Here is a 288,358-nt window from a genome sequence, read left to right as displayed (position 1 = left end):
AGACGCTCAGAGGTCAGTGAAAACCCTCATTAACAGTTTCTTTATTCGTGGCCGTAAATGTTTGACTTTTTTACATTACTTTTTTTAACGTCGCTGCGAAGAGATGAAGACGACCCCTCTAATCTAATTGTTGCCGGGGGTCACATACTCAGTGAAATGTTGCCTCATGCGGAGTGGGTGCAATATAAATCACACGTACACAAACAAAGGCAAAGTAAAGCAAATAAATGGCCCTTTTTATAAATATATGTCTGATCAAGCACTCATTGGCCACTTTATTAGGCGCATTTTTACAATCTCATGCTGCCCTGCCAAGATATTTACCCTTTCAAAGTTTATAATGAGTTTCTGTCGTCAAATGTGCAAATTGAATTGTATGTTTATAGCTGAGGTCATATTTAGAGGTGTTTCTACTTTTGTGTCCTTCCAATGTTCATATGTACATGTGGGGGGAGCAGAATATTAGGACATATTAGGAATCTGAATGTAATGCAGTTCACTACAAACAGAGGCGATTCTTGAGTCTATTGGGGCCCGGGGCAAAAATTCCCAGGGGCCCCTCAAACCAAAGTTCATCACCAATATGTGCTAAAATAATCTGACACACACAAAAAAATGTATGAAAACCAAAGTTTTTTCTCATTAATGGACATCGGGGGCGTCTCCTGACTACAACACCACAATTAACCATGACCTCGATACAGGTGTACCTAATAAATCGTCCTCTGAGTGCACGTTAAAGATGTCATTCGTAACATTTCTACAATAAAATGAGTCGACCTTTATTATATAGATTGTTGAGTTGCGTACATGCATTAATCCAAATGTTGACAATAATGTTCAGACCCAGAGAAACCAGTTATTTTACTCGGGTCGTAAACATGACATGAATAAAACATTTGTGTCACGTAGCTAGAGTTTCGTCAGCAGTGGCGGTTGTTTAACGATACAGACAACAACTCCCATGATCCCTTGCTTCTTGCATCTTATGTTTTGTTTTGATTGAGAGACCCCTAGTGGCAGAAATTATATTTAAATTTATATGACGTAAAGAAACAGACAAGAAAACAAAGACATGACTGTGAGATTCTCTCTCTCATCCCTGTAATGAACTGTACAGTTGTGATTGTATCACTCTATTAGAGTTTGCTGACGCCTTAAACTTGTAGCTCATTGAGTTTTTTACAGATTATTTCACGGCGGCAGTAAATTTACACGGCAAATTAAGTGAAACCGATGGCAATAATGTGGACATTTGTTCAGTGTCATGGCTGACCAAGCGTGGCCGGTGTGTCGGTCAGGTCAGTGGGACACGCTGACAGAGTGGCTGGCAGCTGATTTAGATTCTGATGCGTAAAAATGTTGTGTTTCTCGTGTATAGCGTAGCGTTAAAGGTCCACTGTGTAGGATTTAGGGGATCCACTGGCAGACATCGAATATAATAAACATAATTACGCCATGTTTATACGGTAGCCCAGAACGGACAAACCAAACGCTGGCTCTAAAGGGGGCGTCCACTGAAGGGGAGGATGAGACAGGGAGTATTTCATTGGTTGCAGTCTGCATCCTCACCGCTAGGTGCCACTAAATCCTGCACACTGGACCTTTAAGTCTGTGTGCATGATTTTTGAACGCCCCCCTAAAAAACATTTAATAATTATTACATAATATTTATTACTCATCAGCAGCTTCATCAGGACTGTGTGGATGTGATTTGATTAGAGTCAGTTGACTGTACGAGCGATGTAATCCAACGATCCCACAACGGTCGTCAAGTTTTGATTAAAATATTAAAAAATCCTGATTGGTGCAGAGAAGCCTGTGACATCACCCTTTTTCAAAACAAAGCCTCGTCATCCTCAAAACAATTGAAAGGCGAGGACATAAGTACGGAAATGACTCCTGTTAAAGGGCTTTAACTGTTAAAAATAATGTGCTCATGCAGCTAATTGAGAAAATACAAAACACATTGTGTACATACGAACAAACATGTTCACTTCATCGCCTGCGTCAAGTGTGTAACTGCCCTGAAATGTTTCCCACGTCACCCCCGTGCTCCTGGTGTGTCTCTGTGTGCGTGTGTGATGAGATATTAACAATATGGGGACCAGCTCGTCACAACATTGCTCCACAGCGCCGCTAGTGTTCACATCCTCCTCAGGGTACCTTTAACATGTTAATTGAGATTTGGCTCAAAGGTTAAAGCAGTATCAAATACAAATATTATCCCCTGAAGGATTGAAGGATTCAAATGTATGATCACATATTGTTTCCCCCCACATAAAAGTCCTTTGTTTACATTTGATAAATTTCCCTTTACAGGAGCAGCCAGAAGGGGGTTTATATGAAATGTTCAAATGTGTGTGATCAGTCCATTTACTGTGCATGATTGTTACAGTATGTTCTGCCTTGTTAAAGTGCTCCACGGTGCCAAACGGGCTGAAAATTGCTGGTCTAAAGGACACCAAAGGCTCTGCTATTGAAGTCTCTCTGTGGCTGGCATGACCTCCACTCCAAGTCTATTCAGGGCCTTTTGTTTGGTTCTTTGTTTGGCTCCAGGCTCTAATGGCAATCAAAAGGGACATGGTGGTCGTTCTCAGTCCTCAGCACTAATGACATTGGCACCGAGGCAGACAGACAGTGTTCATCCAATCCGCCGGCCTCCCAACGCGGTCTCATCGCCGTACACCGAGCCTCTGCCGAGTCTCTTCGGAGAGCTCCCATTTAGCCGTTCTCTGTGATTTCCCTCTCAGGAAACAACCAAATCATTTTCTCATAGACACGCTCATTAGCTGACAGCCCGTTTCCTGCCAGTTTCAACATTTGAATATTCCCGTGTGTACCTCTGCAAACATCGGAGGTCTCATCGTTTCCAACCAAAGCCAGAGCCGACATGCCAGCAACGCACTCCAAGGAAAAAGATCTAGATGCCAAAGCAATAAGCGGAGGTAGAAAAAAAAAAATAATGGCTCAAATGTTATGATACTAAATGACATGATGAGAATATGTCAGAATGTAATTAGACATTTGGTTAGAAGGAGCTGAATATTAGGTTAACTAATGAAAACGGATGTGAGGCTACCATGGAGATAGACCCAAACCTGAGCTTATTGTTAACAGAATTAAGGAAAAAAGCCTTTAGCGCAATCATGCGCCGACACACACACACACACACACGCGCAAACACACATATGCATACCATCAGTTTCAGCGAGTTTAGTGCCTGAGACTGATTTTTATTTCCCTAATATGTTCTGCAGTAAATCTGCATTGTCTGTGGCTATTGAAATACAGAGAAAGAGAGATCAATATAATAGGTTTGGCACTTGGCCAAAATCATCCCTGACAATGTGCGAGGCAGGCATTTGAAATCATCGGTGCATATCCGCGTGTTTGGGGGATAAAAATAATTCCTCGCCTCTTTGCCAGGGAGCGAGAGGCACAATGCCCAGGTCTGAAGGGAAGGGTGCCACATGGGTCTGCAAATTGGCTCAGGCGATCAGACACGGGCATCTCATTTTGTAGAGGAGAAGAAGAAGGGAGGGGGTGTGGAAAGGAGGAAGATGGGAGGTGTGTGTGTGTGTGTGTGTGGGTGTGTGCGGTAGTGGCGGTATTGGGGGGGTGGGTGTTTTGGGGGCTAAACAATTCCAATGATTTCCCCAACCTGGCACAGTCCAGGATGTGGATGGCTGCACTGGAGAGGAATTGCAACGGGTTTATTTGGCTCTCTGTTTGTTTCTTTATTGGGAGGAGAGAGAGAGAGAGAGAGAGAGAGTAGAAAGACATGGAGGGGTAGAGGAGGAGGGAGGAGGAGGGAGGAGGAGGAGGAGGGTGGGTGTCTGTTTCTTGTCAGAGCAGTCAGATGATGGAGGATGTTCAGAACAAATTATTTCATTCAGATGAACTGAGAATCATTCCTGTACATTTGCAAACATTTGCTGCCGAAGTTGCCAATCCGGAGAATAAGCCACGTTTATGAATACACAAACCTGAATGCTGGGGGAGGTAATTTCCTTTTTGCGGAGGCTGACTGATAACATTAACCTCTGATGCGATGTCAATTTTAATGTCAACCATTTTAACTTGTGGGCAATTACATAGTTATGAGGAGAATGCCATATTTGAACACCCAGTAGTATCACACGCGTACACATAAACAGCTATACAAACACGCAGGTATAAAGGTGGCATTCTTTTTCTTTTCTTTTTTTTTTTTTTACTACACATGTCTGCTTTCATGTGTGTGCACTGACACATGCTTGGCTAACCGGATACACTTGCACACGAGCACACGCACACACACACGTACGCCCGCATGCTTTCCCATGCAGGTACCCTGGGCGCCCGACAGACTAGGCTGCTGCCGAAGAAGTCTCAGCGGGAGTGCTAGATTAAAAATGACAATCACTCGGGGTGCACGGCAAACACCACAGGAAACGCAGGTGCCTTTGTTAAGAGACACCCAGCGCTCTAAAGGGCCTAATTATCTGCTGTTATTTTGGCAGTTATCAGGCAGAGAATAACTCCCCTGCTCAGACTCAGACTCACACAGCGAAAAATTACTCACTCGCTCACTGTGAGGTATTATATTGCACCACTGACAAGGTATGCATATTATATGCCGTGTTGGAATTTCAGTAGAATTTTCACAATAGAGTGTTGTGGTTTCCTGTTTTGTACGGAAAGGAAATTATCAGGCTCGATCATTAAAAAACCCAAAATGTAATGACTCTGAATTGCATACGAGATTTTTTTTTTCTTTCCGAAAAGCAACCGCCAAGCGTAAGATACCAAAATTAAACCAACGCAAAACAATGCTGACTTCACAGCAAATCTGCTCACGGGTCATGGAAATGAAATGCAGAAGACAGAGGAGGATATTAAAAAATGGTTTCCCCTCTGCTCTAAAGGGCTAGGTGGCACTGTTGGGCATGCTTTCAGTCACACGCATGCAGATCCCTGCTCTCAGCTCATGAACAGATAATTGGACAGTTTTATGGAGGATATGAACTCTGAAGGGGAACTTAAGCCATCTAATCATTGGCATTCAGCGTATGCCATTCATATGCATAAATACAAATAAAACACATTCTCTGCCTGCACAAAGAGAGCCCTCACTGAAAAGGAAGTCGTACTACAAAACACCCATATTCCTCTGAAATTGAACTAAAGATTATAGGAAGTAAAAAGACTTCAGGTAGAAGGATCTCTCCTGCGAAGCACGTCTGAGTTGGAGATTAATCAATATAATATATGAGTCAGAAAAGACATCGATTCTCTAGTTATTCTTTTTTTTTACACCTGAACAATAGAAGTGCAACAATGCACAGCGCTGATGGTGTGTGTGTGTGTGTGTGTGTGTGTGTGCAAGCTCATGCATGTGCATGTTTTCAAGCAGCAGTACAGAATTCAAAACATCTCAAGTGTTTGCGAGCGTGATATGAGTAAATCAAAATGTTTTGGGATCTCGTATGTATTTTAATGTGGCTTCAAATATTTCAAGTACCTGCACTGGGCACTACTTGAATCCAGAACAAGGTGCATCAATTGCAGCGCAGCAGAAATGAAGCATTGCTTTTTCAAGATGTATTAAACAAGCTCATTTAAAAAAAATTTTTTTTTTTAAATCTGCTGTTTATGTGTTTACATCATCGCTCCAACTTCTTTCAGTCACCTTTCAGCAGAGACTTCCTGCCCGTTTCCCCAACACGCTGCAGCCACTAATGTAACCAGCTCCATATAATATGCAGATAATGGTGCATCAGCGTGTCTTCTCCATGTCGCCCTCGCTGCATTACAGTGGATCACACGACAGGGCCTTGCCCTGCAGGAATACAAGCCCCTTGTAATTGAAATGAATAAGAGAGGGAGGAACATGCCTACTGAGAGCCCAAACTTCTTGCTCTCTCGTCAGTATATTCAGGGGGGATCCAGCCTTTAGCTGGCACCGCCAGTCTCAGCAGCTCTGTCATGGGGGCTGAGGCTCGTCTGCGTGGCTGATCGGAAGTGGCACGGTCGAGGAGAGGAGCTCTCAGCCTGGGGTGCAGGAATGGGGACAGTCCCCTACGGTCTCCTGCTCCCTCTCCCCCGCTTTCTCTCTCCTTCTCCCTCTCTCTCTCTCTCTCGTGTGCAAATGCATATCCATCTCTTATGATCTTTCGGTCTCCTTCTTTTCCCTCGCTATGATCTCCCTCTTCCTGATTCCCTCCCACTCTCTCGCTCGCTCCCTCTATCTGTTTCCCTCTATCTTTGTTTCGCTCACCCTCTCCTTCCCCACGGCCCGTCCTGCCTTCATCTTAATCCCTCTTCCTCCTTGAGTTTTCTAGTCTCTGTGTCTTTTTATTTTCTTTTCTTTTTTTTTTTTTTTCTCTCTGAGAGGTGAGTTTCGGATTCATGAGGAAAGAAAAAGTAGTCCTGCTGTGGGTATTGCAGCACCTGTTAAACTTACTGCACTTTGTAGAAAGAGTAATTCACACCTTTTATGCCTCGTGCTTGTTTTGGACACATATGCACAATCTTCTTATCCTCGCTTCAACTTTTTTCCTCCTGTGCTCGCTGAAGTTTGAATATTTCACGAACAATTTTTTTCCTTCACGCTGGATAACTCATTTACTTGAGGTTTTTCTGCAGAGCAAAATAGATGCACATACAGTAGTTCACGCACCCATGGCACACACCGGCTCCCCGCCTCTTTCCCCCCCGCACCCGCCTCTTGCCTCTTTACACTTCACCCATCTGTGGGGGCAATTATGTGCCCCCCTCTCATCCCAGCGCAGCCACACGCACTCAGCAAAACCACATTCATCCCTCAGTGCACCTGCATCCCTCATGTTTCTAACAGTCCCACAATGCCCCTCCGTCTACCGGCCTACAACGCCCTGGGTTCCTGTGAGAGCAGATCATTGTCATCTTTCTCTTCTCTCTTTCTATCTGCTCCCCACTTTGGTGACACACACATTATTTATTTTATGACTGAGGACTCAATTTAAATCCCCTTTCTCCATCAGTCACACGCCACACAATGGCTTTCTCCTTATCTACTGGAGTGTCCTTTTTACAACACATCAGGGCACCATAACACACCAATAAATTCTACTGTTTCCGTATTCTTACCTACTGAAATCTGAGGTTTTAAATTTACCCGGACGTGGGGGGAAAGTGGCCATGAAAAAAATTATTACAGTTTGCTCCTGCGTATGTCGGCTTGATAGTTGTAAACAAGTAGCTCCTCCCTAACTTTCAATCCCTTTTTTTTTTTCTCTTTCTGGTTTTGTGAAGATTCCTGCTGGAGACAGAATAAACAAGCTGATTATTTTTTTTTTCTTGTTATTCAGGAGCTTAGTCGCTAACTTTGCCTGCGCAGAGGACAAACGTGTACACGAGTCGCGGTGACATTGCTGACCATGTCCAGCGGCCCAATTACCTCTCTCCAAATATGGCGCACAAAAGCGGGGCCGGCGTTTCTGTACACATGGTGTCTGTTACTCCCCAATTATTCCTGCATAAGCAGATTGTGTGGAACATCAAACTGGGGATGTGATGGCTCGTGTGCGGGCTGCCTCCAGCAGAGTGCTCTTTCTTTCCTATCATTTGATCTCGTATTGTAATCCCAGGTGCTTTGAATAATTTATAGGATACAGCTTCTCGTTAAACAATAATTTATATGTGTCTATGAGAATTGATTCCAGAGGAATGCACATCTAAATAATGAGAGAAACTGCTGCATTTCATCTATAAGGGGGAGCAGAGAGATAATAATAGCAAAACAAAGGCATTTTCGAGAACAACAACAACACTGGCAGCAGCGGCAGTAATAATAATAATAGTAATGATAATCATAATAATAATAAGTTAAATAAGAAGATTTTATTTGCTCCTGCTACATGTTCAGTTAAACTCACTTCCTGTAATAGGACCTTCACATTATTGTTATGAATTATGAGCAGATGGATACGAAAATGCACGTTTCCCACTGTCAAAAAGTCGAAACATCTCATGTGAATTCGGACATAAAATTGGTGCGCACATTTGGACTTTGAGGCTCCCCGTGTCATTTCACCCTCCCTTCACTCGCAGGCCAATATACTGCATTTTCCTATTCACATCCACTTATCAATTCGCAGGAGAGGACCACACTCATGCATGATAAATTTATTGTTAATGCAAAAGGCTTGTACCGCCCAGTGCTGATGCCCTCGGAGAAATGATGCAACTGATTCCTTCTGAGGCGGAACAATCAAAATGTTCATCAGAGGAGAAGATGTGAAAGGGTGGAGATGTGTGTGTGTGTGTGTGTGTGTGTGTGAGGATGAACTCGACCCAGGTCAGTTCACATTATATGTTTTTTAGATGGAAGACCTCATGAAGAGCGTCGAGGCATTACGCAACATGCTTGGATTTTAAAATTTCCAGCGCTGTACGATCATTTTACCTACTTTTAAGGATCACACAGAATTGTCTTTTAAAGGCGCTCTCACCTGGCAACCCCTGTTCGCTCTCAGGGTTAGAAGTTGACTGAAATATAACACACACAAAAAACACACTTCCTGTGCAGTTTACGTTATGGTTTGTAGGGTGGATGCATGCATAACAATGAAACCCCCCCCCCCCCCCCCCCTCAAAAAAACCCAGTGTCGGTTAAGGTGCAACACTGTGAAGAAAGTTTTATTGGGACCTCTCTGTAAAAAGGAGGAAGTTTGCCCGCTTCTTACAGGAAGTGCTGGGGACCAATTATCTAGAAGTGTGACGCTGTCAGAAGTCTCCAGGTTTTGTCAAGTCTTCTGACACCCTGCCAGTGTTGTTCTCTGGGAAATGGAACTGTTGAGATTTTTTTTTTTTCTTTCCCCGTTCCCCAAACGGCATGAAAAAAAAAAGAGACTGCATTTTCGTGAGTAGCCTAAGGGTCTGGATTTAACATCTCCTGGTCGATACATTTTTAATTATCGTTTTTTTTTTTTTTTTTTTCTCAGGATATGTGATAAGTGTTCTGTGTTTGTTTAGAAATCCTCCCCCTTGTTTCAGAAAATTTTTACAGGGTCTGGAATTTAAAAAAACAAAAAAACAAACTACCATTAAAATGTGTAAACGTCCCTCATTAGCGACAAGATTCGAGATGTCGTCGCTATCACATGGAAATCAGAAAAATAAGATGATAAAACGTAGATTAGCATTTTAGAACTGCCTGCATCTAGTGCATCATTCTGCTTCAAAGAAGAAAAAGATAAATGATGATGCCATTAAAAGTGAACTAATTAAGGAATGCTTCTTTTAAAAACTCATTAACTGCACCCTCATTTACATAATGATGCATATTAATTAAGTTTTAATGAATCTGAGCTTCCATCAAGTCTCCTCTCCTTGGCAGTGGAGCCATCTCTACAAATGAATAAACACTTCTCTTAAGTATATTTCTCCCTGCAAATGGGAAATGGGTTTTAAACAATAGCAACAAACAAACAAAAGCCTTCAATCTCTGCTCAATAGAAATGCACATAATTCAAGGTCAAACTTCAACAGAAAAATCGACGTTAAACCTCCTATTGGTTAAAACAAATACATATTTTTTTTTTTTATTTAAAAAGAAACCTATTAAGGGTGATTCTTTCCTATGCAGCATATTCACTGAGAGAAACATTTCAACATTTATTCTTTTGGGGAGTTTTTTGGGGGGCAAAATCATTAATTCCTCAGTGAGTCTTTACACAGAGAAAGAGTATAGTGACAGGCTATGGGTTGTTTCTAATGAGATGCATTTTAAATTAGAGCGCACCTCTCACATTGCCAGCTGGTGCCTGCTCAGGTGCTTCTGTGTTGTGAATGACGGAATGCACACACACACACACACACGCCATCATCATCCTCATCATCCTCATCCTCCTCGGTCCCTACCATAACACATAAAGCCTACAACAAAAAGATTTCCTCACAGCGGTGGCTGTAGGGTCTGAGTGACTGGTGTTAATCCAGGCTTTTACCAGACTTTAATTATGTCATCCCTCTTAGTGAAATAAAAAAAATAATCATTACAGAACTGTGAGGCAAGTTTTCCTCCCTTAAAAAAAAAAAAAAAAAGAAAAAAGAAACAGATGAGATTTTCTTTCAGAGCAGGAAGGAGCCCAAAAATTGGATTTTAAGATGACTTATGTTCTGGGGTTTGTTTGCACCGTTTCAAAAAAAAAAAAAAAAACCCCACTACAGCCAAAAGAAAGTTGTCACACTGTAAGTTTCAGATGCTTTGTGAATTAATTGTTTGAATCCTACTAGAAGAAGAAGAAGAAGAAGAAGCTTGGCAGGAATAATAATGACAACTGTAAAAAAAAACATGATGTCTGTCCTCCATACGAACGCCGCCTCGGTGGTGTGTTTGTTTTGCGTGCCCTTGCGTCTCCCCCAGCTGGTACGTGGCAGCCCAGGTAGGCAGGAAAGAGGGCGGCCGGCGCCAGCAGCCAGGCGGGCGCGCTCTGAGGCGGACAAGCTCGGATGGGGTTAAAGGTCATAACGATCAGATGATTGGAACTACAGAGGGAAAGTGTGTAGCCATGTAGGGAAAATGGGGGAAGCAGATGCCCGTTAATTAGGGGAAATGTGACGGACAAGATTTGATCAGCGAGGGGTACGGCTGCCTCCTGCAGCACGGCAGCTGTTGCGAGGGGGGATGCTGGTGGGGCTGATCTGTGTGTGTGTGTATGTGTGTATGTGTGTGTGTGTGTGTGTGTGTGTTCCCGTCCCCACAGGGCACCGCCACACTTCACAGACATGCCAGGAACCGTCCGCAGGCCAATGCAGTGCCCTACGGAGAGAGAGACTATTTACAGCACAATGCAATTCAACTCATTAAACTCTCAGATGAAGTTGTATTTGTCAGTGTTGACTCTTAGCGGGGAAACTTGACTTGTTTCTGTGGAATCTCGACATCCGTAGTTTTGTTTTTTTAAAGTTCAGGGTGGAAATATTTTCAGTGTACATGCACTTAGCTAGCAGGCAGAAACAAAAAAAAAAAAAAAAAAGGATCAATTTAAGCTGTGAGAAGCATAGTTTGAGTCTGTATTTAATTCTGTTTGGAGCGCAGTGGGATTCAAATGTTCACCCAACAACATTTTTACAACTGTGTAGTCTGAAAATTGGCTTTTTATTTTGTTGTCAAAACCTTCCCGAGCCCAATTTTAACATATCTTTTTTTTCTCGCTGCAGTGTCAAACATTTATCATGTTAGACAACCAGAGTGAAGCGTGTATTATTCAGGTATGGTGGAAGTTCATCATAGTCATACCTTGACACACAAAAATCTAAAAATAATTCACCTACCCATATCATTCTTTCACATCTCTACCGAGGAGTTCTGAGTCACTCTCTGATAACTACTGACCGAGACATTTACCGGCAGCCCTCCACCGACGGACTCTTTGACATTCTGTTTCTGAAAAACGCAAATATCCCACGCTATCTGTCATTTTGTCCTCTTAGTCGAGAGTAACAGCGGAGTTTCAGTAAGCCGCGTAACTTCTCCACCAATGACTCTCTGAGAGTCTGTCTTTCCGTCTGCCTGCCTTTTCTGCCTCCCTTGTCAGCACACGTGTCTGCCTTGTTTGTCGAAAGAGTGTTTCTATCTACGGTCGTGTCAGTGAGTTTGTTGCTTATTTTGCCACTGTTCTAGGGGCTTTTTTTTCCATCTTGCACATGTAATTAGCATGCCGGGAGACAGACTGACATCATGTTTGACAAATGCTGACAGACATTACCAATACAACACACTCAAGTAGATTAGGATTTCTTTTTTTTTCAATAAAAAGGTGTAAAAATAGTCGACTGAGGCAGATGCGCTCGGCAGTTCAGCTGCAAGATACCGCTCAAGCAAAAGATCCGTTAAAATACAAACTTGACTGTTTGAAACTGTGGTCAGTGTGGTCCAATAAGTAGGCCAGGTACAGTACAGCGTTGATACAGGAAGCAAGGTGTCAAAAACAAAAGTTACCGTCGGTGTACGAGGGGTTAACGTGAGGACGGATGTGGCTTCTCGTGATATGACAGATGATATCATATTCACACCTTTCAGAAAAAAAGAAACATCTGAAAGTATCGCTCACACGAAAAAAACATCTAAAAGTATTCAGGCACAATTCAAAAAAACCAAAAGCACATTTTCCTAATTAAACTTATTTGATACGTTCTCGTGACAAAATGTATATTTGTGTGTGCAACCGTGTGAGGAAAAAGTACCACTGTGTTTGTACAAGTTTTCAAAAACCCTCATTTGCTTCAATACCTACACTCCTTTTGATACGCTTTAGATGTTTTATGTTAAATTTATCATTTCATCGGTACAAGCAGCAGAATATGGCATGCGTTAAAAAAAAATATTGCTGCCGAGAAGAACCCCTCCTCTCCTCGCCTCCTTCCCCCCCCAACACCCACATCACCAGCACCTATTAAAACTTATCTTTCTTTAATCAATTGTTAAATGTCATAGACAATCATCATTTAACACTGTCTTCCTGTGTGATTCTTTTTAATCTGGCTGTAAATAGGGCAGCCCTGTCTATCACTTCGGTTTCTGCCGTACACCAGAGACTTAAGGTGTTTCAACAATAGCTCGCGAAAAAAAAAAACAAAGAAGCACTTTTTTTTTTTTTCCTCCCTCCTCATCTCAAATCCCCGCAGAGAACACCAAAGGTATGAAAAGTGAAGAAAGGAGGAAATAAATCCAGGCGATGATGAATAATTTGAATGTAGAAATGAAGCTGTTTCAGGAGTGAGTGAGATACCGCACAAGGAGCAGCCATGGGGAGCGTACAATTAGGTCACCCAAAATAAAACGCTATCCTCCAGAAAGTCTTTCTTGGAGTTGTCAAATTCAATATATTTCACTGCCAACAGAATTCTTGATTTGGCTGTGAAGTGAGGGCGAAAGAAAAGAAGAGTGAAGGCCTGTTTGAGGGAGACAGCTCAGGACCGCGTACTTTTCATAATTCATGCAAAAATGGGACTGTACATTTTTAAAGTCAGCGACTACCCCTCCGAGGAAGGGACAACAGCCGCACAGCCATATTGTCTGGCGTGCGTTTAAAGGAGCATGACGCGTTTTTCCGCGACAATATACCTGAGTTCAGGAAGGCGTGCGGAGACAGCGTCGTCTGTGTATTAGCTTTTAATGACACTCAAAAAACACAGAGACCGAGCCGCGGAGCCGTGTCTGTGTGGCCGCCGCGCCACCTCATGTACCGGAGCGTGGTAACAAAACTTTGGGGCGGTGGAAAGTTTACAAAGCGTCAAATGCGGTGACAAAAGTCAACAAACAGCCCCAGCCAGCCTCTCTCTCTCTCTCTCCCTCTCTCTCACTCTCACTCTCACTCTCTCGCTCTCGCTCTCCCCACGACACCCAACAGGAAGGCGAGGCTCCTCCGGAGAGCACGATACGGCACGTCTCCAGGTGACAGATATGTCACACCACCTAAAACCCCGTGGCACAATTATACCTCTGTCGCTCTGAAGGGAGATGGGAGGGGAAGGGGTGGAGGGTGGAGGGTGGAGGGGAGTCGGGGGGGAGGAGGAGGAGATGGTTGGTACAGAGCGAGAGTGAGTGAGTGAGAGGAGAAGTGGAGGGTGTGCGGGGTTGGTGGTGCTGGTGGATGCTTTACTCCTGGCTTATTCAAAGAGACAGCCCAAGGGATGCCTCTCGCTCTTCTAACAAAGCACTTCTTTTTTTTTTTTTTGCCTTTTTGTTTTTTTTTTTCCTTTTTTTTTTTTTTTTTTTTTCTTGAGTATTGCTGGGTGCGCTCCAGTCAAATCCTCTGGGCCCCAGTCTTCCCCCACAGCCATTTGAGGATGCCTCAGAAACTTTTTCTCGCAGACATTGGGGCCTGTTTCGGTGCTGATGTTTCAAATGAATAATCCAACGCTGCTGCGGCCATGCAGAGGGGTTACTTGGGGAGTGGGGATAGATGGCGGCGGTTTAATGTCAGACTCGCAGCTGAGGGAGTGTCACTTAATTCGTCGTAGCTGAGCTGCACGCCGCTGACAGTCGGTTTCAGCTTGCTTTTAGGTAATTTTTGTAAAAAAAAAATAAAAAAAATCTTGATGAGCTTTTCTTTGGCTCAAACTTAGCAGAAAGCTAATAAAATATAAATAGAAAAAATAGAAAAAAAATACATTTCTATTCACAAACACACAGTTTATATTAGCTCCCTCTGACATGTGATGACTTGAGAGTGCCTAATACGGGCCCACGGCTTTAACAATGCATGAGTGAGGGAAAGAGAGAGGGGACGTGCTCGCACTCCAACTAGGTCAAACTGTCTAAGGAACAAAACAGAACAGACCTCAAGTTTGCGGAAATCATTACAGGAAAACAAACTTGTCACTCGCTTGACACCCTTGACTGTTTTGCTTTCCGAAGCAGAGAACGATAATAATAATAATAAAAAAAAAAAATCTCCATTGCAAATTAGCCTCTATGGTTGTGAAGTTTTTTTTCCACCCCCGTTTGAAATGCATATCAAAAAGCCAGCCAAAGCCACAACTTACCTTGTCGTTGACATCGGGGGACAGGAGAAGAAAAAGCACTTTTCTCTTCGAGAGCTGGTTTTCGATTGTATACACAAGCCCCACAAAGGAAGATAAACCAGAGGCACACATTCATAAAATATACATTTGCTTCTTTGTCTTTCGTTAAGATCTTCAACAAATAGTGCTGATGCAAGAAGGACAAAAAGAGAGAAGGTTACGGGGTGTTTGAGAAATGGAATTGCAGCAGCATGACTTAACCCCCGTCTCACTGCTTTCTTTATGAATTACCGTTAATCATTAAAAAGAGATTCATTTATTCTTAAAGTGGCTTTAAGGGCATTCTCAGCCCTACTTGCCACACTTCTTTCTCGGGTTAGAAAGCGAGACGACTTCAGTCTGTGAGAAAACTCACCTCGAGTGCTGCCTTTCCCATCACGGCGACAGACGTGCAACACTTAGTTTGTCATTATGTTGTAATACATGTTGATTGCGAGATATCACCCACTTCCTGGTAGTTTATTAACACCTGTCACCTGAATTTCTTTGTCACTTGGCGCACATAGTCACTACCCAGCGAACCATGTAGGGCACCTGCTCCTCACCTTCCATGCCTGCCTCCGTGGCCACGCTTTGCAACTGTGCGTGAGTTTGTGTACGTGTATGTGTGTGTGTGTATGATTGCCGGTACAGCAGAGAGAGCGGCGGGAGTGACAGCGCCCCTTCCCAAGGTCACGTCCAAGGAGAGTCGAGCCAATTACTATGCAGATCAGAGCTGATGGCGTTTAAGGGGATTGCTCCGATGCAATCACATTAGCTGGCCAGAGAGGAATCTCCAGGCTGACCCCAATCACAGGGGCTACAGCGGCGGGGTCAGCCAGGATGGAGGACTGCCGCCCATGTTTTCTTTTCACAAAACACTTTTTCCTTATCTCGAGCAGGCACGTGATTATCAAGCCAAACAACCGTCCTCCTCCTCGTCCTCCTCCTCCTCCACCTTAGGCTTCCTACAGACGTGCACTTGCATATATGTGTTTTTAAGAATGCATATGGATACAGTACACAGCACGAGCATGTCGACGGACGGACACGCCAGCCGACAATGCTCACAGTTGACCACAGTTATCCGCAAACATATATTCGCACTTTTCTCGCCATCTCCCTCTCCCTGCTCCTCTCTTTCTCTCCCACTCGTCTTTCAGGTGAACGCCTGTCTGTGATCCGCCGCGGTCTTGGAGGGCAGATTGCAATTTACTCTCTCCCCGTGGGTGAGGTGTGTGTGTCCAGGTTGTAAATATGCCTCCTCTATCTCCCTTTTTTTTTTCTCCTTCTCCTCCTCTCTTTTCTCCCTCTGCTGCACCCTTTCTCTCCTCCGTCAGTAGTTTCTCCCCCGCTGCCCGTATGGCCAGTAATGAGACTGAGTTTGATCAGGTCGCCTCGGTGTTCCTGGAAAGATCTCACTTGAGCCACTGGCCCGTAATGGAATCTGCATCTAATGCATACATAAATCACACCTCTTTCAGGACATTTTCATATGCATAATGTCTTTCAACCTCCCCCCCCCCCTCACCATTCCTCTTTCTCTCTCTTTCCACCCAATGAGCTTTGTATGGAGGGATGGAGGGGGAGAGGAGGTGAGGTGGTGATGGAGGAGAATGGCGAGATGGAGAAAAAGAGAGAGGTGATGAGCCCCTCTCTTTTTTGTGCCTCTTCTTCTTCTTCTTTTTTTTTCTTTAAAGAAAGAGAGAGAGACCTGTCTGTAATTCTGTCCTGTCTATTGTGCTGACAAGACTGGCTGAGTGGTGAGATGATGCTAAGATTGGGGAGGATCTTCTTGAGGTGGCTGCTCGACATCTGTTCTCACTGTTAGTATCCTGTGTGAATGTGTGTGTGTGTGAAAGACACAAGAGTGAAAGGGGGGGTGGAGATAAAGGAGCTGAAAGAGAAAGAATAAATAATAATAGCCAAAAAAAGAGGAGAAAATTTGTCAAAATCTGCACATTGGTTGGACTTTTGGGGTAGACTTGGGAAGGACGGTCGCCTCGGCCCCTCTCTCTCCCTCTCCCTCCTTCTACCTCTCTCTTCCTCTCTCCTCAGAGGCTTTGTTATGTTAATGCAGACGGATGTGGCAGATTCACAGTGATTTTTCATCTGCCGGTGACGAGAGATAAAAGGCGAGTGACGAGGTGTCGCGATCGTCCTCACTGTTCGCCTCTCAGTCACTAACAAGCTTCTGCATTGTACCTCCGCCATTTTCCACGTGCTCCATTTGCATCTGCAAGCCTCCACTTCATCCTCCCTCCTAAAAGTTTATGCCGTCTCGTTAGGGCCACGTAGGTGTGAGATTAAAATGTTGGGCACACTTTCATTTTCATAAGCGTACTGACTGCGCTCAGTGTGTGTATTCGTACATGTGCGTCTGCGCGTGTGTGTGTGTGTGTGTCTACATGTGCAGGGGCACATGTGCATCTGTGCGTGCTGTAAAGGAGATATTACCATACAGCATCCATGCTGCTGAATGTTATTTATTTATTTGAGTGCCTCCTAAGTACATGGCACTTTTTTCCCCTGTAGGTGCTCTGCATCTCTTTAGATGATACAAGCTGCCATATCAGCACAGGCTAACCCATTCTTAATCACATTTGCATTTTTATTTTGAGATATTCCTCAAACGTTTGCATTATTGAGGATTTATGATGAGCTCTTCGCCTGATCCTCCATCAACTTCACTCATAAAGAAGGTTCTCCATAACTCACAGGCGAGTGGAATATGCTGTCCCCCTGAAGTAATTAGATAGCAGAATTCTGATATGGAAAGTTTGAATAAATCACTTTGTTTATGAGTGCTGAGGCCTTGAGAACAGGGGCGTCAAAAGGGAGCCCTATTCACACCATGCAAAGAGGGAGAAAAATCCACTGAGTGTGTTTTTTTTGCTACAGCGCTGTTGAAGTGCACGCTTTGATTTGAATCTTTAGACACTAAATATTAAGATAATTCTGCTTTTGCACTCTTTGGTCTCATTTTTCGCAGCTCAGGCAATTCATTTCTACACAATATGGACACATTCAGTGGTGGAATATAAGGAAGTATATCTGTACTGAGGTACAATTTTGAGGTACTTGAGTATTTCCATTTTATGCCATGTTATACTTCTACTCTACTGTATTTTGGAGTGCCAGCTGCGACATTAAAGTGCTGAACACACTAATGCATCAATGATTATAATCCAGTAATGTAATATAAATGAAAGTAGCAACATTATGTAACGTTATACCTTAAAATAACAGCAACAGGATGAATGGTGTCTCAGTCTCAGCCCGTCGGATCACAGCGTTACACACTAATTAATTCAACACACAAGTATTTCCGCACATCACATTGTTATGATGTAATGAGTTTGTTTGTAGTCAGCAGCTACCTTACATCTGACAGATCGTTGCAGACATGGGAGAGTGGCGTTGCAGTCAGAAACTGAAGGGGAAGCCATATCACACAAAATGCCCATTTCTACATAATGTTGCTTTAAGTAAAAGATCTGAGTACTTCTTACACAACTACTCACTAAAAGCAATTGCGGATATCTGGCAGGGTTAGGAGGGTCGTTTTAAAAATGTATTCTGATACAGTTACTAATTACCTTTTCGTATCACAATGTTAAAGTAATGTAGCTTGATTATTTTTCGTTACTTTTGGATCGGCTCAAAACTAAACACGTGCAAATAAAGATGTTAAAAAAAGGAATATCAATAATAATAATGTTAATATTTTGGTTTCACTCAAGACCAGAGTGATGAATATTGTATTCCTGTTAGTAATCCCCTGATCCTACTCAATGTATCTGTAATCTAGCTATTTGTTTTTCTGTAACTTTACCAGAATGCAGTTTCCTTTTCTTGTATGCTAGTTACTAAATCCCATGACGTGTATTCTGTTATTCCCCAAAGCCTAATACCTGGTAACAGAGTGGCATCAATAACAGGGTCCAAAAGGTCAAAACAAGCAGTCAGACTGGTTGGAAACAAGTCACAGTCTGGTTATCTGAACCATCTATTTATTTGGAAGTAAAACCAAAAGTTAACAGGACAAGTGTGTGTGTGTGTGTGTGTGTGTGCACCAAGTACGGTAGGTTAAGTAGAACCAGGAAGTTGGCCTGGACATACGGAGCATTTCAGGTCGCAATACTCAACAAAAACATGTTTTCTCAAAAAACAAATGTCTGTAAAACAATTTTTATTGTTGCAAGAAAAACTACAACTTGACTGTCTGTAACCGGAATCTGAGCCATTCAGTCCAATAAAAAGTCTGAATGATCCTTATCAGTAAACTATTTTAAGCTTTTTCATTTGAGTCAGCAGAAAGTGGAATGAATAAGTCACCTGATGATGCCATCAGTGTGGCTTAGAGATAACCAGGTCATAACTGGAAGCCAAAAAAAAAAAAAAACTGTGAAAAAGACACCCACTACACGGGGAGGGCCTGATGAAATGTTCTGTCAGGCTGCATTATGGGAAATGTAGCAGCTAGTAGTTGAAACTAAGATAACTGCTGCTTCGATTCTGCTGCCCCACAAATCTATGAAAGTGACATAATAGATCACCAAAGTACCTTTAATATAATCTGATATGATTCCTGACAGGACAGTTTGTGTTACATTTGTTTTCTTTCTGAATATGTTGGATCATCTGGGGGTTTATTTAAAAAACCGTCTGACTGTGAGGGCTTCTTGCCCGGTCCGATGTCACCACAATAGGATAATAAATTATTTACATTCTGTCATCAAAATGGGTTTAAACAGCATCAAACAGTGTAAAAGTAAAAAAATATATATATATTTACTGTATATATTTATTTTTTTTAAAAATGATGCTTTTATATAATATATATAATTCATCAAGCACTTAGTTTCATGTTTGTGTGTTGGAGAAAAGTATTAAACATCGACTAATGCTCATACTTTGGGACAATGACCTCGAGCAGGTGAATCCCACTGTCTCATTCTCTGTCTCACAAATTCAAATGATGTTCTCTCCAATGCAAAATGAGTGTTTTTGGCAAATCTATGGGAAATGAATCAAGCCGAGTTTTATTAAAAAGGATTTGAATATTCAAATGAACGCTTGACTGATCTTTTGTTTAAGCCCTCTTCCTGTCACCAGTTATTAGCTGAAGAGGGTGAAAAGTTTCCCATATTTTGGTGAATTTCACATTGGATTTACACTGGAGGGGATTTTATTAAACCATTATTTACATTGACTCATTTCCATTTTGGTTTCCCTACAGAAAGTTCAAGCTTGACATTTTTGAACAAACTTCTGTGTTTTTTTTCCCTTATTAGCTTTTATTATAGATTTGCGATGATGCTTCAGTAAAAATAGGATTTCCCATTCACTGTTTACCGAGATATAATTGGCTATCTGGAACAGAGAGGTATTTGGTGTGGGGCTGAACTTTGGGGATGAAACAGAAATTACTGCCTCACTGCCTCTGCCTAACTGTAGGTAGTTATTCTACAAATAGAAATCTCTGCCTCGTGATAATTACTGCCACACACTCGCTGGGAGTGATGCAATGTGAATGTGTGAAGCCATTGTACGTGGGGATCAAAATAATGACATGTCGGCCCATGAGAGGAAAGGATTAAAAAACGAGATGGATTGTTTTTTTGCATGAAAAGCAGTTCAGTGATGTTGAACAAGAGGAATTCGGTGCAGTGATTCAAAAAAGGACAACTTGCCCTCTGTGTGAGGCGCGTTAAACAAACCAAGTAATAGTGGCAGACTTCCCATTAATTAAGCTTGAAGGATTCAGTTTCAATCCTCCATTTGTTGATGGGGAATTGCATACTTCACAGCCTCTGCCCCTTTGATGGTAGTTTTGGGACCAACAAATTGATTGATGGATAGCTATTTGCATGTATCTTAAAATGCATCTTTTTTTTTTCCCCTCCCCATTTCAGTGAAAATAATGGAATGGAAGTAAGTGTGTGTGGATGAGGCTGGTCGTGTGTGTTGGGGTGTGTGTGTGTGTGTGTGAGGGGGGGGTCGGCTTGTTAAGCAGAATTCATTTTCCACCAGATCATAATGCAATCATAGTTGGCCTGCTTTATTGTGCCAGTCAGCACACGCACACACACACACACACACACACACACACACACACAAATACATCTTACTCTGTTTAGGATTTGATTTTATTATTCCATCTCACTGTGTCCTATTCAAGCATGCACAACAGCCAGACATTCCTATTTATTTATTCCCAGACTTTTATAATCAGCCATATCAAGCATGTGCAATGCTCTTACACACTTCCGTCGCGCGTCTCGCATCGGGGTTAAAGCAAAGTATCACTTTTGTTGGCGGCAACAAAAGCAACGGCTCGATTACATGTTGGCCTGGTGTAAGAAAATTGAAACCCTGCATAATCCCGCCTTAAGGAAATTACTTTGATTTCCATGTTCATGGCAATTTCATTATTGATGAGGCAAAGTGAATTGGCAGAGGTGGTGTCCAAAGACCTACATTAAGTGCAATATTCAAATTGTCCCCCCCCTCTCTCAGTATGAGCTGTGACCTTCGGGTGCCATGAAAGCCCAGCCTTATAACCGAGGCAGTTAGTTTGCCTAAGGCATATGAGATATAAGCATATGTATATTGATATATTGAGGTAGTTCGTCCCTCGGCAATGCGATGAAGCGGCATATATATTTATATCGAGGTGTCCGGTGGACGCAGCGCCTGTGTCCGCTGATGAGAATGGGTATCTGGCTCCACAGCATGTGGGTGAATTTACTTGAGGTAGTGTATGCAGGGGTTTCAATCTCCCTGCAAACCATTTGAATATAGGCCGCTGATTTATTACCTTATTTGGTCTGTCTTCTGTATGCAAATGCATTAGTGGGGGGCGGCTGGAAGTAGGGGTTGAGGGTGGCGGTAGCGGTGGTTCTGGTGGCGGTGGCGGTGGGGGGGCACACTTTGGTTGTATGCATAATGAGATTCCCAGGGTCATCCCTCCGGTGTGTCAGGGACCCGCAGTGAAGAAAGCCTCCAGGGGATGGAGAAAAAGTTGAGGGAGGGGTGAGGGGGGTGATGTGTGAGCTTAGGGGGAGGTTGCAGGGGATCGGTCCCCACTAGGCAAAGTCCCCAGGTGCCCTCCTATACCCCACCACCACCCTTCACCCCTCCTTCCTAAACTCCTGGCACTTCCTCAGCCTATCCGCTGCCAGCTCCGTCTGCCCCCACCACGCAACCTAGCTTGCGCTAAGTGTCTGCTGTGGCTCTTGGCTCAGTGGAAGTGCATTAGCCCTCATGACAATGTACCCCCCCCACCACTGCCAATTATGGATCTGATCTGTGTGTTTAATAATTGCCCTCTTCAGACGCATTCAATTGTGTCCAAATGGGAGTGGAATTGATTTTTTGTAGGATATTAGCCGATTACTTTGAGTGCCCCCCTAATTTGAATCGATTTGAATAATGGTTATTCATGTGATCTTTGCCTTTGCTACTGTGCTGCGCAACGACACGCCCTCAAGGTGCAGCACTGCCACTGTGATAAGTACACTGTATACACAAGTGTCGGCATGCGCGCGGGGTTTGATATTACACGTTCTTTCATAACCTGAGAAAATGTAAAATGATTAATACATTAGAGGAAAGGAAGGAGATTGCAAGGGCATAGATTAATACCAAATCTTAAGACTCATCCTTTTAGCTGGAGATCAAAATGTTTCATTTTCATCCTGAGTGAAGCCAGATTTTGAGAGCGCTCCTTTTTTTGTTCCCTTAAATGAAACTCTATCAGGATGGGGCCCTTTGATTGTCGCTGCTCAAACTGTAAACAGATATATGTTGTTTGTTTTTTTTCCATTTGCTTGCTTACATGTGTGGTTTTCACATGAATAGGCACACAGGAATCAGAATGAAAATTTATGAAAAGACGTCCCGTTGCAAAACTCGCTTCTGTTGAGCATATATGCAAAGCGCAGACCTGGGTGCTCTCATCCGTAGCTGAGTGAACGCTGGCCCCGGCCATCATATGTGTCTCGAGGAGGACCGGGCGACACAGACAGTGATTTACCCCCCCAATAGATAGACAATAGGCCTGTCTGACACTTAAAATATTAAAGAGTGGAATATGCACCGCTACGTTGATCTTCACTATCAATATTTAACATCCTCTTATGCATGTATGCTGAGTTGTCCAATTTCATTAAGGCCATTTGTCATCCTGGAGGGCACTGGTCTTGGGGCCCGAAGGAGCCCAGGGACAAAGCAAGGGGGGCTTATGTCACCAGCACCCATGTGTAGGGGGGAAGGCGATCTGACTTCCTTACTGTAAATGCACTGAAAAACAGGCAGCGCGCAAACAATTAAAGCCTGTTGTTTTGTTCTCTGACTCTGGCTTTAGGTGTTAATTGTGCGAAAAGGGGTGGTTGAGTGGTTGAGACACGATCAGCGTCGTCTGATGTGGATTTAACATGAAAAATAGGTATTTTTGGATCATTTCTGTGCCTCCCCTCAATGCAAGTACATGTGTTTCTCAGATCTGTCAAGGCGGCGAGTGAATCAACATCTGGCTTTCATTTACTCAGAATTACGCTTTGAATGTCATTGTGTGGGTACACGTTCCCTTTTTTTGTCATTATAGCGAAAAAGTATGAGCTCCAAAGAGAAAGGTGCGAGGAAGTATATAACCACAAATTGTGCATTCATCAGTTTGTGTCTATTCTGTGGGCGTCGCTCTGAGCACGTCGACTAAGACAACGTGGTATACACGGAGCTCTATTTGCTCCCCGTACATTCGGCTCGTGTTTATCACATTTCCTCTAACAATACATCTCGATTCCTAAAGGCACAGAATCTCAAATGTGACATTTTAACAACCCTTATTCCTTTCACGCCGCACCATTTCCGTTTTGCACTTTAGTGTCATTTTCATTCCAAACCTGAATTACCAATTTGTCTTTGTGGCACGGGCAATTTACATGCATCCGTTTCAGGTTTTTTTTTTATATGCAAAATGCACTAAAGTGTAGCATTTTTCCCATCACAAGGATATTTTCCTGGGTCTAATTTCATGGTTTTGATGGTGAGTGAGTCTGTCTCGGAGGAACTGTACCTCTTGTTCTCATAGCTCCTGGGTGACGTCTTGATGACAAGTGTCTTTAATATGCATGGAGAATGGCAGGTCCCACATTTTGTCCTCACAGTTTTGCATGTTGAGGGGAAATTGCCCAGCGTTGAGGCTGCGGTTACTGTAGGAGACGAATGTCAGTTACCATTCAGAGAGAGACCCGGGCTTTTTATGATTATTGCCTCTGTGTACCACCATTAAAAACAGAGTGGGGGGAATTGTCCGTGCGGCGTTTTTGGCTGGCTTGTGTGATGGCTGTGTTCCAGCAGGAAGGGTTGCACAGACATTTCCCTTCTCATGAAGGAGGTACAGTGATCCCACGCCAAAGCCTAGAGGCCTGTGTCCTTCCATGCCACGGCCAGGCTTAAATGGAATCTGAGGGCTCATTTGCTTTAACACAAAACCATGTTTATCAGGTTTATAGAGACAACAAAGGGCTTTAAGTGCTGCAGAACTGACAGATTTTTCTACTGAATTTCAGCACCGTACAGTCGTAAAGACACATCTACAGGTATTACTCAGAGCTTGCTATGACTTGAGATTTGTCGGTGTGGAAGTTGAGCCGTTAATGTCAGCGTAGGAGCAGGTGTCTCCTCCACCTGCAATCTCAAACCACTGAGGGTTTGAATCCAGTGCACATCCTCCTCTCCCTCTGTGCTGAATCGTTTGTGCCACATGATGATCTAACAAGAAAATGAAGAAGTTGTATCTACCACGTGAATTTTTATGTTGAATCTGACTGAACGGGAACTGACTTCGGCATTGCATTATCAAATATTTGTCTGCACCTGCTGTTCAGTTGCGATATACTCTGCGTTACCGGTGCAACTCGCTGGATTTGTATTTTGCTTTACTGCAACTTCTGTCTCTTCTGCTTGCATGCAATGTCGTCCCTCGCAGTTAGCTTACTGTAAGTGAACCCTCTTCAGGGGTTTGTGCAGGTTTCTTGTGCCATTTCTCACTGTAGACAGTTCACTCGGTTTCTCAGTACATACGTAGATTGCACTTGACAACGTTTTTGTCCTTTTCTCTGACAAACTCAAAGTAATGAGAGTATAACTTGATTCATCTTCGTGGGGATGTTTTCGTCAGGGGCACGGTGTGGATAAATTCTGAAAAAAACATCAATAAACACACACAGTAACTGTAGTAATATTACCAAAATCCTATTAGAAACTTGTCATATTACTCCATTACTGCACAAAGTAATATATTACTAAATGTCTTACTTTTGTAGCACATTACTACCCAACACTGGTAATTATACAGCGCTTTCAAATTTGAAATGAAGATTACATTCTCACAATAAACAACTGAAAATTCAAAAGCAATTAGTCTTTCATCATTTGATTGCTGCTGCTTCAATTTTTGCACTTGACTCATATGTTGAAATGAGTTTACTGTAAAACACTTACATACCATAAAATGTTCTGCAGAGCACGAGCCGAGCCATCAACCTGAAAAGTTATTTTATTTAACCAGGAGGGTCTCTTTGGATTGTGTTTTTACAAGCAAGACCTGGGCATAATGACAACACAGAGTGACTAACAGAGTCACATAAAAATCATTTACAGCAGGCCCATAACATAGGCCCTGAGAGACAAAACAAGGAGGAACACACAAGGAGGGAGTTTGTCTTTGAGACTGGATAACTGTCTAAATGCAATGAATTTTGACACAACAGACAAACACATGAGGTGATTTAATTCAATAAGCTGCTTTATTAAAGGTCCACTGTGTAGGATTTGTTCGCAGAAGTGGGGACAAAAAACATTATATAATCAGTTGAAGAAGTGGAGAACAGCTTTAACCACCTTTGAATGAGCCTTTTATATCTACAGAGTGGATCCTCCATGTTGCCCTGCATGTTTCTACAGTAGCCCAGAAGGGACAAACCAGGCACTGACTCTAAAGTCTGGGCCTTTTTGATGTGGGGTTGTATGAGGTAGTCAGTGTATTACCTGCAGTAGCTGACTGTCAGCTCTCCCCCTGTTTGGAGAAGCAGCGCATAGCACCAACAGGGAACAGAGCATTGTACTGCTGAACGGGACCAACAGCAAGACGTATTTTAGCCACCTAGAAGACGGCACACCTGAAAAGAAATTGGGACTACATTGCCTCAACCATACAACATACAACCGGACGTCAAAAGACCCGAGCGGCCGGGGAGATGAGGGGTGTTCAGTTGTTTGCTATCTGCAACCTCACCACTAGATGCCACTTAATCCTCAACACTAGATCTTTAACATAAAGTAACTTTAGGATGTTGTTCGCAACTTGTGTGACAGTCAAAGACAATCATCGAGGTATGAATGTATCTGAAATACTGCGTCATTTAATGTTGTTGTTGCTGTTATTGGTGCTAATACACTGCAAAAGTACTCATCTTATAAGTCATTTAGTTTTATACTCAATGCCGAATTTGTACTTTTTCTTTTCAAGAAGCTGATCGGTTCTGACAAAGTGAACATGTTCCCGCAGCCAGTCCTCTCTTTTTCCTACACAGGGCTTGTTTAGAAACAAAGATCTGTGTCTTGAAGCAGAGCTGAATCAGACGCGTCACTCCGGCAGAATATAGACGATGACAAGTGATGGCCAATTATTGAGAGTTGGCAAATTGTTGAAGTATCTCAAGCCACGGAGATATGTTTTACTTAAAGAGTGAATACTCAATGAAGTCGCTTGTTAGGATTGTTTTGTGGTGGGTGTTAAAAAACAATTGAGATCTTGTTTTTTTTCCCTTCTCCGCGTCTTTTGTCACCTCTCCACGTGTCCTTTCCCACCTCAATGACACTCTCTGCAGTCCATCCAAACACACTTACGCACATATCACATCAAGCACACACACACATACATACATACAGTAGGCACACATGACACTCTGTCACACAAACACACACACACATTCCCTGTCACCACCAACCTCTTGTCTTTCTCTCACACTTACACACACACACACAAACACACGTACACACTCACACACACCTCTGGTGGCCATATCCGCCACACTTCTTACTGGCGCTAATCAATCTTACAATACATTCATCATCAGCTCCCCACCGCAGGCTCCAACCCCGCTGAGTGAAATCTCATTTAGGCCTCTTTGGATGTTTCACTGCACTGGAAATACGCAATTACATCACGGACATGGGGGGACCGGGCCTGGCAGGAAGCAGCCACCGACAATTAGACACCAAACAGACCAGGTGTGAACTGTGCCGCACACCACAGAAGAAGAGTCTGTATTTAGAAACTTAGTTTATCTATCTATCTATCTATCTATCTATCTATCTATCTATCTCTGTGTTTTCCCAGGTGGAGGTGTAGTTCATTTGAACCACCTTATACTGTATATTGTTCGGATAGTTTACAGTGTAACAACGCACCGTATTTTATATATTAATAATATATTTTGTGCTAATTTCTTAAAAATCTTAATCTACAAAGCAAGAACAAATTGGAAAGTGGAAACACTCAAGTAAAGTTGAAGTATCTCAAAATGACAGTGCACTACTTGAGTAAATGTACTTAGTTACACTCCACCACAGGTTATTCATCAGATGAAGCCTTAGTTGAGATCAAATACTGCATTTACCGCACATTTAGCCACTGTTGATACAAAACACTTCAGATTTTTACACATTAAATTATGTTTTTTGTTTTGTTTTACACCTTTTACGATCTTGCACGAAGATTGAATTTCATTTTAAATTAAATTACAATCTAGGATGGCACTCAGTGGAGCACAAAGGCCCAAAAGACCCCTTTAATTTAATCAAGCCTAATCCAGTATCAAACTCTTAACTGCTTAAATTTAACAAATCTAGCATCCGATAGTACTCACTCACAGAGACGAGCCACCAAACTCTGCTTTTTTTCTTTCCTTTTTTTTTTCCCAAGATCCATGCATTATTCCCTGAGTAATGTTTCATGGAAATCTGTTCAGTAGTTTTTGTGTAAATCCTGCTGACAAACCAACCAACCAACCAACCAGCAGACACGGGCGCAAACATAACCCACTTGGCGGGCGTAACGACATAACTAATGAAATGGGTTGCACGAAGACAACATAATTATCTTTGCTAAATTAGTAAACTACTGGTCTCAGATCTTGAGAGAACTCTGTGCGAGGCTTGATTACAACCAAACCCCACATTACTGTAACAGTTTTTTATGTATGTCATTGAACTGACAGCTCCTCCGACAGCCAAAACAACACTCTCATGCAGTGGAAGAAGGAGGTTCCTGCAGGTAAACATGTACATAACTTCAGAGTCAGGTCTTTGCTGAAGGATGGACTTGTACCACCTCAGTGGCTGGCTTCCGGTAATGCAAGAGCACGTGTGTTGTGTGTTGTGTGTTGTGTGTGTGTTGCATCAGGAGGATGGAGGAGGGATTACAGGGCTTCTTCTTCTCCTGTTGTAAACAAACTATTACAGTTTCATGATGCTGCACAGAATATGCTTTTTTTTCCCGTAAAGAAGGAATAACCTTTGAATAATTACAAACATTAGAGGTGCTGCACAGTGCGACAGTGAGCACAGCCGGTGGACAGTGAAATAAAAAACACTTTCATTAATTAGCACTTTTTCACCCCCTCGGCTCAAGAAAATCTGATCGATACATTTTCGCCGCGGTGGTGATAAAGCTCGACTCTAACGTGACGACAAGATCCCTTTTGCTTTCCGACAACGAGAGGACCAGTGTCCTTCAGACATGTTTGTGTGTGCATGTGTGTGTGTGTGTGTAAATGAGTGTGCATGGTATACACATGGAGCACCCTGACATATGATTGTGAATAAGCATGCAAAGCAGACATCTTTACAGTTGCAGGTGTGTGTGTGTGTGTGTGTGTGTGTGTGTGTGTGCAGGGTTCACAGGCCCGGGCTTTGACATTCACGCTACACCACCTACGCACTGGGGTCCCATCTCGGGGTCATTTACATATCTTTGAAAGACAGATTGAAAAGAAAGAGAAAGGAGGGAATGCGGAGGGGTGGAGGGGTGGAGGGGTGGAGGAGAGAAAAAAGAGATAGATGGAGAGAAAAGAGAGGGATGGAGGGAGTGAGAAAGAGGGGAAAAAAGAGAGAAAGACCAAGCCGGAAGATTACATTCCCCCCATCTAGAAAATGAGGGGGAAAAGGCAGGGTGTGTAGGGGCCTACTGGGAGGATCCTTATTCATATTTGTGTGTGAATTGTTTATCACGGTGACAGAAGCGTGCCAGGGCTGAGATAAAGGCAGCGCTCCATCACGGGGCTGTGACAGCGGGAGGACACGCCGCGCACTCACCGCAGCAGCCCCAGAAATATTATTAATAGATGCTGACTTGATTTGCCACGATTGCAGCGTCTTGGCACCGCTTGATTGTGGCCTGTGAAGTTCCGTCCAAAGGGGAAGCTATTTTTCATGAAGTGACAGAAGTCTTCGCGATTTCTATCCCCCCCCCCCCCACCACCCCTCCACTTCCTCCCGCCACCCACCTCCCAACTCCCCCCCTCCCCTTCTTCCTTCCCTCCTCCCTTCTTCCCTTCAGTTGAGCGGTTGCATCTCTTTCCAAGGAGCTGATATGCAAGGCTGCTTATTATGAGAGCGGTGTCAGATTTAGAGAGAAAAAGCTAAGGCAGAAATAGTCTCTCCTTTGATGGGATGGCCTGTGAGATGGCCTGTAGATGATATCCGGTGTGTGTGTTTGTGTGTGTGTGTGTGTGTGTGTGTGTGTGTGTGTGTGTGTGTGTGTGTGTGTGCGAGGCGGTGTGCATGTGAGCGTAGCCGTAAACTTCAGTAGTTTCGAGCAATATCACAGCTTTAAGAATATTGGAAAATTTGTTATCACACGTGCACATACATAAATTCATAAGTTCACACAAAGCTGGTAAACACAGGTTTTTCTTTTTTACTCACACACACACACACACACACAGACGCAGCGTCGACAGCAGTGACGATGCACACATTAGAAAGCCCCGTCCTCACAGCGAGGCTCGGATGAAGGCTGAGCAATTTAAAGCACAAGAGCGGGAAGCTCAAAAATCCTCTCCTTATTGACGACATGCGATTTTTTCCTCCTCATTCCACACGATATCGTTGCCGGCGCTGTGGGAGGCTCGCTTTCACTTTGTCCTCCACGTTTAGAAACCACACACCGGGTGTATACTTGTGCAGCCATGAGAGGGCATTGCAGTCCCAGATGTGTGAGGAAAGTGTGAATAAACTTGGGTTGTTGTTTTTTTTTTCCCCTGTCAAAGTTCAGCTTATACACACATTGTCTTTGACAAATGGCGTTTGTTTCGAATTCAGTCCCGGGCCAGCAACTGCCCCCCCCGACTATGTGCCAAACAGCACCGAGGAGATCAGTGAGGGTATCTGACAATGAAATAGAGACAGAAACCTTTTGTATTGAACAGTGTAATCTCAAACCGCAGACAAGCCTCGCTGAGGGGAGTTGAAAGCTGGCGAGTACAGTGACTTCACAACATCTGTAGACCGCCGTCATAACGGCAGGGCCGCCTCAACCTTGCTGACCTCGTTTGCTTACACACTTATCAAAACGACCATGAGATCAGAACGTGGCGGAGTTTCTCAGGTCTCTCTCTGTCGCCACACACACACACACACACACACACACACACACACACACACACACACCTGCACCTGACAACCGCAGGCTCTGTCCTCATTGGCGTGGAGACGGGAAGGAGCTGCGGTCACACACACACACACACACAGACATACACTGCAGCGGAGTGCTGTGCTGGTGGGGCACTAACCTCATACAGGATGTGCGCTTGTCTCTGTACAGGCCTTATCTCGGTGCGCTGCACTGCTACTGCAGCCCAGAGGCCACAGTGTGGGCGTGACACCTGCCAGGGAGGGGGTGAGGAGGGCAGGGGGGTGAGGAGGGCAGGGGGGGAGTAGGAGAGTTGACAGAACAAACTGAGAGATGAGGAGAGTGAGATAGCTCTTCACCTTTTTACTTTTTAAGAAGCTGCATTTACTCTCTAACTCAGATGAAATTTGCTTTTAGGGTGACAAACTGAACACCCCGAGTCCACAGCCATGCAGCTGCTGCCACCCATGTTGCCCTGAACCATGATTTATCCAAGCTGCAGCCTCACACACACATACAGAAACATTTCCCTTTACTTTATTCCACGCATGCATTGCTTTGAAAACTGCAGGAGATCTATTCAGTCTCCTGACAAATAGTCAATGTTCAGTATCGGCTGACAAATTAATTCCAATAATATTCAAATACGGCGGCGGCGGCGGCGGCGGCAGCAGCAGCAGGTCATCTTTATTCAGCATTATGCTTTCTGCTCTGAACATTGTTTATTCAATCTGCACCCGTGCCGGCCGCCGTCTACTTTGGAGTGCTCTGTTTTTTCGAGCAATCTATTTCTGATATTGCTCTATTTTCCTGAGACAGAGTGATATTTTCACACTGGCCTGGTAATATTACACAGCCCCTTAATGGAATCATGGTGCCGCCACCCCTGCACCACCACCTCCCCCCACCACCACCACCACCGACGATTTGAATAAACGCATTCAATTAAATCAAACCTGGAATACTGTAGCTTTTAATTGAAAGGGAATTATCCTCTATATGATTTCAGAAACGATCTCTGGGGAGGTAGTGGTGCTTTTCAACAACTCACCAATTAGACACTTGTCTCTTAAATGGAAACTACCTCCAAAGGAAATGCCCCGCATTAGGGCTTAATGATTTGGGCACTTACCAATTACGGTAGCAATGAATTTCTTTTCTCGTTAAAACAAGACATCATTTTATGGATTCATAAAAGCTGCAGTTCTGTGTACGGTTGAAGCGATGGAGGAACACTGGTGGAAAAAGCAGTGCAGTTATATATATATATATATATATATATATATATTGTGTCATATGTTACTTATTTAATATGACATTATTAAAAAGAGAGTATATATTAAAAGAGAGAGTTAAAGTTTGAGTTATGCCCAAAACCACATTTTAAACAGTATAAATGATAATATAAAACTCACAAGAGTAAAATTGATTAAAAACTTAATGAGATCTGGCGCTTAAATCAACATTTCAAGAAAAGTATTCCTCTAATATAATTCTATGATTTCATTTATTCAAGCGGGGGATCACAAATCTGCAGGTGATGAGTTTTTATTCCACATTCAGTGCAGCCATAATATTGACAAAAGAGGGCAGCAGGCTGCTTCTGACCGGCCAGAACCCTCCCTGTTCAGAGAGAGAAGGGAGAGACGAGACTTGGCCAGAGACACTCCGGGCCTGGTTTTGCTCACTGAAGAGGGCCTGCCTGTCTGCTCGCCTCTGCCTCCCTTGGCTGCCTGTCTGTGTGAGTGACTGCGAGATTGGTTTATTTTAGTTCATCATCTCCCTCATCAATCTTTTACATGGGACCGGGTCGGCAAAGATGACAAAAGTGAATCGCTTATGTGGTCTAAAGTTTCTGGCAGTGACTCGGTGTGAGTAAACACAAAAGACTTGCTCGTCCCTTTCTTCTTCAGCGCCACCCGCTCCTCCTCCTCCTCCCACACACCCCCTCTCTCCCCCCCTGTCACACGCTCCCACTTTCCCTCTCTCCTCCCCCCCACCTCCTCCTCACACCCCCGCCACTCACCCCTTTCCAAAGATATATGAAGGCAATGTGTGGATCTGGTTGGCTTTGTGAACTAGGTGCCAGACCACATCTGAGAGGCTGTGCTGAGGGAGCAGATTGCATGGTGACGTCTTTCTCTCCTCTCCCTGTTCTTCCTCCTCCTCATGCGCTCTTCTTCTTCTTCTTCTTCTTCTTCTTCTTCTTCTTCTTCTTCTCGTCTCTTCACACGAGGTGTTGGAAGTGACCGTTGACTGACACATGTCTTCTATCTGCCACGCATCCAACTCTTTTTCTCCGATCCTGCAGCCCACATGTCCACTCCAGATTGATTCCCATTCATGTATTCTGCTGACTGGCTACTGTTAGCGCAGGCCGCGTGGGTGGGGCAGATTACGGGCCTGCAGAAGTGACGATGGCCCTCCGACACTTCTAATCAGGAATGAGATGCAGAAAGGCTGCAAAAAAAAAAAATGCAAATGGATAGACGAGCATGGAAAAAGGAGTCTCCACTTGGCCTTTTGAATTCAAACACATGTCAGATGTTGTAAAGACTTGTCAAAGTGGAGAGAAAAAAACAGGGACATAAAGGAATGAAACGCTGGGAGACACTGGTTACTGAGTGTTATTAGTGTAGCCTGATATGAAAATGGAAACCATGTTGAGAACCTCTTCAGCACAACATTTAACAGACCAAATTCCTCACTGCTCCCAAACATTCAACAGGGAAAGCCTTAATAGGACGAGAAAGGTGAAGCGAACTCTTCTGGACCTCTTCTCACCACTAACTTTGAATTTTGGTCCCCAAATTCACTTCGTATGGTTTTTAGAGGTGATCCTTATTATCTGCATTTAGCCTTCATGCAACTGTCAGAGACAGACAAGAACATAGGGAGTGTTTAAGGGTCCACTGCTCCAAGTTATGAGCACTTTGGCACGACAATCTTTCTATTCATTTCTGAAATGTGTAGACTTTTGGATTATATTTGCAGGAGGCCTCTAAGCAGCCACCTTTCCAGCTTCAGACAGCGTCCTGTGGACCTGATTCCCCTCTGAGGACGGCTTGTTTATTCACTTATTGAAAGATATTCACCAAAGCAATATTGTAAGAGTTTGAATTTCTCTTCCAAAACTACACAGTGCACCTTTAATGCTTTATTTAATGTACTTGTAAAGAGCGAATAGGTAATACTGCCTTAAATAATTACCAACATTGACAAGACTTTATAATATAACAGTTTAAAGACTGATTAAGAATGAAAAGTTAGTTTATTTTAATTGTTTATATTAAAAGCATTTCAAACACATTTATTGAGTTGCTGCTGAATGTTTCTTATAACAGAGTTTCTTATAGTGTCTAACAATACATATGTTAATAGGGCACTGTGTAGTTTTGGAGAAGATAGTGAAACTCTTTTTCTTTGTAAATTGTAATATTTACAACATAAATGAGGTAATAATATAAACTTAGAAATATTTATTTTCTTCCATAATTGAATAAACAAGCTGTTCTTAGAGGAAAATAAGCTCCAGAACACTGTTTGAAGCTAGAAAGGCGGCAGGGTCCGCCAAATATTAAGTAATTATTAAGTAAAACAGTATGAATTTATGTTGTCGTTTAAGGTTAGTTTGTTTATTCAGTCATGAAAATGAAGAGAGTTTATTTAGGTTGTTTAGGCATATATCTTTCTCTTCTGATTAAAATGTCTTCCCCAAAACTACGTAGTGCACCTTTAATGGTCTGTATATAGTCTTATTAATGTAAATAAGGTCCTTATTACCTTCTGACCAAACAAAGGGCTTCGATTTAAAGCGCAACTTTAACATTTATCATGTATCAGCGTGATTAAACACATCTATCTTGAGTCCAAAAGACAAAACAAAGCTGTTACTGTTCTGTCTCCTAACGGACTTCTCGTTAAAATATCGTCATCCAGAAGTGGCAACAATTATTTTCTTGATTTGGTCCATTAAATAAAAATATGAAAAGCCCAGGTTGATTAAAATGTCTTGTTTTGTCCAATAAACAATATACAGCCAAAAGGTGTTTGGCTCAATATCAGAGAAGACTCAGGAGAGCAGCAATTATTCACATTTGACCAGTTGTTTCTATGAAGATACTTGAATTTTCTTCAAATGAATCACAAGGAATGGAACAGACTCTGAATACAGCATGAAGCGACCTCATGTCATCCACTGGTCATGACTGAAAGTTTGGGTGTTAAGCCACAATGAAATGAAAAACTACTCTTTAAATACCATTTTCTCTTTATCAAATATACACCTACACCATTTGATATTACTGCATCATAACAATTTATCCAAATCCCACGTTTTTTTTTCCTCCCCAGCGCTCGAGGGCAGATCGAATGTGTCAGGACACTCTGTGTACTTATGCAAATCATCAGCGCCTGTATACATAATACTGAACATAAAGAATCCTTGCATAAGCATACATATATAATACCATTGTCTGTTCATGCACACAGTAGTCATTAACTGCCTGCTCCTCCAGTTCTTAAAGTCTCCCTTCCTTTGTTGTTTTGTCCCTTTCTATCTCCCTCCCTTCCCCCAGCTTGTATGAATATGCATTCCTGCAGAGCTAAAATATACACTCACCGAAAGAAAGATAAAGAAAAAGCATCGGTCACGAGCACCATTAACTAGCAAAAATAAATACAGAGCATGTCCTAATGATGTGGTGTACTGTACATTTGTATACAATCACAGACGTGGATTAGCTTCTTCGATGTCTGCATGAAAAACTGTGCAGATCATGTGGTTACTCCTCAGAGTGTCAACATGTTGTGTCTGCTTCCTCATCGCTGTATTGGTTTTCAAAAGGGGTCACTACATCATGTTACACTTCTCAGCAATTACCCTCCATTTTTTCCCCAGAGTCCAAAATGGTTGCCGTCCTTGTGGCTGTAATAATTTCCATATAATCCAGGGTTTGACACATGAACTTTTCTGAATACTTTCAAACTGTCCCAATGCATTATGTCTCATCCCGTTTCAGCCGGACTTTCCCTGCACGGCCTCACAGGAAAAGACACTTGAGAAAAGTTGTGTCCCGATGATTTAAAGGTTAAGACACAAACACCAAACAAAACTTGGGGGAAACAACTGGAAAGAAAATCTCTGAGTTAGCCAAACTGTGAAAACACAACTATCCAGGAACATGTGACTCACCAAACAAACTGTTTAGCCACAGACGTGATCTGCTCCTTTCCAATACGGCCTCCGCCGCCCTCTCGCTCACTAACTCGCACACATATAGCACACACAGAAACACGGGTGCAGGGTCGGCTGGCGCACATGAGAGAGACGCTTTGAAAAATAAGCCCTCATTTGGGCAGAGTGGATTCAGATGGCTTGGCTACAGCTCAAAGGCGAGCAGCTCTCTGGGTCAGCTTATTATTTCAATGGATGCAAGGCGCTGATGTTCTCAAGTGTGGTGCACTTCAATCAAGGGACCCGGCAGCTCGGCACATGGGTCAAGGCCGCAGTCTCATCTTTCGGGGGTCTAAAGATGAGACTGAGGCTCGTCCTGTAGCGGTTTGGACCGGGCCTTCAGTCCCCAGCGCTCAGTCCCAAAGTCTCCCGTATGAGACGGACTGGGCTCCCACAGAAACGAAAAAAAAAAAGTGCAGTAAATTGAATTCGGCTGCGGCAAGGGAATCCCAGACCTGACCAGGAAAAAAAAAACAGAAGAAGAAGAAAGAAAAATTACTCAAAGATGCCAAGTTTTGCAGGAGCGAGGGAGAGAAAAGACAGATGTTTAATTTCCTTCAGTGTGCGAGCGGCGGGGCTGAGAGGTGTGGATTTGCGGTGGTGGTGGTGGTGGGGGGGGACTTCTTATGTTTGCATTCTGTCAAAGTGTTTGTGTTTGTGCTGAAAAATATTTTTGACTCTTATTTCTCTCCAACAGAGGAGAGCGTAATTAACATAAGCAGACTCTCCAAACAAAAACAAACAATTAAACTCATGAGTCACAAAAAAGTATGGAAGTAATCTTTGTTGTTTCGTCTTTATCGTACTTTTCTGGACGGTCTCGAGTGATTCCCTGTTACGCGTTTGTTTGTTCGGCTGAGGACGGATTATTGCTATAAAGGATTTGCTTTTCGCCACTTTTAATGTTGCGGCGGAGGCTTTCATAAACATTGGCCGTAATTAAATCCCACCAAATGACCACAGAGAACGAGGAACACCTCTCGCATACATGGAAATATGCATGTGCAGCCACACGCACACACAGTGTGAGAGGTAAAAAAGAAAAAAAAAAAAAAAAGCAGCTAAAACCAATAAACACTTAACACAACAGAGTGAAACACAATCACAGCTGAATGAGAGCCATCATGTGCGCTTGACCGAGCCTGTGCCTCTCTGACTGGTCAAAGGCAGCCTTGCGAGAAGGTTAACTGGACTATATTTGTTGTTATTCCACCACGGGCATCTGTTCCATTGCTTACATTAGCAGTTATCGACTGCGCCAATATTAGTCATGGCCCCGGTGTTGTGTAATTCAGACTTACCAAAGCGTACCTTCCACCACTATGGTCTGTTTCCCCCCTCTAGCCATGCCCTGATAGGGTAATGTGGGGTGTAATGATGGCCAATTAGAGGGGATCACAAAGCAGGACATGCAAACAGAACCCAACAGACCAGACCCGGCGGAGCTGCGCCCTGCTGTGGCTGCCGGCAACTTTGTCTTTCCTGGCGCTGATCTCTTATCAGTTTTACTTTCCCCCCCCACTCCAGAATGAGTGTGGATTTCATGTGAGGCAAACTGATCTAAAATCAGTGTCCTTGAGCAACGTAACTGGACTTACAGTTACAACGGGGTCCTTGATTGCGCTGGGCAGTGTCAAATAGTCGGACCACCCAGTTTCTCACTGCACTGAGAGGCCATTGTGCAGCCATGCAGGCAGCACCCTGATTCATAATAACAGAGCCGATGGTCTATGTCTGAATGAGTGCAGTATGTGGCGAGTGGAGATAACCTCCAGCATTTTGTATCAGTAATTGGCCTTGATGAATTGAACAGCCTTAGAGATTTGCTTGGTGCAAATTGAATAAGGGTTGTTTTCCTGCTGTAGATGTGTTAGATATTGCACAATGACCTGAGCACACGCAGGACATCGGCGGTGCGTTTGGGTACCTGTGCCCTTCACACATTTTTATTGCATGAAGATAACTTTGCTCTTTTGATTTTGCAGCCAATTCTCTTCAATCTGTGTACAAATAAAAGGATTTTAGACCGTGTGCAGTACATGCGCTACAGTCCAAATTCTGCATGCAGGTGATGCACAAAACCACAAAACCACGCACAAAGAGTGTTAGGTGACATAGTAGAGAGAGAAAGTGTGAGAAAGTCCATGTAGGGTGGTTGTTGGGTAGCTCATATACAGGACTTTCACCTAGAGGTCCGTTGTATGTGTCCAGAGTGAAAGAAATGTCAAAGCTGACTTGTTTAAACTTATGGGACGTAATGTATTTAATCTGCTCTACACTGAATCTGTAGTATGTGTAAAAATAATACTAATAACTGCAAAAAAAAACCCTTTTCTTCCTATAAATCATTTATTTTTTTCCAACCCAATGTATAGAAAGGCTCTTCAGTGGTAACCCTTCCCTTTGCCAAAATCTGGGCCTACACATTTGCTAAAAAGAGACAAGATAAAGAAATGACCATTAAAGGCAATTTGGCTCCTCCTCCCCGGCGAAACAGTCAAGACAGAGAGCGAAAGACCAGCGGTCGAATGAGCTAAAGAGTAAATGAAGAGAGAGAGCAGCGTTTGCGAGAACAGAGCAGTAATCAAAGAAATAAAATGCTATTTTCTGATTGTTGGGTTAAAATAACTACGTTCAGTCACGTATGAAGCTTATGTTACGTAAGTGATTGTTAACTCACTTATGTAACCTTAAAAACAAATCAATCTTGACTCAACACAGGACTTGAGCCTCAGTCACCCCAGGGAAAGTCCTCCATTCGACCTGTCTGACCACCCCAACTGCCCCGACTTTGACATTTCTGTCTCTGTACTACTGCACTAGTAGGGCGCTTCAAGAAGTAGAGGGATACCTAGAGCATCAAATTTAGAGGCGTATGGCCACTGACCGGGCAACTGAATTTGACCGGCTGAATAAACAAGCCCCATGTGTCTGCACGACTCTCTGGATTTTGTGTGAAAGCAGCCAAAGTTCTTGCTTCACCCTGTCCTGTGTTTGCCTGCCCTGCCCCTGCCATTGTGTGCGTCCGTAACCCGGCCTCGCCCTCAGTCAAATGGACACACAGACCTGCTGCTCTCTACAAAAGACCAAGAGAAGAGGAAAAAGACGGCGACAGTGATCGACTGACCGTGCAGAAACATCCAAAACACAACAAAATAATGAGAAAATAGAGGCAGAGGGCAAAAAGTTCAACACGCAGACAAAGAAATGCAGACAAACTACAATCCAACTATTCTTATTTGGGTTTCTGAAGGGACAGAGGAGGGGTTAAAATAACTGTCAACACCAATCAAAGATATAGACCATATGAAAACTCTTTGTGTGTTTACATGTTTTACAGCTGGGGTCTCCCACACAAGGGGAAAATTGCTTTAGCGGACGTCTGGAACACGTCAGCAGTTTAACATCGTATGTATAAGTCACTCTCATTAAAATTAGCAGAAGTCGTGAAGTATCGACATGATAAAATAATATTTAGTCTGCGTTCGAGCCGTCAAAGTGGGCCCAGAGAGTGAGGTTGAGAGTAAAACTGTGCCTTAAAAAACCCAAAAGTCTTACACATCATAATGATCTCCTGATGACACTTCAGTCTGTGTATGCAACATGACCAAGTCTCTCCCAAAAAACTGTAAACCACACATACCAGAATGTTAATTTGTGATGTTTATGACAGAAACGCTCTGGAGCAACTACAATGAGCAATGAATATGTGACTGCCGAAAAAAAAAAAAAAAAATCCGATCACTCATAAATACGTTTTTAAATCTGCGTTGTGTTAACAGCGCTTCGGCAGAAATACCCACAACACAAGAGAAAACACCCTGAGAACTGTCGACACTTCATCTACACAGAATATTCAAGTGGCGTCGAAAGTGCCTCTTGCCTTATTTGTAGCTGTGGGATTAACTCATTCGTGTGCTCGGTTCATACTGCTGAGCGATCGCTGCCGATGAAAAACATATGATTTTTCAGTTTCAGGCAGGATTCTCGCTGTTAATGCTTAAAGTCTGAATCGCATTTGTTGCAACAGAAGATGGAGGAGATAGAGAAACGCTTCAGATGTTTAACAGCCAGTTTTACCAGCAGTAAAAATTGCCTCACTTCATATACAGTAGTAACCATTCAGTGTCTGCTGGGCAACATGTGGGCATCTTGATACAGTATGGAAAAAATATAAAAGTACGACCACAGACAGCATGTGGGGTGTTACTCATTTACGCTAGATAACATTTGGATAGCATGTGAGTTCACCTCTAAATGGATGAGTCACGCTGTACTGTAAGGAGAGGAAAATGCATATTTAAGCTTTTCACAGACGGATCATTTGCAATTTTTGTTCGGATCTCTGAGTTCCTGGGTGGATTAATAATCCTGTTATTACTTGTTATATTAATTACTGTCAATGCTCTGAAATGGCTCCGACGTTACCAGAAGAAAATACTTAAGTGTCTCTGGTGTGTTTAAGATTTTGTGCCTCCCCTCGCAGCAGTGGTTGCAGTAGCAGCAGTCTGATCCGAAATTGGTCGTGTCCCTACGTGACCGGCTCAACTTGCAAGAGGGGACTGGGACATAAAAATGAGCTGCCAGAGCTTCAATTTATCTCACACGTGCACAACTCAGATTATAGAAGTTATAGACCTTCACAACCAGGCCTCAAGTTCAGGTAAGAAAGCAGGAGCCATCTTAAAAACCCCTTAATATGTCCATTAATACTGGACCTAGTAATGCTAAAATTTTAATGAGGGGCCCCCAAGAGGTCTTGTGCCCAGGGGACATTTTGCCCACTTTGCCCAGCTGGTAATCCAGCTTTGCTTCCTCTAAAACCTCTTCCTCAAACCAATTGTCCCATCATAGCTTGGCATCCATAACTACGCAGGGTGTAGCCTACATAGGGCTCTAATGAGAGTGACATTTTGCATCTAAACAGTTAGGGGGATGGTTATAGTATAAATTATGTGAGGTTACAGATGATGTAGTATTTTACTCAGTGTGTGGTAGCCTGTACTGAATCAACATTAACATTCTCCCCTTTTTATTGACTCTCGGGTCCTCCAGCAACCTCAGACAAACTTGTTTTCCGAGGTAGTGTTACGTTTTCCCCAAACACTGATAAGTCGTAACCCCAAAAGCCTCACATTACGTACATTTTCAAGTTAAACATACGTTTTGCTCATACCAAAAATAAAGCATTTCAGCTAAACATGAAGCTTAATCCTGCACATCAACTGCTATCAAGTGCTTATTACCATGTTTTCACCCCGTGCCCCATACGACTGCTAACTGCACGGTAAACCGATCCTACTAGCTAACGTCGGCTAGTTAGCTGTAACTCCAGTGATTTGCTGCCCCTATTAGTTTGAATTCAAACTGGTGGCCAATTCTAACATACTGCACCTTTTAATATGTTATATCTGATTTATATATATAGATTTAGACTTGACTGAATTAAAAAGGACTCCTGGGCTCCACTGAGGGCCGTTCTAGTTCACCGTTCTGCAGGATTCTCATTTTAAAAAGAGTCAGACTGAAACATGAGTCAGCTGGAGCCAGCAGTTTCAATCAACTTATGGAGCTGAGGGACGCTTAATTAGCTGGTTTAAAATATGATTGTAATAGCCTGCGTAGACAGATGACGGCTGCTGTAAAACCTGCGTCCGTCATCACTGTGAGCTGCGTTGCTTTACAAGTGAACTACAATTACTATGACAACACCTTGAAAGACTAGAAAACATTATTGAGAAAGCGGTTTCGTTGCCAAGGTGGAGCATGTTGAACACTTTCTAAAGGAAGACACACACTTCCCCTTTCGCTGCAACATACTGCGCTGCAGGCTTTTGCAGTTTCCCTCCTGTTCACACCGAATGTGCACAACAGCTGACGAATCTGACTTTCCCTTCTTCATAGTTTATTTTATCCGGGCTTCGTCAGTAAACGCACATGCACACATAAATTATGCTCAGCTGCGCACGTGCACATGCGAGCGAGCACACACACACACATGCCGATACACATGCGCACTCCCCTTCGCCTCGTCGGGATGTGTCTCCCTTGGGTCACGAAGCGAAACAGGCGATTGACACCCTCCGGTTTCAACTTCTGTGACCCTTCCAGCAGCCTGTGAAGTAGGCACAGAACGGCAGAGCGAGGCCCTTTGGAAATATCTTGCGGTCAGCTGCATGGGGAGGAGGGAGCGAAGGAAAGAAACTTGCTTTTAATAAACAAGATAATGGGTGCCATACGCCACTTCTCACACCACCACTGCCTGCAATCTCTCCCTCGCTCTCTCCCCTTTTCTTTCTCTCTCTCCGTGCCTCACACACTCTATCTCACTTTTTCTATAAAAATTGCATTCATTGTTTGAGAATGGGGTGAAGGACTGAGAGAGTGTGAGAGAAAGAAAGCAAGGTTGAGGGGGGGGGCGAGGAAGGAGAGGAGAGGGGAGGGGGCCGATCTTCAAACCAACAATTAACTGGCGTCAGGATGTTTATGGGCAGAGTTAGTTTAAGCGACCGGTCCTCTGTCAGTTCAGCTGTGGCCTTAAACACTCATTCTCTTTAATACTGAAAATTACGCTGAGAGGGAGACAGAAAGAGAGTTCATAATTCATTTACAGCCTTTCACGTTTGAAGAAAGTCTTTTCTCACCAAAATCAAAGGACAGCCTTTTGACTCTGTAATTGAATTGCCGAAGTTTCTACAGTGAAGAAGTCATTCAGTGCGAGGAGTCAACAGGTCCTTGAAAACATATTTTTTGATTTTAGAGCACTCTAGTTCTACAATGCACGCGGCAGAATAGGAACAAAATGCCTGACAATACCCTCGTATCGCCTCAATCTGGTTCCAAGAAGTTTGACACCAGTCTGAGTGCGTTCCAAGAATCACAGAGAGGTGAGGATGGGCTGACATGTTGCACGAGAGAGAGAGAGAGAGAGAGAGAAAAAAACTCCCAACAGTGAGATTTTTAAGAGGAAAAAAGACATGCACAGACACACGATGCAGGGAAAAGTTACAACACTGTGTGTGTTTGTCTGTCTCTCGGTCGGGACCCACCTCTGTGCTCATTGGCCAGAAAGAGAGATGGCAGAGCTCTCTGGGAAGATTCAGACAGCCAGTTTAATATGCAAGAGACCCAGCAGCTGTTTTAAAAAAAGGGCTGTGTGTGTGTGTTGGTGTGTGTGTTGGTGTGATATGCCAAAGATAATGTGGATCGAATGAGCCGCAGCCAATCCTTCTCCAGCATTGCCCTGATACAAATTAGAAAAGGATTTCACAATGTTCGTAGCAAAGGGTGTGGGAAACCAATTGCGAGTGTGTCTTTGCTTCTTCTCTGTTACACCGCTGGATACTGATCATTTATCTCAGATATGTTTAGACCAGCACAATTTTTTTTTTGTGGATGTCTTGGAATATCTAAGGGGCAGAAATAAAGATAAGGTAAAAATCATTTTTCCAGCAGAGGCACTTAGATTTCGTTCACCTCGTGTCTCCTTTCATTCGTTTTATTCCTGTTTTCCTTTTCCTAATTAACAAATTAGACTACAGGTTTTAAGAATATCATTCAAACAGCTTCACGCCGTCGTGACCTGACCTCTCGGTCTTCGTTGTCAAACTTACAAACTGCCTCATATCTGTCTGACAAGTCAGCTGAAGAAAGCGGCTGTTCAGAACTTCACTAACAACTATTTTTATGTGAGCTGCAGGAGATCAGATTTTTCGTCTTTTAAACGGTTGCAGTCCTGCGGAAATTAAAAAGAACTACAGAGTTGACAGTGAGTAACCTCGTGTTTCTAGTAAAAGGAGCGTGGCTGCATTTTCTTCATGTTCACTGTCTCTTATCCCAGCTCCACCCTACCCAGGCAGCGCAAAAACCCTAATAATGCCCAGACTTTTCTAGTTAGGGAGACGTCCGTCTACCTTTTTTTTTTTTTTTTTCTAAAGCTTTGTTATACAAATTTGAAGTGCTGTCTGGTGAGTAGAAAACACAGAGGATCAGTGTTTTGGATCGTCTCAGTGTCAGAGCCCATGATTCTGTATGAACACGTAATTTACATCCAAGGCAACAAAGTGGTTTTCACCACAGAGTCATAGCTGTAAAACCGCTGCTAACTGGTTGATGTGGATCCCAGGGTCTTGTGAAATGTAATGTCCCACGAGAGCCCGTCCTGGCCATCGCCCTGCTGCACTGGAACCCTTCTTTTTATTAGCATGTCCTTTTCTTTTTCTCCCCCCCGCCCTCCTTTCTTTTTTTTTTTTTTTTTGCTCCCACCTCTTCATTTTCATTGTCTATCTGCCTTCCCTTTTTCCCCTCTCGTCTGCTGGTGCCGTTAAGCCCTCTGAGACCGCCGCTTGTGGTGTTGCGGCAAGTATTTTTGGCTCGACACTGCTTACATGCAAAATGCAAATTATGGTGAAATCCGTTGCTCCACGATCTAATTTGCTGCTAAAACCGCATTTTATAGTGATATCTTTTCTGTCACCCTTGCTCGTTTCAGATAGATTTTCACTGACACATTAGTTATAGTGCCTCGTATTTCTGGCAAGAGAGCATCTGTTTTATTCAATTATATCACTTGACTTGAAATTGACATTTGGTAATGGATACAGTGCGGATATTAAAATGTACTCACCCTACCATATCTGCTTTGCAGCTCTCTTTCTGTGACTTTTCGACTCAATTACATCTAATGATAGGATGAGCACATGTCTGTTCAGGTATATCGCCTCCCATTTCAACATAGATGTATTGTTTTCAGCCAGCATGGGGGCAGGGGATTCCCCCCGTATTTATGCAGTATTAGTGCAGCCCCTTGGCCAGACACTTGGCCAGCCCTCTCCCGTCTGGCACGGCATAAAGCGGGGCTTGCCAGGACACGCTGGAGAGCCAGGCTGTAGCTGCTCCGCTCGCAGGAATGTGTCAGTCATCCCTGCCAGTCCATCGCTGCTGATAATTCAAAATGACAATATAATGAAAGTGGTGAGGTAGAGAGCAGCGTGGTACTGTGATGTGCTGCTCTCACCCACTCCGTCTATCAGTCGAGTGGGCTCAGGGTTGGAGGGAGGGTGGCTGGAGGACGGTGCCAAGTAAAACGTACATAAAAGAAAAGGTTTGTGAATGGGGGATAAGTGTGAGCAGCCATGCCAAATTGTTTGTGGATCTCAATGCTTTTGGACTTTCAGCATATTTTGGCCTCGGTTCGTTCAGACTATCACGAGCTCCAGACAGAAAAAGAGAAGCTGGTTTCTTTTTTGGCCCATTATTACAAGATGTTTTGTCTCCCTTTTTCCAAGATGGTCGCCCAGAAAAATGACATCACGCACACAAGCATCAAGAAAAAAGAAACAAGGGTTTCCACTGGGGAGGAGGCAGAAAAAGTTTCAACTGTTTCCTGATTAATAGATGTTTTATTACATGAAATATTAATCACGATGGGTTGTTTAAGACAGGGCCTGGGTGCAGACGGGGATTTGCATACCCAAGCCTCTTTCAGCTCGCCCATTATTTCATCTCTGATATTCCACCTAGTGGCTTCTGTCAACCAGAGAATACCTCTGATGAAGGTGTCCTCGACTCTCTCATTCTGGCGCCGTTGCCAGACAGATGTTGGCATTTGAGTCGGAAACCTTAAGGGACTGGCATGTTCCTCTGGGGTGAAGGGGAGAGCAAATTATATTGACAAACATGCATGAGATTCATCCTCCGTCAGACAACCTTTTCAGCAGAGGAAACTTTGAGCGAGTCAGACAGGACATGAATATTCCTTTTTTTTTATTACCGCCTCACTCCAGCGACACGTTCTCGTTTGACTGACAGATAAGTCGTAAAATATAAAAAACGGATCATTTTCAGGGGTTTTTTTTCCTTCCAAACGCGAGATTTATTTAAGAACATTACCAGAGCATCGTTCTTTCACTTAGCAAGGTGAAACGAGAACAATTGCAACCCTTTGGCCCAGCATCCCATTTCAGCATCCCAGTGAGGGTGTTGAGTCTAATCTGTGGATAAGTGTGCTGATACTCCTTTGCTTTCCCTGATGCCTCCCAGGGGATGTCCTGGCTTGGCCGTCAGCTCAGGATTAATTAGAACCTCCCGCGTCCCTGCAGACATATTAGAGAGCTCAGAGTCGGTCAAATACCAACCGCATTAGCAACCCGTTAGCGCAACAGAGGCTAATACCTTGCACTTGAACACATCACCAGGTACTATAATTAATAACTACCTCTCTTCCCCCGCTCAAGGAACACCAGTTATTATTTACCACATGTGACCTAAAGGCATTTTATTCCTGCTGGCATACGAGATGCTCACTTTGTTTTGTTTTTTTCTCTTTTAATAATGCTCAGGAAGTAATTATTTTTTAGTTCCTCTTGGAGTAACTTTCTGCTGCATTCACAGGGACTCTTAAAGTCAGACTGACAAAAAGTGAGAACTGTACCGATGGATTTTTGGATTAAAGGTTGAATTTTTTTGCTCGAACAGGACTGAATATGTTCGACACCAAATAGTGTGGATTATTTCAATTAACAGACGATTGTAGGTGTAAAGATATCTTGTTAAAAGGTGTTATATGTTTGAATTTTGGTTTATAACATTCCAAAATTAACTAAAATTTACAGATGTGACGAAAAACAGTTCTGATCATATGTCAGAGACGTCTTTTTGTTGTGTTGCTGCGATATCTATTGAAGCCTGCATGCTAACCAGCTAGCCCTGAGCCACTTTGTACCACAAGAGGTGATAGTGTCATAGCAAACAACAGCAACACTCCCCTTGGACTCCCACTAGCTGCATGGCTATCTGAGCTAACGCTACAGCTACAGTTAGCAGCAGCAGTTAGCGGTTACTCTGGTCATGTGCCCCCTTTTCGTTTGGAGCATGAATTCCACACGTGGCCAGTTCTTAAGACATTGCACCTTTTTTAAAGTGCTTTATGGGAATGAGACTCAAAACTCAAAAATCAACTTTTACAAATAGCACCTTTAAGTAAATTTAAAGTCTTAAATGTACTAAACTATCAGTATATAATAACTATAAGTTCATTTTCTGGCAATAAATGTACTTAAAAATATCAAAAATACAAGTAAATTCTACATTTATTTACATGTATGTACGTATATAGATTGTATCCAATGGGTTTACCGATTTTCAGCCCGGCTGATTATCAGATCTGATACTTGAGCTCTTGGGATCTGATACTCTGTTTTTCGGGCAGTGTTTTTTATCTGATTGTCGATAAAAGACATGAGTGAAAAGTAAAACATTTGCTTCCAAAATGTTGTGGAGTGGAAGTATAAAGTGGCAGAAAATGGAAACTCTCAGAACCTCAAAAATTGTACTGAAGTACAGAACAGTTCTGCTCCAAAAAGCAGCACGTCGTCACATTTTCGGACCTGAAACGAGAGAAAGTTTGACACATTTGTAGATCGATGATGTAAAAGATCGATCTCAGAGGATACATGTAAGAACTAATGCTTGAGGCATGATATAGTGAGAGGATGCTTACCATATTTACTATGGAGAGTGATTGAATAAAAGAAGCCTTTTGTGAAATGATAATGAACTATTAGCTCCTTTGAGGAACACGAAAATAGAAAGACAAAAGCAAAAAAATCAGAAGTGCAGATCTGCAGTTTTGTTATGTATTATAATAAACCATCAGAGATTATACTCTTATATTTAGCTTCTGCCTGTTTTGCTATGCACACAGATTTCCTCCCCATCTCTACATTTACTATTAACAACATTACCCATGTCCCCCTTTTCTCTGCAGTCCTAAGACTCAAAGTGTCTCCAGCAGGCTCGGGGGTCGGTCGGCCCACCTCTCTCGTGAATAAACATGGAGCTGAGGAGGATCAGGGCGGCCTGGATTGTCTCTGGTTTGTCGAAATGTCACCACGGAGAGGGGCTGAGGTAGATGCGGGCTTGATCTGCTTGATCACTCAGTCATACCGCGTCCACTGAAGGTTAGGAGCGAGGCAGATTTAGGCACGCACACACAGAGGACACACATACAGAGTCTCAGTGGATCACAAGCATATCCCTGCTGTCCAACTAGGAGGCAAGGGAAGGAGACATCTCCCGGGTTAGAGGACCTGACCAGCGCCTTTTGAAGGAGTCTATGAAAATACATTAGGGTATGGAGAGGGGATATAAGGAATCCCTGCAATATTAATGTCCAAAATGTCATAGAAAAGCCACTGTATCATTCAAAAGGCAACTGGGCCTGGTTAAGGTTGTGGGGAGACACTTGCCTTGTATAATGAATGAACTCGGGGGTTCCTGCCTTCAATTTCAATCCCTCCGGACTTTGGGTTTGTCTTCGTGCGAGCATGGTCCGGACTGTCAAGAGACTTTCTGTCTAGACGTACGGGGAAAACAAACCGGCACTCCGCGGGGTCCAGTTCAAACAACAAGGCTATCATCTCCAAAAACTTACTCGAGTCGATTTGTTGTCGAGGCTTGAAGTGATTATTTCCCTGATTACTCCCAGCAGAGGAGTACATGTTTATCCACCTCAAATAAAACACCAATTTGCCTCCCATTTTCTGATCACCTCCCCTATAAATTAAGCTCTGCTCAAATTCAAACAAGGGGGGAGCGTTTGTACAATAATGAGCGCGAGCGCTTGCGACATCTCTATTGAGAGCGTGTAAGCTTCTTATATCAAAATGGTTTGTTTGTCCCCCAGTCACAAATCATTAAGTATTTTGCTCCACTTTTTTAGCTCAGTGGGTTATATGAAAATGAGCGACAAGCCTCCATCCCTCCTGTGTGCGGATTATGAGCCTGTGTTTGTGAGGGTCTGACTCTAATGGGCTAGTAATTACGGTTTGTTTATGAGTTTATCGATGCATACCACCACCATGCCTGCATGGGTTATGGGCAATGGCAGATAAGAATCACACATTTATTTTCATCCCCCCCCCTCTCCACCTCCTCCTCTGAAGACCGAGTTAGCTCACATTGTGAACTCCCACTGTGATCATATTACAAGGCCCAATACTTTTGATCTAGGCTGGTATGAGTCCGGGGCATGAATCTAACTTGACTTTGCAACCTTGAGATACCCAAGCTATACCATTTCTCACTTTGATGTGGAAGCCAAGAGCTGTGAAAAAAAACTATACACAGAAATAGCTCATTATAGTTTAAGCTCAGATTGTCCAATTTACACCTCCGTCGTGTCTCCGCCGCTCTGCTATTGTTCACTTAACAAGGTCAGGACCTACACGCACGGCGAATTACCAACATTTACCCAAGCACTTCCTCCCCTGTTTACATCTTTCAGCGCTCAGCCTCCTGGCAGGGCCGGATGGTGGGTCGTGGCCCGTGCCGTCTCAGGGCTCTCAGGGTATTTTCCACGGTGTGTTGTCAGCAAGGCAACAACAGCAGGCGGTCTCAGATCCTTCCCTCTTTCCCGGGCTCCTGACGACCCGCACGGCATATGCTCTGGGAACCCTTGACGCAGACCCGCTCGCCTCCATTTGTGTTTGTACGGTCAAATTTAATCAAGATGGCATCTGTTGGTGTTTAATGTGAGTAATTGTCCTGTACAGTACGCGTGTGTGTGTGTGCACGAAGAGAAAGACGACGTTAGTATACACGGAGGGAAAGCATTTAGGGAAATGTCATTTCTTTTCTACAGTACACGCTCACATACTGGATAAGTTGCACATTCACTATCGATGCATAATTTGGCCCCATATGCTGTCGCCACCTTTAATAGCACCCCGGACTGTTTCTTTTTTCTATGCAACTATGTGAAATGTCTCCTTGTTATGAGTGCATTCCCTCTGTGATGGTGTGTTGGTCTGTGTCAAATCATGTGCCAGAGTAATAACTGTCTTGTATGAATGTACCTGCAACTGGCTGGCTGTGGAAATGAATTTCCTCCTCGACAACAAATAGAGCTCTAATCTAATCTACCCTGCATCTTTCCACAGTGTGTGAAGATACATGGACATACAGTATATGTGTGTGGTCGCATGTGTCTATCTGCAGAGCAAAGACGGAGCGCAAGTGGGTGCATGACTTAAGAGTGTGTGTGCGTGTGTGTGTGTACAGTATGTGCGCTCGCATTAAGGTTAGCCTAAGAGCCCATTGTTGACTTCAAAAGGATTCCTCTGAGGTTTTAATTATGCTACTGCTTAACTTGGCACCAGAGAAAGAGAGTGATCCTGGCTGAAGCCTATAAATCTCTCAGTGCAGACACATCCACGCCCTCCAAAGCCCTCGACTCCCCTGGACCTCCCAGACACATTAAGGAAGAGCGCTCAGGTTGGCCCCGACCACAGTCACTCCGCTCGCAAACACAAACACATACACACATGGACACAAGCAAAAGCGCTGAGCACACATGGGCAAACAGATGCCTGAGCTGACACAGTCAAACTTGTCCTCAAACATGTGTGCAAACATGCATTCACTTTTCTGTGCATGCACATGTGTGTTTGCACGCATGCGCGCTGTGCACGGTGCACATGCCACACACGCTTTGTTTCCCCCCTCGAAGGAACACTTGGACACTTTCTAAAATACAATTATGTTCTTTGTTGCTAAGAGATGAAGGTCCAGTGTGTAGGATTTAGTGGAAACTAGCAGTGAGGTTGCAGATTGCAAACAACTGAATACCCCTCGTCTCACCCTCCTCCACTGGCCACCAAAATGCCCCAAAAATGCAAAATGGCCCGACCCAGAGACAGTGTTAGGTTTATCTGTTCTGGGCGACATGGTGGACCCCGTGAGAGAGGACTTGCTCGCTCTGTAGATAAATGAGAACATCATTTCTTATATTAAATCCTATTTCTGCCCCTAAATCCTGCACAACGAACCTTAAAATGAGAGAATTGACAACATCACGGGGATTCTGGGAAGTTTCTACAAGAAGTTTTATGCAGTTTTAGACACATTATGCTCATTTTCAGGTTTATATATAATTAATGACACTACTAGAACATGTTTGCATGCTTTAAAGCTTCACAAACCCCATCAGTTTGCTCATACTGTCCAGTGCTGCGGCACTGTGAGCCCCCTCTGTCTGATCCTTAAGCCCCCCCAGTACCCAGTCCTGCTCTGGTTGGTCAGCTCACACATGCCTGAGCCAGCATGGCTTACAACAACAGAGCAGCTTTGCTGAATTAATCCTTACATGCCAAAGTAGCCGCTAGGCATAAATTATGCAAATGTGTGACATGATGACATAGTGTGTTGTCACAGAATTACAGGTGAGACTACTGACGAGGTGTTTCAGGTGCAGTGTTTTCTGTGGGAGAGAGACATTGACCTGACAGGTCTCCTTTAATAATTAGTTTTTTGTAGGAATCAGACATATAACATGTTAAATCAGCTTTAGAGGTGCTGGAAGGCAGAATTTGTGACCTTTGAACGAAGCCAGGACAGCTGTTTCCCTTTGTTTACACTTATGATGCTATGCTAAGCTACACTAGCTAAAGTGCAAGTGGATGCTAACGGATCTGCTCATCATAAGCAGAGGGAATTTTGGCAAAAAACTCATCCGCGCTCGTTGAAAATGTTTGAATTTGAGGGGAAATTCCCACACAGAGCCGAGAGGAAAAGGCAGAGTGGTTTGTAGGAAAATGACTGGAGCTGGAGTTCTTGGTGAGTTTTTAAGATCAGTTAGAAGTCGGAGTTGTCAGATGAACATAACCACAGGCTTTTTCCTCACACACGCTGGTGCGCATGTTGCCTGCTAGTTACATCTGAAACTGGTATGTGACCCTGTAGACCACAAATCAACGGCATCACATTTAACCCATTTACACTCACCTCATGCATCTTCCGCAGATCAGCTAGTTTATCTGATAAGAAAAAAAACCAAGTGTAAATGCATCAGATAAGCGTTTGACGCAGATAGAAATCTGCAGAGGTTGACAAAGTACTGAGATCTTGTACTTTAGCAACAGTAGCAGCACCACAGTGTATAAATACACAGTTAGTAAGTAAAAAAACATGCTTTTTTTTCTACAAAAAAAAAGTAGAGGCATCAAAATATATATAAAGTGAATATATATACTTATATTTAACAACCTATGCTTAATTAAACACAACATTAGCAGAACTGTGCAGAATATATTATACAGGCATATTTGAGAATAATGTATATAACATTTTTGTATCATAATTATTAGTGCATTAATCATTTTAATGTTAAAGCTGGCAAAGATAGTTTAACAACTTTATAAAGTCAATGATCAATAACAATTACATAATTTATTAGTTGATTAGATTTTGTATTTAAAACTAAATCCTCAAAGTAACGAGTAACTAAAGTTGTTAAATAAATAGTGGAGTACAGTATATGCAGCAGGAACTGGAGTACTCAAGTAAAGTACAAGTACCTCAAACTCGAGTCAAAGTACTTAGTTACTTTCCACCATTGGAATTCTAATTAGTTCCTCCCCGAGTGTAACACGGTGCAAAGTAATCCTTATTTCTGGCGTCGTCAGCAGCTCCTAAACAGCTTCAGGTGCATCACCGCCGCTCTCTGGACTGAAGCGGGCTTTCTCCCTGATGTGCAGCCAAGACAGACTGCAATCAGATTTATGATCTGGCTAATGGAGACGCATGCATGTGGCTAAATGTAAACAAAAGTGTATTGAATTGGATTTTGGACTTTATCTGGATACGGGACACTTAAAAAATGACAAGCATGAATGGGGCCTATTGTCCCCCCTAACCTGGCGCCCTGACCGAGGCCCTGAGGACAGGCATGTGCTCCACCTCTGCTCGGCTCCTCGTAGAAAAGATTGTTGCCGTGATACAAAAACTCAACCGCTATTATAGCAATGTGAGGAGAAATTGTTTATTCATGTCAGCCTTATTTTTTTTTTCTCTCTCTCTCTCTCTTCGCTCTGAAATGAATTTCTTGATGTCTTCCAGAGTGGCTGACATATAGTTAATGTAGTGTATCCCTCCCTCCTCTGCATTACCCATATGCCTCTAAATCTGAAGTGGAAAAACCCAGAATTATCTCAAAGGCAAATGATGGTTGTTGGTAGCAGACAATCTTCAAATGACAGTAACTTTTATCTGTGTACCCTCTTCCAGAGTAAAACATAAGGAGTGAGGGACTTGAAAAGTGATACCTCCGCGTACCTGCTTGAAAGAGTTTTTCCTCTCAGCGAGGGATTAAGAGCGGAATGTTTTTCCCTTTCTTTTTTTTTTTTTTTTTGTATTATTCTTCGCCATCGCGCTCCACCCTCCTCATTAAAGACCATGCATATTCTCCCAGGAGAGTCCTCCAACATTACAACTCTTCTCCACAGGTACAGCTCTCTGGGGCCCCTCACTTTTTCTCATCCCTTTCCCTCTCCTCCCCTTTCCTTGTTGTCTGCTCTCCCTCCATCTCCTCTCCTCATCTGTCTCCCGATCCGTCGCCCTTCTTTTCATGTACTTCCCACTCCCTACCCCCTTTAGATCCTCTACTACCTTCCTCCCTCCACCTTTACCTCACTACCTTTACTTTGCACAATGCACTCCTTCCCTCTTTTTCCCCTCCTTCCCACCCTCCTTATCTCTCACCTTCCATCTGCATATGCGAGTGCTTATTTTGAAGTCGTGGCCCACAACAGATATTCAATATTAATGGGGACCCTCATGAATTTTTGAGCTCTAATTAGACGGCTCTTGGTTCGTTAACTGAGAGGGTTTCGGTGCTCAGTAGTGGTGATGGAGGGCTTGTGGGGGGGGGGGATGTGTGAGCTGTTAGAGAGAGGGACAGTCCCACCCTCATCTTCCGCCTCTGCACTCCCACTCCCCTTCCGCCTCTTCCTCCCCCCGCCGCCTCACCCCACAGTGCCCGTAATGTCCCACAGTGGAGACGGAGATGGGGCGAGGGGGGTAATCAGCGGGCCTGGATCGCCGGAGCTCATTATAAGACAGCTGGCCATTAGTTTGCAGGCCCTGCGCATTGTATGTCTCTGCGAGCGGCCTCCTGCTGGGACATTATTTAGCTATTCTATTTCATCGTCACTTCAAATGATGCAATGGTCTTTTCAGGCGCAGGCAGACAGACACGGGAGCGAACCGAGAAGGTGACACCTCCACCCTTACGTGACAAGAGACGCATTCCTCTTCACAAGTCCGGACGACCGACGTATGTGCGCACACAAACACACACGATCCCATCTCTCTGTGACTCGTCTTCCCTTCCCTCTACTGACCAATCCTGGATTAGGATTACACCTTTAAACAGCTGATCCTTCCTGTATCTTTTCCTCTTTTTCCTTTGGTTAACATCCACAATGTCACAAACATGTGCCTTGTCCTTGCAAACAGCCCCCCGCTGCCACCACCAACAACCAAATCCCTCTACTCCGATATCATGCTCCCACTATTTCTCGAGAAGCGTTCCCCTCTGTCCTTTGGTTTCTTATTCCCAAAGGTGTGTCAGGATCAGCAGATACCACAGGCATCCGTGCCGTGCCTTGCCTTGCCTTGCCTTGCCTTGCCAGCCCCCCCTCCATCCAACACCCGCTCCTCACCCTCCCACCCCACCCCTTGCCTACTTGTGCATATGCAGAGGAAGGAAGCATCTCCACTGTGGCAGCAGCAAAACACCACACTACAAAAGAGATGCGCACCTCTGACAGTAACCATCAAGAAGGGCGTTGACAGAATAAGGGCGGGAGATGATGATCTGAGAGGCAGGGATGTGCAAAAGGATGCAAGAAGGGAAGAGAAAGGGCTTTCTTTCCTCTGTCTCCTTTTTTTTTTCATACCTTTTTTTCATTTTCCCAGGATTCATCAAGCCCCACTTGACACATGTCTGACTGGGGTGGCGTTAATCTCCCCAGAGGGTGGGGTCCCCTTTTCTCCTCTGCATGCCACTCCTTCACGGAGCCCTTTCCTTTTTCCGTCAATTTACATTTCAAAACAGGCGATGAGCCGATCAAAGACGGTCACTAACGATGAGGCCTTTCATCAGTGGCTGGCGTGGTATACCGAGATAGTATACGGTGAGGTTTCATTGATCATAAGCAGGTGGGTGTGCTGTTTGGCACCGGTTTGTGTGCCGCTGGGCTCCTGTCATTGTTTTATCCTAAGTTTGTCTCTAGGGGCAAGACGTCGCTGGCGGGGGATGTGCCAGCGGGTCTCGCAGGAGAATGTCTTTGTCATCCGAAAAGCCTTACATGCCAGTGAATTAATCACACGGATTCCAAGACCTGCGATCGCACTGAATCCAAATGAATCTTAAAAAACTCTCTTTCTCAGAGAAGTTTTGATGGGTTTGATGACGCCTCTCTGAAAACTCAATTACTGACAAACGAGGTCCAACGCCGGTTCAGCTCGGGTCAGATCCCGAGCCGCAACCGCAGGACAAAATAAAAGGAAGAGGACGCTCGACTCCTGATGACTTACTCGCTCGTTAAAAATCAAACGCAGCACACGTGGAAGTCCTCAGTAACTCAAGTCATTAATCCTGAAAATAATTTCCGGTAAAAGATTTGGACAAAAACAGGACCACCGCCAAAACCACATCATGGAAAATTCCTCAGTTACAAACACAAGCTGATATGTATTTGACCACTGTGATGTAACTTATTAAAAAAAACTCAGATTTGCAAGAGGGAAGAAAAAAACATACTTTATAAAGTGGCTGTTTATATTTTTTGCCAAGTGAGGATGGGCAAGTTGCAGAACTTTTCGTGGTAAGCACGGGGCTTAAACAAAATTACAACTTTCAAGCAATTCAAAGGGCTGAATACTGCAATGAATACTGAGTCAGACCCTTAATCTTAGGATCATCCCCCCAGGGTGGGAGATTATATTAGCAGAGCCATTCATCTCCAATAATTTAGTAATGTAGATAGTAGATTAGCTCTATTCCCTCTTGTCTGCCAACACCTGGGGCATAGCTTCGTATTCAATACCTCCTTGTTCTCCTACTGTATAGTCGAACTGTTGTAGGTGGCCTTGACTCCCCACTACACTCATTTGACTCCAAATTACCGAACTCTCCGGGGAGACAATTGAGCAGCAGCTGACCAGAAGACCCCCTTCCCTTCCTCCTCCCCGCCACAGTAACACACAGACGCTATCAAAGATCACACATAAAGGTGTGAAAAAAGGAGCCGGATTATGCACGTTAATGCCTAATCACATGTCATTTTTATTATACTCGCTTGGTATGTAACCCATGCCCCCTTTTTCCTGTAATTATAGCCGCCAAGTGGCAGGAGGAAGGCACGCTGTAATTGTTTTTGAGGCAGGAATGGCAGTGGCAAAGATAGATTTCAGATGCCATATTTGCACTGAGGAATTTAAGCGTTTTTTTTTTTTTCCTCCCCTTCGCTCTCTTTTTCCAAAAAGGACCCTGTCGTTTTCAGAGCTTGCTGCTCCCGGGGTAGTATGCTTTTTATTATTTTTCCAATTAGAGTCAATTGACCTGACAGAATGGAGGGCAATTAGTGATATTTCCCCCTCCTCGCGGGCCTGCGGGGTAATTTGCTCGAGGTTCTCAGCAGTGCTTTATGTGGATATACGCCCCGCCCCGCAAACCCTTTCTGGAGCATAATGGCTTATGATTTTTCAGAATATATCTCCTCTTACTTTATTCTTTCTCCCAGCAAAGTACAATTACAGACTGTTGAAGGGTGTCATCTTTTAAACTGCCTATAATCTCTCTCTCTCTCCCCTCGCTCTGTCATATAAAGAGGGGCTATAGTATCAATGCATTGCTTTTAGTATTTATACACGGAAATGAGATCTTTACTGATGTGTGTGGGGGGGGGGGATTGTTGCCGGAGAAGTGGCAGTAGCGCTGTTGGTTTTTCATAAAATATCCACCCAAGGAGGCATAATTGTGAGCAGCAGATCAGTTCTCTCTGGGTGTATGCAGAATTAACTTGTGCATTGAAAGCCAGACTTATGGAGAACGGGGAGGAGGTGTTGGTAGGGTGAGCTCGTTGGCTTAAATCCCGACTTGCTATTGATAAACTTGATGAATGTAATTTGTGCCTGCAACCCCCGGGTTATTGTCCCCCCCCCCTCTATACCTGCAATGCCAGAACGCTCTGTTCCTGCGTGCAGCAAAGCACAATGGCCCCGGTCCGCGTTGGCTCCCATCTGAATACCTGTATCTGCCTGTGCCTCTGCTGAGGAGTCTGACACACAAAGAGAAAAATAATCTTCTGAACTAAGCTTGTCTGGCATATCCACTGCTGAGTCTATAAGAGCAAGAGAAAATCTCCTCAAACTGATGCACTGAAATAAATACGCTTAATTTACCTATGCAAGAAGCCGCGTCGGAGAGCGTAAAGGCCGGCAAATAAAAGGAGGCATGGATGGAGTTGTTTGGGAGATTGAGATACAAGACAGTGTGGGCTAGTGGAGCATGCGATGCATATAGCGAGATGCAAATTCACCGAGAGGGGGAGAGGATGCAACAAAAACACGTTTGATACATTGAGTAAAATTTATTCCATGCATGCGAATGTGCCACCCCAACCCGAGCACATCATTTGCTCGACATTCAGTACATCTGTTGTGTTAAGTGACTGTAATTTAGGTGACATTGGCACAAAGCCTCTTAATGTAGCCCCGGTGGACCCCCTGTAAGAGGGGCACGCGGGACCAAACAGAGGCATCTCGCAGCTGGAGCCGCGTCAAGGATCATTTCCCTCTTCACATGATTAATTACAGTTTGATCACTTGAATCTAAATCTGATTAATTTTGGTCACATGTCAGGGAGGCATCAGTGGTCTATAATGTATACTGTGTTAATCTGTAGCAGCCTCTCCTTGAGACGCATTTCATGAGGTTACAACATGTGAAACTAATGTTGTGCATGTGTGAAGTGCTCAAACGATCACTTTATGTCATTCACATGTGAATCTTTTCGCTATTAAAACGCGTGTAAATCTCCAGAAACGGCGTCGTGAACGCGAGACCTGCTGTCTTTAATGGGCCACTCACACAACGAGGTGATTCAACCTATACATTCACCGTCTCTTTGCGTACAAGCTGCGTGTAACAACATTAACCTTCCTCCTGACGCGCTGTGTTTAAGGAGCTGCACTCCGAACAAACTCCTCCAAGAATCCATGTCACTTGTATCTGTTTTCTTTAACTCTGACACTCATGAGAAACACCTCAGGCAAAAAGCACACACACACACACACACACATGCACATGCACCCTCAGGACCTTTGGCCAGATTCCTGTCCTAAGTGGTTGTTGTGGAACTCCTGAGCTGTCAAAGCCTCGCCATAATCCCTCTCATGGGTCAGGGTGCAGTGTCAGATCTCAGTTTACAGTACGGCTTTCCACAGTTTACTGGCATTAGCTTTACCGTGGCTTAAAAAAAATCCCGTAGAGGGGATATTTATTTGTAGTTTTAGCCCAGGTAGCTCATTGTTAGGTGAGGAAATCCTCAGATCTCCCTAAAATGACAACCTTTTGGGGATAAAAGAAAAGGGAAGTTGTTTTTTTTTTAAGTTTGACCAACATGCATGTTTCAGTTTATCCAGTGGGTTTGCGGAAGAATTTCATAAATGAGTTCTCACCAGACAAAACAATGTAATCGCTCCAAAAATAAATGTGGGAACTTCAAATTGGTATATTGTGTCGAAAACGGAGGCTGTCACGATACCAGAATTTTAAATTTCCAAACAATACTAGTTTTAAAAAAGAACGATAGTCGTTACCACAGCAAAGAGAAAGGGAAGAAAGTCCTGCACACGAACTAGGATTATTTTTTATTTTCCTTTTTATGTTGACCCGCTCACACTGCTGGTACATAAAAAGCTACCGAACACAAACCAACACATTCTGGATGTTTTTATCTGTGCAGCCTTGTGGTGGAAGGTTCATAAACATCAGTTGCAACTCTACAACAAACAATTTTAAAGTGTTTCAATGTTAAAGGTACAATGTGTAAGATTTGGCCAACTGTCTAATTCACATTCAAAACAAATACGAGGCAGTAACCGCTAACTGCTGCTAACTGTAGCTGCTGTTTGCCAGTAGCTCGGTTAGCCGTGCAATCTGACAGGGCTAGCTGGTTAGCATGCTAACTTTAGTAGATATTTCTGCAAACACAATATACAGATGTCAATTTTGTCACATTTTGTACATAATTTTAGTTAATTTTCAAATGTATTCAACTAGAAAAGCTTACATATCACATCTTTAACAGTTACTTAACTATTATTCAAGTTTAATTAACTATAAATTTAACATTTGTTAATAATGGTTATTGTAATGTTTGAGATTGTATCATGTTAAACACGTGGTATCAAGTTGAAGTATCGATGCTTTTGACAACACTCTGTGGATGCAGTTTATAATTATTCTCATTATTCTTTCTTTTTTATTTCCCAATTAATCATTTAGTCCGTAGAACGTCAAAAAAAAGGTAAAAACAGAATCGCTCATCACATTTTCTCTCTTAATTTTCTGTCATAAATGACAAAGAAAAAGCAGCAAAGTGTCACATCTGAGTCGCTGGAACCAACAACTTAATTAAAAATTCTTGCTTGGAATGATAACTTGATCCGTATCAGAATAGTAATAATAATATTTCGACCGTTTAATTGTTGCAGCTCAAGGACAAAATGTTTTCTCTAATTTTAAAAATTGTTTGGTGGAAGTTGCAGAAGGGCAGCCGAGGCGGCTCCACGGGGGCACTTACGCCTGACCGGACAAATATGGCAGGAATGTGTTGTGAGTGACAATAGTACAGTGCAGAGTCAACACAGGGAGGTCAGAGGTCACTCTTACAGTACCTGCTACACCCATCGCCCGAAGCTTGTTTGTGTGTCTCTCTCTCGCTGTGTGTGTGTGTGGATTTTTGCGGTTATAACTCATCAGTCAGCTACAGGATCAGCGCTCCTGCCAAACCAGTAATTAGATAAGAATGATAAACACATTTGAAGCTAACAGGGAAATGAACGGGGGGAACTGGGTGTCCAGTCCTTCTTTGTTTTGTTTGTTTTGCTTCGAGAATATCTGGATTGCTGTATTTACATTTCCCACACGAGGCCCGCTTCGAACTGTCACTTTGATAGCTCACTCCAGCTCAAATCTTCTTTCTTTTCCAATTCTGAGATGACAAAAGACAGCATGTCCTGAATATCTCGTCAATGTCACACATTGTTTAGTATAATCAGAATCACCTTGGCTGCGCTTTGTGGGCAAACAGAGGTGGAACTGTAATTGTACGATCGGCTGTACGTTTTTTTTTGTAACACAGGAATATGAAAAGGGGGGCACAACAACTTGCAGGGAAAAAGCTTTTGTGAAGTGTGTGAGCTGTGGAACTGTGATCCTCAAGGGCGAATCAGCGGAAAACAAAAGCACACAACAGTCGTGGCCTACATTCATGTTGGAGTGCTTTCAACGCCAACAGAGCTTATTTTCATACGCCATTAATTGCTTGAATAGATTGCCTGTTGAATTCTTAATGTGCTATAAATTCCATGTTTGTTTTCCCTGAGTTGACAGCACACAGGCATACTGTGTCAGACCGTGTCCTGTAATCAGCGCTGGCCTTGGAAGAACTTCGACTACAGAAAGCCCGTCCACGTTCTCCCCCTCTTCAACTTAACGTTTCTCGCGGGGCTTATTGTGCACAAGTTGGTCTCTCATCTCGCGTCACAATGGGATCTATCCGTTACATCTGCGCTGCTACATCAATGGCCTTCTGCAATGTATAGCGAGAGATTTCTTTGTGCTCATCTTCCCTATTCAGGAGGTAGGTGTGAAAGCTGGAGAGGGTCACCGAGCAGTGAAGCAGCGCTGCCAAACAGATTATCCTGCAGCGCAGTGAGGAGTTGGACAGCGGTGAAGGGACATTTGCCGCTTTTTTTGTCTCCTCAAAGTGCAGAATCAGTCGTCACTCCAGGGCTTTTACCTGTAGGAGTCAAACCCTGCTTCCAATCCATTTTAATGCATAACCAGCAGGGCTTTCCTTTCCAGCTTAATTCGTACGCAGGGACTTTGCATGTTTTAAGCTCTATGCAAATATTATTGGATTTTCCAAGGATTTGGGCGGATTTCCTGCCATGGATTTTCCTTTACAAATGTCTTTAGAAAATAAAGTGAACCTATTTTATTTAAATTCGGTTTAAGAAGGCAAACAAATATTTAGATGCTAAAAATATTGAAGAGGGATCTTCTGAAGTGGGGACTGAACTTTATTTCAAATATTTTTTGCCCATACGAGCGTTTACTTTTCCACAAATCTTTGTTGTTTTTTTTTTTATGTAGGAAATGAACTTTAAAAGCCCACATCAGCTGCGTCGTCCTCACCATATTCACATGTGTTTCTATGGTAAAAAAGTGGATTATGTCCCTGCATATCCGTAGTAATGATCCTCTGCATTGTTTTTCAGTGGCCTTGACAGATTGTACATGGACCGGGCCTTGAAAGGCAGCACTGACAACACGACATCCTTGAGCAAACCAAAAGGCTGTCCAGAATAATGGGCTGCTGTTGCAGTCATGTCATCCGAGAGGGCGTCGTGTCGAGGAGTAAGATGGGGGGGTTTGTGTTTGGACATGACCGCGGCGGGTACACCACCCCCTCCGGCCATGGAAGATGACACTGGAGTGCTCACAAAAAGCAGGTGCCTCTGAGACCGGCTCTTAAAGGTGGAAACCCTGAGGGGGGGGGGGAGAAAAGCCTAATTCCTCTAAAAGATGTTGACTGTGTACACAATATTAATAATCGAGACTCTCACCACCGCCAAACGTCCTGACAAAGGCCTTAATCAGACAATGCTACGAGTGGAATTCGAGGTGCAGATGTTTCTGATTAGCGCTCGCTCGCGTACTCTTCCTCGCACTGCCATCTTTTAAGGGTGCCAGAAACCTTCGACGATGATGTTTTTCCCAAACAAACTGCAGCGATCCCTGTATTTAAAACATTACGCTTGTGTTCTCTCAGCATACAGGGCACAATTTTAATGACTATCTCTCACACCCCTGCTCGCCTCCTTCTGTCTCTTGCCCTTCATTTCTCTCATAGTTTAGTCTGTTGGTGGCTTTTTAGGCTGGGAGGGTGGGGGGTGGGGGGGGGGGAGTTAGGCCTTGGCCACAAGCTGAAGGCTTGATTACAGTCCTGGCAAGAGAACAGAAAGCTGAGGGGCAGGAGGGATGGAAGGGAATGGGGAAAAGGGGAGGGAGAGGATGGAGGGACCTCAGGCCCTGACTAAAAGCAGCTGTGGAGCGGGCGGGGGTGAAGGCCCTGTGTGCTTTTAAAGGGCTCAGGAAGACTGACCTCAGCAGAGCCACACGTGGAAGTGCTAAGACGTCCACGTTAGCTAACTTGGCAGACAGATCCACTGTTAATCACTTTTTGTACTTCCCGTGTTTCTTAGATGGATTCAAAGACCAGTTTCCCGTTTATTACAACCCTTGTGTTTGTAGCTGTGGCTGTTGTTTCTACTATAACTTATAGCTGGTGAGATGAAGAGCATGACGACACGGAAAGACTCACACGGACAGGTTGAAAACAAACAAGACACTTTATTTATAGGTAAAACTCAAAGTAGGTGTCACTGTTCGTTCATAATAACACTTTCTAATAGGACATGGTTTATAAAGGGTTGATCGGTTAATTGAAAGACGATTAATCTGCAGCTATTTTGTCATTTTGCAAGCAAAAACGTCAAACATTTGCTGGTTCCAGCTTCTTAATTGTGAGGATTTGCTGCTTTTCTTTGTCATTTATGAAAAGAAATGATGAGTCTTTAGGGTTTTGGACTGTTGGTTGGACAGAAGAAGCAGTTTGAAGACGTCACTTTGGGCTCTGGCATGTTGTCACAATTGTGTGACATTTAATTGATGAAAAGATTTCCAATTAATCGTGAAAATAAGCAGCAGATGGTTAATTAATAATGATACGTACAGAAAGTAAACTAAAAGAGTGAAGGAGTAACATACAGCACGTCCTTGTGTTTTGGGGTAAATGGCAGTATTGTGATGAGAGAGGCCTTACATTCAAAACCGAGTCAGATGTGGACCGGCATTCGACAACATATGCAAAACCTTAGGAGCCGACGAATCTGGCTATTGAGGCGTCAGTGTTTCAAGTGACTTGATTCTCTCTTCTCGTGAAGCTTTTATCTATTCAAAACAAAGGAAAAAAGAGAAAAATGGTGATGAGCTGGATGTGATAGTGCTGCCAGAATAATGATATATTCAAAATAATGGCTGTGAGAGAGCTCCCTAATGGCAATGTTCGGGAGCCGAGTATTGTAAAGCACCGCGACAAGGCTAAACTTGTGCAGTGGAAGAGGGGGTGGGGGGGCTGGTTGGTTGGCGTTCCTACACATAAAAGATGTGCAATAGTCAACATGGTGTCCTAGTATAGTTTTCTCACACTCCCACAAGCCTTCTGTCAAATGCAACAATGTCATAGAGGGAAGAAGCACCGAAGAGGAGCTAAATTTGTAAAAAGCCAACCGGACCTGAACAGAATTATACGTTCACAAATCAGAATAGCACCTTCGCTTAACTGCGCCGTCACGTTGGCAGGAGCGTGTTGTCGAAGGGGTCTCATCTCACCCCACCTGGGTGACGAGGACAGTCGGCTTTATTAAAGGGGTATTTCATCCTTAACACGGGGGCCACGCTGCTCCTGATTTTTTGATTGACAGCTCGACTATGGCAAAGAAAATCAAAGCAAATCCGGCAACGCGTTCGGATTAAAGTGCGACGATGAGGGTCATCCTCAAAGGCGAAGGGTTAGGCACACTTGTGTGGATTTCCCCCCTCGATCGGAGGGGACGCACTTTTTTTTGAGCGCCCGGATCAAACCGCCTTTGTTTCCGGAAAAGGGGCTTTAATGTGAAGATAACATGTTGTTGTTTGGAGATGTTGAAATGCAATCTTAAGTATCCCTCTTGAATGTGAATCATCTCATTACCAGGCATTCTCACACTGAGATAATGTGAAGCATAATGTGTTTTATATCATCATGGTATGAAACAGGGCCAGCAGTGCACTGTGTAAAATCCCCTTCAGTGGCATTATTTTGGTCGTCAGTAGCATAAATTTGGATGTGAGAAACATCAAAGCCCCCATATAAATGCCTTTCTCTTCATGTTGTCATCCTATCTTTGAATCACTCCCCCTCCCCCCTAGGGCCATGGTTATTTACATTTTCAAATCTGCATTTTTCATATAGATCTGTCTGCCTCTGATTTTAATATCAGTGATGTTTCCCACGACACCTTTTGTTTTATTATGCATTATGAATTTCTTCCCCTCTCACTCCTCCCTCTCTCTCCTTCTCTCTCCCTCTCTCTCTCTTCCTCTCTCTCTCTCTCTCTCGCCTCCATCTTTTTTCTAATCCCTATCCCCCACACTTGGCTTATGAGTCCCAGTGTTTTATCATGGGGAGAGAGATTTATCATTTCAATCTCATTTCAATAAATAAAATAATCTCTCTTCTCCTGTACGTGACAGCAGCTAATAGTATTTTGTTATCGTGGAGTGAAACTTTGCAGACTTGGTGCACTTGGCATTCTGCAGCCGCATACAGTAGCATCGGCTGCATAGCGAGGCGTACTTATCGCACTGTAAAGTACGCTTGAAGTAAGAGAAGAAAAAAAAAAGTGACTCCAGCCTATTTCTTTTAACGTCGAAAACAACATCGCATTTGTTGATTTTAATGGATGTTATAATGTAACATGCCTCTGTTAACATGCATGTTAAAGTGTCTCTCGGAGGTTAAACGCAGCATCATGTTCGGGTGCGTCGTAATTAAATGAATAATGCACTTAAAGAGGTTTTGGTTTGTACCTTTTTTTCAGCGGCAGTATAGGAACCCTCTTGTACCAATTCCATCCTCTTAAAAGCTACTGGGCTGCACTCATGTATGCTTTTATCTTTCAGCCAGGATATGTTCTTAAAGCACGGTCTGTCAGATCCGCCTGCACTGTGGTGTGTAGAAGAACAAGAGCAGCCATCAAGACGACAGTTTTATTTTAATTGCTATCTCCCTTTCCTCCCGGTCCTTCATTTTCCCTTACCCCTGGAGCAAATCAACAGAAAAAATGTAAAAGGACTGACAGGAAAACAATTGCGTTTCAAATTGAACTCCCTGCAGAGTGTGTTCACTTCCTTAACCTGACATCCCTCCCTTCCCCACACATGGCAGAGGAGAAGGCGAGGCGAGCAGCAGCCACACTAAAGCTTGGAGAGAAGGGGGGAGACCGTCCTTTTGAATATGTGTTTTCTGTTTATCATTAGCTGACTGGGTGCTTCATCATTCGGCGAAAATCCCTATCTGCTGAACATAAGGCCGAGAGACAGCGGGGAATCAATCTTTTGTGCTTGGGCAGATAAACACAGGACGCAATCAGGGGGAGACGGAGCGACGGAGCAGGCCGCGGGACTCACGCCGCCGGTGATGGATGGCGGAAGTGAAAGTGTCAGGATGGCATTATGCAAATGGGGGAGGCATCCGAGCATCGCCCCGGTGATTATGGGAGATGGGAGAGCAGCCTGTGGTCCCCCTGGCACCAAGGCAGCCATTTTGGGGGCTCGTTGTCTCCTACTGGAGCTGGGGGAACGAGGGGGGGGAGGAGGGAGGAGGAGGAGGGGGATGGATAGAGTGGTGGACGTGAGAGAGAAAGAAGGAGGAGATGAAGGAGGAGGAAAAGGGAGGGAAGAGCGTGTCATGGTATCATTCCCTCACATGCGCCACCGCCTCACCCCCACCCCTTACCCAAAAAAAAAAAAGGGGAGGAATAAGTCTATAAGCAGAGTGAGAGGCATCTGTGTCATTTACTGAAACAAATGACCAGCCTTCTCTTTCTGTGGGGTTTGAATGAGGAGGGTGAGGCTGCACAATGATAGAGATAGAACACTGATGGAACAATCATGAATAATGAACTTGAACTGGACAGAAATAAAAGCTGGTCGGGTTGATTGCGGCGGCGGCGGCGGTGCTGTATTTTTTTTTTTTTTCCGACAAGTCGAAACATCCGCATGCCGAGCGGCTCGCTAGGGGGGCCAAACGTGACCCCTGGGTACAATGGTATCCATCCCCGGCTGTGTCACTTTCACAACCATCATGACTCTCGCACACACACCAATCTCAATGACAAGCGAGCAGGACACACACTCCCACTATAATGACCAAGGATGCTACTTGTATTCAAATGAGGGTTGAAGTGAGAGCCAGGCAGATACTTCAGGGAGCAGCCGGGCCCAGAGGGGAGATCCAGCCGCAGTCCCCGCTGTACCATTACAGTAAGATTGGATGAAGATGGAGACGCGGAAAATATGATAGTGTGCGCGAGGCTGATGGGGACGGCGCAAGGAGAATGCCGCCCCGGATGATCTATGCAAACGTGAGGCGTGCGCGTGCGTTTCGCGAGCGAGACGGCGTGTGCCGTGAAATTAGCAGCTGTAGTCAGATGAACCCGTTTTTATCTGCTGTTTACACAAGAGGAGAGGGAGTGTGTTTGAGAGATCAGACAACAGGAGAGAGTCAGTGATCGTCTGCCATGATCACAGCGTCATTGTCTCTCCACTGGAATACAATCAACAGCAATCACCCCGGTCTCCATCTCTACAATCTCAAATTGTCGTTTTTCCTTTTCCAGCCGGCGTCCATTTTTTTTTTATTTTTTTTTTTAGTCCCCCCGTCCTAGAGGGAGACAAGCCGGGCGAGCTGAAGTGCCCGTCCTCCACCTCTAACTTTACCACTCGCCACAACACACAGACAATACCACTCCGTTCCGCCTGATTGGATCCATTTGCATTGGACACCTCCTCTGCATATTGATTGATGGGTTTAATCAGCGAATCAGGGGGAGCGCTCAGACATCAATCTCTGTCAGGCACCTACCTTTTTTCCGAGCCTGTGATTCCCTGCTAGGACTCATCAAGGAAAGCAAGTTTAGACAGAGAAAGAGGAGAAAAAAAAAAGGTACGGAGAAGGGAAGAGGAAGAGAAAAGGGAGGGGGAAAAAAAAGAAGAAAGGCATGCAAGGGAGTGGAAGGACGAAGTATTTGAAGTGGATTTCTCTGACTGGCTGCTGTTAGAGTAGATCAGGTGTAGCAGAGAGGCAGTGCTGGCCGACTGTGAAGGCTTGTGTGAGAAATTTAGAAAATGAAATAGCAGCCAGAGCGAGCAGATTTATACAGTAATACAGAAAGTGTACAATCCAAGCATCAAAAAAAAAAGCTGAGATCTGATTTAACATATTGTGTTTTCCATTCATTGTTAATTATTCATAATTTTTTTTACACTTTTAAATCAGCCCTCATCATTTATCAGGTAATAGTGACAGATCAAGATTTCCCACCTCCTCCTCCTCCTCTCTCCCCCCTCCTCAAATTCAAAACTTTGTGGTCCTTTTTTCTCTCTTCCTACCTAAACTTTGGCGTCTGGAAGTTACAGCAGACGACAAAACACTTAACTAATTGGCATCAAACAACTCAAGTCTTAAGTCTCCTCGTCTAATTTCACAGGTCCGACAACAGGTGTAGCTGTCAGAGTCGCAGGATCAATAGAAAAAGAGAAAAAAAAACAGCCTTTTTCACTCCTCTCCCCGCTGTTTGTGTGTGTACGCATGTGTGCGTGTCTGCATGCATGCACGGGGGTTGTATATATAGAAAGTGTTAATTGAGTTGTGGTTGCCATTGTGTGCCTCATCAGGGGAAGTGCAAGACCCCCCTCCACCCTTCCCATGTCAATGTGAGAGTGTACCTGTGACACGTCGAGCTGACAGATACTTCATTTCCTTTTCACTTGATAATTACTGTAATACAAACTCAATTAAAAGTAAGCGGCTCAGAGAAGAAAGAGACAAGTTTGATTAAAATATGAATAAAAATACAGAAACTGAAAATACATATTTTTTTAACAGATCTGTCCTCAGGATCGTGTGAATTTTGCAGGTACGGTGGGGGATTATTTGAAGACGAGGGGGTGGAGGGCTGCCGTGTGCACGGGCCTCTAGCATCCATGCTTGTATTCGTTTTTTTTTTTTATGTCGTACATTTTCTATAGCTAATCAGGAAGTCTGGTATTTTTTTCACCTGGACTCTTTTCTCTCAGAATAATCCCTGTTTCCCCCCGCTGCTCCTCTGATGCCTCCGTCTTCCCTCTCGCTCCTCTCCTGATATTTTCAGATCTGATATGAATTAGAGGGTTTATTTAGATCCAAACCAGAGATGGTGATTGTTAGAAAGTTTGAATTAAAGGGGCATTATGTAAGAATTTTATTTAAAAAACATTCAAAAAACTATCAACGGCATGTAAATAAATAGCAGTTATGACATTATGATGTTTATGTATTGTGTTGCAGAGATATATAATGAAGTTAGCGTGCTAACGAGTCCATCCTGGTCCAAAGCTCCTGTTCTTAGCGTCGTAAACATTAACTCTCCCTGTCGGGTCCCCATGCTCCCAGTCCAAACCGCTGGCTGCACTGCTAACTGAGCTAACTAACGTAAAGTAGCTACAGTTAGCAGGTTCTCTGGTGACATACTGCTCCCTAATTGTTGAGTATGAATTTGACAGGTTGCCAGTTCTTCCTAAATGCTTATTGCACCTTTAGGTGTGTGTCTGTCAGAGATGGGTTACTAAGTCTAGTCACTAGGGATCCTCTCCATAATGTTGTCGAACACATAGAATAACAATCTGAGCAAAAGTCAGTCACAAAAACAAGAGGACGTACACAATTGTGGGCGATTACATAGGTAGAAATCATGGGGGGGACGGGGGGGTTAATTAAAGATGCAAAACAATGTGTTTTCAAGTTTTTTAAAGACTGGTTCCCCGTCAACATGCCTGAAAGTGGTTTGGTCCACTGCCAGTCAACCTGCACCTCCTCACACATGAGCGCTGAGTGTCTGTGGATCAGTCTCTGGGAGTGTGGCGGTGCCAGCTGACCACAGTAAGTACCTACTTTGCAAAAGGCTAAACAAAAGGATGCTATTTTTCTCTCGTCACAACGCTGTGCTTATGCTCTGGTTAAGGATATATATACAGTGTTTTGGCTTAACATAGCTACCTGTTTTGGTGGCCACAAACAAGGCTGTGGATGGCCCGACCTGGAGAAGTCTACTTAAAACTACCCGGTGGTGTCTTTTTTACATATGTTATTGTCGCCACCAACTGTGAAGTGACCTATCTGCCCAACAGAGCCTTTTCACGGCAGACATTTTGACTTGTCAGAGCAGGAGAAGCCCAGGTGGCACTCATAACATTAACGATGGCTGCATTATTGTGCACGCTCTCTCATTATTGGTCACACTTGTCCTTTTCCTGCTTCGACTAGTCAAAATGTCTGCCAAGAAAAGCTCATATTTCAAAAATGTATGTCTCCATTTGTCAATTAGATACAAAAGGAGGGAAACATACGGTTCTTGTTGGCCAGATTAGTTGCAGAAACACAACACCAGGCTGGCCGCGATAAGCCGGGAACAACAAACACACTCAATTATAAGACACCTCCATGGTGAACATTTAAGCCCTGCTACAAACTGTGGTAACTGTAAAAATACCTTGGGCACCGCCCGCGGTGTTCTGCAGTCCTTGGAGTTCACCATGGCTGAATCTGAGATAAAGAAAGATCCTACGCAACCTCTTAAAGCTACTACAACTACAGGTACTTTGAGAACTATGTGCTATGCAACCTAAAACCTGCATCAAGTAGACTTTTAACAACTTCTGATAAATTATCTCCAGACAAAACATCTTTCACTCGACTGAAGCTACGAGGACAATAGATTTTACAGCCTGACGCGCGTTATTCAAGGTGAGCGCACCCACTCATATAAAGTGACTGAAGTACAAACACTTGAGTACGGCACAACCAACGCACCCTTGTGCTCAGATGTGTATCTTAGTTCACAACAACGGTGGTATTTCCCAACATGTTGTTTACAGATACATCAGCCTCGTCTGGCTCGTAGAAGGCTACCTCCTGCAGAACAAGGTCCAACGCTTGTTCATGAGATGGACATGTGGGAAGCCTGGATGATATTCTTTTAGTTTCGCTTGGACAAACATAAAGACACATTTCATGCAACGTCAAAACAATATCCACGGAGCCATAGAGAAGAAAAATGTCCTTCATATATGAAAACAGCTTCTGCTGATGAGTCAAGAGCTTAGGAGTGCAGTCGTGAGCGTTATCTTTGGCTTGAAGTCATATTGCATAACTCCGATGTGCCCTCCAGAGGCGACATCCCCCAGACGACCAATTCATGCAAGCGGATGATTGGTTGATGAGGAGGAGGTTTGAATGCTCAACTGAGATCTCGACTGCCAGACACAGCGGAGACCAAAGATGGCAACTGTAAGTTATCAGGGCGGTCAGTCCTTACTCAAGCATGGGAGAGATCATTCAGACAATCATGTGTGGGGTATGGGGTTGTTGAGTCCCTCCTATTGAGACCAAACCCTGGTCCTTACTCTGTAAAACCCAAGAAACACTTTCAGTGCTGTCAAAGTTGAATCCACAATCTAATGTCTGTCGCTCCATCCGCTGGGAGTTCAAAGAAAAGAGCAGCGTTGAGTTTCAGAGCCGATCATTTCCACGTATGTCACTTTGGATAGTATCCGACATCCAATCGTCTCTGTGTAAAAAAGCCATTTTCTAGCTTTGGGTGGTGAGTTTGTTTTTCTCCAACATGAGCTGCCAGAGGACGTCTTCACGATGGCTGTGTCCTCTGAGTGGCATCACTTAGTCTGCCCAGGAATTTAACAAATCTGAATAAAAGCTGTCCTGGCAATTTATTGATCCTGAGCTAACGTGGCATTGATTGGAGATGCTTTCAGCTGATAACTCGAGTTGAGCTTGAACTTTTCTCTTGCTTTTCTCCTCCTTTAGCAAATGAACTGTCACTGCCTGTCTTGTACTAACTATAGCTAACTAAAAAGAACAGTCGGATGCAAACACGTCCATTTTCAAACAAGCCTTGTTGAAACCATCTCTCAAAACTCTCTGTACTGCAAAAAGAAATGTAATGTCTGGTTGAAAGGGCTCCTCATGCCCACTCTGGTGGAACTGGTAGCTTATTAGTTTATTTGGATCGGCATTAGCTGACATCATGACATTGGCTAGTCTTTGTGACATTAGCTCGACTTCCTGATGTGAGCTTGTCTGCCTGACATTAGCTAGTCTTCCTGATATTAGCTCGTCTTCCTGATGTAAGCTAGTCAGCCTGATATTAGCTCGTCTGCCTGACATTAGCTCGTCTTCCTGATATTAGCTCGTCCTCCTGATGTAAGCTAGTCAGCCTGATATTAGCTCGTCATCCTGATGTTAACTAGTCTTCTTGACGTTAGCTAGTCCTTCTGGGGTCCCAACACAGGCAGAAGTTGTGGCTTGTTGAGCCTGTCTACAGCTCTCTCTAAGAGTTACTAGCTGTGTGGTGGTGCTGATGCTAATGTTAGATTAGCATTAGCTGCTGCAGCGGCTGGCTATGTCGTTGTTTTCATCCGTGTCATTAGTATCACATTAGTATCGGTAGCGGTTGCGGTAGCATTAATTTTAGTTTTCTGAAAAATCAAAGCCGCTGTAAGTGTTGTCGTCGTTGTAGCTAACTTCTTCCTAACTTCCCTGGACCGCCTCTTTATGGAGCTCTCTGTCCTGATTGGATAGCGTGGGCAGGGATACCAGAAGACGTCCTATCTCTTTTACTGCATGAGAAGGTTATTTAACTCATATTTAATAAAAAATATATCACTTACAGCAGCTTTAATATTACAGTTTATGCTTCTTAACTTTTATTTGTAATACATAAAGTTTCTAATGTCTCAGTGTCACTGGAGAGAGTTAACATGTGAGAGGCAGCGCTGAGTTTTTGGAGCTTGTTTCTGTTTTCTGTTGGAGACCGACGTCTTGTTTAAAGGTGAGGAAATCCTGCTTTTTAAATAACAATTTAACACAATCAGCCTGTTAACACTTAATGAATGAATGACAGGATGTAAGACTCCTCCTTTGTCACGAGCAAACACTCATCCTCCTATTAAGAGCACGGTGCTGAGGTTTCGCTTTAATAGCGACCGGATAATTGTCATGAAACATCACACACAACTAGTAAAAAGAAACAGTAAATGAACTCTATCCTTGTGTATTTCGACATTTGCTCGGGCTGAGAGTATATTTTATTTCTTCTATTAAACTCAATTACTTCCTGTGTGAACCTGGCCTTGACGGAAAGGGCCTCATAATTCAGTTCTGGAGAAAGAGAGAGAGAGAGAGAGAAAAAACACAACATTGCAACATGCTCGTTTTTTGGAGGAAGAAACTTTTAATACCCACAGCTCTTAATGACGGCACTGCAATTAGAGTGGCTGCATTTTTTGCTCTAGCCGCGAGTCAAAGGAAAACAAATAAAGCAGCTCGATTTAGAAACCTTATTAGACTTTGAGTCCCTGAGCAATTAAAGTATTACAGCTGAAGTGCTTCTGTGAACCCACCGATGGAAAGCATTTATAGGTGGTCTCTACTTTACTGGTGGTCTGTTACTGGGCTTTTTATTTTTTCTTATTCGTGCCAGTCGGAGCGGCAGTCGTCTGGTTGTTTATGTGTAAGCGCGTCGTGAAAAAAAGGTATTGAACGAGATAAAAAAGCTCTCGATATTTCAAGGACGACCTGCACACGTTCAAACTTTTTTTTCCTGTCCCCGTCCTCTACAGATTACGACAAAGATATGAAATCACATAACACAGATTGAAACATCTGTCTGAAACGTAATGATTTAAAATAAACAGGATCTTTTTAAGCATTCGCTCTTTGATCTTTTCTATCTATCGGCGGCGGTTGCCCCCACGCCGTGTCTAAATTGGGTTGGCTGTGATGATGCCCTTTGCAATGCAATCTCTCCAATTTGATGCCTTATCAAATTACTAACCCAGAGGAAATGAATGGTATCATCTGTGTCAAGGCATTGATGTAGTTTCACTTAGCCTGAAACACTGGGGTCCTAATTGAATGATTAGATTCGTCTAGATTTTTCGATCCATCCTCGCACTAATTACAATTGAAGAGGGAAAAAAAACTTTGAGTGCCTTACGTATCAATTTAACAAATAAAAGCAGGTAAAGATAAAAAAAAAAGAGGATATTTTAATCACACAGAATTTAATAATACATAATTGTAATTGGCTGTAATTGGAGTGGAAGTGTTCTGAAGACAAGCTGAATTTCATTTCCTGAGATATATTTTATTTTAATGAGTTGTAATACATTTTTTTTTTGGAGAGAGAGAGAGAGAGAGAGAGAGAGAGCACACAGTGATACAAGACTTACAAAACCTGATGTGCCACTAGGGGGGGTGGTGATGCTTTTTGGGCCGAGCCAGCACATTGCATTGAGAACACACACACATTTAAATGTTCTGTCTCCTTCACACACACACACGAGAGAGAGAGAGAGAGAGAGAGAGGAGGTGACTGGGTTTTAAGGGGAAGAAGTAGGAGAATGTGGTCACATGACTACTTGCATTACAGCTCTATCTCCTCTCCCAACTCTGGCGTGTAGTTTCACCCTTCACGCCCGCTAATACCATAATCCCCGCCGCGGTGACCTCCTCCTCTTCTCGGACCACTTCTGACACCTCCCGCTCGGCCACCTCTGGCCCCGGCACCTCCCCTCTGATCACTCTGCGAGAGTCCCCCCCCCACACACACACACACACCGCCATAATTGACTAATGACCCCATATCAATATTTGGCTGTGGTCACAGGCTTTCAGTACCGTTGTAATTTAAAGTGGATTAGTGTTCGCCTCAGCACGTTTCTTTTGGCAGCCAGCCAGTGGGACGAGCTTTTGATAACAGGTTCCTTCTTGTGTGAGTGTGTGTGTGTGTGTGTTTCCAGTCTAACTGTGTGTGTGTGTGGGTGTGTGTGTCTGCTTTTGTATGTGTGTGTGTGTGTGTTTGTGTGAACTACATAAGCTGCCCATTGCCCTACGGGACTTAAGACACCAAAGCAGCAAAAAAAAAAAAAAAGGCTGCAGTTTTTCCTGATGAGGAGATGGGAAGACACACACACACACGCACACACACAAGCAGACTCTTACTGACTGACTTACCGCCTGAGCCTGTTTCCTGTGCAATGCTGAGGTCCCGGTCCAAGTATCTACGGTGCTCTCTCACCGTCAACCACCAACAACAATTTTGTTCAGAGAGAAAGACAGGTGCTTGATTTGTGAGAGTGTCTGGAAAGTTAATTTACGTGTCTTATCAGGCAGGATGACACTCGCATGTAACTGACTGTTCCAGTTCTGGATCGGTGGCGTGTGGCCATCTCGTCGCAGGGTTACGACCTCACTGCTCTCACCGAACAGAGTTTGTACCTGTCGGGTTGTTTTGTAGGAGTTAAATTGTAGAAGTATCCTGGATTGAGCGAGAGAAAAAGATAATGATAGATACTATGTCTCCCTTTTTACTTAAAGGCTAAGTTCACCCAAAAATGAGACTTCAGTGATGACTCACCCTCATGCAGATGGAAATTCAGGTGAAGTTTTGTCATCCAGAAAAAAAGTTATCGAGCTTCACGGTAAAATAGTGTCGCAGCATTCACCCAAACAACTGACACAGATGGGAAAAAACGTAAAATCACCATCTCAGACGAGGAGCCCTTTAAAAAATGTGTAAATAAAGTCATCACAGGGCGTCCAGAGACTTTTCAAAACGAATCCCCCTTCAGTTGTTTAGGAGATTGCAGCCGGTGGTGGAAAGAGTACTGAACAATCTGTATTCAAGTACAAGTACAGTAACTCTACTACTAAAACTACTGGTATTAAAATAAAACTGAAGTTAAAGTACAAAGTATTCTTCTTATAAGTAACTTTTAAACCATTAACTCAAATTGTACTCAGTACTCACTTTTAATTTTAAAAGTAACTGAGTAGATTACACGGTGTAAAATTACAGACCTGATAAAATACTCATAAAAGTACAAGCACCCGAAACAAATGACTTAATTACAGTAATTTGAGTAGATTTAATTTGTCGCTTCCACCCCTGAACGCAGCAACAAGCTAAATGTTTTGCAGAAACTCCATCAGCGTGAGGGAGAGTCGATAATGACTGAATTTCAGTATTTGTTAAGTATAAGTACTTAAACCACACATGAAAATACTCCACTACAAGTAAAATCCCTGCATTCACTACTACTTGAAAGTAAAAGTACTCATTGTGCAGTGAAATGTTCCCTGTCAGTGTCGCTGTGATGTTTCTGGATTAATATTCCTGCTGTAGACGTTAAAGGTTGAACTCCTTCATACGCTGCTGTGTAGTTTAATCTATGCAGCTGTGGCATTATATAAGATCATCATGTTTCGGCCTGAGAGAAGCATGTATCTGTGAGGAAAGTCAATTTAAAGGAGCTCAGAAAAAACAGCCTGTTTTCAGCGTTGTGACAAAGCATCGTTCAGCTAATCCCAGAGAGAGTTTATTTAGCTTAAGAAGATAGGAGGAGAATTTTCTCAACCCATAAAGGCAAAAACTCGCCCGTCTGTTCGTCATAAACATTAAAAATTACCAAAGATGTGAGTTTCTGTGTGTTTCTGTGTGTGTGTTTGCTCAACTGAAGCTGACCGATGAGGTGAAAGTAAGAGGCCGGAGTGAAAAGTACATTATTTGCCTAAATCGAAGTATAAATGTGTCTTAAAAGTACCTCTAATTCTTTCTTAAGTGCAGTATTTGAGTAAATGTACTTAGTTACATTCCACAACTGGATGTCTTATCTTTTTAATCATCGTCTCATTTATCCAGGTCCCCCTCTGATGGATCCCCACCCGCCATGTTGGAAACTAACTCGACTCCCCTCTTATATTCCTTTAAATATCTGAACCGACGTTACGACGTACAGATTCTTCCCCCTCTTGTGTCTTTTTGATGTCTGCACCGCTGCTTGCCGCTGCCGATCAGACACGACCAGGTCCGGACTTGTCGGGATGCACCGTCTGTCTTTCTGCTCCGCTAAACAAACCATACGGCTCTTACCTCGGCATTACCCAGACAGACAGAAAGACAAACAAGAGCGGGAAAGAGAGAAGCCTGACCGTGTCTTACCTCGCTCGTCTGTATGCAGAGCGCGGCGGCGGAGTGTTTATCTCGCTCGCTGGTGGAATGTTTGTGTAACTGAACGCTACGCTGATCGAGTTCAAATCACGGCAGGATAATTAAAACATGTTGATCCCTTCAGTCATGGGAAAGGGGCAGATTTATTAATGATACACTTACCACAGCCTGTGGACGGCGTGTGCGCAGCTGAGAGATGGTAATATTGCATGAAATCGTTGGTTAGATTGTCATTTACCTGCGGGCCCCCCGTACCCAGTGTGAGTGGTCTTTCATGTAAATGAATTTGTCTAGAGAATGAGAGGAATGAGAGACAGAGGGAGGAGTGAGAGATGGAATTAATAGCTCGGGGTCATGGGGATAATGATTTCTTCATGGACCCAGTCAGAGTCAAATGGCCCCGGCGTCTCGTTTCTTTTTTTTCGTTGGGGTTTTTTTCTAAAAGGAGGAATGAATGTAAGGGTGAACATTACACGAAACAGAGGGCATTTACTGAATATGTAAACGCATTTGTGTTTTTTTTTTTTACGACGGGGTCTACGCGCCGACGACGCTTCCAAATGACCCACTTTGTATTCACGCAATGCAAATTTGCCACCGCGTCGTTAGATCCCGTTGATTGAGTGGTGCTCCCATATGTTGAACAAGGGAACATATAATTTGCTCATGATATCAAAATATTGTGACACGTAGAGGGGTGGAAAAAAAAAAAAAATGCTTTCCACGAGTCTGACGCGGCTAAGCTAACCCGGTCGGGGGGTTCAAGGGCCCGGTCAGACGACACGTATTCGAGGCAGATTGTCCCGTTTCAGCCCCGATTCACAAACTTCCAAGTCGCCGAGAACAGACCGGCCCTCCAGCGTTAACTGTGAACCCCACACGCATAAAGGTGCAGGTGTGTTTTTCCACCGAGGCTCATTCATATCTGAATGGGGGTGGGTGGCGGCGTCAAAAGCTGCTGGTCAATCTCTTTGCACGTCTTTTGTGATGGGGGCAAGTCTGACAGAGTAAACCAGCACGGACACATGTGAACATAAAGGGCGTAGCTCACACCCCCGCTGCCCCACGCTGAAAGGACCCAGTGGGGCTGCGAGCAGGAGGGAGAGAGGAGGGGACGGAGGAGAAAAAAAAAAAGGGCCCAGGCCAGGGCCTAATGGTGGGAACAGTGCGGAGGTGAAGCCGTCTTTTTGTTCGTGGCGGATAAAGGAGGCTTTTGAGAGGCAGCGTGTGTTTTTGTTCCACGGAGGGCCATCGAAGCTGCAGGCCATGCTCGTCCCGGGTTGTGTTGTTGGGGGGTGGAGGGTGGAGGCGACAGGAGTGTGGACACAGGCGGGAGACAGAGTTACTCGCTCCAGGGAGGAGAGAAATATGCTACTGCGAGGGTGTTGGAAGGAGGACAGCGTATCATCTGTCTGTGGAGGGAAGAGAAAAAAAAGGAGAATGGGGTGAGAGAGTAAGACAGGGCTATAGAAAGAGACAGATGGAGAGGAGGGGGGTAGAAAGTGAGACAGAGAGAGGAGGAAGGAGAGCGAAGGAGAGGCGTGAAGGTGCTTTATGGGGTACTTAGTGGCTCATGTATCCACGCTGCTGTCATTTCAGGTCATCCATTGTTCTGTGTGCAGCTGTACACACCTGATTCACTCAAAATAAGACATATTCTGCGATATATTTAACGTCTGACGCATCCAAATATCTGGCTTTGATTTTCTGGACCAATTAAATTTGGAGCCAGCGCCTCTTCTACCTCCCCGTGACAATGACCTATCGTCGAACATGACGGAGAGACGGCTTCAGGCAGCCGGCGGTGAACTCTGGCTGCTCCCTGACCCGTCTGACCTTTCCAACAGTTCAACTTCCACAGACCGGCGATGATTGAGCTGCCTTTAGGGCCCTTAAACTGCTCCTTGTCTCCTCCGCTGTCAGGGGAACAAAAATATGTGATTCCTACACTGAAACCTGATCTTTATATAAAATCTTGACACTAGAAACGAGACCGGCACATTCTCACCAGCCGAGCCGCCGGATCAGCTTCACACGGCGTTACACCTCGAGCCCCAAAAGAGGGTTTCAAGACTCCTCGTCAGTTTGGTGACACATTCAACTTAAATATGTGTGTTTATTAACTTTTGTTTTGCATTTTATGAAACTGATTTTATGGTTTTCCACCTGCAGTTTACATCAAAAGATCAATATTTTAATATCAGTTTTGAGAGAATTACTTTTCTCTGTTCTCAACCAGGTTTTCACTTCATGCACCAACTATAACAATTGTTTTTAAATCCTTGTTGACATGATTTAAAGTAAAACTACTGAGATATTCCTCTGTTCAGAGGAAAGGTGTCACTTTAATAGAAAGAAAGAATAAATTGCCTGTGTGTTTCTACATGGGTTGGAAAGAAGCTCCTATTTTCTTAAAGTTATGTAAGAGTCCTGTCGAACTCTCAAAATAGGGAGCAGCATATCACCAAATCACTGCTAACTGCTGCTACTGTAACTGCAGTTACTGTTAGCCACTTAGCTCAGATAGCTGCACGGGTAACAGGCTGGGAGCTCAGAGCACCAGGAAAGCTAGCTGGTTAGCATGCTACCTTTAGCAAATATCTGATCATCATAACATCAGAGCAGTTGTTTCTTCACGTTCAAGTTTACAACTTAAACTCTTACATGTTGCAATTTCAAACTAAAAAAAACATTCACTGGATTATTTCTGAGAAAGCAGAATCAAAAGTTGACGTTCTGGAGATGCATGGTTCTCACGTCACTGCAGCATCACACCCAATAAAGTTTAACAAATGAATGATTGATTAGATAAAACTTGTTCACTGTATAATTACCTGTGCTACATGCACTTTACAAGGCGTCAGGAACAAGCAGAAAACACTCACAGGTGTCGAGTGTCACTTTTTTTTTTCTGGTTTAGTCAGCGTTCTCTCTTTCTTAAAATGACCCCAGGTGACTTCCCTCTCTCGTCTTTTAACCTTTCAGTCGACTGTCAGACATCTAATCTCCTCAAATGTCCATTAAGGTGTGAGGGAGAGTTTGGTCTGTAGAGCAGATTGTAATTGATGGGATCAGGTGACATTTCAAACTTGGCAAAGAAGAGGACAGATTCCCTTTATGAGCGGCGCAGAAATGGAATTAAATTACAAGAGGAGTTTAAATTCTGCTGCTCGTTCGGTGAAACTAAAGACAATACAATGTTTGATATGCTTTGATTGTTTATTTAAAGATATAATATGCAACGTTTCTGCATTAAAATGTGTGAAAACGACTGGTTTACAGTCCACAAGGTAACAATGTATTTGATTTGGTCGCCTGTCGCTAAAACTTCCAGGACGGAGTCAGAGAGAGAGGAACGAAGTGGACGAACATGATAAACATAACGTCAATGAAACTTTAAAACATTATCCTGTCTGTGACTTTTGTGGATGCGTAACAAAGAAGACAACAACTCCCATGATCCCACACTACTTATATCTTTTCTTTTGATTGAGAGAGTGGCAGAAATGACATACTGCGCATTTAAATATACCTTTAAACAACTTTTCTTCACGAAGAAAAGTCACATTTAACTGCAATCTCCTCCAAAGTACGACTTCACAACACAAATGTGACCGGAAAATACTAACAAAGGACTCGAATGAGCTTTGGTTTGAGTACAGGCATAAAAAATGACCTGCCAAATCTTAGTTGCGATCACCAGACTAAGAATTGTTCACGCTAATTAGTCGAGAATGTGTTTTTCCCCCATTTTACATGGCAGTATATCACAGTTTGATATATTGTTACATGGCCAATTAGCATCTCATAATGCTCAGTCAGCCACAGAGCCCGGGGTCAAAGGTCACGCTCGCTCTGAGTCCGAGAGAGAGAGGAAGGAGACAGAGGCGGAGGCAGCGCATCAAAACGGGAATGGACTGATTTTACTGCGCCGGATCAAAGATAACGGGAACTTCTGCTATTATTATTATTATAAATAGCACTCAATGCGGGCAAAACGTAGCAAATGGCAGATGAAATCTCGCAGCGTGGATGTGTGAGAAACATCACGGTGCCTAGATAGCCCGCAGATTAAACACCGACTTCCTCGAGCCATTCTTTATCTGGAATAAGATTCTATCTTCAGCACAGGTACTGTGTAAATGTTCCTCGACAAAAAAAAAAAAAGACATTACAATGCACGCAGTCATCTCCAAAAGGCAAATGAACTCTAATAATAGCCTTTATCTGAGCGCTAATTGCCATAATCCATAAATCATCCTCAAAGATTACATCACCTAAGGGCTGTCAAGTATCATAGATGCATGATAAAACATTAGAATCAGTTAATCACCTCTGACAAAGTATTAAAACAAATGATTGAATGACTCCTCTTTAAAAGGAGCTTTGTTTGGATAAGCTAGGACACGCAGCGAGGGAGGGAAAAAAGGACCAATTATGTCGGTGGAGAGGCGGTGTGTGTGTTTTGGTGTGTAGTCCACTGCGCTGCTCATTTGGCATTAGTTACAGCAGATACACAGTAAAAACATTACAATCACGCCATCGCACGTCAGTCCTGATTTCACACCGTCAGCGCTCAGGACCCTCCATTAGCCCGCCATCGTGTTTACATTCCAGGGGTCTGTTCTCAAATGATTCAAATGTATTTATTTTTTTTATTTTTTTTGTGGCCGCTGTTATTTATCACATGCAAAACGGTGTGGGGACACGGTGATGTATGCTATCAGCGGTGACAATGATAACCAGGACAATAATTACACAAAGCCCGGCTCATCCATCACCGTCACTTATCACTTAAACAATCAGGCGTTAAAGAGAAAAGAGGGGCTGGGAAGGAAAAAAGGAAGGATCCTGGACTGGGAGTCTCTGCTCCGCGTGTCAGTCAAAGACGAGCCAGTTTCGGCGTAAAACATGGTATCATGTGTTGTGGTCACATGAGGCATGTTAACGCAACAGCTTTCCACGTTTGATATTGTGTCTTCCTGGATTAAAAGTGACGTCGTTGTGGAGTCGACAAAAGGTTTTAGCTGTTTTTAAGGTCTAACGTGACCTTAGCGTAAAAATAAAGGCATTTTAATTGTTTAAAAAGAGTTTACTAGTGATTTGTATGTGATATGTTGTTAGTTTGCCAAGTAGTTGAACTGTTGATGTTACATTTTTAATATTTCTCAGGACTTTAATGGCTTTAATAATTAGAAGTTTAGGTTCAAAGTTCATTCTTGACCTTGGACACCGCCCTAGAGATCATGAAAAATACTTGAAGAACAAACTTTGAATCTCAGCTTTTAAACCAACATGGACAAAAAGTCCTTGAACCGGTTCTGAAACGTTTGAACCTGATATAATCCAATGGATAGGCGGTGCACCAGATCAGGTTTAAGGTTTGGGGATGACAGTGACGCCAGAAACTAAAGCACATTTTCACAAACTGGAGTCTGATGCCTTTCGTATAAGTCCTCATGCATGCATTTTTGCTTTACAGATCTTCTGTGACAAGTGTTTTTATTTGTGTATGCCAATGATACGATGTTAAAGAGGTTAAAGGGGCTCTATGTAACAATTTACATGTATTAATCTAATTTTTTTTGGCCATATGTGGGCAGATTGTAACATGACGTGAAGTATGAGACCTTCCCATCTCTCTATGTTGCCAAACAAGCCTGTGGACGAAAGTAGTTTAAAGCTGCTGGACTGTGGATTCCTTTGTGAAGGACTCGGGTTGGATCTGCTCGTCTCAGTGCCTCTCTCCGCCCCGCTAACAGTTAGCAACAGTAGCTAACGTTAGTTTAGAAATGGCGTCCATAAGATAGCGACTGGCTGCCGGCACAAGAAGCTCCACAGAGCTCCTTCAAACTTGTGCTGTTGTTTATCTCTTTGGCTGTATCACAGTATCCATCCAGGTCTGTTAAACGTTTCATACTTAAAATGCTTGAAAATCTTAAATTTGAATGACACAACACTTCCACTTGAAGATCACATCATCACTGAAAGCTCCAGGAACAGCTGCTCAATAGACCTTGAGATGACTTGCTATCGTTTGTATTTATTGTTCTGTTTATCTTTCGTGATAAAGTTTTATTTCCTCTTAGACCAAATTGGCAGAACGTACAAAACTCAAGGATAAAAATAAATAAATACAAAATGATGTACCTGATTGCGCCCACATGATCGAATATACTGAGATATCACATGAGGGAAAAATGTTTAGCAAAATAAATACAGGTCTCAACCAAGTCACACATGATTGCATAACATACACAGATAAAACCGGCAGAGCCACACAGTGTTTTCGCCTCAGCCCGAGTGTGAGGGATGGCCTCGACATGTCTGGGCCGGGCTGACAGTGAACTTGAACCCTGAAACCCCCTGAAAGAAGGGAGTGAAAACTGGAGACTGGAGGACGGTTTGAACGACAGAAAGAGGGAGCCTCCCCTGTTAGCGAGAGGTCAGGGGTTGCGTAAATACTGAGAAAGCCCCTCTGGGTTTGGGTTGACGCTCTCTCGGGTAATGCGGTTGACACCTCCTGGGACTCGAAAACCTCTGAACTCTGAACCTGCAAATGTGCCGGCCTGCACCGGGGGAAAAGACGAGTTCAGTGGCAAGAGGCACACCCACATTCCTATGGTGGAGAGGACATACAGGGTGAATCCGGCCTGTAAACCACTGTTGTGTACTGTGAATCCTCAACATCGTCACTTTAACATATCTTTAACAGCGTAATGTGCAGTAGCTATATGACCTGTTTGAGAAAATGTGGTGAGGAAAGGGGGGAGCGAAGAGCAAACATCTGCTGCATGCGAGCGCCAAATGAAAAGCACTTTACTCCAGTGTTTCATTCCCTTGTTTATTGCAGCAGGATTGTGAATAAGTTTCCTTTGAACATGATGGATCATTAAAGTAATGGTGTACCGTGGTTTTGTTCTTTTTTTGCTTAGATGTTTCTTCTTTTTAATACAAATTTCTATCTGTGTCTGTGTCTCTCCTGAGGACTGCCATTGCTCTACTTACCAGGAAATACTTTCTAGATATGCAAATGTATAGTCATGAGAGAGAGAGAGTACAAGTGTGTGTGTGTGTGTGCGAGTGTGTGTGTGTGTGTGAGGAAGAGAGACGTGCATGGTTGGATATCTTGTAGAACAAGCAAAGTAGGAGCATTTAAGTAACTCAGAGCAGCACACGTCGTGTGTCGCTGACTTCATGTGCATGTACTGTACGTGTGTGTGTCTGTGTGGGTGTGTCTACGCATGTACACACTCACATACTGTACCTATGAGGCTCAATGAGACAACGTGTCATTGTGTGCTTGGTACTCTTTGTGCTGCTACTCTTTTCACTTGAAGGAAGAATGATCCAAGAGTTGGGAAATATGATTATTCCTTTTTTTACTCTTTTCTTTTTGTTGGGGAGAATCAGATGAAAAGATCAATATCACTCTCGTGTCGGTCTGTTCAATATTAAGCTGCAGCGAGGAGACGTTAGCCTGGATCAGCCTGGGTCCAAAAGTAGTAACATCAGTGTGAAAGGGTCAGTTCAGCCGTTATCTACTCGTCCTCGTTACGATGGAAAAGTGACGTCTTGTAGTCCGCTAAACATTTCTGGAGCTTCACAGCAAAACAATGTCGCAGCATAAGAAGTTCAAGAAACACGATCCCAAATTGATTTTTATAAAAGATTTGATTTACAGACGAAAATATTTAAAGACAAAATCTTCATTGTAGCTGCGAAAGCTAAAACAAAGCACGCACCTCGTCTGAAGCACCCTGTCTGAAGTAGTCAAGAGCTTGACTGTGCATCAAGGGTGTAAATAAAGTCTTTTGGGGATCTGGGGTGTCTGGAGACTTGGATTACACCAAATGAGCCGAGTGAAGCCATTTAAAAGGAAAAAAAAGTTTAGTCCCCATCTACTTCAAGAAGCTGCAACACTGTTCTGCTGTGAAGCTCCAGAAATGTTTTATGGACTACGAAAATAAGAAGATAATGACTGACATGTCATTTTTGTGTGGGCTTTAAAAACAACACTGCAGTTGTACAGGGTTGGCCGGACTAGACGCAGCTGCTTCCTCAAGCGTCCTGCTAAGAAATGGTGCTTTTTGTGCGTCCGTTGTTTTACAATGACAGCAGATATAAACATGCTAACAAATAAGAGCGCTTTAGAGGTGCAGATACAAAGATTGTGCTACCGTTGGACGGAGCCAGGATAGCTTTCTACCCCATTTCCAGTCTTTGTGCTACGCTAAGCAGTTGCAGCAAAAACACCTGATCGGTCATGTGAGTTAAATGTTTGCCCCGTCAGTAAGTATAAGACGTGTTTGTGACATGTTGTGTCTTGGAAACAGAGAATAATTAGTTCAGTTCGGTGTCACTGAGGCAAAACGTGTGCTGGAACTGATCATCAAAATTCACGACCACTAATTTCTTCCTTTTAACCCCGGCAGTTACGTCTCACTTCACGATCCCTTGACCCGGATGACACAACGTAGCTCCAGGTATGAAATCCCCCCTAGTTCATCTTCTCTGTCGACAGATCACAGACCACCACCCCTCCCCTCTCATGGTTGTGTGTGGTCTCCTTCCAGATCTCCTCCGCCTCTCTTTTGAAGCTCAGGGGAGAGTTCATCAGCGATAAGTGACACAGACAAAAGTGCTGCTGGCCAGTCAGTCAGTCCTTCTCCCTATAGATCAAACTCAGCCCACTCTTTTTATCTTTGACGTACAGTTTCTCTCCTGTGATACACAGACGGAGCATGTCATACCCGATGGGCGCAATACACCCACCCGGTGCGGCTGCTGTCAGCGGTAGGGGGGGTAACATAACATTTAAATGACATATAATGGGACATATGAAAAAAAAAATTGAGGAGAAGAACTTGTAAAGGTTATTCTGTCTCCAGTTTCGACACAATCAGTGAAGTTCATCTGGTGAGCAGCCTCATGGCCACTGGTGCAGGTCTCGTTTCGTAACCACAACATCCTGCAAGCAACTGTAAACCCCCCCCCCCCCCCCCCCGACCAAAACCCTCCACCATGAGGCTCAGCGCTCATATCCATTGCTGAACAACTCATATCTTCACTGCTGTCAAGCTAACCAACAATTTTCTGTAGCGATGGATTTAAATGCACAGAATCATCATCGTCGTCGTGAAGCAACAGCAAAGGCCGCTTGCGAAAGAATCGAATCTGACAGCTACATCGTCGGGAAAAAAACGGCAGACAGATGGACACCATATGTTTGAAAAGTGCTAAGTCCCCCGAGAGCACAGATCAAGACTTTTACTTGAAATTGACTTCATATTGTCAAAGTTGGCATCTAATAAATCTTACAGTGGAATCTGAAGTGAATTAATTAAAGATTTGGCATTTTGGGGTTAAAATGTTTTTCACACACAAACTGTTTCACCAGATGAGCAAATCTCCTCTCATGCAGTCGAACATGTTTCTCAGAGCGGCTAAAGGTCAAGTCCAACAGATCGATCTGAGCACATGCAAGAAAATATGAAGCACAATCTGTAGCAGTTGCAGTAAAAATGTTATTCATGCAGTATCGACGTCCTTCCCTGATTGATCGACCCGGGTTTGCCGTTGCTGGCAAGTTACTTGCTGTAACATTTGGCTTGTGTGATGATGCAACTGAGAGATACATTTAATAGTTAAATAATATGCAACATTTCGCAATTAAATGTCTAGAAACGACTAGATCTTGTTGTGTATTTACATGATCCCTAGACTTCAGTTATTTTCTTCGAGGTCACATTGTGTTTCATTCGGCCGCACGTCGCTATAACTTCCTGAAGAGAGAAAGATGCAGCCAGCGTAGACTCTAGTTTCTGGATGCCATTTTTGAGATTTGAAGGGAGCAAGGCTGTTTCCACAATGGTTAGCTCAGCTAAACTTTTTGCTCCCCGGATCTAGCTCCACATTTAGCGTGCACATTAGCACATTAGAGTTATCTACTTACTCTCTTATTCTCTGCAAGAAAGCAACTATTTTCTCCTTCAATTTTTCCTTTTTGGCTCAAGATGGCCAACTTTGTCAACCAAATATCCAGGTGCTCTAAGAAGCGTTCATCATGTCGGCCTCATGGCGGTGGCTTCTTGTTGGCTCTCACCTCAACAGTGACACAAAATCAAAAGTTGTAAAGGACAACAATAAAATAAAAAACAGACAGAAAACAAAGAAGCTGATTAAAGAACAAAACAACAGAGATCGAATGAGCTTGTGGGTCACGTGACCTCCCCTCCGCCGGCTCTCGGAGTGGCCTCAGTGACAAAAGAGTCTGTGGCACCTTCGTCAGAAAGTCAATACTGTGATAAACGCCGCCCTTCACTTGAGCCCCGGTTCACCACTTTAGCAGCCAATTGCTCTGACAGTCATTACCTAACTAGTAAATCACCACGACACAGATACAAGTAAATAACACAGTCAGTCAACGAACAACTGAAAGAAAAAGAGGGCGAGCGGCGAGAGGAAACATGCTGCCCTGCATTTTTTTTTTTTTTTTTTTTACACGGACTCCTTCTTAGCGGAAAGTGAGCATATGTTATAGAAAATGAGCCTGTAAAACGTTTCTGTATTTTTTTTTTTCCCCCTATGGCTCTGGCAGCGAGTGTCATTCAAGATGTGGCCTTTCCACACTCATAAAGAACACATAAAACACACATTGTGCTCTCGTAAAGTACTTACAGAGGTGAGATTTATGTGCGAGGGTCTGGATTCCCAAATAGAGACCGATGCTGTCACTAAAATGTTTGTGATTTACACTGCAAATGTATTGGTGTGATTAACCAAGAGGGTGGAAGTATTTAGATTCCTTTACTTAAGTAAAAACTACCAATCCCACCCTGTGAAAACAGGGTGCTCCAGAACATGTACAGTAAATGTTGCATTCAAACCCAAAATATACGTGATGGATAAAAGGAAAAGCTCTCATTCTGCAGAAGAATAGTGCCGGTCATGGTCTGATTATAGACGACTGCAGCATTAATATGTGTGTTGCATTTTTATTGATGCAGATGTTAAGGATGCACTAATTGCTGGCTGTAGCTTAAGAGGAGAAGGGGACGTTAGAAGTATAAAGAAGCATCGAATGGAAATACTAATGTAAAGTACACTTACCTCAATTTGTCCCACAAGTAGTGAAGGATTATGGGAGTTGTTGTCTTCATTATAAAAGAACCACGATTGTTGATTTACATCCAGCATAATGAAATGTAATAGAGGTCATCTATTAAAGCACAATATGGATTTATTGCAGCTGATACCACTTACCTGCTTCGTCACCTGTTCCCTTTTTTAATATTTTTCATATAAAAAGGGCAATTTAAATGTATTAATCACTTTTTTGTTGTCCACATGTTTGTGGATTGTAATGTGATGTGAACAATGAGACCTTCCCCGTCTCTTCCGGTTGCCTGTTCGACCCTGTTGACGCTGAAGCAGCTGGACTGTGGATTACTTCGTGAAGGACTCGGGTCAGATTTTCCGCGACAAAACCAAAGGATTTGACTTTATGCACGCTCTCGAGTGGCTCTCTCCGCTAACGCTAGTTTAAAAATGGAGTCCGCTGACAAAAACTAACAACCGACATCCACTTGAGAATCTGCCAACTGAGTTGGAAAACATGAACGGGGATAAAACAATTTAATCAAGTGGCTCTTCTGGACAGAATGGCTCAAATTGTGACAGTTAAACAAGTGACGCTCAAAGGAAACTGTCCACCATTTTACAGCCACTTCTTTTATAATGTAAGCTTATGGGAAAAAGTCTAAAGCTAGGTGCTCTTCCTGGGGGCTTGGTGAGTTGCACTTCTTCTTCTTCTTCTTCTTCTTCTTCTTCTTCTTTCTTGTTTCTTGGCGGATTGCAGCCCAACTTTGAAGGTGCACACTGCCACCTTCTGTATTGGAGTCTGTAGAGGCTGCGCTTGTTATTGACCTCATTTAAGCAGCAATAATGTGTTTATTGTCCAATAGCCAATGAATGTAATGTATAATATTTACATCAAAACACATTTCCCATCCCTAAAAGTTTTATTCAGTTGATGTTCAGCCACTTTCACCCACTTCCTTCATCCCTCTCTGACTCTCTCTCCTGGTAATTATAGAGACAGGCGACCAAACGAAATGCACACAACAATATACAACAAGTGTTTAGTTTTTAAGACATTTTTATTGCAAAAATGTTACATCATATATCTCTAAGTACTTAATTACATTCCACCAGTAGTGGTTACCAATGTGATCGCTTAAAACTGTGCAGATTTTGAATCTCCTACCGTCAGTAGTTCTTTAAACACATGCAGTGTTCATCACCCAGGAGCCCTTTTTTCTAGCCCCATTGTCATTTTGAGAGACAACCCTGCTCCTCCCATAGGCCAGGCTAAATGTGTGTGCTATCAAGCATATAGTCATTAAACACTCCTCTGCTCACGCAAAAAACCAAATCCTCCACAACTACAAAGACGAGGAGTCGGTGCATCTCGAAAATGAGCACAGGTGCTCTTCTGTGCCGCAGCTGAGAGAAGAATGTATTCCTTCTTGAGCGGGAGGTGTCACTAACTTAGCTAATGTGTCTTTAATGTAGCCCCGTTACACCCTCGGATGTGGATATCAAAACGTTTAAATCGACCTGCTCACTGGAGGCAGAAGTGAGTCTTGTAAAATGAATTATTAATGCGGCGCGAGGCTCCTCTCTCCGACTCTGAACAATGTAACTTGCACTGGTGAATTCATTCGGAGCTCTTTAAAATCAAGGTCTCCGCGCTCTGCTTTCATGTTCTGACAAGGGTTCAGTCTGCGAGCCGCGAGACATTCCTTGATTACCGGCGATGTCCAAGTGTTTCTCAGAGACACCCCGGTCCTGTCGGGACAGAGCACGTTATTGTTGGGATACCTGCATAGTTGCATGATTGGTGTCAAATAAACACGGTGCTGAGCTACAGTGCTAGAGGTCTTTTTACCTGTAATTATGGCATGGCTAGCTTTCCACTGTGGGACGGCTGCCAGCTTGCTTTGGCTTTTATGGGGCTTCTGGTCCTTTCTTGTGGTTGTCATGCTGCAATTAAAACTGTCTCCAATCGCTGGGTGGCAAAAGGCGCTGAGACAGACTCTTGTCTCTCTCACACACAGACACACATAAGCATGTGTACTTGTATACACACACACACACAAACACACTGTGGAGCCTCTGGCTGGAGGCGATGGGAAAGCGTATGATATAGGAAAAACATAGTTAATTACATTTGACAGGTATCTATTAAAGTGCATTCTTAGACCTTAGAGGCCTTCACACATCTAATGGAAATACACACTCTACTGCTGCCCATGAATAATAGGGCTTCCCAGCCAAAAGCTTTGGCTTTTTTTCCCCTTATCTCGCCAAACATCAAGCGTCTGTCAGCGAATAGACAAATCACCACTAATCAAATCCGCAGAAGTATAAACCAAGGTCTTACACTGGTATTCAGATGCTTTTTAATTAGTTATTCAGGGATTCTTTTCACTTTTAAGTGAACAAGCACTTGAATCCCTCCTCCACAGAAGCACCAGCTTGCCTGTTTATTACAGACAATAGTTGTATGATTGTAATCACGGCACTTTCCTCCTGATTTTTGCAGTTATAGGGAGGATGTATGCATCGAAGATATGCCTGAATCGTGACCTGCGGGGGAAATGTCCAGATGCAACTGCAACAGTGTAGGACAGAGCTTGACAGCGACAGTGGTCTGCGTGGTTGGTCTGCGAATTTGTCTTTCTCTCTGTCATTCCCTCCTGATCCGTCTGCCAGTCTACCTCTCTGTCTGGTTTGTGGGTTCATCCCGTCTGTCTCCCCATTCTTTACCGGTCTTTCATCTAATCTGCCTGAAGACTCTGTCAGATCAGCTGTCTTCAAAATCCAATTTAGGCGCTTGATGCAAAATATTCCAGGCAGCAAAGGAGGAGACAGACTCATCATGTAAAATATGTGTATTGCAGGATTTCTTTCTTCATCGCCTTTGAAAAATATTTGAAGGAGCATGAATATAAGCAGTGTAACATTATGTTTTAAAATGCTCTATCGTGCGCCAACTAGAGGAACGCCTAATGAAACAATCTTAAATGAAACAATCCTGCAAAACTGAGATTATGTTCAGTGTCACAGTTTTGAAAATTCTTCTACAGAGCAACATAATATAGATAAGGTTATGGAAAGATGATAATTATGGTCATTCAATCAATCAGTCAATCAATCAATCAATCAACCCCCCATGAATGTGTCTGGTACATACAGTAACCCCATGTAAAATTAATTCTACACATTTGGTTGTTTGTTTTTTTGTGGGTTTTTTCAGATTAAATGAACACAATAAGCTAAGCTAACAGCTGCTGACTGTATATTCACATGTATTATCATTTCTTATTTTGTCACAGGAAACACAGAAGAACAATAGCAGTGAAAGAGCAGGCAGTGTAACCAGGATGAGAATCTGTATCCAGAGGGCAAAAGGTGAAAAGGGCATTTCAAAAACCAGACATCCTGTCAGCTGTGCAGGTCCGTGTCATTTACACCTTTTATTTTTGCCCGTCCAAGAACAAACAAGATCAAATCTGGCTCATTGAAACATCTGGCAGGTGTTGTTCTGTGTGTGTTTTGGGCAAAATATTTTTTGGTATGAAAAAGTAATCATGTGATATGTGAAATATGAAATAGTTGTGTCATACTGCCGTGTTTATACATCTGACTCTGTGTAGATTCATGACTGAAACATATTTCTGAGGGACAATAACAGAAATATGCACGCGCAGTCTTTTTGATTCTGTTTAACACATTTAAATCATTTCCACTCCTGCAAATATCCATAAACGTGTGTAGGAATGCCCTTAAAGGAGCAATATGTAAGAACTGGCGACCAAACAACTCCAAACAAATCGTGGGCAGCCTATCACCACAGTAACTGCTAACTCTAGCTGCCGTTACCTAGTTAGCTGTGTAGCTAGTGGTCTTATTAGCTGACTAGGAGCTTTGGACTGCTGGGGCTAGCTGGTTAGCATGCTAGCTTCAGTAGATGTCTCTTAAACACAGTACGTACAGTGTCGACATCTTTGACACATATTCAAAACTAATATTTCTTCACATTCTGTTGATATTTAGTCAATTAGATAAGTTAAGTTTGTTGTCAGTTGTTATCCTATAGAGCTCATATTGAAACAAACTTCCCTTCCCTAACAGCTTTGCGATGCAGAACCGAATGAAAAGATCGTTAACAGGGAAGAAAATGGCTCCGATGGAAATAAAAAGAATTATAAAATTCATCACTCATTACTGGATTTTATATTTACGTGCTCCTCTGGATGCTGTGACTGCAAAATAAAGATACAACCAGTGAAATTGACAGTGTCTCCCCTTATATTTCACGTCCACCTCATCATTTCACCCGCATCTGTCTCCAGATAAATGAGTGTACGGTGGTCTGAAGTATGCGTGAGGTACGCACGTTCTCACCGCACATTCTTCCTGAATGCCATTCTTTATTAATACCAGTTTTTTGTGGCGTACGCATGTTTTTTTGTGCGTACACATCATTTATACATCTGGCCTGTAGTCTGTAATTGGCCTAAAGGGAAATATTTGGTGTAACATGTAGTTCTGTCAGACAAATGTGTGCATGCTTTTGGCTGTAGGCTTTTACTGTGAGGCCTGGAAAGCATGTGTAAGCGACTGTTTGCTGGCTCAGGCCATTTTCTTTCACACAGGATTTGTTTGTGACACTGACTTACTGACTGATTTACTGATTTGTGTGTCAGAGATATTACTGATGGTAAACCACAAAGGTAGCATCAGTGTGGTAGATTTTTGCCCTCCGTCCTGATTTGCATGTTAGCCTTTTTCCTTTGGCACCTCCTCTGTCCTCTTTTATTTTTTTTTAATGCTGAACACTTTTGTGAAAACTCCCCTTCTTTCACTCCTCCCACACCCCCATGTTCCTCCCTGTCCTATCTCCTCTCATTAGAAGGACTTGAGGATCACACACAAAGCCAGCGAGAGATTATGATGATAGTTTTGTAGCCTGCCCCCCTTTGTCTCCGTCCACATTCCTCTAAAATGAAAGACGGCAACAATTACCTTAGTGTCTGATGCCTCAAGTCTGTTGACATCCACTTTGAAGAACAGGTCTGGTTCCCAGCCTATGGCTATAGATGCAGGTTTGTCTTTTTTGCTGCAATTACTGTCCACGTCAAGATGGCTGACGAACTGGGAGCGCCCATCTCTTCTGCAAAGTTGCATTGGTCGAGCGCCAGCGTTTGTTGGCGTGGAAAGCTGCTCTTCATGTGTAGGCCAATCTTTTTTTCGCGGGGGAACAATTGACAGTACAAGTTCTTTATATGTCACGGACAGCTAGTCGGGATTCACTCTGAATATTACCACAGGTCAGGGGAAAGGCAGCGTGCGGTATTTAAATAAACCGTACATCAAAGCGTGGCAATCTGAGAGTGACATGTGAGTCTGGAAAGTGCTAATAGCCTTCCAGAGCTGATTCCATCCAACCCCCCCTTCCTCCTCCTGCCAATGTCAGAATCCAGCTGAATTTGCTCTCCAAGATGTTCTTCTGAGGTGAAAGCCAGCAGTCAGTTGTAGCTCCACTGGTAGCCGTTTCCGCTGCTTTGGTAGCGTAGCATCAAAGTCACGGGGCACACATATATTCCGCAGGATTAGAGTAGCGTAAAAGGACAGCCCCAGCCCATTCACTGTTGGCACGGCCGCCACAGCCTCGGCACAAGTGAGTTTTTAATGCATTCCATTTAACTTTAATTACTCCAATCTCTGCGAGGGCACACAGGAAGAAAAGGCCCGGGCGTTTGTGCCGAGCAGATTACCCCACTGCCCTGCCAAGTCCGCGGCGCGCTGCATCCTAAGATAGAATTCAAATTCAAATGTGGGCTAAAGAAAGTGCAGCTGTCACCCCTCTGGCCTGCGAAGCCCCAACCGGATCAAAGATGAGCTGTCCTCCTCCCCTGCCCGTGTAAAAATGAGCTGTCCTGGCCGTGCCAGTGTCTCGTCCCCCTGGGGCACCTAATCCTCCTCTCCTGACTCCACACTGACAGTCTGAATAAAGGCATTAAACCCCGCAAAATAATTACCAATTAAAACGGATGGAGAAGTCATCAGGTAGTGACTGGGGGGAGAGCAGGCAGAGGCGGCAGAGAGGGATGAAGCTTCGGTGGGTTTCTCTCCTCCCTGCCAAGAACAACCTGTATTTTCTCCTTTATGGGTTATGGTTTTGCAGTTCTGGATGACTGAGTGACCTTACAGAGTGGTATCAGACCGGGAACAGACTTCTGAAAGCTTCGAGGATGTCGAAGAAAGTTTGTGTGAGGCATCCCAACTGCGCGGAAGCCAGAAATCAGTGCAGAAGTTTTTTTTATAAGCCACAGGAATTAAGAGTACTTGTTTTATCTGGTGCTGCGGCTGCCGAGACCTGAGATGTTGTGAAACTGCAGAGATCACCGGGGCATTTGTTTGTGTGTAACATATAGCTGCGCGATGGCATCACAATGCATTAAGGGCCAAACCGCATGTGCTAATGCGTAATGAACCTCGAATTAATGTGCTTGTGTGTTTACTGGCCACTGCGCTGTAAACGAGCGTGTGCGTGCATGTGTGTGTTTGTACCTGTGGAACAGTGTTATGGGGGTGTTTGCAGTCTAGCGTGCCATGAGGCCCGGGGCACTAATCCACCAGCGCCACACTGCCGAATCCAGGTAAAGTGATCCTAAAGCCTCCTTACCCCTCTCCCTCCTCTGTTCTCCCTGCTCCCCTTTGAGCTCTGTCTATTAGCAGTGGCGGAGATCAGACTAGTGAATATCCACTCAAAAGACCAGTCTGGACCGAGACCCACATTTTGACAACTTAATCTCCTCTTTGACGGCAGACAGAAAAGGAGTGAATTGCCATGTGACAAAAGGCTTCTGACTTGACCATGTTCTTTTGAAATTCCTTCCTCTGGTATGGGAGACGACCTTTTATTCCTCGTCCTCCACACTCTGCTCCTACAGGACCGCTGCTCTTGTTGTTTACGATTGTCATTTTTACGCAATTAGCGACTGAAACTTGGATATATAATCTTCCTCTCGACTGTGTGAGTCTCTTTACAAGAGGACAGATAGGTACAAAACATAAATCTTTGGCTCGACTCACTCAGCAAGTAAAAAGGCGCCCGCCATAAATCAAACTTATATTCAAATACGTGTTTGTGCCCTCAGTTTCGTAACGCTAACGCTCACCTAACTGCTCCTCAGTCTGAGACTCGCTGTGGTATTCCACTGATGTTGATCACTTTTGACCCGAGGGACAGTTTGCGTTGCTGATATGACTTGTCTTTTGGTTTCTGTGTCTGTGCCAGAATCACCCTGGGCTAAGTACACTGGGCGTGTACACCGCTGTGGACGTTGCGATGTGTATGATGCATATGTGTGTGTGTGTGTGTGTGTGAGAACAAGAGAGGATTCACTTTATTGTCTATGCCGCCGAGCCCATAATTAGGCCTAGACTCCAGGCCAAACACATATTTGCTGTATGTGTACATACTGTACACTAAACTAACCTGCAGCCAAATTAAAAAAAAAAAAAGATCCCATGTGGGTGTTTTCATCTGTCTTGTACTGTGTCTGTCTTTGTGATTAAGTCCCAGGATCAATTTAAATCTTCTCGTCTTTCATTTCACTATCCCTCAATTATCATACTACGGTCAAATCGTCATCATAAAGTGCAGCCCGGGCATTTTATGGCTAAAACCTTGATCTCCTTGAGATGAAAACTTAATTTGTTGCATCCAAATCTCAATATCTCGCCCTTTTTCCTAACATGAATTCAGTATTGTGGGGCTGAAATCTCAAGGAAAATAATTCTCAGTCATCCCATAATTAAGACAACTCTTCAGGGTCATGCTACTTTTCATTACAGATAAGCTCATCAAGTCCACAATTTATAAAACATTTTCTTTGATCTATACTTGAACTTGAGATATTTTCTGACGGTGTGCTTAAGCTCAGTTAATAATAATAAAAAAACCTTGCTGAAGCAGGTTGGAAGATTCAACAGTGGGTTGATAAACAAAGCCAAACACCTGATTGGGTCGCAGCTGCACGTTGTTCATAAAGCTCATGCAAAGTTCATAACAAGTAAGTGATAACAAGATTTCAATGACAAAATACTTCTTTATAAATAATTTGCCTATTTGTACGTGGTTTTCTGCACGTTCGTTTGGTCAAGTGGATAAGCAGTTACACTTCCACTTCTATTTTTTTGCATTTAAAAATTCATTTCTATAGCAGGTGTTGAAATAATGTCATAGCGAGAGACACCTTTTGTCGGTGCTGACAGTTTGAATAACAGGCCTGTGTGACACCGTCAGACAAACTGGTGGAGCAGATTTTGTACCACAGGCCAAGCTGACGTGTGAACAGGTGAAACAATCTGTAAGACAGCGCGAGCCAGCTATACTTATTCAGACGATCATGTAATGATCTGTACAGACAGCTTTCTTTATACAGAGGAAGATGTTTATTTAATCTATAATTGACGATTGATAATAAATGCAATTATACTGGATAAATGATTCAATAAATCTTAAAGTGTGCCCAAGACAACATGAAAATATGTCTTACAGTCAGCGTTACGACAGCTGTGAAGGAGATCTTTGGATGCGAGTGTGCTTAAAGGTGCAGTATGTAAGATTTGGCCAGCTTTTGAATTCATACTCAAAATAAATAGGGGCCAGAATATCGCCAGAGTAACCGCTAACTGCAGCTTCCATTAACTAGTTAGCTCAGTTAGCCATGTAGCTAGTGGTTCAAATAGGTGACTTAAATATAACCGGACTGGATCCAGTAGCGTAGGAGCCTTTGACTGCCAAAGCTAGCTGGTTAACATGCTAACATCAGTTAGCTCTCCAAAACGACACACAGATGTTTTTGACATCAACACTAATATTTCTTCACATTCTGTTGATAATCAGTATTATTTTTTTAATGTTTTGAGGTAAACTTCTTACATATTGCACCTTAAATGGTACAACATCTGTTTATGAAACATGTACAACTTTATTATCATGTTTAAATGTCATTATAGGGGCTCTCGGTCTGTCTTTTCAGAGGGCGTCGACAGGAACTGAGTCATTCATCAACATGTTATCGCTGTGGACACTTTCCAACACAAGTCATCCATTAAGGTTTAAAAGAAAGGACTCAAAAATCAAATATGCCACTTAAGTAAACATAACGTTCAATGTGCTCGAAAGTGTCTTTTATAGAAAGATGAGAAACTTTATGGCATGCTAAGGTCGAAGGACAATTTGATGATTTAGGGAGGGCAAGGATTTCTCTTTTCATAACAAGAAAGACTTCCATATAAAAGAAAGAGGAGGCCTTCAGGCCTTGTCAGCCATCTTCATTAGAAGCCCCACTTTAGTCTTAATGCATTTCTAGTCATTAGCCGGGGCACAATATGTCACAAACCTCTTGAAAAGCGTATGTACACATTGTTCAAATAATTGCCCCGTGAAGGACAAACAACCAGCATGTAAAAAGGCATCATTATTCAGGTGCAATCACTGGCGGGGACTTTCAGGCCTTCCCTCTTCTTTGTCATTGTTGTAGAAGGCCATCTGATGTCAGAGTGCCTCTCTGAAAAAAAAAAAGTGAGAATTAAAGATGGAGTGATTTGCCAAACCGCAGCATGAGAGCGTCTGTGTGGACTTAAACACTCTTTAATCAGAGCTGCCGCTGCTGCTGCTGCCAGGATCAACACTTGAGGATACGTTACTATAAGCATCACATTCCCTGATCTAATGATATTGTTTCATCTCCAGAGTGTTAATGTAAACTTACCCAAAACACTGTATCCGTCAGTATTGGGACAATCTGACACCCTTTTAATAACAGCCGCCTTCTGGTTGTCAATCAAACTGTTGTAGATATGAAATTTGTCACGTTTGCTCAGGTTTTTTAATTGATATGCATAGTTAATGAGCTGCTTTCTGTCAGACAGCAGCAAAATGGCAGCTTGCTGAACTAAAAAAAAAAAAAAAAAATCACCATGCATGGATGACTGCCATATTGCCTTGTGTGTCATCATTACTCTGACTTGAAGTCAAGGTTAGAACCACCCATTGAGGTTAAATACTGGTGACCTCCCCCCACCAGTCAGTAGAACGGTTCAAGCTCGAAGGATTGGCTTGTGAAATGTCTCCAGGACTGCACAGCAAGTCCAGCTGCCTTGACATGACATGACCAATTACCCCCACAGATATACTGCGCACTGTTTTCTCTTCATGTACGATGCTCAGGAATTTCCACGGCCTTACGGGCAAACTGTTCCTCCCTAAAGCAGTGTGCAAAAAGGCAACACACGGAAACAAAAAAGCGAAGCCAACATGTCCTTAAACCTGCATTCTTTCTAATGGCCAGCAGGGGGCGACACCACTGGTTGCAAAAAGAAGTCAGATTGTATGCAAGCTTATGAGAAAAACAACTCTCACTTGATTCATAACCTGAGTTAACAGTTTGCTAATGACCTAGTTTTAAGTCTTCTTCAATACAGCATCATGTTCATTTTGTAAATTATGGTCCAATTTAGAGTAAAATAGGCGATAAAGCAGAGTATGCTTTAGGGGCGTGGCTACCTAATGATTGACATGTCACTACAATGTGCACACTGTAGTGTCCTCAGGTTCTGAGTCTGATCCAATAAGGATATTCTGCCCGACTCCGCCCTCTCATCCAAATATGGTCATTCCTCGCTCCAAAAAAAAAAAAAAAAGATGGCCATGACAAAGCCAGGCTAGCACTTTCTCTCTGTTTACAGGCTTTATGCTAAGCTAAGCTAACTGGACGCTGGCGGTAGTTTAATATTTATCGTGCAGACATTAAAGCGGCATCCGTCCCGTTGTCTAAAAATTGGCAAGAACGAGGAATAAGCTTATTTTCCAAAAATCTGTTTCTGTCATTAGTCACCTGAGTATTGATAACATCTGTACTTTCCTATTTAGACAATCCCGTCTGACTGATTCACGCATGTGACTTCAAGAGGAGGAAGATTAAAAGCTAAAAAATGTTTTTATTTGGAGCTGACATTTTGAAATATCACATTTTATGCTTTCTTTTGTCCAGATAGAATCACTTTAGCATCGATTGCACAATGAAGTTTAATTGATCGAATGTGTCCACTTTTGTTGCCTAACATAAGACCGCAATGAGTCCCAGAGGTGTCTTAATTTATATTGAACAATCAAAATGTTTTGGACGCTGGGTGTTAAAGCGATACCCTTTTAAATAACCAAATAACAGCAAGAGAGCCGGGGTGACTCTGCAGATGTAAAGTTTCATACCCACACTGTGTCTGCCAAAACAGGAAAAAGCAAGGGTAGAAAAAGGACACGATTTTGGCAGCCCTTCATCAAAAGCATAAAGCAGTGGCCACAAGGGGAGAAGTAAACAGATTAGAAAAGCTATTGACATTTCCTCGTAGCAAGGAAGGGGTGTCAAATGGCAGCGAGGATGATAAGGTGTACAGGCATGCGGTCCCCCCTCTCATGTTTTATGTATCTGTGATCACAACTGATCGTGAGAGAAATTAATCAATAACGATGCCGCCAGGATGTGTGGATGACACATGCCACTGCCCACCCCCACCGCCACCACCTTGTGCCGCCCCCCCCCCCCCCTGCCCGCCCTCCTCCTTCAACACCCCTTGCCACACTCCTCCATTCTCCACCCTCCTCCATTCTCCTCACCCCATCCATTTTGATTGGGGGGCCTGTTGTTCGCCCACGTCTAGGTGAGGGATTTTTACATCCCCAGCGTGCTTGGAGGAACTCCATATGGCCGGGATCAAAGGTGTTGCTGGGTGCATGGTTCTGCTTGGTTGCCAGCCACCGCCGTTAATTAGAAAACAAGATCAGAGGCGGTATTAAAATCCAATTAAGCCCGTATGAACAGATTGCCAAGTGATGTTCACTAATGCATTACTGAGCACCATGCAAATTTTAGTGGCAGCATTTGGCTTTATGTTATGTGTTTGTGTCATTAAGAGCGTGTGTGTGTACTCGGGAGTGTATCTGAGTGTGTCTGTGCACGTGTCACTTGCTGGCTATCCAAGGCTCTGTGACATTGCCTGGATTTTTTTTTTTTCCTTGATACACGGCTCTAATCTCATATAAACAATCAGCTAAAGCTCTGCAGAGCAACAACACCTATCCAACACAATAAGATTGGATGATATTGCTTCTTACAATTAAAGCATAATTGAGAATGCTGAATTATTGATCCATCATAATTGAGTTCTCTTCATTTGATTTGTATGAGAAACTAATATGATGCACAGAAAATCCAGCAGATTTGGATAAATTGCCTTGCGAGTATTCGGGGGGTTTGATACAAAGATCTATAGCCGTTCCATTCGGTCTCCACTGGCCACTCAAAGACATAAATGACAAGAGGGACAGGAGTTTTCCATTTAAATCATTTTAAAAATTTGAGATAGCTGTCAGCAGATATAATTAAAGCATGTTAAGGAATTGGATGAGGCACATTAAAATGCGTACATAAAATCATCCTGCACAATAAGTGCCAATTTAGTCCGCGAGTTTCATTCGCCACAGCAGACAGACAGGGCATCTGTACCAAAGACTGACAAGTGGATGCAGCTGGTGGCCTATGGCCCGAAGCATCCACATTATCACAGACGAGGGCTGTTAATGTTGGGCTGAATGGAGCCCCTTTTGAGATACAAAATAGCATTCTGATTAGAAAGCCAGGAAATACACATCTGAAGTGCCGGAAATTGTCACAATGCAGAGCCACGGCACATTTGGCACAGTCTCAAGCTGAGTATAGAGGAGTAAGATCTTAATGAAGGGATGTGCCACTATCAAACGCATTTAGATTTCTCATATAGTCGTGCAGTTTATTAGTTTTCTTCAGGTCATGGGTTGGGTCAAAGTGTTCTTCTTAATATGAAGAAGTGACAAAAAAATGGCTCTATTGAAGTTTTAGGTTTGCGAAGAGGATTTCATTCTTCATTAGGACACTGAAAATGGACCTTTTAGAAAAATGATGATGCAGACACCCATGTTTTTTCTTCCTGACGTCTTATCAGTGTATGTAGCATTATTTGCAAATTTGAGCTTGAAGTATGTGTTATGATGATATGTGAGTGTTTGAGTTTGCCCAATATCTGTATTACAGTATGGGATCAAAGGATCATAGGATCAAAAATCACCAGAATAACATATACACGAATATACAGGGGAGAAATTCTTAGTTCTGTCCTCTAGGTACAAAACTATGTAATGTACTGGACCTACTGTAGCGGTGTGCATTATTAACATTTGTAGACAATGAGACAATTGCAGTAACACTGGCAGACTCACTGTTAAGGTTTCAGCATGGGGGATCCACCTGCATCAAGATTAATTTGCTAGCACCTGTGCATCCTCAGCTCATTAGGTTCTGATTGGACAGGGCAGGTCACTTGCAACATTTATAAACCTCTCACAGGGTCATAGTAGGTACTAGAGCTGCTCATTTCAACATGATGGCTGTTTGGGTAAACTCAGGGTAAGCAACAATTTGTTTGTTTGTGATAGTTTGTCTGATTTCTGCCAAGTAGTTAAACTTTTTCTGTTTTCAACAGGGCTTTGCTCCTTGTTATGCTGACTGGTGTGACTTACAGCTACCCTGCGAAGCAAGGTAAAGTATCACTGCTGTGAACATTTAAGTTGTTTAAATATGTTCATTAACTTTAATGTCTATCCTTTTTGAAGGTGTTGCTCCCAGCTCCTCCTATAGCAGTGGTTATGGGGCATACCCTGCTTCTGCTGGCTCTTCCTCAGATGTGCTGTATGCTGGTGGATATGCTCCTGCAGTTTCTGGCTCTGGGGCTGCATCTAAAGCCGTCTCATATCCAGCTAGCTATCCACCAATTGTTCCATATGGAGAACCTCGTTACCCTCAGCCCAGTGTTCAGAGACAACCCGCTGCATCCTCTTACAGCTCTAACTCTTTTGCTGCTGCACCTGTAGCTTCAGGATATGCTAGCAGCTTGTCTGCAGGCTCAACAGGCCCAATCCCTGCTAGCTATCCAACTGCTCCACAAGAACCAAGTTACCCTCAGCCCAGTGTTCAGAGACAACCAGGCCCAAGCCCTGCTCAACCCACCTTTTCCCAAGGTAACTAATGTAACCTACTAAAACCAACTTGCTTGAGCTATTTGGCATCTCAATGTCTGCACTTTTATGGGAAGTGTAATGGCTAATCTGTATTGTAACTTTTGGCGTAGGAACCTTGCTATTGTGATCTAATCTCTAACTTCTGCTTCAAGATGTCGACTGGGCAGTGGCACCACCCAGTCCTCTTTCCGGTGACGGCGCTTCCGCAGGGCCGAGTGCTAGCCAGTTTTCTGGCCCTAGCAACGTGAGTCCACCTCGCCCTCCACTTCCTCCACAGTTCCAGGCAGGTGAATTGAACAAATATGCACAGATCTCCGAGTTTGGCAACTCTGAATCTGAGACCGAAGAGCAAGGCTTCCTACCACCACCTCCTGGTGCTCAAGCTTTGAGCCGACAAGATGCACCCAGCAACGTTCAGCCGTCGGGCCTGGACAGCAGTTTGGTTCAGTCTCTTTATCCCCATCCTACTGACTACCGGTTCCTGACTGGCCAGTATCCTCCAGGCACTGTCACTCACGCCAGCAGCAGCTTTGAACAGGGGGCAGACAACTATCAAGACACTCACTACGTAAGATACTACTATCCTGCCAGCCCCAGTATTCAGCAGTTTGAGCCTTATCCAGCTGCTGTTAAGGTCCCTCAGAGCGTCCAGCAGCCACGCCAACCTGTGAGGCAACGCATTGGAAGCACTAGCTATGATCAGAGTGGAGCAGAGGGTGGCTACAACCAGCCCTATGGAGCAGCGGGTGGCTACAACCAGCCCTATGGAGCAGCGGGTGGCTACAACCAGCCCTATGGAGCAGCGGGTGGCTACAACCAGCCCTATGGCGCAGCAGGTGGCTACGGTGGCTATAAGGTGCGTCTTTCAGCAATCAGACTGTTAAAGCTTGAGACTGACGTGATTTTTAACTTGTTTCTTTCCTGTCTTTCAGGGTGACCACTAAGTGAAGCCATGCAGACTTGATCTCTAGGAAACAATAAAATCTTAACCTCATGTTTGCCCTGGCTTTGAGTGTTTGTGCACAAGGCAGTTGAGCACAGATGATGCCAACACCCACATTTTTTTTTTCTTATGTCTTATCAGTGTGTCGCATTATTTGAACTTTAACTAGGAGTTTGTACATTGACAGAATGAGATTCTGTTAGAAGCAAGCATACATTTAAATACAACAATGGCAAAGGGACAAAATGGCATTTTTAAAGTCGGATTGTCATTTTTGTACAGTTGCCTTTTTAAAAATTGCTTGTATCAGCCCAGGTACCTGGAACCATATAATAAACGGTACTGAACTAAGGTTACATAGTCAGTAAAAAATCATTAGTATTTTTCTGTGACTAACTCTACATTCATGTGCTGCCAGTCATTGGAAAAACATTTTTCCCACTAGGAAGGTTCATGTGAATGCCCTTGGGTCAACACTAACAGATTTGGGGGGGAAAAAATTTGGTATGCTGAGTTGACGTTAGCTCCTGAAACATGGCGACAAGGAAACACTGGGTTCATAAAGTTTTACCAAAGTCATTGTATTTCTTTTCTGCTTGTCACGAAATACCGGAAACGGCTGACATGTTTAAATGATAAAATGTGAACTTATTTACAGCGTCCATGTTGCTTCTTGACATGAACACACTGAAGTTGGAAGAACAACTTCCCAACTTTGGAAAGGAACCAAACACTGTATACACTGACAAGAGTGATCCTCGAACATGTTTTCAGGTGTTAACATGGACAGATTATTTTGAAATGGTGCTAAAATGCTCATCTGGATGGAGATTATTGTTCAAAAAATACTGTTTCCAAAACTACCCATGTATGTGTAGACTTGGCCTGTAATCTAGAACTGGTAAACAATTACATGAAAAGATGCATTAAAACAATCTGGAACAATATCTGTATTACAGTATGAGCAGGGCACACTATTTGACAAAAGGTCAATTGTTTCTAATTGTTCAGAACTGAAAAACTTTGTGTTTGGTCCTACTTCATGAAAATGAGAAACAAAAATCACCAGAATAACAGGATATATAGACAAATAAACGGGAGAAACTCTTCTGCTGAAGTAAAGTTCTGTCTTAAAGCTACAAAACCAATGTAATGGACCTACTATAGCAATGTTAACATTTGCAGACAATGAGACAATTGCAGCAACGCTGACAGAGTCACTAATAAGGTTTCAGCGGGAACAGCCTGACATTCCGAAACACCTCCATTGCGAAACCCCTCCATCCCGACACACCACTGTTCCGAATCCGACTTTCAACATCCAATTACTTCCCAATATGGTTAGGGTCAGGGGTACCACAATAGCCTTTTCGGAATAGCGGGGTCGTTAGAAAAAATGAGAAACCACGCCATTACGATGAATGGAAGTCTATTTTCGGAACAGCGGGGTTTCGGAAAAGCGGGGTGTAACCGGTTTCAGCATGGGGGATCCACCTGCATCAGGATTCATTTGCTAGCACCTGTGCATCCTCAGCTCATTAGGTTCTGATTGGTCAGGGCAGGTCACTTGCAACATTTATAAACCTCTCACAGGGTCATAGTAGGTACTAGAGCTGCTCGTTCAACATGATGGCTGTTTGGGCAAACTCAGGGTAAGCAACAATTTGTTTGTTTGTGATAGTTTGACTAATTTCTGCCAAGTAGTTAAACTTTTTCTGTTTTTCAACAGGGCTTTGCTCCTTGTTATGCTGACTGGTGTGACTTACAGCTACCCTGCAAAGCAAGGTAAAGTATCACTGCTGTGAACGCTTAAAAGTTGTTTAAATATGTTCATTAATGTACCTTAATGTCTATCCTTTGAAGGTGTTGCTCCCAGCTCCTCCTATAGCAGTGGTTATGGGGCATACCCTGCTTCTGCTGGCTCTTCCTCAGATGTGCTGTATGCTGGTGGATATGCTCCTGCAGTTTCTGGCTCTGGGGCTGCGTCTAAAGCCGTCTCATATCCAGCTAGCTATCCACCAATTGTTCCATATGGAGAACCTCGTTACCCTCAGCCCAGTGTTCAGAGACAACCCGCTGCATCCTCTTACAGCTCTAACTCTTTTGCTGCTGCACCTGTAGCTTCAGGATATGCTAGCAGCTTGTCTGCAGGCTCAACAGGCCCAATCCCTGCTAGCTATCCAACTGCTCCACAAGAACCAAGTTACCCTCAGCCCAGTGTTCAGAGACAACCAGGCCCAAGCCCTGCTCAACCCACCTTTTCCCAAGGTAACTAATGTAACCTACTAAAACCAACTTGCTTGAGCTATTTGGCATCTCAATGTCTGCACTTTTGGGAAGTGCAATGGCTACTCTGTATTGTAACTTTTGGTGTAGGAACCTTGCTATTGTGATCTAATCTCTAACTTCTGCTTCAAGATGTCAACTGGGCAGTGGCACCACCCAGCCCTCTTTCTGGTGACGGCGCTTCCGCAGGGCCGAGTGCTAGCCAGTTTTCTGGCCCTAGCAACGTGAGTCCACCTCGCCCTCCACCTCCTCCACAGTTCCAGGCAGGTGAATTGAACAAATATGCACAGATCTCCGAGTTTGGCAACTCTGAATCTGAGACCGAAGAGCAAGGCTTCCTACCACCACCTCCTGGTGCTCAAGCTTTGAGCCGACAAGATGCACCCAGCAACGTTCAGCCGTCGGGCCTGGACAGCAGTTTGGTTCAGTCTCTTTATCCCCATCCTACTGACTACCGGTTCCTGACTGGCCAGTATCCTCCAGGCACTGTCACTCACGCCAGCAGCAGCTTTGAACAGGGGGCAGACGGCTATCAAGACACTCACTATGTAAGATACTACTATCCTGCCAGCCCCAGTATTCAGCAGTTTGAGACTTATCCAGCTGCTGTTAAGGTCCCTCAGAGCGTCCAGCAGCCACGCCAACCTGTGAGGCAACGCATTGGAAGCACTAGCTACGATCAGAGTGGCACGTCGGGTGGCTATAACCAGCCCTATGGCGCAGCAGGTGGCTACGGTGGTTATAAGGTACGTCTTTTAGCAATCAGAATGTTAAAGCTTGAGACTGACTTGATTTTTAACTTGTTTCTTTCCTGTCTTTCAGGGATGACCACTAAATGAAGCCATGCAGACTTGATCTCTAGAAAACAATAAAATCTTAACCTCACGTTTGCCCTGGCTTTGAGTGTTTGTGTACAAGGCAGTCAAGCAAAGATGATGCAGACCCCATGGTTTTCTTAATGTCTTATCAGTGTATGTTGCATTATTTGCACATTTTAAGTGTGTTATGGAGTTTGCACACAGACTAAATGATATTGTCAATGTTAGACACACAAGCAGACATTGAAATACAATGGCAACAAACATTTCTGACAGCATTTTCCAGTAGCCATGTTAACGGCCTTAAGAGTTTTGTATGGTCATTAAAAATCTCCTTGGTATCAGCCCAGGTAACTGGAACATGTGTAAAGTACTGAACTGAGTAGGTCTCGTCAGCTTTTTTTTTTTTGCGCCATCAGAATAATTGGAAACATTTTTCTGACAAGGAAGGTTCTTGTGAATTGCTTCAGGTCAGAACAGTAACACAGATCCAGACACTTTTCATACACGAGTTGACATTAGATGCTCAAACATGGCAGACAAGTAAACCCTGGGCTTAGTTTTACCAAACTCCTATATTGTTTCCTTTCTGCCTACTTGTCACCAAATAACAGACGGCTGACATTTTTAAATAAGATGTAAAAACTTATTTTCGGCTTCCGTGTTGCTTCTTGACATGAACACACTGAAGTCAGAACGACTTCCCAACTTTGGAAATGGGAACAACCAAAATATACAATCTGCTTCCTGTTTACACTGACAAGAGTACAAGAATGATCCTGGAACATGTGTTTTCTGATAACATGGACAGATTGTTTTGTGCTAAAATGCTCATCTGGATGGAGATTGTTTTATCCATGTACATGTAGACTTGACCTGTCATCTAGAATTGGTAAACAATTACATGAAAAGATGCATTAAAACAATCTGGAACAATATCTGTATTACAGTATGAGCAGGGCACACTATTTGACAAAAGGTCAATTGTTTCTAATTGTTCAGAGGAACTGAAAACTCTGTTTGGATCCTTCTTCATGGAAATGAGAACCAGAAATCACCAGAATAACAGGATATATAGACGAATAAACGGGAGAAACTCTTACGCTGAAAATAAAGTTCTGTCCTATAGGTAGACTTGTAGCTCTCGAGACCGGTCTCAAGACCACTTTTTTGTGGTCTTGGTCTTGTCACGGCCTCGACAGTCTTTGGTCTCGGTCTCGTCTCGGTCTTGGGTCTCTCGGCCTCGCAATGTCTTGGACTGGCTGAGCAGTCTCAAAGGGATTTGTAACCTATAATTTCCAGGCAGGCACAGTTTTTGTATATATATATATATATATATATATATATAATTATTATTATTATTATTATTATACACCTCCTTCAAGTGGTACCAATCACATGCATTTTGTGACACAGACGGTGTTGGCACTCGTCCTCTCACGCCCCCGTCCCCCCTCCAAAGCACGGTCACGGATCCATGGAGGAGGAGGCAATAATAATAATAATAATAATAATCATAATAATAATAATAATAATCCTCAAATATTGTAGAAATAGCGGTCATGCAATTGCTACACATATTTGATTTCAGCCAATTGATGAAAACATTTATAGTGAGTTCACACCCTGTAGTTGAAATAATACAATCTCATATTTATACTAAGCAGCTGAACCCAGTATGGTGCTTATGTTCTACAACTCATGCAAAATGGCAAAAAAAAAAGTTTTTTTTTTGGTCTCGGTCTCGGTCTTGAGCTGAACTAGTCTTGGTCTTGTCGTGGTCTTGATACTCTCTGGTCTTGGTAGTGTCTTGGTCTCGGTTTAGGCGGTCTCGACTACAAGTCTACCTATAGGTACACAACTATGTAATGTAATGGACCTACTGCAATGTTAACATTTGCAGACAATGAGACAATTGCAGCAACAGTGACAGAATCACTGTTAAGGTTTCAGCATGGGGGATCCACCTGCTTCATTTGCTAGCACCTGTGCATCCTCAGCTCATTAGGTTCTGATTGGTCAGGGCAGGTCACTTGCAACATTTATAAACCTCTCACAGGGTCATAGTAGGTACTAGAGCTGCTCATTTCAACATGATGGCTGTTTGGGTAAACTCAGGGTAAGCAACACTTTGTTTGTGATAGTTTGTCTGATTTCTGCCAAGTTGTTAAACTTTTTCTGTTTTTCAACAGGGCTTTGCTCCTTGTTATGCTGACTGGTGTGACTTACAGCTACCCTGCGAAGCAAGGTAAAGTATCACTGCTGTGAACATTTAAAAGTTGTTTAAATATGTTCATTAACTTTAATGTCTATCCTTTTTGAAGGTGTCGCTCCCAGCTCCTCCTATAGCAGTGGTTATGGGGCATATCCTGCTTCTGCTGGCTCTTCCTCAGATGTGCTGTATGCTGGTGGATATGCTCCTGCAGTTTCTGGCTCTGGGGCTGCATCTAAAGCCGTCTCATATCCAGCTAGCTATCCACCAATTGTTCCATATGGAGAACCTCGTTACCCTCAGCCCAGTGTTCAGAGACAACCAGCTGCATCCTCTTACAGCTCTAACTCTTTTGCTGCTGCACCTGTAGCTTCAGGATATGCTAGCAGCTCGTCTGCAGGCTCAACAGGCCCAAGCCCTGCTAGCTATCCAACTGCTCCACAAGAACCTAGTTACCCTCAGCCCAGTGTTCAGAGACAACCAGGCCCAAGCCCTGCTCAACCCACCTTTTCCCAAGGTAACTAATGCAATCCAAACAGACTTGCTTAAGCTATTTGGCATCTCAATGTCTGCACTTTTATGGGAAGTGTAATGGCTAATCTGTATTGTAACTTTTGGTGTAGGAACCTTGCTATTGTGATCTAATCTCTAACTTCTGCTTCAAGATGTCGACTGGGCAGTGGCACCACCCAGTCCTCTTTCTGGTGACGGCGCTTCCGCAGGGCCGAGTGCTAGCCAGTTTTCTGGCCCTAGCAACGTGAGTCCACCTCGCCCTCCACTTCCTCCACAGTTCCAGGCAGGTGAATTGAACAAATATGCACAGATCTCCGAGTTTGGCAACTCTGAATCTGAGACCGAAGAGCAAGGCTTCCTACCACCACCTCCTGGTGCTCAAGCTTCGAGCCGACAAGATGCACCCAGCAACGTTCAGCCGTCAGGCCTGGACAGCAGTCTGGTTCAGTCTCTTTATCCCCATCCTACTGACTACCGGTTCCTGACTGGCCAGTATCCTCCAGGCACTGTCACTCACGCCAGCAGCAGCTTTGAACAGGGGGCCGACGACTATCAAGACACACACTACGTAAGATACTACTATCCTGCCAGCCCCAGTATTCAGCAGTTTGAAACTTATCCAGCTGCTGTTAAGGTCCCTCAGAGCGTCCAGCAGCCAAGCCAACCTGTGAGGCAACGCATTGGAAGCACTAGCTACGATCAGAGTGGAGCAGCGGGTGGCTACAACCGGCCCTATGGAGCAGCGGGTGGCTACAACCGGCCCTATGGAGCAGCGGGTGGCTACAACCGGCCCTATGGAGCAGCGGGTGGCTACAACCAGCCCTATAGAGCAGCAGGTGGCTACGGTGGTTATAAGGTGCGTCTTTCAGCAATCAGACTGTTAAAGCTTGAGACTGATGTGATTTAACTTGTTTCTTTCCTGTCTTTCAGGGTGACCACTAAGTGAAGCCACGCAGACTTGATCTCTAGAAAACAATAAAATCTTAACCTCATGTTTGCCCTGGCTTTGAGTGTTTGTGTACAAGGCAGTCGACCACAGATGATGCCAACACCCACTTTTCTTAATGTCTTATCAGTGTGTTGCATTATATGCTAATTTGAACTTTAAATATGAGTTTGTACATTGACAGAATGGGATTCTGTTAGAAGCAAGCATACGTTTAAATACAATGATGGCAAAGGGACAAAATGGCTGACAGTGTCATTTTAAAATGTCATTTTTGAGTAGGATTGTCACTTTTGTACAGTTTCATTATAAATTGCTTGGTATCAGCCCATGTACCTGGGCCATTTATAAAATAAACAGTACTGAACTAAGGTTACATAAAGGCACTCAAAACATTGTTATAGTATTTTTCTGTGCTGTGAGTTATTGGAAAACATTTTTCACATGAATGCCCTCAAGGTGGCACTGACAGATTCGGACAACATTTTGGTACACTGGTTGCTGAGTTGACATTAGTTCCTGAAACATGGCGGACAAACACTGGGTTAAGTTTTACCAAAGTCATTGCATTGTTTCCGTTCTGCCTACTGGTCAGCTATTTCCAGTATTTGACATGTTTAAATGCTGACATAAGATGTAAAATGTCTTTTTGGCGTCCATGATGCTTCTTGACATGAACACAGTGAAGTTGGAAGAACAGCTTCCCAACTTTGGAAAGGAACCAAGCATAGTATACAATCGGCTTCCTGTTTACACGGACGAGAGTGATCCTGGAATAGGTGTTTTCAGGTGTTAACATGGACAGATTATTTTGAAATGGTGCTAAAATGCTCATCTGGATGGAGATTATTTAAAAATACTGTTTCCAAAACTACCCATGTATGTGTAGACTTGACCTGTCATCTAGAACTGGTAAACAATTACATGAAAAGATGCATTAAAACAATCTGGAACAATATCTGTATTACAGTATGAGCAGGGCACACTATTTGACAAAAGGTCAATTGTTTCTAATTGTTCAGAGGAACTGAAAACTGTGTTTGGATCCTTCTTCATGGAAATGAGAAACAAAAATCACCAGAATAACAGGATATATAGACGAATAAACTGGAGAAATTCTTACGCTGAAAATAAAGTTCTGTCCTATAGGTACAAAACTATGTAATGTAATGGACCTACTGTAGCAATGTTAACATTTGCAAACAATGAGACAATTGCAGCAACACTGACAGACTCACTGTTAAGGTTTCAGCATGGGGGATCCACCTGCATCAAGATTAATTTGCTAGCACCTGTGCATCCTCAGCTCATTAGGTTCTGATTGGTCAGGGCAGGTCACTTGCAACATTTATAAACCTCTCACAGGGTCATAGTAGGTACTAGAGCTGCTCGTTCAACATGATGGCTGTTTGGGTAAACTCAGGGTAAGCAACAATTTGTTTGTGATAGTTTGACTGATTTCTACCAAGTTGTTAAACTTTTTCTGTTTTTCAACAGGGCGTTGCTCCTTGTTATGTTGACTGGTGTGACTTACAGCTACCCTGCAAAGCAAGGTAAAGTATCACTGCTGTGAACACTTAACAGTTGTTTAAATATGTTCATTAACGTACCTTAATGTCTATCCTTTTGAAGGTGTTGCTCCCAGCTCCTCCTATAGCAGTGGTTATGGGGCATATCCTGCTTCTGCTGGCTCTTCCTCAGATGTGCTGTATGCTGGTGGATATGCTCCTGCAGTTTCTGGCTCTGGGGCTGCATCTAAAGCCGTCTCATATCCAGCTAGCTATCCACCAATTGTTCCATATGGAGAACCTAGTTACCCTCAGCCCAGTGTTCAGAGACAACCCGCTGCATCCTCTTACAGCTCTAACTCTTTTGCTGCTGCACCTGTAGCTTCAGGATATGCTAGCAGCTCGTCTGCAGGCTCAACAGGCCCAAGCCCTGCTCAACCCACCTTTTCCCAAGGTAACTAATGCGACCTCCAAAACAAACTTGCTTGAGCTATTTGGCATCTCAATGTCTGCACTTTTATGGGAAGTGTAATGGCTAATCTGTATTGTAACTTTTGGTGTAGGAACCTTGCTATTGTGATCTAATCTCTAACTTCTGCTTCAAGATGTCGACTGGGCAGTGGCACCACCCAGCCCTCTTTCCGGTGACGGCGCTTCCGCAGGGCCGAGTGCTAGCCAGTTTTCCGGCCCTAGCAACGTGAGTCCACCTCGCCCTCCACCTCCTCCACAGTTCCAGGCAGGTGAATTGAACAAATATGCACAGATCTCCGAGTTTGGCAACTCTGAATCTGAGACCGAAGAGCAAGGCTTCCTACCACCACCTCCTGGTGCTCAAGCTTCGAGCCGACAAGATGCACCCAGCAACGTTCAGCCGTCAGGCCTGGACAGCAGTTTGGCTAGGTCTCTTCATCCCCATCCTAATGCCTACCTGTTCCTGACTGGCCAGTATCCTCCAGGCACTGTCACTCACGCCAGCAGCAGCTTTGAACAGGGGGCAGACAACTATCAAGACACTCACTATGTAAGATACTACTATCCTGCCAGCCCCAGTATTCAGCAGTTTGAGCCTTATCCAGCTGCTGTTAAGGTCCCTCAGAGCGTCCAGCAGCCACGCCAACCTGTGAGGCAACGCATTGGAAGCACTAGCTATGATCAAAGTGGCGCAGCGGGTGGCTACAACCAGCCCTATGGAGCAGCGGGTGGCTACGGTGGTTATAAGGTACGTCTTTTAGCAATCAGAATGTTAAAGCTTGAGACTGACCTGATTTTTTTTTTTTTTTTTTTTTTAACTTGTTTCTTTCCTATCTTTCAGGGTGGCCATTAAGTGAAGCCATGCAGACTTGCTCTCTAGAAAACAATAAAAATCTTAATCTCACGTTTTCCCTGGCTTTGAGTGTACTGGCTAGATTGAAGGTTTTTAAACTTCAATACTCATTGAGTCCTCAAACCTAACTCGGTTAACATTTTAAGCACTTGTGGTTCCCTTGTCTGAAAGAACATGGAATTGTGCTCTGAGGTCTGGTTGCAACAGGCTCGAGATTTACACCTTTTTGTTCTGACAAAAGGCATCAGATGACCCACAGTGACTTTTAAAGCACTTTTCTTAAACGGCAGTTGCTAACAAGTGGCTAAATGAGACTTCAGAAGTTCAGTCCAAGCTGAACACGGAGGCTCATCTAACTTTAAGGCAGACTTTGCAAAGTTCAATTTTTAGAAAATGTAATGACTTAAAGTGTCACGTCAGTTTATAGCCTCACATTAGCTTTTTACTTGTGAATGACGCGTCAAAAATCACAAGTGGTCATCTCTGAAGATCATCTTGCTGCACAAAACATGTTGGTTTAATAAGCCCATTTGCCACAGAAATTATACTTAGCAATCCAGAACCCCATAGGCTTTTCAACAAAGGAACGAGAACTATGTAGCTTCCCTGTTAGCCTACAAAAATACAGCTGCTGCTGCTGCTGCTACAGCACTCTAGCAACAAAAGCAATTTCTTGACACTAAATGTGCAGTTGCGTATTATGTCTAATGTACTGAAATCAAAAGGGCGACGCCTGTATCCATACTTCATGGCGCATACATCGTAAATGCCTGCTTCGACAGCTGACCTTGGGTTCACAAATATTATGCCCCTGCCAAGCATGACGCACGTAAATGGTATCTTACGATTCAACATGTTTGCCTAATATGCATCTCAAAGTAGTGGATATGCTGACTTATCAACATGTCTATTCTAATAATGGCTACACTCCATTAGGGGAGCTAGCTTGCATGGCTTTCATAACCTGTGCTTTTCCTGTCGAGACAAATCAGAAAAGCTTCGGGAGCTGCTCGCAGAACACACCTAAAGTTACTACTTGCAGTAGATCTTTAGAATAATAGTCATATGAAATCTACAGCTTTCCTTTCACAGCTCTTAGCCCCCTGTGATGTCTGATTACTGAATCAGGATGTGGGAGCATTGCACTTCCAGTTTTCAATGCATCTACCTCACTCCACTTATCCATCTTCTGATGCAATTTACACATTAAATAAAAGCCATACATTTTCAAACACATCTGGGGGGGGGTCGCAGGGGACGGTGCTGTTAAAGGTTTTTCTTTTTCACGACACGGTGAGTTAAGGCGCATTCATAAACAAATCCCAACGTCATGATCTATAGTTTGGTTTGAGCCGTGTCTCAAACAAGAGTGAATCAATAGCCAATCTGTTACAGTGACATTGCCTGATGTCATTAATGGACAGTGGGCATCCTAATTCACATAACAAATCACCTCAGAAAGACTCTCCATTGATCTTTAATTAGAAGCAGCTGTTAATCACCTTTATGACTCTCCTCAGTGGCACCATAATGGTTTCTGCAGTGAAGCCACAGCAGTCGGTTCCAGCTAAAGAACAGCAGCATCAGCAGGGTGTGTTTACCGTCGGTGTTTATGCACAGCACACCACACACTGTTAATGGATCCACTCAGGTCTCTTAGAATATTTTGAATATTCTATAATTTGATGATTTTTATTCAATTTATGCCTGAATGAACAAGAGAATTACAGAGTCCTCATCTCTAACCCTGCCACTGTAACGACCTAAAAATCCTCTTTTTTTCTAATGGTCTTTTCAGGCGTCGGGACAAACAATGACCCACAGGAGAGAAATGGCAATTACCTCTAGTAAGGTGCCCACTTCACACACCTGTCACAACACAGATGAACCCATCATAAAAGGCCGGTGGAGAGGGGACAAAAACGAGGGAGTTCTCCCTCGGTGACCCTTCAGCTTTCATAGTCTCCCCTCTTTTTCAGCTCAACTATTAAGACATAAAGGGGTCAGTCCCCAGACAGCTCCATCCTTTCTCCCTCCCTCACACACTCATCTCTGACATTAACCCTTGCCGTGGTCTCTCATTGGTTGCAACTGAGCATCAAGGTTTTTATTCTGATGAAATGGCTGCTTCTAGATTTTGTATTTTTTTCTCAATTGTTTGTTTTGTGAGTTTTCCTGCAACCCTAACCCTGCAAGCACACGCAATTTTGCTCAAATCATAAGAAAAACTGAACTTCAGTTTGAGATATACAAATCATTTAATGGTTTGAGTGATCTGAAGCAGTGCTCCGAAACATATTGCAGGAGGCACAGAAAAAAAAAAAATTAATATACATATTGCCATATGTTGCGATTTGGCATCTGGCGTCCTCCTGTGCGAGTTGATGTGAAGGTGGAATCTGGTTTGACTTAGCCATGTGGCAAATATAGGCCTAAACAAACATGCATTTTAGACGTCCGGCTGTAAAAGCCAGATAAAAAAAAAAAGAAAAGAATAAAAGCTGGGGCTATATGAGGAAATAATTTGCTGGTAAAATTCATAGATCTTCATACTTGAGTGTTATTCCTTCAAGTGTTTTATGGCTCCTTCTTAAGATAATGAAACAGAAATCAAATCCCACGGGGGGCAAAGATCTGAGTTTTATTTACAGTCGCTCACATCAGCGTGATTTCTTTTCATGAGATTTGGTCATTTATTGTCAAATTTACTTATTTATCTGTCTAACCCTCACACACTCAAATTGAAGTGCACAAAGAACAGCGGATCCTTTATTCTCTGCAAAGATTCCTCACATTTGAATACCTTTGTGGTATGAAAACCATATCATTAAGTGCACCGCAAGAGATAGAGGAGGCATCAGATTCCATTACCATGTACAACTGCTTAACTCTGACTCTTTTTTCCCCAGAATACGCAGGATGTGTACAGACCAGTGTAAAAAATCTACCCCCAGCCGTTGCAAACGGCCCAATTGCCTTGTGATTAACGCACAATAAAAGAATGTGATGGCTTAAAGAAGCAGCAGGAAAAGCTGCCCAGTGAAAGATGGGTGTATAGCGCACTCTATAATTAAGCCAGTCTGCACTTGATGAAAGTAGATCACACTGGCGGGCCACGGCTTCACAGCCAGTTTGTTTTTACGACATAATTACAGTCCAAATCAAATGAGAAGATTTAATATTGCACCACGACAAGCATGTGCCCAATGCCAACAATGACACTGACCCCCCTGAGGCAAGGTGTGCATGTGTGTGAGCATGTGTGTGAGTGTGTGTGGTGGTGGGGGGGTGCAGGTCGGGCGTCAGGAAGCCGACAGGAGAGAATCTTCCCCACCGCGGTAGCTATCTACCTGCGTCTGGGTCCACCTGGGAGGTCTGACACCAATGGAATTACGCTGACAGTGGGACGGAGGGTAAGAAGAGGAGTTTATGGGAAAAAAAGGGAGGAGGGGGAGGGAGGGAGGGAGGGAGAAGGATCTATGAGGAGAGAAAGTTTATCTGGAAGGAATCAATCCAGCAGAAGGGAGAGAGAAAACCGAGAACAAAGAGCTGAGAAATGAAAATAGATACAAGCGAAGAGGTTGTGACAGTCGTAGCGAGTGATGAAGAGAGTGAGAGAGAAAAAGAGAAGGAAGCAGCAGACTTAAATATGCAGACAGGGTGGAGGGTGTGGCTGGAGCGCAGTGATAAATAAATGTTTTCCTTGACTGCTTCCTCCATGGCAAGGTGACGGCCCCGTGTTTAGGAGGGCTTGTGCAGTCACGACCCGCTGAGTTGTTGTGGTGATAAAAACAGGACCAGCTGAAGCCAAATCGGTGTTAAAGTAGATCACATCAGGTGTCGCGTCCGCTTACTCCTCCCTACCGTGCTCGAGAAATACAGGAAATTCTAATGTCTAATTGTCAAACAATGGATTCCAGTTTTCCTATAGTGAAGGAATTGTCTGACTATAGGGGGGAAGGAAATTATAGCAACCATAAGTTGTCATCTCTGTTTTGAGATGAGTGCCGTTTTGATGCTTGACGACATGGTTGTGCCGTAAACGACCAAAACCTCCCACCGAGTGGCTTCAGTGTTTTTCCTCCCTCTGAAAAAGTCTGCATTTCCTGTCCTTTAGTTACACGCTCAACACGACCACAAAGCCTTTGTTCCTCTGGGTCAGATTCTCCCAGAAGAGACAATTTTCCCCAGCCACAGCTGTTGAGTGACCACGCTCGACCACACTGCTCTATGTCTCCTGACCACCCTTTTAAATTGCTCTCCCTGCTCTCCCTCCATCGAGTCCTCCCTCCCTTTTTTCCCCCCTTTTTTTTCCCAAGAGCAGCCAGCTGGGCCAGATTTACTCTGGTCTCTGTGTCGCAGGGCGAAGCCCGGTCTGCTCGCTGGGCGGGCAGCGTCATTTGACTGGGTACTGGTCAGGACCGGTAGATTAGTAACTGGATATCTACAGAGAGGCCAGTGGGGCCTGAGCCCTGTGATCCAGTGGAAAGAAGGGTCTCTGCGGTGGCCTTGTGGCTCTGTGTGGCCCAGGACGTGAACCGCAATCCCTGCTGACACCCTGTTCCCCGAGGACGTGGTTTTACTCCAAACCATGATTTCCCATCTCTCGCTTTGCGACTCACTGTCTGTGACTATAGGGCCTCTGCCCAGTGCTTTCTGGTGAAGAGGATACGGCACCTCCTCACCGCTGGCGCTTGAGGCCACTTTTCTCCCACAGAGCCGGGCACACAGGAGAGCGCCTTCTCCTCGACAAGCTTAAAAGGGAGTGCTGTAACCTCATGTCACATGTGAACTGCACACGATGTGCTGGTGGCAGAGAAGTGGCCAGAACGGGTCTGTGAGCACACATTTGTGTGGCTGCTGATTATACAGAGTTGCCCTTTAAAAAAATAGACACTTCAGTATGGCCATAAGGTTTTGCCAAAATAGGTCGTATAATAAGATGCTTGAGGTTGTAATATGATTTGCAATTGTGCAGGACAAATAAACAACTTTGTTCTCTGGCATGACAGCTTGATAAGAAAAATATGTGTAATGTCATGAAAATTACATCCTTTAAGTGCTTTAAATAGATCAATGAAGAGTGAGCGATAAACTGAGCAGAGATCATTTGACATTATGAGCTTTAATAAGTTTCTTACCTTTCTTTGAATCATTAAAAACATGTGCCGCCACTAATCATTCGCAGAACGTTGTGCTATTCCAATTGTTATGTCAATAGTTCTGCCATTGCTAGGATAAGAGCTGTGGGAATGTGACATCTTCTCAACATGCACATTTCTGCTGACCAGAAGACCAAAATCATCAACATGGCACCCAGATGTCAGCCTCCAGGCGCAAACACACACACACACACAGTCTGGAAAGTCACAATAAGATCCCTCCTGCAGACACCAAAGTCCTCCAAACATTGTCTGTGCGAAGCAATTTGTAGCTGCATGTTTGATTACGCTCAGAAGATTTTGACACGATGGTTTTATTTTTACACCGAATCTTGCATAATGTTAAAACAGCGAGATGCTTCACGGGTCGCTGTGTGTGACGAGAGCTGGCAAGTGCGAGAATTTTCTCCCGATTTGACTTTTTCTCTCACAAACCAAGCCTTTCTTTCGTTTCTTCTCCTCTATCTCCTCTCCATTGTTGTGTCTCTCCTCTGTCCTCGCACTCTTTTCTCTCCGAGCGATCACACACACACACACACATGCACACACTGTACATGCATTATTTCTGTTGCGGCATCCAATGGCCTGCAGGCTCAAGCGAGGACAGGCTTGACTACTGTTGGCCTGATATCAAGAAATACCTGATGAGTCCCCACACTCATGCCAGGACTCATTTATCAAGCATGAGACTGTCAACAGCTACCTTCAGATATAAAAACCTGTGAGTCACATTCTCGTTTGTATTGTTTTCTAAGAACAAGGGAGTTGCGCTGGCAGTCATCTCTGAAGTTCGGTGTGCTGGTATGGTAGCGCAGGAGCGAGGAGTGAAATATTATTTATCAGATTCACATTCAGTTCCTTCCATCTTTATTCGTCTTGTCTTGCCCCAAGAACGTTTGGCCAAATAGCTGCGAGCGAGCAAAGATTCCTGACTGACATCATGATGGGTATTTCATACCATAAAAAACAACTCAGACACCTTTAGACATCACACCGGCACCGTCACACATCCACTGCGGTTTTGCATTCCTTCTAATGACTGCAAAGTACTGAGTGTTAGAAAGTGTGACTTTGTAGCGCTGATTAAAAACATCATTAAGGTGTGAATGTAATTTAGAGGGGAAATTTATCTCCAACATCATTTAATAACTATTAAATAAAACATGAATTTTAATTTTGTTGAGCCTTGAAGACTACTGCAGCTCAGAAAACCGCCACTAGTTCACACAAGACAGCGTCAGGGTGCAAGATGCAGGACGAACTTGTTTTTTTTATTGTTGTTGATTTCATGACGCTTCTTTTTCATGCTCTGACATGATTATAGTTGTTTTTGTTGACTTCTTCTTCATTATCTCGCTGTTTCTATAAGATAAAGATAAGTATATCTTTTCATGATCTCTGCTGTCTTAAATAAAGCTCTTTCACTCTTCATAGAGAATGAATAAAACTGGAAATATGTTAGCCTTTGTTTAGTCTGTAAATACTTTGTATAGTTGGCATATCTTGTTAGGTTTACACCCTGCTTGGGTCAGCCGCTGTTGGCTGACGGCTGGCGGTAAACAAGGTCCCACGCCCAAGATCCAACGTGAGATAAGGAATCATGTTACATTATTAGGCAGCTATTTCTGATGGTTTGTATGTAGCATTGTCGATAGCGTGCAGTGTTGTAAGAAGTATCTACATGTAATAAAAGTAAAGATACTGAGGTAAAATATTGTTTTGGTAAAAATGAAAGTCACTCATACAAACAGTACTCGAGTAAAAGTCTTAAAGTATCTGATAAATGTACTTAAAGCAACATTATGTAACTTATTACCTTAAAATAACTCTTGTAACAGGGTGAACGTTGTCTCTGTCACTTGTTTCTGATTATGTAACTTCAAGTTTTCAACACATCACGTTGTTATGACGTGATGAGTTTTGTTTATAGTTAGCACCTACATAACGTCTGACAGGTTGTTGCACTCAGGAACTGTGGGGGGCATTTCCACATAATGTTGCTTTAAAGATGTCGTAGTGAAATACTATGTTGTTAAAGGTGAAAATCACCTATAGGAATAGTGAATAAATTCTTAACGTATCTTATATTAAGTGTACTTATGTGCTTGCTAATGGAGTACGTTACTTTAAAAATGTTCTACCTTTGGCTCTGATGCAGGATGTAATCCACAAAGTAACTAGTAACTAATCAAGTTGACAAGTAAATGAAGTGGCGTAAAAAGTGTAATATAAGTACGAGTACTTGAGTAAATGTACTTGCATGACCGGCTTTGTCTGGGAAGTAAAGATGTAGCCTTTTCCTCTCAGTTTTCAGTGCAAGCCGGCTAAAGTAACACTGTTTTTGTTCAACCCCGAACAGAAAAAAGGTTCATTGTTTTAACAGATGGGGTAATTAACAAGGAAGGGGCTTTAAAGGCAGTAGAGCATCAGCAGAGTTAGCTTTTATGTACCTATAGCTGTTCCAGTGTGTGTTATTAAGAAGAAAAAAGAAGATGAAATAATCAGAATGAAAAGTTGCTTCAATCATAGAGCAATTGCAACATTTATTGAAGTGTTGGCTTTCTTGTATTGATTTTTCAACACATTACAAAAATACATATATGTTCAAAACAGCAGATGTGTACTGTTCTGAAATCACTTTTTTCACAATGATGCACTCCCCCCCCCCTCCCAAAACAAAAAAAAAAAAGACCAAGGAAACTATTTTGTACAAAGAGTGTAAGTGAAAGTTGTGAAAAGTGAAATATGAAAATGTTTTTTTAAAATTACAGTTGTAAGTGCCATCACAAGACCTTCAACCAACCATGAGGAAAAAAAAACCAAAAACATAATGTTCATGAAAGTCTCATAAAGTTGATTTGGAAAAGTGTTTCCTGCTCTAAGCATCGCGACGGTTCTTCCTTTAGGATCATCTCCTAACTCTCCATTTATTTATTATCATCCTTTTGTTTTACATCCACGTAGGATAAGCTTCACCAAACCAACAACAGGAAACTCATTCAACAAAATAACAAATTAAATTAAAAAAAAAAAAAGATTGAAGAGACCAAAAAAGTCGATAATGGCACCACTCTTGTTAGAAAAAAATAATAATCTGGCATGATTCTGCAATATTACAATTCAAAAAAACAAAAAAAAATTGTCTTCCCATACAGTGAACAAGTAATCATACAGAAACATATTCATGAAGATAAAATCCCTCCACCAGGATAATCATACAAAAACTGCTATGGCATTCAAAAAACATTTGAAAGAACATTGGAGAAAAAACAATACTTTATTATCATTTTTAAACACTTACACAGAGTATTTCATTAATGGCATACTTCAACACTGTAAACATATTGTAAGACTGAATGTCCATGTGTGATTTTTAGATCTCTGTCAGGGTTTCCATCGTTTGAATGTGATAGATTTCATAGCTGTGTATGGCTCGGGGTTTTTTTTTTTCTCGGCCTAACTCTGAGCTTCCTTGGAATGAAACACTGTGCAGTTTACAACAGGGAATCTGGATTTTTTTTTTTTTTTTTTTTTGCACTCATGCATCAACATGTGTAAGCAAGCCGACAGCAGCTCCTTCAGCCTCATCTACCCTTTATCGTGTTGAATCGCTACAAATATATCGAACTACGCGGTAACTGAATAGCTTATGGAGAGCTGCTGTGACCTCAACATCATTTCCTTTCTAAGAAACAAAAACAACAAAAAAAAAAAACTAATCACAAATTGCATTCGAGATACAGTGTAATCCCTTTTCTATCAAAACAAAATGGCGCAGATAAAAACCTGACAATAGGGGCGAAAAAAAAAAAAAGAAAAGCAGGTCGAAACTTTCAAAGTGAAGAGGATTTTGATGATTGAGAATTGCAAGTACTAAAATGAAAGATGTAGTCTCAGGCTGCTTTCATGTGGCTTTTTTTGCTGTCTCCCTCCCTCTCACGCTCGCTCTGTCTCACTCTGATGGTCCGTCATAAGATGTGGCCAGTAGATGTGCATTTGGGTGCCAGAAAAACACACTTTTCATATGCTTCCAATTTCATTTGAATGACTCTTCTCCCTGGTCAAGGTCTTGCTCTCTCTCTCCCTCCATTTCTTTTCTCACATTTCTTCATTTCTCCGTTCCAATCTTTCATTTTTTACTATAAGAATAGCCCCTACTCAAGGTCGCCCCGGCCGTCCCCCCGTCGCAGCTGTGCTTCAAAATTATCATAACTCATATAACCATTTCTTTTTTTCTCTCTCTCTCTACCAGATTCATTTCAGGATGAACGATGCAGAAAATAAAAAAACGTAATCCCCAAAAGTCACGAACACGCACACTGTCTAAAAATCTGTTACTGCGAGTTAAACCCATATCACTTTGTGCGGCGAATGAACAGGCTTCCTTTTAAAAGCCGCTCTAATGCATGAATCTGAGCTAGTGAACTGTGAAAAGACGCCGTCGGAGAGAGGCTTAGAGCACGCTGCGAGAGAGAGAGAGAACACACACGCTAACACACACATTGATATGGATTTCATTTGAAACCGTTTTGTGGATCCTAAGGGGACACGGAGGAGTCAACCCGGGTCAGAGAGAGAGAGATGCCACGCCAGACACCAGAGGGAGATGGAGAAATGATTGAGAAAAAGTGTTGAAGTAGCTTCAGTTAAACAAATAGCCTTTGAGTAAGCACACATGATGTAGGGGGGGGGGGGGAGATAATCAAGTTGGGGGTCTGATAAAGCAACAATGGATGGTTGTAACACTTAGCATATACTGTGGACGATGCAAGCAGCTGGTCTTCTGATTGTTTAGTTTTTAGGCCATCTTTCACGTACAGTCGGGGCTACTTTAACATATATCAAAAAAAAAAAGAATATATTTACAAACAATAAACAGGACTGTTCTCCTTCTCACATTAATCACAAGTAGTCTTAACTTATTCAACATATTAAATATGGTGGTATAATCCTACATTGGGAATGTACTGAGCATCAGTTAAGGGTATCTCCATTAAGTGCAACCTTTATTTATGTCCTGACTGAAGTGAGGACAGCAATACAGTAACTGCATTTGGAAATAATTCACATGCCAATATTTTTTTAAAGGACAAATTCCCTGAATAAATTAAAAAGCAACTGATCAGGTCTCTAAGATGATGTCAGATTTTTAAAATCCAGCATGATGGGTTGTTTTTTTTTTTGTTTTTTTTGTCAGGCTGACATTCAGTGCTTTAGGCCTGTGTGAGGGAATGGATTGTAGTCCGCTGCTGCAGTTCATATAGAAAACAATTTTTTTTTTTTTACTTTTAAAAGCTAGCTGCTTCACACAATTTTTTTTTACTCTCACATGATAATAAGCTTCCTTAAAGGAAAAAAGAAAAACAAAAAAAAGAAGAAGAAAATTTGTATTAAGGGTGACTTCTTTCCAGTTAATCGCATTTTTAGAAAAAAAAAAAAAAAATGTTTTAGCACATTTCAAAACTAACTCCATATGAAATCCCACAAAGATGTACCTGCACATGCCAAATATCATTACAAAAATCCAATAAATACAGAAATTATTGCACAGTAGAAAGGCTCCATGGATTCCTAACTGATAAAATCCTCAGACAGTTTGCCAAGAAAACCCAAGTTGGGCATTCCAGACAAGTTCTCATTAAAGTTTCCCTTTGTTTATATTCTCAGGTGGCAGTTTCTGTGACAAGAAAAAAAGATGAACATCAATCAGTCTCAAATTTTTTTTTTAAAGAGAGAGATTATCCAGCCAAGCCCCCATAGCTGAAGAAGTGGTTATAGGGATTTTGTGTGCGCATGTGTGTCTGTGTGTGTGTGTTTTTATAATGTGTGCGTGTATGTGTGTGTTTGCTTGTGTACACTGTGTAGGCTGCTGGCATTAACCTCTGTCCGCCTGCTCCAGTTTGACCTCACTGGCCATCAAATGTTCGCCATGCCACTTCTTCATGTGTTTCTCCAGCGTGCTGTAGACGCTGAAGGGCATGTGGCAGATGTCGCAGCGGTACACCTCCTTGCCGAATTGCCCGTGGGTCTTCATGTGGCGCGTCAGCTTGGAGCTCTGAGCGCAGGCGTAGCTGCACAGGTCGCACTTGTAGGGCCGTTCCCCTGTGTGGCTGCGTCGGTGCACCGTCAGGTTGCTGCAGTTCTTGAACACCTTGCCACAATACTCGCAGGTGTCGTTCCTCCTCTCCTTTGAGCTCGGAGGTCTGCCGGGTCCTGGTCCCCGCAGGAGGTGAGGAGTGCTGCTTCCGCTTCTGCCCGAGGCGCTGCCTCCTTCCATCAGCTCCCCGGGCGGGGTGGAAAAACGAAGACTTCCTGTTTCTGAGGAGGAGTGCTCAGAGGATGTGGCGAACGGCGATTGACGGGAATCTGTGAATCCCAGGAAGGGTTCTCTTATGAAGTGGCGTGAAGCAGCGTAGCCAGCCAGGAGTTGAGAATAGACATTCTCCGGGGAGATGAGGGGTATGGCTGGAGGAAGCTCCAGCTGTTCCTTCTCTATCTTGATCCTCTTGTTGTTGGAGGGGTTTGGGCTGGTGATGGGTGTGGGCCGACGCTGGAACAGCCCCGGGAAGGACATGGCTTCAGATACACTGATCCTGCCGTTCATGATGGGCCTGTGTTCGTCCTGCTCGTCTCGCTCTCTTTCCTGCTCCCTCTCATTCTCTCTTTCTCTTTCTCTTTCTCTTTCCCTTTCCCTTTCTCTTTCTCTTTCGGCTTCAACCCTCTCTCCACCATCTCCATTAGGTTGTCTCTCCATGCCTCTCTTGTTAGGGTTCATTTTAAGGTGATTGTCCAGATGGTTAAACGGGTGCATGATGCCCACCCCGCCACTGTCATTGACTCTATCCCCACCTAGGGGTTTCTCCTCAGAGGACTGTCGAGGACCATTGTCCCTGTTCTGGCCGAACTCCTGGGAGTCCTCGCTTAAGTTGGAATCTGGCCGGCTTCCATTCCTCATTTCTTCCTCCTCTTCCTCTTCCTCCTCCTCTTCTTCCTCCTCTTCCTCCTCGTCCTCCTCATTGTCCATCCCAATCCCTCTTGAGTTGCCCTCTCTGCTCTTGTCCTCACCCTCTCCTCCCTCTACTCTATTTCCCTGCTCTGGGGAGCCACTCATGGACCCAGACTTGTTGTGCATATGTGTCTTCATGTGCCTCTTAAGCTTGCTGGCCTGGGAACAGGCATGATCACATAGATGACACTTGTACGGCCTCTCTCCTGTGTGACTGCGTCTATGGACAATCAGGTTGCTCTGGAACTTGAAGATCTTGCCACAGAACTCACAGGATTTGGATTTCCCTGGGGTTTGGCTCTGTCCCTGGGAGTCAGGAGGGCTGGAAGAACCATGTCCCCCTTGAGAGCTGGGTGGCTGTGGGGCATAGGTGAGAAACGCTGGAGGCTTGGCACCAGGCTGGAAAAGCGTGGGACTCAGCAGGCGGTGCATGGGTGGCACACGGTTGGGTGAGAGCGGAGGTGTGGGTCCCCCATTATTGGTCGTGTTGCCCGCCAGTTCCCTCAGACGTCTGGAGAAGTCCATGGAAGCTGGCTCCATGGGGGTCATCCGCATCACCCTCTCAAAGGCACTGGGGTGCTGGGACAGCAGCCCCATCTCCTCGGGGCCCAGCCGCTCTAGAGGGGGTCTAGGGGGCGGTGGAGGGCTGACAAAGGGCGGCGTTGCAGGCAGCCGGGTCTCCAAATACCCCGGGGGAGGGGGGTGTTCCCTGAGCAGGGGCGCAGCCATGCGGAGGAGGTGGAATGGGTTGTTGGCGTCACCGAGGAACGTGGGGAGAGGGGATCGGGGCAGGGCTTCAGTGCACGGGGGCGGAGGCAGAGCCATGCGGGGAGTGAGGGAGCAGTTGGCGAGGTGGTTGTCCAGGTAGATGCGGATGCCATGAGTGTTCTGGGCATGCTGAAGCAGGAACCAGGCGCTGTTGAAGGTCTGCTTACAGGTAGTGCAGATGTAGCTGGATGGCTCATCTTTATCTGTGGAAAAGGAAAGAGAAAGAAAATCACCATTAGTATTGTAAAAATCCAAAACCAACTTATAAACCAACATATGCCTTCACTAAGCCAGCATGTTAATTAAAAGCCTGTGAACATGTGTGGACTTCAGGAGAATTAACTGTACAACGTAGAGTTACTGCAACTTTCTGTTTGTGTCTACGTATGAGGGTCTTCAGTGGGCTTTGTCTGTGTGTGTATGAATTTTTGAGTGAGTGCGTGTCTACGGGCTAATGCAGATGGCAGGTACTGCCCTAAGGCCACGACACATTATGCTAATTCTAATGTCAGCTAGGCTTTAATATACAGATCCATCTCGTCTACTCTGTCATTTCCATATGGAGACAGGGGAGGCAGCGATGGAAAAAAACACACCAATGGGGGAAAAAGGAAATATGGCAGAGGGGGGGAGGAAGGGAGGGAGGGGGAGGACGAGATGTGGCATTAGAGAGAAAGAGCGACACACAAAAGGAGAGACAGGAGAGGTGATGGAGGCGATGTGTAAACAGTAAAGACCCCTGCGGTCTTAACGCAGCATCCACATTAAATAAAGCTCTACGTCACTGGTGTAATAACAAGTACAGTAAAGCGATTTGTTGTGGCTACGCACACACACAGGCACACACACACACAAAACACCGTACGTCACTCATTGACAAATTGCCCCTTTAAATGGCATGACTTAATAATGCCAAATGAATCTATCAGTCACTGTAGCACAGCCCTGTCAGCCAGCTTGTGAGTCATAAAAAGAGCCACGGTTGGGATTCATCTAATTCAACACAGGCTAGCATTGAAGAGGCACACTGCTACAGTCTTGTGTTTGCGAAGCATCTGCATCTACTTTATCACCAGCGGCTACCGCAAGCCGAGTCAAGTTGGTACGGTGGTCCCATAGCTCGGAGCCCGGAGGGGGAAAACAAAGACGGAGAAGTTACTTCTTTTGCCCAAAGTCTTATGTGATCAAGACGGGAGCCCTTAAGATGGCTGACTGCCTCAAAGCCACCCGTTGTCATGGAATGTAAAACACACATGCAGACGCAGATACACGCGGAGCAGCCTTTTTCTTTTTCACTCTCCTTCCCCTCTCTCGCTGCACACCTCAGCACGGTCACACATTCACACACACACACTTGTACCGTGCAGAACAGATGAGCGAAAGCTGATGTTGGATCAGTGTCTAGTACAGGAAGCTGATTTGGCGGTGTGATTGGTTTGGCTTTCCCCAGGGGAGACAGGGTCAGAAAAAGTTAATGAGGGGCTCATTTACTGATTCTGTCTGTTTTTCTCTGCTATTAGCGGGGCTCTGGTGTAGCCGTCACTCGCACTGTTTGTGTGGGGTGGGACACGACCTGACTCCTGCTACTAAAGTGTGTGTGTGTGTGTGTGTGTGTACGTGCATGCGTGTGGACATGTATGTGGATGTATTTTTGGGGCTTGTATGTCTGTGCATGTGTGGATGTGTGAATGTGTGTGGGGCGAGTGGCGGGCTGCCTGCCCGTGTTTAGTTTGGCGAGGCTTCACACGGCCGCTTGGCAGCAGAGAGCTGGACAGCTTAACAGCTTGGACGGGGAGAAGAGAGCGGGAGAGGGAAGGGAAGAGGAGGAGGAGGAGAGGGGGTAAGAAGAGAGGTGGAGGGACTTTAAGGGCCAGACGTGCTCGGGCACATACACATGACACACACATAGAGGGTATTTACATGCCCCGAGGGACCGCGAGGGTACTATGGACTCGGGAGCTGTATAATCTCATCAACACATGAGGATCAATACGAAATGAAGATGTGAGATTGGGAGAGAGATTGATGATCCCTCTCGATTAATCAGATTTTTTCCTCTCTTTTATCCGTATTTTGGTTGGCTCCGGCACCAGCCACCCAATCATATACCACCACCGCCACCACCACCCCCCACACACAACCTTCCACCCCACCGCCGCCACCACCGCTACAGCAACACATTTGCATCTTGTCATATCTTACACAGCTGTGCCATATGCTGTTAAAGGAAGCGTGGCAGCTAATAGAGTGGCAGCTGATGGCTGCTGCCTAATGACGGCCAAAGACAAATTTCATCAGCTTCCCAAACAAGCAAAGCAAGCGGAGGGGGAGGGGAGGGGAGGCAAACAGAGAGAGGTAAAGACAGGAGAATCAAAGATAGATTGATACATAGATAGATGGGTAGGTTGATAGATTAGACTTCTTATGTGGCAGTTTTTCCGTTTTAATTAGGATTTGAATGCAATTAAGCAGCACTGAAATATTAAAGGGGCACTATGTAGTTTTAGAGAAGGAACTCAAACTCAGAATGTTCATATTTCCATTATTAATGAGGTAATAATACAATATTATGAATATTTATTTTTTCCATAAGTGAATAAACAAGCTGTTCTCAGAGGAAAATAAGGTCCCAGGAACACTGTTTGTAGCTAGAAAGGTGGCAGGGTCCGCCACATATAGTATGAAATTGTGTTGTCCTGTAAGGTCAGTTTGTTTATTCATTTAGTCAATGAAGATCTTTGTCTTCTGATTAAACTCTGCAAAACTACATCGTGCACCTTTAAAGCCCTCAGAAGGGTTCCTCTGGGAACATTCGCTTGATTGACAGTTCTCTCAGGCTATCACGCTACAACTGCGGTTTGATCACGCCACCTCACCTCCGCCCAGAATTTATCCGGCTGCCCAAATTTGGTTTTTCCTGGCTCTAGCTGACAGAAAGGTAAGCGGTAAACCCCGAACATACAGGATGCAAAAACCTCCCCCTCAGAAGCCTGCGTGTAACATCACAGACGTTCATATGTCTCTATCTCACTCCGCTCTCACGCACACACACCCTTGCACACATGCTGGGAGAGTGTGAATGTTGTCGCCGCTTAGTGCTCCAGCCAATAAAAGCCTTCATTAGAGAATCACGGTGGGCCGTGTCATGCTTCAGTTTGTAGTAATTACAGTCGTCTGCCTGACACGCAAGCAGGGACCCTTCCACTGCTGACCGCCAAGGTCAACTACCAGTTAGAAGAGTTACATTCTCCTCTCCACGCAGTCACTGATGCTGGACCTAATCGCCCAATTTACTCCGGCACACCATATGCACACAGAGACACGCGTTTCTGACACACACACACGCACACGCACACACTCATTGTTCAGTGAATGTGACTGAGATGAAAGGTTAAATGAAATGGAGTCGCAGCAGGAATCTGTTGCCTTATGAGCAGAATTTCACTGTTTGTTTTTGTCATTTTTGCTAGCAGTGGAAATACTTGTAAATGTTACAGTGTGCTGGCATTCCTCTGTAATAGTGTGGATCTTTAATTTCTCTTGTTACATTTCTGCCCAGGTGTCCACCCAGGCAGATTTTCTCATGAAACAGGCGAACACAATGCAGATCTGAGACCGGCTTAGGAGGGCAGCTCTTCGTCCTGTGTGCAACAAAACAAGGGCTAAGGGCCAGGAGGCCTGGAGGAAGTTATTAAAACATTGGCACATGCGTGGAGCTGAGGTGGGCCAGTAATAATGCTCTCCTTCTCTCCTGGGTTGTTTTTTTTTTTTTTTTTTACTAAACCACCGGGCCAATTAAGCCAGTCTTCAGGGACCAAGATCTGAGCTTTACATCAGATTTTATTCTTTCCAGATTGCCTTTTATAGCCATTATTTTGCCTTAAAAAGTACAAACAAAATGCCAGTGAATGAAGGGGAGCCATGGTATTGACTGTTTGCATATGGCCAGTGAAGGAAAGTTGGTGTGAGCTTGGCGGGGCTGAAGTAGACACCAGGCGTATGGTGCAGACATGTGGATTTGTGTTTAATTTAGGAATTCGCATACGCCATCTCTCCAGCCTGAGTTTGATTTATATTTTCAAGGCACGAGCCCCCCCCCACCCGCCCTCCCTCCATTTACATTACACTTTTATTTTGGGGCTTTTATCAGATGCTCTAATCCAGAGGGACTTATAATAAGACCACAGAAGAATAACAAAAATCCACAGGCTCAGCCTTCGACAAGATGGGCAAACTGGAGCTTCTCAGCTGACAGTGAGCAGTGAGTGGATGGTAATGAATGCTCACTGATGCCAAATTAACTCTCACAAAGCTCAGGGAGAAAAAAAAAATCATAATTGAATATAAGTAGCATTTGAACGCGAGCCCGCCAACTTCTCCGCTGTGCTGCGTTCGCTTGGCATGGACAGTCCTACGGGGTGAAAAAAAACAAAAAAAAAACACATCCAGGCAGCAAAAAGTTTGGAGCGTGTAGGAATAACGTTGCTCGACTGCAGGAACACAAGACGGTGCAGGTTGTTAACAAGGAGGTGAGTGGGGGAAAGCAGAGGATGTGTAAGTATGTGTATACGTGTGTGTGTGTGTGTGTGTGTGTGTGTGTGTGTGTGTGTGTGTGTGTGTGTGTGTGTGTGTGTGTGTGTGCGTGTGTGTGTGTGCACTGCAGCATTCCTGGGGTTCAGGTTCGCTGTACTGCTCACGCATTCCATCAAGGGCGACAGAACGCCACGGCGACAGATTTGCATATACTGAACAAAGCCGCCCGCAGGCTAGGCCACTGGGACACAAACCTGCCCCTGCAGCCCCTCCCTCAAACACACACACTCTCACACACACGCACACACACACACACGTGCACGCGCGAGGCACAAGCCCTGGGAGTACGCGGGTGTGCACCTGTCAGGGGTTAGCTGACACCTCTGCTGCTGGCAAAGCAGCTCCTCATTAGCATGGCTGTGATCTAGGGGTCCCCAGGGGTCCCAGCCTCCTCACCTCGCCCGCTTGCCCCCCCCCCCCCCCCCCCCCTTACACCTCTGCTCCTCTCCTCCTCCTCACATCTCCCATCCGTCCCTCCTGCTCCTCCTCCTCTTCCTCCTCCTCTGCTCTGATGGCTTGTTTGTCATGCAGGGGGGCTAATCAGGAGGCCACGCAGATCAAGCTTGTGTGGCTGCGACTGTGTGTGTGTGTGTGTGTGTGTGTGTGTGGCGGGGGTGCTGGGAGATGGGACGGCGAACCACGGCCCTGGCGAGCAGTGGCTGACTGTCACACATGTTTAGCGAAAGAAAGAGATGGAGAGATGGAGAAGAGGAACGAGACTGTGGAGGGTGGCAGTAGCAGGCAGGGGGTAAGGCTCTCACACAGTGTGACTGGCTCCATGCTAACTCAAACCAGCCTCGGCCTGCTAACCATATACATCTGTGTGTGTGTGTGTGTGTGTGTCTGTGTGTGTGTGTGTCTGCAGCCAATATGACCAGCTGAAATGCCTGACAGCCCGAAAGAGGATTTAAAGAAACAGTGCTCCTTAATGTGTTGCTGTAAAAGAGCAAAAACAAAAAAACTGTTTTCTCCTCCGCTCTATCTCTTCAGCTCGTCCCTCCCTGGCTTCCTCTTACATTCACACAGCACACTAAGCACCTGTACAAGATATCTGGGCACTCCACCCTGACCCTCATGCCTCCTGGGATGCGGGTCAAATGAACAATAAAAGGGATCAGGTATCTCCAACAACTTGATCACAAGGTACACGCACAACACACACACACCGAGAGCGCGTCCAGCTGTACAACAATGCATGAGCGGAGGAGGCCCTCGTGTAGCACGACCGAGGGAGCACGTTACCGCCGTGAGGCGAGCTATCCCGGCGAGGGCACAGGGGACGCGCTGTGAAAAATAACTGGAAAGACCTCTCTGTCAGTGAAGAGCTATGACTTTTGGCTCGGCTTCTAGGACAAAAGAGAGAGAGAGAGAGAAAGAGGGAGGGGGAGCGATATAGACCCAACAAAAAAAAAAAAAAAGAAAAGGGGGGAGAGAGAGAGAATGAAAAGAAAAAGGGAGCTCCATAAAGTGCATTAGCTAAGCTCTCTGTGGCATTTCTCTGAGCCTGACTCATCGCCACCAGCTCCCTAACTGGTCCCAGCGCCTGTGTGTTTGTGTGCGTTTTTTTGGAAGGTATGCGCACACACTTGTGGGGTCTGCTGTCTATCATGTGACGCTGACAAATGGATGACACTCGATCGTGCTTGCGGTCGCGAGAGAGATGTGAGAGAGAGGAGCAAGATGGAGGAGAGGATGAAGGAGGGAGGAGGGCGGTGGGAGAAGGAGAAGACACTAAAAGTGAAAAAAAAAAAAAAAATTGCAGACAGAATGAGGGGAAAGAGACGAAGAATTGCATTTTGTTTTTGCTTTATCACCTGCATTTCCATTTAGAGCATTTCCATCACCTACTCATTTTTACCGCCACACAGCAGCAGGGGCAGACAGACGACGCCATACAATCAAGGAAGGTTAGGCAGAACTGCAGGGTTGCCGAATTAAAGGATGAATCCACCATTAATTAGTAGGATAAAAACAAAGTCAGATATTTCAGCGGAAAAAAACGTCCCTGCGATGTGACAGATGAGAAAGAAAGCATCAAAATGTTTGGATAGGTGATGGCATCAAAAGCTGAAAAACTCAAGCTGCTCTGACAATGAAATGCAGGCTGACTTTGTGGACTCACACAATGTTTGTTCGAGGTTTTACATCCAAATGAGCTCCAGTCATAGCCCCTCGGGGACTCTCACTTTGTCCAGAAAGTTAATTTCCTATTCACTGGCAGTGAATAGGAAATTGACTTTGACATGTGAGTGACACGCGAATTCTGTTTTGTGGGTTTATTAAATTTTTCATCGGATCAATCATTTTATACAAACAGTGCACGGAAAGGTATTGTGTTGCTCTTTTTGGATGCTTTTTTTCTTGAATGGTCATCTAAACAAAAACAAAGTTAAATTAAACGAGAAGCGTGGCGTCAGACGTGGGGGGGGACGCAGCGCTCGTCTCAACCGGTGATGAGCAGGTGCAAATTCGTCCTTCTGCGGTGGCGTCTGCAGTGTGTGTGTGTGTGTGTGTGTGTGTGTGTGTGTGTGTGTGTGTCAAAGAGGCAGCGAATATGAATAAAGAAGCAAGAAAAAAACAGGGTAAATGTTACGTTTGTGCCTCTATATGAAGCACTGTATGCATGTGTTTGCATGTATGCTCAGTGTGTGTATGTCGGGCTACCATCCTGTGACAGGGTGCTATATTCTTTCAGCAGTAGTAATGGTCCCCAGCTGGCTTTTGCCCACTGGAGCCAAGCAGCCAGTCCCACTTAACTAGCAGCCCACAGGAAAATACCACCGCGGCCCTGAATGAAGCACACAGGCCTTTCCAACCCAATCAGCCCGCTATAAAACTTGCCCCCTCACATGCTTCAGACATGGCGTAGAGTCCATTCCAGTGATTGGGAAACAGAGCCTGAACATTCATGATCTAATTCACTATTATGACTTTAAGTATAATGTTTAATCCTGGCCTGTGAGAGGATACAGTGCCTTTTTTTTTTTTTTTTACTGCTTGTGCTCGAAACACAAAGCAGAGGCTGCCAGCGTCACAGGAGAGAGCACAGAAGTGTTGCATCATTTGACGCCAATTTGCAAGCTATCTAATTAGTGTTAGCACACTAAAAGGAAGTAACAAAAGGGGAGCGTGTTAAAAAAAAGGAGAATGGACCGTAGATATTAAGCTCTCTTTATTTAACTGCTCGGCCCGATCTTGGGAAAGAGAGGTTTTGGAGCCCATTTTGAACAGCAGGATGTGGGCATGTGATGGGCTTGGACGTCTTTCAGCAATTGGTTTGACATTTTTGGGGGGGAAATATGTGCTCTCTTGTGAGTAAATCTAATGAGAAGATCGATACAGCTGTCTTGTGCATCCGGGAGCTTGTTGGATTAGCTTAGCCCTAATACAGGAAATGAGGAAAAAGCTAGCTTGGCTCTGTCCAAATGTAGCTAAATCTGCCTGGCAGCACCTCTACAGCACACTAATTAACACCTCTATGTCTCCTTCATCTGCACAAAAACTGTAAAAATGACACATTGTGGTTTTACAAGGGGGTTATTTTCCTATTTCTTGCCACAGAGTTGTGACTTCCTGCAGTTTTGTCCGATTGTTTTTACAAATCAGTTGTTGGATTAAACAAACGAGACGTGAAGTGTTGATTAGTGAGCTTTAGAGGTGCCATGCTAGTCGTTACCATCCTGCTTCCGGTCTCTGTGCTAAGCTAAGCTAGCCAACCACTGGCTGTAGCTACATATTTACATTGCAAACACGAGAGTGGTATCGATCTTCTCATCTCACTCTCAACAAGAAAGTGAAACATCGTCTGTAGGGAACAGTAATCTTTACAGATGATGTATGCTCCGGTTCCACATTAAAGGAGACCTAGGTCAAAGACTGCACCAACAAAAGCTCTTCTATCCCCCCCAAAAAACTGCCCCTGAAAGCATCGTCAGTAGCCCCGCCTTTAATTCTGTGACTTTGTGACATCACACTGTGTCACACATTAGCGTAATTTATGCCTAGCAGCTAATTTTGCACGAAAGAATTAATTTAGTGAAGCTGCTCGTTTTTTGTACGCGCTGCTGGCTCAGGCGTGTGCGAGCTGACCAATCAGAGAAGACTGGCTACTCAGGAGTGGGGGGGGCCTTAAAGAGACAGGAGCTCAAACAGAGACAGAGGGGGAATACATTGCTGCAGCACTGCACAGTATGAGAGAGAGAAATACAAATTATAAGCCTGATAATAAGTGTAATATGTCTCTTTTAATGGAATGTAAAGCAGTTCACAATGTGAGACCTTCTAACAGACGATTAAACAGAAAAAGATGCAGATGAATATTAATTAAATCACTTCCCACCATTAAATGAACGATGATCTAAAAATTAATCAAATGAATGTACAAAACGAAGGCCGGCGGCACAACATTATGCAACGGTCATGTCTCCAGGTGAGTTCTGTTCTCTCTCTCTATATATATATATAGAGAGAGAGAGAGATATATATGTGACCTATACGTACTCAGGTGTGTCAAACCGTCAATAACTTCTCACCTCAAAAACTCTCTCTCACACACGCACACACACATGAATGCAGACGTGAGCACAGGTTCGTCTCTTTCACGTACACACCCAACACATATTTATGAGGTGACATTTGTGTGTGTGATGGGCTGACTCTGGCCTCAGGCCTCCCCCTGTGGGTTCTGTGTGGCCTCTCCCTCTGTCTCTCTCTCTCCCTCTGTTTCTGTCTCTCTGTCATTTCTTTCTTTCTTTCTCTTTCTCGCTCTCTGTCTGTCTTTCTGGCTGTTATCACGCTGATACATTTCCTGCTCCTGGCACGGCTCCTGCATAGCTTATGGTTAAAGAAAGCTTTCATCTATCCACTGCCTTTAGGACACACACACACACACACACACATACACTCACACCCACACTCACTCACACACACACACATACAAAAACGCTGGTACGGGCCAGCGCTGCCCCGCCAGACCACAGGCCCAGACAAGCTCCGCTGGCACCAATCAGCCTGATAACATCTTAGGCTTTATTTCATTTTGGCTTGCTCTGTTCTGCTCTGGGGAAGACAGACACAGGGAAGAGGGCTTTCTGGAAAAGTATGAATTGCGCCAGTATACAGGGAGAGTGTAGCCCCTTAACCTTGAGCAGTTAACTCCTCCTGTCTGCAATGCCATCTATGGACATGACAGTGCAAGCCCTCTTTCATCCAAGAAGCAGACCGGAGCAGATGTTTCTTTTCTGTTCTCGTAGATGGCAGCGCAGGTTTTTATGAGTTAAAGCAGAAGCAGAGGAAAAAAAAAACCCAATACAAGCTAATAAAAAAAAACATATTTAAATTTATAGTGAATAAAGTCTCTGTTCAGCCGAAGTCTAAAAAAGACTTTATTTACCCAGGTTTTGAGATATTGGTTGGTTATTCCTGCCTCCACTCATCGATACATCGCTGTGGTGCTGGAGAAATATGTTTGAAATATTTAACATCGGTATGTATTTTCCAAATAAAAACCAACTTCACCGTTAACAGTTCTCAATGAAAATGGAAAGACTTCCTCCCCAAAAAATAGTCCCTATGAAAATAATTCACAGTTTGTTCTTGTGTTGATCAAAATGTCGCTATTAAAATGTTTAAATGTCCTTTTTCTTTCCAGGTTTGAGCTCAATTAATTAACTTACATCGACCTCCCTTGTTTTGGGGCGGAGGTAGTAAATCTCAGAGACGTGTATAAAACCTCATAACTTGGGCAGATAAAATCAAAAACTATCTGCCTGGTCATGTAAAACTAGTTTAATAAGGAAACGAAGGATGTCATTTTATTTCTAGCTTAAAGGAGCATTATGTTGTTTTAGGCGAGGACATTGTAATCAGAAGAGAAAGATCTTCACTGACTGATCTTCAACAAACTCTCTTTGTTTTCACGACTGAGTAAACAAACTGAGTGACTCATACTGTTTTACTTTGTTTATGTGTGGCGGACCCTGCCACCTTTCTAGCTTCAAACAGTTTTCTGGGACCTTGTTTCCCTCTGAGAGCAGCTTGTTTATTCCAGTATAGAAAAAATTTATATTTCTGAGTTTGTATTATCACCTCATATAAAACTCTGAGTTTGAATTCCTTCTCTAAAACTACATAGTGCCCCTTTAACATCACCTTAGAATGAAGTTTTTTGTTTTTGTATTATTTTTTTTGCTTTTTCCTCCCTTTCACTCTACGTTTACTGCTCACAGGAAATAGCTGTATGAACAGAATACTACATTGTGTATTAATGTCTGCACTAGATATTGGCCTTGGCGCACAACTGATTTATATTTAAGTGACAAACCGACATAAAGGCAGCTTACGCTCATCATGTGTTTGCCTGTGTCCAGTGCTCCCTCTCCGAGTAATTGCCTGAGCCAAATAAGTGGGTGAAATAAGGGGAATCATAAGTGTAGCATGAAAGGCTTTCAATATCTCTTGCGGTGAAGTAGCCTGTAAAAAGGAAAATACGGCCATAAACGCTGTCTCCTCATTTTCCTCTCCCACAGTCCCGCCCAATCAGAGCGGCACGCTAATAAGATAAGAGGAAAAGGAACAACAACAGTGTAGCAAGTAGGATTACCCCTGTCTGACTGGCTAACAAGCGCCATCTCTTTTCCTTTTCACAAATGCTAATGGTAGCCCTTTTCCCTTTCCAAAGGCAGAAACTACGATACTTTTGAAATAGAAGAGCGTGAGCGAACGTCCCGGCCAGAAAATCTCACCATTTACCCCTGAAAGGCGGCGTATTATGTTATGCACTAAGACCGCACAATAGCTGAACACACAGAGACACATTTCATCTGCATGTCCATCGAGAAAAGACTTGGAGGATCTCTGCGGAGAGCGGGAGAAACGTGAACATGTGTGCACGTTACTGAGCAGGTCCTCGTTGAGGATTCCTGCATGTGTGCATATTTGACACATTGCGCACTTATACTGTAATTACGGTAAGTTCTTTATAAAATTTGCAACATTACTCAGCCCTGATGAAAGCACACCTGTTATCAACAGTCAGCTTGAATAACTACAATGCAGCTGTCAAATTACCTTGATTATAGCTATTTATGCAAAGAACATAAACACATTCACAGATTCCCACTGACACAAGGCGACTTATGGTCCATAGCAGCGAGCCCATGAAGTTCACATCAGCACTTCGCTCAAAGCTGCACACAAAGCAGCGTGTTTGTGTTGAATACCAGAGCGCCATCATCACTCTCCATGCGTAGCAGGGACGGGGTGTGAGGTTTCTAATGCCTCTTAAGTAAGGCTGTTAAGGAGCAAAGAGTCCGCACATCTGGAAGACACAGTCAGCCGGCACATGCTGAAAGTTAGCGGTGGCGCTCGCAGTCCAAATTAGTGGCGAGTTTTATTCCCCCGCTGTGGTAGGAAAATATCAAATCTGCTGCCATATGAGTGCCATAAAGCTGGCTGTGGAGCGTTTGATGCCTTCATGTGGGAGCCTTTAAGCTGCGCGTGTGTGTGTGCATGTGTCTGTGTGTGCATTTGGTGGGAGATGCAGGCCTTAATGTGAGATGGGGAGTCATTGTATGCATTCCTGCATGCACACATGTTTGGTGTGTGTGGCTCTTATCTGCGTGCGTATTCCTGCATGCATGTTTTGTTTTTTTCTGCATAGGTGAACGTACATTTTCCGTGTGCGGGTCAGTGCGTGCGTGTGTCGCCGGTGTGTGTCAGGTGGCGGTGGCGGTGTTGCATGTGCAGCTGTGGCATTTTAGCAGCTCTCTAACAGACCTAGTTGACCCTGCTGGATATAAGCAGACAGACACACACAAGCAGAGTCAGACGGCCCCTGGGGTGGTCCTGTCTGAGGCGCGGTGTTATGAGCCAACAACTCTAGGGGCCCATATACAGGTAGGAGCACGTATACTGTAATTGTACACACAAGCACAGATGTGTATGCAAACCCAAGACATTTGAGCGGAGAATTAATGTCAGCAAATAGAAATTATTTCATTATTTACCATAATTCTTAAGCTAAGGGCAAAAGCTTTTCTTTTGCTGTGTGTTTCTGCAAGATCACTGCTCATGTGCTAATCCTAAGAAATCTCAGCAAAACATGCAGCTTGTTCTTTCATTCATATGTGAGCATTTAAGTTCAGTAATGCAACACAGATAAAGTTATTTTTTAATGCAGGGAATTACAAGGGCCAGAAAAGCGACTGTGCAGGGAGGACATGCAGCATTCTGCAAAAAGCACATGCAAATTACATGCAAAACAAATACACAAAAACAAAACGCATTTAATGTGAATAATTGTTTATGGATAATTGGATGAATGTTGGAGATTGCATTTAATTTTTTTTTTTTTTTTAAAAACTGCATAAAAAACGTTTCTAAAACAAAATTCAGCCTCGAAAAGGAAAATCCTCCATCATATTTCTAAGCAACAACGCCGTCTGTGAAGTCAAATAATCTGTGTGCTTACAAAACAAAATCACTTTATCTTATCTCTCACTTTCTCTTTTTCTTTTCCCTCAATGCAGTGTAAAGGTAGGGCTCAGCGATGTGGCCTTAAAATAACACTGCAATATTTTATGCTATATCATGATTCACAACATAATATCTCCAAATGTTAAACTCTCTTCAAAAGCTTCATAAATGCCAGAACTGGGCAACAAAATCTGAAAACTTTAAAATAATTTCTGACCAAACAGATGCAGCAATATTGTAAGGATGACTACTGTTACTACCACAATATAAACACAATGAGATTTTTTGATAAATAATCATCAGTAATGTGAGCTCAATGACAAAGAGGGTAGAGGGAAGTCGAACAGTCTGGTAAGTTCAGGTCAAATGACATCACTTTACTCTAATGCAGCCTTTAAAACCAAGAGAAGACAACACTTGTGCCATATCACAATATCATCTAAAAAATCTAAGACGATATCTAGTCTCATATCACCGCGATGAGACAATTTCGATATCGGGCCCAGCCCAAAGTGGAAGTGCAGAAAGAAGAGAACGCATGAGAGGTAGATACTGTATCATGTTAGAGTCAGTGTTCATGCTACTCCAAAAAAAAAAAAATGTTACGTATTTAAATGAAGGATGGAGTGTACTCCTCTTTTCCCCCCACAGTGGAATAAGGAAATATTTGCCACTCAGAGAAACAAGGAAACACACACACACACACACACACACACACACACACACACGAATGAGAAAATGAAAAGAGACACACACGCCTCACAGCAGAAACAAGATAAATTCCCTGGCAAGCATTCAAAACACTCATGTAAGAGCACATAAACACACACAGCCTGCACCAGAAATGCAAAAAAAAAAAAAACCATGAACACACACACACACACACACACACACACACACGAGTGCACACACACCCACCTACACAACTGCCACCATGTAACCCCTAATCACAACCCCAGAGCTTGGACATCAAATGAAGCAAGTTTTAAAAAAAAAATCATCAGGAGTAATTAACGCATTTTCATATGCAAATGTGATTAATGCAAAACTACAAAGTCATTATGCAAATCGACTTTTCCTTGAGCCTCTGTACAAATATTCGCAGCTCAAATCAGGGATCAGTCTCGCCATCTTTCTTTTTTTATCTCTTACCCTTCTCCCTCTCCCTCTATCTCTCCCTCTGCCTCTCTCTCCGAGTAGAGATAATGCGTAAGTAGCATGTGAAGTTATTTCTAACTCACACAGTGTGTGTGTTTTCATGCGATGGGCCGGGGCTATGGCATTACGCCGCCTGCCTACTGATTACTGGCTGCTTGGCACTGGAGCGAGACAGGGAAGCCGGCGTACAGGGGAAGGTATGAATATGCAAAAGGCTGATTGCTTTTCATGATTAAAGCCTATTTAATATGGAAATGAGAGCAAGCCAGGTGATTAAAGGAGCATTGGGTGGTGGGGCAAAAAGAAAAAAAAAAAAAGAGATTGGGGGGAGAAACAGAGAGACGGGAAGAAGAGAGACACCTTCAAATCCACACCGCTGGTGAGGTGTGGAAACTGGAATGTCACAGTTGTTTAGTAACAGCAGTGAAACAAGTGTCGAACATTGCAGATTCGACCTGCCCGGGTGCAAAGGTCAGTGTCGCTTTAGAGGCGTTTTGTAGGTTACACCGCAGTTTTTCATCCTGAAACCACCGTGAGTCATTTTAGGCCCTTGTCGCAGATTGGCTCGAGAACAAAAAAACGGATTTTTATCACATTAAAAAGGGCTTCTGTGCACTTTAACACACTTTCACACCCGCAGAAGATGTTGAAGATGTAGGTGTGACGGTTCTAAAGTGGCGAGTGGCTCATTTAGATTTCTTTGATCATAAATCCAGTGCCACTTTGGTTCAGTTTGAGACGGCGGTATCGGTATCGCATCGAGCTCCACTGAAAACGAAAGAAAAACCAATTCTCTTATAAAAATCTTCTCCTAATGTAGCGATGTGGCCGCAAAGAAAGTGACAGCAGGGAGATCAGAGCTGGACGCAGAGAGAAAAGAGAGAGATGTTTGAGGACGTCGCTGTCGCTCACACAATCTCATGAAATATTTACCGTGTGATCTCGATACACAGTGTTTGTGAGCGAGTGAGGAAGAAACAGACAGACAGACGGGGAGAGAGAGAGCTTGTCATGATGTGACTTTGCCCTTATGTACTAGATGTCTTTAAGTGCTCCGAGGGGGCCCGGCAGCCGTCCTGGGAGGGGTTCAAAGCAGGGCCAGGGCCGTCTTAGCATGGTAACGCTCCCCTAGCGACAACCTCTCGCTTGCCTGGTGACACGCATCATTCTTCACAGACGCTGCACGCACATGTACACATGCACAAATTCACACACACGTATTAACATACCCTGACAGAGCCCACACGTACACACGCAGAGTGCATGCATCAGCAAGAGAAACTCAAGGAAAATAAAATAGGGCACGGAAGGGCCATTTTTCATCTACACCGCGTGTGTGAGAGGTGTGTGTGCGGGTGTGTGTGGTGTGGTGTGTGTGTGTGTGTGTTTGCACCTTTTGGGGTTGAATCTGCTAGCCTTGCAGCATGTTTGCAGGTTAAGCAAGCAGGCTGACAGACAAAGAGGCCAGACAGGATGTTGTAAAACACAACCGGGTGAAAAAGAAAAGAAAAAAAAGAAACAATCCAGGAGAGGAGAGGGTTAAGAGTTATGCATGCAGCACAGGTATGTCATGCACGCCTGAGAGCAGCACAGTTACATGTACATATCTGTGCATACGTGTGCGCAGACTCCATACGTATCCTCATTTTTTTCCGTCACCTGTGCTGCAAATATTTGAACTGCAAAGTTCTCGGCGCAAAGCGAAAATGCGATGATACTTCCTCCTGTGTGTGTGCGTGTGAGTGTGCCTTGTGAGCGTGTGTGTGTGTGCTGCTAACACATTGGACTTAATTAGACCTAATAATGTAATCTAATTTGGTTGAAACTTGAGACTGCCTTGAGTGGCAATCTAATGTGTTGAACAAAGCTCTCCTCCTCTCTTTCATTTGGGAGCTTCGAGTGCTTTCATGTCCTGTTCTCTTAGTGATAAGACCGCCTGTCTGTCTGCGGAGCGACTAACTGACTGCCGCTCGCTCTAACAGGCTGACTCACTCACTCACTGACTGCATAAATGTTTTCCCTCTGACCACCTAACAGACAAACTGCCATGTATAAAAAAAAATCCAGTCTTTTTTTAAAGCAGCTTCAAATTGAGTTCATGTTTTGTTTTGTTTTTTTACAGGGGCTTCTAGGTGGCTTCAATGCTCATTAAAATTTCCAGCGTACAAGTGAAATAAAAAGACAATTAGCAAAAAAGTCACATTATCTGAAAGAAATGTAACAACACTGACGGGCTGTCACAACTCCTTTTAATTAAACGAGGTGGTGAATTATCACCTTCGTTCCTTTTTTTTTTTTTTTTAATTTAAAGAAAAGTATTTCTGACGTTTTTTTTTTTTATTTCATTTTTTATTAGCCGTGACATCTAAAACGGTGCTGTCACATGTTTTTGTTTGCGATTCAATAAAATTTTCCCACTGTCTGCGAAAGATGGCGACCACACACAGCTGCTGGCCACACACAGAAACCGTGTGTGCGCTGCTGAACTCTGTAGTGATGACAAAAGATGTCAACCGCCAGATTTGGTTCTGAAATGAATAAAACGTGCAGATCAGAACCAAATAGAGGACTTTTCATAAAACGTTGTGCAATAGTCCGCAGACTGGCCTGATCTTAAAGAACCCCACAGTAAAAAAAAACTGGATTTAAACTGAATGTCTTTACTTAAACACCAGTTCGGTGTCTAAAATTTGGATTTCTGAAGCTCAAATGTGAAAATAGAAATAAATGGTGCACCTGCTGTCGACAGGGAGAACCACAGCCTGCTGCCATGACTTCTACACAAAATCTGCATTCACACGTTTTACACCAGTTCTCACTCGTGTTTAAATATTTTATAAACCATGATAACCACTCGTTTATGGATGTGTGGTGGCAGTTGTGTCACAACTTTTTTTTATAATTAGTATATTATCACATCTCTGCTACTTCCCTTAAAATGTGCGAATCTTACAGTCAGTCATGTTTTCTGTTTTTTTAGCACTGGTCCTTTTTAAAAGACTTTTTTTAAGACTCCGATATTTGCGAAGGCTTTATGTACAGACGCGGATTGTAAAAGTTGACTCTTTACCGTTTAAGTCTCTCCATAACGTTCCAGTTTAAAGACACTGTGGTGACCGGTTTCTGTGTTAAACGTGTAATCTTTTAAATGTAGTTCTGAATGGTAACTTCCACAATAAAGCCGTCTCCCTCCTTTAAGTCTACTGGTGTCTGTGTAATCCTGGATAGCCTTCCCAGCTCTCGGGTGTGATGGTGACTGTCTCCTCTGATAACTTTGAACTGGTTTCCCTGCAGCGCTGGCAGTCTACAGGCCTCGCCCCCCCCCCATCACCATACGCACCCCACCACCACCACCCACCACCCATAGCCAGATGAACGGCCTTGCCTCTTTATTAATCCCCTTCTCCTCACCACGCACACAGATGAATTTTAATCAGCTTTCTTAACCTCTTTTTTTCGTATGCTGCAGGATTTCTTCACAAACGTGATGTGCATTCACACGCGCGCGCGCACACACACACACACACACACACTAGGGGCGGCTCCTCTATCACCTTCTTCCTCGCCTTTCACAATTGGTTTCAGCTGAAGAAGTCCTTCAGGCCTGCCAGTGTGTGTTTGTTTGGTTGTGTGTGATTTTTGTGTGCGGATGCGTGTGTGTGATGTTTTACTTTTACGGAGCAGAATAGACGTACAGTGCAGCTCTCACTCACTCTAATGAAATCATCCCAGACTACATTAATCCCTCCTGAAGGCCACTGTCAAAATAACAAGCAGCTGGGATTCTTTAAAGAGAGCTATCTGTCTTGGACAGGTGAGGGATGTGTGAGAGTGTGTTTCGTGTGTGTGCGGATGCTTTTTTTTGCACCCCACATGTGTGTGACTACACTGACAAGAAGAGAGTTCCCTGCTTATTGGTTCTTCTTGCATCCTAAGTTAAAATGTCTCCGTACCTCCTCTCTCCTGTTTCGGGCAGATCCCCTTGGCCGGCGTCAGCCTCATCAGAGCATTGTCCTCCCCGCCGGGGGTCACCTGGATGCCCACCTCCACCGGAATGGACCCTCTACCCAGCTCCAGCGACCTGGCCCTGGGAGAGATAGTGATGCCCGTGATCCCGCCAGCTTCCCCGGGCTTGGAGAAGGACCCCGGTCTACTCCCGGGGCCCCGGCACAGGCGTCGCTTGTGCTCGATGAAAACCAGGATATCGCCCAGCGGGAAGTTGGTCTGGCACTGGCCACAGGTCAGCAGGTCGTGCTCCCCGGGTCCCACCCTCCGAGGGCTGGGTGTGGATGGCTCCGGGGATGGAGATCCCGCCCTTGAATCATGATTGGACTCTGCTGTGGGAAAAAAGGGAGAAGATGAGGATGAGGAATGTAAATTAGTTGTGTTTCTGTTAAGGAAGAGCAAAAAAAACACACACAGCGAGGTTCAGTTATTCCTGATAACATTACCTGATGAAAGCCAGCTCTCCCTCCCACATGAGATGATCATTACGTTCACACTTTTATGGCATAAAACAACCTATGATGCTCCTTCGCCTAGACAAACACCTGCACAGCTTATCCGTGAGAGATCTGCGTGGGTGGGACCGAGCACATATATATGTGTTTGTGCTTCTATTTGTGTGTGTGTGTGTGTTAGTGTGTGTGTGTGGCCAGGAAGCTATTCATCTCACAGTGCAGGCTGGGTTTCCGGTGAGGGCCTTTCGCTGCACTGAGCTGTCATAGCTAGACGGCTGCCTTCACCACATGGGAGCCCCAGCTTGTGCACAACAAAGTGTAGCGTAGCGGAGGCCACATCCAGCAGCATGCGCGCGTGTGTTCGTGTTTGTTTGTATCAGAGAAGAAGACATGGAAAAGAAAAATGAGAAAGAGAAAAAAAAAAACTAGATGTGTAAGCGTGTGTGTGTGTGTGTGTGTGTGTGTGCATGAATGGAGCAGCACACAGGTGAGTTCGAGCACTGTATTCTCCACAGACAGAAAATCTATAAAGCCAAACCCGGGGTCCTGTTAAGAGAGTAAATCTCATTCTTCACAGATCTGACACGGTCATTAATAACCATTACACATTCTTCCCCCCTTCCTCGTCCCCCATGGCGTAAGACTGAGTCCCTCAGCTTAGCGTAAATCCCTCATGGACAACCTCCATTTTATTTTAACACTACCCTGATGTACCAGTATGAAGACGTGTCCTCTTCTAGAAAAAAAAAAAAAAAAAAAAGCCCCGAGGAAACCTGAAGCTCCAGAGACTCTAGGGGCGTCTGAGTGAGCGGGTGCCCAGGGAGAGGTGTTGATGCCTGGGAGAGGAGCGTAGCAGCGTCTGCCTGTCTCTGCTGCTGCTGCTGCTGCTGCTGCTCTAACACCCACCCGCCTGCACCCCCGCCCGCCCCTCCCTCTTTTTTCTTTTTTTTTTTTGCCTCTCTTCTCTCTCTTTCTCCAAACATGACACCCTAATAATTGCAAAGATTAGACAAAGAGGGTGTGTGCTGGTTTGTGTGCGCCTGTGTCTCGGTGTGTAGTTATCAGAGCAGAGATCCTAAACTCTCTTATCACCCATCTCAAACTGTCAGGGAGGCGGCGGTGCTCCTCTAAATTCCCAGTCATAACCGTTAAACTCGGCTCAGAGTTCCGATCTGACTGTTACACACATTTTCTACCCAATTTTTTATTATTTCAAACATTTCTTTGCAACTACGAATCATCCAGCGCCCCCACCCCTCCACCCTTCCTCACCAGCCACCCCATCCTCCACCCACGCACGCACACACACACACGTTCCAGTCCACTCACTTCGCCCTGGAGTGATGATCCGATGCCAAATATCTTTTCTCTAAATGGAGATGGGTTCCTGGATGCCTGCCAAATAATTTCCATCTCATAATCTTTGGCGGCAAAGAAGGAACACAAACACATATTTACCTACAGTTCACAGCTTGTGACCATAATTCACATGAAGCAACGTTCCAGAGCGTTCACACAAGCCACGTAACCGTGCGCATGCATGCGTGCGTGCATATGTGCGACGCATATAAGCAAGCGCCGTGCGGATGATCTCTGCTAACAATATGGCGCTCTGGTTTCTGACGCCGAACAACGAGACAGGTGGCATGAGACGCAGATCCTGTGTTTGTGTGCGTGTGCAAATAGATGACGCACACCTGGGCATTTTGATTTGACTTTCTCCCCGCAAGACGAGTAGAGTAGGGCCTGTTTGTTAACCTATGGTTGAGTAACATGGCCCCGGGGTCAGAAGGCTGTAAATTAAGGAGGCGTTGGCACTGACACCGCACCACTCAAATATCAGTCGGACATCTTCTTAAAAAAACCGCACCCCTCTCTCTCTCTCTCTCTCTCTCTTTCGCTTGAAAACCCGCTCGCTCGTCTATCCCGAGGCTCACCTGTGTGAGAAAAAACGCAGGTGCAAGAAGCAACTGAACAAGGAATGCTCACCGGTTGAAAAAAAAAAAAAAGAAAAAGAAAAAGGGGTGGACACAGACACAGCAAAATGAAAACACACACAAGAAAGAATAACACTCTAATGTAGCCTCTCATGGTGACAGACAGTGTCTAATTCCTCTGTATGTGAGAGGAACATGCTCGATAGGTGAGGGAGCACAGCAGACGCACTGTCAAACATGCCATCGTTGAGAAGGTGCGATGATAGCAATGAAACCCAGCTGTCTGACACGATACCACACATATTTTATTCCTTAGTCTTGGTCTCTCTCTGTCTTTCTCCCTGACACACACACACACGGCGTTACATTCACCCAATGACAGTCCTGCTACTCTGCCTTATCAAGTGTGAGTTAAGTCAGGCAGCCTTAGAGCACCCCCTATCAGCTTGACGAGGAGAGAGTCAGTCAGTCACTCCACTGCTGCTGCTGCTGCCGCTGCTGCTGCTGCTGCTGCTGCTGCACACACTGCCACTGCTCAATGTGTACCAGATGGGAGACACAGCTGAAGACAATGGACCTCTTTCACCAATATTTCCATTTGTGTCAAAAAATAAAAAATAAAAAGGTGGAAAAATAAATCAAATGCCCGGACAGAAAGTGCCTAATGAAGTTATTTTTTGCAATCTTACAGTCAAATCTGGGATGTGGTTCAGGTTTCTCTCAGGTAAGACAAGCTAGGTGCACATGAGAGGTTCCTCTCTTGTCCTTTGGCATTACCCGCCACTATAAATCACCCTAATCTCTCATTATTGTCTGCGTCCTTATTTGCTCTTATAAATCTGATGACTCCTTTTGTTGTCTTCATTGCCGCCTGAGGTGAAGGTGAGCGCGAAGACGAAATTTACAGCACGGTTCGACAGGTTCTGCTCTGCCCCGAGGTCGACGACGAGCTGATCAGATGTCAATGTCGCTGGATTTGAAGCATTTGTTTTCATTAGACGATGAGCAGGGGCGTTAAAACAGAAAGCGTTGAACTATTTTTTCCGTTGACGCTGGAGTCCTGACCTTACACAACGCTTTTTTTTTTTAATACCAGCTGCACACTCTGTTCCGCTGGTAAAGGCAGAGTAAGGCCAGGGGCACTCGTATGACAGCCGACCATACTGTATGGGTTCAGACCTGTCTCCCTTTCTTTGTTTTCCCCCTCCATTTGCTGTACTAAAAGCACACACACACACACACACACACACACACACACACACACACACAGAGATACGTGTAAACCCCACAGGGAAAGTCGGGTAAGATTCACGCTGTCATTGAAAATAAATGACACCAGCAACGTTGCAGATGGTTGCAATCAAAAATTCAAACAACAAGCGGCCTCGCTTAGCCTATCCCGCTTTTCTCGGCTGCGATTGCCAAGGAGAGCTGCAACAGTGTGTGTTGTGTAAGGCCAGGCCTGTGTGTTTCATTATCTTATCACCATTTAATCTGTAGCAGTCGCATTTCTTATCATAAATCTTAGATTATCAGGCTGAGAGTGAGCAAAATACGGCTCTGCAGCTGACTGTGACTTGTCACCAAATTGCTATAAATGACTTGCAAGCCATGAGGCATGACATTTGGAGATATAAATCAAAATTTGCCAAACACTTTTAAGAGATATAATAGTAATAATAATAAAGGAGCTTTATAGCGTTGCAAAATTGATTAAATGTGTTCGATATTATTGAAATATAGAACAAAAATCCGAGAACAAACTGCGACGCCTCGCAGTAAATCATAAATCGCTCACCAATCATCTCCTGTGAGATTATCATCCGGTTACCACAATGTGTGTGAATATTTACTGTGGTGTTGCAGTGCGTACTGTGGGTTTCTCCCCCAGCGTTTGACAGCCATATGGTGCAAATGAAGACGAAAACATTAACTGTTTCACAAGTAGCATGCCAATTCTGAGAGTAAACAGTTTTCATGAGGCGTTTTCCACGGCTGCATCGAGAAAAACGATTCTCTCTGCTAATCCTGATATTAGATTGCACCAAAATACCAGCCTCTGAAACACGAGAGGCCTCTGACACACCGGTGGTTCCGCATTTATGTGTGAGCAATTGATAAAGATATTCCTGTGATGGGTTTTCTTTGTCGGTGGATGTGACTCTAAGCTGATGACAGAGCCCAAAAACAGCCTGGCGGGGATGTTTGTCTTAATAAAACAAAGGAGGGAACTGTGAACTGAAGGTCAAATTAAACTCAGAGCAGCCTTGCTACATGTGCTAGTGTGTGAACATGCACCAGTGTGTTAGGGTGATGTATGCTGAGTCTGTGTGACTTGTGCATAGTACACATTCATCGCAGCCACTTGTACGTCCCTCTTGATGTCTGGCCTCGCAAGTAGATTTCCAGTACGCAGACTTCCGCAGTAAGCCTGGCCATAAGTATGCTGATATTCAGGTTCTCTGCACTTCCAGGTACAGTATGACCTGTGAGCCCATGACTGCAGGGCAAAGGGCTGACTTGAGTTACACCGAATTACCCCCACGATGATCTGACGTGTGGATGTGTACAAACTTCATATTCTTACTTGTGCAAGGCGTTACCTCCTGACTGGCCCTGACAGCTGACAACGAAGCGTGTACGACTTATTCACCGGGTCACATAAATGAACGATCGAGTGCACATAAGCAGATTTCTCGTTATGTGTTGAATCAATCAAATTTTCAGTTTGGTTTCCCCTTCAGATCCTCCAGCCGGAGGAGTGATCCTGGTCCTCTCCAGACCCACCCAGCTTAAGGAAACAGCCCACAGCGACACGCAGCCTCCAGACACTGACTGACTGACAGGTACATTAAAAGCCTCCCATCCATCAGAGCCGCAGATGTGCTGTCGTTATGAAGATGTCCTGTACGTATGGTAAACATAGCTTAGGCGCTTTGTGCAAACACACTCGCGCACAGACACACAACGTTCCCACAGAGACGATCGGATAGAAATATATATTTTTTTAAATTCTGCTCATCTGCTTACAGAACGGTGTCGCATTCAACCTCCTTGATGACGTCACACAGAGCCAAACAAACAAAATACCTGCAGGTCCAGTTCTTCATTAAGTCTGCACTTGCGCCTCTCAGGTCATTGCCACTTGCTCGAGGCCACAGCTCATGCGGCAGGGGAGGAACAGTGTGTATCGTGTGTGAGAACAGGTAGGACCAGATTCAGGCCCAGCTGGCTCATCCCTCCTGCACACGCTCTGATAGCCGCGTTGACCTCTGCACGTTCCAGCCGAACATCAAACACATGTCAGGATCTCAACTTAAGCTGCTGTTTGAACACGTAAGGCAGGTCAGCGGTGATTAAAAAAAAAGGATCTCTGAAAGCAGCCCATTAAAAAAAAAAAGAAACTTCAGGTGATGCACTCTGGAGGACACGTGAACGCAGCTTCGACTCCAGACGAGGAAATTAAGACATTTTAAAGCGAATCTGTGACGACTAATTATCGGCCCAATCGTGCAAGAGTCTGCGTTACTGCAGCACAGGTTCAGTTCTGGAGAATGTGCTGATGCACAGCAGGTGCTGGGAGGTTCTGTGTAACTAAAAGATGACACGCAAAGAAAAAAAAAAAAAAAAAGGTGACCCATGGCTGGAAGGAGGGGAGGCAAATATTTAACAGTTAAGTCCACATTTGTTCCAGTTCCACAAATTTGCAGGACGTTGCGATTATTCGTTGTAACTCCTGCAGGTGAGTGTTAAACACACACACACACACACACACACACACACACACACACACACACACACACATGCCTGAGGTCAAACTGTAGCTATTTTGCACAGGCGATCAAGTAGGTCTCCACCTTTTAATTAACTGGCAGGGATTGACAGCAGAGAGAATAAACTGTGGGGATCAATACTCAGCCTGGATCAATATTTGTCACTTGCCTTAAAAAAAAAAAAAAAAATTAGAAAAAAAAATGTGCCACACTTTCTCAATTAGTCAACACAAAAACACAAACATTTAGATTTCAGATTGCTCTTTGCGTCTGGAATTACCGTAATTATTTCAACTGAGGACTCGATAGGAGGGAGAAAAGTCAGTGACACGAGGGAGAGAGAGGGAGAGAGAGGGAGAGAGAGAGAGGCAGAGGCTGAACGGGGGATAAATGATTAGTCTAAATGCTAAATGTGTCGGGTGGGACGGAATGCGCCGAACCCTTTTTTCAACACAAAACAGATTGGCCAAAGATTACATCATGAACTTCTGCAATGAATTACTCAGATTAAGGCCTCTATGAAATTGGATTTAGGCAAAGCAGAGCGCTGGGAGATGAAGGTTAGATTGATCTAATTGATTTGAAATTGGATTATGTGACTTTTTAATCATCATATGCCCCGCAAAGAGAAAAAAAAAAAAAAAAAGGAAAACAAAACAGAAATTCATTTAATCTGCGTAAATTTCCAGCACGTTTTTTGTGCAAAGCTGCAAAGTTTGAGTTTGTGACTCTTCGTTTGAAAATATTAATAAAGTTCACATTGTTGTTGCTGCCGTGCGTGTGTGTGTGTGTGTGTGTGCGCGCGCGCGCGCGCGCCTGTGATTGCAAACTAATTTCTGTGCGTAATTTAACTTCTTCAAATGTTGCCTTCAAGTGCACACAGGCCCCAGTGTGTCCAGATAAAAATACATTTTCAGTGTGTGTGTGTGTGTGTGTGTGTGTGTGTGTGCGTGCGTGTGCGCGTGTCAGAGTGAAAGAGAAAGAAAACAATCATTAAAATTAAAAATGACTTTTAAATTAAGACACGAGACGTCCTGTGCACAGTCCCCCCCCCCCCAAAAAAATATTAAAACAAACTTAAATCATTTATGAAACAGTGTCACACATGAACACACACGCTGCCACATGTTGCAATACGCGTTGGAATAAAATGCAAAAAAAAAAATGTGTTGTGATGAAATGTTGCATTACACGCTCGTACATGCGCTACACACGTGCGTGCACATGCACACACACACACACACACACTCACACACAGTCCAAATGTAGTTGTCATGAGATGATCCCTCGTAGTAAAAGTCACATGAAGCTGCAAAATATTTCTGAATTGCGTCGATTAATTTCACAGATGTTTTATGAATCCAGCCGTAAACTTAAATTCAGTCTGACCAGTGTCTTTAAATTAATAAATAATAATAATAACATGAGGAGCTGCGCCTGTGTGTGCTCCTCTGTTGGCACATGGTCACATTTATTTTTCACAAATCTCAGTTAGTTGTCGGCTTCCTCGTTCGGCGCATTTTTTAAAAAGACTAAAACAAAATAATTCATGCGCACGATGTGAATCTGTTCCCGTAAAAAAATGACTTTTAATTTCCCCTCCTGAAAGTTTGAATCAGTAATAATAATAATGAAACAGTGTAAATGATTAAAAGCAGTGGAGTGGATCACACGTGAAGTTCAGCTCACCTTGTATTGTCTCCCGGTGCGTCAACGATAAGTGCTGCGGGTTCACCTGCTTGCGGCGGGACATTGCCCCGGCATTTACTCTGGCATCGCCCGGTGAACGGCACTTGGAGTCGGCTTGGACCGTCTTGTCGGTCCTCTCTGGATCGCAGGTGAGCAACTTTCCCCCCCTTCTCTCTCCTAATCCCTTCTGCCGTTGACAGTCTTCAGCTGCAACTTTTGACGCGCGCTCGGCTCGGACGTGAAGGTGAGGATGAGTCGGGACGGCGGAGCGCGATAAGGATGGAAGAGCAGTTTGTCCACAGTGTCCTGACCTGCGGCGTCTTCGGAGGAAGCAACACCTGGATTGAGGAAGCCAAAGTGGAGTTTTGGGGTTTTTTTAGGAAGCAGTTGGCTACTTAGATGAGCCGATGAGCTGATTTGGTTGGTAATGATTTGCAAAATGACCTTTTTTGCAAGATAAAGAAAAAAAAAATCCCGGACTGCCCACCTCTGAAGCGACAGATGAAGTACGGTGAGAGACACTCCACCGGGGATGGCTACTGGCTCTTATTTGGCTCCGCTCCCTTCTCTTTTCTCTTAATTTTAATGGTCTGATTATATCATCTGGGGTCAAACGGCTGCTGTTTATTCTAGGATTCCCTACAGTCCTTCCATTTCAGCAGTGGTGCGCTAAAATGACCCTTTGGCACTGACTCCTCCTGCGCGTTTTGGCATCGGCGCGCGGAACGGCAACTCTTGGCTCTGGTGGCAGTAGCCTCGCTGATTGAGAGAGAGAGAGAGAGAGAGAGAGAGAGGTAGAGAGAGAGAGAGCGAGAGAGAGAGAGAGAGAGAGAGAGAGAGCAGGCGGGCAGACAAGACACCTCCTCCTCCTCCTCGTCCAACAAGCAGAGGTCCAATGTTTCCCAGTTTCCTACAGTATCGAGGCTACTTCTTGTTGACTCACACGATGAAAGAGGCTCTGTGTTTTGGGAGGACCCCGCGCGCGCGCGCGTGTGTGTGTGTGTGTGTGTGTAGCCTGTGCTTTTTTTTTTTTCTTTGTGAGTGAGAGTGGGTGTGTGTGGTTGGGGTTTGCCATCCGTGGAGTGGGATGGGATTCAAGTTCAAGTGCGTCCGTGACGCTCGCGCGTCAGACACAACAGGCAGTGTGGAGGCGGCGGGGCTGGACACTGGAGGCGACCAGCGGGCTGGGTCTCTGTTCAGGAAAGAAAAAGAAAAAAAGTAATTACCACTGTCAGAGGCTGTGCCACACCGTCTGCAGACCCAACGTTTCCCTTTCTTACATTCACACTTCACGGTCTAATGGTCATTACATCCAGAAGATAAGTCTGATTGTGTAAAACATGAGGAAGCTGTTTAAAAAATGGCTGGAATATCAGGACCACCCGCACCTAGATCAGATCCAATAACCCATATCTATCAATCCGGGTTCAAAGGTCACCTTTACTGGAGATAATAACTCTCTCTGTGGCCTCACAGGCTATAAACGACCAAACACCGCTGCTGCACACGCTCAGTGTAAATGTAAAGCACACATATGTCCTCTCATTGAATCAGAGTGGCTGCTGCATCTTTGTTGTTGGGATAATTTAAACATGTTGTGAGGCAACAGTACCCTCTGTTGGCACAGTCAGGAGACATTACAGAAAGCCTGTTTAGGAGGCTGATGCCTGAACACATCCGTTCTATACTTTCCTTCTTATTTTTAGACTGAAGCCTCCTTAATTTGCCGTTTACGCAATCCACAGCGTCAGAGAGTCCTTGGAAGAGCCGATCAGGTTCACTCAGAGGCAATTAATGGCACTAATGGCCGATCGTTGTGCACATAACTCACCGTGTTCATTTAGATCAGTGCACGCCCGCGTAAGTGCTCTGCACAGGCTCCACAGCTCACTCAAGTTTTCTTTCTCTTTTCTCGCCCTCGAAGTTGAAACACATTGTCGAGCAAAAAAAAAAAAAAAAAAAAGTATAAAGTCTAATACCGGCCCGCTTAAAGTTGACACTGTTTCCTGGCGGATCAGCAGCGGAGTGTGCAGCTATAGCAATGCATTTTATAGTCGGCCATTAATAAAACATGGTGGGCAATTTTAAGAGCATTAGAAGTTTGATTGCTTGAGGGCAGGCCTAGGGGACTTTCAGGACAGTAATTATTTATATAAATGAAATGTCATCTCGGCTCTGGCTCAAGTAGACATAACCTCAGCAGACTCCGCATGGAAACACCACAGCACAACAGCGATCTGTTCGCAGATAGGGCCCGAGCATGTTGTCGAGCATATTGCTTTGACTGTGGGGCGCATAAATTCAATATGTGATGTTGCAGGAAATGTCTTTCTTTTTACACATCAGGGCCAAAAGAGCAACAGCAGTCGTGGACACACTGGATGCAAGGAGGAAAAACATTATCCTGAGTTCACACACACTCTCTGCCTCGCTATCCCTCCTTCTGGCTGCGAGCATCTCCTTGATCCTCACCCATGGGTTTCTCAATAATACATCAATGTCTCCATTATAGCTTGTATCTGCTGGCTGCGGGCAAAGGCAGTTTAAACTGGGTTGCACGGGGGCCGATACACCACAAATGCCCCGCTTGTGGACACAGGAATGGTTTTAAGTCCAGAGTGTTGCCTCTGAGGAGACACGCACCGCGCGTGGTAAGTGCCATCGCTGGGTTGGAGACACCCAAACACACCGCGGGGCAGTACCCAGCGCGAGGGAGGAGGACACGCCGAGATGAAAGTTTTGTCCAAGTGACAAGGGACGCTGACATCTCGGCTCTTTTGCACAAAATGACCCAGGATTTAAGCAGATTCCCGGCACTTATAATTTATGTTAAACTCGTGAAAATGCGCCCGAGGACGACTTCTTACGCAGCGAGGCTCTCGCACATCAGTGGACAAAGGAACATGCAACCTAACCGGCGTGGATTCTGGGTCACAACCTTCGTCGCATCCTTTTCTCCTCCATTTTTCATGTCCCTTCCCATCTCCGCCTCTCCGCTCTCTGCAGAATACCCCAAAATTGCATTAAGTGAGAATAGCGGGATGTGCGAGAGAGAAAACAAACTTGCGCTGAACATATTACAGCATTTAAGACGAAGAGGAGCCGGGTTAAGTGTAGGTTAAGTGTAAGGAAGCAGACATTTTGATGTGTTCAAGCACAACAGGGCCGACATAAACAATGAAAGGTCCACTCCAGGACAGCTCATGGTAATATGAATATTGCTCTGGGATTTGCTTATAGTCGGCGCTTCATTATGCAATGTTTAATATTAATAAAGAAAGTACAAGTATATATTATTCATAAGCTGATTTACTGTGGTTCAGTGTGTGTGTGTGTGTGTGTGTGTGTGTGTGTGTGTGTTTGGACTTGAGTGACAGATTGAGATGCTCCCTTGCTACGGGCAATACAACCAGACAAGGCTCTTACTTTTCTACAGGACACATCCTGACAATTTCTCCCACAGTTAAGAGGATTTGTCCGAGCACGGGTGAATATATAATGCATGCAGATCCCAAATTTTAATTTGGATGGAGTAAATGATTCAATGCCGGCTTTTTCTTTTACTCTGAAGCGAGGGCGGCGGGGGAGACGCAGAGGCCACGAGACGTTGCTCTCAGCCTGCTCAGCCTGTGGCGGGGAGGCCGAGGCAGAGGTGACGATATCAAGTACAGAGAGGAAGAAAGATTGTGTTTTTTCCTTATTTACCATAACTTCCAGTCATTAAATCCACGTTTCTGTAAGATTATTGCACTTTATTGCTGCCTTGCTCTGCAAGAAATACATGATTCTGACTAAGTTATTCCTGTTTTAGTCAAATCAGAGTGTAATTCATGGTCAGAGTTGGCTCCTCGTAAAAACATGATACTCCTTCATGTTAAACTGTCAAGTTAATCTGATTTTTTTAATGACACAAACTCAGATATGAGAGAAATATCGCTTCAATCTCATCCTCATCTACTCTACCAGCACCTGACACCTCTATCCCAAAGGTTGTGGGTTCAAGTCCAGGTGTGGACGTGTGCTGGTCAAGATGTTTTTTTCTGAGATTATGCTGAAATGAAGAATTATTTGCTTGTATTTATGTTCCTTACTTGTTTTTGTGCTGGACCGAGTCTTGTTTCAGGTCATAGGTACTTGAAAAATCTCTGCAAGTGAATATTTTCCTCATTCTGTTGCTTTGTTCTTGTTTGTAAGAGCTGACTTTTTGCAGTGTACACAGCTCAGAAACTATAAGAAAGTCTGATTTCTTTCATTATTAAGAATATTTTGGTTGGTTATAGTCTATAACCCTCAAAATACAAACACTTTTATGTTTACGAGTGCGAGGAGAGCAGAGGAAATCTGTTGCCCCCTTGTTGATTTCAAAATTGTTTTCCCCTTTCAACAAACGCATCACATTACATGGTTTCTCAATTTATATCCTACTGGATTAAAGAAATAAACCTCTCTAATATAAAACAGATGAACATGTTTTCTGCTGATTTTGATTTCTACTGAGTGCTGCCGCTTGTGTGATATATCACTCAGGAATCCAACTCCCACTGACTCACACTTTCAGACCCTTCCACTGATAACTTCATGTGGCTTTAATGATTATTATATGTTTATATGCATGTAGGAGCATGTTTCTATGGATTTGAACTCAAGCCATGTGTGTGCACATGCTGCCTGAGCACAGATCACACAGATCTGGTCCAGTTTTTAATTGCATGTGTCAGAAAAATCCAGTCCTGGCTGCCAAAGTCCACTAGTCGTCCTTTGTCTCCATCTAGTGGCTGTTTTTAGAACTGCACATTTTTAATTACACTTTAAATATAAATATTAATTCTTAATACAAATAACAAAAATACGCGTTTTCCAGCTGCAGGAATTTAAAAAAGGAGAAAACTTTTTAAACAAAGGAAAAATAAAATCTTAATTTTTAACCGCACGTGTGTCAAATGTCCTGCGTCATGACGTTTTACGTGCAGGTTTGTGACGTGTTCCATAATGGCGGTGCCCTTGTTACAATGGGGGCTGCCGATGAGCACTTGTTAGCCAACTTATCGTGAACAACTGCGGAATATTCACACAGCCGACTGTTTTGGGTGATTGACTGTGACGGCTACATGTTAAAGGTAAGAGCCGCGTTTCATCACGAGCAGTCGGACGATCATCGAGGCGAATGTAACTAGTTTGGACTCGACACCTCGAGTTTGTTAGCCGAGGATGCTAACGAAGAGCATCACCTGTTTGGCTTAAAGCTAGCGGGTCCTCAACTTTGACTGCCTTTATCGATTTTTAATTCATTATAGCTTCTCACTGTACTCAAATGACCTTACCTTCGTGCACCTGAGCCTATATATTATCGACTAACAGCCATTATTGGTGGTTATTTCGCAACGTTAGCTTTAGCCAACTTTAAGTTGTCATTAACGCTAGCTAGGCTAACATAACTGAACGCTAGCAAGCAGTAAACAGTTGCGCTATGCTAATTCGTGTTTGTTGTGTATGACAGCCGTATCATTGCATTGATTATGCTAAGTGCTTAGCTGAAGTGTGTTGAGCGGGCCGACATTTGTGAATGAATGGGTGCCATGACGAGATGTCCATGATGGTTTTTATGTTGAGACGATGAACATGGGAGTGAGGCTAGCTATCTGACAGTTAGCCATAAACACCAGCGCTGCTAGCATTAAGAGCTTATCACTACATTTGCAAATAAACAATGACTATAACCCCAGTGTTTGTTTATGCTTTGTGACTCATCAGTCCAGTGCAGCGGGCCCATCCTCCGTTGCCTCCCCGCAGCCAATGAAGGAATCCAAGGAGAACTACTCAATGTCCGGCCAAGGAATCCTGGACCACATCAAGCCATGCTGGTACTGGGACAAGAAGGATTTAGCCCACACCCCCTCTCAGTCTGAGGGCCTGGACCCTGGCACAGAGGCCCGGTATCGGAGGGAAGGAGCCCGCTTCATATTCGACGTGGGGACCAGACTTGGCCTGTATCCTTGGCAAATGCATTAGAGTATAAATCAGTGGCACTGTGATGTGTCCTGTCCTGTGTAGCGATCATAGCAGCACAGTCAAAGTGAAACATCTCCTCCTAGATAGCTGATGTACTCGACCTGCAAATAACTGTGAACGCTTTTCCGTGGGCTCCTTAACTGTCATCAGACACTATGACACGCTGGCAACTGGCATCATATATTTCCACCGCTTCTACATGTTTCACTCCTTCAAGCAGTTTCCCAGATATGTAAGTTCACTTGATGGTTACGCTTCAGGTTTTCCCCAAACAAAATGTGTGGGATTAAAGGTTTAAAGTTGTTTTTCTTTTGTTTCAACAGGTGACGGGTGCTTGCTGTCTTTTCCTGGCCGGGAAAGTGGAGGAAACCCCGAAGAAGTGTAAAGACATCATCAAAACCGCCCGCAGCTTACTGAACGATGTGCAGTTCGCTCAGTTTGGAGACGATCCGAAGGTGCGGTTACTTTTATTCTTCCTCTGACGTCTAGAGACATTTTCAGTTTACACTGGCCACTGTAAGTTTAAAGAGTCATTGAGTGCAGAAAAGGTAATAGTCATAACCTTTAATCCTTTGTAAACCGCCTTACAGAGTCCTGACATAATATCATGTAGCTCTCGAAAGAAAAAACAACAAGATGAAGGAAATCTGGCTGCAGCCTAATTGCTGTTAATCAGTTATAACAAACAGGCGTAATGTTATGAACAGTTGTAGGATTCCTGTCTCTCGACTGACTGCTTACATGTAATAGTGTAATGGTGATGAAGGCAAGTCACCATTTTAGCAAGCTCATAAAGTTTTTGATAAATTCAACCCAAAACTAACAAAATCAGATTTTTCAAATGAGTTTAATTTGGTCAGAAATGGGCAGCAGCACTGTTCTTTGGAAAAATAAGCTCATGCATTCTCCTTCCTTCCTTTTGATGTATCTGTATTTCTTCCAACAGGAAGAGGTGATGGTGTTGGAGAGGATTTTGCTCCAGACCATCAAGTTTGACCTGCAGGTGGAGCACCCTTACATGTTCCTGCTGCGCTACGTCAAGCAGCTCAAAGGTGAGCTGTGACGGCCCTGTATCCATACAGAGAGTGTGATACCTTATGGTTTGAGGAATCTAAAAAGCTTATGGATGTTTTTGTTCTTGTTAAAGGCGAGAAGAATAAAGTGTGCAAGGTGCTACAGATGGCGTGGACCTTTGTCAATGACAGGTGAGCAGTAAACTCTTGACAGATGCTTGGACAGAATTAGAAAACAGTCAGTGTTTTTAAATGTTCAGATCCGTATTTGAAAGTATTTCCCTCTAAGCTGACACAACTGAGGGGTGATTGTAACCATTCTGTGTCCCCGGCAGCCTGTGCACCATGCTGTCCCTGCAGTGGGAACCAGAGATTATTGCGGTGGCCGTCATGTACCTGGCCGGCCGCCTCTGTAAGTTTGACATCCAGGAGTGGACCGCCAAGCAGTCGTCACGCCGCTGGTGGGAGCAGTTTGTCCAGGACGTCCCGGTTGAGCTGCTTGAAGGTACTCCTCATGAAGCCATATCACTTCCTGCTTTTCCTTCAGTATTTCATCTCCTTTCAAACTTGTTTCAACAACAACAACAACAACAACAACAAGAAATATGTCTTTTGTTTTTCCAGACATTTGCCACCAGATCCTGGACCTGTACTCTCAAGGAAACAAGCCCATCCCTCAGCAGATGCAGGAGAAGGAGCGGTCATCCAATCCTCCGCTCCCAGCTCCTCCAGTCCCACTGGGACAACCACCAGTCGCTAACCCTCCTCCCCCACCACCAAAGAAGACTTCCCCTCAGGGAGGCAGCCCTGCACGGCAGCTCAAACGCTCACATGTCAGTATTTGCTAGTGGAAAAAATTTCTTCTGCAAAAAATTATCTCGTGAATTGACAAGAAAAACATTTTTTAATAAGAAATGTTCTTGTGAAAAGAACATTTCACAACAATTTGCAATTTTTTTTTCACAAAATGATTATCTCGTGAAAAAAATGTTTGTTTTAAGAGAAAAATGTTCTTGTGAAAAAGTTTTTCTTCATGAAGTTTTTTAATAAGAAAAATGGTCTTGTGAAAAAAAAATTGCAAATTTTTTTCACAAAAAAATTCTCATGAAGTTTATTTACTGGGAAAAATTTTCTCAGTAAAAAATCATTTCTAACGACGGCACCTTTTTTTCACGAGATACATTTTTTCACTCGGTTCAACACATGAAAAAAACATTTTTCATGAGAAAAAAGGCAAATTTTTCCGTTTGTTTCTGTAATACTCATTTTGACCACAAGAGGCAGAGGTGCACCACTACTCATGTCCCAAACAAGATGAAAAGCCTCCATGTTCCTCCAGAGGAGTTTTCATTTCTCTCTGCAATCTAAACACAAGACGCATCTGTTACAGTATCTGTTAGCAGGTTATGTAACATGACTGTCATGTTTCTTTTGACGAGGAATATGTCAAACTTGGTGCTAATCTGCCGTTAGTGAAGTCTGTTTTATTTGTTCTTTGCAAATAATTTTTTTCCAAGAACGAAAAATTGCTTTTCCTTTTTTTTTTTTTTTTGCCCACTCAAGTCGACACATGAAAAAAAAATTGTAATGAAAAAAAAGAAATTCACTCTGTAACACAAACATGTTGTTTAAAAATATTTTAGAGCGCCAGAAAAAAAAAATTCACAAAGAAACTTTTTCCACAAAGAAAATATTTTTTTCACAAAGACATTTTTCACTCGACTCGTCACGTAAAAAAAAATGTATTTCTCTGAATGAGAAAACAATTTTTTTTTTACAATTATATTTTAGGACGTCGAAAATGGAGCACCAGAAATAAAAATCACAGAGAAACTTCTCATGAAAAGTTGATTTTTTTTTTATGAGAAAAAATTTTGATTTTTTTTTTTTTTTTGCAAAAAATTCTCATGACTGTTTTTTTCCTGAGGAAATTTTTCCTGTGGGAAAAACTTTTTTTCACAAGAAATTTTTTTTTTCTCTCAGTAAAAAAACATTTCTAACGACAAAAACTTTTTTCACAAGATACATTTTTTTCACTCGGTTCAACACATGAAAAAAAGGCAAATTTTTCTGTTTCTGTAATACTAATTTTGACCACAAGAGGCAGAGGTGCACCACTACTCATGTCCTAAACAAGATGCAAAGCCTCCATGTTTCTTCAGAGGAGTTTTCATTTCTCTCTGCACTCTGAACACAAGATGCATCTGTTACAGTATCTGTTAGCAGGTTATGTAACATGACTGTCATGTTTCTTTTGGCGAGGAATATCTCAAACTTGGTGCTAATCTGCCGTTAGTGAAGTCTCTGTTTTTTATTTTTTCTTTGCAAATTATTTTTTTCCAAGATCAGTTTTTTTTTTCAAGAACAAAATATATATTTTTTCTTTTTTCCCACTCAAGTCGACACATGAAAAAAAAAATGTCATGAAAAAAAAATTTTTTTTACACAAATATGTTAAAAAAAAATTCACAAAGAAACTTTTTCCACAAAGAAAATATTTTTTTCAGACACATTTTTCACTCGACACATGAAAAACATTTTATTTCTCTGAATGAGAAAACAACATTTTTTTCACTTTGTTACACACAATTATATTTTAGGACGTCAAAAATGGAGCACCAGAAAAAAAAAAATCGTGGAGAGAAAAAAAAATGTTTTCATGAAGAAAAACTTTTTTTGTTTTGACAAAGAAAAAAACTTTTTTTTTTTTTTTCACAAAAAACACACTAAGCTTTAACCGACTTGTATGTGAACTTTTTCTGTTACGTTTAAAAAAAAAAAGTTTTTCATTTAGTGGCTCGGATTTGTTTGTTTCAGGTTTTAAATGTATTTTTTGGCCTTTTCATGGCTTTATTGATCGGACAGCTTAGAGAGATGACGGGAGCAGGATGATTCATTCTGTCATTCTTGTTTTAAAATGTGTTCATAATGTCCGGCAGATCCTACAGCCTGTGTATGTGATTCATTCATCAACACTCGGTATACGCCGTGTCAAAGCAAAGAGTAATTGCTTTCTTTCTTCTTTTTTCCAGACATCTCCGAAAGATGAACCAAAGGCTCCAGGTAAGACTTTGTTAAACCTCATGCGGGCAAAATTCGGCTCATGTGGGATTTAAAGCAGTTGTCTGTACATCTCCTAAAAATACCTCCCAGAGACGTTTCCTAATTAACGTGATCAATTTATATGAACTCTGGGCAAAGATTACAGATACGTACCGTAGATTCAAAGTGGCTGGGATTAGTATTTCCCTGCCAGGAATCTGGATTTTATGAATATTCGAGCCGACAGCAAAGTTCCTCAGTGCGTTCACTGGTTTGGAAATAGCTTTCTTATTGACTGGTGTGTTTTTAATTTACAGAACAAGTTGGATCAAAGATTCCTCGACTGGAGAGCCCGATGCCCCCTCTGCCTACATCGCAGCCTCCCCCAGGTAAGAGTGGCTGTCGTCTACCATTGTCCTCCAGCAGAGTAACTTTTTAGTCTTCTTGATAGAGTTTGCTGCATCCTTCTGGATTTTAACATGTAATACTTTTCATAGGTCTTGCACTGAGTGATAGCCAGTGATGGTAACTAGCTGTGACACAGGGCTGTGGAGATGAGTCAGGCTATGCATAGTGTGACTTAGTGGCTGTTGGTAAACCTGCCAGTGAGCAGCTATTTTGGGCTGCGTTCTCCTTCCTTCTGCTATTTGCGTGTTTCTGTTTCCAAAAACAACGTCGGAGGTAACAACCTACTCGCTGAAAATCTACCGTGACACTAACCTGGTCGCTGATGGTATGAACCTAAACAAGCTAGCAGCTGTTACCTTTCCTTTTGCTGGGTTTTGTGCAAAACAAGTTCACCCCGACACCCAAGATGATTGCAAGTGGTTTAAATAAAATACAGACCAGCCAGAACATCACCAGCTTTTTTTTAAAAACCCTATACCAGAATGAGAACTGGTGCTGGCTGTGTGAGACCATGACTAAAGCTACTGCATGAGATAAGATGCTCTCTTGTAGTGAAGTTTGCAGTTTGCTTAGCAACAATTATTCATACTCGTACATTATAAGATGAAAAACACATTTCCTCTGGTCACTGTGACGCCAGTAGTCTCCAACTCGGTCCTCCAGTCTAATTTATGAGGAAATTGATAATTTAGAGTTGGATCGGAGTAAAGGTACGTGCTGGCGTCCACACAACACCCCCGCTGTCTGTTTGCGTGTGCCACCGAATAGGCCCATAATGAGCAGCCGGGACCCCCTGCCTGGGACGCGAGCTTAGAAAGCAACCCCAAAGTCTTTAGTCCTCTCAGCCTGCTTACATAACCAGCAACTCGTCTGGACATTATGTTTCCCAACACACACATACTCCTAACCTCTTCCAGACCAATCTGATTAGTGCTTGAGCCTGATAATGAGACCTCCTATGTGGCTGAAGCCTGGCAGACGTGGTCTAGCCTGTGCGCTCACTGTCTGGGAATGGAGAGGTTACTTGAGATCATGGGTGGGTGAGTAGCTTCGTGGTTTTCTTCGCAGGGAAAGATGACATTTTTAACAAGCTGTTTTCTCTCTTGTCGTTTCCCATCGCTCACCAGACCGCAAAGCCCCAGTTCCAGCTCCTCCCACGGAAGCAGAACCAGGAAGTGAAGCGGCTCCTCCTCCCCCGCACGCCCCACCTCCACATCAGCAGCCGCCTCCACTGCCCCATCGCCCTCCTCCGCCTCCGCCCTCCAACTACATCATGTCCACCACCAGCTCCTACATGTCCGGCGAGGGCTTCCAGAGCCTGCAGTCGATGATGAAGACAGAAGGTCCCTCCTACGCCCCCATGCCACCCAGCTACGCACCCCCAATACCGCCGTATCACCCCCACGTCTATCCTCCGCCTGCGGCACCACCTCCGGGCCCTCCGCCTCCTCCTTCCAACTATCCGCCACCCAACTTGCCGCCGACGTATCCGCCGCCAGGCTACAACAGTTACCCTCCTCCACCACCTCCACGCATGCCGCCGGGCCACGTGCCCCCTCCAGGTATAGGCCTCCCACCTGCTGGGTACCCTCCTCCACCCCCAGTGCCCCCAGGACAGTCACAGGTGCCCCTGCCTCCTCCGCCTGGCATGCCCATGAACCGTGGCGGCTGGATGAGATGAGAGCGTGACGGCGGTCTGTAAACTGAATTAGTGCAGAGCCACGGCTGGGGGTGGAACAACCAGGAAGTTGGGATTGTGGTGTAAAAACCGAGGGAGAGCTCGTTCACCTCAAGCGTGACTTTTGTTGATGAGGTTAACGAGCAACAAATAGACTTGAAAGGTAAAGTGAGGTGTGGACAGTGTTGAACCTGAACTGATGTCAGAACAAACGCTGTCCACTCGTCCTTTATTGTTCTGGAAACAAACCAGGAGATATTAGCACCCTGAGCTTTTTTTAGTTTTCTCACACACGCTCATTGTCTAACCGTGGGCAGATGAAATGTACCAGTTTTACTTCACCTTTAAGTAGATGAAAGTCTTATTTTTCTTTCTATATCATGTCACTCTAATTATGTGTTTTGTTTGTCCTGAATTTCTGAATTTTCCTTCCTGCTGTCTGTCTGTTCTCCACATTCCAGTTTTTGCTGAAGACCGAGCATCATAATAAAATCTTGAGATGGTTGAACACACAGAAGTCAAATGTAAAAAGGAAGTATCGCACTGAAAGACATGTGAATATACATTTTGGAGGTCACGTTGCAAGATGTTTTACAGTTACCACACCAACACTTGACAGTCAGAGGTGGTGTTTGTTTTTTCAGTCTCTCTCCATACGTGCCTTAGTCAGGCTTCTCTTTTCTGTATCCTGCACGCAGCTTTGGTTTTTGTGTCTGAGTGGCACTTAGGACAATAAACACCTGCTTTTCCTACTTTGAGCTGAGTCATGTGTTTTTAATCTGTATGTGAATCTGTATGTCTGTGGATGTGAAAAGGTTTTATCATTACGTTGTAATTGGATTCATTATGTGCAGCAGGGGTTCACCGTCACCGCCCTGCCATGAGTTCAAGCACCCCTTCGTCATGTGTTCCTATGAATCGATGTTTTACAGGATTAATTATATTAAAGTTGTTCATTTATTTTCATATAAAGACATTTCATTATTTAAGAGACTTCATCCATACTTATGTATATATGATATTTATAATATGTAAATAATTTTCAAGAGTTGATTACCTTTAGCCAACTGTTTCAGCCTTATGTATTTAATAAGATTATTAATTGTTTTTAGCGTATTCACCTACTTTCAACTGTTTATCCATTACATCTAGCAAATTCCTATCAACTAGGCTACTTTTAGCCAACTATATCAACTGTTTATCCACTGGGCTACGGGCGGCTGTAGCTCAGGAGGTAGAGTGAGTCGTCCAGTAATTGGAAGGTCGCTGGTTCAAATCCCCCCAGTTGTTGAAGCATCCTTGAGCAAGATACTGAAGTCCAAATGCTCTTGATGATCAATGGGTGAATGTGACAAGTGTGGTAAAGCTCTTTGTGTGGTCAGCAGACTGGAAAAATGCTATATAAAATCCATTTGCTACATGTAGCAACTGCTATTTTGTGTTTTTATTTACCTTGAACTATTTCAAACTTTTATCTAGGCTATTTCAAAAGCTATCAATTACTTTTAGCTCATTACTTCCAACTGTATGCTCAGCCTCAACTATTTTAATTGTTTATCCATACTTTTTACAAGTGTTCATTACTGCTGCGTATTTCAATTTTTTTTTCATCCATTACCTGTAACTTTGTCAAATTTTTCAATCTTTGTTACCATTTTTCTTTCTTCTTTTTAAAAAAAAACTATTTCAACTTCTCTACTAACAATTTTTCCTGCACTCTCAGTTGCAGTTGGTATTAACATGTTACATCTGACTGAGGCTGATGGTGAGATTACTCATATTTCTAGGTCAGGTATATAATCAAATGACATTTGATTTTTTTTTTTAGTTTATTATTCTGACATTACTCTCAGAGTACCTGGTTGGAAATCACTGATGTAAAAAACTTCATAGAAAAACATCATCAGTAGTTTCAGTTCCAGTCGTGTACCAACAGAGGGCGCTCCAGCTCATCCTCTGAGGAGAACAACATGCCTGCAAACACTCCCATCAAATAACGACTCCACACTCCACAGTGTCATTAAGCAACTTTGTTTATTTTCTCCCAAACATTTTTCTAAAAGTGGCCTATTCCATGTTTTCTTCTTCACCTGCCAAATATTTCATCTCATCAGTGAAACTCATGAATATAGAAGTTACAGCCATGATAGTTACTACAGGAACTGACATTGACGCTGTAGTCTACGATTCTGTACTGTGGTTTTTAGCGTGTAGGCAGAAAAAGAGAAACACTATAGATGTTTTAAAAAAAGAAAGAGAAAAAAGAAAAGACAGTTGGGTTCCAAATCAAAACACCATGCAGAGAAAAATGTGGCACATCTCAAATCAAATGCCTTATATAGTATTTATATATATATATATATTTATATATATAAAGTATTCAAAATTGTATCATGGCTTCAAATCAGTTCCTAGAAAAAAGGACACTTTTAAAAAACCATACTTTGATTTTTATTTTTGACCCATTAATGGAGAGGACGGAGGCGCATGGCGGGCCCGCCTCAGAAATGTTCTAATTTGGAACAAACAACAGTAGAGATGGGAGAGCCCGAGCCGCCAGCCGCTAAACCGACCCACACTGCCGACAGCTCTCCCATCTCTATATCGGACACCTGGCAATAAATACTTTGACAAACAGCGTTTGTTCGCTCTGACATCAAGAAATACTTTTTTATTTTTAAATGTTAGTGTTTTCAGGAGACATCTAAAGGGAAGACTTTATCTCTCGTATCCTAAGAAGAAAAAAAAAACTTTAAGAAACATGCGCTGCGTAAACACACCTGCTGAATCCACGACGACAGGAAGGGACCGAGCTTATGAAAAGTTTTTCATCTACTGAGATATTAAAGAGAAAAAAAAGATAAACAAGGAATTAGGAGCAATCCAGAAAAAAAAAAAGCCAATCCAAAGTGAACTCAGGAGGTTTAGTAAAACGTTTTATTTTCATTAACGGGACAACCCTTTTTTTTTTTTTGTTGCATGGATTCAGCAAATGCCTTCAGCAGTCTTCAACCGAGTTGTAACCAGGGTTCAATAGAGAGAGAGAAAATAAAAGAGGATTCACAGGCAGATGCTACAGCTGCAAGAGAGCCATCCACTCCTCCGTCCACACAAACACATGCACGCCAACACACGCGCACACACTCACAGATGGGCAAAAGGTAAAGCTGTAGCCCTCCCGACCTGAGAAAATGATTGTCAAGCATGCACACAGCATACAGCTTTTTTTTTTTAGTTAATTTCACCAAGTAAGAAAATGATTTTATCCATCAGCCCGTGGAGATGGTTTTGATCAGAATGGCCTTGATACATTTTCAGAGGTTACAGAGAAAGAAGGAAGAAAAACAGCAATTAAATCTGGAAAAGAATTTAAAAAAAGAAACAGAAAAAAAGATTACATTTATATTTTTTTGTCGTTTTTTTTTTAAAACCAAAAAAAAAAAAAAAAGCAAACCCTGTTTAAGGTCCGGTTGTGTGTGTGTGTGCCTTTTTTTTTTTTTGCTTTTTTTTCAAACTAAATAATTGATCACATGGCCACGCTAGAATACAAAATAGATAAAAGTAAAATCAACGATAACAATGAAGAAGTAGTGCTATGGTTTTTATACATAATATACACAAGTTAACAGTGATCTCTAGACTTTTTTATTATCCATAGACTCGTCTTATGAGCAAAAAGGCGCTAGGTCACAGTGGGTTTTCACATCAGTTAACACTTTAGAACGCTAATGCTAGTTATACTCGTCGACAACTAGGGGGGAGCGATACATGTGGCGGGGAGCTAGGGTCTCTATCGGAGGTACTATCAAAACTTTAATCTGAAGATACCGCCACGATCCCAGCGACACGTGAAGAGATCTTTCTGCCCCCTCGCGGCCACACGTCCGGGTTTTACTGTGCTTGAAAACCATGTCGCATCGCTAGCTCGGTGTAGCACGGCTATGCTATGAAGGACTGAAAGTGGTGTGTGTTTGTAGGTGTTTACAGAGAGAGATCGTTGTGCGGCGAATCAGTGAAACTAGCTGCCAGTTGTCAACGCTCCGTAAGCTCTGAGAGACAAAAAAAAAACATGTTTGTACATGTGGATGACGGACTAACGGGTCCATTTAGTAGCCATCTTAGCCAGTCTTAAAGAGTTCGTCGAAGGAATGCTGGGTGCTGTAGGCAGTAGGGAGCACGGCAGGATGGGTTGTGTAGTACGAGGTGTCTTCAGGTGAGTGTAGGTACTGTAAATCCTGATCTCTCTCTCTCTCGCTCTCTGCGGTTGCCACGCTACAGCGGCCCTTTGAACTGGTTCCCAGAGAGGTGCTGTCTGATGGACAGCTTTGATCCGGCTGCATCACCCAGCTTTCTCCACACCACCTGCAAACACAAGCAGAGGGGGAGAGAGAGAGAAGTTGAGAGAGGGGAGGGAAGAGGGAGAGCGAGACACACAGACAGAGACGGGCAGACACAGAGGCAGAGACTGAAAGACGGAGGCTCGGCTGAAGACGAAAGAAAAGACTTTCTTCTTCAAGAGTGAAAACTTCAAATGCTCTCCGTTTGACTTTGAGCTGCCAAGACTGCACACACACACACACACACACACACACACACACACACACACACAGACACACACGTATGTCATGGCGGAGCTATCTCTGAATCTCTGTCCTCGGTCGCTGCTCTGGTGCTGGTGAGAGAGAGAGGGGCCCCCGGGGGACCCCAGTGATATTACAGAGGTACTATTGTAGTGCGCCCCGGATTCCTGGCCCCCGCCACATACCTCCGCAGGGCCCAGATAGCCCCGGCCCTCGCTTTTTTCTCTCTAATCAGCGGGGGCTTTTATCCCCGGACCGGGCCTTTCAGCACCAACAGAGAAAGATTGGAGGGAGATGGAGGGGGGAGAGAAAGAATGGAGAGTAGGGGGGAGGCAGGGAGGGAGGGAGGGAGTGCTCTTTTCCCTGCCGCTCTTGTTTAATTGCTCTGACAGCTCAACTACGAGCCTCCACTCAGGGCTTTCCAGTTTAGAGTTGGCTCTGGAGCAGGGAGGAGAGAGAGAGAGGGGGAGAAAGAGGGAGAAAGAGGGAGAAAGAGGGAGCGCTGTGGCCGGGACACTGCTGCAAGTGTCATTCCAAACCAAATGAGTCTAAATGAGGCTTCCTCATTAGTGGAAGCAGCTCAAAAAGTGACCTGATTTGCACCCAGTGGAGGAAGACGAGGACAAAAAAACGGACCAGCAGACAGAACAAACAGGAGCATTATGGGAACGAGGTTCCTCGTGTTTACGGCGATGCTCGGCATATCGCACAGGACAGTGTCACATGTCACACTGATCACACTCGCACCTCATGCTCGCTTTACTTCCTCTGCACAGTTTTCCTTATGTGCTTATTTTCTAAGAAGTAGGAAGCTAGAATAGACGAGTCAGTGTTTTGCACTCACGTTGCACATCTCTCGCACAATGGCCTTCTCCTTCTCGCTGAGGTCGTCCTCGTAGTCCTCAGGAGCCTGCTTGTCCAGGTTCTCGTGGACCTCCAGCACCTGACGGCAGACAGTGAGGAGTTAGTATGTACACGTGTGTGTGCTCCTGTTTTCTTGAAAGCTGTTAGTGCATTTTATTTTGTAGTTTTATTCTGGTATTTAAAGGAGCACTACGTAGTTTTGGGGAAGACATTTTTAATCAGAAGAACTTCATTAACTGATTTTTATGCCAAAATCAACGACCCCCCAAATCTTCATTTTCATGACTTTCATGACATAATAACTGACCTGAAACGCCGACACAATTTCATACTGTCTTATTCTGTTTATATGTGGCGGACCCTGCCACCTGTCTAGCTTCAAACAGTGTACTGGGGACCTTATTTTCCTCTGAGAACAACTTGTTTATTCACTTATGGTAACAATAAATATTTCTGAGTTTGTATTATCACCTCATTAAAACTGTAAATATTAAAATTCTGAGTTTGGATTTATTCTCCAGAACAACCTAGTGCCCCTTTAAAGGGTTGTTATCATCACAAATGGATTTCTTTGGAGCTCTTTCAGGACTTTCCGTTATTTATAAAACTTTTGCATCAACATGTTTTTGAAGCCTGGTTCCTGACCTCTGATTCTGGATCCAGTTTCAGAGGTCTGAACCTGGAATCTCAGCGATTCATCTCGGTCTGGCGTTGGGCCCGTTGACGGACCGATCGCTCTGGTAAAATATTTCTCTTTTACACTTTCCAGTCAGTGTATTTGACAGTGTAGTGCTGTTCACTGTTGCACAGCAGAGTATGCAGTGAAACAGTGGGCCTGAGGTCAACGTGGAACATTTCAAAATCCAGTTTGGTGGGAAAAAAACAACAAAACTGGATTCCAGCTTGTGTGACAGTGATCAGAGGAACCAGCGCACAATTACCCTGAGATCCAATTAACTAAGTGAATACAGAACAGTACCTTCATGGCGTGCACCACCGCCTCGGGCTTCTGGACGCAGGACAGGTAGCCCGTGGCCGGAGAGGACTCGCTGGTTGGGAGACGGCCAGTACCCTGCAGGGAGAAAGAAAAATAATATTGAGTCACATCTTCCCACAGAAGAAAAAAACAAAGATGTGAGAGACGAGGAAGAAGAGTCAGGCTCTCGTCACATCTGTCGCCACACAGATGTTTGTGTTTAACCCAGGAGTCACCACCTCACGACACCTCACTCTCCTGTTTCAGAGGGTGTTTGGTTCTGATTCAACAGGAGGCATTTCTTGTACTGCAGCAGTGAAAATGCCATCCCTTTCATCCCGACTCAAATCACCTCCCCTCCCGTCGTGTTTTTCTTCCACCATGTATTCAACTCGCAGCCAGGTCTGCTACCTGCACACTGTTGATTTAACCTGCTGTGATGGGAGCAGCCAGCCAGGAAGAGGACCTGGGGGTTTGCCTGACTCATCCCAACCCCCCGGTTAGTTCCAGACAGTGGCTCTCTGTTAGAGGGACACAGAGATCTCTGGGACACACAATGGCACCATTCACTGTAAACCTGGCATCAGGGCCCTGAATTAGACACAGCTCCGTGGCTTTGTTAGCCCGAGTTCAATTCTCCTCTCGCTAGCGATGGGGTTTGTCAGCTCCCTCCGCTCCCGCTGGCCCCATTTAGGTGCCAGAGTGAGCCCACACAAACCTAATAGCACAGAGATAAAATAATAATCCCGCTGCAGCCCAGAGGGACGTGTGGTGGACACTGCCCAACAGTCTATTCATGTCAAATCAGCCACACGAAAAATAGATTTTCTCGATGGTGCTGCAGGTTACAGCCTGGCTGCTCACCTGACATGCACAAGAATGACTGTTACAGCTGTTTGCATTGAACGTACAGTGATGATTTAATGACAAAAGCTCATCAATATGTATAAACTGCAAACTTCTTCATGTAAAAGTTGATGTTATCCACACACAGTTAGGGGTTTTAAAATATTCAGACATGCCCTGATAGCATGGAAATTACTTTTTTCTGCCAAAAGACATTTAATTCATGAGCTTCTACGAGAAAATTGTGGACAAAAACGAAAATGAAAAGGTTAACGTGACTTTCATCGTTGTATAAAAAGGCGAGCGTCCTTTGAATGCACCGAGAGTTTTCAAAACACTCTGCACATTGTTTCTATATTAACATTCAGCTGATATCACAACAACACGTCACTTAACAACGTGCTACAAATCAAAATACAGAAAGTCAAGCGAGACCTTCACCGAAACAAAAACAGTCTACCGAGCCGACATTTGACCAGACGTTCGGTGCCGGTTCTTGGAGCTGTGAGGAGTTAAGTACGTAACTGAAGACATATTTCAAAGTACTTGTACTTTACTTGAGTATTTCAGCGTTATGCTACTTTTATACTTTTACTTTGATACATTTCTGAGTCCATTACATTCATTCAACAGCTGTAAGTTGGTTGTTACTTCGCAAATTCAGATTTGTCACAGGAGATGCATCTTTAGTTTATAAAATATTATGCACTGTTAAACTACCTACGAGTTATTATTCTGCTTGATAATCAATACTTTGTTTTTGCTAAACTTTTGAATTGAACCACAGTATTGTTAAGTATCAAGGATGAACTTCAAGTCTGCACGCTGACGCTCAGACGAAGCTTCAATAAACAGAAACATGTGTCTGACTGCAGGGCTGGAAGATAATCCAAAAACTAAGAAGGACTTTTATTTTGTAGGATCAAACACGAGCCAGCTCCTTTAGAAACACGGACAGCAGTGATGTACAGGCTGATATTTATTGTCCACATTATGATACATAACAATCCTCTTGAGTTAAGTGTGTTTCTTCTGTTAAATGTTCGCAGCAACAATTGTAATAGCTTCATTTTCCATAAAAGCTCTTCTGCAGCCGACTTTGAAGTCAACTACGAGCACAAAACATGTAAATCACTGTCGCCTCCGTTTGATGCTCTCTTATGTGGGTTAAAGCTATTGTTTGAAATGTACAAACACTCCCCGCGAGCGTCGGGGGCCAGCTTTCTTTAATTTATTTTGATCTGGAGCCGCGCGGCACAGAAACGGATTTGGACAGCGCAGAAAACTCAGCACAGCTCCGGGCGATGTTTACTCTTCGTATGGATGTACGTTTGGAGATGACTTGCCTGCGTAAACAGGCTTGATTTTAAGGCCCTCGCAAGATGAAGGAGGAGAAGCAAACGCTGTCAGAATCAATGGCCTGGAGTCGGAGCGTAGAGAATCAGAGCCGACTGTTGAGTGTTTGTGAGGATCGCGCTGGCTGGCCTGCCTCCTCTCTTCTCTATCCATCTTTTCTTTTTTATTCTTTCTTGTTTTCTACCCAACCATCTCACGCACACTCGCTGACCTGAAACTGAGGAATGAGACTAAAAGACTAAATATAAAGAATGAGCCGATAGATTGGGAAGGGTTCACCAACACCAAGAGTCCAGTTCACTCGAGTTTTGCTCTTAGAAGTCTTCTCTCACGTTTCTCTTTCATTCTCCCTCTCCCTCTTACAACAAGGCCTTTTCTCTCACACGTGGATGAACCGGGTCAGAATCAGAGAGCAGGCGATCGATCACCACACAGCTCAACATGAGTGCGTGTCCGAGGAGTCGGCACGGCAACAACACCATCAAAAGAAGAGGACGTGAAGTTATTGTGTGCTGCATGCAACTGATTTTCCAGTATATATATATATTTGTCTGCGCTGGCAGCCTGGTTTCCTCACAGTGACGACAAGACAACAACAAGGTTGTCCCTCCCAACATCCCAAACCTAAAAAAAAACATTTATTGTGTATTTCTACTTCACACTTAAAGCTTCAAGGGGTGCTAGTAGATTGATTTTGTTAGCTTTGGACCAGGGATGGATCCATTATCAGCCCGGCCTGATTATCTGATCTGATATTCAGTGTTTTCCTGATTGGTGGTTTGATTACCAATAAAATACATTAATTAAAAAATGCTATTAATAATCTGAATCTGCAAAGTAAGTATGTAGTCCAAACTGTAGTGGAGTGGAAGTATGAAGTTATGGAAAAGAGAAATACTCAATTAAAGCACAAGTACCTCAAAATTGTACTTGAGTAAATTGTTTAGCGGTACCTATTTTCCTTCGTGCTTTGAGGTACATTGTGTTATTTTTGTGAAATGTTGTTTCACACTTTCCGGTCAGATTTATTTATCATATTCCAAAGAACTTCTCACTCAATCACGGAAATTTCCAGCGAGCTAATGTTCGTGCCGTCCGTTAGCCGAGCTGTTACCTCATAGCTAACGGGTGTAAATACTTAAATCGAGTGTCCCGTCAGATATATTGACCGTGTTCCACCAAAACGTTGGTGCTAACCGTTAGCTAGTTCAGCTAGCTGAGCAGCACAGATCTGATATCTGTGTCATTACGAGGCTTCGGTTGAGCTGCTGATGCAACCGGCTCCTGACTGAATGTAACTAAGTCACACAAATCCACTGCCACTTTCCAGCCTCCCATCGAATGTCACGTTGCCAAGGCAGTGTCAATATCATGACCTTGTTCCATGTGCACTGTGAAATGAAATGCAGGAGGGGGGGAACAGCCATCAAGATAATATGCAGTTTATCCTTCCTCCTGCTGGGAGAGACCTCTCGCGGGGGTCAAGGTTCACGGACGTTATTGACGAGGAGGCCCGGTTTTGACCCACAGGTGCGACGTGGCGGAGAAACGCAGTCTCACATCGGGCCTGTGATTAAAACACAACATTGATTTTTTGAGGTTCGGTCCTCTGGTTAGTGGCATGGCCCCGCGCTGACCTTCATTAAGCAGTCAGAAAACAATTACCCAGCCTCTCCTCCCCAGACACTGGCAGGGTCAGGGGGTGGCGGTGGATTGGAGAGGATTATTACTTTCATAGTGGGATTCAGTTCAAACCGGCTCCAGGGAGGAGGAGGAGGAGGAGGAGGAGGAGGAGAGAGGATGTGGGAGGAAGAGAAGGGAAGGCTGACTCCTCTTAATTTTCGATCCATGTCTCTCTGTCTTAGTTTCTTCTTCCTCCTCCTCCTCCTTTCTTTCTCTATCCAGTCTGTCTCATCCCCCTCATGCACAGACTTTCTCCTTTCACTCTCTCTTTTTATTCCCTCTCTCTTTCCTCCTGTGTGTGTGTGTGTGTGTGTTTCACTTCCTGTCATGTGTAAGAGAGACTGAGGTTGCCTGTGGAGGTATAATTGGAGAGTTAGAAGTAAAGTGAATTAGAACTGACTTGACTGTGGAGGCACCGACACACTCTCCCCTACAATTATAAGTGTGTGTGTGTGCAGATTAACTCGTCTCTACGCGAAACCGCAGTTGTGTACCGAGCGTCGTCGCGCTGATCTTTGACTATGACTGTTTAATTGGATAGTTATGAGTGTGTGTGTCAGTGTGACTCCTGTACCCTTCTTGTGCAGTCCTGTGCATGACTGTGTGTGTGTCTGTGTGTGTGTGTGTGTGTGCAGCCTCCCGGGTACTGACCATGTGCATGGCGTCCTGGCGCTGGGGCAGTGAGGACAGCTGGGACTCTGAGTGGTACAGGGTCATTCCCTTCCTCAGGGCACGGAGGTCACCTGGGTTACACTGCTGCGCACACAACAAACACACAAACACAGAAAAACACGAGGCTTCAATGTCAAACGTCAAGTGAGAATACATCGGGCATTACTTTACCGACACTGAATCCAATTTATCAACCGATTATCTGAAACAAAAATAACTTCTCATGTGATTTTCTGCTTTTTTTTTTACATTTTCCCATCATTTCTGTGACTCAGTGTTTTTGCATCTTTCAGTGTTAATACATCCAATATAGGTTTTAATATTTACAGCTGTACAATGACCTACTTTTAGATTAGAGCCCATGACGAAGACCTGAAACATACAGATGCGCCATTTGTTTTACATTTGCCAAAGAAAACCCAAAGTCCGTTTTTGTAACCAGCAAATGCATCAACTTTATATAAGTGTCCTTATATTTACCGTGAGTTAACAGGTAAAAAGGGCCTCGAAAACCTTTTACGATACTTATTAACATTACGAAGACTTAAAGTGTTGCTGAAGCTGAAGATTAAAACCACAGCCGGTTCAATTCCAGCCTGGAGCCACAATAAGTGCATAATAAAAGATTTATTAACCTTGACAAGGACCTGTTCTCACTTAAGATCCTGCAGCTACAAACAGAAAACATTCAATAAACTGTTAACAAGTTTCAAGTTGCTTAGAAATGTCTCATAACCGAACAACAAACATGTTTATATAGTCTGATGTAACTGAATCATCAGAAATTGAATCAAGTTTCATGTTGCTCAGGCTCTTATTATCTGTGTGCAGTTAGATCCTCAGTGAAGGTTCATTACGGAGGCTTTGTCCCCGTCCTACACTTGCACCTGCACTCTCATCGTCACTCTGACGCCGCCACTTCAAGCACCTCATTTGCAAAGCTGATTTTTCATTTGTTTCGGGCTCGCTACATAAATGGCACTTGGAGCGCGCCGGGCTGTATCACGTTGTGTCATCACGGAGGGGCCATTACGCCGGGACAGAGTTCCTAAGATTTGTCCTCATTAGCAGCCAAAGACCACTGGTTCCTGGGGGCGGTAACCAGCCTGGCTGCGCTCTGTAGGCAGGAACGCGGCGACACCACCGCTTCCTTATGACATTTCTCATGTCACGCACTAGCGTTCCCCTCTGCGTGTGAACGCACGTGATGCCCGCCAGCGCTCGGGCAATAAATAGCCCAATGAGCTGTGGGTGTGCGTCTGTGAATGCGTGGGCATTGTGCTGTGTTGTCTGCCTCTGTATTATCTCACACAGGTGCACAGTCACACACAGACACACACAGAGCTACAATCAGCATTCCCCTTGTCTCCTCTGTCCTTTGATATCCCCCCGTCTCCTCTCCCCCGTTCTCCTGCAGCTTAGTATCCTGCTGGTGTTCCTCTAACCTTTCACAATCCTTCCCTCGGCGCTTTCTATCCTTTGGGTTTCCATATTCATGCCCTCGATTCTGCACCTTTGCCAACATCTCTGTGCCATTTCTCCAGGCTTTGTGTCTGTCGGCGAGCTACGCCCTAAATGTCATATCTGGAGGAGCGACGTGAAACACATCGTCATAATGAATATTCCTCTTACACTGAAGTCCGTCTTTACAAACCAACACACGGCTCCAACTTTTTTTTTATTCCCCTTCCTGAGTTGACCTCGACCACAGAGACCAACAAAGCTATTTGTTTGCCAGACAGCTGGGGGACAGTTGACCCTCCGCTGTCTTCCTGGCTAAAAACTCGGGTCCCTCCGTCGATCCATTCATCACAGTGTTCTTGGAGCTGACGGGGAGAAGCTGTGTACGTCACGCATCATTTCCTGCTTGACTTAAGAGGAGCAGGGGTGATGGCACCTTGACAAAAGGGTAGAGAGGACGGCGGTGTGCTCCTTGAGCAGTGCTGTAATTTAGTGAAATAGGGTGCTGGGGGGAGTCGGTCCTAAAAAACCATTATAAGTTAGCATTTTTTCACTTCAGGTACCCTCGTCTCGAAGTCGGTGGGTTTTTCAGTTGAATGCTCTAGAAGTTTTATTCTATGACAAATATGTCCGTAAATCCCCCACGTCTGAATTATAAAGCCTTTAGGTGTCTTTAAAAAGGGGATTGCTAACAAGTGGCTAAAAGAGACTACAGCTCATAGACTGGTCAGTTTAAGTGTGTATAGCCTCATGTTAGCTTTTTACTTCTAATGATTTCATTTAAACTTTAGAAATCATAAAATAAGTGTTCATTAGTGGAGTTTAGCTCGCTGAACAAAACATGTAAGTATTGCTACAGAATAGATTTTCTATATTTATTTATTTATTATTGTTTATTTTTTTATTTCATTTTTATTTTATTTTACATTTTTTTAATTTAAATTTTTTTGTGATTTTTGTAATTTTATTTTTTATTTATTTTGTTTTTTTTTATTTTTTTTTATTTATTTTTTTTTTTATCAAAATTATTTTATATATTTTTTTTTATTTTTTTTTTAATTTCTTCAATTTTTAAATTTTTGTTAATTTTTGTTTATGTTTTTATTTTATTTGAATTTTTTTAAATTTGTTAATTTTATTTATTTTGTTTATTTTATTTTATTTTTTCATTTACACTTTAAAAATCATAAAAGTAAAGTTGATTAGTGGAGATTTGCTTTCACAGGGTTCTTGTCTTTAAGCCAGTTAGCTAGCAACATTAAAAGTCAGAGAGACGGTTTTCTAACTTGTGGACAAAGCGTTGTCATTAGAAATGTGAAGCCTGCTTTTGTCTCAAATCAACGACCAGTTGTATTAAAAATGAGTGTCACCGTTCCCGCTGCACTCGGCATCATGGGACGCACACAGAAAGGGAAAGCTGTTCCCATCTATCTTCTATCAGCCGATCTCATTTATCAGTCAATAAATCAGCCGTATCGTTACTTCATTAACCTCTTTCATCATTCAAATCAAATCATTCAAAGCTAACGGACGGAGCGTCGTCTGAATCTGTCGCATAAATCATTCATTTCACAGAGTGACGCTGAGCACTTACACGTTCATGACTCACACTTCACTGAGTTAACAGAGATAAGTTAATGGTTGAAAGTCACAATTCGTGTACATGCACGTAGCTGGGCATGTTTGAGTCTGAGCCTGGGCGTGCACATGAACACACACCTGTTTTCCTCATTGTGTTCACACCTGTGCTGTACAGGTCCCTTTCTTAATATTGACCGTGGGACCTCGTTGTTAACTCGCTCCCTGCTCCCTTCAGTACAGTAAAATCCTTTGGCTCAGCTGGTTTCGAGGGTCAACATTCCTGCGATAAGAGGCCATTGTTTCCGTCAGGGCTCGATACTACTTCCACTGGGCCAGTTTCATAACACAGGAAGTTAGGCAATGTGTCCATTGAGGCAACTAATCCATTGTAACAATTCCACCTGCTAGTATTCAGGCTCAGCAGTAAGTGGCTTCTTGCATAAGAGTTCAGTTAAATAGCTCTCGTTTTCCATTATTTACTGGAGTACGCTTGTGTTTTCATCACCCAGCTGACAATGTAATGGAAAGTTAAGTTTATTCATGACACAACCATCAAGAAAGTATTTTAATTCAACTCCAGACAGACATTCCCTCATTCTTCAGTCACTCTCACACACCAGTTGTCAGCCATGCATTATAGATACCTGGATCTACCTGTGTTCCCCCCCCTCATCGTTAATTATTCAGCCCACCAGACGTCCCGACAAGCCCGGACAAGCGTGTGTCATTTATGCACCAAAGCACAATGTAGCAGTCATTCACCTGAGGTACCTCCGCACCAAAACACTCACTGTGCTGCGCAAAAACTGCTCCAAGGACAGAGGAAGGCTTTCTTGCCAAGATAGGCCACATACAAGCAGGGCCACCTGTGCTCGTTCGTTAGCGTAGCATGCTAGCAGTGCATAAACAAGGGCCGGACACAGAAGCAACACCTCTTCAAGGCAATGCAGTCCAACTCCTGCAGGGTTATACCAGCGACACTGCGTCACACAGGTGAATCAGCTCTGTGGTAACGTTTGAGGCTGCACTTTGATTTAATGGACAAAATATCAGGAACACCGAGCAGCTGAACGTGGCCGCGAAGTCGTATTTCGACATTTTGTTAAAGGTGCTTATTCACTAAACAAAGTTGAGATGAGGCTCTGAGGCTCACTAAATAATTAAATGCTTTATTTTGTTATCTAGATCCACTCAAAATGTTTTTGGGGGTAAGTGCAGGTTATTGTTTGTCCAGGTACATTGACTTCCTGGAGTCAACCAACATATAAGTGTAAAATTTAGGGCTGCAACTAACAATTCATCTGCCCATTACTTTTATCAGGATAAAATCAATGGTTTGATCTATAAAATGTCAAAAAACAGTGAAAAATGTCCATTAAAGTGTCTCAAAGTCCAAGGTGATGTCTTTAAAGTCTTGTTTTGTCGGCCCAAAAACCAAAGATATTCAGTTTAATATGATTTAAAACTGAGAAAAGCATGAAATCTAGTAGATGACGATTTCTTCTTCTAGCTTCTTCCCCCTATTCTAGACTACATGCTAAGCTAAGCTAAGCTCACCGGCTGCTGGCTTTAGCTACATATTCAATGTATAGACATGAAAGTAGTCTCAATTTTTTTATCCAACATTTGGCAGGAAAGAGAATAAGCACGCTGCTCAAAATACCAAAGCTTTCCTTTAAATGTTACCACAGAGGAGATTCATCACCTTTGAGTGTCAACATACGTTAAATCTTTGCACTTCATTGTACAGGCGTTGCTTTTATTGTGTCCACCCTCTGCATAGGAGAAAGCAAACAAGCTCAAAGCTGTGAAAAAGTCCCACCACCGAACAGATAAAAGAGTGAAAAGGGCAAAGAAGAGGCTCGACCAAGCGACCGGCAGAGGGGCCAACACATAGCGACATTCAGGGAACAGTTACCTTTTTCGTCTGTATCTGTGATAAACTATAGCGGCTATAAGCCTGGAGGAGAGAAAAACAGTGTGTTGGTTCATCATTGGGAGCCGAGAGGAGAACAGAGAAACACATCATCACTTGAAATGTGAACAAGGACTATTTCCAGAAGCAGGGGTCGTGTTATACGTCTTGACTGCTGCGAGGCGCCGTGTAGCACCTAATTGTAGCGGTTAGCTGCTAATTATTAGGATCATTCAGGTTTTGGCATCAGTGATTCCCGGCCTACGCTCTCTGCCTACGTGTGAATCTGCAGGGAGACGATCGGAGAGAGGAGAGAAAAACTTTCGCTTTCAAAAGAATAAAAGGCTCCGAATCAAAAAAGCCATTTAAAACCGTGAAATTGCAGCTCCGTCTGCAGCCTGACCTGCATCCAGATGAACCGAATCGCATCGGGAAACAGAACGCATGAGGCTGTGTGAGTATTTACTAATAATTAATGAGCCATAACCCCGGAGCGTACCACTTTGATCCCCACTAACATGAACAATTAATATGTTAGAGGTTTCACCGCGAGTCGGCCGTAACGCACACCTCTGCAGGCTGACATGTGAACTCCTAGTGAACCAGACCAGAAATCCACTCTCCACCTCCCCTCCCCTCCAAATTTGGGAGAAGTCAGAGCAAGGTCAACTTTGGGAGAAATGTTTTATTCTGTCACCGTCACTTAATGCCTCGTTCCCCCCTCCTCCTCGCTGCTCCTCTCATCTCCCCTCCCGCTCCCACAGCTCGCCTCGGGGGCTAACATCACTGCTCGCTACTGAAGCTTTACTGACTCCCCATGAATTAAACATGGATAAACATATTCTCCAACTAACAGGCAGGGCTTGTTGTGAGGGGGTGGCTTTCACAGAGGCATCGGGAAACTACTTCATCGCATCACGGCTCGCCTATCACATGATCCTGGGGCTGAGTTGGAAAGTTGCACAAGAGGGCGTTTCATTAGGGTATTAGTTCAAGTAGCAGTTTGACTGGGCCGTATTTACTACGTGCGAGGCTTACCTGCGAGAGGAGCTTATTGTTGTCGTCCTCCAGGATCCGCACTTTCGTCTCCAGCTGCCTGATGTAGTTGGAGGAGGGATCTGGAGGACAGAGAGAGAGAGAGAGAGAGATGGAGAAGAAAAGATGGGGAAGGAGAAGAGATTAGCATTTCAAAGAGCTCGAACAGAAAAAAAACAGGCAGGCAGGCACGGCCACTGGAGCAGAAGGACCACATAGAGCCCGAAAGGTTGCTGTGCACTTTGAGAGACCCCAGAACTCTCCGAGCAAGCAGGGTTTCACATGACGGTCAAAGTCTACGTCAGAGACTTCAAAATAATTCCTCTGCAGCACAAAAACAACACGCAGAGGTCTGATTTTAGCAAACTGGACCACATGTTTACATTTCTAGTTCGATTATAAGCAGATAAATGAGAGGCCATGTTACACAGAGAAGTTACTTAAGTGGGATGGCAATAAGTATTAATTTTATTATCATTTCATCTGTTACTTTACAACTAATCAATTACTTTTGTTCTACAGAGTCTACAGCAATGCTAACGGCTAAATGTGAGGCTGCACTTAGCTAAATGCTAACATTAGCATGCAGCATTTGCACAGTGAAAACGCTCAAATTTTTATGTTTTGCTCGTATAACATGTACCATGTTCACCATAGAAGTTTAGCATGTTAGCATTTGCTAATTGGCAGTATATTTTTGCAAGTATTAAGTCATCACCTAACTTATTAGACTAATAAGTTATAACAGGTATCAGAAATAATTCTAGTAATGCTGTACCTAATGATGATTTATCGATTATCTATATGATTAAGCCGGGATTTTAGCCAAAAAACATGTCAGAAAACAAGATATGTCATGGAGATATTTTAAAGTAATAACCTTTATTGTGCTAATTAACATCAGTGCACTGAAACAGTCAACTTCACATGGAATTTAACATTTATAAATTACCCAGGGCTTCGTTTTCCGTATTATAACCGCTATAAACAAAAGGTTTAATATTGGTGCATGTGGGGCAACATATGATCGATATGATATCTGTGATAGGCCAATTTCAGACGATAATATCGGCCAACAGATATATCGATCGGGCTCTAATGCAATCACAATTTCCCAGAATCAGTATTACATTCAACAGTCAAAAACCAAAAGTTATCCAATTTAAAATCAAACAAATCAGACAACAGCTTCAAATCCTCAGAGTCTGAGGAACTGAAAACTTTACGTCATCTTTACGATTCCCTCCCGGTGATCTATTTTTCCGTCTAGTGGCTTAAAGCCCTAAATTGAGGCCTGTTGGCTTTTAGGAACTGTTAACTATCACAATTGTTACTCTTCAAATCCATCTGCCACGTAAAGTGCCTTGTACAAAGCCCTCATGTGCCAAAAAAACTAGTTGCAGCCTGATGTCAGGGGTCAAGCACCGAGCGTTCCCACCCAGATTAGCACTGCTTGACCCAACTTTTGACCTGGTACTTTATGGGGGCCACTTCCCAGTTTGGCACACATTCTCCTGTGTCAATCACACACGGTGAGACAGACATCAGTGTTATATTTGATGGGATTTGCTGCAAAAGTGTCTCAATACTGTATAACAATGCAACTGCGGCCCTAATTGCTCCGCAGAGATTCCCCTCAACTGTTGTCGATCCTGATGAAGCAGCAAATCTGCGTCTGCATGAATCAAGTTCAAACCGGGGATGTGAAGAAGCTGTGTGGAGAGTGGAGGTGCAGTTTGACTCAGTAGGTGGCACAGAGCCTGTTATCTAAAAAGGCATGTTTAATTTACAGCGAGATCAAAGCCGACGTGCGCATAGGAAGCGCACACCGGCAGCTCGTCGGGAGCGCAGCGCTGCGCACACAGCTTTATGTTGTTTTGTTTTCTAAGTGGAAGCAGAGCGAGAGGCAGAGAGCGGAGAGGCTGATGGGGAGATATAACAAAGTCAACGGAGGAGGCTGCTGATGAGAACGCTGGGCTGAGATCAGATGCAGATGAGAAGTCACTTATGAAAGGTACCAGACACACACACAAGATGCTAACTTTGACCTTAGTTTGTTTAAGTGAGCCTAACAAGTCGAACCAGCCTGTGTCGTTCATGTAACCTTCTTGACCAGCACTTTGCGACCAGGGGGTGCTGTTCTGCAGAAACACAATATCAGAAACACTCACTCTGGACTTGTGGAGGTTCCTTGTGTCACACATATGTGGACATGTAGTATGTTACACTGAAGACAGAGGGTTGAGGCCAACTTTCTGCAGAGACTTCTTAAACATCACGCAAAACAAGAAACCCTGCGTCCACCGTCAGGGTAAAATATTAAACAAGCCGGGTTCACACATACATGCAGCTGGATGTTTTTGTTTTTGTCCTCTCACTTCAGCAGTCTGAACTATTGATCGACCTATATTGTTTTTTCAGGGCCGATACCCATACCGATTATAAGTCATCAGGAGTCTGATGATCAATATCTGAAGTAAAAATGAAAATCTCAGTGTCTAAATTTAGAAATAACCAGTGATGGAATGTAACTAAGCACAATTTTGCAGTACTTTACTTGAGTATTTCCATTTCATGCTACTTTGTACATTTGTTTGTTCATTTGCTAACTTTAATTACTAGTTACTCTGCAGCTTCAGATCGTTCAGTGTTGATAGTTATTAGTTGTGACGTGTAACCAGTCAGATAGTGTTGTTGGCACAGCATTGAGTCAGACTACAGACGGAGTCGATGCTGCTTCGGAGACAAAGTAACGCACTTTATAATCATAACGGCAAACACAAAATGATACCGATGATCAGAAAAATGAACATCAGCCCCGATAATCAGTCTATCCCTCCTCCAAACGTTACATTATCATTAATACGCTGGACCGGCTGCGTATAATGAAAGTGTGGAGACGGTTGATATCAGTAGTAAAACAGAAAATCCCTTCTCCATGCTCCATGTTCAAAAGCGTGGCATCTTTTAGATTAAGTTACAGAAATCCATCATATTTTCATCCTCTCCCAGGCCTACAGTGGTACGGGGGTAAGTGACAGTAGCCCCAGCAGGGCCTGTGGGCCTATCCATGTCCAGCCACTTGACTTTTCCGAGGCCCGGTGCAGACAGTGCCGTCAGTTGGCCGGTTAGATGGACGCTCATGCTGCTAGAGGAGGAGGCTGCAGTGGCCAGAGCTGCTAATCCTCTCTTCCTGCCTTGTGACCCTCTAATCTGGATTCATCTGCTGGCCTGACCTGCGGCCAGATCTCAAGCCGATTAGGATGAAGGTTCCTCGGCCTTCAGTCATCACCAGCGCACTCAAACAACAGAGAGAGAGAGAGGAGCCTCGGGAAAAAAAGAGTGGGGGAGGACGCAAAATTAATGTTTTCCCCCCTCAGTGGTGTGTATATTTAGATTACTTACAGAGATTGAGATCTCTCCATCAGTAATCCAATAAACTCAAAAGTAATCTGAGTGTGTCAGGCTTACTTTTTTATCTCCTAAGAACTAATTAAACAAAAATCAAGATAAGTAATCAAAGATAAATCTCGATATAGATTTGACTAGAAGAACCCAGAGTTGACCCACGGTGAGGAATCCCACCGTCATGAGCCGTCGTCACATACCACAGCTCCCCCCGTCCTCTCCCCATCTCTAAGCCTTTGAAGTGTTATCGGGGGTGTGTGTGTGTGTGTGTGTGTGTGTGTGTGTGTTAAAACCCAGAGCGCATCACTTCAACATCACACATGACATGATTAAGTGGTCCTGCTTAAATATGTGCAGATCCGCCGTGGGAACATTCACAGGAACACAAAACACGCACGAAAACGCCCCGACACCTCCCATGCACACACACACACACACACACACACACACACACACACTGTACACACAGGCACAGAGCCGCAGGGATCTGCAGGGAGAATCCAGCCGTCACCCTCTCTTTAACACCCGGCTCCGAGGAGTCATCCTGGTGGGAGACGGGGGTCAGGCAATTAAAGTGGCTCCCTGGATCCCTCGCCACTCCTCCATCCTTTTATCCCCTCCATGCCTCCGGCTTCACAAACTCTTCCTCACCGCTCCGCGAAGCAGCCGCGGATCATATGGGGGAATCGAGTAGCCGAGGCAAAATAATTACCCTGCGAAACTCGGCTCTGCATCCAACTCGTTATACACAACAAGCATCCGGGGGAGAGGCCGTTATTACTTATGCATAACCTGAATGTGATCTTAAGAGCTGATCGAGTGGGGAAAGTAAAAAGTGGCCAACTAAGAGGTAAACAATACAGAGAGGGAGGCAGAGAGCGACAGGGGGAACCTTGTCCTCACGGTGCACAAGTAGGGCTATTTTTACCCCGGCACAAGTGTTGTTTACCCAATGAACCGAGAGCACGTGAGAGCTCTTAATGTGAGCGCATGTGTGTGTGCGTGCGTGCGCGCTGGGGACGGGAAGGTGACGCAGACAGTGGCGCGAGTCCGTTTCCCCCCTCTCTCTCTCTCGGCGCGTCACTTTGTATCACGTCAATGCCGCTGTGACCCACTTCCAGCGGCCACTCCCTCCTCACACAGCTCCACTCCCAGTTTCCCTCTCTTTCCCCTTGTTTTTACTGGATCCCTCTGCTTTAACCTCTCCCTCCATTGTCTCCAGCTCTTAAAAAAAGGTGTGTTTTGGAGAGGGCACTGGTGCAACGTAGCTTTTTTTTTTTTCACAGGGAGGTATTTTTGTCATTACTTTTACAGAATGAAAAGCTAAGCTGCCCAGAACTTGGTGCAATCCTCTGAGGGTCACGACCTTAACCGGTTCTTCTTTGTGTCCTACTGTGCTACAAACATCCTCCACCCCCATCTGTCCACTACAGCTTCACGCCACAGTTACTCATCATCACGATGCAGGTTGTTTTTTTTATCCCCATACGGTTTTTAAGTCTGCTTGGGATGAAGCACAATGGGCTCCAGGGTGCGACTATTTTGGTCACACATGAGCCCAAAAATCTGTCAAGTGCGACTTGACATTTTCATCGGTGATTGAGATTTATCGCAATTTCTTGTTGCGTGTGTCTTTCACATAATGCGTTAAGAAATCCAATTAAAGTTGGGTGTGTATCTAAATTACGAGGTGGTACGCCTAAATGAAAAAGGCGCACCAGCGTGAAAAATGAGTCTGGAGCCCTGAAAATGCAAATCTAAAAGACAACATTAGAAGGCCAATAACCACAGTTAACTAGTTATTTCTTGACCTTGCCAATAGTCGATTGACACATCTCAACTCACCATCCACTGGAGTTTTGCTCGGATGTCACTGATAGGACCATCCATCTGTCGGGGACGACTGTGATACGCTTCAAAGACCGGAAAAGCTTGTATGTGGTCCTTTGAGTTGGTTTAGTTGAGTCAAATCCATCACAGGCTTTCTGAAAGGACCAATGTGTTCTCAACTGTAAGCTTCTTAGCTACAAATCATATGTACACTTCACTGACAACTTTCAAATGAATGCCGTCCAGGCCCTGGATTTGTTCTGGGTGTATTTATTTCTACAGAGCCAGACGACCATCGGTTTCATTTGACTTCCCTATCGTTCGCACGACAAACGATGATGATTTTAAGTCACACTGGTGCTCCTAGTTATAAAATGTTAGTCGCGCTGTCCCCCAAAATTGGTCGCAGTCTGGAAACCCTGCAGTTTTCTAGTTTGCCTTTCCACCTCCACATTTGTTCTTCCTCCGTCACGCCCTCTTCTATATGTGTCAGATCCCAGTATGGGAGCAGTGGGTGGGACTGAGCTTATTGGAGGTCAAGGCAGGCCACCGTTTTTATGAGCGAATAGGAAAGAAAAAAAAAAAAGCAGAAAAGCATGGAGCCAGGCATGCAGGCGAAGGGATGCTGCACAAATTAGGATGTCTAAAATTAGACCGCACGTGTACAAATTTACGCTGGGCTTAGCCGATACGGACGGAAATGTTACAACTGGAGCAAAACCAGCCTCCAACGCTGTTGACTCCGAGGTCTGTGCTACATCAAAGTGGCTGTATGGTTAAAAAAGACCAGGTTTTTGCCTTTATGTTTTCAAGTCAGATCCCATGGCCCATAGAAGCCTGCAGTGAATTGATATCACTCTGCTTTTATTATTCCTGGCTCGGCTCTGGCTTTCATCTCCTAGTCGCAGCTGTATCGCAGTGTTTCTAGCGCAGAGACATGGATATTCTCTCAGCGATGTGTGTGCATGTGTGGGGAGTATGAATGAGCGCTTATGTGGAGCATTTGTTAAGACAGGGAATGCATGTAGGTTGCATGGGTATGTGTGTCCGTGTGGGAGGGAGGGAGAGCAAAAAAAAAAACGAGAGGGATTGTGCAGGAGAGGGGATTTTTAAAACCCCATCTGTGATTATACTGTGTGTGTGTGTGTGTGTGTGTGTGTGTGTGTGTGTGTGTGTGTGTGTGCTCAAGGCAGGAGGTTGGGTCAATTACCTCAAGATGTTGAAGAAAAGAGCAGAAACAGTCTAAACAGACTCTCCCCTCCTTTCTCTCGGCACCAACACCCAAAGTCAAAGTACGGTGAATTCTGTGAAATCTGAGCTCGGTGGCTGCAGAAAGTCTGATTTATCATCCAAAAACATCTGCATCAAGCAGCAAGTTTGAAAAGCTCTAGAAAAAAAAAAACGGAGAATGGGGCTGAGGCCCACCTTAACAACTGGAAAAAAGGAGGGAAAGATGAAAAAAAAGAGGAAAAAGAAACAAAGGAGAGAGAGAGAGAGGCACCACTGCCTCCAATCAGAGCTCGGTGCCAGTCAGCCGGCTTCGAGGGAAAGAAATCATTTGATTTCAGTACACTGGGCTCGCAGCTGAAAGCTAAAGACAACGAATATATGGCATATTTGACTTAAATGATTGATTGCCACTCACTGTAAGACCTCATGTCTGTTGCTACGTCTGTTGAGCTGTCCATCAGTGGCAGATTTAACAATAGAAATTCATCATAACTTATAAAACATTGGGTCTTTGAGTTCACACAAGAAGTCAACAAAAGACTGGCCTCTCATTTCTTGACATGATTACTGGTTATTCTCCACCCCTGCACCCCCACCTGAGTCCACCAGTGAGTACATGTATGATTGGACAACTGCCGTCCATGCTCGGGGTTTCGACGACCAATTTTTTTCAGCTTTTGCTCCTCATTTTCTCCGCACGAAGCAATCGACACATTCCAGCACACTTGAAAAGAAGAGCTGAGGAATGATGTGCAGATTTAAGCGAGCGCAGGTAGGTTGGTGGTATGTATCGCATCTCTGCACGGGTCCGACACACTTGCGTCCGTACCGGCGACTCTTCTTATGTTTCTGTACGAACTGTAAATGTGCTTATGCATGCATGTGCTTTGGCGAGCACGCCAGCATGCTTGGCTGCCCAGCGCTCGGTCATAGCCAGGGCAAGCTGACCAGAGGAACAGAGACGAACAAGTTAAGTGGGCACCCATGCTGCATTAATGAGGGGGATGGCAGAACCTGGCAACCCAAGCACGTAAACCACGGCCCCTGGAAGGGCTTCAAAGGCTCGGCTGGCTCATCAGCTGGCGGGGAGCTAACCCCATCTGACAAGACATGGCACCCGCTCTAAGGAAGAGAGAGCGCCTCACCTCCCCACGCACTCTCTGGTGTGTGTGTGTGTGTGTGTGTGTGTGTGTGTGTGCAGCAAGACATGTTTTTTCATGTGCATGTGAATGTTAGTAAGTGTGTGTCCCTGCGTGTGATAACAGCACAGTATAACTTCATGCTTGAGGAGAGGCAAACCCATGCTGAGTGACTAGTGTGACAGTTAAAGTGCCAAATGGATTACACTTGAAAAGGACGGCCCGCGAGTGTCAACAACTCTCAAACACTGACCAGGTGAAATCGGCTTTTTTAATCATTTGCCGCTTGTCAACAGGAAGAAGGACCGATCGGGGCTTTACTTACAACCAGGGACGGCTCAGTCAGACTTTAAAATCAGCACTGAATGCATTTTTTCCCACTGATGTGAGGTAACAGACCACATGAGAAATCATCTGCGTCAAACACTAAACTGCCAGAAGAGATTTTTCCGCTTCTGCTCTTCAATATTTTTTGTACACTTCTGTGCATTGAGCCAGTGTGTAGCAGTAGTAGTTCTGTGAGAAACCCCGCTTTGGTTAGGAAACAAGACTGCTGATTGGCTGTGAGGGGGGACCTTGGACCTTGAACACACACAAACACTGAATACACAATGTTTGTGTTCATTGTTAAAGAGTAATACTTCAGCGGTGACCGGTGTTTTCTGCCCGGTATCTTCACCTTGCCTCTGGCTAAGAATGCTTTTCTGTCGACCTCGAAAACAACTTCCTGTTGATTATCAGTTTTATAATTTAGACGCACAGGTACGTCATTGCAGAAGACAAAAAGAAGTAAGCAGCGTGGGATCGTGGGAGTCGTAGTCTTCATTATTAAACAACCACCGCTGCCGATGAAATTCTCTGCGTGACTCAGCCGGAAATGTTCGCGGAGGCGGTGTTGTTTTAATGTTACATTTGGTCATATTGGCTGACTCCCTTCCTCACTCTGATGTCTCACCGTTTTCTCTGGGTGTGAACGGTTTGAATGACGCAAGTGCACAACTACAACAAAGTATATAACCAAGGTCGAGTTGTTCTCATGCAGAAATGTTGCATACTATATCTTGAAGTCTTTTCACAGTTTTACATTGATTATCTTTGGTTTGTCAGCTGAACAAAAAAAAGCAATGTGAAAAAAAGCAAGTGGGGATTTTCAAATCAGGTGGAGGAGGGTTATCGTCAAAACTCCAGCTCCGACTTGCAGTACAAGAAACAAGTTTATCAATAATATTCAAACAGAAAGAAGTCAGAGAGAGACTCCCAGTCTGCTACTACTTTTCCTTCGTCCCTGAGCTCCTCGAAAGGTCCTTGGTCCCCAGAGAAAGTTCCTATAAATGATGGTCCATGACAGCAAAGACACCAAGATGTCACACACAGATAGTTCACATCCTTCTTCCCTGTGTTCTTCGATCTGGAAATATTCTGCCTTTGTCCAGAAGAGTTCAGCGTAAACACTTTATAAAAACAAGCAACCTGACACGCACGAAGCAGGCCGAACCTCATTTCCTCTCATATTTCCCGACATAAATCAATCTGTCTGGATAAAACAGAAGGGAAGCTGATGAATAATCAGTATTGACTTAATCCAATTACGCACACTAACCACAGCATGATATGCATGTAATTACACCCACTTCAGTCAGTTGTGCAGAGGTCAGCCGGGGCTCTTTAATGTATCAAAGGTTGTTAATGTCTATTGAGTGGAAATTGAAGACCTGTATAAATCGCTCATGTCTTCGCTATTGATTGCTGTGTCAACGTCTTTAGCGCGAGGGGAGAGACACACACACAGAGAACTGGTTTATTTATAGGTGTTCCAGCAGACAGCAACAGACGCGCGTGTCTCATTTGCTGTCGCACATCCTGTCCGGCGAAGCGATGCGTCCCGCCCCTGTCTCCTTAGCTCGTCGTCAGCACCCTCGCAGGGTCAGCGGACGCCTTCGCGCGCCTGCAGCGCTGAAAATGTGACTATGAATGTGTGATGTTAGCGTGCGTCTGTGATTACGCTCGTCAGTACAGTGTGCAAAGATGATGTGTAGAGGTTGTCGAACAGTGTGACCAAAAAAAAAAAAAACTTGAGTTTAAAAATATGCATTGCATGATTATAAGAGACAAACAGTAGCGCTCCGGCTTTTATATTTTCTGTAGATGATCGGGCTACTTGTAATGCTGGTGCCCTCTGCCCTTAATCTTTTGATTAGGCTAGAAGAATGGCAATCTGGCAGCCAGTTGGGTTTAATCCCACGAAATCAAAGCTGTAGGCTTATATTTGGTCCACACCCTTAATTACTGCCAATGTGTGTGTGTGTGTTGGCTGTTCACTCTGAAACAAAACAGAGATTAGTGACATTTGGAGATGGATTTGCTATGAGCTATTGTTTGTTCTGTAGGAAAGTTACGTTTTGTAGCATATGACCGTTCGACTCTGCGTTAAGCACCAGAACAAAGTCAGGAGCCTAAATATGTTTACAGGCTGTTTGCAGTAGGTCAGACCTTGACTAGTGTGCATCGGACTCCATGAAAGCCATCTTATGCTCGATATTTTCCTTTTCCAAGCAGATGCAAAAAGCTCTACGCTACGTCACACTCAGTCACCCCTCGTGGCCCCTGACACTGAAAGTCAAGGGTCATACCTCTCGACTGATTCAGAGATGGGACACTACATTCCTCTGGATTAGTCAAGCAGCTCGATTTTCTGCTGGCGTCGAAGAATATGGTGGCAAATCACTGTGGTATTACATCGGTGAAGACTCTCAGTCATCCAGGTCATGATATATCCAACTGCTGTAAGTTGCAAGAAACTCAAGCACGTCCAGTTTCCTCCGTATAGCACGTAGATACACTATGAAATTATGCTATAGTGCTTTTCCCTGATTTCTTCCAAATGGCAGGGCAAACTGCACAATCCCTTTTTGTTTAAATAAATTTCAGCATCATACAGACACTTGGATGGGGATGAGCTGCTGGAGTGATTGAGTATTTACGCGTTGGTTAAAGTGGAGTTAAATTATGCTCTTTTCAACAAAAACATTTGGAAAAAGTCAACTTAAAAACAGCAATTTAGAAGCAGATAAACAGACGTGTTGCCTGTAAACGTCTGGACGTCATCAACAACGATGCTCATGAAAGGCTCTTTGCAGCAGATGCTTAAGGAGACGGCTGGTTTTTACCTCGCACAACCCACAGCCCACCGCAGTGTGTAAACAAACACCAGAGGGGCATTGTGGGTAGAGCACGTCCTCCCCGAGCCCATGGCCCTCTTTAACCTCATTCCTCTTCCCGTTACCACGGTTTCACCACCGCAAACCCCATGGCAACCCCATTTGCATAAATCTGCATGCCTTCCCCGTTCCGTTAAAAGCCCGTCTGACTGACTGCTGAGCTGGCAAAGGTTGTGCTTATGTAAGCAGAGTCTAACAGCTAGCAGTTAAACGGTAAATACAGAGAATGTTCCTTCAATAAGTACAACCCTGAAACCCCTTTATTATCGGCCCTCTGAAAATCCCATCTGCCGTGTGGGTTCTGATGCAATCTGCAAAACCGACGCTTCATCCAATCCAGCACAAATAACCTTTTCTTTCCAGTGACATCATCTCGTGGTTTTTATTACTGTTTACATGAATAATAACCACCTCTGATTTCATTCTAATGCAAATCAGAGAGAAAAGGGGGTTAGGCAGGCAAGATTCAACTTGTGGCTCGGCTTTTTTTAATCCAAGTGCTGACGAAATCTTTAAGCTCTGGTTGTTTTTGGTTGACTGTGTGTCTAAACAAAGCATCACCAGTGACAATGTGTGTGAAATCACAGAAATTTACTCTGTTTAAAAGAACACTAGTAAGAATAATCCTTCACTTTAATTGCTACAAAATGTGTAATTTACTAGAGAGGAGGCAAAGCTCTCAAAAAAAAAAAACGACTCGGAGAAACAAAATCCCATCCATTCACTGGTGTCATCCGGAGCTTTACCGACTATTAACCCAGCACTGACGGATAAAAAGGGGATCCACGAAGGGCTAATAGCACAGTAATTGCCACAAAGAGAAAGAGATCTTACATAAGAGCTGTCCAGATAGACAGTTATCTCATCCCAACCACTGCTAAAATTGGATTGATGTCGGACCGGAGCTCCACAGCCTTTGACTCGCCCCGACAACGGCGTTTTGAGATGTGGGCGAAACTAAGCGAAGGCGACAGCGCTTGAACTCCGCGGCCGTCGGGATAGAGAGGCCATTAGAAAGGAAACAGGAGAATGAGAGCGAGACGTACATACAGTAGGAGTAGGGAGACAGGAGATACTGTGCAGACAGGACAGGAACGGCCATAATAACCAAGGGAATTCTATTACATCCCATTATGAATGGTTAGCGCTGGCTCAGAGCTCGACTGCGCAGCTTCATCCAGGACTGCTCCGCACAAAGGAAAACAAGGCTCGCCAGGACTCATTATACATGTCACTGAATTTATCCCTTGACAGTTTTTTGGGGGATTTTCTAAACTCAAATCACTTCCACCTACTAGAAAAAATGTGGCAAATGTTTCTGGCTTTGAGTTGCAAACATCCTCATTGTAGTTCTGCAGGACAGAAGGGTCTGAATGCAACGTTAAAATAGCATTTTAATCTTCTAACTGTCTGCACACACACACAGTAGCTTCCCCTGCTGATGGCAAACAGCTTCAGACAGAGAAAGAGAGAGAAAGCACATGTGCGTCTATGTATGTTTGCGCGTGTGAAAGATGTAGTCGAAGGTGTGAAGCATCACAGAGAGGAAGAGTCAAGTGGGCGTAAATGCCAGCGACCTTTTTTTTTTTTTTTTTTTTTTTAGAGGTAAACTTTTACGAGCCCTGACAAGCAAAGCGTCAGGTCGTGGCCGGGCTGAGAGATGTGCTGCACCGACAACATGCTTCCCTGACACATCTTTGCGTCTCATCTGAGCTGCCAAGCATTCCCGGGGTGTCTGATCTTGTCTTAATTGTTTCCAGTTTAAATTGACCCGGAGCACAACGCGCCTTCCAAAACGGTCTTTTTCACAGCTCTGTAACCATGCAACCTTTATTTTCATACCCGAGCCGTGTGGTGACAGGATTACGTCAGTTGACGACAATTTAAACAGTCAACAACAATTTCAGATATTGTGTTTGCATTATCTGGCTTCTTCAGTGTGACATCTGCAGCTTTTCTCCCATCAATTATTGTGTTCAATGTCTAACGCATCACCCTTTTTTCATATGTAATTTTCAATTTGTGCATTAAATAACAACAAAAAAATAAAAAATGACATGAGGTTGAGGGGGAAAAGTTGACGTATCGATTAAAACAAAATGTGACAAAGTGCAACGGACACAGACTGAAACATAGAATAAATCATGATGTCATGAGGCATGTTACTTAAACTCCACTTGTCACTGAAGAGGCTAATGCACCTTACATTAATACATGAAAAGAACCGCAACATGCAACCCATTTAGTTTTTTGGGGAAGTTACAGGCTTTGGGTAATTCGGTGGAACTAGCGTAGCTCACAGATTATCATTATAACTGCACACCAGCAGCACTTCCAAGGCTTTTTGAAGCGTTAGCTAAGTGGGGCAAGCATTGATAACAGTCTTAGGAGTATTTACTCAATAACATCGATAACAAACGAAAGATGCGTCGTGCCGATCCCTCTCAGAACGAGGATTAGCGTCCTGTTACAACGGAAAATGCCGGTTCCAGTTAAGTGACAGGGTGCGCCGGACGTCACGCCCACAACGCCCGTGCACCCACAGTTCCCACAAGAAATCATGGGGGTTGGGAATAATGAGGATATTTCCATCAGGTTTACATCATTTGACAAATTAGATTTCCAAAAAAAAGTTTTTGAGCTGGGTTAATATATTTCCCATAATGCAAAGCTGAAGCCTGCAAAAACTACACTAGTTTGCAGACAGTTGTAATACAGCTCCAGAAAGATCTTGGAACATTATTAACATTTAAAGTCGCAGTTTGATTGTCGAGTATGAGAAGTATAAAACAGTATAAATAACTAAAACACACACACACACACACACACCATGTACTGGCAGTATGTGTGCATGAGCGCTCTGCAAAGTATACAATCAATAAAACAAGCTGCAACTCAACCTAATCGTGTGATGGGGATTAATCACACCAATAAACATTTAATTGATGCTAATGACCGGCTTCATCAAGCGCCGTCGTTACAAGCATCAACCCTGAAGGGAGTAACGACATGTAGCCTCCAACTGCTGCTGCTGCTGCTGCTGCTGCTGGTGTAAAACAAGTTTAAAATTGAGGGCATTACATGTGATCGGATGATGGAGTGGATTATGGTATTATATATATCCTGTATCCCAGCGCATATAGGGAGGGCTTTAAATGTCATTCTAGACCGTGCTGTGGTATATCATGACGGTGCCGACTCTAAAACTGCCACCGCAGCACTGAAGCACTCCATCCTCCTTAATAGGCCTAAAGCTCACCTCTGACTTTATGGCCATTAGGTTTATTAGTGTAGCTTGTATGTAAGCATGCACACAAACACACACATGAGAATCACAGAAACAAATTTCATTAGGAGACTATTGGTTTATAGCCAGATGGTTAACCTGCCCTGAATCAAACTGATGAAGACCACAGTACAGCAGGACTCCATCACACACACACACACACACACACACACACACACACACATATATATAAATACCTCATAAAACCTAATGGAAACTCATCAACTGGTAATTTTATTATACAAGACCTTCGCCGACATCGCCAGGTCGTCAAGTCACGCTGTCGCACTTTATGATGCATGGTTATCATTTATACAGCAGGGCGGTCGCAGAGGCAGTTGGGTTCGATGCATCCCTCTGACGGGGCAGAATCCTGAGCCCGCCTCATCAATCTAACAGCCCGCAGACTTTGAAGAAGTTTTTTTTCGAGGCTGGGTCCCATAAACGAAATGCAAAACAGCAAAATGTGTTCCCAAACTATAAAATAAAAAAATGTTTGCGACTGGAAAATTACAGCTGTGGCTGAAGCTGATGTGCTGCCACTGGATTTCAAAGCCATTAAAAATGTGGGAGATGGTTCAAGAAATTACTCAGGCTACTGAGTAAATAGTCTAAAAGACAGGGAGCATTTGATTTGATGAATCCCTCAAAACTGGATCAGAAGCAAATCTCAAGAAGTCCAAAATTAACGATTATGCTTTAGACTTACTGTTAGATGACATGCAGCCTGCTCAGTGGGACTCAGGTTATTTGATTTTTTGCCCGTTAGCTTAGCTTAACAAACAGACATATGCATATTAACCATCGTTAAGCAGCAAAAACGTCTTTTGAAGACACATTTTCTATGTCAGATATGAACTGCAGCTTGTCCCAGCTGTATCCACAAACAGTCAACATATTATGCAAAGTACCGGGTCTCAACAGGTCCAGCAATACTGTGTGATATCACAAACTCAGTGCGTCAACAGCCCGGATGACTACAATGCTCAGAATTGCACTATTTTTGGCTTTTCCTTTCTGCCAAGTAAACACCCTGTCCTTCTCTGCTGTGAGGCTGTTTATCTACTCACAGTCAGCCGGCACACCTCCATTATCCCAGAGACCTTTGCAGCCACAGTCGAAAAGGCACCGTGGATGAGTCAGCAGCGCGAGCCGGACTAACTTTACCTTGGAACGGCACAGTTGGGTCAGACACTGCTTGGCCTCCATCGTCTGCCTCTGAACCAGCTGTCCTTTGGGAAGCCGCTGTGTCGGCTCACATTAGCCGTGAGTGACACAGATCAGAACGGGCCAGTGGTGACCAGGTGGTCCCTGTGACTCCGTGGATCTTACTAACAGACCCGTGGTGGGATGGAGGGGTGGGAAACAGCGGGGGGAAGAAGAGGCTATTCATATACTGTCTCCGGAGATTTGGAACAAGACAAACTCTAATAGATTTATATGGTTTAATATGAGCGATTCTGAATTTGTGACGAGAGGGACGATTTTATAAGTGCTACCTCGCTGCCAACGAGCCTACAGCCATTTTATGCCTTCCTGTAAATTTAAGGTTATCAAACCTTTAATCATCTTAGTGTAAAAGCTCCAGATTAGCAAACAGGAACATATGCTAGTTTCTTTTTAAAGATCAATCTCTTATTTGTCTCGCTTAAAAAAAATCTACTGAATTCATCACTCTTCGCTTCTTTCCATGTAGAGTTTCCTGTCCTCCCTGCATGTGTGGGTTTCCTCCACGTGCTCCGGTTTCCTCCCTCCGCGTAGGCCGAGCCAAACGGTGACTGCGTAGGTGTGAATGTGTCGGTCTGTCGGCCTTTTGTGTCACCGTCGTGTCGACTGGCGACCCGTCCAGGTTCGACCGTCTCTCACCCAACGTGAGCTGGGAAAAGTTCCAGCTATTCAGTGCAGGATAAAAAAGTGCGTGTAGAGAAGAATAGATGGATTATTGATTTTATTGCACGTGTGTGGTGTCAGCAGCAACGATGCCAGCCTGGGCTTTTTTTAATTACACAATAGCGGCTTATTAAAATGTAAAAATGCTGCAGGCTGAAGACTGATGTCAGCGTATTTATCTGCTTCTCTTGCTTAATTATAGGCTTCCCTTACATTTATGTAAAACATTAATTGTACTTTTTCAATACTGCAACACAGCACTGAAATGTGACAATGATGTCCTCTTTAACTTTCTCTAACTCTCACACTTTTCTCTCCACATGCAGACTTCCCATGAGGCCGTTCATCAACAGGGCACAACTTACATAACCACCTGTTTCTATTACAACATAATGACGATATGCGGCGTTCGCTTTAACCTTTCTTCCAAGTTCCTGTCAGCGCGCTGCTCTTATCGACATTCCCCAGACATTTCAAGTTCCCACCCGAGAGCTATTAACATCCGCAGCCTCGCAACAATCACAATTTTACGTTCGATATCTCAAACCGACGATCGTAACTCATCGCAAACCTGTAAATATGTCAAATTAAGACCACCTCTGAGATATTTCACGATAGCAGCTGGAAGCACTCGGTTATGAAACGCACTGAAGGTAAATATGCGAGTCTATAAAAAGTGTTGTGTCTATAATAGTGTTGTTGGATGAAGGAGCAGACTGGAATGAGGGAGTGTACAGTATGTTTGCCTATGTGTGCTATTTCAATGCAGGAGCCTCTGCTATCGCGGGGGTAAAAGCACACCCAGCTTGTCAGCACTGGCAAGAATAATTCCTCGAATTCTTTGAAAAACTTAGATGAAAGTCTCATGAATCCGTTATCCGAGTAAAGAAACTCTTCATAAATTCTTAAGTAAGTTATTTGCGTTGCCAAAGAGCTTGAAAAATCTTTCCTTGTGAGCTTTTTTTTTTTTTTTCGGGGAAGAAAAAGTCAAAATGTAAAAAGACCAGCGATCGGCGCTGTGTGAGCAGAGATGAAACGGGTTTCTCTGTTGAAATATTTACCTCTCTGGAAATAAAAGTGAGAAAACTCTGCGTTCAGGGCTCAGTAGTATGCACTCAGTGCTCTGCAGGTGTAGTGATATTTCTGGCTTGAGTGTTTATTTTCACCTCTCAGCGGCAGCAGCGGCTGAGGTTTCAGGGGTGGCCAGTTTCCAGCTGTGCTTCCTTTGAGCGACATCTTCCCTTTTTTATACGCTTCTTCTTCTTCTTCTCCTCTCCTCACTTTGACTCTCATCTTTTTCCTTCCTCCCTCTCACCTGCTCCTCCTCCTTCTCTTTGTGCTCCATCTTTGCCTTTTTCACCCTCAGTTTCCTCTTTCATGTTTTCTTGTTTCTCTCTCTCTCGCTCCACTTCTTCCCTCCTCCCCTAAACCTCCGCAACCCAGACCATCATCTATTTTTCCTAACCCACTTCTCCCATTTTCCACATTTCTCTGACCTCTCCTCATTTCTCACATTCCCCCTCCGTTCTCAGCCCTCACCAGCTGACGGCCAGCGGTGCGGGCTCCTTCCGAAAACCACCTCCGTCAGCCTTTCCACCCGCGGGTGAACCGCACCGCCATGACTGTGGTTAATACAACATCAACACAATAGGAATCTGTTCCATGTTTCTGCTTTCATCATACTTTGGCGGGCTTTTATAATACCATTCCCTCATCCAACGGTCAATTATTAACTTCTGCATGGAAACCGCTCACACTGTAGCTTTCATCTTCTTCCATGTCGTATAAATACTGCAGCATATGTAGCACGGGTCCGGAGATTTTACTAACCGGTAGCACATGGCGACAGGCTGTCTCTTCATCCTTTTCCCATTTAACGCCTGCTGTTTTTGTTTATTCGTACATGTGACGACTACAAGAAGGCCCTACAGGTATGCAGCTGACATTTTTCCTTGAAGGAGCACCGATTTTAAATCCCCAGCGGCAAGAAAATCCCTGCGCCTCGATGCATTCCTCTGCAACAAGAATCAACTTGTTTGGAGAGAATACAGCTCGACAAAAGGAAATTTGTCAAAAGCAGGGAGAGACATGTACAGTAGAAAGCCACAGAGCTAAAAAAAAAAAAGGAGGTGCCACTGTGCAGAGAAAAGCGCGGTAAAGAACACCCCATAATACTGAATTAACGGGGCATAGTATCCTAGCAACAAGCAAAAGGAGAAGCTGCATGCTCTGCAGTGTCCTCTGTTGCTCCTGGATCTTCAACCTTGCATCTTTCTTTCAGAGGGTTCTCCTCAACGACACTGTAGGAGACACTTTCATCCCCCGCCATCCTTTATCCTTCAACTTCCTGTTAGGACACCCTGACAAGGGCACTTTCATCGAGTGTGCACGCCGTTTAACACAGTTATGACTTCTAAAAAGGGTTTAAGAGAGCGCCTCGGCTCGTACAGTGCACATCGTACGCAGGGCTACGTGCCATGTATTTAAAAGAGTGGTGGGCAGAGATACAGCGCTGGATCCCGCTCTTCAAATCCTTTTAACGGAGAAGCCCTCCCCTCAAAACCCTCTGCCATGTTTCAGAGAGCCACGGCAGAGCTACAGCATCAATGGTTTAATCCCTTTACATCTTTTGTTGACTGTGAGGAGAGCCAGCGAGGCAGAGAGGGTATATAGCAGATAAGGCACTGTATAACATCGCCTGAAAACCCTCTTGGCTGGCTTTGTTGCTCAATCAGTATATTTTCCATAAAGCGTAGAGAGACAAACGAGGGTCAAAGAGGAGTCAAAGAAGTGGGTGAGGTTTTCTGTGCAGTTGTGTACGTGAGGCGACGCGTGGGTGAGTTCACCGAGTTCAGACATCAGGCCGACCTCACCCAGACTTCACAGCTGCAGCGGCGTTTCCATCAATTGTATGTATCAGAGGGGTATTATATAATGCTACAGTGCAGCCCGGTTCTGGCCTGTGATGTGAACATGTAATCTATAGGTTACCCAACCGTTATGGATAGTAGCCATTCGATGTATATAGCAGCCTTTAAAAATCTGCTAGCGGCCGACCTCTAATTTCATGTCATGCTGAAGGCAGCACGGTGTTACGTGTCATTTTAAACAAAACTCTGATATTATCAATACGCTTACCACCTGTAAAGCAGAGGTTTGTCAGAAAAATCTCTCACGATCCCAGAAAGAGAGCCGCTATGAAGGGTGGGGAGGGAAAGATGAGTTTTTATTCAACCTTGGCGACTCAATATTTCAGTCAAGTATCCCGTGAACCGGCCTGCATACAGGCCGATTCTCTTACAGGGTCCTAAAAGGGTCAGAAACTCTGCAGTGAACGCTTCTTTGTCAAATACATTCACATTAAATATCCTTACTTGTGTTATATCTTCTGTCTTCCTTCTGTTTTTCATCTTGCAACCACTTCAAGACGTTGGACATTTGGCCCGATCAATGGGTTAAACTTCTGTCATGTGTGAATGTAGGTCAAGGTAAACGTAACACGATCCGTTTCTTGTCCAGCATTTAATTCAAGTTACGTTCTCTCGTTATGATGTGTTTACTGTGCCTTGCACTTGAAGTGTTTGCCAACCCTTGTTGCCTCGCGAGCTATAACGAATGATTCAGAATGTGCTGACGCTGAACTCTCCCAAAAACAGCAGCAGCAGAGGAGGAGTGGAGCAGCGTGAGATCCGAACTAAAAGAGGCCACGGTACTGGAGAGGAGAAGCAGGACGGCTATAATTGGCTGTCAGATGTGTCATCTCCTCTCAGCATGTGAGTGAGGAGAGTATGAAATATGCTGCGTGATGCCCCCTCTGAAGATGAACAACAGGCCCCTCGACTCTATAAGAGGCCATTATGGACGTCCTGACTGAAACTGACTGCAGAGCAGAAACAGGACAGGGTCCCGTCTCCTCCCTCCATCCCTGTCCCCATTTTCATTTCATTCTCCACCCATCAACCTCCACCGTGTGATGAGACATTATCTGTACATCTGCTGAACCCAGAGCTAACCCCGATGGAGTCAAAGAGGATCGGAGGGAGACCCAGAAACATCTACAGTGTTTTTTTTCAGATAATCGCGCAGACATCCCTGATGGATGTTCCACGAAACATTAATACCAGCGCAAATATCCTCCAATACCGTGAATGTCAAATAAATGCAAATAGATGAAAGGATAAAAACGCATTTGTACTCGTTCCTCTCTCTCTCTCCCTCTCTCATCCATCAACGCTGCCAGTCATTGATTTGCTCAGACAAACTGCCTCGATGATTATCAGCTTTCACCTAAGCGCTTTATGATTGTGACAGTCACATCGGCGGGACACTCTACACTTGGCCGACTTCAAATAAATAATGACTTTGATCAGCCCTTATAATCCGAGGCCAAGCGCAGCTAAGTGGGGTTGGTCTTAATACATTTCTGATGGAATTTCGACGGCAAATCAGATTGTCGCCGAGTATTTGTCATGAGCGGCACGACCGGGACGCAGGAGAAAAAAACAGATGAATCCTTTTGTGAATCAATATTTAATGTGTTGAGGGAGTAGACGCATCCGCAGCAGTGAGGTTTTTCAAAAATGGCCTCTGACCTCGGCCCTCGAGATTCACTTTTCATCCTTCATCATCATTTCTCTTTACATATTTTACCTAATAAAGTTTTAGACTCAATAGGAAACACCTGGGTACAACACTTTACCCAGTTATTTATGAGATGAGTGGTGTGGCTGCTCCAGTGTTCGCTCTTTATTGCGATTATAATTGCAACTCTGATATATTTGCACATCTATCCAGTGCAAGTGTGAACCCTCGTGATGGCGAAGGATCACCAAGGTCATTAGGATTCATCACCTGGGAACCATGAATGTCTACGGGCTGCAAGATGTTGAAAAAAAATCATATTACAATTATTTTGACGGATATTACAACTCTGATATAATCCACATCAGCAGGAGTGATCATGTTTGCATGACTAGTTTCGTTTCAACTGAAAAAACATTAAAATCTTGATGATGTGAACTTTTTGGGGGACTGAACAAAAGATTTCTTACATTTGGAGAATAATAGTGAAACGACAATGCTTCATTTTAATGCTGTTTCTTGTTTTTATATTAAAAAAATAAGAAAATATTTGACCTTTATTAAAAAAATTGCTGCTTCTGCAACGTGGATATTTGCAATTTCGATAACATTTCGATTAATTGTGAAGCACCAATGCCAATCCAACTGGTAGATGTTGAGATATTTCACAGGATGAACGGGAGAACAGGACCCGCTGGTAGTCAGGGGATCACCGAAAGTCATTAGGAGCCATCCCCTGGGGGACGATTAATGCCTTTACAAAATGTCACGCCAATCCATCCAACAGTTAACAAGACATGTCACTAAAAATTTAAAATGGAAATGTTTCCGTCTTCATTATCAGTCTTGACCGATCGTATGGACAAGTGCTTCCCAGGGGCGAATCCACGAGGGAGGCAAAGAAAAAGATTATCTGCTAAAAGCAAAACATTATCCCAGCTTCACCTTTTCCTTTGCGAACTGCGGAGCTGCTTTCTGTTTTTGCTCTGTGGAGGGATATTTCCACGTAAGCCCCTTCGAAAAATTCCGTGAGACAGACAGTAAACTCCTTTTTCCGCCGCCTTTGTAGCATTATGTGGATAACAATGGGCTACACTGACAGATGGTCACAATGGCCTTAATGTGGGGCATTATTTGAAAGGAGGAGGAGGAGGAGGAGGAGGAGGAGGAGGGTGGTTACACTGCAACCCCTAACCTCCTCCTCTCAACACAAGACTTCAAAACACAACTCGCAAGTCAGGTAATTCTTTTCACATATTAGAAAATAAAGAAAAACGTTGCATTTCTGCATTCATCAGGCACAAACACACGCATAATCCCCTTTATTTAATCGCTTGTCATTCAAAATGTTTCAACTACCGCTGCTCTCCAGGCTCCAAGTCACAAAAAACAAGTTGAAAAAGAAAACGTCCGTCCGGAGGCCCCATCCCCAAAACCAAAACAGATACATGTTTTCCCAAGTTACACAGTCCAGCCTTGGCCCTTACAACTGGCCTGCGAGAGGAAATTAGCCCGCAGAACAGCACAGGAAAGTTACCTGAAACCATCCCAGAAAACATCCTGAGGATAGAGCAACAGTATTGAGAGCGTACAATTCATTCCAGATGCTCCAGCCGAGCGTCGAAGCTCCGCATTATCTCATCCATCTAGAGCAGCGCCGCCAGTTTTGCATTTTTCTCAGGCGCTCCAGTTATGTCCCAACTTTTACTGTGAAGTTATTATCATCTAAGCAACCAATCAAGCGCTTCAGTATTTCATTCTTGCAACAGTGCAACAGATTTTTCCCAGTCAGCTAAAAAACATTTGCTACAAACTCCAAATGAGGAATTATGTCCCTCGACTTGAAACCTCGAGGGATCCGCCGAAAGTGGCCCCCCGTGCTCGTATTCTGAAGCACGGCAGGAAAAACAAATCTGTAACTGTTACACTACATGTCGAAGTGAGGTGACAGCACTATCTAAATGCATGCAAGGTGAAGACATCTGCTGACTCGAGTCTCCAATGTCACAGCAACCTAAAGCGAAGCGCTGACAGGCAGAAAATCCAGATGAACGCCTTTGTTTCTCCCAGGCCTCGAAAAAGGAGCTGATGAAGAGGTGTGCTGTCTGGGAGTTGCTGACTTTTGGCAACCTGGGACCGTTTCGCTGCCGAAGGTCACCGGCTGTATCGCGCAGACAGAATCGAACTGCTGATGGCGAGTTTGTGGTGCAACCCCAGATGGGGTTTTTGTCATTGTCATTGTGATACCCGAAACCCAATTACTCTTTCAAACTCCCCTCCCGTGTCTCTTGTTTGAATTTTAATCAGTCGTTCAGATGCGTATCAATATGGGTCCTGCCAGGCGTGCAGTACCGCTCATTAAAACTGAACTTTAGTCGGTCAAGGACAGAGTGACAATGGGACGGAGGACAAGCGAAGGACTGTACCGCTGATAAAACTTTCTACGCCTCCACAAGCCGAGTTGTAAAGGGCACTATTTTAGGTGAATCCTAACGGACGCTTGTGTATGTCTATGTGTGTATTTTGATGGGAGATCTAGCAGCAACTATAACAGCATGAATCTGTCTGATTTGTCAGTCTAGGTTAGATAACATAGTAGGACAACACGATATCAAGAAATGACAAGATTCTCCACCTTTTAAAGCTGCAGGTCCCCTGAGCTCCCTGTTTTAGCATCTTTCAGCCAATTGTTTTGTTTTTTTTCCGCCCTGCAGTTTTCCTCTCTTTACTAACAGCAGGACTGTTTTCAGCTCTAATAAACCCGTTGTATGCGACCTGCCCCGCAACAAACTAGCTAACAGAGTTAGCAACGAGCCGGTGAAATCAAAAGGAGCATTTAGCTGTTAAAGAGCAGCTCTTTGAAAAAGGCGCAATATGTAAGAGCTGTCCACTTAACAAATTCATACTCCATAGCATATCACCAGAGTAACCGCTAACTGCTGCTAACGGCTGCTGCAGATAGTTCGTTAGCCTCCGACAGCTACAACTCAAAATTCAATCGTCATTTGTTACTGATGAGGTAAAAGCATCTGCATCCTACAATAACCCACGCTCAAGTGAGGTTATTATGCGACTATATTACACCCCCTGACCCACTGTGTTAGCCGACTACAGATTTACATTGTGTTCCTGAGACCATGTAGTAATATCTTTTTTACAATCACGTCAATTATTCACCCCACCCTTACTGAGCTTTTCGAGAGGTGCCATTCATTCACTATCACGATACTATCACCTGTTACCAAAGAACCTGTTTACCTGTGGAATGTACTAAACAACAGGTGTTTGAGAATGAGAACATATTTACTTAAACGAATAAAGTCGATGAGGTGCTGATATTAAATATACGGTTCTTGTACGATTTTTTAATTATGGATCAAAAAGTGCCGTCAAATTATCACTTTCTGTTTTACGTTTTACACTTCGGGGAATCGTCGGTTGCATAATCAGCATTATAACCGGAAATTTGTGCGCATCTCTACCACACCCTGTTTGTTACTTCAAAACACACAAACACACAAACACACACACACGCACACACACAGCTGACCTCGCTCTGGCTGGCATCATTCTGCAGGGGTCAGGCAGCACAGAGGCCGACCATGCCCAAACCTTTTTTCCCATCCCCCGCCCCCATCCCTCACTCCCCTCCGCTTCAGTGACTCTGAGGCTAGGCGTGGGCGCCGTCCACTCGCCCCACTGATCATTGCTGTTGCCTAGGCGACTGAGCAACCCAGCCCCTCCAGCAGCCCCCTGCCCAACGATCAGAGAAGAGGGACGTAAATTTGGATCAGCACAGACGAGGAGCGGGGGGGGGGGGGGGACATGGAGAGGAAGGAAAGGCTGAGATAAGTGGCTGAAACTGCCCGAAATATTCGTTTGCTTGGTATGACACCGCACTCACGTCCCGGCGAGACGTCAGCGACGACCGCACAAACAAAACAAAGCATGCAGAAGTTGTTGAAAAAGACACTAAAGGCATTAGATCTGCCAGTGAGTCCGTGTCTGTGTGCGCGAGGCTCACGCTGGCTCTCTAACCTCATTCTGTCGGCTGAGCGCCGCGTTGATGGGAGCTAACGGACAGCGGATCAGACAGCGGGTTCACAGGAATCGAGAGAGGGAGATGCAGATAGAGGGACTGGAGAAGTGAAGTCTGTCAGGTGAGGGAAGACGGGAGGCAAAAGTTCAAAAAAAGTGACCCAGAGACACACACATTGTTTGGTTTTCCACCTTCCTGTGTTCTTTCCACGCAGCCTCATTCCTGCTGTGTCACTGAAGGGGAGAGAGGGAGAGACCCACTTCCGCTTTTGTTTATCCAGGAATGTGGGACGTCCTGACAGTCTGGCTTTTCATTGACAGTATACAGCTGAGAGTTTCCCCCTGTGGCTCTTTCTCTCGGCCACTCCTGTGTGTTGCTATGTGTGTGTTTGTGTTTGTGTGTGTGTTTCTACTCTATTATCTGTGTTATCAGCCGACCGGGCCTCACCCCGAGCAGACAGGGTGCTGGGAAACGCAAACCAGAGCACGAGGAAGAGCCGGGAAAACAAACTAAATACTGGACATTTTTAGGACGTTTAAGATATCAACAAAACCTGAAACTGTCCAATCGTAATCATCTTTGGGAGTCATTTGCAAACCACAGAATAAAACGCCGAAGCTAATCATGTGTCAGTTAGTTTCAAAAAGGGCTAGTTTTTCTTCTGCATGTTCCGACAAGATCCTGTTCATTTTCGCAATTATCATAAGCCTTAAAGCCGTCATATCAGTTTAATCGCCAAATCCTGAGTGTGATGCACATCGGAGGTGTTGCCCTTCTTAGGAAAAAAGCAGAAATGTAACGACCGAGGCCAAGAAGAAAAAACCGAGTCAGCTTCTCAGAAACACGAGTGTGGACAAACAGGATATCAGCGACGGAAAAAACATCCTATTCCTGCTTAGACGGCCCTTTTTTTTTTTTCGGCCCCGCAAAAACACGCCACACAATGACTTGAAACCGCAGCCGAGAAGGAAAAACACCATTGTGTTGTCGATCGTCTGGTTTCCTTTGAAGCGAGAGAAGGAGCTCACACAGAGAAACACCCCGGCTCACTCTGACTGGCTGCCTCGTGATTGATTGATGTTCAAGAGAAACAAGAGGCTGTTAAAAGCCCTGACAGATTTCTTTGAGATTTCTTTGCAGTGATTTAAACCCGAGTAAACACGGACTTTGATTCTGTCACATTAAAAGTGACCCCGATAGCTCTTGTAATCCGTTCGCACAAGAAAGCGACTGAAAAATGCTTGATTTTTTTAATCGTTAATTCACCTCAGAGAGGGGGAAATTAGCAAAAGCTTCAGTCTCATGCGAGTGTGAATATCAAGGGCGCTGCCTAATTTGTGTTAGCGTGATGAGACACACACACACACACACACACACACACACACACACACACACACATACTCATACACTGGTGGCCAACTGGGAGGGCTGGTTCTACAGTTTCATTGTGAGCTTTTAGGTCACGTCACTCCCCAAGGGTAGAAGGAAAGGAAACTGAAAAGAGAGAGCGAGACAGAGAGAGAAAAGCCTCTGGAGGGGAAGAGTTCACAATCACTGTGGCACCTCATATATTAACACACACACACACACACACACAGACACACACATAGAAAGGCCAGGTGCTAAAGACCCCAGTTTAAACATGCAATTTCATGACTTCTCAGTGAGTTAATTAGGACTAATCTGAACCTAATTGTGCAGGTTTACAAGGTGACTCAACACAGGACACCGTGGCTTCTTAGGACTAGCACATTTTCACTCAAGAGAGGAGACGTCAAGACGCCTCCGTTGACGTGACACGACGTATAAATCAAAATTCAAATGAAAGCATTGTGCTGAAGCCCTTATGAGTGTTAATCTCGGATGAATCATTAACCCATCTGACTGGTTTCCGAGAGCCGCACACTGCTGATAGGAGTGACAGCCTCCTGGGAATGAGGTCTGAAACGCATTGAGGCCTGGTCACAAACAGGAAGTGGCACGACGAAATTCAATATATAAAATATAGTGGAGGGCCTCGCTGCTGAACCACTGTTTCTGGGAAGCTAACAGCTAAAACACAATCTCTGTTTTCTCATAACTATGTTGTTTACTTCCCTGTTGGTGTTTTGCTCTCAGGGTTGTGCACCATTTCGTTCAATAAAGCCTTTTACTGAAGAGAGGAAAACACATTCATCCAGGCTAAAGAGCTTGCTAACTGTCAGTTAAGTCGGGACAATAAATCCACACGCTTATAACAGTCTGCAGCAGCAATGTCGTACCTTGTCTGGCAGTTTACAGGAGGATTAAATACAAGTGGATGGCACAAAACAAACAATAAGCTGAAAGAGCTTCCTTCATTTTTAGCTTTCCGCTAGATAGATAGATAGATAGATAGATAGATAGATAACCGTTTGAAATCAAAAATTTAAACGCATTGAGATGCTTCGCTTCAGTTCCTACAGCTCGTGGGTCTAAGTTTGCCAAAGCTGAGCTCAAAGCAAAAAAAATCCACAGCAAATCCACTGGAATTTAATCATTTCAGCACAAAATGCAACGTTTTTACATGCTAGTATGACCAAGCCTTTAGGTATGAGAGAAGGGAGGCGAGGGGGGAGGCCACTGTAAACCTCTCAGTAATGAAGGTCCACTGTTGAAGCAGTCTGGCCTCTGGCACACACGTGGAAAAACAAATACACCCGGCTTGTGTGCGAGGGGCAGGATAAAGCCAATGTGGCTCCATAAATGTGAACTAGCCCGAGTTGGACTAAATAAATGTTTTATTTACTGCATGTTTCATTAGTGTGCATGTGTCGGTCCTCGCAGCGCACACGACGACAAGGGTACGCTAACTTACATCGAGTGGCTGGAGTCAAATGGGATCCACATGGGTTTTAGACTGCAAGTCATTCATTATATCGGTGACATCATACACGCGGACAACTTTCTAATGCTTTTAATGTGAAATACAGTCCTCGGTACAACGTCAGCTGCTATGCTTTCCCGAAAAACTGTGGAGTAAGTGGCGAAATATGTTGACATGAGCCTGGAGTTTGGATAATATTCCTGCTCTCTGTTAAGCGTCACTTTATCTACATCGTCCCTCTAAAGTCATTTAGCAGCTGATAGGGCAGGAGTATGTGTGGGGGTCAACAAGCATGACTGCAGAGAGGATCTCTATCAGTTCATCTGGACAACGTCAGGGCAGCACTTTGCTTTCTCCCTGAGTCTGGGTGGCACTGTGAGGGGAGCGTCTCTGTGACTGCATCATATTTCAGGCGGTCTTTGACTGGAATTGGGTTCCAGACCACCAGAAGCGAACGCAGACGTTGAGAAAGTCTGGAAATAGAAGTCGCCATTGGACGTTATGAAACACACGAGGTATTCAACGCAGCCCCTGTCCCCCGGTCTTTCTTCCAATTTCTTCAGAACAGAAGCCTTCGCTCTCCAACAACATTACTCACACAGCCCGTCCGAGTAAACACACACACAGCCTGCATCCCCAAAGGAAGAGGACTGGTGCTGGTGGTGGTGGTGATGGTGGTGGAGGTGGGGGGGTTCTTCAGCCGTGTCAACGCACAAGAAATTCAATTAAGCAGACAGCAGGATGTCTCCGAAACCCAGCCTCCTTTGAGCTCAACATGCAGCCCCCCCACCACCATCACCGCTCCACCCCCAGGCTTCCCAGCCAACCCCTTACCGCCGTTCAGCCACTCCCCCCTCCGACCCCCCCAACACCACCAAGACCCATTGTGGGCTCCTTTGCTGGGCCCCCCTTTCATACACTCCTCTTCCCAGCGCCTCATTTGCCTCAGAGAAGGTCCAGATTTACATTTGCCAAAAAGCTAAAAATGAAGATATGAAACACTGAGCTCTGGCTCTAACAAATGGTCAGTTTTATTCTTAGGAAGTGCATTCATCATCCTCCTCCTCCTCCTCCTCATCCTCCTCCTCTTCTTCCTCTTCCTCCTGCCTGTGTGAATGTGTGTGTGTGTGTCTGGCAACCGGACAGATGCTGTTCATTTAGCACTTGAGCGGCAATCCTCGAGCTTGTCTCCTAAATGCCCAGGGGAGCCACTGGCATTTGGACAGCATTAAATAAAGTCACTCGGCAGACCTCACACCGCGGCCAGATCTGACCTCACAACATGGTCACTCCACTCGGATTTCAAAAGCAGCCAATTCAGTAAATCTGAGCCGGTGGAGAGAGTTTTTTTTTTTACTGTAAAAAGCGTCGGCCGGTTGGGCAATCACGTCTTCTACCCAGGCAGGTTTTTCTTTTTTAGATGTAGTCATCAAGAAAAACGCTTGTTTCATCAAACTGCTTCTGGGTGCAGCCGTCCAGATTAGGATCTGTGTGGCATCATGCGTTTTCTTGACTGTATCAGTAACAGTTGTTTTTCCTTCCGCGTGGAGTTTGTTGGCAACCATGTGATGCTCATCTTTGTTTGGGACGAGATAGCATCGACCTCTTTACCTTCTCCCAATGCTGGGTGTGTGTGTGTCGCTGTACATCATGACAATGATGAACACACCGAGCCACAGCCTCAGGGGCAAACAATGTCACGCACATCTAGCGAAAAACAGCAGCTTATAGAGATACCAGGGACGCCGCAGACACAATATTGATGTTACGTAACGACGAGCCAAAACACACCGCCCCAAAATCTGTGCGAGCGTTCATGTGTGTGTGTGTGTGTCTGGATTAAGGGCTCCCTCGGCTTCTCCCTCATGCATGTTTCCATCTTTTTTTTATCGTTTGTTACCTTCACGGTTTTTTTTCCACAGTCGCACAATTCCAGCAATGTGCGATTGGATAACATGTGACCTGTGTGATCTGATGTGAAGCTGCACGCTCTGAGCTCCCTTACTCTGCTCCGGCCTTGTCCTTGTGAATCAGGGCGAGATATCAAAACATTCAAAAAAATATGAAAGGTTTCAACTGGATAGGGGATTTTTCCCGGGCCATGAAACAGAATTTATTCCCCCTTTGCCAAACAGATCATGGCAAGTTTTCAGCCCATGTGCTAGCTAAACGAGGCTTAGTGTCCTCCTGGTCCATCAGGGGGCATTTTTCATCCCGGCTCGGAGCTTTCAGCCGCGTATTTAGGTCTTAAAACAGGGACATTGATTTCTGGTCCCATGCCACGCATTTCCAAACGGGGGCCCTAAGCAGACGTGAGTGCTCTTCCACGACCGCAAAGACGACAATGATAATCAGCAAACGGCCCACAAAAAAAAAAAAAAAAATCAATTCGCTTGAGCCCCCTCGAAAAGCCATTTAGATAAGTCCTCTTCCTTGAGGACCACGGGGGTGCACTGACCTAAATCAGTGCAGATTCACATGATGGGGGTAAGCGAGGGACTGAAAAGGCCACTTAAGGATGCTGTGTGTGTGTGCATGTGTGTGTGTGTGCTATAATCACCCCAATCAAGATTTACAGTGAAGTTAAGCCTGGACCCCGCCACCCCCCCACCTCCACCCTCATGTTAATCCTTCACAGCAATTTTGACCAGCATATGTTGTCAGTGCACTCACACGGTATCTGCGCAACACGTCCTGATAATAAGCAATGAAACCAAAGACAAGGAAGAGAGATTTAACAGGCCCAGTGGCGTCCATGTCTTCTGAGGTCTCAACCATATTGAATTATAAGAAAACAACTATAATTTAAAGAGGCCTCAGTGTGTCTCTCTTGTCTGGAGATCTTTATAAGTGCAGGGTAACTTTTGTTCTTCCTTCCCAACCGAAAATGACTTCTGGACATGAAAGTACAATAAAAACAGCTTTTATTTTGAAACTTATCTCTGGCCTGACTGGTTGGACTCTATGATTTGAACCCCATGGGGCCCACCTGTGTCACCACAGGTGGACAGGTGTGTGTGCACTCACCATTAAGTCCATTGGGGATGCTCCTGTGATGGTGCGGTGCCGACAGGTCATCCATGGACCTCCTCATGGTGGGGCCCATCTTACTGTTCTCCGAGCTGGGCTTGTGTATGTGGTTGTGATTGTGGTGATCTGGGCTCCCAGCACTACCTGTGCTGGACGTGCTGCTCCCGTCCCCCACATCCCTGACGGTACCAGTGCCACCGTTCAGGTTGGTCAAACTGGACTGGCTGTCTATGGAGCTCCTGGACCCGGCTCCGTTCCTCTCCTCATCCAGCATGAGGATGATCTCCTTCAGCTCAGAGTTCTCCCTCAACACGGTGTCCTGGTTGGCCTCCAGCTCCTTCAGCTTCATCATGTAGGTGCCCACCTCCTTCCACATGGCGGTGGCGGTGTAGCGGCCGAAGCGCTGCCACTCCCGGGACAGCTTCTTGCCCTTCTGCCGGTCGTCGTCCAGGAAGCAGCAGAGCTCCCGCAGCTCGTGGTTGTCGTCCTGCAGCTTCTGGTTGATCTCCTTCAGGCTCCGGATCTCGTGCAGGTGCACCTGCAGCCGCCGGTTGATGTCTTTCATCATGTTGCTGTGCTCGATCATCAAGTTCATTTTCTCGCCGTCAACCCTGCGTAATCTCCGGAGCAGCTCCTCTTTGCTGCACCGCAGCAGCTCCTCGTCCGGCAGCTGGCTCAGATCATCCTGAGGTCCCTCGGACTGGTTCTTAGCCATGACTGTCTCTCTGGGCTGTGAAGTCTCAGGGTCTTTGAATCTTTACAAAAATCAACTGTCAAAGTCTCATCTACCCAAGCCTGAGCTGCGGGATCGTGTTAAAATACATGGTCCAGAAGGTGAGTGTCGCTATGTTGGTCCTCTTCAACAGGCCGATAGTGAAAATGAAAATATTAATATGATAACTGACTGATAAAAAAAAAAAAAAAAATCTGTTTTTTCAATCTCGCTACTCACATTCAATAACAACACATGGTTTTAAATCGATGGTTCGACCCGGTTCTGGTCCCGTCAGCACACCACGGCGCGTCCCGTGTCCGCCGTACATCGCTCCATTCAGATGATGAGAAACAACAACAACAACAAAAATTTAAAAATGTAAAGAAAAGCTCAACCAAACACTTCTAAATAAAAAAAAAAAGCTTTGTGTTCTGTTTATCCACCGTCCTGCTCCTCAACACGTCCCCGCCGTCAACAACACCCTGCTCGGATTAAGCCTCTTCACCGCGGCGCTGCGTCGCTGGACGGAGGAGCTTCTTCTCGCAGCCTCTCAGCTCGCTCGGTCGCTCGGTCGGTCGCTCGGAATTAGCAGCGGCAGCCTCCCCTCCTCCTCCTCCTCCTCCTCCTTCTTGTCCAAACACTCGGGTTTGAAATCATTCAAGAGGATTTCGGCCAAGACGGCCAATCAAGACGCGGGAGAGCGGAGAGGAGTGGGCAGGCAGCAGGTAGGTGAGCGGTGCGCCGGAGCCTCGCACGGGCGCAGGCTCTGCCCCCTTAAAGGAACAGTGAGGCGTTCAGGAGCCGCAGGAACACGGTGATCGCAAACAACACCAGAGCGCTGGATTCTGGCTTTTAAAGGCATTTTCTGTAACATATATGTTATTACATTAGTACACATACATATATTTAAGTGTTTGTGAGTGATATGTTTTGATCTTTATATTCTTAAAGGAGCACAATGTTGTTTTTATGCCTAAACAAACTGAATAAACAAACTCTTAAACTGACCTTAAATGACAACGCAACTTCATACTGTTTTACTTTGTTTACATGTGAATTTCTTCGTCAGAAACTACATAGTGCCCCTTTAAATGTTTGCCGTATGATCTGTATTCATAAAAACTAGCTGATGTTTGTATTTATATATAAATTAATATAGTTAATACTCATTAATATTGTAAATATTACAAAGGACAACACAATTTCATACTGTTTTACTTTGTTTACATGTGGCGGACCCTGCCACCTTTCTAGCTTCAAACTGTGTTGTGGGAAGCTTATTTTCCCCTTTCGAGAACAGCTTGTTTATTCAGTTATGGAAAAATAAATATCTCTGAGTTTGTATTATTACCTCATTAATATTGTAAATAGTTTCAATTTCTGTGCCAAAAACTACATAGTGCCCCTTTAAATGATTACGATCTATGTATTCATAAAAACTAGCTGATATTTGTATTTATTTTTAACCAAAAATGTTGTGTACCTAAATAATTGGCTTAATTTAATAATTGTTTGTTGTTTAACGCCATTCTACCGACATCAATGACATGAATGTGACTCACCACTTAACAGCCTTATATGAAATAATTTAAAAACATATATATGACAAGAAAAATTAAGCGTAGTTGAGTGAAATCTTTTGAAAGTCTTAATTCCCTCATGATTGTAGTTAAACAGGTGCTTTTTGAGATTTTTTTTTTACAATGTCACAGCGCCCCCCTGTGGCAGGCTGTCAGTAATAGCTCAAAACATCAGTTTGAGGACATAAAAAAAAATTAGGCATGAAATAAAATCAGATTGTCAGTTTATTTAAGTGCAAAACAAACAATTGATGACAAGTTATTTCTGCGTTAGTGCAATAATGTGTAAAAGAGCTGATACATTTCTGTCGTGATGTGTAAAAATGGTACATTCATTCATACATACATTCAGTGTTTAAGGCATAAAGAGTGTTTCAAAGCTCAGTGGTTGGAAAAATTTTATAAAAGAGCTTTGCAGCGTAAGAGGCTTTTGGCTGGAGCAGGAGTACAGAGACACATGGTGATTTCTTCTATGATTAGTAGGAATGATCATTTCTGCATCACGATATTAATTTTCACTGTAAAATAAAACTTAAAATCATGATTATGTAACATCTGCTGGGGTCTGTGCCAAACAAACAAGATTTGCAGCACCACAATACTTCATTATGATGCTATTTATCAAATAATTGCAGCTTCTGCTATCTGGATTGAACAGATTCGTATATTTCTTCGCTTAACTGTGACCACTCATTGCTTGTGGGTCCTGTGTCTGACAGAGCACACCACTCCACTCTTCGGCCGGAGCGTGGCATTGTCCAGGAGGTCAAAGGTCTGTCCCGGCACGAGGGTGAAGTCAAACCTCTGGAGCAGCTTGGCCATCACCACTTTAGCCTCCATCTGTAACCACCCATCAGGTTAATGCCATGTGTTACGTTCACGTGTATGCATGTGATGCTTTAACGACAGTCGCCACCCACCTGAGCAAAGTTCTGCCCCAAGCATGAGCGTGGACCGAGGGCAAAGGGGAAGTAGCAGTAATAAGGCCTTGTAAAAGGGATAGATGATTGATTACACACCACTTTCCTTGTTTTTATCTGGGACAATCACGGCTGCCCAACATGTCAGGAGTAAACGTTGTGTGTAAAGTGTATGTTGCTTACTTGGGAGCATCTGGGTGAAATCTGTCCGGATCGAATTTCATGGGGTCCTTGAAGAATTTATCCATTCGTCCACACACGTAGCTGCTAAACTGAATTTCAGAATAATTGATTGAACACTTTGATAGCAGGTTTATTTTATCAGTATTCTCAAAAACATGTTTTGCTGTGTAGGTGCCACTGCCCTTTTTGTGCATACTATAAAAAAATGTCTTGTTCTGACACACAATTCCTCTTTTACAGGTGCAAACACACTCAGAAGTAAAATGACTCACTATGGCTGTGGCTCCTCCGGGAATGTGGACACCATCAATGGCCATGTCTTGCCGTAGCTCACGAGATGTGCCTGGAGCTGTGGGGTAAATCCTCAGAGTCTCTTTTAGCACCTGGGGGAAGGTGACAGTGAAGAAATAGTAACTAATTAATTAAGATTTCATTTATATATTACCTCTCAAAACCTAGGTTAGAAAGTGCTTTATAAGAGGGTGAAGGGTAAAAAAAGGGCAAGAGAAGAGTAGAGCACAAACATTATAACAAGAGAAAACAGAAATTAAAACAGCAGAATAAAAAAAAAAAAGAATAAAACCATAAGATCGAAATGGTTAACAAGCCTCAAGCAAAGTAACATTTAGAAAAGTTACAGGTATTCAACTGTGATAAGAAAGAGGATAAGAAGAAGATAAGAAACAAGAGAGTTTGCTGACCTGTGACCCAGGGGGAGACTTTTTTCCACAGCCTGGTACTCAGGTCAGCGAACGCATCGTTCCCTTGTGTTTTTCATAACTAATAAGCCGTGTTCAGAGGTAAGATTACTCAAAACCTTATAGATGAGGAGGAGGCTCTTGAGCCAGTTAAGTGACATCAAGACTGAGGTGATATGAGAGCAATATCTAAAGTTTCTGACTTGTCTTGGCTTAGGCAGGAATAAAAAGCATTACAGTGAGACCGTAGTCTCAGCAGGAGGACGGAAAAGCATGGATTACAATTTACATTTTTTGCAATGTTTCTCTGTTAAAAACAGCAGGACTGAAAGATTGTCTTAATGTGTATGTTGAATTTTCGGCTAGTGGTTTAAAGGTCGTGTTAATAACATTTGTATGTAGACAAATCCTTTCTTAAAAAATAAGACGTGCAGAATTACAGTATCTCTTTTCCTCTGAAACATTATTATGATTGTAAATAAATAATTTGGCAATGTTTTCGCATGGTATCTGTGTTTTGTCAGCACAGTGACAGTTAGCTAGCTAGCGTGAGCAACATCAGCTACAACAAAATGGTCACTCGAGGGGGCAGATGGTTCGAGCAACGGCGATGTTGTGACGTGAATGCAACGGTCGGAGGGAGAATCACACCTTTAAGTTACATCGACGCTAATGGTTTTCTATTAGTGGCCAATGAGCTGAGGTATTGGAGGATGTTAGTGGAGTCAGACAGTCACTGGAATAATGAATGAATAAATGTAAGTATATTCACAACATGCTTCACTCCTGACCCATAATCTTTCCTGACTTCATGATATGTACCTGTGAGAGGTAGGTCAGTTGTCCCAGATCGTCATAACTGATCTCCTGTTTCATCCCGATGACATCATCCACCTCCTGCTTCACTCTGAGAAACAGAAAAGCAAACTGAAGAAACCATCGCTCACAAGCTTCACTGTGAAACTGCTCTGCACTGATTATTAGTTCTCACTTCTGCAGTATCTCAGGGTGTCTCGCCAGTTCCATGATGCAAAAAGCCAGTTGATTGGCGGTTGTTTCCTGACCTACAATGTTACAGACAGCAAAATAAAGGAGAACGACACCTTCCAATGGAGCAAACACAGATCAACAACACATATTGAAGTGACAGTATTCTGTATTTCTAAACAGTAGGGCTTAAAAATAAAGTTTACTTCTAAAATCAATCAACATCAATTAGGATTTTTGTTTATTTATGGACAACACAAACTCACCCGCAATGAAAAATGTCACAAAATTGTCCAACATGAGATCTTCGTCCTCCTGAGTCAAGCTTTCCTCTGGAATAATAAGAAAAAGGAATTGAACAAGTTAACCTAAACATTTACATCCATGTTGGACTGAAAGTTTAACTCATTTATACACATACTAATCCTCCTATCTGACCTAATTACATACTGAACCTAATGTATCTGATTGTGAACCTTGCAAACCTATTAAATGCTTGTATTTTATTTGCATTTTCATATTATTCGCTATGGTATTCGGCACAATTAGAAGTATTTGGCTCTTATCTAGACCCTAGAAACTATCGTTTACAACTGCGCTGACCCCGTTACAACACAGAGACGTTAAAACGTTCTTATCTAATCAAATCGAATCTGATAAAGGATCGTAACCTTTGCCAGCACTTTTGATGATCTGCGTGAGGATGTCCTTGGGGACTTCCTCCCCACTCTGCATGGCAGTCTTTCTGGCCTGAATCCACTGCGCTCCAGTTGTGCGCAGCAGGCGGCAAGACTCCCTCACTTCTTTAATGAATGGTCGGTTCTTTGGCTTCAACTGGAAAAATGCAAGATTTGGGATTTTTAGATTTTAGGATGTCACAAAGTTGACAATATGTCCGCCGTACAAACATGAGCTGAAGTCTCACCGTAAAAAAGGCGTCTCTGATATTGTACACCATCCCTTTCAGACACAACTCAATGGCTTTGGGGAAAGTTGAAGTGTTGTTCAGCATGTCTAAATCCACACCGAACGCAACCTGAGAGTTATCGAGAAAACAAACACACACGCTAAGATAGTTACAGCTTGATAAGATGAACTGTTGTGATAAGCTTGTGTCACATTTCAGAAAAACGTATTTGCTGCTTTTAAACAAACTATGGCACGATACCTTAGCAATCACATCCAGGGTAACGCAGTTGACTAGCTGGAGCATGTGGGCCTCTGTTTTCTGATCAGCTAGATCAGAAAGCTTAGTCATCAGTTTCTCTGCCCTCTCATTGAAGGTGCCCATAAGACCTCTCAAATACCTGAAAATAAGGGGCTGGTTTAGACAGTGGACCAGGACGGCCAGGACATAACTGCTAAGATGATGTTGTCCAAAGGAAACAGAGCAAAAGATACCCACGATCTGAACATATTGACTGCAATGCTTGCAAATACTGGATAGTAAATAAAGGTGTGAGCAGGTAGTCGATGATTAAATAACTCACAAGCTGCTGAACGCTGGGTCCATGACTCTGCGCTGTTTATACCACAGTTCATGGTCCTTTGCTGTTACCAGGCCATTACCGAGGAACCTTGAAGAGACACGTGGAGCACAACACTTTCAAAATATCAACATAAGGTTGTAGCTGATTTGATATAACACACAGTAAAACAGTGCCCGGGACTCAAAAGATGAGTGACAAGTGTCCCAAAACATGCCAAGATTACTTGAGTGGAGGTGACAGTTTATAAATCAGATTATTCTCTGTAGCTAATCTGAGCGTGAGAATGATAAACTACCTTTGACCAAACAGGTTGAAGAGTCTCGAGTGGAGGAAATCATCTTTGGGGTACTTTGAGGACATCAGGATTTCCTGAAACACAGCCATCAAAAGAGGGAACAGTGAAAAACAAGGTGTTTTTTAAAGGGAAGCTCCAACAATTTTACACATTAAAGTGTAGTTACAGGTCCTGGGGTGTACTACTGCATACATGGAAAATGTTGTATGAAGAGTTTTGTGTTTTTGTGTTTATTGACTTGAAAAATTGTCTTTTAAGCTGACAAACATCTTATGTGTTATTCAAACGGGATCAAGAAATGATTGTCCATTCACTAACATACAAAGTGTTTTAAATAAAGATACTCCAGCTCTCTATTGCCTCCAGTGATGTCACTCAGTGACTAGGCTGCATTGTGGGTAATGTAGGCACCAGGTTTTGAAAAGCAATCCACTGGTCCAGCATTTCACTTGGACCCACAGACAGTTTAAAAGCAAATCATCAAAACTGATTAATCAGAACCAGCGCCTACATTACCCACAATGCAACTTAACCACTGAGTAACATCACTGGAGACAATTTATCAGATTACATGCAGCTTCCTCTGGAGCCACAAAAGGCTTAATTATACTTTATTATTAATAATAAATATGCAGTAGTACTCCTCGAGACCTGCAAACACACTTTTATGTGTAAAATTGGTGGTGTTTTCCTTTAAAAGCAAATATTATCAGGACATAAGCTATCATGTTTTTTTGTTTCTTGGAAGGGTTTTCTAGAAAAAACAGGTCAACCTGCCTGTCTGTGCCCTTTTACACTATTTATTGCGACACTCTTGTGCAACTAGTTGTGTAAATAGTTGTGTTGGGTGTGGTGTGTTACCTTTGTTGCCTCTGGGCAGGTCACACAGACGAGAGCATAATGCAGCATATTTAACCTGTAGACAGGCCCATAAGTCTCGGACCTGGAGAAAACATCTTAATTATTATATGTTTGATTGCAAATACACACGTGCACAGTGACACATGCAAAACCAGTACATGGAAGTGAAAGTGCACTGGTGACAATAACCACTGGAAATAATAATGTATTTCTGATGAATGCTCATAGAAGACAAAGACACTTTAAACACATTTACCTTGTTAATAAACACACACAATCACATATGCAGCTGGTTATAGCTGATAGCAGCCTACAGGGGGCTGAATGTGCACACAGGCTAACTCACTGTGGCTGTACAGGACCTGTTGCTGATGGCGTTTGCTCTGACTTCACCGTGTTTTCAGTTAACTGTCAACACTGACACACTTTTAATGGACGAACTGTCGTGTTGTCTTCTCACCATTCCAGGAATTTGTCGTGCACAATCCCTCCCTCGTTCATGATTTTCAGAAACGTCAGTGAATGTCCGAGCAGAAAGCTGTGGATGGATAAAAACAAAGAAGTGTCAAAGAAGGATAAAAAAGGTGAAGCTAACTAATGCGGGTCACGTCCAGTGTTAGCTACCGTGTGCTACAGCTACAGACAACAAGGTGTTAGCATCGCACCGAGATAACTTTACCTGTCTCTCGGCGGCCCGGGAATGTGGTCGTATTTCATATGCAGGTGTTTGAGATACAGGCAGTAACCGAGAAACGCCAGGAAAAGGAGGAATAACACAAACGCGAGCGCTTGAGCAGCCCAGCTCAAAATAATGTGGAAAACGGCCATTTCGGCAGGTCAGATCCCAGCTGCTAACGTTGTGTCGCGGGTGCAGCAATCCAGTGTGAAGTATTAGGTCACAGGCGGTTAACTTTCTGCTCTACAGTAGCGACGTCGGTAGTTCCGTAATAAAAACAGCGGTGCAGTAGTGGCTTCAAAACCATATTTCACCACACGGGGCAGTATAACAGGCTCCATAGCTCAGTGGTTAGAGCACTGGTCTTGTAAACCAGGGGTCGCGAGTTCGATCCTCGCTGGGGCCTGTCGGGTTACAACATTTTCACTTTTTACATGTGAGTGTACATCCTGCTCGGCACATCAGTGTAACACCAGCTACATGTGGTTTTATACCTGAATCCTACCAGCATCAACAGAAATAAGCAGCAGATTGTATGAAGAATAGAAATTGTCTTCGGTTTGATAGATTGATGCCACTGGATAATAGACACATCACTAGAAAAATACAGTATAGTGCTTTAGTATCACGAGCATAGAAAAAAATCATGGTCAGAGTTTACAAAACTGACAATTATCCCCAGGAAAACATGTTTTTATGTGGGAAATGTAGGCTTAATCAGACTCTATCAGTTGAAGACATCTCAGTGTGCAGGAGACTTTTTCCTGATTTTGCCAGGGCACTTTAAAATACATTACATACAGGAAAGTCATAAATGTGAATTAATGTCCACTCTGATCCAAAAGCGTGTACATATTTTGCACATTTGTTCATTAGAAACACGGTTTTGTACAGACGAGTTTAAACCTGTGTGAGGAAAATGTTCCCTTTTCATCCTTTATTTTGTAGTAGCTACCTTTGAAGTAGTCATCTTGTAGGATCTTTATCATATTATTAATCTGTTTGATTAGATTTCAAGTAAGGTATGTCAGCAGGTCCCTGAAAAATAGGACTCCAGCAAACTGCAGACTGCTGTTATTTCTTCCTAATGAAGCAGAAGTAGGCCTGTGTGGCATGAACCCACTGCACTTTGTAAACTTCAGTTCATGATGAACATGACGCAGAGGTGAACTAAAAAGTTTTCACAACTTTTAAAACTTGAAAGAAAAAAAAAAGAGTTCATTCCACACGAATCGGATGACGTGGGAATTCCTCCATGACTGAAAATAGGACCAAAAATTGCCAACCGGAGCAAACAACTACGTAAGTAGATGCACTTCGCACATCAGATCCCGCCTGCTTTCACCTCAGCTGGTGAAGCGGGAAAACTTTTCCCTCGGTTTATACAATTGCACTCGTCTCCTGGAGCGCTGGGAGAACGGGGTGATTATTTGAGTCGACACAGAGTCTCACATAGGTTTGTTAAAGGGATGCATACAGAAGTGATAGGCTAAGTGACGCAGATGGACATTGTGAATCGAATGCGCACTTATGTTTGCTCGTGTAAATATATTGGCACATTCGGCGGTGGTGGAAGGAGCTGCTGAAAGGATGTGACAGGGCGCGAAAAGGCAAAAAAAATCTGATTTGGAAGCAGTTCTGCTGTTACTTATACGTACCGATCTTCAAGAACTGCTATAAATTGATTGCATTGATCCATTTTCCCCTTTTTCCCTGCTGTATGACCTTGCACAGCCTCCTATGTGTATGGCATGTGAGTACACTCCTCAAACACTGCTGTCACTTTAACCAACAAACCCCAAAAAGCTCAACATGTCCTCCTCTCCCAGTCATACACTCACCTACTTAACATGTCAGGCTGACACGAAGCTGGGAGCAATGAGCAGCACACTGATCTGAGCCCCGTCTCAAGCCGTGGGCGGTGATATACGCACACTATAGGATTATTTTTACATGGTAAACCGAGCTGTTAATAGCTTTTCAGAGTCGACGTGTGTGGGGTGGAATTACCAACATGAAAAAGGGGAAGCAATGTACATCTACACTCCACCGCTCCCATGTTAAAGTGCATGGAAAGCATTTTTCAGACCACTTAACCAGACACTGAAACACTGAAACGGGCAAATTAAAGACAAAACATTTAGTTGAATAATCAGGTAATGGCCAAAAAATTCATCTGCAATCATTTTCCGAATCGATTATTAATTAATTTAGGGGTTTTTTTAAGCAAAAATCCCCCAAATTCACTTGTTCTAAAGTAAAAATCTACTATTTAATGATTTTCTATGTTTTCCATAACAATAAAAGGGGCGCGATATCCTACTATTCTTAATATTTTATAGAACGAAGGATTAATTGATTAAGATCAGATCAATCCACAATGGAAATAGTCAGTTGCAGCTGTATAATAGATGTGTAGGTCTATTTTTAAATACCTGTGACAGGGCTGCCCAAAGTGGGGCCCGCCAGATTCTTCTAGCAAAAACAATGTAAATGAATCCAAAAACTATAATATGTATCATGGTTAAATATATTTTTTTTAAATATGTAGGATCCCTTATTATTTATTATATTTCTTAATCTAAGGATGGTGGGATGGACTCTTAGTCCCACTTTGCATCTTTTGGCCCTTGAAGAGAAATAACTTTTGGCATGTAGGCGACATTTTTAAAAAATGTGGTGAAAATAAATCTGTCAAAGCAGTCTAATATGAATTAATGTTGTTCTGAGTAAGATTACAAATAAAACTTTCCATTTTCAGCCATTTTTTTTATATTTTCAGGCAGATTGCTGCACTTTGTGATGGTGTCCAGCAGGGGGTGCTCTTCATCAGTTCCCACATCATGTCAGCACACTCCCTCCTCTGTTTTGTCTGTGGGAACATGAACTGTAGAGGCACTCTAATAAAACAGATTATGATGTTTTCTAGTGTCAAAGCATGCCTGCGTTTTGCACATTAACGAAGAATGTCGGTCATTTTCGTCGCCATCATTCCTGAGAGGCGATATCTCTGATCTCTGGACATTCTGGTCCATCCAAGAAATCTCATCTGACCTAAAGTATCACTTTCTTGGTACTTGTTTGCTACGATCCGTCCACTTCTGCCACTATGGCCACTTCATACCTGTACATATTGTTCGCAATAACCTTCAAGCTTGTCTGCATTCTTATCTTAAAAAGAACGAGCAATCATATTTTTGGTCCAGAGTCTTGGCTCTGTGTAAACGCTGGAGGCGAGGAGCTGTTTGATGTTGTTATGGCTGGCAGGCTGCCTCCTCAGTACTACTGGATCTGCAGGCCGCTCTCATGTCCAAAGGTATTGTGTTGGCTGCTCTTTTGATTATATTATCAACAGAGAAAGAGAGAGGGAGAAAATTAAGACTCCCACTGGACATGAGTAAACAAACAAAAGTTTGTAGAGTCTGGTTCATCCAAAGAATGTCAGTTATTCAGACTTCTCTGAGGATATTGATGTCCAGTTTCGGGATTATTGTGCCGAATATTGCTCTTGCTTGATAAACAATTTGCTTGTACTCTGTCTGCAAGATTGAGGAGGAGGAGAAATATTAAAGAGGAAGGAACATTTTGACCCTAGACATCATAAAAAAACAATATCTATATAGATGTAGAACATATATATATAGATAGAGACTAAAGTGAATGTAAAACTAAATTTCTCTACATTGGTCACTGCCATGAGAGTTTCTTCAGACATTCATGGTCCCCAGAGGATAAATACTAACTTTTGTGATCCCGTGACCTTTCCTCCTCTATGAGGTTGATATTTTCCTTCTTTTAGTAAAATATCTTAAAAATTTCTACAAAATAATGCCTAACGACTGCCACCTGGTCTCAGGGGTTTGAGAATCGAGAACCGGACCCGGTCTTTTATCAACTCCTGAGTGTTTTCTGACAGTTTCACATGTTGCAACACAGTGATGTCAACCTGATACTCGCAGCAAGAAGGAGTGATGGTGGAGAGGAGGACACGGTCCAAAGCGTGGCTTCATCTCACACAAGAGATCTGGCAGAAGTACCAGTAACAGCTGTAATGTGGATAAAGTTAACATTTCAAGAGAGGGTGGAAACATCTTCTTATGAAACGCAGGCTTACAGTCCAGGAGGGCCATGTATTTGACACTCTTTGCACAAGTGCCAATGCTGTTATAATAACATTGTTGTTATAATAATGTTAGAGCCGAGCGTGATAGCTGAACAGATTATTTTCTTTGACTGACGTAACCTAAATGAAAACAAATGCTGTGCAAACATTTTCTTATTTCATTAATTTTAGATGATGGTGTTCTGACTGTTGCTACAGCTAGCTCTCAGGCTACAGGCAGCTCGACTCAAACTGATCGGGAATCAATAAAGAGTCGGAGAAAACAGGAGTTCAACAGATGGACAGAATTGCTGGATGTTAAAGGATACAAGAGTGATTCTGAATTGGCCGTCTTCCTCAGAGACATACAACATGTCTATTTTATTTATGAAGTACATTGCTTTTGTCCACAGGGGGCGCCAAAATCAAAAAATAAAGGACCTAACTAAATTGATTACCATGAAATTTGGAGCAGACTTTCGTGGTTCCCAAAGTATGAATCCTACCAACTTTGATGATCCCCTGATTTTTCCTGTAGTGCCTTTGGTTTCCGAGGGAAATGTCTGAACTATGGGACTATTGGATGGACTGAAATTTGGTGCAGACATGCTCATTTCTTCATAACGTTAGTGATCTCTTCCCTTCTCTTTCCATATCGCACCATTAACAGGACAAAATGTGTCCAGTACTTTGCTTCGTGATGAAATTCCTACAAAACTAAAGACAATCCCATCAACGTCAACTGTACTCAGTGTTTACTGCTAATTAGCAAATCTTACTATGCTAATAAACTGATGGTGAACATATTAACATCACACCAGTTAAACATCGGCAAAATGGATTTAGCCTCTGTTGCCCTAGTTGCTGCAGTGCGTCCCACACCGTTGGCACTAGATGGCCCTTTTTCGTGGCTATTTGGCTGATTAAGTGTGTAGATTCAATGAGAGAAATCACTCTGATTGGTTGTTTAGCTAAGTCAATCAGTGCACAAGAAGCGATACGGATAAAGAAAGGGAAGCCCTTTAAACTGTTGCTTCAGTATCCATGATATCACCCATTTAGTGCGTTTTTTCCTTATTTTTCTCCTTCGCCTCTTCGCCAGTGCCATTTGCAACTTTTATCAGACATGTCTCGATTAGAAGTGGCGATATTATCTGTTTTATCGCTACAGCAGTTCCTCTTTTTAACGATGAATACAGACTACCGCTACCTGGTGGTATGGAGGTCATTCCTCTCACGCAGTTGGCCGTCAGCTGTAGTCTCTGCGGTGTGTTCGAGTGCAGCTTTTGGCCGAGACACATGCGTCGTGAGGCGATGCAACAGTCGGCCTTCAGCACCATTTGGTGAGTTTGTTCGGTGTGTCTGCGCCCAAACTTCTTCACAAATTAACAACCTGCGTCACCTGCAGCTGAATTTTTTTTGTTGTTAAGTGTTAATCGTTGTCCATAACTCTTGCATTGCTGCCTCTCATGAGTGGAGGCTCCATTTTGAGATTAGCCTTGTTGATTGTCTCAGAAACAAGGCTCTCCTCTGTGTCAAGCCAGTCAAGGAATGGGCTCAGTCAAACTCCAGATAATCCATAAGATCCTAAACTCCACTGGTATTCTTATTAGTCTCGTAGGTCGAGCAGCTGAAGTATGTCTAAGTGTGTTTGGGCAGACTTATGTTTGCCAGCGTTGATGCAGTATGTAGGTTGGTTTTCATGACTTCAATGAACCCTTGTTAGTATCTGTAAGAGTTTATGTTTACGTGGGGTTACCCTCAGCACAAGTGATCTGCAGGAGTGGGGCGGTGGGGGGGGGGGGGGGGGCAGCCTGTAACGGGAGCAGCAAAAGACTTGAAGGGCCATGCTGTTTGCAGGTCGACCAGCCGCAGTACACCCAGAGGAAATCTCATGTTCCTGCCAGCCTACAAAAGTAAACAGATCTGCAACCACCAAGCGCTGGCACCGGGCCTGGGCCACCAGCGCTATAACTAAAGGAATGAATCACATCACACACGCATTCACTGGCTAAAATGTAGGTGCACAGTGAAGCGAGCGTTCAAGAAGTTTGCATGGCGGCGCAGCCTTTTTTTGCACTTTTTATGTGTTTGAAAATAATTCACGCTTAATTGCGATCACAGTGATTTCGGTCTGCTTGAACTTCTGTGTAACCACAGCGTACTCGCGCAGTGACATGACACACATGCCCTCCATAAGCTGTGAAGTGTATTCACCCGGGTTTTTAAATGCATCCGCCCTGGACCTCTTGCTCCATTCAATATTTTAGATAAGATCTTTTAGCCACAGAGTTTTGAAACCTCCCCTCTCTTTTATGTTCCCTTTCTCCCCTCTCTTCTGTTTTCCCTCTCCCCGCTTTCTCCACTGTCTACACATCTGCGGTTATTTATCTGTTATTCTGTGGCAGCAATGTGGTCAACATGTGTCTGGCTCCCCTCCACGCACCACTCATCTGTAGTCAACTTAGGAACCGCTGAAGGACCATAGTAGACCTACCAAGCTCCTTATTGTTCACTCCACGGTGGATTCTCAACCACATGGACGGATAGATGGATTTTCCAAGCATCTCCTCGATTATGTACGCTAACATAGTACATCCTCCGCTAATTGTGTCCCACTTTTGACCTAATGTTCTATTGTAAATGCATAACCGGGCTTTATGTCCCTCTTTTTTTTTTTTTCTCGTGGGTCAATGAGAGCAGCAAGTGGAGGATAGACATCATGACCTGCAGGAATTAGTGTATGTAAGAGGAGTATTTGGATTGCCTAAGCCTATGGATTTGCATTACCCCGACCTTTGAACTTTTTAATCTCAATGTTATTTAATCCTCTGGAAAGAGTATAGCCACAGACAACATGATGGGAGGAATAGATCAACCTACATACCGCGCTGGTGATGGTCGACAGCGATGGTGGCTGTTAGTTAAGGCTGGCGGAGGCTTAAGAGGTTATTAAATGTGTGTATTATTAGCAGGGCTATTTTGTCTGAGTGGTTGAGTGGAACCTTCTGTAGAACTTTGATATCCAGCTTGTCTTTTCTGGAACCAGAATTTAAAAGGTGCAGATGGCGGTTCTGGAGAAAGATAATTGATTGTTGAGTAAGTCGAGTGCCAAGGGAACGAGTCCAAAAACAAAAGTCAATGAGTTATTTTAATGTTTTTTTTCATTCTGTGGTTTACACAAGCTTGAGAGATTTTCACGTTTTGCTCTATGACGTGAAATACGTCAGTAAATACAGCACTTGAGAATTATGAAGCGTTGACGTGTCTTAAAAACGGCAGTTGCTAACAAGCGGCTAAATGAGACTACAGAGGTTGTTGAGGACATTAAACATCATCACACCAAACACGGAGATCTACTCACTAGTGCGTCTTTACTGTCGGCTTGCTGCTGTAGTTGTGTTGCCGTTGTTACATCTATTAAATTACTTTCCCACCGCCCCTACTGTCTGTTCTGTCGTGCTTTAAATCAAACTTAATTGGACGGCATACGTTACAAAAGAAACTCAGCTGAGCGACAAGATGATGGCGGAGGACTTGTTGTCAAAGCGTAGAAGCTATGTCAGATTTAATCCCAAAGCAAATAGGGAATCTGATAACGTTAATGAGGGAAAAAGAGTCGGTTACGTCACTGAGAAGTTGAAGGTGTGCGGCCTGTGACCTGCAGCTCTTCATCTTACAGCTCCTTTTTGTTCAACCTGTGTTTCCGGCTTACTTCAGGCTCAGCCGACAAAACTACGTTAGGTCTCCAGGTGGTGATGTCACATCTATAGTCACCAGAACCAGCAATGCCTCGAGCATGACCATGGTTAAAATGTCTTTATCTGACCCATGCTGGCTGCACGTTCAGTTCTACACGTGTGCAGAGGTCAGGCGCTAATGTAGAGCTGAGGTGGAAACACGGTGCGCAATGCCTGCTCAGGTCTGTTAGAGCCAGCCAATCAGAGCAGAAGGGCTTTTCAGTTGGTGGGCCTTTAAAAAACAGGCAACAAAACAGGTGTTCAGACAGAGGGTGAATATAGGTGCTGCAGCAGTGGACAGTTCGTGGAAAAGTGATGTGCTGTCTGAACATTAAAGCATGTAAACATTCTCTGGTAGGTCCCCGGTATAAAAGTATGAACCTGAAAATGAGCATAATAAGGGATCTGTAAAGGAATCCGCCATCCTTCTTGTTTGGATTTGTGGCTTTAGGCCTCGACCACAACTGAAAATCATATTCATGAACAATGTGTCAGTCCTCTTCTGAATCACCAGAAGAATGGCCCACAACACGTTTGTGTATCCTGAAGCATGCACGGTTTTAAAAAGGGCTGCGGTTGTTTGTTTAGAAGTCTGACAGAAAATGTTTGTATGACTTTTGACTTCTAGTTGTGAACTGTACTTTTAAAGAAAACCAACGCTAGATTAAGAACACACAGACGATAAAACAGAGTAAACCGAGGAAAATGTTTGATGCTGTCGGCTCAGACAGCAAACTGCACACACGCTGCTCACACGTGCTCGCAGGAGAACTCATGCAGAATGCCTAATCGAATCCTGTCAGCGCCGCGTTCAAGGATCTGTTGAATGTGGAAAAGGTGAAGTCCAGATGAGTGATTAGAGTCACATGTTGCACGTTACTTCTCATCAAGGAGGACACTGACACACAGAGACAAAACCACAAATGGTATTCATGGATTATTAAGCAATTTAGCAGCGCAGCTTCCACCAGCTCAGCTGCGTGGAGGCGACTCTCAGCAAATACAGACGCTACTTTAGAGAATTTGAACATTAAATCACTTACATGAGAATAAAACGTTAAAAGAATTCAACATTTGGATGATATGCTCATGTTTGAAGATGGATACCACTCTCGTGTCTGTAAATTTGAAGCTATAGCCAACAGCCAGTTTATCGTAGCTTAGCTTAGTTTAGCTTAGAGTGGAAACGGGGAAACTCCCATAAAACTGCAATTCCATAGTTTTTACACTTAGATTTCTAAAAACAAACACAATAAAACATGTAAGACAGTGAGCTCTAGAGGTGCTGGTAGACAGATTTTTTTGTGTTTCCAGTTCCTGTGCTAAGCTAAGCTAACTGGCTGCTGCCTGAAGCTAAATCTTCACTGAGTAGCCGTGAGAGTGGTATCAATCCTAACATCTCACTCCTGGTAAGAAAGCAAATAAGTGTATTTCCCAAAAAGTCGAACTGTTCCCTTAACTTTAAATTAGCTATGAGAAATGTTCATTTTCTGTTGATTCTGGCTGCACCTGTGGACAAAAGTGTCGTAAATATCTCGATCTGGCTTCCATTTGTTTTGGAAGTGAGTGAAGGCCTCGTATTTTCCTTTTTTTAAACACAGCTGTACGCAGGATGCGTAGCATGTGTCTGTAATGTGGCTCTGTCAGATTAATCACTGTACTATGACAATGGTGAAACAAAGTAAACTTTGTTTTAGCAACTTACATGTAAGCGTACCTTAGTATTAGTCTATATGTAAGTTATCAACAGTCCAGAGTATTGTTTTGTCTTTGTAATGATAACAGAAAAAAATTAAATGTCATCATAATCCAGTTGTTCTGCTGCCGTCTGGCCATTAATCGCCACCGCTGTGCCACCTGTCTACAGAGCAGCTTCTTCCCTCAAGCTGTGACTCCTCAGTTCATCCTCAGCACTCCAACATGAAGCATTGTTTGAATTTTATGACATGTTATAGACATATTCATTCACACTTCAAGTACGGAGGTCATATAGAGACGTCAGTATTTAACAGACTGTGTCATAACCAGTTAAAAACTCCTTGTAGTACATTTAACGCCATGATTCAAAGGAAGTGTCAGACATTCGAGGTATTTTACCGACAGACCTGAGAGTCTGTCTCACTTTATCTCTGGCTGGTCCTGCTACAGTCCCAGTGATTGGTTGCCTTAAGATTTATCCTGTCGCTGCAACCAATGAAGTGACATGTTTGCACTTTAAAGGAATGCCTGCTGCACTGTACCTGTCTTGTTGGAGAGGGGGGAAAGGTAGGGGAAAAGTTTGGTATGTGGGTCAATAGAGAGCATAACCAGCCAGTTGTGTTACAGGAATTTTTTTGCTCTGCAGCTCTCTGTTATGCTTGGCTCCACTACACAGTGTGTAAAGTGTGGAAAAAGAAACGACACATTAAAAAAAAAAAGTCAGATGATGAATGCAAGGTCTTTATATATATTTCTTCAGCATAATTCGCAACAACACTGCAGTACAAAGCAGAATGAAACACAGACACTCGATGTTGCTGTATGAAGTGATATGAGGTTTATGAGGGCAAGTGGTTTCCCTTTTTTTTTTTTGATAATGGGTGCCTTCATTTTTCTCAGTCCGATTAGTGCACCATGTTGAGTATAGAGACATTTCAAAGCTTCAGCAAAACTTAAAAAAAAAAAAAAAAAAAAAAGAAACAGACAAATAAATACTGTACAACACCATATATGTAATACTAGATTCAGAAAATCACAACGAGATCATGCCTTCCTCCACACAACACTTGATATACGCACTTTCATAGAACAATGCAGCATTTCCGGCGAGTTTCCCTTCACAATAAACACTATCGTCAACAAATGGCAAACATGAGTACATTTTGATATATCTTTTGTATATATATATATGTATATCTATATATATATATATATACCTTAAATAAAGTGCCTTCCTTTAAAAATCGGTGATTCCAACATGTAAATGCCTGTTTGCATGAACACGTCTGGAAGCAGAATTCCTGAAAAAAAAAAGGTTTGGAGCGAACATCCACAGAATCAGACTGGATAGAAGGGACAAGTTCCTGGAGTGTTTTTTAAAGGTATTTCTGAGTAAATAATATAAAATAATAATGCCACTGTCTTGTGTGAGATGCATCAGCCTTTTCATACCTAACGGTGATTCCTACATGTTGCCTTTACCTGTATTACACCAGGTTAAAGGCTCCGACCCACGGGACCTTCTCGGGAATGTTTACTTGAGGAGGAATGTCCTTTCTATCCAATCAAGTTCTGTACATAAACCCAAAGACCCCTAAGCCAACAGCTTAAACAGCAATGACATGTTTCTACCACACACAATGCATCAACAACTACTCAGTTATAAGGGCTCCAATTGCTTTTCTGAAAGCTTTTTTCCTTCTTCTTCTTCTGTTAATCGATTTTCCAATCTGGATTACACATCCGATACCCTCCTACTAATCTGTACCCCAGTTCCAATAGAGCTCCACTGTCGAGGTAAATGAACAAATTTGTTTATCCTGGTCGGTTAGTCCCCCTGAGAACGTTGTAGAGACACATCTATGAGCACAATCTACTCACTGTAGAGCTTAAATTTTATCCTACATTTGCACCATAGAGACTTAGGAGGCTGGATTTTACACAGGCACCAGTCTGATATTTAACTCTTTGGCACCCAGATCATATGTCTTCCTGGCTGTGAACACGTGAGGAAACACATGAAAATCAATGTGTGTGTGACATAGCATTTTGTTTACTGCTAAAGGGCTATTCTCCATAATTCTCACTAGCAAGCTAGATAATGACAGCAGAATATTTTAGATCCGTTTAGCTTACTTCTCTGGTTAAAAAAACCCAATTTCTTCTAGCGTTAATCATTTTAGTTTTCCAAAAGATCGGCTGAAATGTGCATTACTGTGAATGCCTGTGGCATCTTTTGGGTCTACAGATGTCCTGTCGTCTTGTTCACCTTAACACCTTTTGTAAAAAACCTGAAGGATTTTATATATTGTAGCAGCATAGTTGGGATATTCATCTGTTGGACTCTTCCCATGCATGTGTTTGTTTTAATCAGTATGACCAGCCCACATTCATACATTTCCTAAAGTAAAAACCTACGAGAAGCGTGATCACGATGTTTACCATATGTTGCTGTTGTCAATCACGAGCGCTCCAGGACACCATCAAAACAAAAAAAAAAAGCCAGTAGGTAGACATCATGCTTACACGCACCCAGGAGAGCGAACTGAATATGAAGAGAGAGAGAGCTTGATGTCATGCCAGATGTGGAACAGATTGGCAAGCGATGGGAGAACACTGCGATTTTTTTTTTTTTTTCCATTCTTGCAATTCAGTTCAGTTCAGCTGAGCCTGATATCAGGACACCGTGCCGAATCCTAACTTGAGACAGCCACACTTCAGCATCGTATCTAAAACCCCACAAATCTCCCAATCACAAATGTGCATTTCCTCTCAGCCGATGCATGTTAATGCACGATGCGTGGTTCAGATGTAATATGTCACGACTTTTAAGGTAGGCGGTCTCTTCAAATTAGGATTGGGCCCTCTGACTCTCTGAGTGAAGTGGTAGTTTTGGCTGTGCTCCCTCAGTACTCCCTGGCCTCTTCCAGTTCGTTCATGAACACGTCCTCGTGGGGGTTTTCTGGGCAGCTCAGTCCATTATTGGGTGGCCGCACCGCATGGAAGCGACTCCAGTCTCCCTTGCACAGGATCCAAGGGAGCACATCCACTTTGAAGTGCAGCTCGGGCGAGAACTCGGTGCTGATCAGGTTCGGCGTGCCTGCGCCTTTCCCGCGTGTGATCAGTCGCCCGCGTTCGCCGTAACAACAGTGCTGCGCTGCGAGAGTAGACGAGTCGCTGGAGAGCGCTGAGCGGATGCAGCTACGCGCCGACGGCTTGTAGATGTCCAGGCGCTCCTTCGGGCCGCTGGCGTCACGCCAACGGTACTCCCGGCCGTGAGTCTCGTCGTAGACGCTGACCACGGTGTACGCCACCTCAGAGGGGTAGGAGCAGGGGCAGCTGGGCAGCTCGGATAAGACCTGATGGAGGTACCTCTGGAGGAACTCACTCTTACAGTTGAGCCACTTCTCACAGCTGTCCACATCTGTTGGAAGGAGGACAGAAAAAACACATGAAATTGTGTGTTGCAGAAGAATGTATGCTACAGTCGTTTAAACTAATGAAAGCTTTACTGAAGAACTATCCATGAGCCAAGCTCACCTGTCCCAAATGGCTCCGTGCCGTTCTCCATCTCGAAGGGGAAGGGCTCTACGACTGTGTTGACATCACCTGCAAAGAGAAGAGCGGTACATGAGCTGTGGATTAAAAAAACAGCTGGGAAAGTGGAACAAAAGCACCTCAACACTCTCTGGCTCTGCTTTGTTATTTTTCACTTCTTTAAATGGAAATAAAATCTCACCAGGACACGGCTCCAAGTCGCACTTTGAGGCTTCTGTCAGAGTGCAGGAGTAGCCACAGGACTTGGTCCTCTTCCTCTCACCGTGTCCACATGTCACCGAACAGGGAGACCAGGGTGTCCACTCATCTGTGTCCTTCTCTGTGGAGAGGAAAACAAAAATCAAACATAATGAGTGCCACAAACTCAGCCAAAGTGTTGAAAACTCTTCGCACTGCTGTGAAAAATCCATCAGATTCTGGATGTAAGCACCAAACAGTCACAGGAGCTCCACGTCAGGCTTTCAGGAACACATTACAATTTACTAAATGCAACGTATTTAACGAGCTAAATTAGAAGCAGCTTCAAAGGCTTGATCGAGAAAAAAACCTGCAAACTCAACATAGCACTCTACAGTTTAGTGCTGCAGTGAACTCGGTGTGTACTTTCAGAGTCCAATCCAGAATAGGTTCTGAGAGTTTCTGGACTGTGTCAGTCCGTGTAAATGACAAACCTTTCCCAAGCAAAACCCCATATTCTTTTTAAGAAGGCTTCAGTAAAATTAGAGAGAGAGAGGCTGTGCTGTGGCTGTCCGCCTCCGCACCATGTTCCCTTGTGGTGTTAATAACACTGAAAACAAGTCATTCTTGATTAAAGGCGAGGTGGGTGCAGAAATACCAGCTTGGGTGTAGCGAGCACCCAATTTTACTTTGTGGGCGCTGCCAACTCGCCATGTGGCCATACGGGAATGAGGTCTCAGGAGAGTCTTAATTACAGAAGAAGCTTGGGCAGACATCCTTGATTTATGTTCACCGAGTCTTTAGATGTGACCACTTAATAGGCATTGTTGCCCTTTGCTGGCTTGTCTACATGCACAACGGTTAAACAGATAAAGTCTATATATTCACATGGCAGATTGGGGGAAAGGTTCGAGGGTATAAAACGGGCCAGGTTTTCAGACACCTGTTGCAAAGTTTTTGGGATTGGAGTACAACAGCAGAGGTTTCCAATGCCTCAGATCAATCATGGATTGATTTGTATCTGTGGGAAACGTCTCTGAAGAAAGAAAGCTTTAGGCTGAGGCTGTGGTAACACCATAGCTGCAGTCTGCTCTACAGTAGGACCCACACACAGTGGCCTACCCACTGCCCAGCCCATCAGACTTTTCTTTCTTTCTTTCTTTCTCTCCGTTCCTCTCCCTTCATTCACCGTACACACCTTTCTCTTTCTCTCTCATTTACTATTTTTACCACTGAATAAGTGGTCTGTGCGAGCTGAGACACAACAGTTTTTTCCCACCAGAGGAAGGCAGAACTAAAAAGGGAGACGAGAGCTGTAAAAGTTATGCAGCGCCCCGAAAGCCCCCCGAAATTCTTGAACTGGCTCAAAAGGCCGAGCCGCAGAGGGCAGTGAGGGCCGCCAGGGTCTGGGGGGGGCCCACGGGGTCCCGGGGAAAGATGAAAGGGCGGGCCGAATGGCCCCTGTCATTCTGTGTTCCCAATCTGCCCTCTAATTGTCCACAAGCAGAGGGCTGTTTTGTCCCAGGGAACAGTGCCGGCCTCACGCTGCCATTAGCGAGCGCATCGGACCCATCTTCAAAAGGCAGGCCTCTGCGACCAGCACGACCAGTGTCGACTTCAAAGTGCTCGTAACCCACAATGTTCTGATGGTCGAGTGCTCATGCTGCCTCGCATGCTGGCATCGTTTGGGTCTCTCTGACTGTGAAGACAGTTATCATGCAGCCTTTTTAAGCCGCTCTGTTGTTCTCCCTCCATTGTCCTCCCTCACTCTCTGTCTCCGTCTCTCTGACAGATATTCCTGTTCTCTCGATCTCTTTTTGATAAGTTTAGAAAAGATAAATTCAGCGGGTGTTTATGATACTCTCCATTTTTGACCCCCTCAGGATACATTTTGGTATTTTCTTTATGAAGTCAGATCTACATGAGCTGTCTGGCTGTGACAGCAGACAGCGAGCGTACCACTTGGCAAACCTTACCATAGTAGCTCTGCATCGGATCCCAGCCTTCGTTCCAATGCGTATCCCAGTCTCCACCCACCCCGCTGGGTAAGGGCTCCTCGCTGCCGTAATCCAGGGAGTAATCTTCCTCCTCCTCTTCCTCGCCAGTTTCCTCCGCGCCCGAGCGACTGTTGCTGTCCTCGCTGGAATCGGCGTCGGTGTAACTCCAGAAAAGGGGCCAGAAGAGCTTCTTGCCTCCGAGCCAGTCGACTGTGGAAGAGGGGGAGGAGGACGAGGACGGTAGCCAGTCTTTTTCCTTGGCAAGGTCCATCTCTACCTCCATCTGGGGGTCGTCCACCACCTCAATGGTTACCTGCGTCGAAAAAGAGAGAGTCTGTCAACGTCGAGCGACCTACGAACACATTCATCTACGTCACTGATACGATCTTGGACAGCAACAAGTCTGAAGTCGCCAACAAGCGCCTGAAGTGTCTGATGTTGCTGTGTTAACTCTGTTTGTTCTGGAGCGTCATCAAAAAAAACTAAAGTACCTCCAATAGTTTTGTGCAGCTTTAGCGATCGAGTTACACGCTCCCCGCAAGAAATCAACTATCTCAAATGTGCAGAGAAGTTTTTCAACTAACGAACCGGCTCCCCGGATATAAATCAGCCAGCCAGACGTGAGCATGATCATTCAGCCAATCAAATGATCCTCTGAGGGGGAGAATGTGAGCATTTATTATGGGTAACTACTTCTCATTACCTCAATATGACTCATCCTAGATGCTACAGTACTTCCAAGGGCCCACTTCAGCTGATGTGAACACCAGGCAACAGGGAGACTACGGGGGGAAAAAACGTCTTTTTAACTTTTAACTGATGTGAGATTAATTTCACAGTCAGGAAAAGACTTATGATGATTGGAAATACGCTCTTTTGTCTTTCCTCGGTGTAAAGCCGGAGTACGGTGGGAAAACTCATCAGAAACTGTATCAGTCTCGGTGCTTGATGCAGACACAGACCGGTCTAACCACATCCTGGCTGAACTGAACAGAGCTGGAGAGGACGGCTGCCACGAGATAAGTCAAACAGAACAAACTTTTCGGGTCAATTTAGAGGGAGACGATGATGAGGACTTAACGGCTCACACTTATGATCACAGAGCCCATTTTCGTTTTATTACACTTCAGTTAAAGAGCAGCCAAGAAAGACACAAGCCGGTCTCTCAGATTAGACTGAGACCGATATTCCTCACGCGGTTTAAAAAATAAAAGCACCTCCCCTCCTCAGACTCACCTGTATGTTGGGGTTCTGTGAGTTGATGTCGGCGTTGGCCAGGTCCGGGAAGTTCTTTAGATCCAGGATGAAGGGTTTCGTCTCCTCCTCGGGCTCCGGCTGCGGAAGAACACCAACCGAGCGGTGCTGAGGGTGCGACCATCTCCTCTGGTGGCTGTGGGGCTCGGGCAGGAGACTCTGGACCTGGTTCTGCTGCTCCAAAGCCTCGGGGACATACTGGACCCCGCCGCTGTGACTCGGGTGGCCATGAGCCTGTGATCACAAGTTAAGATGCAGGGTAAAGGAACAGTGATCTAGTGAAACGGGCCAAAAGATTAAATGACTAAAGGAAGGAAATGCCTTCGAGCTTGCATCAGCGCTGACTGCGGGCACACATCACTTTTAATAATGTTAAGAACAAAGGGCAGCCGAGACAAGTGGACGTTTAAAAAAAAGCCGACGGCCACTTTAAGGCTAATGACAAATACGGGCCTATCATTTATAATGGCTCATCGTCGAGGATAAAGACAATTAGTTCTCTGTTTCCAGGAAGAAACCTTGAAGCCACTTCGTAGCTTGGTTAGCAATTACAAAAAAGCCCCCTGAGGCATCCAACCAAGCAGCCAAGTGACCAACCAGCCTTCGTTCATTTCATTCTTTCTTTTTTTTTCCCACAACAGTCGTGGCATCCAGGCCGTGGACAAAGAGGGGCCTGTGCCAGAGAGATCCTCTTTTAGCTTTAATGAGAGGGCCTGGGAGGCGTGGGACCCCTGGGCTGGTTGCGAGCGTGTCTGAACCTGCTGTGCTGCCGCCACCACGGCCACCACTTAATTTGACCTCTCAGGTTTTACAGTTAGCGGGAAGAACGGGAGGAAATGTTGATCCCTCAGATTAATGGTGATTAACGGTGACACTGTAATGGTCGGGGGAACCGGAGATATATGTTCTGTATCTGGACTACGGTCACTGTAAATGGATTCTTTGGTCGGTCTGATCCTCCAGTGTGTTGCGTCTGTTTCATGTCTAATAGGACACGTATCTATTTCATGTCACGCACTGGTCAAAACCAGAATCCAAACCCCTCTAATGAACCCTCGTCTGCAATTCAATCGTGTCTATATCATCCTGAATGTACTAAATTGGCCCCAAACACACGATTGGACGGGACCTTGAGATTTGACCCGAGCGAGTTTGCGGTCTGCTCGGAGCAATCCGGTTGCAGTTCGAGGGGCTAAAGAGGAGAAGAAATGTCTGAATTAATGACCCAACGGTTGATGATTTATAGTTATGGCCTCCAGAACAGGGCGTACTTTTCACTGACTGCCTTGTGATTGTCCCATAAAGAAGTTATGTGGTCGGTCAGATTCGAGCATGTGAACACATTAGGCCTGTTTGGAGGAGAAGCCTGTCGAGCATGATGATGAATGATGGATGGAAGAGAAGTCGGGGCCTCCCCAGATATCTGTAAACTGGTGCTGACAAGTAGGTAACGTTTGTAGGGATATTTAGCCTTCCTCACTGTTTCTCACAAGAAAACACAAAAACAGACTTATTCTGATGATGCTACTGAAAACAATCAGGAATAAAGTCTTTCTACAGAGCTTTTGAACACATGTCAACGCATAAAATATTGCAAGTGGTGCTACGGTTTAACGGTCAATGTCTATTTGAGCATGTTTTTGGTCCGTACACAGGTTTTACAAAGACTTTTATGAGCTATTGTTGTTTTCAGCGCTACATAAAATATAAGCGGAGCTGGTTTAATTGATCATCAGAGAAATAATTGGCAGCTATTCTGATAATCATTATAGTTTGAAGGTAAAAATAGAAAAAGAATCCAGAGATAAAGCCTTGAAATCGGGGATTTTGGGGGATTTCTGGACGGTTGCTCAGACACTTCAGACTACACCTAACGTCTGGCGTCCTGACTGACTGTCAGATCTGACAACATTCACTCATCCACACACACACATGCCCCGACACTCACGCAGACACAGAAAGGTCCGGAGTCACGAGAGAGAGAGGCCACATACTTTCACACCCTCCTCATCTCGTCTTGTTACACATCTGGATCCTGTATTCTTTCACCCTGTATATCACTCTCCTCCTCCTCCTCCTCCTCCTCTCTTCCTCCCCCTCGTTCTCTCTGATCCTGCTCTCCTCCTCTCTGCAGTGGGGCTCTTCCGATCAAAGGCCCCGATGGCTGATGGCATGCGGCGTGTTGAAAAGGGAGACTATCTGGGTGCAGTGTGGAGGGGCGGTGGGGGGGCCGGGACCTCGGCCTGGGCCCGGAGACCGCTCCTCTCCTCTCAGACTAACATTATGTCCGGCTTTCACTCGACTGAAAAGACCGGATCCGTTTGGGCGTACTGTCATTGCAACTGCTGGTGGTGACACACATTCAGGTTAGGGAGAGAGGAGGGGGGGGTCGGGAGACTGGATGGGGGCAGCAGGGGATGGGGATGTTGGGGGGGGGGCAGGCTGGGAAGGCAGGCAGTGTGGCAGCCCTGATTTATGTGCCCGCAGATATCAAAGGCCCTCTGCACTTGGCTGTTTCCAAACCATTACAGAAGAACAATAAACTATGGACGCTCTTTGATCGCCATCTTTTTGCAAATGGAAAACGGGACAACAAATGCATGCCTGGTGGAATCGGGGTGAGGTCGCCGAGGTTGGGGAGAGGGGGGGGGGGATACAAAACAGCCGGGGCAAACAGGTCCCGATATTTGGAAAAAGAGGCCACTTGAACACAAACCGCCCTCCTCCTCCTCCTCCTCCTCCCCCCTTTCTGCTTCGTCGCTGAGAGATGGGGGTAAAAACCAAAAACAGGAAATTCCACATTAACACAAAAACGAGCCAATGTAAACAATCAGATGAATGACACTTGACCCCCAGCTCCAGTGTGAGAGATGCCGAAGGGCTCGCCTTATTCTGGTTACATAAGCATCTCGTTACCGGGCACTCGCTTTAACTGAGCCTCTCCCTCCTCCTCCTCCTCCTCCTCCTCCTCGTTTCTGCCTTCCTCCGCTAATCTCTCCTCTCCATCCATCCACCACTTACGGACGCACACACCCAGCAGGTCACAGGCGGAGGTAACACTGTCAACCGGCTGCAGCCCTTTTTGGTGAATGAAAGATCACACGGGCCACAGTGAGATCCTTTTTTTTCTTCTTCTCACTAATCATTCCCTTCTCCTCTCCTCTCCCCCCTCTCCCTCTTTTTTTTTTTTTTGCTTTGACATCAGACAGATGATGAGAGAGAGAGAGAGAGAGAGAGAGAGAGAGAGAGAGAGAGAGAGAGAGTCCCAATAGGGCATCCACGGGAGGCCACACATGAAGGAGAGTTCAAAAACTGAACCCTGACACAAACACACACAAACACACTTTGATATCCAAATACGTCCGTGCGTAACACAAACACTCCCGTACACACACACACACACACACACTGCACACTGCATGGTGTGTGTGAGGGGTTTGGATTTATTATAGCAGGGCGAGTGCCCGGTGATGGCAGACCTTACTATACATGGAGAGAGGAGTGCAACAACAGAGAGAGGCATGTGTCGATGAGGAGACGCTGTCATGTCAGCTCACTGACTTTTCTTTACTCTCATCTGTTCACACACTTTTCATAGACCTCATGTGTTTCAGTTCAGGAGTGAGCGCTTCTCCTGTCTGTGTTTGGGTGAACTGCCCAGATGAATTCCACAGATTCCAAGTTTTTCATCTTGTTCAACTTTTTTTCCCCAATTTTATTGATCAAACCTGTAAAAATGAACGTAGAATATGTGTTGGAAATATCAGAAATGACTATAATTGTGATTTTTCTTTACAACATTCACACAAAAGCTCCCTAATGTTAGTGTCTGTTGGACTGGGCCACTAATGAGCTCCGAATTTAGTTTATTTTCATTCACATTGCATTTTTTCTACAAAAGTTTGAAGTTGCATGTGATATCTGTGCGTTATAATAACAGAATATTACACTTTAACAGCATTAGTGGACATTTTGCACCGCAGCACTGTCTTATCACTTCACTAGAAGTCCGTTTTATCAGCTGCAGGTGTGATTTTAAGAGCTTTTCTTTTAAAAACCTGTTGCTTCAGAGTCAAACATGTGAGGGTGAGCTTACCTTGTGTCCGACACTCTTGTGCCTGGTCGGAAAGCCTGTCCCCAAACTGAGCAAGGACCAAATCACAAGCAGCATCTGAAACCTCCACGCCGCCTCTTGACGCATCTTCTCGCTTCCCGCGAAGGTTCGTTAGAAAAAAAAGTTACTCTGGAGACTTTTCTGCGACTCTTCTCCCCCAAACCAGCTTTCTTCTCTTTTAAGAAGAAGCGACGCTCCGTGTGACAGCAGTTGGACTCAGGACAAATGTAGTTTTTTTAGGCCTCGTCGGTCTCGAAGTGTCGCACTTTATGAAGATGCGCACCAGCGTCCAGAGGTATCCCGCGCGCTATCCATATCTGGCACCGGCGCCTCGTGCAGCAACTGTCAGTCCGTGTGGCGGGTCGAGCTCAGCGCCTCTCTTCCCCATAAAAACCACAAGTTGGACGAGCTTTAAGTACCAGAAACGAGTCCAATAATACCCCACGCAGAATCTCCCCGTCCGCACCGGCGCTCCGCTTATTCGACTACTTTAAAACCGTGAGTCACTCCGTCGTGGGTGGGTGGGTGTTTTCTTCCAATACATTGACATCTGGAGTTCATAGCACGATGCGCGTTTTTTTTTTTCTCCTTTTTTTTTTTTTGTTGCTATCTGTCTGATGCGTTAATCCATTATCCAGCTGAAGTTCATCCGCCGGTTCGAGGAGTGGATGTGTGTTTGTGTGCGCACAGCCCAGCCAACCGGTTTCGGTAAACTTGCCTTTTACGCACGCATTCAGAGGGTTGATGCTGTAGGAGTTGGGGGTGGGAAGCTTATTGCTCACAGCTGTGAGGAGGGAGGGAGGGAGGGAGGTGCAGTGGGCCACTGAGGTTCCTGATAAGGTACAAGGTTTAGTTTACATTGAACCTACAATAGGCTGCATACAGTACTGCAGGACGTGAAGGGGACATGTCCTCACTGAGAAAAACAGATCTTTTAAAAAGGGGAAATATTCCACAGATGCCCCTTGTTCCTACAATCTTTTTAAATCACATGTAATTTTCTTTAGACTTGTTTTGCTGTTTTTCCAAACTCTGGAAACAAGTCATTATGTCATCCTGCTGGCACACAAAAAAATACCATTTTCTAGACCGGAGTGAATGACAGGCCGGTGAGGAATGCAGTGTAATGGCAGGATGTCAGTGACTTATCAGTCAAAAAGGCTTACAAACATGTTCGTCATGAGCTTTTTACAGTTGTGACTCGCAGTCTGTGTCTCTGTGTGTGTGTGTGTGTGTGTGTGTGTGTGTGTGTGTGTGCCTGCCGTAAATAAACACAAAGCCTTTCCAGAGCTTGATACAAATAAAGTGATTTAATCAGCACTGTTTCCAGCAGCATGGTCAACAAACATCATGGCTTTTACAAACTCCTCCAAGTGGTTTATCTTCAACCCAAATACAATTCCAAGGGCAAAAAGCAAACTGATAAGCAAGTTTCCAAACGGTCACTGCAGGTCAGTCCGCAGGTATTTTTGCGGTAGGTAGGCTGGAAAAATCATCTCACGTTACATCAAAGAGCTCAAAGCAACTCAAACACATTTTTATTTATTTATTTTTTTTATCTCTCCTGACTTTAACTCCTCAGTTTCAGTGAGGGAAACCTGGCTGAGAGAAACAGACATGTTGCTGTTTGCAATTACATTTTTTGCCTCCATAGACAGAAATGTAGAGAGCCGGAGCGTACTGCACGGTGCAGACAGCTTGAGAGGAAACTCTGACAAGAAAGAAAATGTTTTATGTCGGGGGCACATTTTCTGAAGAGTGCAATTCCAGATCATAGTCATGCGTTCCACCTTTTAGATCATGTTTTATTGAAAGCAAATGCATCGCGGAGTTGTTAATCAAGCCATATTTCTTTTTTTTTGGTGAGAAAAAAAAACAATATTTGGAATGACTCACTCAGAGGCAACACAATGCAGTTAATGTCTGAAGGATGTACAGTTAAAAAGAGAGCCCGAAAGTTTGTCGCGCTGTGCTGAAAACGCCAAAAACACAGACAGAAGTGTCTATAAAGTTGAGTTTAATCACTTTGATGAACATTTATAGGAATGGTCACATTGCCAGACAAACGGCCAGCTCTCTGACGGGCTACACTGACGCGGCCTCCAAATTCACATCAATTAAGTGATATGACATAAACTCACACACATGAACAGGATATTCGACAGTGGCATGTGTGTCCTGTTTGACCTCACACAGACACAAACAGTAAAAACAAAACAAACTCTTGACACTGAAAGCAGCTTGATATGGAATGTCATTCAAGAAGATGACCACAGATGATAAATGATGAAAAAAAAAAAAAAATAGACGACATTTTGAAGCATATCCACAAAAATCCTGCACATTTCAGTGACTACGTCATCTGTGCATTTACAATGCCTGTCAGTAGTGCTCGCACTGAAGTTAAGACGTGTAAGTAGTCAGTTATAAACGCACACCTTCTGCCGGGACACACTTTGAAGCTGCCTTTCAGATAACAGTTAACATTTTTTTTTTTCACAGAAACAAGATAGCTGAAAAGATGACAGACATTTTTTTATAATAAATAACGCCGTCTGTATATCAGATGAGCGTGGGAAGCGGGCATCGTCATACATACAGATCTTTAGCTGCAGCGTGTCACGGGTGCTCAGAGATCGGTGTTCGACGCTGATTCACATGAAAGCACTTGAGTGAGAACGAAGAAGAAAAAAAAAAAAAAAAAGAAGAAAAATCACACATGTAGCTCATTAGTTTACAGAAATGTTAAAGACACTGGGCTCAAGTTTTTGAGTGCAGGTGTAAACAGTAAATAAGGCTGAAAAATATTTCTAGAAAATAAGCAGTAAAAAATATTCCGTAGTCTTGCTCCCTGGGATTCTTTCCCTGTTAAATGTTTTCTTTTGGAACATCTGCTTTGCATTTTAAGAGAACATGTAGAAAACATATCTATACATATATATATATATCCTTTGGTTAGGGAAAGAACCCAATAGTCTATACTCTCTTTTCAAGTAGAAGTGATTAGAAAAAAAAGCCATCAGATAAATACATATGGAGCGAACATGCTAATGTTACTCCTGTGAAATAATGTATCTCTCTTTGACAGCTGGGATGCTGCCCAACTTCGGGATAAATAATATTTACAATTTTACAATTTTTTACTCTTCTGTTCGTCGTAGCAACGGCTACGATCGGATTTCTTTTTCTCCGATCGCACGAGTAGGAACTCGTGGCGAACAATTGGTCTACTTTGCTTCATGGTTGTTTGTGTTTACAAAGGAACTGTTATTATTATTGCACAAATAAGACACACATTCGATGTGCACACAGGGGTAAGACTCAACGTTAGACCGATGCAGTCGCAATAAGTTAGGACAAACTGAAAGGCTCTGAACTGCTTTGTAACAACAGACATGCCCAGAAAGTTGAGGGGGTGATTTTGGTTCTTCCACTGCTATAGGCGTGAAATGTACTCGTCACAGCCTGCACACTGCTAATGAGTGACGCTAGTGTGCAGGGTTTTCCAAACAGGTGAAGGACTCTTGGTTCTGGCGAGTCCATGGCGAAGTGGGGTAAAGAGACTGGCTCAGAGGAAAGTGAGGGACAAAGAAGAGAAAAGGTAAAGTAAGTAAGGGGCAGTTGAGTTGGGAGGTGGGGAGGGGGGGGACTGGATGATGTGGCTCAGTCCTGAAGCAGGCTCTCCTCGGCCATCCACCCGAGCGAGGGAAGAGGCTGTTCGCGTCTGGAGTACTTCAGCTGCAGCCGGTCGCCCACTTCACTGATGGCCTCCAACGCCTGGCAGAAGAACAGGGAGAATGCCGTCAGTGTGAATCCAGACAGACATTATTCACGTCCATCACGATTAAGTGAAGATACTCAGACAGACAAACCACACAATTAAAAAAAACAACAACACACAGCACAATTTAAAAGAGGACTGCTTCTGTAGGTGATAAATGCAGTGATAAGGTTTAATCACACATGGATTTTCAAGCACTAAACATGACAGAGGGCTCCCTGCGTAAACCACAACTGAACACAAACTCCTCCACTTCTTTCCACGAGAGTCTGTATCAGCATTGCAACACTGCCGGGCACCTGGAAACAATTTACCTTCCTCCTGACCTTTTTTTTTTTTTTTTTTTTTTTCTGATTCCATGGTTTGAGAAATAGCGAGGGGCTGGCTTTTCCAAAGACGGAAAAAGCGGCTCCTCGGAGCGCTCTACAAAGGCAGGCTGATGCCCTTTAAATGGACTATTACGAATGGTGTTGACATGCTCCTCAGTAAGATGAATGAAGTGTCTTTGGAGAGACAGAGCAGCTCAAATAAAAGTCTCCGTCTGAGCCGCGCTGTAATGCTTGGAGACAGCTTTGGCCTTCCAAGTTCCTTCATAATAAAAGGACGTATTGGGTGCCTTTATTATTCAACAGGCTCACTCTCTCTCACACACACACACAACAGCTGAAAAAAGCTGATGGAGTGTTAGGTAACTCTTATATCATGTTGAGGATAAAATTAAGTCTTCAGGAATATATGTCTGTCCTGTAACAACATCCCTTGAACTGGGTCCAGTGGTGAAGAAGACTTTCTCCTTATATCTTAGATGATAAAATGGCATATCTGAAGTGGCAGCATTCAATAAAAACAGTCCAGATTATCCTTAAAACTATTTTACTAATCTCCCCAAATACTGATACTTTTAAGAGACAACTGTGGAGCAAATGCAAATATTCCTAGAGGCATTTTTTCAGTTTGTGCTGATGTTTTGACAAAAATAACCACAGTGTGTTCCATATTTCATGCTAATTTAAATCGTTTTGTTCCCACATCAAGAGGAAGAGTGGGGAGGGTAGCTTTACATAGGGCTAGGATATATGACCTTAAAATAATACAGTATTTTTGGACTGTATCGAAGTATACGATATATATCTGCAATGTTTCCAAATCTGTGTAAAAGCACTTCATAGCAACATAATTGTAGAGAAGACTATTGATACTTTCACAAAATATTACCACAATGAGATTTTTGATAAATAATCACCAGTAATGTGGGTATAATGACTACGTAAAACCAGGAAAAGACAACTCTTATGCCCTATCACGATAAAGCGTCATCCAAAAATCGATAACAGACGATATATTGTCTCATATATGATTAATCTTTCTTGTATTTCAGACGGTGATTGGACGACAACTTACTGTGTCAAGCATCTCTCTGGTATGGGCGGCCGAAACGCAGAAACGCGCCCTCGACTCGATGATGGGTGTTGCTGGGAAGCCGACGACCACTGTGCCGATGTTTCTCTTTAACATCTCCCGACCGAATGCCCTGAAAAAAGCAACGGCGACATTTAGACATGATGGGGCAAATCTACAGTAACTGATGATTTGATGTCTCCACCACCGGCACCACATCTTAGATGGTGCTCTCTTTAATGTGTGAAAGTTAAATCATAAACAGCTCTCCACACATCAAGTCATTTTCTATTTGGAGAAGGGACAACCGTAAGTGAAGTTATTTAAATTAGAGCCTTTGTGTATTTTCAAAATGTCAAATCATTTGGCAGAATCTTCTGATTAGTCATCTTAAATAACCTTGATGTTTAAAGCATTAAAATACCAAAATAATATGAAATGGAGGGGAAGAACACACCCAATTTTGGCAGGCATGTAGAGCATCATGGGTACGACGGGTGAGTCATCGTTGCCGTAGATGATGAAGCCCATTTCGCGGAGTTTTCTGCGGAAGTAGGTGGTGTTCTCCGACAGCTGTCTGAGGCGATCGGCACCTGGAAAGGGCAGATAAACAGAGGGATATTTCAAGATGTGGGCATTAAACTTATTTCTGCTACTCAAAGCAGACTTGGATGCACAACGGTTAAATCACTTATACTTAATAGCTTGTTTCTTTTGGTAGTATCCCCACCATTCTTCAGTGTAATAGGAGCTCATAACCATGAATGACTGTGTAATGCTGCCAACGAACGTTCTGTTGCGATTAGAAAACCTTGATATCGAGTATCGGCAAGTTTGCATCTCTTAGCTTCAACGATGAAAGTCCCTTCTCACCCGTGGAGCACCCACACAGGTGTTTTCACTTAATTTGCCTAATTAGCCCTCCTTTCATCAGCTCTGTGAGTCGCTGCACAGACTGGTATTGATCAGCAATTTCCTCCCTCTCCCGCTGCATCCTGGCACACAACTTACACCTTTATCATTCCTGTAATTAGTACATGGAGTCTGGTGACCACCCACAGTACCGGGCAACCTGTGCAGAGATCTAATCAGGCACAATAAGTGAAAACACATGTGGGGGTTGGAAGGTCCGGCAACACTATTTTTTATTTATTATTAATGCTTGTAAGCCACATTAAACTGTTTTATCAGCTTCTGTGCAGAGGCCAAGTTAAGAAACAGAAGACTGTAGATGCATGAATATCTGACAGCACAAGCTCGGCCCGGGAGAAAAAATGATGGCGGTATGTATCAGTGATAGACACTTCATCAATGGAAGTAAGAAAAAATGTTCAATATAAAGTTCAGTAGTTTGCAAAATGCAGTGATAGCATACGACAAATACATTCTGGCTCATAAACAGCCAATCATTTCCTTTGATAATAGAACATATTGACACAGCGGCCATTTTCCTTTGACGCCACACACCCAGGGTGGGACGCTCAGATGTCGTACTGCTGTGTTACAAGTTGCAGGTCGTGTAAATGTAGGAAAACTGAAAAACCATTATCAACTCACAGTTTATAGATTGATCAGCAACTGAGAAGACAATAGAAAACAAAAAAAAATGATTGCCGGGCCGTATATTAAGGTAAAACTATATATCTGATAACCCATTAGCTACTGTTAGACAACAGCTAATGTTAGCATTGAACCATGACATGAAGGAAAGCTTTAAAATGATTCTCAATAGTCAACAACCATCTTGAACTAATTTATCTAACGTTAGCTAACGTTAACATTGTTGAACTGTACAAGCTGTAAAGTGATAACCATTTGTCAGATTCCCTCAATACATCATTATCTTTTGATACCAGCTTCCCACCCGGAGCATGACCTCAAAGAAAAATGCCCGCTATGTAAATGTAGTCTACTGACCGTCCTATGAATGACATGAAGCCGGGCAATCATTTAACAGACAAACCACAATGTCAACCAAAAAAACAACAAAAAATCCACAGGAGTGTAAAAGTCATCACAAAACGCCATGTTTTTTTTTTATCATGTCCTACAGCACTACATCACTTTCCTTTGAAGACAACCAGGAGTCTTTAAAGTCAAGGTCAAAGATACTAAACAGGCATCAATCCTCTCGTGTCAGTCTGATGCGCACTATGTATTCACTCACTGAGTCCTCGGGCCGGGCCTCCAGAGATAGCATCTAACCAAACAAATAACCATATGGCACAAAGCGCCGACAGCAACACTCACATCTGCCTGGCTGTGCTGAAAAACAGAGCAGAAACACCCGGGCTTCAAAGCACCCCGAGACACAACAAAGTCTGACATTATATTTATCCAGACGTTTTTTTTCCACAGTCAAGGAATCCAAATCTATTCTCAGTGCTGAGTGATAAAGCAGAAAAAAAAAACAGTAGCATATTATATTCAGACATTTCGCTTTAGCATTCTTTTCATATTGAAGAAAGCTTTGCTCGTCTAGCGCCGTTATTTCCCATCCACATATTTGATTGATGTGAGCTTCAAACAACAAATGTCCGTTTTGATGCGGGCCTATGCCGGGAACCATGAGCAGCCGTCCTGAGCGACTTGAGCGCTGCAACAAACTGTTAGCAGGCAGCTCAACTGTCACTACGACTTTGTGTCAGTGTCGCAGTGTTCAAAGGCCTGAATTTCAAACAGTGACAGGGCTGCAACCAATCACACTGCCATTGTTAGTCTTCTAGCAAAACTGGGTTATGTTGGAAGGTCAGCCAGCCTGGCCTTCTATACCGGGAATGGTTTGGAGAAGTGCTGATGTGCAAGTCACACTATGAAAGGTTGCTCCAGGTGTTTACTCCCATACCTAATGATTGAACGACTGGGGAGCAAGGTAACCCGATCTTATATCAGCATTTTAGGGGAGGCAGCATCAATCAGGCCCTGTAAAGACTAAAGGGGTTCCGCCCTGCAAGAAAAACAAGACTTAGTGATCTGTTTGTGTGTGTAGGAGATGAGTCCAGCAGAGTTTGATCTGCTAAGATCTCTGGCCCTGAGCACCATGCTGCTTTGTACCCAGCGTGAAGGCAAAGAAGCACACATACACAAAGAAACACACATCTGAAAGCCATAAAGCGAGAGGGTAGAAGTGTCAGCATACCGCCACTTCAAGACCTTCCATCAGCCGGGGCTCAGTCGGACAGAGGAAGGCCACTGTCCGCCCATCAGTTTTTAAAAACGCACACACAAGACTACAGAGAGATTCTCAAAAATGCCGAGGAGACACAATCAAACCGCAGGATTTATCTTAACACCCAAAGTGTACAAAAAGAGCATACCGCACACCTAATAAATAGAGACAAGGCAACCAGATGAACTGTTACACAAAAGATTAAGAAGGCCTAACATCTGCGCCTGATTATTCACACGATATTATCATACGTGTTATTGTTAATCATCAGTAACAGTTTATCGCAACACCCCTACATTCATCTTGAACAATAAGATCACGTGATATTGTAGCACAGGAAATTACAGTTTCTGTCATTTGCATCTAAGTTTGTAGTGACATGAGACTTGGTGTGAATGTAAATTGTATGAAGGGCATGGACCCCTGCAGCATTTCCATTATCTCCGGTGGGTTTACACATGCCATACAGTTTGATAAGGCTGTCGAACACACCTCTAGTTACTGGTAAATAATTGCCAGTTGGCCATGGATAATCAGCTTTTTCACTTGGCTGGGATTTAAACATTTCCACTGTAAACAAGCACAATCAGTAGGATAAGCCAAAGTACAAAAGTTGGGAAAGCGCATGTGAACTGAAAGAGAGCAAATTTCTGTCAACCAGTCAGCTGATGCAGACCTCAGGCTTGCAGGACTGAATTTAATCTGAGCTACAGGCTTGTACTGCCATCTTGTGGTTGCTGATGGAAGGTCAGATATTTCAGAATGGCTGCAACCACAAGGACAAACATTTGCAAGTAAAGAGCTTCATTCCACCAAACTCTAAACATGCTTCACTGGCTCTAATTTGGCTTGTGCTAAGCCAAATGTTGAATTTACATTCCTACTTGCTGGTTGTATCTTGTCCACACAAAATACTCTACATACCTAATTATAAAAGATGCCCATCGCCGTGCCATCTTTGAGACACAAGCTGCCTTTTTAAAGAGTGCTCTGTCTTCTTACTACACACATAGATGCACTTTTAAGAGATTAGTTTCATGTTCTGACACCTACCCAGTGTGGTCCCATCCTCTCCCATGATGATCTTCATCGAGGTGATGATCTGCTGGGCCACAGGAGGAGACATGGAGGTGGCGTACAGGGCACTGTGAGAGTGGTTGCGCAGGTAGTCGATCAGCTCCTGATAGAGAAATTACATCGAAGTTGCTTTTATTCTTTAATGACAATGCATTTCATTGTTTAGTGTGCCAACATCGAACAAAGTTGCCGGATATGAGACACAAAAGATTGTTACAACGTAGCAGCACTGATGAATACAATCACAAGATATAAGGTATTAGTACCTGTCTGATAATGATATTATTGGCCAATTTATCGAACATGTTCAAAAAGTATGACAATGAATTTAACTTGTATTATAATTATTAATCTGTGGGAAAAAAATTTAATCAAACAAAATCAAACCACATTTCCTTCTACATTACTTTTTTTTAATTCCAGTGAAACTGACAGCCAGACTGACAAAACTAAACTGAAAACTGAACACACCACAAGTTATTAGGGTTATCATGTCTCAAGTCGTCTTTCGAAGCCCAAGTCGAGTCTGAAGTCATATATTTTCTGTCATCATAACAGTGACTGAGTCCACATCTCAGTTATGTCTTTAATTGTAATTGGTTCCATAAGCAGCTTTAGAATTTAAATATGCAAAATGAACCAATTTGAAGGTTTAGATAGAAGTTTTCCTGATTTTAAGGGAAACTTTATTTCAGCAAATGCGCCCCCGTCTGGTCACTGTGGGTATGATAACTGTCCAATATTTCACAGTGTGGAAAATGTGTGCTCTGGTGTTTCAGCAGGTTATTCCTGTTTTCAGGTGTTGCTAAAGCTGCAGTTCTATCCTGTGACTGTGTGATCTCACGCTCTGTATTATTTGTACATGTGTCTGCAGCTCTGCTCTGACTTAAGGTGAAAGCTAACACTCAATCCAGTCCTTTCTGGAATAACAGGAAGCAACATTTCCCATTTCTGGTAAACAGTGTTGACCAACACCAAAATGGAATGACGCACAACGTCTTGGGTCTCAGCAGTTGGGAAATTGTTCAGGTCCCTAAAGAGGATGTTTTAAGAGCTCCAGCTACTGTAACCAGCATGCTTCATTATTTCCCTTACATCGAAGAAGGCTTCACATTCCAAGCTTCACCCACCTTTTTGCCTCCGATATATCCTCCAGCAGCACCGAAGCTCTTTGTGAATGTTCCCATCATGATGTCGACATCTTTGGGATCCAGGCCAAAGTAGTCAACCACTCCTCTGCCGTTAGGCCCCAGGGCCCCGATACTGTGGGCCTCATCCAGGTACAGATACGCCTTGTAGCGCTTCTTCAGAGCAATGACCTCTGGCAGACGCACGATGGACCCCTCCATACTTCAGGAGAAGAACATGATGTTAAAATCAATAAGGTCAGAGTAGTCCAACGACTCACTTATAGTAAAGACATGCTCAGACCTAATAAATAAACAGTTTATTTGAATGTAATGAGCTTCTTGCTCCCTAATCAATATTCTGGCAAAAGCTCTGTAATGGAGAATGCAGCAACTTCAGCAAGCTGTGGTGTAATTGACTGAACATGTGAGCAATTGACTGTATAGACAACCTTTGATTAGTTGTGTATGTGTAGGCGGTTATATCTGTACGCACAAACTATTCTAGCAGTCCCAGTGGAAAGGAAACTCCATTAACATGGCATCAGTACAGGACACTGTGTGAGCAGTTTCTCTGAGAACTATATTGATCAACAGGATTGATTAGCTTTATACAAAGTACACTTCAAAGAACAAGTAATACATTATGCTTAGAGGAAAGTGGGTAGATTATCTCTATATTTAAACAAAGTGTAAGGGAGTGTTGCCATCATGGCTAAGAAACTGTTTGAAGGAGAAACAGTGAAATCAGAATTCACAATTAGTCCAATCAAAAAATGTCTCTGTACAGTGTGTTGAGTAAATCGTTAAGCAGAAAATGTTCCTACATTGCACTAATCTGCTGAGACGTAGCTTAACTTGTCTTGTAAAAGAGCGTTTTACTGCAAATGAGTTTGCTGCTACAGTGAAGAAGGGGACATGGTCGTAAAATGAAAACAGTCTTTAGGACCTATGGCAGCATTAGTAAATCAGTTAAAAGCTGCATCTTTTCAATACATAAACATTACAAAAACAAGACATTTATCCATCTGCAGTGTCTTACATGTTCTGTAATCTACAATCATATTGTTTTCACGTAGCAGCTTCAAGATAAGGCATTTATCAACTCTGCTGCACACACCTCTTTCAGAGTTGGATGGCAAAGTTGACAGCACCTCCTCAGCTCTTGGCTGATTAGCTGGACTTGCTGTAACAGTAAATATTTTTGGCTGCAGACGTTAGCTTCAGGTCTAAGTGGCTAACGTGATTAGTAATTGTTGTGAGGCAGTATTCACGCTCAGTGTGGGTTGCATCCAGTAAGTGCTTCCCAGCAAATTCATAAAATCCGACATGTGCCCCAACATGTCTGTTTTAAAAAATACTCTGCAGGTGATCTCTGTCACCCTCCGACATGCCTCCTACTAACTAACGTTAGTCTAACTCAACAATCAACATAAGCAGCAGACTCTCGATAATGCTCCGTCGCTGCGTCGCTGCAGAATCTTCCACGTCTGAGTCGCGAGGCATCATATAAATCGAGACCCTACAAGGTCACAGTTCTACTACTGTTACTGTTACAGACTATACATTAACATCGGTTGCAAAGTGGTTTCATGATTTTTCTCAAGTGTAAACATAAAAGGGCAAATGCTCTCCCAGTCTAGCTGGATCAACATTAATGAGTCACTTGCCCAGAAAACTGTGCGTGTCAAGTAGTTGGTAGCAAACAATGTGTGTGTAATGTGATACAGCATAAAATGCTTCCAGTGAAATGACAATAGAAACAGAAGAAACAGAAAAGCTCGAGTATGTAGCTCAGAAAATGTTTGTGTGTGGGATAGAAAGACAGATTACTGTGTTTACCTGTATATGCCCTCCACCACGATGAGAATTTTCTTCCAGGGACGGTGGGTTCTTGGCTGCCCGTGTACAATGGCATCTCTCAGCAGCTTCTCCAGGCTTTGCATGTCTACGATACAGAGAAAAGACTTTAGTTGTCTACAGACCCTAAAGAAATACGAGAGCTTTTTTTAAATTACTGAACGAGTGTTAATATTTTGTGTTCACAACCCTTTCAACCATTGAGAGTCTTTTGTTAGCATTTAGCCACTCTGCTTTGTGTAGGTCAGGAGTGTCAGTGTGTGCTCACCCAGACTAAAAAAATGACACCAAACCCACTATTGTGTGAATCCATATAGTTAATAAGAGACAAAGTGGTACTCAAGTACATGTCATGTCGAACTATAGAAGTAAAGTGAGTGAACACGTGTCATGAAGACAAATTTGCATAGAGTGAAGCAACCTGCTGTAACACACCCATGTTACATGTATTTTCTACCCTGTCAGGTGAAGCAGATTAAAGCTAACTCCTGTTTCATCATGTTGAAAGATGCATTTAAGCGCCTTTAATCCCATGTGCTCTGTGTTACTGCATGCCTTGGGTGTACTATTAGAGGGACGGTTTAGGCCAAAAATCAAAAATACATATTTTTCCTCATACTTGTAGTGCTACATATCAATCTAGATTTTTTAGGTGCAATTTTCAAAGTTTTGGAGATATCGATCATAGAGATGTCTGCCTTCTCTCGAATATATAATGCCACTAGATGGCACTTGGCTAGTGGCGCTCTAAGCATTAATATATTATACTCAACAACAATGTCTCTTTTAGGAAATCATGACCAATGGACCATGCTGTGAAGAGTTTCATGGAGGAATTATTTTCTTTCTACTGAATTACACCCGCCACCACCGCGCCTAGATAATCATGCAGCACCACTGAGCTATCAGCCGAGGAGGACGCCAGTAATGTTTACATCCCACTCTGTCACAGGCACAAGCTTCTTGTCCATGAGCAGATGCACGCTTTCAAAACTCAGCAGCTCACACCAAACAATCTAGTTGGATAAATAGCTTGAGAGGTAAAAACAATATGTATTTATGATTTTTATGGTGAACTGTCCCTTTAACTGACAGGTCTATCTAACTGTTAGGTATGGTCATTAATGGAGGTCACCCACTGTTGTGTTTGAAGACCCGGATTGTGGATGCAGACAGGCGGGCACCCAGCACCAGTGATGCGTGATTCAGCTCATCACTCAGAATAAGACAACCCTAAAAGAAGAAGAAAAAAAATAATAAATTATTCATGTTGCAGTTTTGATTTTATTAACTGGTGATTTCAGCATTTACATCAGGACAGTAGCAATCCCCAATTAGCCAGAAAAGTCAAACACTCTTCAATCCTCTTTAAAGCTCTGCTTGCGTAATTGTAATACCCCGGGATTTCACATGCTGTTAAGTTTTACAGTGTTGAGCAATGACTTTGCTCTTTGACGAAGACTGACCCAAAGTCTCCTGACATATAACCCATGATCCAGACTTGCTCGGGTTAAGCTGTTCAGTATATCTGTTGCCATGAATGAATTTACTATCACAGTTATGAACATATATTGTTTCTGCCCTTAGAGAAGTAAGAAAATCTCATCATCATGTCTACTGATTACTTTTAATAAACTGGGAAATAATGATCCCAAATAAAAAAGTATGATTTTTTTTTATTAATCAAAGTGTGAGCTTCTTGTAGAAAGAGTTTTAAAGAAAAAACATATTTCCACGATGGGAAAGTTTTACTCATTACTGTAAGTATTGCAGACACCATATCCTGTTAAAGTCAACACACCCAAACAGTCAGACTGGTCACACCTTTCTCCCATCAATGAACAGATGTCCTTGTTACACAACACACAATTACACCATGTGAGCTAACATAAAGTGACAGTTAAGAATTTACTGTACGAGCACAATGACTCAAATCTTTATGGTCACGCTCTAAGTTTCCTGCCCTTCTGCATATCTGTTTTTCACTCATGTGGTTATGAGGAAACGTTTAACTTTACTCCCAAGGTGCACATGCCTGTCAGCTCAGATATCTACTTCCTGTTAAAGCGACATTGGTAAGGAAAGAAAAGAGCAAGTGGGGACGCGAGTGCGGGCAGGTTCGTGTGATTAGCTGGGGTTAGAACAACAGTAGGTCGTACTTGTCAAAATGTTTTCAATGCTTTGGCCGGAAACTAGTGTGTTGTGGAACAGTCTGAACTCTTCAAGCCTGGCTATATATCTGAAAAAAGGTTGCTTGTTTTCACTTTGCACAGGAAACAGTATTTTCCTTAACAGTAAAACTATTATTGGCACTCACTTACGAATACAATTAGAGTGTGGATACAGGGAGTACTGTAACTGTAAAAACACAGGGGGGAAAATGAATTAATCAAATCAAGAGGAGTACAATGATCTAAACAAACAAAGGAAGTGAATAAAATTCCATACCTTCCCAGTGAGAGCAGGAATGTTCATGGAGTTGGTCGCGAAGCCCATGCCAAAAGCCATCGATGACTCAACACCCAGGAACCTGGCAACCAACTGCTCCATCTCCTCGTGGATGTCAAGGTTCCCTGGAAACGGCATCATCTCAGTTTAACAACAAATTTCTCATCAGTGCACTGAAACGTTTTAAAGTTGTCTCATGGGAGAAAAGTCATAATTGTTTTCTTATACGTGTTCTACGAACAGTGAAGCCTGTACAGTAGTTTTTTTAACCTTTTGCTGAAGCACTATTGGGTTCCTTTTTTTAAATGAGCTGGTCCCTTTTAGTGTATCTTGCGCAAGAGGACGCACAAGCACGTACGCATGAATGCATGCAGGTGATGTGATACGCAGAAATAACAATGGAGTCACACTATTCCACTAATCAACAGGTGGCAGTAACACACCATGTGCTGCAAAGCCTCAGCAAAGGCAGGCTTGATTCAGAGTACAAATATTTGATTAAGAATGAAATGCACTCTTGCTGCCCAGCTCAAAAGGGGGCTGCAGCAGGTGCTAAGAACTTCAAAGCTTTCAGAATGCATCACCATATTTCACACTCAGTCTTTCAGTTCTTCAGAACCGCTGAAACCACTCTGTTGTTTGCTGAAAGGGTGACAAACAATAAAGGGAGCAGTCGTTGAAGTGCCAGCTAGGGTTCATCAGAATCAGAATCAGAATTCCTTTATTTGTCCCGCAAATGGGGAAATTTCTTTGTCACAACAGCCAAAGGACAGTATCACACTTAAACAGTAATAAAAGTAAAAAATAAACAATATAATAAGACATAAGAAATAGAATTTAACTGGTATATACATAATATCTACAATATGAAATTGGTATTTACAATATGACATAGTATTTATTATTTATAATATGGACAGTGTAAGTTTAAACAGTTGGTATTTTTATTTACAAACAATAAATAATAAATATGGATATTAAAAATTGTCCAATTTGTGCAAACCAGAAAGTGTGTGGATATGTGCAGAGTTTTTTTATTGCACAGTGCACAGTGAGGTCTACTGGGAGCAGTGCTGGTTGTAGACTCTAACAGCAGCAGGAAGGAAGGACCTGCGATACCTCTCCTTCACACACTTGGGGTGTATCAGCCTGTCACTGAAGGAGCTGACCAGTGCTGTGATAGTGGCCTGTAGGGGGTGGGACTCCTTCACCAGCAGCGATGATAGCTTGGCCATCATCCTGCTGTCTCCCACCACCTGCACTGGGTCAAGAGGGTTGCAGCCTGCCATGGTGTAACAGTTGCAGTCCTGACAGACATGAAACTGTATTTTTTGATTTAATAAGAGTTTTTTCAACCAAAATTAACTTCATTTTTCCATTAAGGGTCATTGTAGCTGACACCAATAATTATAATAAATGTGTAATACCAATAACCATGAAACCAAGATATTTTCTGAGATGGTTATCATGTTGTGAAATAACATCCATTTCATCATGAACTCCATTTTATAACAAAAACACTCTCACATGATGACAACTCATGACAGCTTTTAAAAAACATTCCTCATGTTCAGAATAACTTTTTGGACCCTTACCCAGCTCACAGCGAGTGCTGCCCACTCCCACTCCGTACTTCTTTGTGGATTCAATAGCAGCGTCAGCACAAGCCCCGATGTTCTCAGCAAAGCCGAGGTAGTTGTATGAGCCCATGTTGATGACGTCCTTCACCACTTTGCCTGTGTGCCTGAGAGGGACGTCAGAGTCACATTACTACCCTGAGTCTGGGTTGATAGCAGTAATTATCTTCAACACGTGCGCTGGTCTACCCTGGTTGCCCAGCAACCATTTCATGCTCAACGTTATCCATTAACTGGCCCAGTTATCATGTGCCGTGATAATATACAATAGTTTATTGTCCCATGGGAATTCAGCTGGAATGAAGCATATTATACTCTACATACCAGTGAGATAAGTAGGAAAATATGAAACAACCTTCACCTTTATCAGAGGAATTTGCCTACAGAGATAATAAAACACTGTCCCCATTTGTTTGAGCAAAAACCTGAATACATCAGCCCAGCCAACACCAATAGAAGTGATTTTATCACAATATATCTCTGTCTTAAAATATCACAGAAATCAAGCAGTTTTGGGATCAGTGATGCAAGGCGTTCATTTCCTTTGTGTTTATGGCTGCTCTGTGTTTGTGTTTCTGTTCTGTGCCATGTGATACTAGATAGATACTAGCAATTTCAACATAACCATCTGAATCATGGCTGACGTCACTCTTATTATCAGCAACGCAAGGTCAGTGACTAAAAGTGTAAATCAATAAACTTCCTGTTGAGGTGAGGAGCAGAGGCATAGAAAAAAATCAGCCTCAAGTACAAGGGACAACAAGCGCTCACAACCTTTGCCACAATACAGCAACTTACTCGAAGGTCCAATTGTAGTCAGGGGAAACTCTCTCCACCAGGTCCATCTTAGCACCAGGGGCGCTACAGATGGGTCGGTTCCAGTTGTCTCGAATCCTCATGTACAAGTTCCGGGTGTAAAAGTTTTCAAAGTCCTGATAGAGGGGGACAAAATCCTGCAGGGGAAAGGGAAAAGTGTTGATGATTTCTTTATATCACGTCTCAGCAAATCGTTACATTCGAAAGGTGCCATCTTTGTTCCGTGGCAGGCAGGTGGAAACAGTCAATGATTACTGTTAAACCGGAAATAAAAGGTGTGACAGAGAGTGTGAAAGACGTGTGAAACACTGTGTTAGCTGACATAGCAGGAGGGGACTTGTACCATTAATCTTTTCTAGGATTAAAAATAAAACTAGAAACTATAAAGGGTCTGCACGTTAATACTACTTTACCTTCTGCTCCTCTCTCTCCCGAGCCACATGGCACTTCTCGATGTTCCAGTGGCGAAGGAAGTCTCGCAGGTAGCCAAAGATGGTGAGGATGCCGTAGCCCATGTAGGTGAGCACGGCCACCAGAAGAGGAGTCTCCTCGAATGATTCAACAAACGGCTTCTTGTACAGGCTGGGGTTGTGAGTGACATTTTGGTTCTGGGGGACAATAATCGAAAAGGATATCAGTTTCAATCGACATAGTGAAACGAAGACTTTTTTCTTTCTTTTTTCTTTTTTTTTTTTAAACAAACATATCCCAAGGCACAGATTTATGGTGATAATCTTCACTATCTCACAATATGTTATGTTGAAAGAAAAAGCTTGAGCGGGTGGTTTTCCTATAAAATGTCATGGTTTATCTATGCTTCAAGTCTGTTTACTCATTAGTCTGCCACACTAGGCAGCTCAATAAACTGTGACATAAAGCAGACCAGACCGAGCCAGTATAAACTGGGCTCAGACTAGACGACAGCAGGGCTCATTTGTTCAAATTGTGTTTTTCTTGGAAAGAGAGGTAGGAACCTAATAAAGGCTACAATAAGCAAGTCAATTCATGGAAACCTAACCATTCCCGGGCCTCCATGGACCAGTGAGCGGTAATATGGCCATCAATCCAGGGTTCTAATTCATTGAGTTTTATGAATAGCAATATTGATCTTGGGTTATGGGACTATATAAATGTGGTCACACTTCGGAGAGAATCCCACAAAAAAAAACTAGCATCGCTGCATTTTGGGACTGTGGACTGGCTGTCTACGAAACAACATTAAACCAATAAAGGCGGTCACTTATTACAGGCTCAGGCCCGGAGCTTAGCAACCATGCCTCATGTGACCAGTCATGCTTCTCCAAGAAATACCTCTGAGGCAGGGAACAGGAGAGCACTGCACTGTGAGAGTGTGTGTGTGTGTGTGTGTCTGTGTGTCAAAGCCAGTCAGACAGGTCTCTTTCTTCCAAGTTTCGAATAAATGCATTGAAAGACCAGGTAACCATAAAACCACGGTTTGTCAACTGTCTCAAGCAGCGTGCACAAAAACACATTCACATCCCAGCACACCGCTCAAAGAGACTCCAACCACGGCTGCTAAATACAGTTTGACCAACTGACGTCACACCTGATTAATCTTTTATACCTGTGGACAGACTGGGACTGGGAAGAGGCGGACCTGTTTCATTCGTTTATAGCTGGACAGCACGGCAAGTGTTCCAAGAAGACCATCCTTCCGACAAACTGGAAATCTGCTCTTTCACGTCATGCTTGCTCTACAGCTCAACAGATAATGATCATATTACAGTGAGAACACAATAAGAAGAGCTTGCACACGGCGTTAGTTTCACATTAGGCCTGAAACAGAGTAAATAAGTGAGTCCTCTCTCTGCTTATTTACTTATTGATGCTACCATCTGAACAGAAAGCTGTTTGTAAAATCATTTATTCCCACATTCTCCACATAGAGTCGTGATTACAGCTAGCTTGATATGGAAAAATCAATTTTCTAGCTGTTGGCCCAGACCCAGGAAGACACACTCTACGTCACCGCTCTGTGATTGAGTGTCAAGGTTATTGTAAAATGGTCAAAATACTGTTACTTGTCCTGTGAGGATTTAACAGACCAGTTAACACGTTGACCAGCTGATTTAAGAGACACTGAAGGTCACAGCCACAGAGTTCTTACGCACCCTGGTTTCTCTTGGAAACACGAGTCGAGGAGGAAAAACCTCCAGTTTTAGTCGCCTTATCAAGAACCTGCAAGGCTCATGTCACAAAAGCATGACGTGACCCCTCGTTTACAATCCTGATTATCACTAACCTTGAAGCATTGTTTACACAATCATTCACAATCACACTGTTACACACCACTGGCAACAAATCATAAACACACTGGTCTAGTTATCTAAGAGACACAAAAGTCATCCATGGTGAAAAAGTGAGTTCCTTTAATTTGTCTTGCGACTCCAAATACTTGTGACGCTGCCAGCAGTGATACGACCTGCAGCTGTGCCTTAAATCAGACAGGATGAAGACATTATATGCATATCGTGGATGTTGCTGGTATGACAGCCATAGCATCTGGATCTGATTGTGTAAATCCACAGTTATGTTGAAATCAGCAACTTTAAGCTGTTGAAGTCTGGAGTCTGATCTCCTCAAATATAAGAGCTGCAATGCATTTCTTTCCCTACAGATCTCTCTTCTGTGTTGGACGCAAACAAATAAAACAAGAACAAACGGTGTGAGTGTGTGTGCCCCACCTCCACCACTTCACACACACACACACACACACACACACACACACACACACACACACACACACACACACACACACACACACAAACTCCTGAGTTTCTGTGTTATTCATTCCAGCCTAGGATGGACCACACCCTTCCCAGCCTGGAGACATTCCTCTCCCGCTGAAGTGTCATGTAGAAGCAGGCCTGCCCTCCTCTCCCAGGAGACTCACACACTCACACACACACAGACACAGACAGCTTCTCTGCTAACAACACAACAGGGCCGTGGTCTGTGTAAACAGAGACCGGTCTATCTTCACCACACACTCACAGAAACAACAGGGTGTAAGGTTTCAACTAAAGTCACCACTACAATCCACCCTGATCAGGTGGCAGGTAAGCTCCGACTAAACAAGAAGTTCAAACTGCAAAAAACAAGAAGTTTCCACATCAACACAGGTTACAAGCTACATTCTGCGTTTCAAGAACAATACTGTTGAAAACGTGACGTACTTCGGGAGCCGAGAGATTAGAAGTTGTAAATGAAAATCCGGGTAGCAAAATGTCAACAGCTAGCTTGAAATATGTCGCATTGGGACAAACCCGCTCCGCTAGCTTGAATGTAACGCTTTGAGGCCGACGTGTAGTTTAGTTAAATCAAATTAGCGTTAATTAAATTACCGGCAGTGTTCGTATAACACTGCTGACTTGTGAAGTGATGTAACGCTGAAGCTGCTGTCACAGAGCCGGTGCTCAACTGCACACTTTTCGCGGTGCCTCCAAATACACCAAAACTAAAAAAAAATGTATAGCCGCAATACGTAACACGGAAACAAGAAACGTATGCGACATGAGCTAACCAACGTTATTCGTGTGAAACTGTTCGCCTACACACAGCACCAAACACAGCAGGGCTTGTTTATGGTCCTCCCATGTCGAGCAGTTGACGGTTGGGCCTTACCTTCCTCTCCCTGGGGCGACGGTACTTCTGTGGCTGTTGGAACAAGCAGTGGTTCTTCACGAAGCCATTTTTACTCGATTTTCTTCCGTTTGAGGTCCGGTGACAGGCGTCTCCGTTCAGCAGCTTGTTCGCTGAGCTCTCCGTCATCTTTTGTCGGCCGGCTGCGACTGAGTAATTCCGCGATTTCAAGTTGGCCAACTAGTGTAACGTCGGTCGTGAAGTCATGTATGAGCAGGGAGGAAGACGGGTTCAACGCCCACTCTGCGCTGTGACCGCACGAGCCTACCGGAAATCCACGCCCAGGAGTAGCTTCACTGGCCAATGACGTTTCTTCAGTACAAAGATCGTCTATACAAGAGCAACTCAGAACTCTGATCAGGGTTGTGGATACCACTGAGGATCATTTCATCGGTATGAGGCCTCTCATGGGAATTTAGGGGTTTTTAACAACTGTGAGGAGTTGACATCTTCACGACAAGATTCAGTTTAGTTTAGTTTAGTTTAGTAATTTAGTAATTAAAGAATTAACTTAATGCTCTCTAGCTTCAGAAAAACAAATCAAACAAACAAACAAACAAACAAACAAAAACAAATAAACAAAGAGGACCGACATGGTGTAGGCTGAAGCCTGAGCTTATAACACCTACCCTTTTAACATTAATTATATTATTATTGATTAATTATATCTGTATTTCTGTAAAATTCTTCCTCACTCTGATCTTTTCTGTTTTACTGCTAATTATCTTGTGTGGCCTGCCCTCTTCCAGGTCACCATGGAGGTCGTGTGGCTCAGGCACCACTTGGCGATGCCTCAACCTGCTCAGTCGTCCTCCAGGATGTACATCAGTGATGCTATTTTGAGATCTACAACTTCACTGAATTTGAGTGCCTGTCAATTCATGAATAATTTGTTTGTTAGATGTTGTAAAGGCTGACTGTTATACTTCTAAGACTCATTACGTTTCACATTAACTACTTTATATATATTCTGGACGCTGAATATGTGAATTAATTAATGTTTTGTATTTTATGTCATGTCGTTTTTTACACAGTTGAGTGTATTATGCTGGTTATGTACATGATGTCGAGGGACATTTGTAAGCTTTTCAACACAACTGTAAATCTGTGACTGTATGTTATATATAAAAGCTTTTATCATGAAGACTGAGTCATGTTTGTTCTGATTATTATTTGATAATCTGTCCGTTATGTAAGCAATAATCTTACTGTTGTAGTGAGTTTACCAACACACTACATGCATACATTATACCTTTCTGAAATCCCTTTGTCACCATTTGTTTAAAAGCCTTATGTAAAAATTACAAGGACAGAAAGCTGAAAAAGAAAATGTATAATTAAACTTGATGAATTCACATAACATAAACATTTAAAGCAGTATTTTTTCATGAAGAACTAAATAGAGTAAATGTCACGACAAAGACTTAGAAATCAAGTCAATTAATTTAAAACATTCATTTACAACATTCATCACAAACATAACGTGATAAAACTCAGAAACTATTTATTATTTATGACTGATCAGAATCTGACGTCACTGACCTTGTCATGCACTTCCCAGAGGTCATAAATTGACAAGTGCCCCGCCCCTTTCTGTGACATCACCCCCATGAGGTCATGTGATTTCATGACATCCAACATGAATTTATAAAAACAATAAGGCTTGAGCTGAGCTGTCCCAGATTACCAAAATTCACCCTATTACAATATTAAAAGTAATGTAGCTTGATTACTTTCCATTACATTCGGATTACTTCTGTTAAGATATATAAAAGGAAAACGCCTTTACTCATTGTGTTATGAACAGTACTTTTATTTTGAAGGACGTTTGTTATCCTATGCCGGATGTGATGTGTTTTGCTTGTTCCGGTAAAGAGTTGACGCTTGTATGCAACAGTGGTCGGTCATGGAAAAATAAAGCATGGTGGAACTGAAATGGAGTCTGAATGAAAATCCTTAACAGGTTATGGGCCCAGACAGCTTCGGACACCGCTAGCGACTACCGACGTCGAAATGGCAAAGAATGAGAGCCAACTTGAAGATAAGTGCCGGACAAAGTTATGAGGAGTGTCGCGACGCATTACGCGACCACCGGAGCTAAAAGCTAAGGGCTAACAGGCTAGCAGAAGAAAATACTGCAGCAACACGTGCAGAGATGGCGAGCAGAGGAGCGGCAGGGATGCTATCGCCGCAACTCTTCTTTGACGGAACAGAAGATAAGTATGACCTTTGGGAGACGAGACTCCTTGGTCACCTACACAGTTTAAACCTAAAAGAGACTATTTTGCACGAGCCCACGAATGCTAATGAAGAGCAGTTAGCTCAAGACAGACGGAAAAATGCTGACTGCTATGTTGAACTGATAAGACTGATAGATGATAAAAGCCTATCGTTAATCAGGCATGATGCTGCCGATAATGGCAGGGAGGCACTGAAGATTTTGAAAGAACATTATTCTGGTAAAAGCAAGCCAAGAATAATAAGTTTATACACATCGTTGACCAAGCTACGGATGGCAGACAACGAAAGTGTAACAGACTATATTATAAGAGCGGAAAATATTATCACTGCTTTGAGAAATGCAGGCGAAACCATGAGTGATGGGCTAATCGTAGCCATGGTTCTTGGCGGGCTACCAGACATGTTCAAGCCCCTAGCTGTCCATGTAACACAAAATGAAGACCAGGTTACATTCACAGACTTTAAAAGGAGGCTGAGAATCTATGAAGAAGCTGAAAAGATGAAAACAGCTGAATCAACGGACAATGTGATGAAAACACACATAAAGCACAACAAGCAAAATATGAATAAACACTTTGATAACAAAAGACATGAAGATGTAAGTGTGACTTGCTACAGGTGTGGAATAAAAGGGCACAAAGCAAGACAATGTACACGTAAAGTGTGGTGCAGTTACTGTAGAAGCAACACACATAAAGAATCCCTGTGCAAGAAAAAGGGGGAACAAGATGGCGCCAGAAAAGTTGCAGAGAAAGAGCAAGAAGATGATGACGACCATCTCTTCATGGCGAAACATACAAAGACTGAGAGCCCAGCAGACAACATAAAGAAGAAAGGCATCATGGTGGATGGAGGAGCAACCCCCCACATCGTGAACGACGTGAGCAAGTTTGTGAGCTTCGATGAGACGTTTCAGCCAGAGACCCACGCAGTCGAGCTGGCAGATGGGACCAAGTGCAATAGAATCGCTCAACGCAGAGGGACAGCTGTGATTCATCTCCTGGACAGCACCGGACGACAACACAGAGCACAGCTTCGGCAAGCACTCTACGTGCCGTCGTACCCGCAAGACATCTTCTCAGTGGCAAGAGCAGCAAATGGAGGAGCAACAGTCACCTTCAAGAAAGAAAACAGTCACATGATCACAAAAGATGGCAGCAGGTTTGACATTCATGAAAGTGGTAATTTGTATTATTTATCAACGGTTGAACAGAATGTTGATAAATGTAAAGTGTCCCACGACATACAAACCTGGCATGAGATTATGGGCCATTGCAATTATGAAGATGTGCAAAAGTTACAAGGTGTCGTTAAAGGCATGGTGATAAAAGGGAGTGTGGTCAGACCAACACAGACATGTGAAGTGTGTACAAAAGGAAAATTCACACAGAGTAGAAATAGAGAGCCAGACAGAAAAGCTACAAAACCCTTGCAGCTAGTCCACACTGATCTAGCCGGTCCAATGCGAACCCCAAGCATAGAGGGACACAGATATGCACAATCTTTTACAGATGACTACTCAGGTACCATGTTTGTGTACTTTCTTAAAGCCAAAAGTGATGCAGTTCATGCCACAGAAAGATTCTTGGCAGATATAGCACCTTATGGTGAAGTCAAGTGCGTCCGTTCAGACAACGGCACTGAGTTTACAACTAAAGATTTCCAAGAACTGTTGACCAAGAATAGGATAAGGCATGAAAAATCTGCACCATATTCGCCACACCAAAATGGAACAGCAGAGAGAGGTTGGCGAACTCTCTATGAAATGGGCAGGTGTTTACTGATAGAGAGTGAATTACCAGATAAACTATGGAACTATGCTGTACAGACAGCTGCCTATGTGAGAAACAGGTGCTACAGCAGACGCACAAGAAAAACTCCATATGAGATGTTCACAGGTGTGAAACCGGATGTTTCCAAACTGCAGAAGTTCGGTTCTACCTGTTTTGCCTACAAACAAGAGAAAGGGAAGTTAGATTCCAGGTGCCAGCAAGGTGTTTTTATAGGATACGATAAAAACAGCCCAGCTTATCTGGTGTACTACTCAGACACAGAAAAAGTCCAAAAACACAGGTTAGTGAAATTCACAACCAAAACAGCAAATGAAAAAGAGACACAAACACCAGAAGCAAACACTGAGTATTGTGATGGCAGTGTACAGCCAAAAAGTCATGATGATGGAGAAATGGTTGATGAAAACGAAGAAAATGCATCAACTCATGATAATGATGTTTCTGAGACTGCTCCAAAACAGACTGAAATGCCTCAGCAAGGAGACGACGCTGAGAGAACAAGGCGGAACCCAAAGAGGGAAAGAAAGAAGCCAACTTACCTACAGGACTTTGAAACGGAGGAAAAGGTAGACAAATTGCAAACATGTATTGACTTCTGTTACAGAGCAGTGTGTGACATTCCTCAGACTTACAAGGATGCCATTGCTTCAACCAACTCAAGGCAGTGGATCAGTGCTATGAATGAGGAGATGCAGTCACTGGAGGAGAATGAAACATTCAGCCTCACCCATCTTCCACCAGGCAAACGTGCAGTGGGGGGCAAGTGGGTGTACGCACTCAAGAGTGACACTGATGGATCAGAAAAGTACAAAGCAAGATACGTAGCAAAAGGCTACAGTCAAAAACAAGGAACTGATTACGAAGAGACATTCTCACCTACTGCTGATATGACCAGTGTGAGGGTGATCATGCAGAAGGCAGCGCAGGAGAATCTGGTGCTGCATCAAATGGACGTTAAGACAGCATATTTACATGCACCTATTGACTTTGAACTTTACATTGATCAACCAGAGGGTTATGAGACATGGTCAGACACAGGTGAAAAACTAGTGTGTAAACTGCACAAGTCTCTATATGGTCTCAAGCAGTCCGGAAGAAACTGGAATGCTATGTTACATTCATATTTGATCAGAAATGATTTCACACAGAACCCTGCTGATCATTGTGTGTACACAAAAGAAAAACATGATGAAAAGGTAATCCTCATTATATGGGTTGATGATCTGATAATAGTAGCTAGCAATGAAAGTGTATTGACAAATGTGAAAACAATGCTAACTGAAAAGTTCAAAATGAAAGATCTGGGAAGACTCAGACATTTTCTAGGGATAGACTTTGAACAAACAGAGGGTCAAGTTGTTATGTCACAGAAAAGATATGTGAACAAAATACTGAAAAGGTTTGTAAAATACATGTTTGGTACATAAATGTACATGAAATGTTATGTTCACAAGAAAGTCATTGAGTTAAAGACGAGTGGGGGTGTTAAGATATATAAAAGGAAAACGCCTTTACTCATTGTGTTATGAACAGTACTTTTATTTTGAAGGACGTTTGTTATCCTATGCCGGATGTGATGTGTTTTGCTTGTTCCGGTAAAGAGTTGACGCTTGTATGCAACAGTGGTCGGTCATGGAAAAATAAAGCATGGTGGAACTGAAATGGAGTCTGAATGAAAATCCTTAACAACTTCAATACCAAAAATAACAAATAAAGATCAGAGAAATTAAATATCAATAAAACGACCTTATTTAATCTTAATAATACATGTTTGTGTCCTGCCTCGGTTCTGTTACTCTCTGGTTCGATCCAGGTAACACTCAGCAAAATAAGTCCCGCCCACAGACTCGGTGACGGCAGTAATTGGCGCGCGCCAAAAGATGCTGTTTCGCACGTAAAATGAGACGCTAAACGCGCTAAAACTCTTAGATGCGCTGTAAAAGTCGCTGATGGATCTTCACTCTGATCGGAGCAGCTCTTCTCTGAGGACACAAACACGGTCAGTAAACTGTTCTGTGTGAATCTGCTTTATTTGTACAGTTACCTGCTCAGTTAAGGTTTATTTATCCCTGCGTGGGAGGTGTACAGATCAGTTATTATTTACAGATCTCCGGTAATAAGCACAGGTGATGTTCCGTCTTATATCAGTGAGCTCCAGATAATAATTGCCTTCATGTGTTGGCTAAACCCAGTAAGTTTTACATATCTGCGGGTTAAAAGAGAGCCAGCCTCCCTCTCATATCATTGAGTTTTGTTTTTGCCTCAATGTTTCTGAAATGACTCTGAACATGAAGCTGGAGACGTCTCATTAAACTGTTAAGTGTTAAGGTAAATTCGGCTTGAACATAATCCTCCGACTACATGAATTACATCCATGATGAGCGTTAATGTTTTGTCTGGTACACCAAACCTCCATTGTGATTTTGATCGTTTTTTCTCTGCCGTGTTTATTACAGGAATAATGCACAGTAAATTTAATTTGGGACACTATCACAAAACAAGTCGCTTGTTTCGATAAAATCGGCATTAAACTTTTTTCAATTTATTTATTATTTAAAGCGGCATGAAACCTGATTAGCTAACATTTACTGGTAAGTTTAAGTGAGTGGTTATGATCGCTGTTAGCTAGCTGGCTTTAAAGTTGCTGCAGATGCACTGCAGAGTTTTGGAAACATGTAAGAAGTGCAGTAAACCACTAGTAGAATTGACCAGAGACATGTTGCTTTGTAGTGGCTCAGGCCTGTGTGAACTGACCAATCAGAGCAGACTTAGGCCCCACCTCAAAACCCACCGGATTGAAGGAGTGTTTTTAGAGCTACTGGATAAACATATATACAAAAATATATCTTGAAATGAAATGTATATAAAAATAAACATGTAGAAATTCAAGTCTTCTCACTGTCAACAACTCAACTCTCTGAGTCCTGCTAACAGCCTAGAAAGTGCGTTATTTGACGACCTGAGAATGAGACTCAAAAATCAGCTGTCTTTCTACAGGGTTGCTTTAATTGTCCTCCGTAATGCAGCACACTGGCTTGTCTCATGTTTCTGTTTGTGTCTTTCATCTGGTTGCTGACCCTGTAGACACAGATACACACAAAACCTCCAATGATACACACATAACCTCCATAAATACATAAAATCTCCACAAATACACAAAAAACCTCCACAAATACACTCAAGACCTCCACAATGAAACACAAAATCACCACAAAGACACACAAAACCTCCACAAGTACACACAAAACCTCCATAATTATGCACAAATACACACAATCTCCACAAATACACACAAAACCTCCACAAATACACTCAAGACTTCCACAATGAAACACAATATCACCACAAAGACACAACCACCACAGTGCGACTCAAAATCTCCACAAATACACACAAAATCGCCACACATACAGACAAAACCTCCACACATACACACAAAACCTCCATAAATACACACAAAATCTCCACAAATACACTCAAGACCTCCACAATGAAACACAGAATCACCACAAAGACACAAAATCACCACAACAAGACTCAAAACCTCCAAAAATACACACAAAACCACCTTAAATCACACAAAATATGTACACATACACACAAAACCTCCACACTGACACACAATCTCCACAAACCTTCACAAATACACAAAACTCCCACAAAGAGACATGAAACTACCACTGCTCTTCTTTCTCGTCCTGCAGGTGATGGACGAGGTGGATGGATGAGTCACCAAGACGAACAAGATGAGCCAAACAACGGAGACGAGCCACCACAGGAGCCTGAAGCGGCAGGAAAAGTGAGTACCTATCACCTGTACTTTACAAGGGGTATCAAATCTGGGTCAGTATACTGATGGTCACTGTTCGTTTCTCCAGAACCAGCAGATGAGCGGTGAGCAGGGCCCTGGGACAAAACACGAGAGGAGCCAGGAGCCAGCTGAAAGTGTGTGAAGAGGAGCAGGCTGCTGAGGACGTCGCAGCTGCTGGAGCTCTAGTTGGACGACGGTTTCCTCAACTGAATCCTGGTTTCCTGTCGTCAAGTTTTGTGGACTGACATTTTTTGATGACAAGTCATTGAGGTCTTTGTGGACTACGCTTTGCACAGGCCAGGACAGGAAGGCTCTGCAGCGGGTGGTCCATCCATCTACAGAGCATCAGTGACATTGGTGAGGTGAGTTGTCTGCGCATAACTCAAAGAATACTGAAAAAAAGAAAAGAAACAGAAGTAACTGCTGCCATACCATCAGACTACAGAGCAGCTTCTCTCCTCATCAGATCAGGAGGAAATGTTGTGCTTTTGTGCTTCAAATGCACATCCAGGCATGAAATAGGTCTGCAGATGACAATAACCAATCGGAGAGCTTGTTTCGTCGGCTAATTTGCATTGTTTTACCTGGTTTTACCAGCTCAAGGACCAGAGAGTCACAGAAAGGCAGATAGAAAAGGAAATTGCTCTTTTTAAATGCCTGATTAAAATCAGTATTCTTAATTCAGTTTTTGAATCCAGCTATTTATTTGTCTTTTTAAACTGTATTTTCATATAGATTTTTAAATTCCAATATTCATTTCTGAATTCATTCATGTATTTTTAAATGATGTACTTATTGACTGTTAAATGTTGTTTTTGTAAATCCCTTTTTAATTTGATGGATTAATATTTCATTTGTAATTCTTTACTTTATCGCCCATTAAAATTTCCATGACACTTGCGATCCTCCTTAGTCCGAATCCTCAGGCAAGTTGTACTTGTATGACTGTTTGTGGGTCGTGTTAATGTCCAGCAGTGTGAGCGCTCCTGTCCGTCTTCTCACTCTTTGCTCAGGCGTCACCCTCTCTCCAGCGTGGGACGTCATAAAGCCCAGCCCCTGGTGATAACCTGTAATAACCTCTGCCCGGGCGTCAGTTTAATACCTTTTCCAGTGACTCACCTGGGCTTGGAAGATATAAAATAAATGTCAAGGCCATGTCCAGGGAAAGTCCCGTAGGAAAAAATTTATGAATGGATGATGATTCTACACTGAAGGCTATATTTGTAGCTATATTTCAGGTGGTTGAAAGTCTGTCACCTCTTTCTCTTTAAGCTTTTATGCATGGCAGTGATGTACTTGTGGATGCTGTTTTTGACTAGAAACTAATGTTTTCTCACCATTACATGAAGCTTCAGCTGAAAACTTCCACGGTGCCACTAAATAAGGTGGAGCTGTTGCCTTAAACAAGAGGCGTATCTCATGCAGCCAGTGTAGTTACATGATCCCAACATGATTTTGAGTCAATTGATCACATGACCTGGGAGCTATTGCAGGTTCCCTGCTCGGGCCCTAATTAGTTGAAACAAATGGTTTCAACCTAACCCCCAAACATAATATTAAATTGAATTTATTGAGGCTCAGGTATTAAAACAATCTAAATCAACTATAAATGACTTTGTCCAGGGAAATGGATTCCTCCAACTCTTAATCACAATTTTCAGAATGGATATTTTATCTCAGATCTTTTATTATTATTATTGTTTATTTCAATATTCACTTAAATAAGGCCTTTACCCACAGGTGTCATTTACACATTTACACTCTTTAAAGGCATAATAATTTAAAATGTGCTTTAAAAAATAGCTTAATCCTTGAAATGTCAACTAATATTTAATTTATTTTATTTTATTTGATCTTTATTTAACCAGGCAAGTCATGAAGAATAAATTCCCATTCACAATGGCAGCCTGGCAAAGGCAATGTCTCTTGAGATATGTTGACTGTAAAACCACTTTACAACACAGAGTGATGCCTTCGACCCTTAAAAACAAGTGCTTTTTAGGCATTTATTGATTGATTTGGGGTGTCACTCCTGGCCATCTGTACCATTTTCTCAGTGCAATGTCTGGCTGCTTATTGAACTCTTCAGAGTCTACTAGCTCCTGTTGCTTTAGAGGTAACAGCACCACAGGTGGAGGAACAGGAAGAGGAATCAGCTCCAGCCACGAGGAAGGTGTGGCATGTCCTGTGGACTCACGTAGCCATGCCTCTAAACAGGGATGTAGTGGGTGTATCACTGCAGAGCAGCTTATCAGAGGCCTTTTCTCTTCACACACTTGAACATGACTCATGACTGAATGTTCACAATAATAACATACTTTACATGATTTTCTCCAGAAAGAAAAACAAGTTATTCACACGTCGATGATCTGAATCAGGTTATATTTTAAAAATACATTTAAACCGTCAGAATCACCGAGGCTAATATTTACACTTCTGTTCATTAACTTTTGTTCAGTTATTCTCAAACAGGCATTTACATTTCTGTCTGTCCTTCTTCACGCTGTCATACAGAACAGGTTTTCTTACATCTTCCTGAATACTTTGCAGGTTAGATAAAATCACTTGGGTCCACCTTGTTTCCAGGAAGCACAATACAGTAGATACTTTATTTACAGTAGGAGACTGCAGGCAAGGGACCAATCAAGTTTCCATACAAGATTGCACACTTGTTTGTTTGTTTCTTGTCTTTTTATAGTGTTTTTGTTGCATCTCATTAAATCTCTTAAGGTTATTACCTGAATATCAGATGTCATTTAAAGTCAGTTTTGTTGACCCTGTAAATCTGGCAACCCTGTTTCAAAGTCTTTGAACAGTGTGTCTCTTCATTCGCTTCATTGCCCTCTTGTGGTGAAAAGATATGACATCAGTCTACCTAGCAGCAGGCCTCCCATGAACCTCTACATGAATACTGTACGCGGTACGAGGAGGATGTCTGTCATGTGAGGCACATGACGAGGTAGGAAAGAGAAGGAGTGTGTGCAGCTGGAGAGAACTCAGAAGTTTACCTGACAAGATGAAACTTGATGGCACGTTTCACGACTGTGGTGGGGTTGTTGGGGACGGAGGGCGAGTCAGAGAGCTCTACAGGTGGACTCTGAGAGGGAGGGAGCAGTTTGACCTTCTCGGTCCGTGGCTCAGACTCAGAAGTGACACTGATTCCTGCACAGAACAAGGAAAACAATTTTAGCGAGAGCTGGTCCGTGAAATAGATTTGCATCTTATCACAAGTGCAAGGCATGTGAAAGGAGCAGGAAATACACTCAGCTTTCTTGCATAGAGTTAGATGAGAAGATTGATACCACTCTTGTGCAGCAGCCAGTTAGGGTAAGCTTAGCACAAAGACTGGAAACAAACTTTCCAGCAGCAACACCTTCAGAGAGAGTTTATCATTACGGGTCAAGTTTGACCTTCTTGGTCCGTGGATCAGACTCAGGAGTGCCGGGTCTCTTTGTGCTCTGTGAGCTCACAGAGGGAGACGGCTTCCAACAGAGTGATGCCGCTGTAGATGACTCAGCTGAGCAGGTTTCTTCGGACCCTGGAACCGGTTCTTCATTCACTTTGACCTGCTTTGGTGAATGAAGTGAAAGAGGTCTTGTGGTGGCCGGACACGGAACAAGGAAATGTTGTGCTAGGTATGTTAAAGGAGCAGGAAATACACTAAGCTTTCTTGCAAAGAGTTAGATAAGAAGATTGATACCACTCTTGTGCAGCAGCCAGTTAGCTTAGCTTAGCACAAAGATTGAAAACAAACTAAACAGTAAAGAGGGGCTCTGTCTAAAGGCCAGCTCATGAACTCCCATAAAACTTGAAGCTTGATAAAGCTTCTCAGTCATCCAGGTCATGGTAGTTCACAGTGCTGTATCGTAGGCAGCTGGACGTGTTTTTCAGTTTCTTGAAGATGTTTCACCTCTCATCCAAGAGGCTTCTTCAGTTCTAACTAACTGGAGCGGAGTTGCAGGCTTTCAAACCCTGTGTGGTAAGGACATGTGTGAGCTCTGGGTTTCAGAGTCTTTAGGACTGCTGTGGACTGAAACAGCACAAACTAAAAGTCTGATTTGAACAGTATTCACCTACAGAGAACACCCTGCCTTCTCCTGAACAACTGAAATAGATGAGGACTTGTCTTCAAATGTAAAAAAAAGGATCAGAAAGAAACAAAAACAAACATAAAATGGGTTCCGGCGTATTTCAAGTCTATGGAAGCCTGATTTGAAAAGACTTTATTTACTCCCTTGATGTGCGTTCGAGCTCATGCACCCACTTCAGACAGGGTGCGTGCTTATGCCTTTTAAACTAAACTAAAGTGAAGATTTTGGCTTTGAAAAGGGTGAAAACAACATCTTTTCACATCAATTCTGAATCTCTGATCTTCTGGAGACGTGAATTGCGCTGGACAAGCTGTGCGGAGCCATTTAATGTCAGTTCCCCCCATCAGGCTATGAAATCTTCCATGCAAAAGCATCTGAAAAGTGACCATTAAACCGACAAAAGAATTCATCACGCATATAAAATGAATGTATTGCATCATGGTCTGTGTTGCCTTTTGCTTCATGGTGCTCTACAAGGCAGGAGACTGCCAGCGTGGATATTTCAGGTCGATGGAGAGCAGCTAAAGACCTCTGGTGTGAGAGAACACATCAACAATAGGAGAGTTTCCTGGACCTCCAGGTTGTACTTCCTGTTCCTTTCCTGTTCGGTGGTGAAACGTGCCGGTCAGCATGGTCACTGCTTTGCTCCGGGCGTGTTTCAGATGAGGTATTATTTTTTGAATGTGTTTATTTGAGTGTACTTAGAGATGCAGCCGCCCCAGAAACCTACTCCTGCTTCCAACCTCCTAGATGGCACTGTGGGGCCACTCAAAGGGTTGAGGCCTGCCGGTGAACAGACAGCCAGAGGTTATACTGGCGCTGTGGGTTATGGTTGAGGGTTCGGTGGCACTGCTGTGCAGCTCGGTACTCCTACGCTGTGACATCCATGATTAAGACATTGATGATAACATCTGATCATTTGATTCTCTAATCAATTTCCCAGCCTTTCCCTCTTCGTTTCCCCTCAAGGTTGTAACCTTGAGCGAGGACTGATGAAACATTAGTCCAGTCAGCTCTTGCCAATGCACACAAAGGCAGTTAAGCTCCCATCCATTCCAAACCTGATAAAGGTGATAAGGATCCGGCTTTAATAGGATCAGAGGCAGGGTTAAAAGGAAGGAGGCTCTGCTCTCATTGATACAGACACTGCACGGAGCCTTAACAATGATTGGAATTCATCCTGATGAGACAGTGAACACCAGACTGCCTCAAGACTTATAAGCAATTTATATGGTCTTAAAAGTGATCTTTAAAACATGCCGGCAGTTATTAGGCATCTCTTCTCAGCAGAGCAACGTACAATAATGATCCGATGTCCAGCATGTCAAATACAGCTGGACTCAACAGGTAGAGCCTGAAGACATTCAGTCCATAATCACAAAGGCTTTGTGGATTCTGAAGAAGTGACGAGGATTTGATGTAATCTCTCAGATTATCTCACCAACATCATTCCCCTTGTTTTACTACTGATATATAACAAACGACCAAGGCTGGGTATCCAGTTCCACTTGCCACAACTTGCTTTAATTTGCTTTAACTGTATTAAAGTAGGCCCGTTGCTCCATGAATTCATATATCCATGTGGGTTCATTGGCTCACAGGCTCCCTCTGTTGGAAATAGATGCCACAGATAATTGTGAAACCTTGCTAGTGTTTGAGCCTGTCCATGCAGACACACACTCGGCTTGAATCTTAGACGCTGTGAATATGCACAATAGCTGCAGGATCATTATAGTTTACATTTCTTTACACAAGAACTCAAACATCAGTCCCACTTTAAAGTTTTTTTGTGCAGGCCTAACAGCAAATGTTTTCAAAAGCGGCCATCCAGGCTCTGAGTCATGACTCAACACTTACATGTACACAGATATACTGTGACTGCAGAAAATATTTACATATATCGATTCCTCAACTGCACTGAAGATCTGTAATTAACTGTGTTCCTTCCTGTTACATCATATGCTAAATAGTATGAATGAATGTGGCGATCAACCATTGAGGAAAAAAACCATCCTAATTACTGTCTCTACTGACAAGGTTACATGTCAGCGCTGATGTTCTCACAGTATCACTCTAATGACGGATGATTTCCTATTCACTGAAGATGTATTCCCGCTCTCTGTTGCAATTTCCCTGCTTTGATGTCATCTAATGAAATCATCGGGAGGATCAATCTCTCCTCCCATTCCCCCGACAGCCTATTAAGACCCAACACTGCCAGAGAGGAAGTCTAGGCAAGCAGCCATTTTTCATACTTCAGCGGTGCCTAAATGTGGTAGATAACAAATGATGAAATCACAATAGTACACAAGTAACCATGTAAATGAGTTGCTGGGATTTACGCTCACGCACAAACAGAGCCAGTGCAAGTCACAAGCTGATCAGTGATCCATTCTGGTGACTGACTGACAATCCCTGCAATCAATGTTTTCTATCAATCAGTGTCGATTGTTGCTTTTGACGATGCAGATGTCGTGTTAAGTGTGTGAGATTATCTGACACTTTCTTGCATCACCAACATTTGAGCAACTCTACCACCACATGCTCCCACCGCTTCCTTCACCCCGACTCTTCCTTCAGATAAAGACATTGGCTGAGGCGTCAATCACTTCCTGTCACAGCTCATCCCGGAGCAGCCCATGTGCACTCCCACCACGGTTGGGCGGGTCCTGCCTGCCGCTGCTGGTGTGTGTATATGTGTGTGTGTGTGTGTGTGGTGGGCTGCTTTCTGACTGACACAACCATTAGAGATTGTTACGCCTGTCTAAGCCCTCCCTCCCATAATAGATTATGGGAGGGGAGCCGCCGAGGAAAAGGATGAATCCTGCTCTCCAGGATGCAGGTGAGGCAGACAGACGAGGACAGACAGATTGTCAGGCAGACAATTTTCCGGTGAGCAGCAGACTCTGTCCGACTCCACACCGCTGCGGCTGTAATGATGAGCGAGTTGCGGCCTGAATATGCACAGATGAGGAACTAATGATAAGAAAGTGAGCCAGTGACAGGGGGAGAGACAGGTTGCTCAGGTGTCTGCTGCTGGTGGTGAGTTTGAGTTTGACAGATTCAATTTACAGACTCTCCGGCTTTGTACACTGTATTCTTACTCTAAAGTCACAGTATGAATCAGACTGACAGTGTAATATATAACCACACAGTTTGGACCACTGAGGTAATCTGCAGAATGTAATGTGAAAGAAATGTTTAGCTTACACAGCTGGAGCATCGTGTTTCCGGCAATTAAAAGCCAGGACAACAACATTAGCACTTATGTGGAGTCATGTTTTTTGGTTATCTGACAAATATAAGTACAATATTAATGTCTCTCTGGTTTGATCTCCACATGCTGCTCAGAAAATATAAATATCTGGCTCTTCAGCTGCCAGATGCTGCTCTGTGTTTACTGGCTGGATGTTAGTGTTGGGCTCAGCAGTTGGTTTCAGGATACTGAATCACCAGTTTTATTTTGTTAAAAATGTGTTTGACTCTTGAGTTAACGAGGCAGTAAAGCCTGTCTCAGTTCAGGAAGAGAGAAACTTGAATAAAATGTTTTGATATAAGTATAAAAATAAAGGGTATTTCATTTTGTGGGTTTATTTCATTTATTTATATATTTTATATAATAACTGGCTCAGCTCATCAGACTATCAGCCTCTAGCTGGTACAAAGTGGCGTTATGAGACAGGAGGGGCCGGGGCTAGCTGGTTAGCATGCTAACCTCAGTAGATAACTCCACAACAGTTGTTCATTTTTTGAATGTTTTAAAACCAAAACTAAACTTTTTTCCTTGGAGGGCCGCAACTGAATCTTAACGGTGGACAAAATAAAGCTCTTATTGTATTGTTGAGATGAAAGAAGGTATCGTCCCTGAGGGCAAAATGAGAAAAAACAAATCTAAGTTGTGAGAAGAAAATGTTTTGCGAGGATATTCTTTCAAAGTTACTTAATTTTTATTTTCACTTGGCTTCCAGGGCTTTCCTGCACAAAGTATCACTCTGCCCACCGTGCTCAGATTATAAAAGATATTTAACACTTACTAACTTACATATTTAAATGAGCATTTATATCTCACAAAATTAAAGCAGCAATTCACTTTTTTCTTTTTTTCTTCACCAGAAACATCTGGTGGGCCAAATAAAACTTTATGTGGCTCTCAGGCCCCACACTGGGTGATGTGGAATAAAGTTCTGGCCATATCTTACAAAGTGCTCCTCTAACCTGAGAGGCATGGAAGGAGAGAGTGACTGTCTCACTCAGAGCTCATGTTCACTGTGTAGTATGTAAAGTGAACGAGCTGGACCGCTGAATCTCACTCACTGAGCTGCAACTTATGGAAAACACTGCAGTGTCATCACTATTCGTGGTGTGTCGAGCTGTGCAACATGCCTTAAGGTTTCAGCCTTACTGCCCTTGTGAATCAGTCTTGTTACTCCTTAAAATGACTCATCTCTCCATATGAATGAAGCACAAACAGCAACGCTGGCACAGAGGAAATGGGACCTTTGTTTCAGATGGATGTGGGTGTGTTTCTGGAAAACAAAACAAAAAAGGCTGCCTCTGTTACAGCAGCAGCAGCAGCAGCAGCAGCATTCAATACTGGAAAGACAAGAGGAAATCTCATGGAGGGAGATAAGATCTCTCTCTGGCCAGTTCAACAGGAGCAGTGGGGGCATTTATCACCAAACTTATTGCTTTGCTGCCACCGAGGGGAGGAACCGGGGAGAAATATCACAAAAGGCATTGCAAAACGAGCTAAGCTATCCACGGTCAAGTCCAAAGAGTGAAAAGATGCGCCGCAACAACTCAATATCGTTTATTATGTCTGGGTTTGTTTGCTTGTGGAGCGCAGATAAGAGGCTATCCATCATGGTCTCTGTCTGCAACCTGAGGATTCCATTATGGCCCGGCACAATATGTTCAGCGTTTACATCGAACAGCACACAAAAGCGATGCCAAGGAACCAATTTCCTGTTACCTTCATGAATAAGAATCTCATTCATCTTCCTCCGCGCACATTCATAAAGGCAGACAAGAGGCCTATTATCAAGCTGTCCACTTACCGCTCCAACAATGGTCCGAGCCCCAAATGCCGGCTGAAGGGAGAGCGCGTTTCTCTGTTTGTTTTGAGATAGAGCCCAGCTGGGTTGAAAAGCTCTCATTGATCGTGTTGGCTTTAAATTTATTTCTTTAATATTAATGTTCTTTTTTTTTTAAAATTTTGCCTGCTGCAAGGACATGAGCCATGTTCATAAATGTGCCTCCAAAAAACCACATACAAAAGCCATTATTCGCCTCATGAATCAGTCACACTGAGATGGTAGACGTCAGATTGATTTCTTCACACTGACACTCGCATCAGGCCTTCACAATAAACCCCCGCTGTCCTTAAATCACCTCACACTGGTGGCAGACAGACTTCTCCATCCATCCATTTATTCAGCATTTATTTATACGCAGGGGCAGGGACACACGGCTGATCATGGTCCCCATTCATGTGAGTGCTACAAGGCAGGTACTGCATGGAGAGTAGAGCAACGCTAAAGCATGAGAAGGAAAATATCTACGCCTCTCGACATGATAAATGACATCAGGGGCCCTCTCCTGCCATGGAGTCATGGTTTCGTGCAGAGGGATGAGACGGGGACAGCCTCTCAACCATGCTCGTCAAGAATCGGATGACTCTTGAGCATGTCAGCTCCTCTCCACACGAGTATAGGTCAGTGTGAAATCACATCAGAGCCACTTTGTTGTAATTGAAGGAGGGTTTAATGTGTTTTAGTCTGGTCCTTCAGTTGGCAAAAAGCTGGAGTGCTTCACAGAAGCCTTCCTCTGACCCACCGGGCGGTGACAGCTGTGTCGACTGTGATCTCAAAGTGAGAAAAATTCATTTAAAGTCGAAACTTGAAAAGTTTTTACCCACATTAAATCAAATGTTTGACAGAAGTTATGGCCGTCGTTTATTCTGCTACAGTCTATGAATGTGTTTTTTGTTGTTCCTTTGAGTAGCAGCTCAAAGTGAGTTCAGGGAGTTGATTATTAAGACGCTCCGAGAGCTACCACCAGTGAATAGACCCCTAAATAAATGAGTAATTGTAGATTTAAAGGTGTAATATGTAAGAATTTTAGTTGAAAACTTTCCCAAAAAAATTCCCTTAAAGTAATTCACAGTATGTGAAGAAATAACAGTTTTGACATTATCACATGTATTGTGTTGCAGAGACATACTGAAGTTAGCATGCTAACCAGCTAGCCCCGGTCCATCCTGGTCCAACACTCCCCCGGTACTCCAAGCCCTCACCCTGGACTGCTAGCTGCATGGCTAACTGATCCAACTAGCTAACGACAGCTACAGTTAGCAGCAGTTAGTTGTTCTGGTCTATTTGTATGTTGTATGAATTGCACCTTTAAACTTCGGTTTTGACTGCCTCATGTGCACTCTCCATTAAAATCCCATTGAGATTCTGGCAAACAAAAGGTGGCTTTAAGTTATGAAATTGGACTGAACATGAGAAACTTTAGCTGATGCGAAAATATTTGCCAAGTTTGGATATAACCATTTAATTCAATTTCATCTGGCTTAGATTTAAGCTCCTCAATGTGTCATTACACAGTTCTTAGGCTATAATTTTCCTGACATTGTGAAAAAGGCCAGCAAAAAAACAAAGCATGTAACTCCAGAACACTGCACTAATACAGGAAGCCATAACTACAAACACTGCAGATTGAAGAAAACATAAATCATGTGCGTATAACAACTGTCAGCCCTATTCAGGCATGAGTGAAAGATGGCACCGTGCAGAGTCTGCTGGGCTGCACGACGCCACGTTGATTATTTTCCGAAGCCAGGGAAAATAAAACTGTCAGACTGCATGAGTCATAATTAATTGTAATTAATGGGACCAGTTTTGTTCTAATCATCGCGTAAATCGCAGAGCCCATTTCTGGTGAAAAATGTCACCATTCACATTTTGTAATAGATGGCTTCTCTGAATACAGTTTGGGCATTTAATCATCTATGTAAATGGGAAGCGTTACTCGGAAGTGATTAAAATGAGGGAAATCTTCTACGAGCAACTGTAACAATTACACAACTAATGGACTTCCTACTATGTTGTAAAAGTTTGGATTAAGCAGCTCTGAGCTGGACTGTAAAGAAGCTGACGGGGAGAAAATATCGTGTCATTTCTACATTTGTAAATACATTATTCAGTCAATAACATACACAGTGGGATACCAATTACACACTTTATGAAATTTATTCCATTGGTAGTAATGTACAAGAATTATAAAGCTGGTTTGCTTTACATCTTACTGATTTATACTGCTGTACATGTCTGCCATCAAACACGGGCTTTAACTGTGTTCACAAATACACCAGAGGCTTAAATAAAACACAGCGAACAAGAACTCAAAGGGGGGAAATGTAAATGTAAATGGACAATTCCTGCCGGCTGCACTCTGTATACATGTTAAAAAAAATAAAGAGACAAAAAAAGATTCAATAACTAAAATCTACACATGTCAAGGACCGAAATATCATCAAATATGACCTCCCGCATCTGATTGACATTTGCTGCCCTGTACAGAAAGATGTTTTCAGATGCAGAGGATGATCTCACACGTACAACAGCTCTCAGTTCAGCTCCACGTGTGTTAGATGTACGAGTCATATTTAACATGACAACAAATGCTTAATATTGGGAATAGAGCAGAGTAAACAAAAATGTGAAAAAATGAGGAAAAAGGAGCATCTTTGACATCATTCAGCCTCTCACACTCACAGAAAACAAGCATTCTGACAGATCTTTCCTGATAGAGACTTGAGTATATTAAAACACCTGTGGACCACTGACAGGGTGCCGATGTTCTCCCCGTCCTCCAACCTGCTAGCAGCTGCCCTACGTGGACTCTGTGCACGGTCGGACTCACTCCTTCCTGCGTTTCTTGTCGTGGTAGTCGTCCTTTGAGCGGCCGCTGGTGGAGGGCCTCTTGGAGCCGCCGTGCTGCTTGGCCTCCTCCAAGAACTTGTCCAGACCGAAGGGATCCTCCTCAAACTGCACAGGCCCTTCTCGTCTCTGCCCGTGGTCGGCACCTGAGAACTCTTTGTCCGGAACAAACCTGATGGTAAACAAGAAAAGGAAGGAAGGATGATTACAGTGAACATTCTTAGTCTGGTCTATTGTGTTCACTGACAATCTCTGTTTATTTGTCATGTTGTACTTGTTTTTTGTCCTTGAGGGATCCTCAAAGCAGGAAGGAGGATACAGTACTAAAACTACAAGCTAACAGCTGGAAGGTCACTTCTTGTTCAACACATTCTCAGAAGAAATATCCAAAGCGTCAGGATACTGCGTGGAGTCTATGTATTTTTTATGTCTCAGAGAATTTACTAAAGTCAAAGATTTTCTTCTCCATGTTTTGCACAGTGGTCTAACACCCCGCAGCCAGCTAAACATTCCTAGAGGACAATGACAAGCTGGTGACTAAACATATGGGACAGGCTATGCTCGACTAGTAGACTGTGGCACTGCTGCCCCAAGGACACGAGCTCCTGCTGGGACATCATGTGCACGCTTGCCTCAAAATAAATGCAGAATGACCTCGAAATGATTCAGGCAGCTTTTATTGGTATTTTCTCTAATTATAACTGAGAAGGTTAAAACTTTTGCAGTGCTGTTCGTAGCCTGATAAATTAGAAATACAACGGTCACATTTCTCAGAGAAAAAAGCTGCTTAATCTGGCTGATGTCTGGTGATGATCGCCACAAAAACAGTCAGTTACGCTAATAATCTGACTGATGCAATTACTGTTATTGATTGAACAATATTGTTATTGAAGATTAGGAGGAACAAAGTAATCCACAGTACCTGTTGGTTTGCATGAGTGTGTCGAAGTCATCTGCGTAGGCGTCCTTCTCGATATTCTTGCTGGGCCTGTAGATGTTCGACGCCATGTCTCTGCCGCCGCGGAACGGCTGGTCGTACACGTTGTATGTGTCGTCCTCACCGCCGGCAAAACCGCTATCCATACCCTGGAGAGAGAGTGTGAAAGGAACAGTGGCTTTTAGAAAAATATAGAAATGTACAATAAGGTACGAGCTTATAAATCTCTTACTATGCTGTCCTTTTGTACGCAAGACAAACTAATTTATCATGTGGATTATGAGGCATTTCCTGCTTGTAGTTACATCTGAGGCTTTCAATAGCGCCCCCTATCCAGGAAAATGCAAACCATTGGAGACTACCACTTATTGCAACTTACTGGACTGGAGTGTGGATCAGAACAGTTATACTCGCGCCCATTGACATATACATTCTTGCCACATATCATGTGTATGACTGCATGCATGCACTTGTATTTTTTCGTCTTGTTTTCATCTAGTTTCACATTTATCTATCACTCAAACTCCTTTTTCCTTCTGTTTCAGGCTCTTGAGCTGCTGTAACAAGTGAATTTCTATGGCGCAGAATGAAAGTTTTATCTCCTCTAATTAAAGGTAACCGTCTCTCTCTCCTTGCAATACTATAATTCTTAATTTGGAAATGTTTCAGAGCCCAGTATTCAGTCTTCATGTTGATATATTTGCAGATATGACATTCGAACCTTGCTCTGGTTGAAGAGTCTCTGGTCGTACTGGGCCTCGCTGGCTGATCGAGGGTTGGGGACGCCCAGAGCAATGAGCTCACTGATGTCTCGGTCCTGGTCCCTCTGCAGCTTCGACCTGGAGCAGAAAACAACGCAGGATATTTAGTAGGGATTCACAGGAAAAAATTAATGAAGCACACACACCAATGACATGAAAAGATAAGAATTTAGTGCTGTAGCAATAAAATGAAGTCTTAAGGGAAAGTCTCACAGAGTCAGACAATATAATAAGATGTTGGCTGAACTTTTTATGCAAGCCTCTGGGTATAACATAATGGAACAACTTAAATCATATTTCCAAAACCTTCAAGGATTTTGCCATTAATGCTTCATATAGGATGAAATGTGTGTATGTAATAAAAAATGAAAGTTTCTTCTTAATGAACTTCTTGGCGACTTTGACATCTTGACTGTCCTTCAACGAACTGCCATCTCAAAGTTAAGTGAAAGGTAATTTTAAGATAACAAGGTTTCTGCTTTCTGACAGCTGGATTTGTGATTGTAATGAGCTCTGCTCTGAATTTAAATTCATTCTCTCCTCCAGAGACCCACAATTCCATCAAGTGACAACCTGACAGTGAACACACACACACACACACACACACACACACACACACACACAACACAACACACAAACTGATCATGCATCACACATGCACAAACAGTCTGTGGATCACTGCAGACAAGGACTACTGCCTGAGTAAGTGTGCTGGATCCTGCTGCGTTTGTTCAGTATTACTGCCGGCCACATGAATGATTCAGCAGTGAGCGGGGTATCTGTGTGGCTGTGTGTGTGTGTGTGTGTGTGTATAGTGAGCGGGGTGGATGAGTTCACATGCAGTGTGTTTAAAGTGCGTGTGCAGCACCTCTTATCAGGAGCCGCCCTGGAAATGTTCCTGTCGTGCTGTCTCTCTTTCCTTCTGTCATGGCGGATCTCGTCACGCTCTCTGGCCTCGCCGTCCTCGCCACCTGCCGCATGAGACGGGTGGAGATGGATGGAAGAGAAGGGGGAGAAAGGGAAGAAACAAAAGGGACATTTATTAGAAGAAATAACACCAACACGAGGAGAGGAATGGGAGACAGGTGATGTGAAATGGTGCAGAGGTGAAAAGAAACATGGAGGATAGAGAGGGAAAGTGAAATGAGAAGACAGAGGTGGGTTGTAGGGGATGTTAGAGATAATGGAAACAAAATATATGGTATAGGAACGGGAGAGATGTGGAGCAGGAGGCTGATTCACACCGTCAACGGTCAGTAAACTTGTACAACAAAAACACATCTGACAGATTTTGGTTTTGTTTCACATAAAACAATCTGTTTTTGCATTCTGATTCGATGTGATGCATCTAAATGGTCATTCAAAACCTATGTACAGAAACAGGACATGCAACATTGATTTCTCTACTCGAAATATATGTAAATTATCAGTCAGCGAGCAGACACATCATTTCACAGCTTACTGGTCCTGTCAACGCTGGCAGGGTGAAAAATGTTGTCATCACTTATGCCACTCGCGCTCCAGGTTTGGAACTGGCAAAACACTGACAACAGACTCTGCTGCACTCACGAACACAAACACACATACACACAGAAACCGATAAAATAATCCTTATCTTAAGGACTCACCTTTATCCCCGTGACTCTTGATCCCTGCCCTGCGGTCTCGAGCCATTTGAGCCAGTTCCCTCAGTTTCTCCTCCTTCTTTTCCTTCTCCTTCTGGGCCATCTTCTTTTCCACCTGGGCTCTCATCTCCACTGCCTCTCTGGCCTACGGAAACAATTCAGCATTTCAGTATGGGATTTAAATACGGACTTTAACAAAGGGTACGTATTTAAGGCAACGAACAACGGTTGCGTACCTTTCTATCGGCGATGTAGAGTGCCTCAGCCAGCTTGGCAAAGTTTTCATTGATGTGAACTGTTTGCAGCCCCCTTCCATCAGCAGCCAGACGTTTATCAAGAGGAATGGTGTAACCCTGAAAGATATGAAGCACATCGAGAGAAAAGACATGAGCAGAGTGGAGAAAAGGCAATGAAAGTGGAATTACCATGACAACCGGTGTACTTAAAATCAAATATTTAGACAACATTTTTAAAAGCACATAAGCCTGCATGACCTACTCACAATGTGTGTGAAATCTAGATACATAAAAGCCAAATTTTCCAGTCGGCTCTGGTGTCACATTACCTTAGCGTTTTTCCAGTTGGAGATGCACGGAGGAATCTTCCACTCCTGCTGCTCCTTCACTGTCATCTACAACAAAAGGGAGAAACTCTGTCACACATAATATCTTTCGGACAATGCGAGTAACGTCATCTTGATTTTTCAACGTAGCGTGAAAGAACTGAAAGCCAGGATGTTTCTAACCCTCCAGCACACTGTACCTTTCTGCTTGGGGAATGCATGACGGGAGCCGGGGGAGAAGGAGGTCCTCGAGGAATCTTCTTGTTGATCCTGAAACATACAATCGAACACATCGAGTCATTACAGACTGAGGGGGCAGAGAAATACAGTAATGAATACAGTAATGAAAGAAACTGTCGAGTTTCATTTGACATTTTGGTCAAAATGAGGTCTTTAAAAGCAAAGTTCTTTAATAATGGAGGAGCCAACTTAAGACATCTTAATATATCAGGGGCAAATGGGCGATTAAAACTAGAGTTATTGATTAAGATTTGCAAGGAAACTTTACATGAGAGAGAACTTTAACTTAACAAGTAATGATTCACATTCTACCAAAATCTTCCAAATGGGTTTTAATTTTTTATGCTTCTTTTAAATCCATCGGCTTCATAGTCCTTAATTTCCTTTGGATATTAACTTGATGCTCAATGTCGATTAAAAAACTACGACACTCATCATAACCGACAGACACAAACGAAATACATCGAGACATCACGACAAAAATACATTACTGATTTTATTATTATTATTTTAATTTTGGTAGAGGTGACAGTGTTGGACACATGTTTACTTACTTGAAACGTGGCGGTTCCATCGGATCTTTCTGCATTTCCACCATGCGGATCACCCTCTGTTTGGCCCCCGAGTTAAAAGCCACTCCCTGCTGGGACGGGGTGTATCTTGAGAAGAGACAAAGAGGAAGAAAAGTGTCACGATGAACAAAACTTTAATCTTCACCAACACATTCAAATACAGACGATAGAGAGGACACTTAAATTGATAATCACTGTGTACTGAAGTGTTTCATAACATGGAATCTTTCTCATCACCCCCTTAAGTCCCACTATAGACTTTCTGTGTACTTCAATGGTTTAAAAACTGTAATACATACCTGATGTACTGTGCAGGAGCTTGTTTGTCTGCAGCTCTCACAGGCATGGCAGCAGCGATCTTTTGAGACACCTGCTTGTCCAGGGCAGCTCGGGTCTTCTCCGTCAGCTACAGAGGACACATGTTTAAACGTAGACTGATTAGCAATTTTACCTCGTTTAAACTCTGTAACGTTAAGGCAAAATGTCATAAAAGTATATTTTTGATAGTTATTATAGAGACTAAATGTTTTAACACACTCACTCTACAGTGTGGCCGAGTCCACACCCACATAGGTATTCTCAAAAAGTAAAAGTTTCTCTATCACACAAGCTTTTTAGCACCGATTTAGGAATAATCTCTGTCTGTCCCAACACAGCTGAAAACACATATCTCATGGCCGTTCACATACACTGGGCAAGCATGTGCCGGTGTAAACGGGAAGCTGATTGTTTACTGTGCGGTTGGTTGCCAATGTACAAAGTCAAACACTCCAATATCATAACACACTCTCTGGGTTCACATCAGCCAGTGATGCTACACACATTGATGTGGCCCAATTAGGGAGTGAACATGGGTTTCCATTTCATTGTTTCAAAAAACTGTTCCTGCCGATCCAGACGCAAACACAGAAAACTGAGATATAAATGTCCTTCCCCTGAAATGAATTTACCAAAAGGTCCGTTTTCAGTGTCCTAAACCCTGTTTATGTGTGTACAAAAGGCCAAAATGTACAAAAAAAGTGATGTTTTAAGAAGAACCCGTGTGTGTGGACAGGGCCTACATTGTTATATAAATTACTTGGTTCTGTTTCTTTCTGCAGACAACTTGTGACACAACACACTGCAGCATGGCTTACCTCTTGTACGGCCTCCTCGTCAGGCTTCTGTAGTTCTGGAGCATCTTCATTCAGAACTTCCTTTGGAAGAAGATCTGTGTACTTACTGAAGACCACCTGCAACAAGGAAGGAAGAAATTACTGAAACAGACCGAGACTCTTATAGTAATTAAACCAGCATGACGATGTGTACCATAGTACAGTGTATACTGAAGGATTGTATACCTTTTCCTTGCCCTGTCCTTGTCTGGCGATGGCATCGTATTTGATCTTTCCTTCTGCGTCCACCTGCACGGCCAAGGCGTTGTTTGTCTTCCTCTTTCGACCCATCTCCTGAGGAAACTGGGCCACATGGATCTCTGGGAAAGCGCCTCCATCTCCAAAATCCTACAGAGACACAGATTTCACAGCAAACACGTGAACATCAACTTGGTGTTGACTGGTCTCCACAGCTCTGTGGCAGTTAGCCATGTCATAAAGTGTGAGACATCATTACAAACAATATCCCCAACTACCAAATAAACAAACAAACAAGCTAGAAAACCCGTCCAAACTGTTTTATATGATTTGAAAAGTGTCTAATGAGTACGGAAAGTGATTTACCTCAAGTGAGCGAGGCACCCAGCCTTTTCTGTGTCCATAAGGAGGGGGCTCTCTGCGGGACGATACCAGGGCGGTCGAGTAGGACTTCTGGGCCCGGAGCCTCTCCTCTGCCTCCAGCTGGTCCTGAGACAGCTGGGTCGGCGCCGGTAAAAAGCTGGACACACACAAAGCACAGATTTGAGCCTCGTTGTTATGTACAACTCCGCTGCTCTTAGCCCTAGCTAGCGTTAGCCGATAGCTAACCCCTCCGAGTGACGTTATCTTTACGTCGCCGCGTTGTTTGGACGTCTTAAAAGCTGCTAGCCGGCTAGCTAGCAGTCGATCATCTTTAATCGTTACCATTTGCAACCACCAACCTCAAACTTGTAGCAAACACCCCACTAATAAACAGTTGACGAACATGTGTTGTGGTCACGGCTGCGTGCTGCTACACATGCTAACGCTAGCTAACGCCAGACGTTTCGTGTGAGCTTACGACATGTACACATTCAGCTAGCTAGCGTTAGCTGTTGCCATTAGCTTTGATTAAAAAAATATGGAAACGATGGCAGACAGAGCAAAAACACCGATGTGAAAAATTAATGGCGACGTATTTATTGTAGATCATGACGTTTTGAACGACATGTGATACAATTTCATGGATTTAAGGCAGAAAAAGGCCTGGTCGCGGTACTCACCTCGTCAAAGACATTTTCCCCTTTCTTCCTTAGCAATGAACTGCGCATGCGCGGAGAAGCTAGGACAGATGTTGCTCTGCATTTCCTGTTAGTGTAAAATGTGTAAGATCCACGAAGCTGCAGGATTTTACTGTTTAAGATCAATATGTTTTAGGATTTTAAATGATGATATGGTAGTGTAGCATAATTAATACTGATTAGTTGAGGAAAAGAGAACAGAATAAAATAAATTACACTATAAATAGGGGTTATGATGTTAGGATCACCATGAACTGACTTCCCGTCATACAAAAGTAATGTACTTGACATGTAACATCCCTTAAAAAAACAGGAAAATGCAGGTATTTAAGTCAGAGACAGTTTCAGCCACTCCTGACAAGTTTAAAAGTAGTTTAACAAAGGCGGTTTGAATTCCTCTGCAGGTCGTTTCTCTCCAGAGTGATGGATCTCATCGAGGAGTCTGGCGATACAGCAAACAGAGCAACAAGAGTGCAATCAGCACAAAACTTATGCCAATCTTTGCTCACACACACTCTCAGTAAATATTGTATCATAATCCATACATAATTTATTCATAAGTCATTTCAAGTTTTTTCATTTTGAGTTGCAAGCAGAAGTCTTTTACAGACGAGATACCCCAAAAAATGAAGGAGTTTTTAGAGAATAGACCTTTTAATAAAAGAAATAATCACAGGTGTCACTAATAACATGACAATGGCTCTATTCTGTGTAAGTCAGGAGAGAGTGACAGTGAGCCAGCATGGAAAATACCACAACCCTGAAACTGAAGAAGCTACATGAATTCATTGATGTCATAAAATACACCTGTGCTGCACAACTGTAACATGCTGACATGTATTCTGTGTGAATAAGGCTTATCCTTAGCCATTTGTAATATGAAAACACATAGGTAGTGCCAATGTAATTCAGTCGGTACATGTAAAAGTGCCCAACCCTGACTCTCAAGGCGACTGATCAGCACCTGGTTGTTTCCAGTCTTCCCCACCAGGTTTACTGCTATGGTGGTGCAAACACTGCTGCTTTGTTTTGTTACCATTAACTCATTCTACCTGCATCTATGAGTAATGAGGCAGCAGACGCAGGAAGGACTGTCAACATTATCCTGTGTAAAATGGCCAGAGGGATTTCTTCAAGCTGCTCCAGTCTCAGTTGCCAGTCAGGCATATACGATTCACTCGAGACTACTAAACAGAGGGAGAACATAAAGGCCCGCAAGATGAGCTTTGCCGTGCGATAGGAGAATTATGTAACGTCGCTATAACACACCCTGCTGTGATGATGGATGTGATGAATATCTTGACTTAGGTTCTCCTGCCATAATGATCAGCAATAAAAGTGACATCCCTGCGGTGAAAGACTGGTACTTGTTGGTTTTCCTCCTCTTTCCTTCTCCTTTCTTTCTTTCTTTCTTTCTTTCTTTGCTAATGCTTTTATCTTGCCGTCTGCATCTTTACC

General features: G+C 43.6%; 10 protein-coding genes and 2 long non-coding RNA genes across 16 annotated transcripts; 6 read left to right on the top strand and 6 right to left on the bottom strand.

The window, feature by feature from the left end:
• Positions 1–100,036: 100,036 nt before the first annotated feature.
• LOC311271455 (uncharacterized protein) lies at positions 100,037–104,823 on the top strand. 2 transcript variants are annotated; one of them, XM_084377137.1, is made up of 6 exons: positions 100,037–100,093; positions 100,170–100,225; positions 100,300–100,704; positions 100,857–101,510; positions 104,660–104,679; positions 104,756–104,823. In XM_084377137.1, exons 1-6 carry the CDS (start codon positions 100,068–100,070, stop codon positions 104,759–104,761), a joined length of 1,167 nt encoding a protein of 388 aa, XP_084233263.1. In that variant the 5' UTR covers positions 100,037–100,067; the 3' UTR covers positions 104,762–104,823. The 2 variants fall into 2 exon arrangements, with proteins under 2 accessions (XP_084233263.1, XP_084233262.1); XM_084377136.1 differs by lacking the exons at positions 104,660–104,679; positions 104,756–104,823 and adding an exon at positions 101,637–101,698 and having other exon boundaries at positions 100,857–101,560.
• Positions 104,824–106,818: 1,995 nt separating this feature from the next.
• LOC311271465 (uncharacterized protein) lies at positions 106,819–108,468 on the top strand. Its single transcript, XM_084377159.1, has 5 exons — positions 106,819–106,870; positions 106,944–106,999; positions 107,076–107,480; positions 107,629–108,332; positions 108,407–108,468. Exons 1-5 carry the CDS (start codon positions 106,845–106,847, stop codon positions 108,416–108,418), a joined length of 1,203 nt encoding a protein of 400 aa, XP_084233285.1. The 5' UTR covers positions 106,819–106,844; the 3' UTR covers positions 108,419–108,468.
• Positions 108,469–109,794: 1,326 nt separating this feature from the next.
• On the top strand, positions 109,795–111,310 carry LOC311271586 (uncharacterized protein). Its single transcript, XM_084377338.1, has 5 exons — positions 109,795–109,846; positions 109,920–109,975; positions 110,055–110,384; positions 110,536–111,149; positions 111,243–111,310. The coding sequence occupies exons 1-5, from the start codon at positions 109,821–109,823 to the stop codon at positions 111,252–111,254; spliced, it is 1,038 nt and encodes a 345-aa protein (XP_084233464.1). The 5' UTR covers positions 109,795–109,820; the 3' UTR covers positions 111,255–111,310.
• Positions 111,311–118,938: 7,628 nt separating this feature from the next.
• Positions 118,939–151,007, bottom strand: bcl11bb (BCL11 transcription factor B b). Of its 2 annotated transcripts, none has more exons than XM_084377793.1 (3): positions 150,276–151,007; positions 142,370–142,753; positions 118,939–124,393 (listed from the first exon to the last, which is right to left on the bottom strand). In XM_084377793.1, the coding sequence occupies exons 1-3, from the start codon at positions 150,337–150,339 to the stop codon at positions 122,292–122,294; spliced, it is 2,550 nt and encodes an 849-aa protein (XP_084233919.1). In that variant the 5' UTR covers positions 150,340–151,007; the 3' UTR covers positions 118,939–122,291. The 2 variants fall into 2 exon arrangements, with proteins under 2 accessions (XP_084233919.1, XP_084233920.1); XM_084377794.1 differs by having other exon boundaries at positions 142,370–142,750.
• A 4,254-nt stretch (positions 151,008–155,261) lies between these two features.
• ccnk (cyclin K) lies at positions 155,262–163,183 on the top strand. Its single transcript, XM_084377134.1, has 11 exons — positions 155,262–155,392; positions 156,027–156,262; positions 156,435–156,516; positions 156,608–156,739; positions 157,231–157,336; positions 157,432–157,489; positions 157,633–157,802; positions 157,922–158,130; positions 160,330–160,360; positions 160,657–160,728; positions 161,875–163,183. The coding sequence occupies exons 1-11, from the start codon at positions 155,384–155,386 to the stop codon at positions 162,426–162,428; spliced, it is 1,659 nt and encodes a 552-aa protein (XP_084233260.1). The 5' UTR covers positions 155,262–155,383; the 3' UTR covers positions 162,429–163,183.
• A 1,257-nt stretch (positions 163,184–164,440) lies between these two features.
• Positions 164,441–211,336, bottom strand: ccdc85cb (coiled-coil domain containing 85C, b). 2 transcript variants are annotated; one of them, XM_084378510.1, is made up of 7 exons: positions 209,888–211,336; positions 179,398–179,477; positions 178,363–178,404; positions 173,382–173,486; positions 168,849–168,941; positions 167,850–167,948; positions 164,441–166,787 (listed from the first exon to the last, which is right to left on the bottom strand). In XM_084378510.1, the coding sequence occupies exons 1-7, from the start codon at positions 210,603–210,605 to the stop codon at positions 166,698–166,700; spliced, it is 1,227 nt and encodes a 408-aa protein (XP_084234636.1). In that variant the 5' UTR covers positions 210,606–211,336; the 3' UTR covers positions 164,441–166,697. The 2 variants fall into 2 exon arrangements, with proteins under 2 accessions (XP_084234636.1, XP_084234637.1); XM_084378511.1 differs by lacking the exon at positions 178,363–178,404.
• Positions 181,028–182,719, top strand: LOC311272228. The gene is made up of 3 exons (XR_014624544.1): positions 181,028–181,138; positions 181,284–181,408; positions 182,407–182,719. It is a non-coding gene; the product is annotated as an uncharacterized lncRNA (long non-coding RNA).
• A 1,056-nt stretch (positions 211,337–212,392) lies between the features above and the next one.
• Positions 212,393–218,557, bottom strand: LOC311271168 (cholesterol 24-hydroxylase-like). The gene is made up of 15 exons (XM_084376707.1): positions 218,299–218,557; positions 218,080–218,157; positions 217,620–217,701; positions 216,759–216,832; positions 216,464–216,550; positions 216,142–216,280; positions 215,899–216,009; positions 215,645–215,807; positions 215,240–215,305; positions 214,978–215,050; positions 214,809–214,893; positions 213,561–213,671; positions 213,289–213,377; positions 213,106–213,172; positions 212,393–213,025 (listed from the first exon to the last, which is right to left on the bottom strand). The coding sequence occupies exons 1-15, from the start codon at positions 218,445–218,447 to the stop codon at positions 212,876–212,878; spliced, it is 1,524 nt and encodes a 507-aa protein (XP_084232833.1). The 5' UTR covers positions 218,448–218,557; the 3' UTR covers positions 212,393–212,875.
• Positions 218,558–228,598: 10,041 nt separating this feature from the next.
• Positions 228,599–239,576, bottom strand: ism2b (isthmin 2b). The gene is made up of 6 exons (XM_084377050.1): positions 238,918–239,576; positions 234,804–235,055; positions 233,547–233,880; positions 231,575–231,712; positions 231,376–231,444; positions 228,599–231,259 (listed from the first exon to the last, which is right to left on the bottom strand). Exons 1-6 carry the CDS (start codon positions 239,020–239,022, stop codon positions 230,742–230,744), a joined length of 1,416 nt encoding a protein of 471 aa, XP_084233176.1. The 5' UTR covers positions 239,023–239,576; the 3' UTR covers positions 228,599–230,741.
• An 894-nt stretch (positions 239,577–240,470) lies between these two features.
• sptlc2b (serine palmitoyltransferase, long chain base subunit 2b) lies at positions 240,471–260,178 on the bottom strand. Its single transcript, XM_084378065.1, has 12 exons — positions 259,894–260,178; positions 256,662–256,856; positions 256,231–256,385; positions 255,391–255,539; positions 253,796–253,920; positions 252,487–252,580; positions 251,330–251,435; positions 249,491–249,710; positions 248,337–248,463; positions 244,572–244,707; positions 244,118–244,247; positions 240,471–242,712 (listed from the first exon to the last, which is right to left on the bottom strand). Exons 1-12 carry the CDS (start codon positions 260,038–260,040, stop codon positions 242,599–242,601), a joined length of 1,698 nt encoding a protein of 565 aa, XP_084234191.1. The 5' UTR covers positions 260,041–260,178; the 3' UTR covers positions 240,471–242,598.
• A 5,683-nt stretch (positions 260,179–265,861) lies between these two features.
• LOC311272191 lies at positions 265,862–281,330 on the top strand. Of its 2 annotated transcripts, XR_014624539.1 has the most exons (4): positions 265,862–265,944; positions 267,650–267,744; positions 267,824–268,118; positions 281,273–281,330. It is a non-coding gene; the product is annotated as an uncharacterized lncRNA (long non-coding RNA). The 2 variants fall into 2 exon arrangements; XR_014624540.1 differs by lacking the exon at positions 281,273–281,330 and having other exon boundaries at positions 267,824–268,568.
• On the bottom strand, positions 279,076–286,957 carry snw1 (SNW domain containing 1). Its single transcript, XM_084378420.1, has 14 exons — positions 286,883–286,957; positions 286,206–286,359; positions 285,828–285,989; positions 285,624–285,719; positions 284,787–284,893; positions 284,470–284,574; positions 283,876–283,945; positions 283,679–283,744; positions 283,350–283,466; positions 283,117–283,258; positions 282,357–282,459; positions 281,449–281,566; positions 280,713–280,876; positions 279,076–279,962 (listed from the first exon to the last, which is right to left on the bottom strand). Exons 1-14 carry the CDS (start codon positions 286,894–286,896, stop codon positions 279,770–279,772), a joined length of 1,611 nt encoding a protein of 536 aa, XP_084234546.1. The 5' UTR covers positions 286,897–286,957; the 3' UTR covers positions 279,076–279,769.
• Between the last annotated feature and the right edge of the window lie 1,401 nt (positions 286,958–288,358).

Source organism: Pagrus pagrus, assembly GCF_965226575.1.
Source record: "Pagrus pagrus genome assembly, chromosome: 16".
Lineage (NCBI taxonomy): Eukaryota > Metazoa > Chordata > Actinopteri > Spariformes > Sparidae > Pagrus > Pagrus pagrus.
Note: the sequence above shows the minus strand (reverse complement) of the source record. Positions and strands in the feature narration are given on the sequence as shown.

Coding starts and splice junctions, on each gene's coding strand:
- LOC311271455 (XM_084377136.1), top strand. CDS start 100,068: ATGATGGCTGTTTGGGTAAACTCAGG. Junction 100,094..100,169: donor GCTGTTTGGGTAAACTCAGG/GTAAGCAACAAT, acceptor TGTTTTCAACAG/GGCTTTGCTCCTTGTTATGC. Junction 100,226..100,299: donor CAGCTACCCTGCGAAGCAAG/GTAAAGTATCAC, acceptor TCCTTTTTGAAG/GTGTTGCTCCCAGCTCCTCC.
- LOC311271465 (XM_084377159.1), top strand. CDS start 106,845: ATGATGGCTGTTTGGGTAAACTCAGG. Junction 106,871..106,943: donor GCTGTTTGGGTAAACTCAGG/GTAAGCAACACT, acceptor GTTTTTCAACAG/GGCTTTGCTCCTTGTTATGC. Junction 107,481..107,628: donor TCAACCCACCTTTTCCCAAG/GTAACTAATGCA, acceptor TTCTGCTTCAAG/ATGTCGACTGGGCAGTGGCA.
- LOC311271586 (XM_084377338.1), top strand. CDS start 109,821: ATGATGGCTGTTTGGGTAAACTCAGG. Junction 109,847..109,919: donor GCTGTTTGGGTAAACTCAGG/GTAAGCAACAAT, acceptor GTTTTTCAACAG/GGCGTTGCTCCTTGTTATGT. Junction 109,976..110,054: donor CAGCTACCCTGCAAAGCAAG/GTAAAGTATCAC, acceptor ATCCTTTTGAAG/GTGTTGCTCCCAGCTCCTCC.
- bcl11bb (XM_084377793.1), bottom strand. CDS start 150,339: ATGTCCCGCCGCAAGCAGGTGAACCCGCAGCACTTATCGTTGACGCAC. Junction 142,754..150,275: donor GCACCGGGAGACAATACAAG/GTGAGCTGAACT, acceptor TTTTTCCCACAG/CAGAGTCCAATCATGATTCA. Junction 124,394..142,369: donor CCCGAAACAGGAGAGAGGAG/GTACGGAGACAT, acceptor CCTTTTCCACAG/ATAAAGATGAGCCATCCAGC.
- ccnk (XM_084377134.1), top strand. Junction 157,337..157,431: donor CTACGTCAAGCAGCTCAAAG/GTGAGCTGTGAC, acceptor TTCTTGTTAAAG/GCGAGAAGAATAAAGTGTGC. Junction 157,490..157,632: donor TGGACCTTTGTCAATGACAG/GTGAGCAGTAAA, acceptor TGTCCCCGGCAG/CCTGTGCACCATGCTGTCCC.
- ccdc85cb (XM_084378510.1), bottom strand. CDS start 210,605: ATGGCTAAGAACCAGTCCGAGGGACCTCAGGATGATCTGAGCCAGCTG. Junction 178,405..179,397: donor ACAATAAGCTCCTCTCGCAG/GTAAGCCTCGCA, acceptor TCTCTCCTCCAG/GCTTATAGCCGCTATAGTTT. Junction 166,788..167,849: donor TTGTGCGAGAGATGTGCAAC/GTGAGTGCAAAA, acceptor TTGTGTTTGCAG/GTGGTGTGGAGAAAGCTGGG.
- LOC311271168 (XM_084376707.1), bottom strand. CDS start 218,447: ATGGCCGTTTTCCACATTATTTTGAGCTGGGCTGCTCAAGCGCTCGCG. Junction 215,808..215,898: donor TCAGAGACGCCTTTTTTACG/GTGAGACTTCAG, acceptor GCATTTTTCCAG/TTGAAGCCAAAGAACCGACC. Junction 213,026..213,105: donor TGGGGCAGAACTTTGCTCAG/GTGGGTGGCGAC, acceptor GGGTGGTTACAG/ATGGAGGCTAAAGTGGTGAT.
- ism2b (XM_084377050.1), bottom strand. CDS start 239,022: ATGCGTCAAGAGGCGGCGTGGAGGTTTCAGATGCTGCTTGTGATTTGG. Junction 231,445..231,574: donor CGACTTGGAGCCGTGTCCTG/GTGAGATTTTAT, acceptor TTCTCTTTGCAG/GTGATGTCAACACAGTCGTA. Junction 231,260..231,375: donor CACGGAGCCATTTGGGACAG/GTGAGCTTGGCT, acceptor TCCTTCCAACAG/ATGTGGACAGCTGTGAGAAG.
- sptlc2b (XM_084378065.1), bottom strand. CDS start 260,040: ATGACGGAGAGCTCAGCGAACAAGCTGCTGAACGGAGACGCCTGTCAC. Junction 255,540..256,230: donor GACTACAATTGGACCTTCGA/GTAAGTTGCTGT, acceptor CGTCCCTCTCAG/GCACACAGGCAAAGTGGTGA. Junction 242,713..244,117: donor CCAGAGAGATGCTTGACACA/GTAAGTTGTCGT, acceptor TTCTTCTGCCAG/GCGTTGGAGGCCATCAGTGA.
- snw1 (XM_084378420.1), bottom strand. Junction 283,259..283,349: donor TCTACATCGCCGATAGAAAG/GTACGCAACCGT, acceptor TTGTTTCCGTAG/GCCAGAGAGGCAGTGGAGAT. Junction 280,877..281,448: donor GACTCTTCAACCAGAGCAAG/GTTCGAATGTCA, acceptor CTCTCTCTCCAG/GGTATGGATAGCGGTTTTGC.